This window comes from Platalea leucorodia (assembly GCF_965183815.1).
Source record: "Platalea leucorodia genome assembly, chromosome: 3".
Lineage (NCBI taxonomy): Eukaryota > Metazoa > Chordata > Aves > Pelecaniformes > Threskiornithidae > Platalea > Platalea leucorodia.
In genome coordinates, this window is record NC_138825.1 from 50,885,435 (window position 1) to 51,173,792 (window position 288,358).

The following is a 288,358-nucleotide window of genomic DNA, read 5'->3' on the forward strand; positions in this document are numbered from 1 at the left end:
GACAAGAAGGAAGGTAGAATATTTTTGTACGCCATGTCTGTGGAAAATACTCTGTTCTAGAAGTGGAAGAGTTTTTTTCTGTATTGAAAGTTTTTTGTCATCTAAAGTTTCCCCTTTTTAAAGTGTATTTTGTCTTTCCTCTTTCTTTTGACTGTGTGCTACAACAATCCATTTCATCATGGAGAGAAACTGTCAAGTGAGGAGCGCGGGTCATCTCTTAAATAATGTGGAAATGGCCTACAAAACAGATGTTAAACTTTACACCTCTGGACACTTAAATCATAACAAGCTTTATAAGCCTTCAGAGAAAATAAAACAGGGACAACGGTACTCTGCCAGGAAATGAACTAGTTTCATGACAGAAAGAAATCAATTCCCAGCTGAAAATGAGGGAGCAAGGAAGATGAAAAGATTTTTCAGGTAACTTTTGTTCCAGAATCCCTCTGCTTCCAGCACAGCCTGAATCTTCCTGCCCTAACAACAGACATCCACAGTCACCTGTGACTGCTGTTGGTGCCTCAGCAGATTTTTCTACTCCACTGAAAATGTTAAAGTTGAAAGAGCTTAAAAAGAAAGTAGAGAAGGGAACTGACAGACTTCATATGCGTCTCAAAAGAGATGAGTTAGATGTGTCGGAGACTATGGTGCTGAAAAACAAACCAGTTAAGAACAGCTGACACTGTGTTGTGGAGCTTGCTAAGGAGGAATAACAGTTCATACCTTCATACTTGGCTGGTGTAACTAAAACTGAACAGTTTAACAAGTTCCTACATTTCCAGAAGGAGTTCATAGCAAAGCATGAACTGTTACAGAATGATTTCACAGGGAGCAAAGTATCAGAGCAGCATGAAAAAAAGCTAGCTAAGGTAAGAAAAAGAGTCCCCTAAGTTGATGGAAAGGTAAATTTTGCATTATCTTTCTGGGCGGATTGGTTATGTGTGTTCCAGGAAAATGGAACGGGTTTAGGCAAAATCACCTCTCTCTTCTTGCCAGAGAGATAATCCCATGTGTTTGCTTAGTTGCGCACTTGTAAGTCACATCTACTATGTGCTCCAAAACCCTGAGCCCAAAGCTGTATGCCACTCTTTACCCTTCCTGCCATCGTCATGTGGAAATGTAAAGCAGGATCTTGCAAGCTAGTGATCTGTATGGGAAAAATCGCTGTTGGCCAGCAGCTCTGTAGGAACCATATATTCAGCATCTTGTTCAGCAGCACGCTTGAGATAATCTGTAAAAGAGGCTGCCTTCTCTATGTGTGCTGTGGACTGTCTGTTTACGCGCAGGCAGTTGCAGCACTCTGGTTGGCCTCTCGTGTTGGGTGGGATGGGGAGTGAATTTGATGAGTCAAGCACATACACCTTGCAGAAGTTGCTTGTGTTGCTTAAATTGCTCCCCTGGGGGAAGCATTAACAGTCTCATCAGCACTCACAGCCAAATGCAGGAGTGAGAGTAAGATACTGGATTCATAGAAATTAGGAATGGAACTTAACGAAAGCAGTTGGGGGTAGGTAAACTAACAAATGGCTAGGGTAGTGTGGGCTGGAGAAGAACTGACATTTCATGTAGATATGAGTAATTTTTGAAAGAATTTGGCACCTTGTCCCTCAGTGTGGTACTTATGCCCAGGTTTTGATCCTTTATAAGATGCCAGCTGGTTTAACAAGGGAATTAGAGAATTAAGTGAGGGTATTTGCAGGACCAGGGGAGAAAGGACTGCTGAAAGAGAAAACAGAGGTCAGGCTTGACTGAAACAGCCATCGCAATAGCAGTGCTAAGTATACCAGAAATTTGCAAAGAAATGATCAAGCAAATAAGCAGAGGTCTGTCTTGTATATCCCCCACACACTACCAAAGCTTTTCAATAAAAGTTATGCCAAATGAGGAGAGGCAACAAATTAATCCAATCTACTCGTGAGTATAACTCTTTGAGAAGCAGCATAATCCGTGCTCCAGTGGATTCTAGAAGGTATCATCTGCCATGCGGTTAACCAACTTGCCAAAAAAGTTGGCTACTTCCCACTTTGGTAAATATCCCCAGGCAACCTTTCTCCTATGCCTCTGGGCTGAGAGGCCAGAGTAAAAGGAAGAAGGGGTGGGGGAAAAGAGAAGAGGCAAAGTGCTGTAGTACAGCAGGATAACAGCTTGATCTCGTAATTTTAAAGCAGTTTTTCCCAGAAAACATTTTCCCAAGAAGCAATTTGAATAAGTACAATTTTTGTGAAATAGTGTATCTCTGGTAAAGTTTAGCAGAAAGCTGTACTAACTAGCAGTGATGGCAAGCTTTGCCCTTTGATTAAATGGTCAAAATTTCTATCAGCCTTGGTTTGAAACAAGGATATTCACAAAGTGAAAAACTGCCATAGTCTATTATCTACCTAAAAGGCTTGTTGTGAAGAAGTTAATCTTGGGAACAGAGCACTTTAGAGTGCTGCTGGCCTCACTTCAGGGAAAAACTTCCCATGACAGAGGAAGTAGCACAGGTTGCCTAAGGGACCCTTCCTTTCTCTCTTCCAGGTACTCTGCTCTTTCTACTCAGAGCTGGTATGTATAACCATGAGATTGTAAGTGTAGGATTTTAACTGTTGTATTCCTTAGCTAGGGTTTCTCAGGTTATTATGTCTCTCTGAGCTAACAGTTGGTTTAAGGGATGCAACGTGTTCCAAGGGCTGCTTCTTCCAAACCTGGAGATGATCTGTTGAACTCAGTAGAGCTAGGCAGACTAACTTATACTTACAGAAGAACTGACTGCAAAGAAGTAAGCAAGATATTCAACACTAAGTCGAGGTGTAATGTGGTAATTGTCTTCTGTCACACAAATCTGTGTCGTCTTTGATTTCTACTAGTCTTTTTGATGATTAGTACATCCTGTCTTGTTGAATGTGAGCTTTCTTCTTACTTATGATCAAAATACAGAAGTCATGCTATGACCATGACTTGATACGGATTCTCATGATATTTCTTACTGCATACTGTCAGGAGTAATGACATGAATTTGAACAAAGTAATACATTCTGACAGTAACTATTTTAGAGCACCTCCTGCACACGCGGGTATGTGGTCGTTCATTTTGATGATTGTACAGGAGCGCCAGAAAATCTGTGGCTGTCATCCCCTCCATTTCAAGTGACTACAGGTTGTTGAGGAAGTATTTGAAGATATATGCAACAGTTCTCTGGTATTTGGCGATTTGAAGGAAATTAAGGTAAGAAATATTCCTAAGCTTTAACACAACATAAGCTAAATGTACCTTAACTATTGTTTTAAATGCATTATCTCCCAGTGCCTTTTGCCAATTTTTTTCTCGGTGCACCTGGGACTTTTAACCCTTTTTAGCTGCAGCGAGGAAAGCGATTGTCCCGGGGATTTACATTCTTCAGGAGACTCTTCTCTGCCCCCTTGCCCACATGTTAAAATCAAACATGCCTAACAAACTTCATTGGTTCATAGAATGATTTTTTTTTTTTAATCACTTGTGGTCTCAGAGGGAATGGCTGATTTCTTCCTCATTTTTGCTCCTTCTCCCACTGTACACAGGTAAGCAAACAAGAACAGAGAATAGAAGTGTTAAGAGAGATGCCTCTGTAGAAAGCTGGTTTCCAGCCTGCTCGGTGATTTGAGCTGACACCATTTCCATCTACAAGCATCATCACGTTAATGGAGAAAGGAGAAATCACAAGGAATTGCACATCTCTGCAAATCATCTGCAGATGCAAAGGCCACAAGATTGGAGGAAATAGCACTGGGAAGAAAGGTGAATTGGAAATTTCTCTCATTCAGAGGTTCAGGAGCAGGCTATGTATTCAGTCACAGCTTTCATTCATTCAAATTAGGGCCATGACTGTGTGTGTGCTAAATGTGTCCCTCAATTTGTTTCTTTTTTCTTTTTTTTTTTTTTTTTTTTTTTTTTTTTTTTTATATAGCTGTCCAGCAAACTAAACTGTGTGGCTATAAAAGCTGTGTTCTGCTTTTTGCCCTGCTGGTGAGATGACAAGCCCTTGCATGTGTCCCAGTGTTCCTACTGTGACTTTATGCCTTTTAATTAACCATATAGCAGCAAGCCATGACTCTTTCTTCCTGCAGTGTTCCCCACGTTACAAGACAGCAGCATCACATGCAACACTTGTATTTGCGCTTGCTCAAATGTCTCTGTGTGGTCAGGAGAGAAGGGCAGGCAGCTTTTGGGAAAGACGTATGAGTTTTTTCCCAGGTTTCCCCTAATGTACTATGTGAGTTACACAAATAGACACCAAACATCTGGCTACCACTTAAGCACTTTGATAAAAGCATTACTAAAAAAACCCCACAAACAAAACAAAACCCCCCAAGCCCCCAAACTTCACTAATTTTTTTTCTGAAACTCTAGCCCTAATTCTAAAATTGTTAAAATGTTTGTGAAAAAAATATCAGGCTGTAACCTACTATTTTTCCAACTCTCACTTTGCCAGTTACACGTGAGGAGTGGTAATTCTTATCTGACTTATGAAGAAGTCTCCTATTCTTTTTTTCTTTTTGATTTTTCACTGTGCTGAAGGATAACACTTGAAGTCCTTTATTTGGGGACCAAATCTGTTTGTTTCTCCTCTTGGGCACTCAGGACAGTGATTTGAATGTGGAACACAACTAAAATATTAGAGGTGAAAAACGAAGTTGCACTCTGATTCTGTACACTGTGATGTGATGGTAGTGATGGTAGAAATTCTATATTGACTCTCCCAGTCATATCTGAGAGGGGCAAAAAGTCATTCCTCCATATTTCTTGACAAAATAGTTACCTGGTAAAATCCAGCATTTATACGCAAGAGAAGAGAGGAGGCGGCAGACATTAGAAGCAAGAAATCCTTGAGGAAGAGGAGCTATTTGGGTAAGTGAACTGTGCTGAGAATGACATTGGCATAGTCGCCTCTTGGTTTTGAACAAAGCCATGTGTGGTAGCATAAGTAAACCTTCTGCCACAGCACAAAAGGTATGATTTTCCTGGAGTCAAACTGAAACAAGAATCTGTAATCTCTGGACTGTGTTAAACATTTTTTGATGGTGGTCTTTCCTCTCAATTTATTTAGAGTGAGTACGAGCTGTACATGATGATGCTTCTGGACTCTCTGCCTATAGCACAGTACGAGGTAGTATTTGCTTGTCAATATTAGCTTATTTCCTTGGTGATGCTACAGAGAAATTAAGTATTTGAAGCCAGATATGGGCACTTCCTGAACTTATCTTTGACATAGGAGATCTAGTGCTGACCCCTTGCTTCAGTGCTTACAACAGTTTCTGTAGGAGCAACCCACAGCAGAGAAATCTGAGACACCAACTGCTACAGAATAAGCAGAGGACTGTCAGAATAGCCTGTCCTGGATTTCGGAAATATCAAACCTCTTGTCCTTCAGTGTCCCCTTTGGTAGGGCCACATCAGGTTTTGTGCCAGCTTTACTGCAGAAGTGCTGCTGTACAGAGGGTGACATTGGCCGCAGGCTGCCAGGAGTAGTGCCACACATCCCTTCCCTGGGCCTCTCCCACCAGTGACATCTTACTTCTGGCAAAAGGAAGAGATGCTAGGAAAGATGTGCTCCACTATGGAAGTAGAAGGGGAGCACAGAGGAGATGTCAAGCCCTGAGGGCAGAGTCATCCCTGACTGGCACTGCCCAGCCCCCCTGGAGCCTCTTCCCACCCTGCCCATGGCACAGGACCCCATTTCATCCCAGCCTGGACCTGTCAGTCCCTGCCCCTTTCTCTATTTGACCCTTTTGTATTCTACCTCTTTTTAATTTCCCTGCTCCAAAACTAGCCCTTTCCACTCCTGATGATAGCTTTTTGGGCCGGTGTTCTCCATCAACCCAGAGCCAATCCTTTGGATTTTCTCCAAGGATTTCACCCTAATTACCTGCTCTCTTTGGCATTGGGCCTGGGAGCTCCTATTTGATATTGGCAATATGTTGAAATGAAAATGAAAGGTAATGATGAACATGGCACAGCTGACAGCGTAAGTGCTTTGTCTAGGATGAGTAACACATTGCTCAGTGGCAAAACACCTGAAAGGATTGTCCAAAAGCAAGCGGCTTGCATGAGTCTGTGTCTTGATATTTACTGGCTGTGACACACAGAGCGAACCGTCCGTATTCTTTTTTATCTGTAACAAATCTTAAATCTATTTATAAATGGAAAGGACTTTGAGTGACTCTAAAACCTGACATAGGGGGTTTTTTTTGTCGATGTCTGGCCATATTAGCTCTTAGTCTCACAAGCAGCTCATTCAGACATTTTCATCAGAACTGAATTTTACTCAAAATGTAATTTTAAAAATGGTGCCAGAACCTGTAGCAAAGGAAATAAATATTCTATGACATGACGTCACATTTTACTCTTTTTCATGCGTTCTCATAGGCTCTGAAGGCTCAGGTCAAAGGGATGGAAACAAAGCCTTCAAAGGCCCCAGAAATGCAGGCAGCCAGGAAAGTTGTGCAGGTTCTCATGAAGAAAGCCAGTACTGCTCTGGAAAGAAACAAAGATTAAGTGTTGAAAATGCTGTCAACCCATTTAGCAGCATCTAGATAGATGAGATAAAGCAGTAACAAGTAAATAGAGTTCTTGAAGTTTTTGAAACGTCAGGTCTTGGAGGGAAGGCCAAGGGATTAGACCCTGCGGATGGCCTGTTCTAGACAAAAATCTTTCTTTTAATATATATTTTTGATTCCCCCCCCCCCCCACTGTCTTCTGTACCAATCACACTGGGAGACATGGTTTAGCTCCGAGCAGGACAAAGGCTTTCTTTTGCCATTCCTGACTGAACCTCACCAAAAGCTTAGGTCATCGCAGAGAAGTCTCCTGACCACATAGGCTGCAGCCTGCATTATTAAATTTCAGACTGTGTCACTTTTGCTGGGACGTTGGCTTTGTTCTCTATTGTGGAGGCAACAAAGCCTGTGCTTTCGATTGCCTGTGTCCTGTCCCCTAAGACAGGACTTGGTTTGAATTCCTTATTTTGACTAGCTTATTCTTAGACTTTCTGAAGCTCCCTGTCTTCTTTGGACGGACCCAGTGTTTGCATGCCTCTGTTCTGTGCCTCTGATATTTTATATCACAGCTTCCAAATCTCCTTACTTCTGTTCCAAGCTCTGATCTGACTTGCTACCCTCAATGTTTGACCTTATGGTTGTTTAATTCTAGAACTCTAACCTTGAGGCTTGAAAGCTGTCCTAGCAGGAGATCTTACCTACGAACTTTCCTGTTCTTGTCTCCTCCACTGTCTGAATCTGAAGAATTAAGAAGTCACTCTTTCACTAAGCTGCTGGTTCCCCTTCTTACCCATCCCTTTTTCTTGTAAATGTTATTCTAACTAGACTGGATGACTTAAGAGGTCTTTTATGTCTTTGCCATTGTTGTTTCCAGTGTATATAGTGTGTACATGTTACAATATTTACACTGTGCTTTTGAAACGTAGTTTGGATGATTCTGCAGTTAAGATACTGGAGTGTGAAAGAGACTCATGTTCACTAGTTTCTGCTAGTGTAAAAAGAAAGATAATTAACAGTGGCCCAGTACTCTACACGTCTATACTTGTCTACAGAGAGAGAATTCATGATGTGTTACTGTGGGATAAAGTCAAACCAGCATGAATTTAAGATGGACCAGGGGCATAGTGTGGAATATTTATAGAGCACACATATGCAAATTTTATCTAGGCTACAGAGATTGATTTTTGTGTAAGCTTTTATAAATATTTTAGAGGTAAAGGGGAAAAATATGACATTTTGTCTTCCATCAAAGGGCTGAAAGGGAATAATGATAAACATCCTAGAGTGATCTAAAGGAGTTCTTGAGAGATTTGACAGCTATAGATACAGAAATCCAATACCCTATCAGACTGTTCTGTTCTGGATAGCAATCTGTTTCCAGAGAAGTCTAAGAACTTTCGCTATCCTAATGACAACTTTATAGCTTTGCATGAAAACTAGCAATCAAAATCTGAGTCATTTGCATGCATTAGTTGCTTCTGGGAGCCTAAGACCGAATTTTTCCTCTTGCCACGGACCATGTGTAGGCCTTTCTATGTATAGGGAAACCATCCTTGGAGGGTGGGCAGAAGAAAAGATTTTCATACAAGATGAATGTCTTTTTTAAAATAACATTGGTTAGTAGACATATCTGGTAGGATTTTTGAGATCTGATGAGGAGAGGGGAAGTAAGAATACTGAAGTATATGCACAGAACTAAGCTGCCCACTTATGTTATTGTGATACCTGTGTGTCTCACTATGTGTCTAAGTAGTGTATAATTGCTTCAGTATTCTCATTCAGTGAACAAGAGGTTTCCCCTCTTAGGAGAAGAAGCTGCAGTTTTAATGAAGTAGAGGGTGATTGTTTGAATCCTGTTAGCTCCTTGCAGAGAGTCAATTCTTCTCTCCTTTGCACCACTGAGCATTCAGACCTGGAGTCACTTTGCTGTAATTCAGTGAGCTTGAATTTGCACTATGCCTTGTTAGAGCAACATTTGGCCTCTGGATATGTGTAATAATCTTCATTATATGTAACAACTATTTGCTCACATCTAACTTTGTATATGATCTTGAAAAGATACTTGTGAAACTGTTAATCTTTTATTCTATTCTAGATTGAAGAATGAATTAGAAATGGTGCTACGGATGAGCCAGACTCCAGAAGATAAAACAGGTGAGTGACAGGACAGTTCTGAGTCACACAGAAAAGAAATATGACACAAATTATCATAATAAGGTGTTCTAATGGGTCAGAAGGAAAATCAACCAGAAATTACCTCAGCTGTTGAGATTTTTCCTGTTGGTATGATCAAAATGTGCTGACATCTAATGAAATCGGGCGCATGACATCTTTCTTATACTTCTTTCACTCCTGACCATGTCTGAAACCAGTAGATGTCAGTGGGAGACTTTCTAATGCTGAAGAAACCTAGGGAACCGTCTAATCATCTCTGTGAGTCTGTGACTGATTCTGTCACTGTCAGAGTCACAGCACTCTGGTGTGTTAAAGGTGTCTCAGGGGATGGTACATGAAACCCTTCAGCTGGCAGAAACGTGATAACTGGATTTCATGCTTACCATGCGTAGGTTAAGCCCTGAATCACGTGCCTTCATGTGCCTTTCCTAAGCTTCTTTTTAGCCTTCACTGTATCAGTCCTGGATGCTCTAGTTATTCATGCAATACTTCAGTCCCTCTTGGATGCTTGCTGGGTACTTTGGTTCAGTAACAGCAATGAGGTTTACAGTCTATTTATGTACTGCTCGAGAAAGGAGTGTCTTTTGGTAAGGTTTTCGATCAGTGGAATCTGGATCAGGACCTTTGAGTAAGGTAAAATACATAAATCTGGAAAGTTGTGGAAGAGCAAAAAGAAAAGCTGACTGACGATGAACTGGGAAATCCTGTGAAATGCTATCAGGGTAGAGTATAGTATAACTAGTCTGATTGTAATACACCTGCATTTTATGCCTTTATTGAAAACCAGTACTCAAAGCACAGAGCATGAGAACATACCAGTTAGCAAATTATAATGTGGTAAATAAGGAAATAGCTGTTTAAGTGGTGGTATAAAATGCCTTCTCCATTTCCTCTCTGAGGAAAGAGGAAGATCTAAATCTGCTTTCTGTGCAGTGTCTCAGTGTCCTAGTGTCCTGCTCCAGGCTGTGGGCAGTTGTTAGCTTCACCATGGGCAGCTCCTGTCACTGGCCTCTAACGCACTTTTGCAAACACACCTTCAGTAGGAACAATGCTTGAAAAATCAAACCAGCTTCTGCTTTTTTTTTTTTTTTCCTCTGCAATTAAACTGGCCTAAATTCCCCCCTAATGTTACTGTCTTCCTGTCAATGAACGTATGCCTGAACGCAGCTGCCCTGATTATGTTAGTTTCTACAGCATGGTATAGGTTTTGAATTCCAGAGCTTTGCAGCCAACCACTAAAAAACCCATAAAATCAGTCATTGGCTCTGGGTCTCCCGCAGGACTAATGAATAAAACAATCAGAACTCTTTAGGCCAAGGCATATCTGAGGAATGCTTTTGCATAAAATGAGCTAAAAGACATTTAAACAATGGGTAAAGGTTTCTCCCCTTCTCCTCCCTACCAGGTACTAATTTAAAAAATACTTACTCGGTTAACCTCAAACTTCCCCTCCCTACCTTCCTCAGTTACACATTGAGGAATCAAAACCAGCCAAGTCAGAAAGATGTAAATGTTGCTGTTCTTCTTTTTGTGTTACAGCCATATTTAGAAGCCCAAGCCAAGAAATCTGGGCCAAATGTGCTAACATGTGCTGGCACTATAGGGAATAAGGGTCTGTAAATATTGTTTGATTTTTTTTTTTGGTTTTTGGGTTTTTTTGTGAGGTGGGGTGCTAAGCAATTAAAAATATTCAATCCAAGTAAACTTGAAATGAGAACTTTACAGTTTTCCCAGAGGAAAAAATGGAGATCTGACTATTTTTTAAAATTTAATAAAATGTTTTCTTAATCTATTCTGAAAAAGAAGGCATTATTTCCTTCTTTCCAGGTAGCATTTCTGTAAGGCCCTTCCAGGACCAGCAGCTACGCTGATCTGCAGAGGGTGGATATGCTCTCTGTCATTTTCAGTGGCTCACACGAGAGGACAGGGTTTTTGAGAAGCTAGTGGCCATCAGCCACTGAGACGGGGAGCGGCAGGAAGCAAAGTCAGGCACTTTCCCCACATGAGGCAGTGCATCAGTCAAGTTGGGCTCACCCTGCTCCACTTTCCATAGCTCCCCTTGCAGACAAACCAAGAGATGAACCAAGGTGTGGGAGACAGATAAAACAGCATGAGCTTGAACTGCACTGTCACCAGGGAAGAAGGTAGTTTATTTGTATTAGTCCAGACCCTTGGAGTGAGGGCCACTCCTAGTCTCTGCATGTAGCTCCCCTCATTCCCTAGATGAGGAGCTGGCAGGGCCCCATAATACAGCTCTGGCTGCAGCAGCACAGACACCGACAGGCTGCAGATGAGCTCGCTGACAAGCTGTGAAAAGCTGAAAAGGTCTTTGACTCGAATAAGACCCTGGCTGGGCAGGAGCGTGAGCTGGCCATGTGGGATCTTGTAGGATCACATTATTGACTTGTTTTAGTGAGATGAGTGGGTGAGGTGGCAGTGAAGTTGGCCTGTAAAATTCCGAAGTGCATTTTCTGGACTCTCCTAAGGGAACACAGCATGTTTATTCTGCTCCTTGCGTGCTGTTATCTGTTCTCCGTACTGGGATGCAGTGATTTCCTCCTTGGCTGTGTGCCTGTTGTATCTAGAGCCTGACCGTATTTTTGCATGAAGTGCTAAAGGGCCTTGGTTGGGATGACTGTGAAAGGTGAGTGGCTTAGCTCACGTGCCAGTGTTCAGACTGGTGGAAATGAAGTGTGGGTACAGTGTGTATGCATACCAGCTGGACTGGGGGCAATGTTGTGGGTGCTCCTGGTCTGTACTGCTTGGCTTGATTAACTCAAGCTTGTACTTGGATATGCCTACTGAAAGTGGTATGGACACAGCCTTAGATGCCAATCAGCTTTCCACTGCCAGCTCTGTCCTTTAAATTGTGCATGTATTTTTATACTTCCAGAAACCTGCAGCAGACATGAGACAAGGAGGATAGCACGAAAACTGCTTTCTGTTTCTGAACAGCTTGAATCTATGAGGTATAAAGTTCTTGATAAATGGGAGGAAATTAACATACTAGAGACTGAGAAGAAAGAAACAGTGGTTTATGCTGGGAATGCATGGATATCATGGAAAACACTCTTAAAGAAATAGAGGCAAGAAATCATTAATTCTAAACATATCCTAGCAAGGTTTCTCAAGAAGTGCTGGTGTCCAGGTACTACCACGATGGACCCTTTAGCACTGAGATTGACACTCAGCAGCCTTTTTCTCCTCTGAGAACATAATATATGCCTAGTCCAGGTGCTTCTATGATCAGCACAGTGTCCAGCCTCTGACCCTGCAATAGGAGGCTTGTAGGTTGATCTTCACTGTGTCAAATGATGGTTTACAGACACAGGGATTATTTCTGCATTCATGTCATGAGTTTGTAATCGAATATACATTAAACAACTACAGCATCATTATTTTTAACCTGTTGTATTTCTCAGCCTGGAGAATGGGATGGTTCTGGGTGGGATTTTCAAGTATTCCAAGTTGGCGTCATCTACCCTTGAAATGAATACTGAAATGTCTAGTAACTTCAAAGGGGGAGAGAAAGGACAGTCCTGATTCCTTTTGAAATCCCATTTCTAGATGCTTAAATAACTGACCATTACTGCAGATTATTCACTGGGGTATATAAATGACCATAGCTATGAACATATTTCAGACACAGGAAGGTCAGGTTTAAGTCTAGATTGAAAAAGAGGTCTATGACGGATTGTTGATATCAAGTAATTGATTTTTAATAAAATTACAAATTTTACAGAAAATGGTATTAACTCTTTTTTTTTGTAATTCACTAGGCTCCATCATTATTGGTTGAGCTCTATTGTCATTGGTGTTGCACAAAGCAAACAGTGAGAGACCGGCTTTTATTGAATATTGTGCAATCCAAGGTACGGAACTTGCAGAGATTTGTTTATGTGCTAAAATTTGCATACTGAGAGTGGCCTGTGTGAGGACCACTTAAACTATAAAAGTTAGATGCTTGCAAATTTCTGCAGGATTAGTGCATTCAGCATTTAAAAACAGTATTCCTTTTCTACTTGCAGTTGTGCAGTTAGAAATAGCACATGATCTCAATAAAGGCACTTTTAACCAGTCCTTGTCACTGGTTACGCTGATAAGTGTTCCAGCTGTGTGAAGTGAGGAGGTAATTTCATGCAGCTAAATAGACACTAAAAGTACAGTCAGCGTGAGTAGGGAATAATATGTCACTCTTAATGGTGAGCAAACAGCAGTTGTTTACTTAGAGCTTATGTTTGGCTAAGCATCTAAAAGGTCAAACATTTATCCAAACTTTCTGTCCCCTGAAGCAGAGTTATACCTGTTGACAGGACACCAAATTAATTGTACTGAGAATAAAACAGAGCGGCCATGGGAATGTACTGAGAATAAAACAGAGCGGCCAAAGTCATGGGAAAGCTGAAAAAAAAACTGTGAAAAACACATAACATGAAAATTGCCCAAAGTGTGTATTTCTTTCTTCACCAGTTCAGGTACAGGTACAGCCACTGTGTTCTTGTACTACGCTTGGCTGCCTTTAAATTGAACGATATATTTAAAATCATTGTTTTTCCTGCCAAATTTTTCAACCAACCCTTTGCACTGCTACCTAAGAGTACAAGGCAGAAGTCTGTCACTTGTTGCTAAAGCAGTTAGCAGGCCTCCAACATCAGAGAGCTTTGAGGGAGGAGGTGAGCTCTTGGTTAATTTAGACAAATTTACTTGGTATCAAGATAGTAAAACAATGAATAGCAGCAATTACTTACAACTTCAATTTTTTTTTGCTGGCAAACAGGAGATCTTAGGCTCCATGTGCTTTCTGAAATGTTCCTGTGTACGCTCTGTAAGATATGCTCCCACAGCGTGATAACAAATGAGTATATGAAATCCGGTCCTCTGAAAAAATAACCACTCTGAGAAGTTCCTCTCTTTGCTTTTTTAAAACAAAGATGAATATTCAGAAGGTCTTCAAATATAAATTGCTGTTTTCGGGGGGGTGGGGGGGCGGGGGGGGCTGGGCTTTGCCTGTACTGTAATGAAAAATAACAGTCAGCAGGTGGCAATGTTGTATAGTTGTTCCAGCAGGAGACAGCCACATCAGCAAGGGAGGGAAACCTCTGATGGTAGCCATGAGGGAAAATGGAGTGGGCCCTCCAGGCCATTGGAGAGTTGGCCCTCCAGACATACTTTGTCTGAATGCTTGTGTAGGCTTACTGAGTTTTTATTACTATTTGTAAAAGCAATTCAACATTTATAACCCCTCATTCGAAAGGGCAAGCCCATTATCATTTAAGAGCAATCTAATTAAACTAGTGCATTTCCATATTCTTTTAAAAACATGATTTCATAATGCTACATAAGTACAACATGTTCTTTCCCACACAGATTGCATTTTTAAGAAGATAAGTGGGTCTGATGCATTTGCTTTTGCTGGAATGTTGTGTGACAATTTAACTGATCTGTTACTGCCTTTTCAGGCTGAAACTATGAAAATCAACTCATCAAACACGTTTCTCCATGGCCAAATAAAAGTAAGTTATTTCCTTAGAACCCACGGTGTTTCAGGCATAATGCAAACTAGTTTATACATGAATTACCTTCACTAGGTCTAATCCCAAATCACTGGAAATCTCCTCTTTGGCTTCAGCAAATTCCAGAGAAGGCCTGCTGTGCATTGCCAGCTAGAAAGTCGAAAGGTACCAGATATATTTCCACCTCCTTTTTTTTTTTTTTTTAAACTACTGTGGAGCCCTATTAGGGTACTTTGATCTAAATATGCAAATCAAAGCTGCAAAAGCTTCCTGCTTCCAGCTGTACTGAAAGCACTGTGGTAGATAACTCCAACTTACAAAATCCATTGAATAGCTCAGCAAGAAGAACTTGGAAAGACTTCTGTAAAATACAGGGACTAACAGATGTCTTGAGAGAAGTGAGTAATAGTTTGAATAAAACAATCTTTGGTTCAGATGATACTCTGCTGCACACTCTGAAGACTGAACCTCTTTGTTAGTAGCCAAAAGAGCAGGCATCATTTCAGATGTTAGTGAAATGTTAAGTACAAAGCTCTTTGCATCCAAACACAGTTTTGTCTAACAGCTCAATCTAAAAGCCAGAAATGGACATGTATGCTGAAAGACAAAATCGAGTAATTTGTATCAAAGTAATTGCTTTAGCAAAAGCAATGCTATGAACATGCTGCCTTGTTTACAGGGTAAGACCCAGTTTTACTGTTTGTTGGGTTTCCCTTAGGGTACAAGAACTGGCAAGAAGTGAGGCTCTATGTCAGACTCAAAGACGTGTGTAACTTGAGATGTAGGGCTAAATTAAAACTCCTGTCACACAGGAACTACTTACTGTAATTTATGTCAAGGTTAATGGAGTAAAAAGTATTGGAGTATTTTAAATGCTGATCAGACAAGTATCAGTGCAGATTTTTTCTCATGTACTGAAGGATATTTCAATGTTTCTCAACATTTATGTCTTTTTTACAGGAAGTTGAAGGAAATATCACAGAAATTCTAGATAAACTGAGAATCACTCAGGAAAATCAAAGGTGAGTCTGAAATGTTCAAATATCTATGTCAGTGGAGTTACATAGAAAATGTTAGAGTGATGGAAATGCAGGTCGTAACAACTTGCTAGGCCAAAGTAAGACAGATTAGTTATTAATAGCAGCTGTGTTCAAGAGCTGGTTGTAGAACACACACAGTAGCAGCTGGGAGCCATAATCAGATATTATAGATTTGACTTCAATATGGTCCAGAGTGTTAAATATGAAAAATTAACAATGGGAATTATGCATAGTGTTTGATTCACATCTCTGATTGCTTCAGTTGTTTATTTAGGTTCAGAACAGACACATTATGGTACTTGTTAAAGCCTTTTAAGTTTTCTGGCAGTGTCCTGCTGATGTTTTTTCACACCTGATGTGGAGGAGTTCAATGCCTTGTCTGTTTTGACATTGCTCACTGGTGCCAGTTTTAGTAACTTCATTGTGGGGTGGAATTTTTTTATGTTGGGAATTGGCTTTAGATTCCTAGACTTGTTTCAGATAAACAACTTTTTTTTTCTTTTCTTTTTTTTTTTTTTGAGAAGGGTGGATTATGGGGTCATCTCAAACATTTGAGATAACATGTTTTAAGAAGTTAAAGCATGCAGCTTTTGTTATTGATGCTGCCTGTCAGAAGTAAATACTGAATATATTTGTTGCTGTGGTGCTTTCAGTATTTAGGTTTAGCCCAAGACTGCTTAATCTTGCTGTGTATTTAATGTTCCAAAGCTTTGGATGAGGAGCCATCCAAGCTGAAACAGCACGGAAGAGAGGCTATCTCTACTTATTCATCCACTGTTAATGCCATGAAATGCACATACTTAGGTTTAGGTTTCAACATACGTGGCGTATCTTCAGATTGGTTGCGAGTTTGTAGCGCTGCTCACAGGTTTGCTTTTCATACCTGCAACACAGTTTTACAAAAACTGAGCAAATGTCAGCCATAACTTAAGGCTCCATATGAATTGAAAAAACATATCTGTAAAATAGCTGAAAAGTGTAGTTTATTGTCAGAACAGAAGGTAGCTTTTCACTCATGCACCCTGCTATTGTCCACAGGCATTTTTGCACCTACAATTTGTCGGTATAAGAAATCACTGCATCCAGGCAAATCGGGAAGTGGCAGGCTGCAATCAGTTTAATTCCTTAGTTTGCTGCATGCCTCATTTGTTAGTTTATATCTGCACATGTAATGCAAGTGGTTTAATCTATCAGCTGGAGGTGGACATCACAGGTTAGTAAAAGGCCTGAGCAACACACAGAAAGGCTCACTGACGTTAGTGCATTTTGGGTAAGCCTTTTAGGTTTTCAGACATTAGGCAGACATTATGGAGTTGCCTCCTGTTGTTATAACACAACACTAAGACAACGGTTTCGCAAATTTAGATGGCAGGTGGTGTTTTGTTCCATAGGGCCCAGAACAGTCGCTTCAGGTTTCTGTTGTGTTTGTCTGTGAGCTATACACTTCAGTGCACAGTTATAAGATTGTTGGTAAAAATCCAGAATGATACTTACAGACTCCAAAGAGCAAGGTCCATTCATACAGAAAAGAATGATTCTATTTTCATCTTATTGCCAACATTTGGTGTTAAAGGGGGTGTTTAATTTGCTGACACAGGCAGAAATTTTTACTTTTAAATTGTATTAGGAGAGTAAGAAAAAATCTTTTTTTTTCAAAGAAGACTTGAGTCTTAGCAAAAAAAGAACCCTGAACTCAGTTCTTATGAGATATAAAGATTTTCAATTAACTTTTAGCTTAAAATAGAAAATGATGAATTCTAGGAGTCTATGGAATCTTAAAATTAAGGTTAAGCTTCAGTTAATTTACTGTTTCTGGCTCTGTGATTGAGAATTGCCAACGTCAGATTTCACAAAGTGGTGAGTACAGTTATGTTTGTTAGACTTTTGTTGCTTGAGGGTGGCAGTGCGAACAGCTCTCAATTCAGGAGCTGCTACCTAATGATCTAAGACCACTAATATATGATAATTTCAAGAACATGGAAAGTAACCTGCTTTATAGTACGAAGTTACTGTATATTATGTTGTTAAAATTGCCTGGATGGATGCATTCATTAAGCTCAATGAGAAGGAGGGGAGGAACTGGAAGAGAACAACAGTAAAGCAAAGCATAAATCTAAATAAACAGTCTCCCCACAAACAGCATGGAGAGCACTTACTAGACAATGGCATATATCTGGACTCCTATCTGGCTTAAATTTGCAAGACTGCTTTGCCAGAGCTAAGTGCTAGTAGATCTAGAAACTTATGGGCGATTACGAAATTATGTGCAAGATTACATGAAAGTGTGTTGGTTACCGATAGTTATGTTCCCTTCAGGAACTGAACATAAGTCAGGGTAGCTGAGGTGGTAAGGATTACATAAAGGACCTGTATGAATAGAAGAGTACTTTGATCCTTCCCTTCAAAAAGATATTGATGGGTCATGGTCTAAGAAAACGCACAACAGGAAAGGTGCAAACAGGATGATAAAACATGATCACACTTGCATCTGCTTAGAAATTACAGAGCTGTGCATGAACCTACTTTCTGGTATTTCTTTGATTTTGAAATGAGAGTTACATGACCTGCAGGTCAGGTGTGGAACTTAATAGATAAAAGTCAATGTCATTTGACAGACCAAACTTGGAAGAAAGCAAAGCACAATTCTCTCTGAGAGGATAATAGGATGTATTTTGTGAAAAGTTAAAATTTGGGAACATTATTAACATGGAATAATTGGTCAGCCAAAAGGCTATTAGAAATAAAACATCAAGGTAATTAGTAGCAGATATAGTTGAATACAAGGTTAATTAGTCTCATTTGTATGATGTTAATTATTAAAAGTAATCAGCCCTGGGATAGTTACAGAAATGCTCTCACTAAATGTTTTAAAAAATGTAACAGAAAGACTCTTACATTTTGCTTCCAGCAGAGCTTATGTATAAACCTTTTAAAGATGCACACTGTCTTGGGATATTTGCATAATAAGATGCTTTATAAAATGAATGTCCAAAATTCTGCCCCTCCCCCCCAGTGTTATGAATCACATTTCTAGCGCTGACATTATTCTCTTTCTCCAGGACAGATGAGGGAGACTGAAACATTAACAGTAGCATGAGATTTCTGAATCAAAGCCTATCTTGAGGCATAATTAAAGGAGGGTGTCTAATTATCTGAAGTCAAAACTGTATCATGCTTTGCCCTTAATGCACATAAGATAACTTAGATGACATTTAATTAGAGGCAAAGCATGGATTAATACTTATTTAATATCTACAGTAGAAGCTTCCCTAAGGTGTTAAGAGATTGTCCAGTGAATTGGGGCAAATATTTAGCCTGTGTCTGCAGCTAAATCAGTAATTTGCAACAAACAATTTACTTAGCCAAGTTTCTACTCTCTCTGCAGCAAGAACATGATTTCTTCAGCTTAGCTTAACCTGATGAAAAACTTTATTTTTAATGCTCATTTGAGAAATTAAAACTATTCAAAATACAAAAGTTTGAACACTATTTTTTAGCTGTAAATGGATGGATTAAGTCATATGATTTTATTTGTTTTCCTGGTTAGATGGTTGTATCCCAGCTCTAGTGGAAGTAGTGAAATTTGTTTTGGACTTAGCTTTCCGTTCTCATTTACATTGGTCAACTGTCTCTCTCAAGACTTTGTAGAAGGTGGCTAAAAACCAACAAACTACAAAATGTGATGAAATAATACATTCTTTTTAATGTGAGTAAATATTTGTGAGGAAAAAAAACCCTGTATTTATTGTCAGGTCTTAACAGCTCTATTTGATCCATGCCTAAGTCATTGTAGGAAAGGAAGGAAGGAGGAAAGCAAGCTATGCTGTGGAAACAATGACGTCCACACTCAGCATTACAAAACCTTATGGATCAGTGCCATGGATATAAGCCATCTTTACTTTCAGTGCGTAATACCTAGAAAAGGTCTAGAAAAGAGGCCTAGATCTAGAAAAGGTCTCTCTCTTGGTCTTGGTTCTTTAGAAAGGTGTAGAGGGCAACAGCGTAGCTTTACATTCTAGAGCTGCTACTTCCAGTTGAGAAGAACAGGCAGGTGGATGGTAGCTTTCTGCCTAGACCTGTTCCAACAAATTTCAGTCATCTAGCAAAATGTTAGGGAGAATGAATCATCCTCTGGAGATGAATCTTTCTCTATAAGCAGCCTCAAGTGCCTGAAGTTAGATGAGTTGGTCTTAGTTCCTTTTGTATGGCTCATAAGGGGAAAACTCCCCAGTGCTGATTGTGTTTGCATTGGGGTGTTGGCTGTTACTGACTTAGATCTCAGTTTCTGCTCAGTGATTGTGTTGGTTGTATGCTATACTTTTTTTAGGAAGTTGAGGGAGCTAATAGAGGGAGTCTTGCCACCTGAAAATGAAGAATGAGTTTCTGAGAATCCAGAAGAAAATAAGGGTAATGAAGTAAAGGAAGATAAATACTCACCACTTCAAATGTACTCTTAACATCTTGAAGTTGTGCAAGTGGAATCCAGGCTTGAAAAACTACTGTTGGACCTTATAATCAAATATTATAATGCAGCTTCAAAATCAGAAATGTGATTTCATTTTTACATACATTATTGTGGATAGTTATACTGCCTGCATAAAGCGATATTTTCATATAACGTTTTTAGAAAATGTCTAGTGCTAATAATTGTTATATTAAATAGCTGTGTTCTTCTATACAGTTTTCAGTAGACACTGCCCTTGTTCTGTCATGGCTCCTTCCCTTATGGGAGTACCAGCAGGTATTAATTAAGCTCTCAGGACAGAACTCACAAGTGGAAGTTATTTAAGTAAATCAAAGCTGCATCTTCTAAACAAGATACGTATACTAGTCTTGAATCAGGCCTTGAACTATGGTGGTACGTACTGGCGTATGAACATTGTTTATGGGAGTCTTTTCATGATCCCTGAATTTTGGCTTTCATTTTATGAAATCTGACTATGGCCCCAGAATTTTTTTTGAAAGCATGAGTTGCGTTCAGATCCAATGGAAGCATCTGCCTGATTTTGCAGAAAGCCTGAAAAAACAGGTCAAACAAAAGGACTAGTCCTTTCAACTGGAAGGGATGTTGTTGTGAATACCCATAATTAGACTTTTGCTATGAGGATTGTTTCTGTTTATCTTTATGAAAGGGTGTGAAGAAAACGTAGCAAGGAGGCAGATTATACAACTGCATAGTTGTATCCATGCTAAAGGAACATCTTATTTTGGCCCATGCAGGATCAATCTGGGGACAATGGAATCTTTTTTTTCAACTTAATAAGTAATCAAATAGAAAGGGGATGTGGGAGCATTCACACTTCGTAGCAAGCAAGACAAACCCGGGTATGTCAATGTGTCAAATGGATCTATTTGCATTCATTGGAGGGACACTCAATCTAAGAGACTCATAGACACTACATCCCAGTTTGACCAAGGTACATAGTCTACTGCTGGCATCCTGGGAGATGTCTTTTGTTAAAACAAAACAAAACAAACAAGAAACAACCAAACCTACCATTTCCAGAAAGAAAAAAACCCAACAATCTTGGGATTCCTTGAAGTTGTTTCTTGTTTGGGAAAACTAAAAGGGTATTTCAGTTATTTTTTTCTATTTTTTTCCATAAGACGATTTCATCAAATTTCATGAACAGGTTGTCACTGTAGTAAGAGATATTGCAAGACATGAAGTTGAAGAACTTACTTCATGGAGCTGACTTGTTAGGTTTTTGCCTTGTTTTAGGTGCAGATCTATCAAAACATGTAGCTGCCAGAAGTAAAATGTCCTTAGCCTTCTTCCTCTATCTTTCTTCTGGCTCAAGCTGCTGTCTAAGAGAAGAGACACATAAAGTCCAAATGCTGTAGTAGTGTCTGTGGTCTCACAGTATTTAAGTACCCCACTTGCGTTAGACTCCCATGGGATCCACCAATGAGGCATTACTGTCCCTGTCTTAGACATAGACATCTCAGAACATGATTCCAGCTTGTCCTGAAAGATGTATTTTAAACTATTTTATTTTATTTTATTTTATTTTATTTTATTTTAGACCTGTAGCCCCTTTATTCTGTCTTCTGAGGAAGAGTACAAGAACAGGGATGATTAGAGGAATTAGCAGTGTCTCCCAGCTTCTAGCGAACCACTTTTTGTTTGAATCTACCATCTTCTGCCATCCATGCTACTAGAGAGCAGTTAAACAAGCCATGATGAAAAAGAAAGAGAGAAAGACAGTAGTATTATCACCATAATTTGCTGCCCAAGGCTTCATTTGGCTGTGGAAACCTGCTATAGAATGACATTTTTCACCAAGAAGTGAGAAGGATAGGATTTTCTATGGGTAACAAGAGTAGTCAGAATTCTAACAGTTACAGTTTAAAACAGAAAAAGAGTTGAAAGTAAGCCAGAATCCCTCAATAATATCTAATCTGTGGAGTAGGAAGGGAACGTCATATAGCAACATATGGTGCTGCTCGCTACTGGAGACAGCATTCTGTGGAAAATGCTTTCTGAATTTGGGCCCATGGTGCCAGTTCCCATGTCCTGTTTTAGAGATAGATAGAAAATGGAGAGCTGCTACAATTTGCGATTGCCCAGGAATGTACTCTATGAGGGTAACTTAAAATATCATAACCACAAAGTCCCAAATTCCATATTTAATCTCTCTCTCTTTTTTCTTTTTTTTTTTTTTTATTTTTTTTTTTTTTTTATTTGGAGCCTTTCTGATCGTTTCAGTGAAATCAGGGCAGGAGAAAGTGATTTGAACTTTCTTCCGGGGACAATGTATGCATTCATCTCACAATACAAAACAGCCATTACCCAAGTCTGATACTCATGTACGAGTACTGATTAGTATTCTGTGAACAAGAATGTGCATTTTGAACTCACTAATTATTAGAGCAGATTTTTAATAATTCTCATCTTGTAACCCTCAATTTATCTTTATTGCATTTATGAAATAAATGTAGGAGCTCCCAGAAGGTGAATGTAATATTATTTTTTGCTCACCTCTCATCAGGGACTTTGCCAGAAGTTTACAAACATCAATTAAGTTTCACCATGCTGCCATCTGGGAAATAACTTTTCTTACACCCATGTTACAGATGGGTAAACAAACAGGAGCTAAATAACTTGGCCTGGATCATGTAGCAAATTGGGAATAGAGTTCTCACACTGTCTCCCACTCCCTCACTCGGGTCTAACCAGTAAGCGTGCTGCCACATAGTTTATTTACATTTTGAGACTGTTTTTAATGAACTAAGTTGCCATTTCTTTTTTGTCTGAATCATCCAAAACTTGCCAACATTTTATTTTAATAAAGCTTTCACATACTCAGGCTGGTATTTATGGTTAAAGATAATGTTTATCCTCACCTTTGGTTGCTTCTAACATTTGCGTATGCTGCTAGCACAGGATGATAGCAAGCAAAGCACAAATAATTTTTTGGGATTCCTTTTAAGATGTGTTCCCACTGACAACAGTGGCTTTTGGATCAGTTCCTCATGCTCATATTATAAATTGGTCTCTCCGGTTCCTCAATTAGTTTTATTTTTCCTTGCACAGAATCCTTTCCGTTGTCTAATGTTTTTATGGTGGTTGATAAGTCATGCCCAATAGGATGAGGAGCTGGTTTTTTTCTGTTGTGGATTCTTATACACTTATTCATTCAAGTTGGACTGATTACAACTCCCTTTTTAATTTTTTTTTTCTTTTTCTTTGTAGAGTTTTTCTTCCTGTATTGTTGGTAGCGCCTTTCAACCTAACAGTGATATAGCTAATGGTGGAAATGGAAAGCTTCTAGTTGTTACAATTGCTCTCCTTCCATTTTAGCTCTAGGTAATTAAAATTTTCCATGAGGGTTTTTCAAAGGTCATCTCAGTTCTCCTTTATGTGTGATATTAATTATGAAAGCAGAAGGACCACTACTACAGTAATCACTCTGTGACATTGGAAGATTTACTTCCATGTGAAAAATGGGTCGTTATTGTTACACTATTGGAAGTTCCTGGATTTATTTCTCCTGGAGAGAAGGTGGTGCCAAAGAAAACTTGGTACATTACTGTACTGATAAATTCCGGATTTTAGGGACTTTCTTTCAGGAGAAAGCCATCCTTACTACCCTATGAGATTTAGAAATGCCAACTGGTTCTTTCTGATTTTGGCACTGAGATGGACAATCATTAGAACAGATGGGTAGGTACACTATGATAATTCTCTTTATAATAAGCAGCATTATTATTTAAAAATATGTCAGATGATACCTCAAATATTAGCTTAGGGAGCAGTCAGTGGAGGTCTGTTATTACTGTGAAGTGACTGGTTACTGTTATGTCTGTTCCTAAATGAAATCCGGTCATATGATGCATACATTAATCCCAGCAGGGTGACTGTATAAAGTATGATTAGCAAGGTTACCTGTGTATAAAGGAATATAAGTTAATAGCATGAAGAAGACCCACATAAGGATTTGAAACTGCCCAGACTGGCCTTTTGCTTCACAAGGGGCTAGCAGTCTGTCAAGCACCACGGCATTCACTAGCTGACTGCGTGCCATTTGGGCCAGTAATAATCGCATCTAATCACGCCCAGGGGCCACCAATGTTTCCAAAGCAGATGGGAGCAGCCATGGGGTGGGAGATCAAAGGACATCTTTGAAGGAAGAAGTGACAGGAAAAAGAAGATTTGAAAGAGAAGATCTGAGGGGTTGGGGAGAAGCAGAAAGCAGAGAATCCCAAATCAAATCATCTTCAGTTTAAAATTTTTATTTTCTTTGATTGTGCTAAGCAACTAAATGCTGGGACTTGAGCTCTGAATGTCTAACAGTGGGTTCCATGTGAACTTTTAATCTGAGTGAAGTAGAAAGCTTTCTTTTAATCTTCTATTAAATTTTTCTGTAAATTTTGTAACTCTTATCTCTTTAGCTTCTGTCAATGAATATAGTTTATTTTACATTTACCTTAATTTGGCCTGAGTTCAGGTTGATTTCAGGGTGCTGGCAAATACCAAGATCAATTACTTCTTCTGGGTAGGGAACCTTTAACTTAACTGCAGGATTTTTCTTTTTTTCTTTTTTTTTCTTCAATATCCAGCAAATCTATTGCTGTTGGGTCCCAAAAGGAATCTCAGCACCTGCCCAGCTGCATGGGCCAGTTTGCAAGCTGATGATAGAGATCCATGTGGAAGAAGCCTCTTTTGGCTAACAGCATTAATTAAGCACAGAATAGCCTGACCCTCAAAGAAGTTGGTGGTATCCAACATTTAATTTACAAACAATTTTACAAAATTCAGTAGGTGATACTTACTTCCTTTTATGGAAGAAAAAAAAAAAGCTGTTCTTATCCTTGGAAAGCATAAGAGAAGATTCATGACATCAGCTAGGGAGGATAAGCTGAGGAGGCGATTTTTGATAAAAATAAGAATGGAAGAATAAAAAATCTGAAGTGGAGGATATTAAATGAAATACTAAAGGAGAAAAGACACTGCTCTGATGCATTCTGCAAGAAAGAAATCTGTTCTAGACCTGGAAGCAGTTTAGCAGAAGAGATCCTGAAGCCAAGTGTTAGAGTTTAAGGAACTAAGATGGAAATCCCATCCATGTTCTAAAACATGGATGCAACCACAGTAGATACAGTCCCTGGAAAACTGAGTGTCATTTAGGATATGAACAGTTAGTAAATCCTGTGTATTCTAGACAGTTTTCTTTACCTTAATGGTGAGTCAAGGAACTAACATAAAGCCACCTTGGCCATGGCACTCCTCCCTACTGTGCTTATGATGTTTATAGCAATGTTTGTAATACAGATGCTATTTCTAGGATACCATTCATTGCAAAGTGGAAACTTGAGAATTTTTTTTTTCTTTTGCATATGCTTGTACCTCTTATGAAGTGTCTTTAATTAGGTCCCCTTTTGCCTATATGGTTAATGTTTTCTACTGGTGAACACTCAGGGTCTTGGTAGAAGTTTCCACAGGACCCTTAAAATAGGACACTTCTCTCATTAAGTCCCAGGAGAGCAGACTTCCTAATTGGATTTAAAGAGGTACTGTTGGAACTTTTATTAAACGAATATTTCTCTTTAGTAGCAGAATTGTTATTTTCTTCTCAGATGTATTGTTCTCCTGCACTCTGAAAATCAATTATAAATGCTATGTATATATCATCTTATTCCTGTTCTAGTCACAAAATGAGAAATTATATTGAAAAAAGAATGATCTTTAAAGCCAACATTATTTGCACTGTGATGAAGATGACACAGCCTTAGATGGTTATTTTTTTTCCTTACCCCATTCTATTCTGATACGTCAAGCTGTCCTTATGCAGCAAGCTCAAACTTGCAAAGTTTTTTAATCAAATTAATGAGTTGGGTGCCTGAATCACAGAAATGCAGAGCTGGAAGAGTGCTCATGAAACTTAACTGAGTCCCAAAACCTGTCTGACGTGTTCGTAAAATCTTGAAAATATAGAGGGTGAAGCAGATTCTCATCCTCTATAGCTTGCCTCATCTTGTGTTTCACTTTCCTGACTGTTAAAACAGCTAGAACAGTTTTCTGAAATGCAGCATGAAGTCTTCTTAGGAGTGCATCTGGCTGATTTCTTCTTGCAGTCTTTGAAAGGGGAATTACCTTTTAATGAGGTTTCAGTCATGCGGTTTGATGGAAGGGAGAAGACTGTGTCCTTCACTAAGTGAAACATCATTTAAATCATAAAAAGGACCAAGGCTTCTAAATACTCACGAGAACAGTTTGTCTTAAATAAAAGCAGAACTCTTTCAGTGGCAAAACTCTCACCACCACGCCAGCAGTACCAGGATTTCATTCACAAGTTTAGTATTATGGGCCAAACGATGCAGAGAGAAGACTGTGGTTATTGGTAGATTGTGCATTATAAAAGGTAAACATAGAAAAATGTGAAGAACATCTACTTCCAAAGGGACGAACCCCACAGAGGGAGCTTTGGAGTGAAGAAGACCTTTGTGTACAGGATTCATCAGAAAGTGGAGAAAGTCTCCTTCGATGGCTCATTCTTGTAGGATTATTGACTCATATCCATTTTGTAAACATCCAGTAAGAGTTTTTCTTATCACTTTCATGTTAGATAGTGCTTGCCGTTATACATGACTATACAATGTCACGGGTGGTTTTTCAGTTCTGTAGTTCTCTTGTTTTGCTTGGCTCATTTATCTCAGGAAACCTTTGTTTCGCTCTCATAAGGGAAATAAAAGTAACTTTCTGGATGGCAAATCACCATCAGCAGGCAAAAAAGGCTTACTATTCTCTACTACCTTAAAGCAAATGAGCTCAGCTCGTTAGATCTTTGCAATGTCTATCTGTCCCCTGCTAGGGACCTACTCTATATGGTTGTGACTCCAGCACAATATTGCTTCAAATGAGCAAGTAATTCCCCATTAGTAACAGCCAGGAAAGGGATACTTACCTCAAGTCATTACAAAATCTGGACATGACATACAATCAAAGTGTGGAATGCATTTCTTCTATGTGGTTTTTCTAGTTAATTAAGTCATTATCCAAAGTGATTAAATTATTTAACCTGGAACAGTTGGTGTATTCAATCTCTTTTATTTTTTCCAATAAATGAAATGCAAGAAGTGGGTAGTAGTAGTAAGATACTGTAATTAACATTTAGTTCTGTTAACAAAAAAAAAAGAACCCAAACATATGATGAAATTAGTCAGTTACCTAAGTGAATTTAGGACAGAACATGTAAAGCTGCCTATGTATGTAGTGAAAACCTAGTTATTAAGTTACTACCAGCTGTCTGATGATGTGAACAAAGTGATGCACTTGTTAATGTCTACATTACCTCACTTGTCTAATTAGGAGCAGGTTCAAGTGTCTCAAATCTCTGCCATCCTTATCTCTCTGCTTTTTTTCATAAAGCACAGTATTTTGGGCCAATGTCTTGACTAGGAAATACTAGGCAGGACTAGGAAATACTGCTGTGTGTTCGTCTGGATGCTGTGGAGTAGAGCCAGTTCAAGACACCCTGGCACCAGGATAACAGCTGGGACCAGTCTGGACATTTCCGGACCTATAGGTGGGTATGGAAAGGATTGGTGTAGTGCCAGAGGGCTGGGTGTAGTGCCAGAGGTGGTGGGCTGATATTTTGTGAAAGGTTGAGTATATAAAAGTAGGTAATACAGCTTTTAGGAAGCTGTGGATAGAAATCATATGGTTTAATGGGACCTTTGAGGTCTGTCAGTTAAGTCTCCTCCTCCCTTCTTCTCTTCTCCGAGCTTGTCCTCCCCCTTTTCTCCCCTCCAACTATTTGAGGTTTAAACCTTTGCCCTGCTGCCCCTCCTGATACCTGCAAACCACCCTTTCTCCATGCAGACAATTGCTTCTACCCTCACACACCTTCTGCTTGCTCTGCCCCTCCTCCCTATTTCAGAGGTCACACAGGTAGTCTGTTATCCCGCTTACTTGCTGGGGCTGCCTATGCCTCCAGCTGGCCCCCAGGGTGGGTCTGCTCCAGAAGAGTTTCCTTCAGAGAAGCTGCAGGTGTGTCAGATAAAAGGGCACCAGCACCTGGGGAAGATGGTAACGCAGAGGAAGAGTTGTGTGATTGCTGTTAGTACTTCCTAGTATTAGGCCTGCATAACATATATTGAAGATTATAATAGTTTCCCCTTGAAGTATGTCTGGCAGATGTGATCCTGTTATGAGACAAGACCAAGCTGGAGAACAACTTTGTTCAGGAGGTATGCTAATCCCACAAAAAATATAATAAGGAAAATATGCAGTTGTCAAGAGGAAGATACACTAATGAGAACATCCATAGCTTGCTGAAGCAATATAAATTCAACGTAGAAAGCTGCTTTTTGGAAGAGGTAGGCTTTTATACAGAATAGGTACACTTGTGTGCTCTACTGCTTTAAAAAGAGTATTCATGCATAAGCCTGTCTCTCTTATTTTTCTTAAGTGAAGATAGGAGTGAGGAGACAAATCTAAATAAGGATCAAAAAATGTTCTGAAATCTTTGTGAGCTAGCTATTATTCAGGAGCCAAAGAATTACTGAGATTTTAATTAGAGATGTTATAAAGGTAATGGGGATGGGAAGAAACAAGTTAGAAAAGGAAACCCAATGCAGATAAGGTGTGGTGTGCTTCAGTCTGCATAATGGGAAGAGGGGCAGCAAGTGATGTAAGCAGAACAGTAAATGAGAAGCCTTCACCTTACAGGGATGTCTAAGCTGTTTGCAAAAAGCAGGAAAACCTGTTTTTTCTCTTTGGGATTTATTTTTAAGTACTCAAAGTGCTTTGGTGGTGGGTTCTGTGAATCTTTTCATTGACGATGTAGGGAGGTGGCGCTGCACCATTTTAGTGTTATGTGTGTTGTACCTAGTTTGATATGCAGGGATTCAAACCCACTTGGGCTGAATTGTAGCTCTGTACTGGAGTTCTGCAAGGGTACGGGTTTCAAGAAGAGGTCTTTCTAGTTCTTTCTGGGCAGCCGCATGATGCCCTGTGGGCTGCCAAACAGCCCCAGAGCCTCCTAAAGTAGCCTCCCAGTTCTACTCTTGGTTGTTGGTTACAGCGGAGCAGGTAATACTTTTTTAATGAGTGTTTCAAGGTGAAGTTATGAATAACATTGAGTGGAATTGGATCTTTAGGAAGAATAATCTCTTTTAAAAAGTTATTGTGTGGTCTGGTTAGTTGTCTAGGACCTGTAAATGACTGATTGGAGTCTCCCATCTGCAGAGATGCTCAGGAATCATAGAGTCATAGAATACCAGGTTGGAAGGGACCTCGAGGATCATCTGGTCCAACCTTTCTAGCCCAGGGTCCCTTTCCACGGAGCTGCTCTCTAGCCTGGTGGATCCCAGTCTGAGCTGCACTCCTGGATTATGTTTTCCCAGGTGCAAGACCTTACACTTGTCCTTGTTGAAATTCATAAGGTTCTTGTTGGCCCACTCTTCCAGCCTATCCAGATCTTCCTGCAGGGTGGCTCTCCCTTCCAGAGTGTCTACTTCCCCACTCAGTTTGGTGTCCTCTGCGAACTTCATCAGGCTACATTTGATCCCGTTATCCAGATCACTTGCGAAGATATTGAATAGCGTTGGGCCCAATATCGATCCCTGGGGGACCCCACTTGTGACAGGTTGCCAGTCTGAAAAAGAGCCGTTTACCAGGAGATCTCTTCTGGGAGAAAGGTTGGTGCTGAGGGATTGCTTTCTGCCTGTGTGTGTGAAATTAAGGAATTCCTGGCTGCTTTTATGAAAAGGCAATGGCAATTTTGGTAAACCGCGACTATGCCATTTGTTTACCTAACAATTTGGAATTAAAGCTTAGTTTGTGGTGACAGAGCAATACCTTTCTGTATATACTACTGCTAGCTCTACCACTGGATGGAGAACTGCAGATGTTCTTTTATTCGCTGTTTTTATAAGCTATAAACTAAAATCTGATTTCTGTAGCATGCAAATGTGCACAAGTATAATACTACCATCTGTATCTATACCTACATATTGTCTCAGTGTAAAAACAGAGGTATTTAGTAGACTCCCTTCATCGCTGTCACAAGTTCCCATGTCTTCGCAGTCAGTCTTGCTAAATGTTGCCTTTTGTTATTATTGCTTAGTTGAGGAGAGGAAACACAGGCCTTCTAACCACTAGTATGCTTTATTTTTGAACCCCAGATCCCTGCTCTGAATAAGGTAGTAAAGACACCTGAACTCTTTTTTTTTTTTTCTCCTGCAGGTGAACCCTCTAATGCTCTGGATTATAGGATATTCTGCCTCAATTGCTTTCATAGTTTTTTTTGTCGTTGTGGTTTTTTTGTTGTTGTTGTTGTGATTTTTTTTTTTTTTTCTATTATCTTTTTTGGGACTGTTTGACTTTGGGTATAATACTGAAATATTTTGGGGTGTGAAGACCAGAACGCAAGTGTCCCAATTCCCAGCTGAGCACCCCAGTGATTGGTTATTTACTCTTCTCTCCCACATTGGTGAACATTTCAGTATCTCATCAAAGTGGAGCAGCAAGCACAGGAGAGAGTATTGCCATGGCTAGACCATGCGCCTGTGCCGTGCCTGATGCAGCTGTGTCCGGGCAGAGGAGGGAGCTTACACCTAGCCTCCAACTTCCTCACCTCAGCCTGTAATTGCCAAGATCCTTTTAGCCAAGAGGTGGGTAGTACCCAGTGTGCTTCCCCATGCATCTCTGTGTGTTACGTATGCCTGTTGGGTTGTGTTTCTTGGGTGTATGAACACTTATTTTGTGAATTCCTAATCTAAGCAGTTAGGCATCTGTTTTATGCAAGGTAGTGGTGCCGTCAGATAGCGCAGTTTCAGTTTCTGCGTGAATTTCTAGAAACTTCTGGTGTCCTAAGTACCTAAGTGGAATATTGAGAATTTTTGGTTACTCTTTTCTATGTAGGAACCTACTAGTTTGTCTAAATGGCACCTTTGGTATTCAAGTGTGGATTGGTAATTCCCTGAGGCTGCAGAACAGCTGCAGCGGCAGTGTGCGCTGTCAAGCACTACACTTCAAGGTTTCAGCAAAACAGCTCGGATCCTTAGCTTTGTATTTCTTTACTTATAATCTTGTGGATGGTAAGAAAAGAGGAGGAAAAATAGTAGGGTAGGCATGCCAACATAGAACTGGGATAATAGTAATGTGATGAAACACACTTTAAAACTATTTAGAAAAACGTTAAGTCTTCAGGAACCTCTAGATCATCTTCTTTATTTTGCACATTTCAGGCTATGTAACTAGGTTGATCCTTGAGATCTGAGTTAAGCTAAACTTTTTTCATCAGTCAGAAAACTAAAATACTAGCATGGCTCAGGCCTAGACAGTAGCAATCAAGGTACTTCATGCCCAATATTGCTTTGATATAACGAGGTTGCTTAGTATGATGTGGACACGATTAACTTGGATTATTTCTATCTCTGCAACTGAAGAATGTAGAAACCCACCATATTTCCTTCTGATCTTACCATTTTGGAGGCTTCAGCATTGCTATTTTAAACTCTCTCACTTTGCAAAAAAACAGACTAGGGAACATGTAAGTCATAAGCAGTGGTATTGCTACTATAACTGCTCTAGCTGGGTTAGCAAGGGCATGTAAGAAAGAGGATTTTCTGTAAGAATTACCCTATTGCTTCAATATATTCTTTTACCTATGAAAGCTGTGTACTATGGTGCTATGGATATTTGATATTGTGCATGCAAATTAGATTGATTAGCCCTTCCAGGAGAAAAAAAATATGCAGTGCACAGTTTCTCTGTCTTGGATGGGCACGTTTCTGTATATTTGTCTGAAGTGTGTACGTGCACGGAGGCAAAGGGTTATTAAACAATATACTACTATTGTTAAATATAGCAAATAATTTATTTCTTAGTGTGCTTGTGTTGTGTTTCACCATAATTCTGTGTGAACTTGAAAGATACCTTATACTATTTGAAATACTTCCACACTATTATCCTAACAAATGTTGCTCTTTGCTGAAAAGTCGAAGTATATTTGAATATAAGGGCACTTTCACCATATTTATATCATCTTGAGGCAACCACAGGGAAAGCTTCTAAGGCTGTAAATCCTAAGCAACCAGCCACCACCCATAATTGCGGACTTTTGTTATTAACCCCTGTGACCAGAGTACTGCTGGATGTGGAATGAGACGCATGAAGTATTTATTGAGAAATAATAAAATGCATTCCCCAAACAGAATTTTTACCTGCAGTCTCACAGACTGACTTTGTGAAACAAAGGAATGGAAAGATCGGCCTGCTGGAAACTACTGGCCACAGGGAGGGGGGAAGACAATAAACCTGCAGCGGAAAAGTATTGTCAGAAAAAAGTAATTAGCTTACATCTCACCTACATTTGTATAAGAAAGTTTAAGCATATTAACTGCTCTCTTGACCTTCTAGCTTCCCCCAGAACTGAAGCCTGGAACTAGGATGAAATTATGTTTTGTTACGGTAACATTAATATATTTGTTTCAACTGATTTTCATTTTTGAATTGTATAGATGGTTGAACAAAACCTGCTGTTATGCCTAGAGTCAGATGAAGTATTTGCAGTGGCATATGAAACTAGGCAAAATTCTGTTGCTGACACTTTTGAAAGTAGGCCTCCAATGTAGTGAATTGCAACAAGCATCTTTACCACCTAATACTAAATTATACGATGAGGCCACAGAGCGGTGGGGGAAAGAAAAGTGATAGTGCTGTAACTGTGAGAGATAATAGAGGTGCAGATATTTTGATTGATATTATTATCTCAATTGAGGGTAATCTTCAAGCATCTGAAGAGGACCACTATACACTCAAAACTGATACTGATGTTTAAAGTATGACTTCAGTGGTGTCCAAGTATTATGCTAGCAGTCTGCACTGGGGTAATCTTGTTTGGGTTTTTTTGTTTGCTTTTGTTTTTTTTTCTGAGGCCTGACAGCCAGCTGATTGATTTCCTTACACTTGTCCCCCCAGCCCACCTATGTTGTTACAAAACCCAGGGATGCTCTATAGGAGAGACAAATTTTATTTTGTGTGTGTATTAGACCTCGGTAAATTTTTTTTTTGAAAAATTGTTTTTGTCTCAATTACTTGGTGTGTGAAAAGTGCCTGCCCTCAGGAGAAAACTTCAAACCTTCTCTGGAAAAAAGAAAACACTCCTCAAAGTGCATGTTGTCAGCTAGAATGTTTCCATTTGGCTATCCAGCAACGGCGTGCCAGGAAGTAGTAATTTTGTTTCTCGTTCACTTTTCTCTAGTATGGACATTCCCAACAGGAGTAGGATCCCACATTTCATGAAGGTCACATACTTGTTAAGTGTGGAACTGGCAGGACATGCTGGGAACTAAGGCAGTCTGGCCAAGGAGCACGGTTATCTGCTGAGGATACCCCCTAAAGCACTTAATTAAAACTCCCAGCAGGCAACATCTGCATGAAAACAATTTCATTTTTGGTGCAGACTGGAAATTTCAGCTTTCTGATGGATTTTATTCCCCCCCCTTGGTAAAAGTCTATTCTCTAGTGTATATGTAAACAGACCCCATGGATTCCATTAAAAACTTGCAAATTTCCTTTATAAATAATGTCACTGCGGTGTTCTCACCATGTCTAGCATAAAAAGAAGCGTCAGAACTGTAATGGCGATCACTTCTGTATGCATGCATGCATTAGCAGCTTAAGGGCAAATAGTTTATGCCTTTCTATGTTATTGAACTAAGTAGCATGTAGTAGAATTGGCCTAGCTCCTGAGTGGCAATACTGTGTGATGTTTATTCAGTTGCTAGTTTAAAGGTATTATGGGGGCAAAAAAAAAAAATGAAAAAGAAATGAAGCTCCACAGGCAGAGCAGTTACTAAATAGTATTTGGGCTATTATACTCCAGACTGCTGGTCTAAGGAACCATTCACAAGTCATGGCCTTTTTTTCTGCTCTCTCCTGGTATCCCTGCCTTTAGCAGTCCTTATTACTGACCTGGGAGTGAGCACAATTAAAATCTTTTTTTCAGTTCTTTCCCATACTCATCTTTAAACTTGATGGGGATTTTTGATATTGAAAATGCAAGTCAGAGAAGTTAATGTTGTAAAGCCCGGGGTGGATGATTACATTTGCTGAAAATGAAGCTCAAAATGAAAGGAAAGACTAATTCAAGTAGCACTAACGTTTTCCAAGTGTCTCTATTTCATGTCACAGGTGGCATAGCCTGCCATTAGATGTCCCAAAGCACAGTTTTCATATTGGTTGCAATAAATCACACTCATATAGTGATGAGGGAGAAAGAGAGATAAGTGAGGTCATTTAAGGAGGGGAACACAAAAGTCTCAAAGGGAAAATGCTGTGGTAGGCATTGACCTCCCTTGGGAAGGCTTCTTACTACTGCATGGACATACTTGACCAGAAATGGGTACGGTTGAAAGCATTTTTAATCAGTAAAAACCCAAAACATTAACAAAGGCAGGAGACCTTGACGGAAAGTATGAAAACCACCTACAAATGGTTTTGTAAGGGCCAGAGAAGCTGAATTAAAGGGAAGGCCCATGCTGTTAGACATGTAAAACCTGAGAAAAACCTGAATATTCACTAGGGATCTACATGCCCAGTGCTAGGAATAGTCAGTGTATTTGAAAAATGTGTTAGCTTACACACTTAATTATTTCTTTGGTCTATCCTTTTTGCTGGCAAAAACATGACTCTGCTGAGTTCAATAGGTGACTAGCACCCATACTGCAGATATTTATAAAGTATAATTAAATAAAAGTACAGCACTAAGCAGGGCTGATACTTCACCTCCTTCCTCACACAAATGGTTTTTATAAGAGTTATCCACATGGCTGAGACTTGTGGAGTCAGGCTTTGTATTAGTGAAAAACTGGGGCAGAAAATTGCCCTTCCAACACCTGTGTGTGTGTATCTGGAAAACTAAGTTAAGAACAAGAAGGATATATTTAATTATAATGCATGCTGAAATACCTGTTTCTTTGCCAAGATACTTCATAGCCGTAACCTGCCCCCCCGGTGTAATTTAATTGCATTTTTTGTACAAGTGGATGTTCAAAGCAGTATTGTTTTCCTCTTTGGAAATGATTATATGAATGACTGCATGAATTCAGAAGGACGTTGCTTTAATCACATCTTCAGTATTATTAAACCCTTAAAAATTATATAATGTCAGAAAATAATTTTATCTGTGGGAAAAAGTTTCCCAGGACATCTTACAGCTCCTGCCTCTACTGTACTAGCAGCTGCAGCCAAGATGTTCTCTTTCTCCTTGAATGAGTTGTATGTGGATTTTAGCAAAGAAGACTGGAGCACATCGGAGCCCTTATCTGCTGCAGGGGCTGGATCTGAGTGTGCACCCCGGCCAGCTCCAGGCCTGGAGGTTCCGGACCTTTCATGTTGCGAGGATGTCATGGAAGTGTGGAAAGCTCCAGTCCTGTCAAGATGAAGACAAAGTTTCTTGCAGAATCTGGCCTCAGCATAGCTGCTGAGAAAAAGGGATATTATATAAAAACTGTCAGCTTGGTTTGTTGTGTTATGAGCTACAGACCTTTCTGTCAACCTGTATATTGAGGATTGGAGAGCTCTTGGTGTTTGCTTTTTGCATATTGAACAAAAGATTTTTTTTTTTCAAGTGTTAAACTTGTCCCCACATCAGCCTTTCCATTTTTTTCCTTTTTTTTTTTTTTTTTTAATTTATCTTTTGCTTCTTAGGAAAAAAAAATTAAAAAAAAAGAAATCAAAGCAACACTTTTTATGTAACAGTTTCTTTTATAACTTGAAAATTATTAACTCATATATTTTCATAAGTGCAGAAATGTCTTCACATCCAAAAATGCAGGTACTGGGGTGGGTGGTGTGTGTTAAAAAGAAATATCCGTGTTATGGCTTACCATCTGTTTAATTAAGGAGCTGCCTTTATTCACTTGTATTTTGCAGCAGCCTGTTTATTAACAAGTTATTTAGTTTTAATTGAATGAGTTCCAATTACGAGAAGTAGTAAAGCTGTCCTTTCAATGCAAGGCAAATTAGTAAGAATCTGGGCTGTGGAACTGGTTGTAGCAATGAATCCTTACGAAATAAAAGGGCATGGGTAAGCTAAATGATGGAGTGTCTTGGAGGTCAGGAGAAAGGGCAGTTCTTGGAAGAGAAATCTGTTGAGGGATGTCAGTGACATGGACACCACATGTGGCTGGGAAACTCCCCCACCATGAGCAGTGAGAAGGCACGAGAGATGCTGTGATTCATACGTGCTTCCTCTTTTCTTGTACCACTTCCAAGGCATCTGCTTATGGCCACTGTCAGTGACAACGTACTGGACTAGGTGGACCTCTGATTTAACTGAGAATAACCATTTTGATGCTCTTAGAGGTGCTAAAGCTTAGTTTGGATCTGGACCTTTGGTAGCGGTTTTAAATGACGTTCTGCCTAAGCCAGGTAGCTGTTTTCTTGCAAGTGAAGACAAGCGTAGGCTGAATATCAAGCAAATATAACTGTCCTGCTAGAAGGCTCTGGGCTGGCTTGGGTATCTCTGCACAGAGTGTGTAGGCAAAACCTTGAAGACTTCTGAGGAACGGTGCAAAGAGGACACTGCTCAGACTTTCATATCTAAAGATACTATTTAGTTTTACTCTAGAATCACTTTAATATTCTGTAGAGGCTGGTGCTTGCATAAGCAGAAATCAGGTATGCTGTTGACTCTGTCTTATCAGGGGACTTGCCTCACAGTCACGACTGGAAAGAAAACTCCTGGCCTGGTTTCAAGGGAAGTTTCCCTGCTAAGGTTTGTAGGTCTTTGCCCTTGGACTCAATGTAAAACAATATTGCACCTGTTTGAGGGTCTGGATTAGGTCTGGGCTAGTCTGTGAAGTCCTAGAAATTTCATGTTTCTATCCTTGGAAGTCTGGGTGGTTAGTGATGTTCCAGTAATATTGTATTTGGGTTTTAATTGTATTTTAAGACTTTATTTAAAGCTAAAACTCAGAAAGTGTAATTCAGATGTTAAAATACTAGCTTGAACAATCAAGGAGGTCACTCCATAGGAATAAATGGAATACCATCCTTTTCACGTTTTCTCCTATTTGTAATGAAAAAAATCAAATGCTTTTGTCAAAATATTTCACAAGAATGGAAGCAGGGGATGTTGATCGAGAAGAAGCAGATGTTTCAATCCTTATTAGCTAGCAGGGAAAATATTTTAGCTTTTGTATTAAATCAACCTGAGTCATTGATAGCTGTAGTAAATTCTGTAGTGCATTACTGCTGACTTATCATGAAATGTATAATTTGTTTAGAATGTTTTGCAATATTAAATATTGAAAATTCAAAATGTGTTTTATTGCTGAGAATAGGAAATACTTATTTTGCTTTGAGTTGTGGTGAAAACTACTCTGGAACATCAGCATTTCTCACAAAACAAGAATTCTGAGTTTGTTACGTCTACTACCCACACTGAGAGAGTGGCTGCATACCTTTTTTGCAGTGTTGTAAGCTGACAGGTTATGGAGGCCAGCTTCTCAAAGACAAGGCTCAGGGTGAAAGAATGTATTTAAGGGACTTGTTTTATGGAGTAGCATTTGCAATGAATTGTATCAATGCTCTGAGCGGACTCATATTGATCTGAGGTATGAAACCTCTATTTCACGCTCAACAAGTTCGAAATCTTCCTCTTGCACTGGAAAACTCATTTCTGTGATTTCTCTTGTCATCTCTTTTATATTTCTGACTTGACAGTAGTTAGCTTGTGATACCCAGATGTGATACAAAGCACCTTTCAGAAAGAAAGGAGTACTTCAGCTCCTCAGAACTGAACTCTGCATTTCTAAAGGTAACATTTCAATTTTTAAATGCTGTGTTTGTTCTTTTATAAGGAAAGTCTGAATTATATTCACTGTTGGGTGCTCACGAAGAATAAAGCAAAAAAAAATCCCCTAACCCTGCAGTTTTACTTCAGATTTCTTCTATTTTCTTACTTTGCTGGGCCTAACTGAAGAATTAAAAAAGATCTTTGGTGAATAATCATATTAGATTCTGGCTTTACTGTAGGAAATTCCATTGTAAATCCTTCTGAATCAGTTTTTTTTTCCCCAGGTTAAGATTATTTCTCTCATTTTTTCCTCTTTTGCAATGTAGCAGTGTCCTCCTCTGCTTTCAGATTTTACTTGCTGGCTACTTGCTCCTACATCTGAAGAATATGGGTACTGGGGAGAAACTTAAATACTACTTTTTTTTTTTTTTTTTTTTTTTTTTATGGTGGTGTTTTTGTATTTTCAGTGGTCTTCCTGTGTGTGTAACCTTCTGTGACGGCAGGTGAATTTTGTCCTGGAGTCACACAACCCAATGGGTACTCTCCAAGACTTTCTGGCAGTTCTGTAGAAACTTTGGTGTTTGTTGGGTGGTGGTAGTGGTTGTTTTTTTGTTTGTTTGTTTGTTTTTGTTTGTTTGTTTGTTCCTTCTCATTATTGCTTATGACGAGGAATGCTTTCAGCTTCTTTTAAAAGAGGTCTTTTTGCTGTGTTACACTTTTCAGTTAAGAGGTTGAGGGAGTTGATTTGAAAATGTCTATTATCAGAGATTCATGTGGGTTGTGGTTATGGAAGTGTAAGACATATCATCAGTGGTGAAATGGTATTTATAAACTGTATTTCAGATTAAACTCCTTTTATGTCTATTAGCTTGTATTCGGTAACTAATGCCTTACAGTTCTGTGGATAAAATAGTTTTGCTACTTATACTAAAAGCACGTAGACTTTTTTTTCATGTGTTTACTATCCTAGGCTTTTTCGAAATAGGCTGTACTCATTAGTCCACTAATTGTTATTAGGCAGAAGTAGTCATGGTGTCAGTCAAACAGTGGGTCTGTATATCCGTTGATATCAAATACATTTCATTTTGCTTAGAATTTACTTGGCTTTTTCTCCTCACCACCCTTTTGGGGAAATTTTACTTTTTCCTCCCCCTAATTTCCCTTAGGTGAGCGTGCTGGCGCAGGGAGCTGCGGGACAGGGCAGGCCAGTCCTGGGAAGGTTCTGCCAGTGGGAAAAGTGGGCAGGAGAGCATCAAAGCCACCCTCCGCTAGCACCATACTGCCAGGTAGGGTATAGCAGGGTGGTAAGAAAACAGCTGTGACACTGGGGGGAAAAAAAAAAAGAGAGAGAGAATTCCTGTTATGAGTTGTCATCACTGGTGTTTTTCAGGAGAGCAAAGACAGTGGAATCTTTTACCAGCTTAGAACATATGCTGCTTTCAGTGAAACAAGTGGCTCGTAGTTAACATGGCGCTTAATTGTTTTCTGGATGGGAGTTAAACTTTCCTGGTTAGCAATTTCAGATTTACTCAAAAAAGTTGTTTAACAAAATCCATATGCTTGACCAGAATCCTCATTAATGTTTTTGAACTCCATACCTACCATGATATATCCCCTGAAGTATAGCATTTGAACTGTCTCCATAAAGTACAATGTATGTAAGATTTTCATTAACACAAGAAATTCCAGGCTTCTGTACAATCATTTTTTCTAAAGTACATTACCCCATAGTCCATATTTTCTGCTTATTTACCAAATTTCAAGGCAATGAATTGGTGTTGATTACATTATTCAGCTATCAACTTGTTTTATTCCTTCAGAGGGTGTGGAGGGAAAACTCCAGAAAAGCCTATTGTAAAGCAGCAGTGCTCCTGCTGTATTTATTCAAGCTTGATCTGGTTCTTACTGGACTGCCATGAAATGGTGGTGCTGTGATACTTCGAAGAGCAAGGAAAATGAGGAATCAGCTTTTAGCCTGGGATAAGAAAGTTGTTCTGTTTCTCTTTTTACGTTGAAATCTGCACTCCTGGGTATAGAGTCATTTAACGTGAGTCTTCTTTCCCCAGAAAAAAAAAAACTTCTTTTTTTTCCCCTGAATTGCTCTCCCTTTTCCATTTCAAACTATTTCCAAGAATCCAGGTTTTTTTCCTTTCCATTTAGGATAAAACTACGTACTGCTGCTGCAATCATCATTTGTATTGCACATAATTTTTCACTACTCTGCTCTTACCTCTGCGTCACGTCAAACATAATCCATAGCTTTTCTCTTAAGGCCTAACTATCCTTTGTCCCAGCACTGAGAGCTCCACTCCCACCTCCAGTAGCCATCTGTAACCAGAAGTGCCAGATGCTTTCACCCTAATTTTTTTATGTTCTCGGGCAAGTGCTTTTGTGCTGTCTCCTGCTACTGCAGGTGCTTGTGAGCAATTCCAGTGCTCTCCTCCACTGCTGTGAAGTGACCTCATTGCTCTCTTTCAAATGCTTGCTTGTAATTCTCCTTGAAACTCCCCTAATACTTACCAGAAGCTTGACAAGAGCTGGGCTGCCATGGGTTGGGCTGCCAGCAGGCTGGCATCAGCTCTGCTGCTGAGCACTACTTTCTCTTTGCTTTCAGACCCTTGCCCACATACCCTTCACTTGGGTTCAGACCCTAAAGCTTGGAGGCTGATACTCTGTTTGCTCAGCTGCCCATGCTATGGGCTGTTATGTGCGACCAGCAGGCTGGTGTACAAAGACGAGAAATACGTACCACAGCTATTTGGGAATCCATCCACTGCCTTGTTGTTATGCATCTAGCAATTTCACTTAGCTCAGTGTTTTGAGTATATATTAAGAACCAGAAAAGGCAATGATGCACCAGTGATATTATAAAACTCATTATATGAGTACGTAGTCTCATATAGTCTAGAGAAAAGGAGCCTCAGGGGAGACCTTATCGCTCTCTACAACTACCTGACAGGAGGTTGTAGCGAGGTGGGGGTTGGGCTTTTCTCCCTAGTAACAAGTGATAGGACAAGAGGAAATGGCCTCAAGCTGCACCAGGGGAAGTTTAGGTTGGATATTAGGAAAAATTTCTTCACCAAAAGGGTGGTCAGGCACTGGAACAGGCTGCCCAGGGAAGTGGTTGAGTCCCCATCCCTGGAGGTATTTAAAAGATGGGTAGACGTGGTGCTTAGGGACATGGTTTAGTGGTGGACTTGGCAGTGTTAGGTTAACGGTTGGACTTGATGATCTAAAAGGTCTTTTCCAGCTTAAATGATTCTAAGATTCTGTGATAGGTGTTCAAAACAGATGTGTGCCAAGACACTATAGAGAGGGAAGGCTGCTTTTTTTTTTTTCTGTGTGATGCAAGCAATAGCGTCACTCAGCTGTGTGTTCAGTACTTGCTCTAGAGAGATTGCTTCTGCCCTTGTGTGCTGAGTGTCCAGAATCCTGCCATGCCTCCTTTCAAAACAGGCAGCACTGCTCTGGGTTTCCTTCCCGGCCTTGCAAGTTCATGTGGTCTTTGTCTATTCTCTTAATAAACTTATGTTTGGTTTCTTTTATATGGGATATATTTATAAAATATACAGAATATACATCTATAAACTGAAATCTCTAGTGAAAAATGCTAACTATTATTAAAAGTTGTGATTTTGGCTGATATCAAATACAAAGACAACCTAAACATAAAAATTCCGTCCATTTTGTAAGTTACTTTCTCATATTTATTTAGCTCTTCCTTGCACTAGTTTGTCAGTGCAACAAGAAAATACTTATGTTATATATTCAAGAACTATGGGAGGGGAAAAAAAATAGTCCTCTCCTTACCCCAGATATCAGAAGGGCCTAAAGAGACCGGTATGTGCTATTTTAAAATAAATTATAATAGAAAATCTCTAATAAAAATTACTTATCTCAGTCATGTTCTTGACAAAAATGTTAGGCTTTTTCAAAGGACTTTTATATTTTTGCCATCTAAATGTTAGTCAAATTCTTTAATAATTGAACACTGATGGCTAGAAAAAATACATTAATTATGCATCTCCTGGGCCACAGAAAGAAGCTATTTTATCAGGCTACAAAATGATTTAGTATGCATAAAATTTAACATTTAATAATACCACCAAGAACATTTATTTTAAATGTTTCCATGTTCCACTCCTGTCTAATTAATATTTAAGTGTTAGTGCACTAGTTATGCTCTTATGTTTCTTACTGTGTGCAGCTGAAGCTTTTTGCTTAGCAGACCTTGGTTGAAGCTTCAACAAATCATACAATGGAGTAAACAGGCTGCCTGGTGTAGACTGGAGGATCCTGAAATACCTCAGAAGTAAAGTTCGTGAGGAATGGTCATGAGAAATGTTTTCTGTTACAAACGAACATGAACTATTGTATATCACCAAGAAAATAAACAGAAGAGGGTTTGGAAAGTATTATGTAGGTTAAAGAAGGTTGCATCCCTCAGACTTGAATTGTCATGCATAACTAGAGAAGCAGTGAAGATTTTTTTGGCTTGACTAGCATTTAAAAGTGTGCACTGGAGCAAGTTTTCTAATGCCCTCTTGAATTTTGGTTCCTGAAAGACATGCTGCACTTGGTAGCATATTAAGCTATTCAAGCTGAAGGGGAAGCCTTTAAGCTGAGCAACTGTTATCTGTTAAAGTGCAGAAATATTGGTTCTAAGCTAGGCAATGTATAGAAAAAACATAGGTTGAGCTGGATGACATGTTCTCATAGTCTTGTCTATGACTCTTGTCCTTAGCAAAATAAGACCCGAAGTTGTATCTTTGGGTGAAAAGATACTTCAAGTGCAAAACAAGGACATCTGAATAGAACAGAAGTCCAGGGGATGACTGCTGCTTTATCAGTTAATTTACCCTCCTCCTCCCCCCCATGGCACGCAAGACACTGGGGCATTCTTTCATTGATAGATGCTGATGTCAGATAGTGACACCATCAAGGACCCTAAGTATCCCAAAGCAGTGTTAAGATACTAGAACCCCCTGTTTTATTCCTCTCTGAAACTATTGCACAACCTTTCTCTTCTCTTCTCTGTTTCTTCACTGTTTATCTTTTCCTGCCCTGCAGACACCTTGGAAGGGTGGGAAGAGTCCTAGATGCCTCACCAATTTATTTGTTCCCTGCCTTCAGGTGAAGCCTTTGATTAAATAATCCACACATGCTAGATGGGGTGGATTCTCCTCTGAGGCATTACCTTTATGAAAAGTATTTGTTGGATAGAGGAATATGGATAAAAGCTTCTTCTGTGATAGCTGCAAAATGGCAACGTCACATAACTGAAATTCCAAAGGCAATGCCTGTCAGCATCACAGACAATGACTTGCTAAATTGTCTAATAAATAAGTAAATAGCCTGATTTCATTGCATGGAATTCAAGTGAGAATTGTGTAAAGGGTATGAGGTGTGAGCATCCCTTGTAAGGAGAGCTGAGCTTAATGACGACAGCCACAAGAGTAGGCTTCACTTGTATTAGGCCCATATTGAAGGCTTGTCTGAAAAACAAAAAAGAAAAAACAAAACCGAAAGTATAAGAAGGAAAACTGTCTAATTTGAGAGGTTAGTGCACAAGATGTCTCAAGAAAGGCCATCAATATGAGGCCAGCTCTTCTTTACCATATGGACATTTGGTTGCTCTTGGCAGTATTTTGTGTCAGAACATGGAGGGGATGGAAACTCGCTAGACTCTGAGTAAAGCTTGTATGTGTCATCAGGTGGTGCTTTGAAATGTGAAGCGAGCAGTTCAGTGCCAGCTTTCCCACCTCTTTCAGGTCACAGAACCAGAGGATAGCTGAGGAGGTGACTTGGTTCTTTCTCAGCTTTCTTCCTGGATCCCCAAAGCTCTTATGGTCTGCATGTGGATCTGTAGTACCTTTCATTCTGCTATCTACCTTCACCAGGCCAGCGAGGACTTGCTGAAGACCATGGGCCTGTGCTGGCATGCTGAGCTTCCAAACTGGGGCAGCGGAAGCACTGCTGCATGCCCCGCTCTGCTGCTGTGGAGCCAGTGGTTCAGCAAAGGGGCCATCAGGAAGCTGGGGTAGCCACTGATCCCAGACTCACCAAAGTATTTGTTCCACTTCTCCCTGGTGAAGCCAAGCCACAAGGGGTGAGGCCAAGAGCACGGGCTAAAGGTTTGGGCTATCAGCTTAGATGAGCTGCTGTTACCACGCCTGTTGCTGTGCCATGAAAGTGGAAGGTTGGTCTCTGCTGGAGGGTAGTGTCCTGCACCAGCACGTTATATAGTGTGTAAGTTAGTGAGACCTCTTTGTGTTATGCTGTTCTCAAAACAACTGTCAGATTATTTTGCAAATACCCCCTATTCTGGCATCGCAGGAATTTAGATGCAAGAGTTACAACCTGGCAAGGTATCTTCTTGTAAGTGCAATCTTGGATCTTGGTGTGAGGTACTATGTTTGATTTGTAACCTGTTTTTCAGTCTTGGAGCTAGAAGTTTGATTTTATTTCCTTAATGAAATCCTTGGGAAATAGTGGGCTGGAAAGCATCTTCTGTCAAGCTGCCAGGCCAGTACAGGAACTAACATTGCTGGATTGTGATCCCACTGGCACAGAAAGAGCAGGACCCAGGTATCTACACCTCACCCCCTCGGAAACACCAGGCAGCTTGGGGCAGCTTCCAAAGCACTTCACAAGGTTCCCTTGGCCCCTCGAGCAGCAGTGAGTGTGGTTCCTCATCTTGTGAAACACCAGCAGCATGGCCGAGTCTAGTCTGTGGAAGAGATCATGTATCACTTTTTAATTTTTTTCTAAACATTTATACAAATATGAATATTCTCATGGTCAGAGGAGCAAAACGACTAAAATACTGATTAAGGGGATATATATCGTTCCATCATTTTTTTAAATTTTTTTTTTCTTTTTCTTTGCTAATGAGCTGGTATAGTTACAGAGACAGTCTTTGGCATTACAAAGAGGTGGTGTGGAGTCAGGGCTGAATGGGGCCGAGAGCTGGGAAGAAGCTGAGAGGGGGTCCTTGAGAAAAGATGCAAGTGCTGTTGCTAAGGAGCGGTCTGAACAGGCTGTCTGCTTTGTAGATCCAACTGCAGCTCCGAGTTGCCAGCCTCTGAGTCAGTTTTGGACATGCTTGGGATTAGTGAGTTTGCATTTTGCGTTAGGCACGGCTGTGCCCTTGAGGCAACGGATAGAAATTCTGAGCTTGATTTCGTTTTTTTTCTGCTGGTCTCCGAGACGTCTGTGACAAGAAATGCTGTGCCCCTGTATGCACTGGTGGGGAAAGAAAGAATTATAAGGAAGACAGTTCTGCTTGAAGTCTCTGCTCTTTCAGTTCATTTCTAAATCCGATATTATTCTGATGCTTTTTAGTGCTCTGCAAGAAAAGCAAAGTTGAGCCACTGATAAGGTTTTATCTACACGTAAACGTTTCCTTTCACTGTAAGAAAACTAGACTTTAGGGGCCTGTAAAGAAATTACTTCCTTTTCCTCTCCACAGATTTGATGGGTTTTTAGTAGGAAAGTGGTGGTGATGAGGGAGTTGAGGAAAAGGGAGCAAAGAGACAGCATCTACCTATCTGCAAATACAAAATGCATTTAGATTTAATAAAGGCAGTGAGCAAAGGGATGGGACTTGAGCAAGTGGAAAGCCTTGATGGCTTTGACAAGCCTTTTCTTTATTCTCTTGAGCTAATTGTGTCACTTGACAGGCTGGCATCAGGGTACAGTCAAATTCTGACAGGCTAATTTGAGCTTGTGGTTCCAATGAAACATACATACGGCACTCATTATATTTAGTGACAATCAGTGTCATTTTCTGCTTAAATGCAGACAGCTCAATACATTTATTCAGCTGCCTATCTGTAAATGAAGCAAGCAACCCAATGATGGAGGTGAAGCAAAAGGGTTAGGTCAGGGGGTCTATTTGTACTCTCGATAATGCTTGGGGTCCAGAAAGAGGGTGGGAGCTTGACTATTAAGCTGATCTGAGTGAGACCGGGAGAGGGGGAGACAGGAGGGTAATTGCCATAACCTGCCATTTGTTGTGTGAAGTGAGAGGATTTTTCCTTTCTGCAATAATTGAGCTAGGGATTGAAAGGACTGGTGACAAAACTATCCCTGCTTAGCAGAGGCTACCTCCTGGACACTGAGTAAGCACAAAACCACTCATTATGACATAATCTTAACTACTTGTTGGGCAGGATATTGGGGAAAGCAGCCAGCTGGGGTGTGCACTGTTGGAAGATGGCAGTCTCAGCCATGATCTGCCCTTCAAAACTGAGGAAGTTGGACTGCATGCAGGCTGTCACCCTGGAACAAATAATCATTAGTATCAAAATTCTGCAATTAGAAAGCTAAGTGATAAATAACTTAAAAGAAAAAAAAAAATTTTGTAAATTCTTTTTTTTTTTTTTTTTGGTGCTACTAATTTGCATTTGCTTAATGTCACCTTTGTACACATGCTCCAGCAAATTTGGTTTGGGCCCAAAAATTATCAGATAAATGTCTCATGAGGGCATAGGGAAGAAGGAATATGATTTTTCAGTGTTGGCTCTTGTTGTTTGTTAAATGTGTATAGGTTACTGTAACTCGGGGTTAGGACCTGATCCTCTGTTTTGTTACATCATCTTTGGTTAATGCTATAATCTTAGTGCTGTTGTGCTATAAATCTAGTGAAATGAAGACTCCATGACATTCCTCTCTCTCCTTTCAAACTTTTAAATTCTCTGTCACTAGAAATGGTATTTTTGTCTTGGAGCAGATGCAGCTACTCAGTGTGACTGTAAAATACCTGAAGTATGTACTGTCTAAACCCTTATTGCACCAAAGAAAAAAAGCACGTATGTTTGTAATGCTGTAACATAAGAATTATTTAGTTATTTTTTTGCTGATCATGATTGAGTTCTGTGTGCAAAGCAGAGGCAACTTGTGCACAGATTGTTATCCTTGACCATTGCTAAGTTTGTTACAATTAATACTCTGATACAGTCCTAAAAACAAGAGTTGGAGATGTGTAAGACGTGTTTGTCTCGGGCTCTTATCTGTCCTTCTCTCATGTGGCAACATGGTGTTGTACATTCAGGAGGGCTCTACTTTTTTTCTGATCAGCAGAGGCCCAACATACAGCTAACAAAGATGCAGGAAGTCTTCATTGAGCTATGTTATGGTAAATTCATGTAGCGTGGCAGCCTCTGGCTTTAACTTCCAGTCTAAGCTTAGTCTTGGTTTGACAATTCACAGAGTTCACTTGTCACTTTGCAGGGAGGGGAAGAGAAACTCCCATGGAAAGCTTGCAGCTGGATTTCACTGAAGCTACTTGGATCCAGAGACTGGCTTTGAATTGCTCTTACTACCAATGGAAGAATTTATATTTTAACTTTTTGTTTGTTTGTTTTCCAAAAGCCATTCTCCTTAAGAGTGACCATTTTATAGAAGCTGAGGGAAGTGTAACTGGTATCTTATCTGTGGAATTTGATAATTTTCTGTAGGCTTTATTCAGTTTTAAAGTATTAACATGTTTCCTCAAGATGTATCCCCCTCTTGCATCAACACAATCTTGCATTTCTCTACAAGGTTATGTTGATTATGTGTTAATGTGATGATGCTGTCATTCAAAATGAAGATCAACATTTTAATGCTAATGTGCTGATTTCAACTTTGGAAAGAAACCTGTGCTTAGCTCCATCAAGGCAACTTTGTGTGACATATGTCACGGTTTGGAAATGATCCAACTAGGTGTTATGTTGTAAACACCTTGTTTCCCCTCCAGTGTTCAGAGGCTGAGATGTAATTTATTCCAATCAGGATGTACTTTGACAAGCCAACTGAATGGGATGCAGCTGCTGTTGTTAAATATTTCCATCTCCCTCTGCTTTTCAGGTTTTCCCAGATGTCATCATCTTCAGAGCTCTCCGTGCTAGCGTTGCAGGCAGCTCTGCCAAGGGTTAGGAGGAAGTGGGAGTGGGATGAGATGGAAGAAAAAGTAGCCCATTATGCTCATTATAGAAAGAGATGGACAAAGGGTTTTGATTGGAAAAGCCTTCTCCACTGATGGATAACTAATTCACTCAGATACTAAATCTGACACTTATTGTGCATTTGATGAATGCTTTGAAAATTCTATATGTGGAAAGACATTTCATAATAATGTGACTCAGAAACAGTGAAGCAATAAGCCTTTTAAAGCCAGAGATTCTACCTGAGCTGAAATTATGTTTTATTTTACTTTGGAATACAAAAACTTTGAAAGCCAAAGTATTTCCCTCCACTCCACAGACCCAGCAGGTAGTGAGTATTGCAGTAGACTTCACATATCAATAGAGATGCCTGTCTCCCAAACCAGTCCCCCCAAGCCAGTCAGATTTTTGCTGGATAACTTTTTAGGCAATTTTTTGTACAGTTTGTCATTGTCCTTTGCAGTGGAGCCAGCAGTGGAATTATTCCACGAGGTCTTTTGAAAGTGTATCAGTGTGAAATAGTGTGTGAAGCTGTCTGCATCTCTTGAAACTCAGTCATTGCCTCTCAAAGACTGAAAAAGGAACAGTAAGGCTTATTTGTATTTTGTTCAATCACAAGCATCATGCAAAATTACTACCCCATCCTTAGGCAAACACGTATGTTTAGGGTCTTCTGTGCTATGGATTATCTGACTATTTAGTTGACTTCAGCAGAGCTCTGACTTTTCACTCATTTAAAATGACATCAGAAATAATTTCTCAACCATTTGTTTTCCCTTACAATGGCTATTTTTGTTTATAGTCTCTCTCTAATTTTTTTCTGCAATCAATATTTTTACTTCAACAGTGAAGTAAATTGGGAGAAAGGGAGACAGAATTATAACTTTGTTAAAGCGGAGCAAGTGAAATTAGAGCTGGGTCTTGGGTTTTATTGACTCTTGCAGCCTTTGTTGCTCTGATTGCTAGGGCTAGGAAATAAACTGCAGTCTCTGAACTACACTCCATGTGTCAAACATCTTTACAGTGAGAATAATTCTTTTGCTGTTCTTTCCATGCTCTTTAATTCAAGGGAAAACTAAAGATCACCAACAGGGAAAGAATACTTTTCCTCTTAGAGATCAAGTTGCAAGGAGGAAACACACAGTCTGCAGGGAAAGATGATATTTAGGGGCCTTTTAAGTCATTCCTAGGCTTCCATGATGTCCCCAAGCAGACTTGGGGGTAGATCAGATTAAATTTACAACAGTTTCTCTATGAATGCTCCATCTATACAGGAGGTCTTCCAAACTCCAGCACATACTCTATGCTGCACTGGGGCTTGCTCTAAAAAAAAAATCTTCCATTAATGGCTTTTAGGCATTTATGGTTCCTCCATTATTGGGCAGTAGTAGAGAGAGCAACTTCTGTTTTTGTCTTAATAAAAATATTGGACTTTAAAAGTTTGGCTATGAACTCTCTTAGTAGACATAGCATAATGCACTGCAATGGAAAGTTCTTCAGTCTGCCTTACATATTGTACCCAAAGTGGCCTGCTATTAAAGTTTATAAAAAGTAAGTAACTATGCCCATTTGGGTAAACGCCAACTGGATTGCTAAACGGCCAATTAATGTGGCTTGTAATAGTAGCTTCTGTGATTGATACTCTAGTTTGCTACAGAGCTGATTTGGGCTACCTGTTCATTTCACACAGATGGAAAACAGGTGGAAAATAGTGAATTGACAGTAACTTCCTAGCTTTGCATAGCCTTCAGGCTCTAGTCAGACAAAGCAGAAGACCTGTAATCCACTACCAGTTCCTTGGGCCTTCTATTCCCCTTCTAAAATGTGTCAGCAATATGGCCTGATGGAAACCACATCATCTTTCAAGTCTGCTAGTATTTATTAATTTCTTGAGAAATGGCCTACCTGCTTCTGGTTTGTGTGGTGGGGTTTTTTTGGTTGTGTGTTTCCTTCCCCCCCCCCCCCCCCCCCCCCCCCCTTTGCTCCTTCCTCCTGCCCTTACATTTCCTCTTTATATAAAGAAATCAGGAAATCATGAGAAAATAAGTTCATTCATACTCTTGTCATCGTCCACTGATTCTATTCTCCAAACCTGGATGAATGATGCAAGTGACAAGTTATGGAAGAGTTATAGGTGCAGAAAGCTCTGTCAAAATCTAGCTGTCCAGGTCACAAAGTGAGCTTCTCCTGAATGCTGTCTCCTCCTTACAATTAAAATCCACACTATTGCCTCTACAAATCCAAGGTGTTGATGTTATGAACTTATAAGCAAAACCAGCAGCAGAGCTGTCAATGTTCAGATTCAAGAAGGATCTGTGTATGCCTTTATTTTCTGAATACTGTCTCTACACAGAAAATGTCAAGGGTCACAGTTGCTTACAGCTGTGATTCCCTCAGGTCTTTCATCAGAATAATTAGCTTCTGTTTTATCACAATCTATCTTGATTTCTCCCTTCATAGTGCACCATACTGAAAAATGAAGTGAATACCTGAGTTAAATATGCAGGGTGGTGTAAGCTGAGCTGAAATCTTCATCATATGGTTTATTTCAAGACATCTCTACTTTGAATCTGGGGAGCCCATTGCTCTGCTCAAGCGCACATGGCACGTAGTGACTTTGTTTTAGTACTTTCTGCTGGGTGAATTTGGCCAGTGAGTCTTACTGGGCCTTTCCTGACCCCTCATATAGGGAGGAGGCAAGGTGGAAGTGCTCCTTTGCTGTGCTTTTTCCCTTGCTGTATTAAGTTTCCCCCAGACCTTTTTGGGCATAAAGAGTAGTTTTTACTGACAGTCAACATAGATTTCACTTCTGAGTAAGATGTATAAACATCTGGCACCGTCATTCATGCTCTGAAAGGGTGGAATTGATAGTGGCGAATACTGAATACCTTTCAGTGCAAAAAGTGAATACCCAGAGCAAAAGGCACTTCCGTTTCCTGCATGGCAACTTCGCAGATTGTACAGTTCAAACCATTTAAAAAAAAAAAAAAAAAAAAAAAAAAGTACGGGACAGTGATGATACCTGCTGAAAAGTGGCTGCTTTTAGGTTGCTAAGCAGAAAGAGGTCAGCTTTTCTTTAATAGCTTGGCAATCAGAACCTTGATTTTAAAATATTACCTGAATGACCAGCATTATTTTTCTGTCTCCTCTGTTTGATAATGGCTAAGCTGTTTCACTAGCTTTGTGCTTCATTTTTGCTGCAATATGATAATCAGAAGTTGAGATATAAAGATTTTTTATTTTACATGAAAACTAAATTAATTTTTGATCAGCAGCTAGTGTCTCCCCTTGATATTTAAGAATTTTTAGGTTTCTCTTGAAACTATCTTCATTTTTTTGAAAGTAGTCTGGGTTCAACTTGTGAAACCTGTTCAGCACAATGGGTACAGCTGGCAAATAAACAGCTCCATGCAAACGCATTGATCTGTTCCTTCCACGCTGCCTTCCACACTGCAGTGGCCAGCATGCCATCATTCATCAAAGGAGACTTACGGCAATGACACAATCAGTGTTGAAGTGGGTGGAAACAATAGAGATCTACAGCTGTTTAACAGTTAAGATTAGCTTTTCTTGTTGATATCAGGAATATCATACCCAGGTAGATCAAAAGTTGTGTACTGCTATGTGTGCAGATGTTGCTTTTTTGCCCCGATGCAAGTGCAAGATGAAAAAGTGTTTTCTTCTCTCTTCTAGTCACTCCTGTCTCTGGCATTTATGCCCCGATAAAATAGATATAAACATTGTTTCCAGAGCTAAATGTAGGGGAAAAAGTTGTTATATCTTGGAATATTTCCACTGCCTGACTTGGAATTGCAGTGCTTAAAACTGACTGGTATTTTGTCTGCTTTATTTCTCACACCCACTTCTGTTTCTTGTCTGTTTCTTCTGCTTCTTCTCACCTACAGTCTCATTCTTCAACCCTAAGCAATGCAGTGACTAATTTTTATTATTCTACATGAGAATTATTCTTATCTGTAAGAAGGAGAACTGGGACAGTGGTGTTTTTCATTACTCGTTACTCCTTTCCCATGCTAGCTTGGACCATCAATGCTTTCTCCTTAAGTTTTTTCTTTTTCTCTTTGTGATTCCTCTTGCAGTCTGCCGATAGCTTTTTGTGTGTACTTTTGGTGTCAGGGTTACCACAAGCAGAGCTTCTACTGATGGCTTGCCATAGCAGAGTGGAAAAAGATTTTGGGTCAAAATGTGAACGTGGCAAGTTCCAGCTTGTCCGGACAAATCTAAGCAATAGGACTACAAATGGACTGGCATGCCATGTTGTGGAGCTGTTGTCAGAAAAATTGTGATCCAAGAGTTTACACATGGAGGACTGCAAATGCACCCAGACTTTCCTTCAGAGCACAGTTTGCTGCATGGAAAGGAAGGGAATAGAAATGGGAGTAAATAATCTGTTCTTAGCACATAAAACTTCAGGAGCGAGTAGGGAGGAAGAGTGCTGCTTGGTATTCTGAGGCAAGTGCAAGTATCAGGTATGATATTTATTTACAGATATGCCAGTTTTTATATTGCATTTGCCAGAACTGTTATCTGACATAACGCTCACTTTCAAGCTAGAGTCTGAAAATTATTAAAATTATTAAATTATTAAAACTTCTGCTGATGTTGCTGTGGGGTTGGGATTGTTCAAAGATTATGTATTGACACTTGTGTTTTTATTGCACTACATGTATCTCTAGGAAATTTAGTCTAACAGTGCTGGATAGAGCAGGGCTAGCAAGATGGGCCAATACCTTTGGTATATGACATGTAAACCACCATTTTGCTACTGGTTCGCAGATCTCCATCAATGTGGCTTCCCTCCTCCTGCTTCCATGTTGTTTACTGCTTATTGACACACAGACCCTGAAGAAGCTGCAAAACAAACTACAAAGATTCCTGAGAGCTCATAGTGGGTTTTGTCCCAATACATGATGTCAATCAGTTGTGTGGAGATAGTGCTAAGTGGTTCTAAAAGGCAAAGTATCTTGTTGATCCACGAGTTGCAGATTTGCATGAATAGAGGTTTTAACATGATTGTTAAGAGTGGCTCCACTGAAGCGATTTTACTGCTTTGTGTTAATCTGCCTGGGAGCCATTTATGGTATTAATAATGTTGTAGGTTGGCCCAGCATCATGTTCAGTGTTGCAGTGGGCTTGCATGATAAATGGATGGTTGGGCTCTATGAAAAAGTGTCAGCCCTTCTATTTCCAAAATATACAGTAATGTTCACTGCTTCCTAAGAGTCCATTATGTGCTCTGAGGCAGTTTTTATCAAAGCAGGCATAGTACGGCTTCATGTTATGGATTCTATTTTTGCCCCCTTATTACCTCTTTCTGGTACTTCATAGCTATCAAGCCGCTTGTGATTAACACAATACATCTGTTTGTGCGTGCCTACTGTTAGTCTACATTTTTTGCTATTAGGCTAATCCTCTAGAAAGTGATCTTGTCTTTCATAATTTGTTAGAAGCTGCTCGGGAATTTATACCTTTATGCTGGGAAAGAAGTGCCTGGAACAGAAGTTGGTACAGATGGAGCAAGTCTGACTGGACTCTCTGATCCTATGAAGTGACTCACCTTACATCTGTGGAGGAACTGAGGGATAATTGTGCTTGTTGGTTTGATTTCCTCTGTCACGTTTCTCTGCACATTCTCATTCTGGCCACAACTAGAAGTAGAAATGATGCAATGTGATGAGATAGTGGCTTCAAGAGGCTGGCTAGGCTAAGCTTTGGTTAGCACAGGACATATTCCATAGCAATATAACCAGAGCCATATGAATACCTCCTATATCCAGATTTCTTTCTTTCAGGGAAGAGAGTCTGCTGATACCTTTATGAGTAAAAGCAGACCAGTCCAAGCCTCCCCAGCCCCATTTTCTATTTGCTGGACACTTGTGCCCACCTGGTTATCTCGTGTTTGTGAATTGCTGTAGTCTCAGTGTGGGTCTAGACTTTGCTGCTGACTCTCAGGGGTTTCACAGCCTAGGTCCTGCACGAACTTCTTGTCTGGGTGTTCAAGGGGGCCTCATCTCTGCTTTCATTCTAGCAGCTACAGCTACATGGGGGTCCTGCACTGCTTGGTGTTGTGGTGGGTACTGGGCATTAGCCCTGTCCTCTTGGGTCACCTAATGGGGGCAGAGGGGAAGTTCTGGTTGAGTTGAAGTTGAGGTTGGTGGAAATTGAGGGCCTGGCTCATTTTCATGTGCAGAATAGCTTGGATTCATGGAGGTCACTTGTCCACGTTGTTCTCTGCATTGCTATTCCTCTTCAGGCCCTGTAATCTTGCTTCAGCCAACCAATTCTCACGCCCCCTACAGCTTTCTCTTTTCCCCCAGTAGGCCTCATCTCAGGGAGTTCATGCTGTTTCTGTGCTCAATTTCTGTTTCCTTGCTCCTCCACCAGGCAGAGCTTCAGAGTACAAGCTGTCAGGGCAGGTATTATACTATCCTCATTGGGGTTTCATGCCCTCCCCCCTCCCCCCTCCCCAAACTAACCTTCAGAATAACTTTACTAGTGCGGCTGCATGAGAACCCTTGGTCTCATGGTTAATGTAGAATGAAACATTTGTAAAGAAGGCTTTCATCTACCTCCAAATGTTTTAAGGCTATTTCAAGGGCCATCTGCAGGAGACGTCTGGAAAAGCATCGGCATCTGCTCTATCACGTTCATGCTAAAGCAAAAATAACTGTTGAACTCAGTGTAGTTACTGCATAGTCACAATTTTGTTGATGAAAAGCATTTCTGTTGTTCGCCTTTTTGATGCTTACCTGAGCCTTCTGAGTTTGTCTCCAAAATGGTTGTTTTGGTCTTCATTTTCTAAAAGATGTTTAGGTTTGTAGGTATCCCATGAAATCAGTGCTCTTGAGGCCAAAGGACCTTTGAAAAGACTGGCCTTAACAGGTTAGTCTAATTGCCTTCTCACATTTTTGCTTGCTTTCTGCCTTTTTTCAAAATCAAGTACAACATTTTAAATTGAATTAAGTAGGTAGTTGATTATTCCAATTATTGAATTAGTAGCCATCTCAAAAAACTGTTCACCTCAAGAAAAGAAGACTTTTAAATACAAACATATTTAAAAAAACCCCAAAAAACTCAAACCCCCCAAGACCCCAGAAAGGTGACTAGGTCTATGCAGTATTTTGCCAGTCAAGGTATAGTATTATCCATAATAACATTACTCTTAAAATTTAACTCTGTGCCCTAGCTGTAAAAGCTTGGTAGCAGCTCTCAGGTGAAGAGTTTTCCATTTACTAATCAGCAGCAGACTCATACAATTGTATAATAATCAACATTGTCTTGAACCTTCTTCAAAGGGAGATTGTTTGTAACAAATTCACTTTAGATTCTGCTTTGGGTTTCAGTAGAAATGAATTTAAATGGGTTGTGCTTAAGGGCCATGCTCAGCATTGTATTCAAGAGACATCAAAAGGCTTTATAAAGGAAGAGACAAAAGATTGAGGATTACCTTGTTGACTAGAGGGCTCAGCTACATTGAAACATTAAATTGGCCTCTAACTTGGCCCTTCAGCTGTGTGGCTGTGGGAAGAAAACCACCGTTCCTCCTGCTTAAGCCTTCATGCCTGCCTGGTTCTGACCATTTCACTTCTGTGAATGACCCTGTGGGAGTAGGTGTAGCCTTAGAGGGAAAGCCTGTGGTGGCTGCCGCTGAGGCAGAAAGGGCAGCCCTGTGCTACTCGGTCCCAGCCAGGGTTTGCTCTACCCTCCTGATAGGCTGGGCCAGGCCATACTCTGCATTCATCAGTCTGATGCAGAGATGGCACGCTTGGTGAGATAAGATATGCCCAAGGTTTGGCATCTTGCCTGTTAATTCTGTAGTATGTTTTAAAGCTGATTCTCAACTGATCATCTTTTTAACAACTACTAGGCAATTGCTCACTACTAAGAGATCAGTTCTGCCTCTTCACAGCCCACATTAAAAACACAGCCCTGGAATTCTTGGGGATCTTTCCCTCTCCTGCAAGAAACTGCACCGAATTGCTCAGAAGGAGGGGGCTGTGGAGCCAGGCTGTGGCTCTGTCATCGTGTGTCTGGATATTCACGAGACATGAGAGGTACAAGCTGTGTTCTGTAGAGGGTCTTTTGTGCAGTACTGAAGAAAGAAGAAAATGCTTAAAGTAAGGCTTGTAAACTGGGATTGGGAAGGCCTCATTTCTGGTTTGTAGCTCAGGATTTTTTCTGTAATTTCCATGAAAAAAAATTTGCAGGGTACTGAAGAGAAAGAATCCTTGAAGTGGGAACTAGGTGAGTGTTAACCATGTCTCACTTTACTTATTGGCCAGATAACTTGCCTTTATCTGAGGTAAATTTTGAAGGTTGACTGTGGCCTTTTGATCCAAAACATCTGGGAAAATCTGTTATATGAATGATGGGCAATGGCAGCGTCCTTTCTTTTTCTTCCAGTACCTGTGGTTTAGAAAGTTAGTTCTGTTTTGTTTTGGTTTGTTCTGGAGACTTGTAGGTGCCTGATTGAAGGATTCATCTAGTCCTGACTTCAGTACCTAAACTCTAGAAAGTGATCAAGAGTTCAGACATACCAATTTCCTACTGGTTTGCTACAAAGGGAACAAGCTTATTCGTTCATTTATTTGTCTTGGTCTTCTGAAGTAATATATTAGCATAGACTGGGTGCTGATTGCAACTTCCCGCTTTCGCTCTGGAAACCCAATGTTCTCCCAAAAGCAGGAATTTCGGTACCTTGTTTCTAGGTGCCTACTTCATCTCCTAGTCTCCGGTAATGGTTTCTAGTACTGGGAGAACTGCGTCTATGCATACGCAGAGGTTTGGAAGATGTTCTGCTCTATATTGAGAACCTGTAGTTCCTTGGTATTACTAAGCAAGATTTAGAGGGCTGTTAGCATGGTGTGAGCACAGATGTTGGTTGTAGCTAAATTGGATCCACCTTCACAGAGCAGGTGTGTGCATTACGGAATTGTGAAATCAAAAAAGTAATTAGTGAGCTTTTCAGTAGCATGGTGAGTTCACTCTTGAACCTTGAGTATCTCATCCGTATGCTTTGCTGCTAATGAAATTGAGTTAGTCCTAAGTTCATTTGTAGTTCACCTCTATAGAAAGGGCTTTGCCTCTCATTCATAAGGCTTCTTTGATTGCTCTACAGCTGAGTGAATTCATGTTGATGTTTCATTACTGACTGAATAGCATAAACTGTGTATGTGAGATAGGAACTTTGTTGTTTTAAATTCCATTAAGCTCCCTGGCTTAAAAATACTCGTCCTTAAAATCAGATGTTCTGCTTGGAAATATCCTGTACTACATCTGCTTAAATCTGTGTAGGCAACCACAGAGGTGGCAAGAGGAAAAGATACTGACACAATCATTGAAGTGCGGAGGAAGGAGAGTATTCAGTTGAAATCATGTTTCATTCTTCCAGGTTTGTTACATTAGGACTCGAATGAATAGTGCTGCACAATCAAATGCTTTGCAGACATCATTTGCTCAAAACACCACTTCCCCATTTAATGACTGGTTGTTGAATGCTTTGTATATCTAGAATTTTCTTTTCCCTATTTTGAGAATAGCATTATGGTGTTCAAACTATTTGCTTTTATCAGTGTTATAATATCTTGAGTCCAAACGACTGTAGTTGAAGATTCTTTTCTGATACCACCCAATAACTATAGAAAAAAAACAAAATATTTTGATTGCATGCTTAGACTAAGCAAGTGGAAGAGGTAATGGTCCAATATTAGCCTTTGACGAGACAAGAGACTCCCTTTTTTCTTCTCTTATAAAATGCCACTTTGAGTTGCTTTATGCGATTACCAGTTTGTTTGTTTTCAAAGCTGCTCTTCCAGGTTTGCAGCCTTTTGCCATTTTATAAAAGCTACAGCAAGTCACGCAAGTCTGGGAGGAATAAGTGTAAAGAATAAGTGATATGTTTGTGAAAGAGCTACTTTTTGTAGGTTAGTAAAGGCAGTCAGGATAAGCCTGAGGAGCACAATGAACGTATGAAAGAAAATTGTTTTGATGTCTTCGAGTAGAAAGTTGTTCATCTCAGACTAACTTTAAATGCTGACTTCTGCATGATACTTGTAAAAATATAGCATTGTTTCTATGAGTTTTCAGTGTGAAGCAAAAAGTGTTTCTTCCATCAATAACATTAACCTTGTATCTCTGCATTTTTCTCAATTTCCTTCCATACTGCTGTCTTTATTTATGATATCCCTTATATTCCATACTGCTGTCTTTATTTACGATATCTCTTATATTCAACAGTACTACAGCTAGGGTTTAAATGTGCAGACACCAATAAGGAAAAACATCCTTTAGGTCCACTGATTCTAGTGATTTATGCTTAAAGTTATGCTGAGCTGAATGTTCTTGAGTGAGGTTTCATGTCTGTGAGCTAAAAGCATAACTGTCCAACCCAGGTGGCAGAATTAATCAGAACTACTTAAATAACATATTCTTAGGTATTGCACTCTCATTCTCAAGCACCACTGTGGAATATTTTTTAGGGTCAAGTTATGCTGCAAGCAGAGATGTGTAGGTCTTGAAAGCAATGTATACTGCATTGTGTTATTGAAACAGTGAAGCATGTTAATGTATGTACTTAATTAAAAAAAAAAAAAAAACCACAAGAAAACATACAGATCTAAATTATCTGGAAATTCTCTGGAGCCACAGTTCATACAAAAACTATATTGGTTTAACTGCTAATTATGCAAAGCCAATGTAACCCCAAAAGAATGACCTGCGTCCACACCAACTGTCAAGGTATAAAGACAATCCCCAGAGGAAGCCATGGAGCTGCACAGTGTAGCTGAGGGCTGGGGCAGAGCATCCCATACAGAATGGGTGGGGGTCTGGTAGAGGAGAGCCCGAAGTGCATTTCAGGTCTGACAGAGTAAACAGCTGAGAAAATCTAGTATGCAATAAATAGGGTACATTATACACGGAGCCGCATAATGTTACTTTAAAGTCATTTTTCAGGATACAACTGTATTTAAATTCTGTACAACTTACTGTTTCTTCCTGACAAAATAATTTGTTCCTGAGTCTTGCCTGTATAGAGCAGAACTGCTCTTTCTTGTTAGAAAAGAGAAGGAAAGTGGGAAGTCAAGAATGGGGGAATTGAAATATTTTTGTAAATAAAAATACAAGTGTTATGCAGTCATGCTCTTCTGAATAGTCCATCTACATACGTTTTGTGTGCAGATTGCATGAAACTATGACCTTTTTGTTACATTTGTCTCTTTGGAATTGGGCACCCACATTGGACACCAAAAAGGACTGTTGTGGGTTAACCTTGGCTGGCTGCCAGGTGCCCACTAAGCCACTCGTTCACTCCCCTTCCTCAGCAGGACAGGGAGAGAAAATAAGAAGAAAAAAACTGTGGGTTGAGATAAAGGCAGTTTAATGGGGGGGGGGAAGAAAAAACAAAGGAGATTTATTCTTTACTTCCCATCAGCAGGCGATGTCCATCCACTTTCTGGGAAGCAAGACCTCAGTCTGTGTAGCAGCCGCTTGGGAAGACAAAAGACTTAATAACAAATGCTCCCCCCTGCACTGTTTTCCCCGCCCCCATGACCCCCCTGTTCCCCCCCCCCTTAGCTTTTTTTGCTTAGCATGACATCATATAGTGGTGGAATATCGCTTTGGTCAGTTTTGGTCAGCTGTCCTGGCTGTGTCCTCTCCGAACCTCTTGCCCACCCCCAGCCTACTGGCCTTTGCAGGCATGTGTGGGGTTGGAGAGACAGCCTTGAATGCTGTGTGAGCACTGTGCAGCAGTAGCCAAAGCATTGGTGTGTTATCAACACTGTTCTACCCACAAGCGCAAAGCACATCACTACATGGGCTACTTTGAGGAAAGTTAACTCCATCCTAGCTGGACTGAGTGGAGGAATAAAAAGAGACAACTTTGTGTGGGTGGTTACAGTTTTTTGTTATTAAAACATGCACCTAATGCTCTGGACCTGTGACTTTGCCAAAATGATGCTGCATCTGTGTTTGACTGAATAACCTTGGATTCAGCAAGGGTAGTTGTTGAACTAAAGTTACTAAAATTAGTTAGTTGTTGAACTTGTTACTAAAATTATTGCATGTGACTTTCTAACCAAACTAGACTTCGTATGTGAGATGTTCTAAGTAATCTTCATGGGTTTATAGCTTCATCCTTTTCTGCAGATAAAATGGATTGCTGTGGTGACAGAAGAGTGAAAAAATGAGTAAATCTCATTGCTACTTAGTTCCTGGGTGAGGTCTCTGATTTTGGGCTTACTCTTTGCAGACACTAGCCTGTATGCACTGATAATCGCTGTTGGAAAACAGAAAGCTGTCATTGCTGTGGGACATGCAGGTCTGTCGCCCTGGAACAATAAATCTCTTCTCATACAGCTGCCATAACGAGCAATCTGTTTTTCAGTCAGAGGGTCAGGTGTGGTTGTTGTCTTGTCAGGTGCAGATAAATCATTTAGTGCTATGCTGCTGTAGTATTGGTAATGGGAAGGGAAAGTTCAGGAGATCTTCTGTTGACAGATAAGAACTTTTGTCAGTTTTGCTATTGTTGCACAGCTTTAGGGTGAACGCAGAAGTAAGCAGAGGTTTGCATAACTATTTGAAATGTTCAGGAAGCTCCTAATTCAACATTCAGCAATTGCTCTAGCCATATGCTTGTCAAGACCTCATAGATATGCAGGCAGATCGTTCTGCCTGGTATATAAGACAGAGCTACAGAGTTGTATGGCATTATTACTATAGCAGAATTTCTCAAGGATTTAGCCAAAAGCATGCTTTTGACAAATATAATGCTGAACATTGTCTTTTATATCGCCAGCTGACGGCTTTCAGTTAACGTTGCTGATCAGGGCCTGCAAGTTTGCCAAGTTAGAGAATTTTCATCTTTAAATTCTAGACCGTATCTTCAGCCAAGGTTAGCTGACATCTCCTCCAAGCTGTATGGTACCCTATGAGAAACCTAGCCTTTGATCTGCTCTGTATCTCTACTTATTCGGTGTTGGCATATTTTATGATCCTGCCTTGGAAATGGAAAGCTTGACTGTTTTATTGAACTCTTGGCAACAATTGGCTCTGTATTAAAAATCACCCCTGCCAGGGCTCAGAAATATTTTACTGCTGTAAGAAAGCTTATGAGCATTAAGCTGAATGTGGACATTTTGTCAACAATGCTAGGATGTTTAGGCTTTTTTGTTATACTTTTTTTTGTCTAGGGGATGGTGCTGTCTGTGGCTTTCAAGTGACATATATAACAATAGCCATGCAAGGAAAGGAGCACACTATAAAGATAATTGCATCAGCACAGACATGGAGTAAACCCTGGAGACGAAAGAAGTCTGTGAATTAATTTCACTTGACAATTATAACCATGCACAAAACATACTAGACATGAGGCAATTTAATTATTGAAATTAAATAGTTAACCCACTAATGCAATATGCACCCTTACATTTTATTTCCTTTTCTTTACAGTAATATACACTATTGAAGGCCATAGTGTTAGCTCAGACTCAATGTCAGAATTCTAACTTTCTAAATCACTGTTTTATTCAATTTTTTCCCTTCCCAAAGGATCCCCCAAACCTTTCATCTTGAACAGTAGCTTTTGCTACAGAAAAGTACCTGCAGTCCTCCTTCAGACTGCAACATGGGCAATCTTTGGACTGAGTGGTGGCTGGGGGTCAAAAAGCTGGATGAGGAGGGTTGGACTACAAGGTTAACTGTGTGAGAGCAATTTCTGAACAGAAAGAGCTATTTATTTCTCAGGTACCCATTAAAGAGAAGGGCAGGGAGCTGTAGCTCAGTTTCAGGTATGATTGTTAAAATTAACATCATTTTGTATGTAATGATGACCTTGATCCTTAGTTACTCCTATAAACAACCTCAGAGAAGCCAGAATTGCACCTGCTAAGTTCTTATGGAAATTCACTATTCTGTATTCCAGCTTTTTTTTTTTTTTTAAAGTTTTATCCCTCTTCCTTTTTGCACACTTCTTTTGTCCCTCCCTCAGTCTCCTGCAGATAACTCCCTCCCCAGGTGCTTTCATAGCTGCTTATTGTTTAACCAACCAGACCTCTCCTTATCACTTAGCTATTTGGGCTACCATTCTATTGCATGATTTTCTTTCCTTCTCTCTCTTTTTTTTTCTTTTTTTTCTTTTTTTTTTCTTTTTTTTCTTTTTTTTCTTTTTTTCTTTTTTTTTCCTTTTTTTTTTCTTTTTTTTTTTTTTTTTTTTCTTTGTACCATTAGTAAATTCTTCAGTAAGTCTGGGAAGATGTTTCCCCTTGTTATTGTAAGGGTATCTGGGATTAAGTGTTTATAGCCAATCTGCCACAGCCTGTGAATCCATTAAGACAGTTAGACCTGCGCAAAAGGTCAGGAAAAGTAACCTTTTTCAGCTTTACCACTCCTTAATCTCATTAGATACCTCAAAAAGTTGTACTTTCTCTTCTGGAGGTAAGTTTATTGTAATATCTGTCTATAAATAGGTCTTAAATCAGCTGCAGGTGGATAAAGCATTGTCCCTGAGGACACAAAGGGTTCATGCAATTTCTGGAACATGCATTTTGGCTAGTTTCTCAGAATTGGGAGTAGTGGAGAGAGAGACATTAATGAGGCTCAGCTTACCAGCTGGTGATCCAAATCTCTACTGTCTGACATCTTTGCAAATTAGTCCCTCGGGCACCATCTTTATTGAACAATGAACAGCATTTCACAATATAATGCATATTTCCTGAAAACTGGGAACATTCTCTAAATATAGGGCTACTTGGGTGAAGCTACTTAAGTTAAGGTGTTGTTGTTTACTTGTTCTTAGGCTAGGCTTTCAATCTGCCCTTGGACCATCTAGTTTCTTAACACCTTTCATGTGTACACTTTTGCTTTTTCCTTTCTTGAGTTTAGGGACTTTCTGCAGAATTACAGTCTAATCAAAACAAGAGGATTTAAAGTAGAAGGTGAGCACATTTTAGGTGATAAGATATTAAGTTTACCTTCTGGTGATCAAAATCTGGGGTCAGATTTAAGTTAAAGCTCCATCTACAAAAAGCCTCTTCAGTGACTACACTTTGTTTAACTGTAGCACTGTTCAGGTTTTGGGTTTTTTGGTGCTTGTTGTTGTATGTTTGCTTTTTTTGTTTCTTGTTCTTTTTGTTTTTCCAAATAGCACTTATCATAGTAGCAGAATTTTCAATGTAAGAGACACTGATCTAACAAAAAGTCTTGACTTTTCTCTCAGAGAAAATCAGGATGAAATATTTCATGTTGGGTCTGCCACTCCACTTACGGAATAAAACGTACTCCCTCATGTGTGAGTCCCAAACAATGCTGTAATTAATACAAATGAAAAGCTGGTGTGTCACGCTGGTGGCAAATAGTCACATGCTAGTGGTTCAAAATACAACCTTCTATTTTTTTTGGCTGGATCTTCAGTTAGTGATTTGGCTCTGATTTAGGTAGGGTCTTGGACAACTGTATTATTCCGGATATCTGAGTTCATTAAGCAACATGATTTGTGTCACATGAGTTGCATTTTCTGTTTGCTTTTTTAATCTCATCCTTTCTCCAGGGAGACAATTGTTTGTGGAGAGGATTGACTTTGAAGGTTCTGTTTTGATTATTTTATTTATAGCAGTGCTCTGCATGCTATAGTTGTGTATTCTAGTCTTCCCTATATCTGGACAATCTGCACCCATTTTAATTGCTGAATGTTATTTAGGCCTGAATGTCATCCTCTACTCAAAACCTTATTACCTTGAACCTCCCTTGCAGAGGTATTTCATGAGCATTTTACATTCCTTTTGTGCAACAGTAAATTACTACAACTTTTACATGAGGTGCAATGTAGCGTAAGTGCAGGTTTAGGAGTGTAATCCCATTCAATGTCATATTGGAAGAAATGGTTTAGGAGTTCTGTCTTTGAACTAGTTTACAACTCTACCCTAGTAGTTGGAAGCACTGTTCTCATCTAAAACATCATTTCTACTGAATTCAGTGAATTGGCCTGTACTGCCTATTGACCAGATTCTAGAGAGGATTAATCAGGTTCTGGAGAGGGATCTATTGATATTTAAATTCTGGGGTTTATTTGGAGCGAGGACTGGTCATGTTTCTGTTGGCCCTGAGGTTTCTGATAAGATCACAGACAGAAATAGAAGGAGTGGAAAAAGAAAGATGCTTGTGTGACTACGAGTGAAAATATTCCTCTGAATAAACTTAACACCAGTATTTGTTAAAAGTGTGTTTCTATATCAGTTGAATGAGTAATAAGGTATAATGAGGACCAGGAGTTTCTGTCTTCGTCACTGCAATGCATTTTAAAGTATTTTATAATAAAAGCCCTGCTGTTTGTCTAAGAATAACAACTGTGTTATATAGTGCCACTTGTAGAATTCTTGTACGGAAACTGTCACTCAGCATCCTTCTGCTACTTGAAGTGTAGGGCCATGTATAACAAGATTTTGGATTCGCAGCTTAGTCATGTGAAAGACTTTAAAAATATGGTTTTAATATTGAAAGAATATACTAGTCATGAGTTTCGGATGTGTTTATATCCTTGGCTTCACTGCCTGAAACTTCAATTACTTTTTAAAAAATCAAATATATGGGATATTTTAAGCTCTCAATTTAGATTTCTTAGCGAAAAAAAGCATATCTGTGAAAGAAAGGAGGATAAAGAAAGAAGTATTGGATTGGAAGAAACTGATAGAGGACCATAAGGGATCATTTTGATTTGTTCGGACTTTATGAAATGTAGATTTTACAAATGTGTGGGATTTATTTTGCTTTATTAAAAGAAATAAGAGCCCATCAGTTACAACTGACCTGTATGTTTCAAGCAGTCTGGTACCATTAGCAAAATGCAGAGGATTTTCTCTTGCTATTGATTTTATACAGCTCTCTCATCAAGTGTGCCTATTAAAATCTCTTGAATTAGAGATCCCAAATACTCAAAAAATAATAGCTATTTTATGTCAAGTTCTCAGCTACCCTTCTTCATTATCTTTACCCTTTGTATGCCAGTGATGAAAATGAACAACTTCTATACAATAATGTAAACATTGTTTTCTGCCTGCTCTGTCATACTCTGCCTTGCATATACACATGGCATGATTCTTAGTCAATATTGTGTTTAGTAAAGCCTATGAGAAATTATTTTCCTATTTTCTTTTTTTTTTTTTTTTTAAAAAGAGGCAGAAAACAGTTTTCAAAAATAAACCTATTTTTTCACCTTCTATATTCTTTCATACAAGGCATTAAAGGAGTTCTCGCATATGCCCAAGTCTTCGGATATTAAACATTGTCTGAGCTATGAGAAATGTACCAAGTGGTCTCTGCAAAGAGACAAACGTGTGGCAATATTGTGGAGAGATTGTAACTGCAGCAACAGCAAGCATATGTGATCCTATAGACTTGGTTCTTCATTACTGTATGCTCAGCATACAGTAGATTTGTCCTTTTTACGCCCTCAACCTTGACAATCAACTAAGGATCTGGCCGTTGCATGATGGATTTGTGTAACTTACAGTTTGGATGACAGACGTGTGTCCCCCCGCCCCCAAGTCATCATGTAAAAGGGAAGAATTGCTGGCTGTAAAGTCGCTGCAGCCCTGCTTGTGTGCTGCTCACTCAGCGTTGTAAGATCCTTGTTTAGGTATGGGGACTTTTTTGCACGGGGTGGGAGGGGGTAGAGAGGCCTTCATTTTCTGGCTCCCTAGTTATTTTGCAATGTCAGATCAGTGCAATGAGGAGACAGGGTCCTGGCCCTGGCTGAGGACTGCAGGTCCACAATTGCAGGCTGTTGTTATCAAAGAAGCAGCAGTCTCTCCATGTGGTGTCAGTAAAGCAAAAAGCCTGTTTTGCAGGCCAGCTCAATATGTTTGGCGTAATAAGCACATGATCACAGGTGACATCACATCCATTCAAGGACAGGGATGCACACAGGACCTAGTTATATCCAGTACGTTACAGTACCAATCAGAGCCAGCTCCCGAGGCTGAACCTCCTGGCTTCAGAGCAAGACCGGGGAAGGAGGGGGGAGCTTTGTCTCATTCCACTAAAGCCACCAGATGATGATGAACGGTCTTTGTCCTGCCAGAGAGCAGCACAGGGGGCTGTGTTGCAACGGGCACGCACAGATCACCCACTAAGGTCAGTGATGACAGTGCTTGCCTTCTTAGGGGGTGCATCAGCTTTCACTTGCTCTTTTCATAAACACAGAAGAATCAGCTTAGAGCCTGTCTTTTAATAGCTGAGATTTTTTCCCGTGCCTTTTCCCTCATCTCCCAGTCTACCCCAATGCTGTCACAAGCCTCACTCTGGGGCTGTCTCTTATTAACAGAAATGTTGCTGATCCCAGAGGAGAGATTCAGATCGGCAAAATATCCTATTCCAGGAAAATCATATCTTCAGCTCTGGGTTGTGATGCACAAGTGTCTTTACTGCTTAGCTACAGGAAAAGTAGATTTTGCTGTGACATTTCTATTCTGCATCATGGCCAGCTGGAAAATTTTAGGGATGGTAATAGCAGCCTTTTTTTTTTTTTTTTTTTTTTTTTTTTTTTTCCCTCCATTGGCCTCTCTTGGTCATATGTAAGCTCTTCCATCTTCTTTTTTTGGAAGTTTGAATGTGGTTGTTGTACGGTAAAGGAGAGGCAATGAAAATGCTGGCTTCTCTTCAGAGCAGCCTGCCCCAGTTGTGCTGTCAAAGGGTTATGGGTTGCTGCTTCTAATGCTGTATCCCAGCCTTAGTCTGTATCATGGGCCACAGGCACCTAAAACTCTCCATCTTCCTTGGGAACCACAAAAGTCAAAGAGCATGTGCAATTTGGGGATTATGCATTTATTTTTCCTAAAGCTGTGGAGGATGTCACTGCTGCAGACTCTGGCAGTGACGGTGTAAGTCCAGTAAGAACAGGCTTTTTTTTGTTACACCTCTGAACAGCAAATATCAAATAGACAGAAGAAAATGGGATTCCTGACCTGCTTTTCAAATTTTCAGTCGAGTGAGGAGTAATGAAGGTTTTAAAGATGAGCTTTTATGCTGGGGGTGACTTTCAATTGCATAATCCTGGACAATGTAAACTAACACACTCCTTGTGTTCATGTTGAATTACTATGTTTCTACCAGGCTCTTCGGTAATCTTTGCTCTGATAGGTAGTCAGGGACTTATGTTAGAGTGTTGATCTTTCTTTCAGCCTTTGGCTACTGTGTAAGAGAGATGAGGACCAGAGAAAGCTTTTCCCCTAATTTAGTCTGCTTTCCAAGGATCATCTTGTGTAGGGAGCTAATGCAGGGTGGAGGGCTGGAGAAGGATGGGGGAGTAAGAGATGCGTTGAGGGACAGACCTGAATCACTGAAATCATTCCAGGTAATGTTCAGGCCCATAAGAGGAAGTGGGTCAGGAGGCTGATTTTGTGGAAGGGTTGGTATTCATACAGGAACCTAGGGGTCTCTGAGAAAGCTCGCTATTTTTTGGGAACAGATCAGAACAGCTATTGCACAAAGAGGACAAAAAGCGACCTTAATTTCCTTGCACCTAGGAAGAAGATAGTGAGTGGTGAAAGTCCACATTATGTAGAGTAGAAAATGCAGACCTCTGACTAAATTTATGAAAGAAGACAAGCAGGCATAGTAACCACACAGTTTACATTTGGGTATGCTGCTAGTATGCAAATTGAGAGCTGAAAAAGTTTACTCCACCCCAGAGAGAGTATTCTTTCCTGTTTCCCTCTTTTCTAATTGTTGGGATCTGGGGAGATGCTCTAAGACATCTAGCCATGCTTTCTCTGATTTTATTCTCTTCCCTAGCCATAGTAGAGACAGAACTGTGGACCAGATGGATGCCTAGCCTCAGTTGGTAGGGCCACTTCTGCATTATTGCAATGGAATACAAATACCAGACTTCCACAGTTTGGACCTTTTTCTTCATAAGAACAGACCAACAAAACCAAAAAGTCATGAAAATATGACTGAACTAAATAATGAGCAATCTTAGTGTTATGTAAAACACAACTTTTTGAAACTTTCTGAAAATGCAGGAAAATAAAGTATATCCTGTGTTGTTGGCTTTCCTAGTGTACTTCAGCATGGATGAGCTTAAAATACCTCTTTAAACAAGATAAAGAAGAAACATGTCTGCTGTACATGAGGGAGATAAAAGTCTTTGTCAGAAATGCCTAGTCCTATTCCCATGAGAATGCAGAAATGGGTAAGTGGAACAACAGTTTTCTGAAACAAGATGGTGGATGTTGTCTAGCACATTGATTTAACATGCAGCATAAGTGATGCATGATTTCTATAGCTTGGAAGAATACTTGAGTGTAGTTCTGCCTAAATTCCTCTCCCTGGATTTTGAAACAACAGAGAGAGGGAAGAAATGCCAACAGAACTTGCAGGAAAACACTCTAGTATGTAGTTTCTGGAGCAATTTGAATGAAAGGTGTGGGATTTGTACGTTAGTTCAGAGAGAGGAGCTGCTCTCACAAAGAAAGCAATCTGTGTCTATCACAGAGGATGAACTGTACGGGCTGTCAGCTCCAGAAGCACAGTCAGCTTTGACCAGAATTGCTGTACTGCATCTGACAAGTGGATTTAACAGTTCCTGGGAACACATTTTAGTACTCTAGTTGCAGACCTGACAGACTGCAAGGGAAGAGCCATCACAGCTTCAAGGAAAGAGAACGAACTTTCCAAGGGGCACCATGCATGAAAATATTTATATCATTCCTTAGAAGATACTTGCATGCAATTTGTTGGTGAGTTGGAGTTGAAGCATACGTAGGAAGAAAGCAGGTGCAAAAGAACTGAGCCTAGGTCTTTGTTCAGGATTGTATCGGATTCATTAAGGTGCTCTGTGCTATATCTAAACCAGGAATGGATCAGGAGAGTCTAAATCGGAAGACATGACTGGAAGCTGTGTTTCTCAGCCTTGAACTACTCCATCATTTACTATGACAAGATGATACACGATACCTTCCAGATGGTCTGCTCACTTGCACTGCCTAAATACAGTGTTGAGGCTGTTGTTCCCAGGGCCAAATTTAGGCATGATCATTTGAACTCCTGCTGGGTCGGAGAAACCCATTTCCCTGAGGGCTTCTCTTACTCATCCTTCTGGGGACTGCTACATTGGCTTTGCCAGGCACAGAGAGATCCTGGTGCCTTGGTGTTCTTATGCAGCTGTCTGCAGCCTTTACTTTCTTATCAACAGCCTTCTGCTTAAGCAGCACTCATCTTGTGTCTTGTGCACCAAGGTCCCTTCTACAAGGGCAGGTGGGATTGGCTGCCCTTCAGCAGCGATGGCAGATGAGTTTCTCCTTTGCCTGTTGCTATATGTGGAACTTTGCTGTGTGCAAAGTCCTCGCAGTGTGGCATCTCACAGCAGCTGGGCAGTGCCCCCTGGACAAGGTCCCTGGATCTGCCTCACTGGAGCCCTGCTGTACCCTCAGGGGTGTGGTGACAACCTGCCAGCTGGAAGACCAGGTAGGAATACTAAGCAAATACTGCAAGATCCCACTTGTATTTGAGTAGACATTCTTGTCTCTGCAAGCATGACATACTGCTCTCTCCTTTGCTGGCATCCCTGTGATGCCGAGACTGTAACTGGATCTTCAGACTGTCAGTCACTTATTTGTTTCCCCCTGAACCTGACAGCAGAGATCACACAGGTTGTGCTGGAGAAGACAGCTATATCCACAGGTGTAGGATTTCTGAGCACCTGTATTGTGGCAGCTCTCCTCACCCCCTGTCCCGTTCTGCCTCCCACCTCTGGGAGAGCTGCCAGGTGAAATTCTCACAGCAGAAGGTCCATGTGTATAGCCCTGTTTGGGGGTCAAAGCATGCCCCATCCTTGAAGGGGCGGAGCGGGCAACTGCTTCATGGTGGTGGCACAGAGGCTGCACCACTGCCGCCTTTGAGGTTTTGGCTTGTAGGGCTCTTGGCAACAGGGCTGCCTGCCCCAATGGACTCCCATGGGGAGCCTCAGCCACCAGGGAGTGACCAGTCCCTCTGGCACCGTGACAAAACGTGAGCAGACTTTCGTTTGTGCAATGGGAGATGGAGGGCACTGAAACCACCATGAGTTTGCCGGTGTGGATGGAGTTCAGGTGCCGTGACATGGTTGTAACGCACAAAGTTTAAAAACGCGCCCACTGAGCAGCTATGTGTAAGTCCTCACGTTACGTGCATCCTTGTGGGTGTACGAGGCTTTCTCCTTAATGAGCCTGGCAGGGATTTCTGAGGTGGAGGGAAGAGAGGGGAGGAAGAGTTTGCCCTCCTTTGTACCATGGGACACACTTTCTTCTTAAGGTAATTTGAGAACTTTATCTAGCAAGTTGGTTGTAATCGTGGGGACCTATGACACTTGGCAACAGGAACAGAGTTGTGTCTTCCTGTGGCTCACTGCAGTAGACATTCAAAAGCCACAAAAATGAGCCTTGTATTTGCCAGGAGGTGGTGGGTAGTGCAGCCTGGGCTGTGGTAACTTGTAGGGCAGATGTTTTCATGGCAGCTTTGGGAAAAAACTTTTGTTGTACATTGCTTTCCTTTGTGCGTAACTGGACTTGGTGATTCAGGTGATATTTTCAAGCCACATGTACCCCGTTCTAAGCACTAAACTGCTGTTAGCTGCAGGCTTGTCTGCCTTAATGCTTAAACCAGGGGACTCATAATGCAGTTCCAATAACATGTAGTGGAGTTCCAAAATGAGAAGTTCACAGTATAAGGATAACTACTTTGGTTTAACTGTACTATTTTTCACTGTCTTGTATCTTCTCCTTAGCACACTGCTACATTTCTTTCTCTCTCTCTTTTTTTTTTTTTTTTCTTTAAATCCCCTCCAGTGCCTTTGGCAGAAGAAGATGGTAGATCAGATCCTGCAGACTTCAAAATTCATTTGGTCTCCAAGAACTCTTTCTGACCAGTTTGTAATTTTCACATTGCCCTTAATAACCCTGACAATGTTTTAGGTTAGATAACATGCAGCCAGGGAATTTTGCAGGTTTCTGCTTTGAAATAAATCACCACTAATAAATGAGAGTAGTAGCAATGTACAATGTGGCTTTGCAAAGGTACCTAACAGGTTAGGGAATACACCTGAAGGGAATACAGTGCCATTTTTCTTCCTTTCTGTGAGCTGGAGCCAGTGGCAGGTTCATCAGCTGTTTCATGTGTTTTGATAGAGACAACGTAAACAAGCCTTTCTAAATCTCTGCTCCCAGTAACACTCCTGCTCCTCCTTCACTTGGAAACAATCTTGCTTTACTGCCTGTTGTTTTACTCCATGCTGTTATGCCCTGTTAGTTTCCCTCTTTTTTGTCACCTTATCTGTCCCAGGAAATTGTAGCTTTCTGTTTTATTACATCAAACAAGAATATTTCCAGGATATGTACAGCTATGCTCTTGAACTTGTGACATTTAAAGGGCAATAGAATGCTAATGTGACTAATAAAGCAGAAAAATGCCTTTATATAAGTCAATGTGAAAATGGCTCAACCTATCTTTTAAACGGACTAATTTCAACAACATTCATTGACAGGGGCCTGGAGGGAGACTGCAAAGCTTGGGGGATTGAGGTAGAACTGTAAAAACAAAGAAAGCTCTTGTCATTCTTGTTTGACAACTTTAAAAGAGATCCAGCCAATTCTTCCTATTATGGGGACTCTTTGCCATCTATTTTCTGCAGATGATAATTCACAAGGGTAATTGGCCGTATGTTTTTGTTTTGTTTTCATTCTGCTGTGAAAGATGTTATAATCTAAAAGCAATTTTATTGGATTTCTTTAACATTGATTTTTGGATTTTTGTATGAACACGTACAATAAGAGTTCCACACTTCATAATTCAGTATTTCTAGCTAATGCTATAAGGCCTAGAGCAACTGTGTCTATAGTATTTGCGGGTCATGTCTTTTCTGAGTAGTACTAAGGGTGTACTGATTCTGAGTGTATGCCATGTAGCCACTAAGTCATGAATTGATGTGTATGGATAGACAACAAAGGAAAGCATCCATCAGTTTTACCTTTTTGCCCTTATTCTTACCTCCTTAATCAAGGTTTCTCAGTTAACATGAAAAACACCAGTTTTTCTGCATTATTACAATAGTCAAAAGGCATCAAATAACAAGAACAGTCTGTGATTATAATCCACAATATTTCTGAGGTATGTTGTTATTCTGAATATGATTGGTTTATTTGATTAAGGGTATACTTATAAATTTGAGAGTTGGATGTTTGGAGTGTCCCACCTGTGTTTGCTGAAGTTTGCTACTTGCAGTAAGAGAATTATGGGTATTTTTTCTGTTTCTTTAACAACAACAAAAAAACCAATTACTCGGAGAATATGCAGATACAGATATTATATGTCAGTTGTTTAAAAGTACTTTTGACTAATTATCATTAAAAGCTTGTTAAAATATTGTTTTCTTTAATGCAAGTTATATTCTTTCATCTTTTACAGTAATGCATCATCTATTAAAACGTTTTGATGTGGAAAATTAGTGCTTCAGGTCTGAAGAGAGTGACAAGAATAATGTGGAGTGACAATAATAATATTTCAGTTATAATTTCAGGATTAGTAATGCAAATTCACCCTTCCTAGTGGAACAGAAACGTGGTAACCTAATGAACTCTCCATGGTATAAGTTAAGTTTTTTATTAACTCCAAACAGTCAGGGACATCATTGACTGTTTCTTACACTGTGATTTTGTGATATACAGAAAGCTGTATTCTGGCACCTGTTTGCCCCAGTACCTCAAGCTTCTTCCTCCCCTCCCCTCTGTGTGCCGCATTCCTGTTATTCTATCCTACACGCTTCCTGCAGCTGAGGGAGCTTGTTTTGTCGGTCTCTTCTATTTGCTGTCCTTTGTGATCCCATGAGGTTTGTGAGCGCAGTGCCTTGCTGGCAGGATGAGTTAGCCTGACACGCCTGCACTGGTCATCCTGCATGAGCTAACAGAGATACTGTGGTTCAGTAGCTCAGGATCTTGGAGCCCTGTATGGACCTATTTGAGAAATGTGTGTATATAAATAAATCCATACTATCAGGAGTGGTCTTCTTACTTGAAAGACTAGTATTTCTAAAGCACATTTGATCACATAGGGCACTTTTTCACTGAATTGTCAGGTACAGTGTAGGCATTTCCTTGAAGAACTTCCTTCAAATTGGAAACCAAATCTTTTGATAAAGCTAGTAACAATATTTTTTTTTCACTCCACCTACAGCTGTTTGTCACTTTGCCCAGTATTTGTTACATAGGAATACTTTCTTTTACTGGACAAATACATCTTCTTGATTTCTCCCTTCTTCTTTTGATAGCTACATGCAAATTGTTTCCCCTCCTTACTGCAGTTCTTTTTTCCTATCTCCCCTTTTCTCCAGCCTTTTCTCTGGGAACAGGAAGGACAGGTGAGAATGATTATCTTGCCCTCGCTTTCAAGATTCAGAGCGCTGTAGGAGATTTTACTGCAATCTGCTCTCCAGTTGAAAACAGCTGGCATAAACTCTCTGTAGATGTAGTGGTAATTTCAAGATTGCTCATATTTAGTGTTGAAAATTTGAAAATCCTCCAGACTTTTGCAGGAAACCTTTATTGAACAAAATAAAGCTAACAAAAATGCAACATTGTTCAATAATGTTTATCTAGGAAGACTGAATGTCATTCCCAATATGGGTGCGACTGTAAGACTACAGAAAGGAGGCTTTTTCCCTGTTGCATTATAGAAAGGAAAAATTTATTCTGAATTCATATAGGGCCTTACAACTTAAATCCTACTTTTTTAATGTCAAAACCAGTTATCTTAATCTCCCCTGGCAAATCTTTTCCGTGAAATCTGTTTTCTATCCATATGCTTTCCATCTTAGTATGCCGCACACTTTCTACTTCCCACACCCACAGCTTCATGATGACAGTCCATCATGCTGCAGTCCCTTGAAAGAGTTTTTGATTTGGCTGTAATACCACAACATTTCTGGCCATGTCAGACGCTTGGCTGCAATAAAATCAGGTCTGGACCATCCTTGTGATTTTGCTTTTCTGGAAATTTGCACAAGAACTTATATTCTTCCTTTCCTATGGTAAAAATGACAAATAGCATCTCTTTAAAGGGAATTACAAAGAGTTCTCAACATTAAGAAGTTAGCACGCTGATGTCTACCCACTTTTCATTGGCTATGTGACCATCTTATATGTGGGTGGAAATGTCCACCCTGCTGTACCTGTTGCTCACATATCTGCTGAAAGCAAATTTCCAGCTCTAGAAACGTTGTGGGAAGGAAGATTGGACCTTCTAACCTTTGTTTATGTGGCTGTAGACAAAACAGGCAAAGGGCAAACTCAGCCGTATTGTAACTAACATATAGGACTTGGTGCTTTTGCTGGGTTGATTTTAGCCACCTAATCTTAAATTAATATGGTCTTTCGGTTTTACAATGTAATAAAAAACTACAACTGGTTATTAATTACTCAGTATCCATTTTTTCAGCCTTGTAGCCAATATTAATGGGCTCAAAACTGTAACACGCATGGGCGATTATTCATTGTGGCAACACCTTTGCTTGAAGCGTATTGAATCTTTCCAAAATCCTTCAGAAACATTAGGAACTGCAGATGGTGTTGATCTTCCAAAAGAGTAATCTAGTTTTCTTAAAATCTTGTGTGTCACTAAATCTTTCAAAGGCAGGTAGTTTTAACAGAGGTGTAATAGTGCTACTTTAAAATTTGGGCACTAAAGCCACAGGAGTTATCAACCTGGAGCAAACTAGTGATATATTTAAACCATAATTTTTGTCTGACAGTGGTAAGAATCTGAAAGTCCAAGAAGCCCTATGATGAATGTGTATGCCAACAGGGCAGTGGTTTAAAAAAAAAAAAAAGTTCAGGTTGAGGCTTGGAGTCATAACCATGCTGTACATTTCTTTGCTTCCTTTACTGGTCAATGTACGTACTTTTTTTTTTACTGCAGTCACTTGAGGAGGAAGATAATAAAGTATGAGAGTTTAGGAGGCTTCTCATTTATATCCTGTTTTTTTTAGGAAATCAGATTATGTGATTTGGCTGCTTTTCTGACCTGGCTGCTTTTCTGACCCTAGAAAGAGATGAACCCTTTTAGCCAGTTTTGACAAAGCTTTTTTGAAAGAGGGATGGGAGTCTCTAGCTTCCTACCTACATCGGAAGTTTTGTGGGGAAACTAAGGGTATGGTTTGTTACTGAGGTAGGGAGTGATGGCCTGGGTAGGAAAAATACAATTTGTAGGAAGGCAGACTTCACTAGGTCTACTGTTCGTGAAATAACATACTGGTTACTATCAAATATGATAGTTATGAATTTTCATAGCTGCTTAAATTTCTTCCAAGAAGAAAAATAAAAAATATTTTTAAGGATAGTTGTTATTTTTGTATTTCAATACTGCCTTGTTGAGATCAGTGCTGTTTTTTGCTCAACATTGCCTGTGAATTGTGCTCTAAACTTTAATTAAAAGATAGTTATTCAATTTGGCTCATATTCAGCCATCCTCCAAAGATAACTTATGCTACAGATTATGGTTTTGTTTGGTTTGTTTTTTCCTATTGTTCCACTAGAAAATACACACCTCATAGATACTTAACTTCTTTTTAGCACTGAAGTTCAGGAAAGAGCATCTCTCTTTCCCTGTCTCACTTGTCACTCTATGTTTCTCTCAATCAATGTGCTTGTGTCTCTCTGTCATCTTATAACTGGTGGTAAACCTCTGCAGGGTAAGGGATATGTTTTTGTTACACATCACCTAATATAGTGGGGTTCCAATCAGGGAAGTCTTGCTATTTTGCTAAGTCCTCATGATTGCTCTGAACCATTGAAATGAGTTGTTGTCAGGCTTAAGGGGTGAAAAACCAGTGCTTCTGCCTTTTTGCTTTTTCCTTCCTGGCCATGTGAGCTTCTCAGCTGCACTTTTCTACAATGCAAAAGTGGTTCTTTTTTGTTTTTTTTTTTTTTTTTTTTTTCCAATAGTTCAGTTATTTCAGAAAACTTCTATGTCTTTTTATTTACTTAAGCCAGAAAATACTTATTCTTTTAGTTATGTTTATGGTGCTCCTAAGTAACTTAACAGTACCCACTAGGGAGAGAAAGTTCAGGTTGGACAATCCTAACATCGTTCAGAGGGTCCTGCAGAGATCAGTGTCTCCTGACTATTTCTCCCAGATCAGGTTTCTAGATGCTAACTTCTCCAAATCTAGTGCATCTAACTCTCCTTAAAAATGAAAGGAAGAGACACTTTACATTCCAAATACAGTAACTTCATAAGCACTGTTTTGGTGGGTTTTTGTGTTTGGTTTGGTTTTGTTTTTTTTTTTTTCCAGCTGCCCTTAATGAAGGGGCAGCTGAAGGATGGCTTGTTTTCCAGAATGTGAGGAAGGTCCAAAGTGCATCAGCAGCTGAGTGACAGGAGGTCACCCTCAGCTTTGCACATACCTTCATGGACTCTTCTGGTGGAGAGCTGCACTGGAATTTTTTTCTGTGTTGAAAGCCCTCTTTTTTACCCTTGAATGGCATCTTCTGGCTGAATTACAATGTTGAGGAGTTAGAGCTCAGAAAATTGTGTGGAAAGTAAGGGAATGGATGCGGGGAAGTTATCAGCTGCAGCAACGTGATGTGGACACACTAAGGTCAGGTGAGTTATAATGCCATACTGTCCTGAAGCCATGTCTTCCTATGGTGTTAAGAGAGATGCCAAGAATAGGAAAGACACTGTCCACATAAATCTGGTCTTTAAATAGCTTTGTCTGAGTGCTGTGGAGTTTTTGATGGATACTTTGTTGTGAGGAAGTTGCTGTGTACTGTTATTATGCAAGACTCCCTAAGGGGGTCTGTTAAGCCTGCTTGGTATCAAGGCTGCTAATCAAAATGGGATAGCCTCATCATGATGATAAATGTGGTTACATTACAGGGCCCGTTTCTCCAAGGAAAAGTGGAAGCACAGCACTGTCACTTGAAAGGAGCATGCACGAGGGACAGGACCCTAGAAAAGGCCTCCAAGGACAGTGAAAACTGTTACTGTATAGAGATAATACCTCAGTGTTCAGATAAATCCTTTCAGGAACAGCCTGATGTGAGAGGGAATAGTACACTTAGGACAAGGAATAAAACCCCCAAATGCACAGTTTTTTTTTACTGTATCATTTTATAGTCTAGCATTGAACACTGTTTCCAAAGTGAACTAGCTTTCTGCAGATACAGTTTATCAGAAACTGGGGTTATTACAAAAACAAATAAAATACATGAAGATTACCTTTTTTCTACCATTCCCCAAAATAATATAGCAGATAAATGTGAAAGGATGTTAAGTGTGTAGCAATTGGTCTTTAGCTTACAGTAAGGAAAGAGCTCACTTAACAGGGTTTGATAAAAGCAGTTGCATCTTGCTTTAATGGACGGAGAGGGTTTTATGCTCCTAGAGAACCTTGTTGTGCTGGTAGCAGATGAGGTCTCATGTGGGATCTTAACTGTACTCCAGAACACTTTCTGCTTGCCAGAAGTGCAGTGGAAAAGATATGCAAATGATAAGTTTTCAGATAATGTGACAAAGCATCTAAAATGACATCATTAATGTTATCACATGAAAATCTGTCTATAAAAGCTGAACTTATTTGTGATTGTTAAGAAATAAAGTATAAGAAATTCCCTGCCAGTATCATCCTTTGGAAGTCAAGGTAAGCTGTAGGAAGAGGTTTCCAAGTAGTAAATGTGGCTCTGGTTGGCAGAATGCACTTTAGGCACTGGAGCTTGACTGGCCAACTGTTTGAGTAACTCCAGGTGGACCTGCTGGTGGGGCTGAGGGCGTTCTTGTCCCAAATGTTCCTCCATTCCTTGCTCCTACTTGGCAATTTATTCAGTCCCCAATTTGTCTTCAGTCAGGACCTTTACCATGTGTATGGTGTTTCAGAACTAGAGAATGTCTCAGTGCCCTTTTTACAGAGTTTGGGATCCCAGTCCATAGGGACTGAAGATATGCAATTTAAGTGGAAATGCTTTGAGAATGAGCATCATCTATGCTAACCTGTAGAAGTCTGCAGAGGTATGCATGCAAATTTGTATGTAAAGTCATATGAAGCAACTGTGATAAGAGAAAACATCTACCAAAGCTTGCAGGCTTGGAAAGAAAAGAAAAATTTTCTTACAGAAGAAGCATATGATGCAAAGAATAAGATTTTTTTTTTTTTTAATGAATGTTACATAAATGCACTTAAGAAAAAAAAAAAAAAACAAACACAAACCCAACCCTCTGAACAAGCACGAAAACATAATGCTTTGTAAAGCTTCGAGTAGCACCAGCTGTAAAAAAAATATAATATGGCAATGCTCTACAAAAAAGGACATAAATGATGAATAAACTGTAGAATATCAATGAATAAGCTAGGTTAGACAAGACAAAAAGAAAAATCAAGTAAAGCCAAATTAAAGTTCTGTTAACAAGAAAACAATGCCATTAGGAGTCTGTGAACTACAAGGAAGTTCTAAGGGAAAATATTCATGCTGAAAATTCACATTGTGTAAGCATCATATGAGGTGCTGCTTTCAGCCTGTGTTTCTTTGGCTGCCTTTAATGACACCAGAACGTCACAAATGTTTCATAAAGCAGTCTTCTTGTTTAGATTTTATTTAGAATAGGGGTCTATCTAAAGCATCAATCAAACTTGTTAAGAAATTTTTGGTCTTTGAATGGGAAGGACTGCAAGACGTCATCTGCTGCTCCTTTCTGCCCTAATGCAGGGCTGACAATACCTGACGACCCAACATATTTGTCTACCCTTGGTTGAAAGGCTGCAGTGACGTAGATGCCATGGCCCTGCTTTGCAGCCTGATTTACTGCTTGATTGTTCTTGTAGTTAGAGGTTCTTTCATATTGTCTGATCTAATTTTTTTTGGCTGCGAGCATATTTCTATTTCTCATGATCACAGTGAGCACAGAGGTTTGTTGCTCTTTTTTACTCTCTTCAATACTGGAGGGCATCTACCTACTGAACTACTGGAAACTGTTTGCATGCCCGTTTTCAGTGTTCCCCCTATCCCTCCAATTTCTTTGTCTTTCCTAACAGAGTGTATCTCCAAATTTCTGAATCATGTTATTATCACTATAGCCTCTCTAATCTATCTCCATCTCTCTTAGTATTTGGTTTCCCAGAACTGGGTTCAGGGGTGAGTCCAACCAAAGCTTCACAAGTACCAAGCACAGCAAATTAATGTCTTTCATGTGGCACATGTATTGATATAGTGCAACAGCCTGTCAGTATCTGAAGCACTGCTGCCTCACTAGTTATTTCCCATTCTGTATTTATTCATTTAGCGGCTTCTTCCTGGATCTAAACACGTATCTTTTTACTACATTTTTTTTCTTATTAGGACTGGGCGGAGCAGCAAGAGGAAGGAAAACAGCATTTAAATGGGAGAAGGACTGTGGGGACCTGACAGCACACAACCCCCCCTCCCCCCCAACACCAACGAGGAGATCATCAAGAAGATGAGAGCCACACTCTTCACAGAGGTGGGAGGGTGACAGACAATGGGTATAAGTGGAAATGAGAAAGGTTGAGACTGAATATAAGGGAAAAATTTTTCACAGCAAGGACAGTGCAACAGATTGCCCATGGCAGGTTGTGACTGTAGTTTCTGCTGTCTCCATACTTGGCTTTAGCCAGTCAGGTCTTGAAAAGCTTTCTGAGCTATCTGGTCTGATCCTTTGAGCAGGAAGTTAGACTAAAAGTCTCCTGAGGTGCCTTCCAATCTAAATTTTCCTATCATTGTGTCTCTGATTCTCAAAGTCATTCTGGGTTCTAACTTGCTTTCTGGGGTGCTTACAATCCTTTTCAGCAGCGGACTGCACTAAATACTTTAAATATAGTTTTATTTAAGTTTAAGTCATTATTGAAAATGCTGACTAGCACTGAATTCACTGCAGATCCCTCCAAAGCCCAGCTTGAGACTGAAAATTCCTAGTTAGTATTTGAGTATGTTTTAAAATCAGGTATTCATGCACTGACACTTCCTTTGAATCATATTTTCCTGATGTGAGAATATCATTCATGTGTGTGAAAAAGTTTAAGTAAAGAACATAAATGTCATATCTGTTCCTTTCTCCTTATCATCTAGGCCAATAATCCTAACAAATTTACCAAATTAAGCTGGCATAATATAATTTATCCTTGGTTTATTATTGCTTTTTATTAGCTTATTAGTTTCTCAGTCCCGGTAACCAGTAATTTAAGTATTCCTTAGTGGTATTTTTCTAAGCACTGGAGCTAACTTGAATAATGTATATTGGAATGTTATTTTAGGCAGGTGCTGCTGGTGCCGCTTTGCTTTTCTCTATTTCTCAGAGACACTTTTGTCCTCTGAATTATTAGGGATGGCTTTAGCTGGTTCCTGAAATGGTCTAAGGTGAACTTCATCAGGTCCAGCTGCATTGAAAATATCTATCTTGCCTTTGTACTTTTAAGATGTCCTTTCCTTATACTGGTCCATGCTCCTCTCCCCTTTGATATCAAATGTATCATTCTAAAAAGAGAATGGAAAGGTCGGTATTTCAGTCTTATCTGTGTCGTACATTATTTGTTGTTCTTCCACAGTAAGCCATATACCTAAATTTTTCTGTTCTTTCCCTTATAGTCAATAAAGATGATGATAGAAGTGTTTTTGATGCAATCAGTAAACTTTTTCTTGGAGCCTTTTATGTTCCTTGCTAGTTGTAATGCATTTAGTCTCTTCCTCTTTCTGTTTTTATTCCTATGGGCTGTGTTTCTCCTTCATTCATTCTTAGTCATGTGTCCTTGTTTCCACTTTTTGTGTGGTTCCCCTCTGATTTTCAGGTTATTAAAGAGTTATGTGTGAGTCGCAAGGCAGAGACTGAAAAGAATTGGTGAACAATCTACAAAATAAAGATTTACAAGTATTCATGTGCATCAGTCTCCCTGAATAGTCTGACAGCTAGGATAAATCCCACCAGTCTTTCAAGGTTACTGGAAATATCAAGATGATTTGAGTGTATATGGTGGCATATATAAAGATAGTTGGGTCGTAATGCCTAGATCACTGAGAACTCCTTGGTTTTTTCCCCAAGGATATGTATGACCATTCTGGAATCAAAGCCTGCCTCTGGAAACCCGGAGGGGCCATATACCAGTCAAACTTGACCAAGTCTTTCAGGGATCTTAGAATTAATTGCAATTGCAGTTAAATTAAATTGCAACTAAATTAAATTACAATTGCCATTTGATTTAATTGCAGTTAAATTATATGTAGGCCAAGTAGCAAAAAGAAACAATGAAAATACAAACCATTCCCAACAGACCTTGGAAAAAAGTAGGAGAAATGACCTTTCCACTGCAAATCATACAAACAGCCTCATTATTACAGGCCGCTCTGTAGACTTGTGGGAACTGACTGACTTTTTGGACTTGGAACTGTTGTGGATAAAGAAATAAAATATTTTGGCAGAAATGAAGTATCAAACAGTACAATTTGAGATAATGGACCTCAGTGTATTCACAGCAGGTCTGTACAATTTACCATAAAATAGCAATTAAGCCATATCATACTGCCATACAACAACAGCCACTTGCTGCTGTTAAACTGTGAGTTAAATCTGTTAAGGCTTTATAAAAAGAAAACTGCAAAAAGCAAAGGAAATATATGGCAAACCATTCTGGAAGTGAGAAGAGATGCTACTGAAGACCTGTTGCTTAGCAGAGTGCTGGATACCACGTTTTCCTGGTATTCTAAGGCTGGAAAGAATGGTAGAAAGAGTTACAGCCAAAAAAGTATGAAAGACCAAAGTTTGCTGCAGTTTCTACTAGACTTCCATGAACTATGACTGGTCAGGTTCAAAATGATTCTTGGGGACAAGTCAAGTATCTGTTGGGAAGTGGTATCCATTTAATATATAAGCAGCCATTCATATTACCTTTGCAGTGGGTGAAAATACATGTTACTTAAAGGGCAATTCTATTGGACAATCAGGAATGCAAGGGAGAAATGTAATTTTGAAGACAATGAAATATGCACTTACTGGGACTTAATGAGAAAGAAACAGAAGGAACAGGTCAACAAGTTATCATCAGACATCCATACAGATTTGCAAAATGCCATACAACTAGAATAACACAGGGGGGAAAAAAGGCAGTATCCTTCAATCATATGAAAGCCTGTTAATTGCTCCGACACAAAACCGTTTAAACTATCCGTCAACATGCAAAGCCAGCTGGTTTTATCCTGTGTTTGGTAGACACCTGTGGAGTGATAGGACTGTAGATTGCCAAAGAGGGCAAATTATTACAGTACATTTAATTTTGTTTCTCCAGACTATGTTATGCCATTATGCCATTTTATGGATCTATACATCAAAAAAGGTTTGAAAAGCATCATTTTAAAGACTGTATAATGCTATCTAACATCTAAGGGACCAGTCATTTCGAATTATGGAGAGAAAAAAAGAAAAAAAGCTCTTTCTGTACCCCAGCACCCCGAGACTGTAAAAAGGTTTTTTTTTTCTCTTCATGTGAATGGTATAAAATTTAAAACCATGTAACAGAATGATAAATATGTAAGTAGGCCATGGTATTCCTGTTTAATTATACTGTCTTGAATAAATGTGCCAAAAGTAATGTTCTGGTGAATAGCCCCTCAATAGGGGCATTGTAGTGTGATTACATATTTATATACAAGATGATGTCTAGAAAGTGCTTAATAAGAGGGGACAGTCACTGGAGGAAGGAATAAATCCTGAGTGTTGCAGTGGGTTGCCTGTCACTCTCGTTTATGCTTGAACGCTGAACACTATCTGTGCTCTGCTTTGGATGGCTAGGCTGTTTTGCCAGTTTTGAAACGCGAGCAGCATGTGAAGTGAATCCACATGCAATGGAAGCTTTCCTCCCCATCTCAGGCTTAACATCACTGCTGCCTTATTCCAGCGAGGCTCATGCTTCAGAGCCATGCGCAGGTCTGGTTGCTGTTGCGGTCCCTGAACTCCACCATTGTGAGCGGGTGCTGGTGCATTCAAGCTTAGTTTACAATCCGGCTGTGTGCAGCTGGATTTTGGCATTGTATTTGGCAGCACTGTGTAAACCCCATCCATTTGGTGAAGTCATCTAAAATAATTATACCTTTAAATCTACCGGGCTGTTGCCAAACCACGTAGTCATGAAAGACAGATGCTGTGAATTTTGCATTCAGTTCTGCAGTAAATCCGCCATGCGCAGACGGGGAGCGAGGTGCAATATAAAACTTCCCCCTTGTCTTTTATAATGCAGGAGAGCTTTAATTAGACATAAATGAGTTTGATCAATGAATCATTAACTTCCATTAAACTTTAAGTAGATTGCCTGACCCGGCTACTTCATTCTGAATTTAATCTGGTATACACTTGATAATTAGAGTTAAAGGGACAAGGGCTGGAGGCAATCCTTCTCAATCCTTCACACAAAATGGAGTTGAGTCAGCTAATAAGTTAATTTTATAGTCAGTGTGTAAGGATGGAATCAGCCGTAAAACATAATTTTCCTAGAAAAACGGATCAGGAAGCAGACTGTCACTTTGTTTTGCTTTCAGAATTACCTCAGGAATTACCTGCCCAGGGTCTTCAAAGCCTTCACAGATCCTGTCCTCCTCAGCACAGCAGCTAGAGGATTAGGTTGCATGAATATACAGGCAGAAACCAGGCGGCAGAGCAGGAAATCTTCTCGTGGCTTTGTGAAAACACTGGTGTAGCTCTCCCTGGGGCTGAACAAATTGTTCTGACTTGTCTATGTCCATGGCACTGGAAGGAGTGAAAGGATGCTGCATTCTGACAGCTTCCAAACTTAGGAAAGGTAGAGTCTTTGTTCTGCTGGCTTTACCAGCACCTGCCTCCAGAACAGAAACTGGCATTTCTCACGTGTGTTTGCTGTTCGTTTTACCATTTGGAAATTGCAGGCTTGCTAGCTTGGGTGTCTCTGCATGGCACTGTGCTGTGCAGTAGGGATGTATTCTTTGGGAGGGCTGTATCAAGTTAAGTTTATATGTGAAATGTTTGAATCAATAAAGCTGACTTAAAGGACTAGAATTTCACTACTCTTACGTCCTTCTTATGAGCTATGATCTTCTCCTTCTCTGCTTCCTGGGTTCAGATTCGGTTATATTGAGGGATGCCAGATGATCCAAAAGTGGACTCCCTTTATCTGGTTTAGTATTTGCCTTGTTCCATCTGAAACGTGTGTCTGAAAGTACTTGAGGAAACAACACATCAGTCTGTGTTGAGTTGGATGCTGCGGAAACAAAAAGTAATTGTGCTGACACATGAAGCCCTGTGATATCAAAGTGTCCAGCCATTGTGGTGGGCAGTCCTGTTGTCAGTGTGTGTGGCTGCTCACAAAATGCTGCTTTGATGGAGTGGAAATGTTCCCCAAAGATGTGCAAAAACCCTTTTAGGGAAAGGATACGCTGACATCCAGGGCTCTTCAGCCTCATGTGAATGCTCTGACCAGCGTGCTAAAGAGTGTGATAAAGGAGAGGGCAGGCACACCACCTCTCCCTCTGGCCTCTGTGCTTATTTATGAGTATATTACCACAGCAGACCACAGAGGTCAGAAAAGAGTAAGTATGGGATTTCTTTTGGAGAGTAGTTATGAGATTGCTGCTGAGAAGCGTAGTGTTGCCTGGGCACAAGCTCTTTTGTGTACATCTAGAAGCAGGTGGGTTTTTTATCAGTAAAGGATTGCAGGCACAACAGGTTAAAAGTGATGATGTAGAGGTTCTAGGTTTTGGACTTAGACTCTTAAAATGGCAGTCAGATTTCAAAAGGTCTCTAAATATCTGGCCTGTGTCTTTCCCATTCCTTCAGTCTCAGCCTTAAGATACTGTTTCTGAATCCCCTGTGAATGCTGCAGCCTGGGGCCACCAAGAGCGTGGCTCTGGGCCTGTAATGACCTGTAAAATGACAGGCAGTTCTGGGGCTGGGTTTGTGTGGTATGTGTTAGCTACTGCTCTGAGATACAAGTCAAGCAAGGGCAAAAGCAGAAGCTGATTAGCTACCTATTTAAGGAGCCTTGTCCATTCTCTGCAGTCACATAATGTGACGCAAAGGGAGGCTGAATTAAGGGTTGCTGAATTAAGGTCATGCAGGCAACCTTAATACTGCCATTTTGAGACTTTTGAATGCTGGATTATGTGACCTTAATGGCATTATTTTTAAAGTATTTTATTTGGATGTGATTTTGTATATTTAGGTCAGACAAAATTGCTAGCAATGTTCTCCTCTGGCTCTAAAATCCACAGATCTATTCTTTTTAATAGTGCTGCCAGTATGCAGGGAAGAATTCTGCTAGAGTTGATGAAGATCTCTAAAAAAAAAAAAAAAAGTCCCTTTCCAGTGTTTTAATGGTGCTGTTGTTGATAAATACTTGCTGGTATGCTATTATTTGTCTTTCAAATTCTCTGCTGCCAGGCTCTCATTATAAATTACAATGGCTGCTGGGGTCTGGTGGCAGAAGGCTGGGGGTGCCCTGTTTCCATAATGCCTGGCTTACCTTCAGCCCAAGTCAAGACTGACCAGCACTTCTGGCTGTTGACTTTTATGTTGCCTGTATAGCGTGAGGTGTTTGATTCCAGGTTTCTGTAAAACAAAACTCCCAGTGCAGCCTGGTATTGAAAAAATGCTTTTCCATCAAAACGACACCTAACTTTTGCTCCAGTAAATGGTGGCTTCTGGTGATTTTTTTTTTTTTTTTTTTTCCTGTGAGAGATCCTTCCAGATGGATGTTTGCTGCACATTTTGAAGAATGTCATGGGGAAAACATCTACTGATGATGACCATTTGGTGCCATACTGAGCTAGAAATATGAAGGCTTAATTCCTGTCAGTGAAGAATTGCTCACACCAGTGCTCACAGGGTTATGCATGTGAGTAGCTGTTTGCCATTGGCAGTAAGGGATTTACAATCTGGCTCTCTGGGAATCGAGAAACTTATTCTCTCTAGGGTGTTCCATCCTGAACAATTTTATAAGCATTTAAAAGTCAATTCAAGTGATAAACCCTGTTATTTATTTTGAAGAAAACATGTTTTAAGGCATCAAAACTGCTTCATTATTTGAAAATACATTTAGAATACATACTTGCTTTCCACAGAGCTCAAAAGACAAATTTCAAGTAACAAAAGCCTTCCTAGCAGGTGGTGGATAAACATTTTATGTTTCCAATAGAAGCTGGGCTTGTCTGTTGCTGCTATAAGCAGTCTGAACAGATAGTTGTTTACCAAAAAGATACAGCAGAATTTGCTACCAGCCAAGTCTGACAATCACCTACATCTGTCAGAATGTGACTAAGGAATTTCATTGGTCTGTGTAATAAAAATAAACTTTTCTTAACTATATTTAACTTTCCTTAACTATCTTAACTATCCTATCACCTCTAACTTGCAAACTTTGTCTCATACAACTCCTCTTTTTGAATTCATGGCTTGTTTTTTTTTTTTTTTTTTTTTTGAAAGCCTGCAAAGAGAGGTTTCCACAAGTGATTTGCTCAAAATCCAGGCTCTGCCAGAACAATGCCTCAAACCCACCCTCACCTGAAGCTGCTATTATGTGGATCTCCATAGCAGCTGTATCCAGCTGGTCTGTACTTGTGTGGTCTGGGGAGCGCTAAGATTTGCAAGAAAATGAAGCGTGTCCAGTTCAGACAGAACCCTCAAAGATTTTGCTTGCTGGGTTTTATGTGAGCATATATGAACTGTGACATTTCGAGGGCTTGTAACTCACCCAGACTTTGGCAGTCTTTCACAAGGATAGGAAAAAGTATTTTTTTGACCCAAAGCAGACCCTGTCAAAATTTTTCAGATTGGTTGGAATAATGTATTTCTACTTGTGTGCTCAGAAATGGCTGAATCATTTTGACTGGAAGTTTCAACAAAGGTTCAGCCTGAGATGGATATTGACAGGGGAAGCTAGCCTAAGTGCTGCCAAACAGTAACCAACTGAAAAAAAGAAAAAGAAAAAAAGATATAATGGAAGAAGTAGGAGGCAGCCTTAATAGACGGTACTTACTCCCAGCTACCACTTGTGCAAGATTTGGTGGATACTGATAAGTTTTGAAACATCATTTTAGACTTCTTGTGGGCTGAAAGTAAAGGCAGATAACATCTTTTTAGAGCACAGCCAGCAAGTCAAAGGAAGTGATTATTGTCTGCTATTTAGCGCTTGTTAGACTGCATCTGGAACAGCTTGTCCAGTGCTGGGCACTCTGGTACTTTAACAAATTGGAAGGACTCTGGTAGATGGCCACAAAGATGGTTAGTGGATGCATGATGGCAGGCTGAGGGAGCTAGCTAGGTTTGTTCAGGTTGGGCTGTGCCTGTTGAACAGATCTGTGCCTTGCAGAAACACTGCGCTTTGGCTTGTTGGCAAGTGCATTTTCTTGTTGAAGATGAAACAAGATGGCATTTTGGCTTTGGTACCTTTTTTGTGGTGTTGCCTACATAGTTTTTACTAATAAGTATGACCTGGGGGAAAAATCCCACGTGCTAAAGGCTTCAGAATAAGAAGTCAGCTTTTGAGCTATGTCCACACACCAATTTATTTCTTCGATCAGAAAGCACACATCCTTTGCTGGCCGCTTTGCAGTGCAGCCGTGTATTGCCTTCATTTCTGCCTATCTGTTAGTTGTAAATAACAAACCACTTACATGTGCAGTGACTGCTAGCTGAGAGGCCCTGAAAGATGGTGAAAGGCTGAGGCACATGAAGCTCTTGTGTCTATACTCTGTGTATAGACAGCTTGAACTCAGATTGCAGAAAACAGCGATTGAGGGACAAGGCCTTTCTGGGATCTATCTCATCTTTTAGGTTGTTTTAGCTGCCACACAGTGGATATGAGACCTCAGCCCCAATCCAATGGAATGGCTGGAGGCTGCTAGTTAGACAAAAGAAGTTCAAAGCCCTTCCAAACAGCAAGAAAATGGGCCCTGGAGTTAACCCCAGAGCTTGTGGTAGGCCTGAGGTTTTCCACTTGAGAGCCACAGCTGTGCTATACCACAGCTGGCCTGGAAGACATGCCTGCACGTGAGTGCTGGAGGCAAGTGGTGAGCGTGGCCTGCAGCCTCCTGTTGCTGCTCCTCTCCAGCAGCACTGGCATAGCCACTGCCACTGGGGAGAGTCAGCCCTCACACATCCAGAGGCAGTTCTGCAAAACGGTCTTCATTAGAAGAGCAGTACTGAGGAGTTCTGCAGCTGTGGAACTGTAGGCAGGGAGATAGGCATCTCCAGTCAGATCAGATGGGAAACCTGGCAGAGTTGGAAGCTGAACCCATATATGTTGGTTCTTAGTTCAGTGCCTTAGGTCTCAGAGCATCCTTCCTGATGTGAACATGCTACTGTGTTAGCTAGAGAACAGTTCTTTCAGTGCCTAGCTTCTCTTTCTGCTGTGTTTAGCACCCTGTCTCTCTTTCACTTGATGATTTTGATTAGAACAGTTTGTTCCTTTTTTCCTGCCACTTACTAATGGCATCCTCTTCTGCCTTTTGCTGTATCCGTTCCCCTTACACTAACAGCTCCTCCACTTTCTGGCTCTGTAATACATATCTGCAGCTATGATGCAGCAAGCAAACTGTCATAGTAGACAGTAGCTCTGGCAGAGCCTTCTTGTTTGAAAGCAGTCCAAAGTAGATACAGCTATGGTCACCAGTGGTAAGTAGAAAGCACACAAGACGCCAGAGGTGAGAGATCCCTATTTCCTTTTCCTCCTTCTGTCCGTCTGGCTCTGTCTCGTACCCTTCAGCAGACACCAGCATTGGTAAAATCTCTCCTCAAGTACAGTATGCTCGTGGGGTAATAGACACCTGTTCTGTAGCTACTGGTCTGAACCTGTGCAAGGTACTTGGCTGAGGAGGAGAGCACCACAGAGCACCCACATAGCTTCTGCTCCACAGGTAAAACATCTCCCTTTGACCTCACCTGAACTAATATTAACATGTGGTAATGCAGATTTTTCCTAAAGGAAACTATCGGTCTCCCTTGCCCTTGGCAGAGATTGTCTTTTTGTTGCATGGCAGGATAGTCTACACTATGTCACAGCACAGGATAAGAAAGGTAAGGTAGCTTGTGGGAGTGCGGGTCAGGAGACAAATGGTCATAAGGAAACAAGAGGCACCATGCAGGGAGGAAGACCAGAGCGTGGTCTGACCTGATGCTGGAGGTTAGGACAGCTTTTTTTCCCTTCCTGACTGATCTTAGTGGTGCTGGAGGCAGCAACATAGAGAATTTAAATGTGTGCGCAGTGCTGTCAGATTGTTCTTTTCTCCCCCACCAGACCTCTTCCCATCGCACACCAGCAAGGCATCTGACTAGCCTCTCTCCTCTTCTTCCTTTATGCCTGCAACTTAGGTGGAAATGCTAGAGTAGGTATACCTGGCTATTTGCTTGTCATGAAGGTGTCCCAGGGGATTCACAGGTTTGTTGTGGAAGGGCTTTGCTGTGTAACGGATATCTAGCAAAACATCTGGTCAAAAAGGCCAAGAGACCCTACAGGCTGTGGCCATTTTGTGTGGATTCTGCTCCTTTCCAGTCACTGTGTGTTATAAGGGAGGGATTTGACAACGCAGAAGATGCTGCTGCTGCTCTTAGGGTTCTGCATAGTTTGAAGCCTGTTGGAGGCTTGCCCGATTAGCAGGTTTGATGGCTGCATTGTTCACTGGCACAGGGAAGGCCTGCAGGCCACACTGTTGTTGTGAATTATGTGATGAGCCGATTGTCTGTGTCATGTAAACCAAAGCTCCTATTGAATTCCTTTGGAAGGAGACAAGGCATTCGGCCCGCAGCACTTGAGTGAATAAATGCATGAAGCCATGGGGAGCTCAGAAGCTTTAAGCTGTCTGTTTTAAAAGATATTTTCTTCAGTAAAAATTCTGCCCAGCACAACAATGTGTGGAACAAAAGGCAGTGCTTTGCAATATGGCAAAATAATTTCGGATCCTTAATGCAACAGATTCTAATTTTTATTTCCTCTGTCATCTTAAATGCGACTGACCTCCTGAGTGACTTCTTGAATATAGGTATTCTGCATGTGCATATGTGTCTGCAAATGCAGGCTGAATTCCTTGTGTGTCCTATATTGCTCACTGACAGGCTCACTTACACAGCTCTTGACAAGCACAAGGAAATCTTGCTGAGAGCAGGAGCATGCTGCTGTATTACTCTGCAGAATGTTTCTGTTTGGTGTGAGCTCTACACAATTTAGTAATACTAAATAGTATAAATTACAGAAGGCAGTAGTGTTGAATATATGATACAGTGTGTGTTGCCAGAGAACACTGTAAGGTCAGTAATACAGTGAAAGAGAAACTAAGAAGTAGATGTGGGGGAGAAGAGAGCTTAAAATTTGTAATTTTTTTTTTAAGGGAGTCAGTGACATCTAGAGAAAACTCAAAGCTTGAGATAATGTACCGGTATTGGGAAGCACCATTTTAGATGACCCTGTTACAGGAGTGGAACGTCACCTCTGTAAACAGTTTCAGAGTATTTTCTTCAGTAAACTCAGTTATTGTCTGGCCTCTGTTGTTCATTAGATCTAACAGAAGATGTGGCCTCCTGAAAATCAGGGTGAAATCTTCCAGGTATATGAAAATGCCAAGTGACTTTGATTAGTGGTGACCTTAATGGTCCTCTGCAATGGTTAGAGTTTTGTAGCCTTGAGTGGTGTTGGCAGAACAGTAGAGAAAAAATCGTGGTAACTATTTTAACACAGTTTTGGAGCAAGCAATTTCCACCTTTTATCCACGACAGTAAACGGTATTATCTGGCCTTGGAAAGATATTTTCTGCCTCAGTTTCCCACCCACAAAATGAAAATCATACATAGGGATGTCTGAAAGGGATTTTGTGGAACTCTGTGATCATTAACTAATTTGAAGATGGAAGTGTCTTTAGTCTGCATGGTGAGCTTTTTCCTTTTAATTTGCTGGCACTGGTTTCCTGAGGAAACGGACCTTATGCAGACATATTTTGCTTGTCATACATCTTCCTCTTACTATCTATTGATTCTGTTGTAAAAATTTGAAGCCAGCAGTATTTGTATAGGGTAGAAGTAGAGATGCAATAGATAGGTATTTGGGTAGAGAAGATACTCAATAGAAGAGTGGTCTTGACCCTAATTAAGTATTTGAGGAGCAGAAGCCACATGCAGTCAGCATTTAAAAGTGCTCCAGCCATTGGAGAAAGCATTGACTGAGGCTTTCACTTTTACACATAAGGAAATTCAGGCATGAGGCACACATCCATAAGAAACTTGGCTTTCTTGGTTCTGCTGCTCTCATAACTAGTGCTGCTGCCAAGGGCCTGTCTTAGGAACAGGTGTCTTGATGTCCCTTCTGCTGCGACTTGTGACGGTAGTACCATTGAGCACTTCAGACATGGAACTGGGACCACAATTGTTCCTGGTCTCCTCCTTTCTTCTCTCCCCGCAACGGTTCTCTCTTCACTCTGCAGTTAGTGCTAGTGCTGGTCACCCAAGAGCCACGTTCCCAGCTTCACTCTGACTCCTTTTACCTGCAGGAAATGCCAAGTGCAAGAGAAACTGTTTCCCTTTTCCTAGGACCATAGTGGGTGGATTAAAAGTTATCATTGCACATGAAATATATGGCAAGAGAAAGGGCAACTACGGAGATGAGGTATTGCTAAGCCTAGCAGCTTACCCCAAAATGCAGAGAAATAGTGCAAAAGGCTATAAATCAGCTGTCTAGGGAAAACAAAAGACTTGGCTTTTCCTTTTCCAAATGTTGTCTCAGGGCTGTGGGGAATTTCCATGGCTTCTCCTTCCTTAAAAATGTTACTTTAAAAATCATCATCCAGATTATATGCAGGAAACAGTGACATTGCAGTGTCACACTTCATCTTTGTCACATGGTGCAAAGGGAGAAATGGAACTGAAAAGCAAGATCCCTCTTTCAACCCTCTGTTTCCCGCACCAGTCACAGTAGTGCCATGGCATTGGCGCAGGAGGCCATGACCCAATTGCCCTGCCTGAGGAAAGAGAGAACAACAAATACACCCTGTTGAATAGTTCTGCCTCAGGTGCTAGCACCAGAACTGACAGTGGTGCACCTGCTTCTGCTTCTTGTCTGCTCAGGGGAATAAAATGCACAGAAGGCAAGAGGATGTGAGGAACTAAGGCAGCTGCTGGTGGGCAGTAAGGGTCTAAGTGATGCTTCTGGAAGTGTCTGAGCTCCATGCATAGCAGCAATATGTCTGGACATACTACAGAATTTTCATCTTTTGAATTCGTCACTGCTGCAAAGAGGCAGCTGCACCAATAGCAGTAAGTTGACATCCTCCTTCCAGGTATAGTTTGGCCTCAGTACATGTGATGTTTATTGATATTGCATTGCTTGGCATAAATGTTCCACTCAGGGCTATCTTGTAGCAGCTACAGATACAAATGCCTGTGCACAAGTAGATCAGAAACTGGTTTTATCTTCTCATTCAGACTGCACTTAGGCACAGGTTTCCATCCTTACCCTGTATTGCTGTGGCTCCAGGCTGTTGCCAGTCATTTATGTTCAAGCGCAAGAGATGCTTTGACATGGTGTGGACTGGCAAATGCCTGCAGAATAACTGTTACTGGATTCACCTGATCCTTGCAGATATGTTGTTTTGAGTAAGATTTCCCACACAGAGACTGCAAACCCTGCAGCTTTTCAGAAGAGAAGATAAAGTCAGCCTTAAGATCTTTCTCAGGTTGCTAATGCATCTCTAGAGCATCTAGACTAATAGACCATGAACTGTAGTACTGGATAAGAATCAAGGTGTGAATTTTATTTTATTACCTTGTTACACAAAACCTTTACCAATCCTAATGGCATTTTCTAACCCTTATCCCAGGGTGAAGGGAGGCTGCCAAATTATCCTGTACTGAAAAGCAGAAAAGGTCTTTTCCCATGGCGTGCTGCTACAGCTTTTCTTTCTCATTTCTCCCTATAGGTCTCTCTTAGTCAAAGGACAGTTTTCTCCAACCAGCCTCCTTTGAAACTCTGCTTGGTGAAATTGTGCTGCTTCATTTTGCCCTTGCCTCTACTAGCTGGAGACATGGTTCAGATTTGGGCTGTGGAATGGGTCTTGAAGGAGTGCAGGGGAATGGAGTGGGATATGGGAGACTCCATGTTTGCAAGGAAGAGGTGGAGATCTTCAAATGATTTGTTTGGGGAAAGAGTGGATCAGAAGATAATTAAGCAGGTGGGAAGTTGCTCATTTAGCACCTTGGTGAGATCAGAGGGAAATGTAGGTAAAATAATTCATTAATGCTTAATGAATTAATGAGAACAGATAACTTACTTTCTGTCCATGCTTGGACAGGGGGTTTGCAGGGTTAATTGTGGCTGACTCAGTATGTGGCATTAGCAATAAAACATGAAATAGTGGTTTAAGAAATGTCCCTGAGAAAACGGTTCCATATCTAGACCTTATCCCATGACATATGTTTCTGGCACTGTCACAGGACTTACGGAAAAAAACTACAGTCATGGAAGCAAGCCCAGCTTTAAATGATTAAATTGCATAGTAGAATCTCCTTGATTGCAGTACTTGGTACCCTTGTAATCGGGATGCTAGACAATTTAAAACTGGGCATGGGTCCATGGGTGTGGAGAAATCTCTGTGACAAACGTGCCAATATTCTAGGCCACCATGCACTCATTGCCAATGGTAAGTAATGTAGAATGTCTTTCAAGGTGGATTGATGAAGGGGAAAAAAAGCAGCCATTTTAATGAATATTTCATTTCTCTTGCATGCTGGAAAGGAAAATTTCTGTCATGCTAGTTCTCATTAAACAGAAAAAAGCCAACAAATATCTACACTGAAAATTGTAACCCTGTTTAGGGAGAGCTGCTTTTTTTTTAATAGAAGAGAAGATATTCAAGTTACTGGCAATAGCTTTTAACACCTTATGACATTAGGAGCAGTCTCCTCCTGGAGCTCTGGGCTTGGGGCTTGAGTAAGGAGAGTTAGAATTTTTCACTTCCAAGAGATGTTAGTTGTTGCCCCAGTTTGGACATCCTTGACAAAGCTCTGAAAGACTGAATATGCAAGGAACAGTGAACCATGCCACAGGTAGTTTGTAAAGGCAAAAGGGCTGCCAAGGTAGTCAGGGTGCTGACACATGACATATGAATAAGGCTGAAGGAACTGTAGCCTGGAGAAGACTGAGGGAGATCTTGTTGCTGTCTACAAATGCCTGCTTGCAGGACACTCATAAAATGGGATCAGATTCTTCTTGGAGATACCCGGTGAAAGGGCAAGACAGCGTGCATCAGCTGGAACATGGTAAATTCTGACTGGGTGCTAGGAAAAAATTTCTCATGATGAGGGTGATCAAACACAAGTTGCCAGAAGAGGTGAGGGAATCTCCATCCTTGGAGTTGTTCATGACCCTGGACAAGGCCCTGAGAAATCTGCTCTAATTAGACCTACTTTGAACTGGGGATTGGACTAGGTGGCCGCTGAAGGTTCCTTCCAGCCTGAATTATTCTGTGGTTAGAGCTATTTGGGATTTAGCACAGTATTTGCTTAATGACTTTGCTCTCAGTCATACATGACCTTGAATATGTCTCAATCTAGAATGGGCTTTTCTACCAGTTGTTCCTTTGTGATGAAGACTATTGTATTCACTACTGGCAAGAAATGTCAATGGAGGCAAGGATCTAATACCATTCGGAAAACTGGGACAACTCAGCAGACATCCAGCCCTGCCTGCTGTAGGCTATATGCTATTTGGAGCAAGGTGTGACTCAATGCGATGAATAGGGACCAGGGACAGATGACAGCCTGGGTTGTGTCAAGAGGATTGCTCCACGGTATGTACTTCAGGCTAACTACAATACTGTGTTTACATGGTGGTAAGCCTGGGCTAATATACCTTTTCCTTGAATCAAGGTACTCTTTCTTGGGGTTCCTATTGTACGCATTAAAGTTGCATTGTCTTTGGTTGGTTCAGACTGACATCAGAGCAAGCTTGTGAATATCTTTAGTCACTTTGTGTGGCCATTTTAGATACTGTAGTAAGTAGCATTCCCTAGATTTTGAAAATAGAATATTTTAGACATATTGTTAAGCTACCTGTTGAAGTGATGATCAATCCTTGTGAAACAGGGGTGATCTATAAACAATAAATGGCAAGAGAAAGGAATAATGACTCTCATAGATAAAGAAAGCCTGGAGGAATAAAGCGATCTGCACAATCTCACACAGGAAGTTGATGGAAATGCTGGACCCTGCATCCAGAGTCATGAGTCCATGCTCTGGGCTCTAACTGTTCTCTGGAAGAGAATAAAATCCAAAATTTGGAATTACATTAGCATCACAAATATTGACATTGCAGTTCCCATTAACATAGTAGTGCAGCAAAAGACTGCATAGATCAGTTATATTACTAGATTTTACTGATTATTTCATCAATATTTTAATCTACAGAAAGCAGATGTTGGGTTGTTTAGGTTTTTTTTGCCTATAAGATGCATGAACATAAACACACTTCAAAAACTTCCTAATGCTTTATTTCAGTGTTGCTGTTTTTAAACAATTTCTTTCTTGATTTTGCATCTGGTGGGGTATGTATTCTGATGCACCTGATTTTTGCTAGGAACAACAAAGTGGCCATCCAAAAAGCCAGCAGTTGATCCTCAGATTCTACCTCAGCCTTAGCTCAGATTAGATAAAGCTGGTATAACTTTTGTCAGCTATGTATGGTCTCTAAGGAACCATATGCTGGCTAGGGGTTGCTACATTGCTATGTTATTGAGCCCTTCACACACCTCTCTGGGCTTTTTCTTGACTCTATAGACATCACTCTCCATCAAAATATTATCTGTCTCTCTGTACCAGTCGCTGTAGCATGGAGAGTGTGAAAATAAGCCCTGATGTGTTTATGCCTTTTGTGTCTATTCCTCTGCAATTCCTTGAGGAGCAAAAGATTCTCAGCAGGACAGACTTATTTATGCAGACTCTAAAATGGCATTCAGATAAGAACATGAAACATGATGGTTTCCATCTTGGGAATGAACATTTTTATTCTGTTCATCTTTCTCTTTTCTCTTCCTGTTCTTCCTTCCTAACTGCAAGTTTGGCTAAAGATTGGCCAAGCATACGGAACTGAAATTCCTGCTCTGCAGGTATGGGTTTACTGCAGAAATGTGAATGATGCTAAACTGATCTCTGGTTCTGAAATCCAAAAATAAATATTACACATTTCTTTCCCCCTATTGTCTCATAATTTCAGGGCCTTTCTAATTCATGGAAAAGATCAGGGAAAAAACCCCAAACACAAACAAATAGAGCAACACTGTTCTTTTCCCCACCCCTCTGCTGCTCTTTTAATATGACTTGTTAAAAAGAACATGATTTTCCAGGCATGGAAATGGACACTTTGTTGTCTGCTTATTGCGTGCATGGCTTGGTGATCAGCAAGATCGAGATGACTTCAGATAAGCAAAGAGGGAAGCCACACAAGACATTTAATGGGGGCATCTGCTTCAAACAGGTAAAGGTTTGGGCTGCAAATAGCTGTTTACTTTGTTGCAGTGCACTGTGCTACCCTGCCTGTGACTTACTTCTAGGTCATAGGGCTTCTTTGTGGAAGCTGCTAGAGTATACATTTTATATAGCCTTTGTTATATAGCCTCACCAAAGTTTTTCCCACTCCTGTTCTAACATTGAATGTCTGTCTCCCTTTCTGGTGAAGAGCTGAATGGAAATCAAGCTCTGACTTGTGGCTACAGCCAGGGGTGTCAACTCGTTGGATCTGGCAGCATGATTTTATTCACCATAAAAAGAGAGGAAAAAGGCAATAATCTGTGAAGAATGATTTTAACAGAAGAGCGATTGAGAAGGATTAAATGGTTGTTATCCACAGGAATGTTTGTGAAAGCCAAATGATAAAATTAACTAAGAAATTGTGTGTTTATGTTTTTTATTGTCCTTGGTTTTGTTTGGATGAGGACCAACTATTTCAAGTCTAAGTTTTGGGTCATTCAGAAAGAAAATGATATTTGCAAGAAGATTACTTTAACTTAAAAGAGATTAATTAAAGGTTACTTTGCTGCAGGCCATCAGATAGGCAAATGTCTTGACACTCCTGCTTAGTCACCAACATTTTAACTTTCCATAATTTCTGTGACTATCAAATTTTTTAGATGTTTTCTGTTTAGTATGTTGTTTGCTTGGGTAGAAGGTGGTAATTGGGGATAGATGCTGACTTCTAAGGGCACTGCTGCAATGAAACATGTTAATATTTCACTGCTTCTGCCTCTGTTGAAAAGGGGAAGACGCTTGCCTAATTCTGAATACTTACTGAATTACAAGCCTCTGTATGTGCTACACTGAGCTGAGATGCTGTTTTGTTCTAAAGCAAGGACAGGAACCTGATGTTGTAATATCATCAGTGAGGGGGTCTGTCCTGAAATAACATTGGATTTGAATCTTTTGGTCATGTTATTGCATCATGACACAATTCAGGAGCTGAGGAAGAAAGGACTGAATTCTTGGGAACTATCCAGAAGAAGGAATATTTTTAGTGACTTTCAGGGGCACTAAAAGGAGTTTTCTACAGGGTGCCTTCAAAAGTGTGGTCTACACATATTGGTTGTCCAGAGCATACTCCTTTATGGGCCACCAGTGGAGTATATTAGCACATGACTCCAGTTTTAGCTTTGTTCTTTCAGCAATAGACATGGAAGGGCTAATGCAAATTTTTCACTGGTCCCCAGTACTGTTTCTGATGACCACACAACATCTTTTGCAGCTGCTAAAGCACCCTTAGTACTGACCTGAAGGCAATGCAGCTTTTCTGTGAATAATGACAGTCTCAGATACCCCCTTTACTGATGGGATCATGCAAGTACTGTGGTGCTTGTCCGTCTTCAGGAGAAGTCTTGAGTTTGTCCTCTGACATAAGCGGAGCTGAGCTCTTCTAGGGGACTGTCAGCTGTGCTGCAAACTAATATTCACATGGAGATACTAGGTCTACCTTTGCATTATTTGGTGTGGGTACTGTCAGTGAGGGAGTTTTGGTGACATGAGACAATGGCAGGTTGGCATACGCGTGCCAGGTAATCCAGTGAAGAAAACTGCTTCTGGAGTCTGCACCTCTGTGGCTCCCTGCACCTGAATTAAGTGGATTAAAACTACTGTAGTATAGCTGCACAAGTTGCAAGCTCACCTTTTGATTTTAGTTGTTGGCTTACCTTTTACCTCGATCCAGTACGGCAACTCCATGGTTTCCTAAGAGGAAAAAGTAAGTAGGTGTTAAATCAGGTCAAGACAGGGATTATTAAAAATTAGTATGCTAAATGAATAGGTGCTAAGAAAGATGCTTCAGGTGTAACAGACTATGAACAGACAGATTTTTCAGTTCCTTTTATTTATTTATTTTGCTTTGATCTGCATTCGAAGCAGAAGGTTGTTAACTACTGCAAAGACTGCATCTTTGGGTTTTAAGACAGATATGTGATTGTTGCTTCTGAAAAAAAAAAAAAATACCCAAACAAAAAACCCCCCAAAATACCCAAACCAAACAACCCCGAAACTAACCACCCCAAAAAACAAAAGCCCAGAACAACAAAACCCCCAGATAAAAACAGACAGAAGCGATAAAAACAGACAGAAGCAATAAAAATGAGTTTTGTCTTGGCACCATGTTTTAATCCTGGCATGTAAGGGATTCCTTCTAGGGTAAGAGCAGAGTTCTAGCTTTTGTGTCCATGCAGCCTTTAGTCTGCCGTATACCTGACCAGGGTGGCAGCTACTGCCATCAAGAAATGGGCATTTATGTGTTGCATAGAAGTAAGGAAAAAGATGTTGCTACTGACTGACTTCTCATTTGGTAATTTATTTGAAGATTAAGTTTCACACTTACTTACTCTGACACTTTTTATGTTGTTTGGATCCACTAGTGGTGTAGTCTCTGTATCTTAATTCTGTTTTCATTGTGTTCACAGAAATGTGTTCTATTTTTAATTTCTACTCCCCTGCATCCCATGCTTCTGATCAGAATAAAATCAGTGAATAATGAACAATTAATTTTTCACATATTCTAAATCTAATTTTTAAAGAGACATGGTAGAAAATTCAAACTTTCTGATGTTAAACCCAATAGAATATTTTGATTGTTGCCTATTACATTTTTTTCTTTTTTCATTTCTGGTTGATTTTTGTTCATTTCTTGGATTAAGGCCTAATGTTAATGCTTATCTCCCTGGTCATACCATTAAAGCAGAAAAGTTTATTAATATGAAATACTTTATATTTAACTCTATTTTTGGAAATGTCTTTAATAAGTTTTATAATAAGGAAGATTTGGTAGTTTGGGAGACTCTGGAGTGAAAATATATACTATAAAAATACTCTAAATGTAAGGATTGATATTGGCATAGCATTTCCACCTTTCTAACAGCCTGGTTTTTTTTGATTTTGCTAGACACAGAAGAGCTGCTGTGGCTATTTAACATCTTAATTTGTTCCAGGCTGAAAACTATGACTTCAGATTTCACAGTGAAAGCATAACTCATGAACAACGAATCAATATTTCTATGCTCACAGTTAAGTAAAAATGGGTTTCATATCAGTAAGCAGATCAAATTAATGCTTACATCTGTAGTTTTGTAGCTACCAGCACTGCAATTTTAATTGATGCTGGGATCCACAGTGAATGGCTCTTGGTCTGTCATATAAACTTGCATGCGTGAAGTTAACAGGTGAGTTTCTGTGTTCACAGAAGATAACTAATACAGAAACCTCTCTGTTTTAGAGATAAATTTATTCAAGGATGCATATGCATTGATTTTTTTTTGTTTTTCCTTTCTTTCCCCAAAGCATTGAGTAAAATATGGGAGGATAACAAGTCAGAACCATAGCAGAAAACATCACAAGGACATTGATGGATAATTTCTCACTGTGGAGAACAAACACTTTTGCAGATGTTAGTTCTTGCTTGTAATTTTTTTTTTTTTTTTTTAAACAGTGTTGACAATGAACATGACTAACTCCAGCTTCCATTTTTCTTCAGCAGGATCTGACATAGTGCAGCTGTTATTGTGCATTTTATATCAATTTCTTTTAATTTTTAAAAGACTAATGAAAGTTAAGCTTTCCATTCGCCTCTTTCCTAGCCTTGTTCTTTGAATTTCTTAATTGCTTGATTATATTCTGAAATTAAATGGAAACCCACATGTTCTGTGCTTTTTTGCAGAATGAAACTGTCTAATACAAGGCTATGTTTTCTATTGGTTGAGTAACTTTGCCTATTCATTTAGGCAAAAATGAATAATACAAGAGTAATACAAAGTTGCTAGAAGACAATCCATATATGCTGTATTTGGGCATGCAGTATATTGCTTATACTAAACCATATTAATTTTTTTCATTTTAGTTTGCAGTATTTTTACACTGCAGATGTAGGGAGGGAAAAGCCCACATGTTTCTGCATCTATAGCAAGCATGTCTTAAGAAGTCCAGGTGAAGGCTATGTGTGGGACGGTGAGCTAGGCACTTTGCTCTTCTACTGCTGTATTATGTGGCCTGGTAAAAATAATCCAAGAGAACTGCCAAATCTTGGAAAAGACAGTGCATCAGGTTTACAAAACTGCATGATTATTAAAAAAAAAAAAGTTCAAGTCATCTGAGGAGGATGTGCCCGATGAATGCTTTCAAGGTTTCCTCTGTGACTACAGTGGCAAGGGTCCCTTTATGTTCCTCCAGGACATGAAAACTGAGACTTTTACATAATCTCTTGGTCCCAACAAGTGGTTCCTCAAGAAGAGCATAAAATATCTCAGGAGTAATGGTAAGTGGAAAAGTGCCTGTGATGGCATGACACTTACAAAAAGTAAGTACGTAAATCTAGTTTGAGTGAGCTAAACTACAAATTTGTTTTGCTAAATACTCTTTATTACCTAAATAGACTATCTGAGTACTAGCAACATAGGTACAGTGCTGTTGCAGCAAGTTCTGGTGTTCAATGAAAGGTAAGATTGTGAGCCTTATAGTGGACTCACATGGTGTCTTATCTGAGTTCTCAGCAGCCTTTGAGTGTGAAAATGAATTTAGACAGCTAAATGCCTTTACATGTGTGAGAACTGTTGCCTTTTAGCCTGAGGGAAAATAACACTGCTGACTAAAAGGGTGTTTTGAGTGTATTTGTTGCTTAATGTTGCTACAGGGCTGAACAGGGCTGAACACTGTCAGTCTTTAAACATACTTCTTTTCTGATTTAGTCTCACTTATCTCACTTTCCTCTGACCTAGTTTTCACAACTGCCCTGCCCACATAGAGAATCCTACCTGCTTCAGCACAGTGATGAAAGCCGTGTTAAAGTATGGCTGACGACCGTCCCTAGTGGCTAAGCACCAAACTCGATTGTGCACACACTTAATCTTGTGCAATAAAATGCTATGCCTCTTCTTCAACGCTAGTCTCAGGTTTGATTAAGGTCAAAGTTAAATTTAGCAGAAACTGCAATGAGGGAAATATATTTATAAAGATTCCATTTTGCAGTAAAATGTGTTAAACATGATAAAATATATATGTGGCAAATCTTGGTTGTTTTCCCAGGGAAATATAAAGTAAATTGAACCCCATTACTCTTGAGGCTCTGCGTAAATTCCCTTTGCCAGGTCTTGGCTGCAGGGAGTTCTTCTGGCTTCGTCGTCTCGTATGATATACAGGACAAACTCTGTAGCAGTGATGAAAACATACAATAATATTAGCTGGCAAAAACATTCTTCCTCTCCCTTTCTCAGACTTCTGTTTTTAACCATAACTCCTACCACACAAGTGATATCCTGTGTGCCTGTGTGGATGACAATTTGCACTTGTAGTGTTGCAGTACTTGAATTAAATGTACACAGAAAGAGCAGTCTCAGTACTGAGGATAATTCAGAGAAACAAGCTCAGATGCTTGCTGGTTTCTTTCAAGTTTTGACATCTATGCAATTTCTAGCGAAGAAATCAGTACCGTATTTAGGACTCTGAACATCTTCACAGTTCAAAGGGGTTACTTAAGTTTGCGCTTTACAGTTTCAACTCCATTTCTGCTTTTATTTCAGATGTGTCTCTTTGGTTATACAATCCTTACTGAGTTTGTTTTGAGTCAGTCCTTTTAAAAAAATAAAAACAAATAGAGAGGAAATGTTCTAAGCTCTGAGAGTGAATATGTGCCTTCATGAAATTACAGAGAGACTCAACTTACTTATAAAGTCTTTTATAAGTAAACACTGATGAAGACTACAGGGAAAGATGTATATTCTAGAGTGTCTGAACTGCACATGTTTACCTCGATGAAGGACCGGATATACCTGGAGGGACAGTGAACTATAAATTGAATGTGACCACAAACTATTAAGAAATCTCTATTCAACAAAGAAAATATTTCAGCCATACAGTATAGTAATAGCTTCCATGTCTACTCAACATTTAGGAGAGAAGTTGCTTGACATGTTTAAAAAGGTTTGGCTTTCTCATCTAAATTTTCCATTACGCTAGAGAAAAAGTCAACAGATCAATTTTGTTTATGGAATAAGCTGCACAGAGCTTTATTGAAAATTACTATAAGAAAAATTTTTCTTGGGCAAGAATTCTGGACATTGTGAAAAATTCTGAATGTACCGCACATGGTAAAGAAAAGACTTTGCTTTCTGCCGTTCTGTAGCAATCGCATGAGTGCATTGGGTTATTGCTTGTGAGAAAGACACATTTAAAGGAACAAAATAGCTGGCTGGAACCAATGAGAAAAATCTTAATTTGCGTGTTGGTGGGTTTTCGTTTTTCTAGCTCTTATTAAAGATAAGTTAAGATGAAGTATGTGGGAAGCTGCATGAGAAGCTTTGTTTCTAAAACACATTCATGTACACATTTGTCTTCAGTAACTTAAAATGCTCGGCCCAGCCTTCTGGTGGTTTAATTGCCTCTTGACCTAGTCAGGTCCAGACAGCCGGAATGACACTGAGCTGTTTCTTCCTCCTAGCGATTATGTCAGACTGGTGCAAGTTAAGGATACCGCAATCTCTCCTTTGCAAATTAGTTTGCCAGTTTTGTTGTTACTCATAGATTGTCCGTATCTATCTATGCAAAACAATACCCAGGGATCCTGTCCAGACTCAATGATCCTGTAATTCCGTGCTAAATGTTTGAGGTACATAAGAAATAGGGTAGTGCAAATGCTAAAAGAGATGGAATGTCCTCTAAGTAGTGGAAGAAACCAGAGCAGAAATGCTCTCATTGGACTCTGAAGAAGCAATAGGGAGACATCAGCAATGTGATTACTGAATAAAGGAAAATACACTATGCAATTCAGTTTTGATGCTGGATGAAATCATGTGCCAAAGATTAAATACAAATGAACTGACTAGCATTAGGACCTACAAGAATTCCTGAGCTGTATGGTTTTGTGGTATCTGTAAACAACTGTGAAAAATTCATTTCATGCATATCTACTGTAGCAAAATCACTGATTGAATTGCTACAAAAAGGTAAAAAATGGGTCACAGGAATGCCAAGCAGTGAGTGGTGCAGCTACACAAAGGTTTGTGTATTCTGATATTGTTTTATCTGTGACCTTGTTTTGTGGTGCCTTCCTCATGGGATCAGGAGCTGTGATCACACACTGATTGCCAGATGGCAGCGGGAAGCCCAGAGCACGTGTACTGACAAACGGTGGGGAAAAAACAGCCGCGCAGAGCGACTGCACGCTGCCAGCACAGAGGCAATGACCTAGAGCCTAGAGAGAGCATTAAGATACCTGCCAAGACTGAAAACCCCAGTGTGAGCAAGGGGCTGCAGATCTTTTCCAAATGACGCAAGGAAAAATGGACACGCTTTAAAATATGCACGTAACCAGGACAAGTAGCTATGGACTTGCTGTTTTCCTTATTATTCTGTGTAATAGGAAGCTTCCAAATAGGCTAAATCTGTATGTGGAAATGGTATGATTTTGTGTGTATTTGTGTAGGGCTACATTTTCTAACAGTTAAACTAGTCCCAGAGAGGGGCAGGGTTGGTTTGTGGAGCACTGACTAAAACCCTAACGATCTCCTGTCTGTGAAGTGAAAGACACTTTCTTAAGAGTCTTTTGTCAGGCAGTAACTTTGTCCTGATCAACTGACCCTTCTAACAGGTGACTATTGATTATCAGGGGTTTCTGGAAGATGGCGTTTGTGAAGGTCAAGAAAAGTGTCCTTATTTCTCCTAACAGGGCAGCTCACAGTCATCATTTCATATTGATGTAGCCTTTTGCTTTTTGGAGACCTTTTCTTGCTTCTCCACAAATGTACAGAGTAAAAAAAGAGAGACAGAGAGGTTGAAGGGGAAGCTTATGGCTGTTGTGCACCTTATTCTGTTTTCTCATTTGGTTATCTGCATTTTATTCTGGTATCTTGAATCTTCATTGTAATTGTATGAGTTATTCCCTGTTGCTCCTGCCTCCAGGAGCATCCAGATGATGTGTCTTCGCATGTGCAAGACTACTTCTCTTAGTGCATATTTTGGTACTCTGTTATTTTTTGCAGACAGCAGTTCCCACAGTATCTAATTGGCTTCTACTAACATAAAGGAAACATCTTTCCCTGAGCTGATCAGGTATTTCTTTTTGGTTCTGTAAATGTCACTAGGTTTGATCAAGTAGAAAGAGGCATGTGACACAGGAGTGGTAATGCTGTCGTCTGGAGGGAAGACTTCCTTCCCTGGAAGATGTGGCGCATGAAAATATTACAAGCTCTTCTAAATCTGCCTTTGCTTGGCACCTACAGCCTGCCTGGAAACAAATCTTTAACAGCATTAGAGAAATGAAACTTCTTTTTACTTTGTTACTTTTTTAAATGTGAGTTTTATACTGGTGGAAAAAAGTCAGACTGATCCCCTTGTATCCTCCATGCAACTAGAGAACAAGCCTGGGACAGGGAATAGGAGGGAAAATGCAGCCATCTCAGAGCTACCCGAGAGACTTTTTTAGACATGTTTTGGGGAGATTGGTTCCCTTCTGGAAATATTCTCTAGCTTCTCTCAGCTGCTTTACCTAGTCTATAGTTGGTAGGTTCCCCTTGTCTTTTAGCTCTTATCTTTGGGGTTGACCTATCAATTGCAGAGAATTAACCCCAAAATTTATGTACCTGGATTATATACAAACTCATGCTGCATGTGGTACCGTTAATGTGTATGGTCAGCATTGTACAGCTGGGAGAGCCCAGCTACAGTTGCCCATCTATGGTCAATGAGGCAGCATTCAGAGGAAAAAAAAGTTGACTACCTGAGGCTTTCTCTTTGTCCATGGCTTTGACTTCTCTGATGAGAGGAAAAGCAGAGAAGCAGCTCCCACTCTGCTCTTGAGCCCATCCCACTTGGGCTCAACCTAAAGTTTTATGTTATTTTTAAGTACTGATTCAGGCTGGACTTCAACCCATAGCCTAAAGTAGAGGAGCTTTTCTTTCTAGTACTGATTCTTTGAGCCTTTTCTGTTTCTTCCAACTTAGACAATCACCAGTACAACTTGAGATTGCAAATTAAGAATTGATTTTGCCAAGAATTTATATATTTCTTTAAATCTAAGACTAATCCAACCTAGACTATGTGAGGAGAGCCAGGTTCCCTGATAGTATGTTCTGTCATTAACTGCTCTTATGCTTGTAAAAGTTGTGGGCACAGTCTAAATTGGATAAAAACTAGGAACACTGGAATTTTTTATTCACCAGCAGTCTAAATTCAGTCCTTGCTCTGAATATTGAGCTGGGTTATTTTAATCAAGAGTAATACAATCCTACTCTAACTGTATTTTGCTCTTCATGGAACCTGTGCAACCCCCACAGACTTAGCTGCATTTCTTCAAGTGTAACCAATGGAAATTTGCACAGCAATGCTGTTCCAAAGGACACACTATGCCTAACCTTTCTATTAGCTGATCTGATGCTTCAGGATTAGCAAGAAAGGACTTTGCCCCCATAGCAAGCTGGCGTGACTGGATGTACAGCTGGCAGAGTTTTGACAAGAAAAGCAGTTTTGTCCTGTGCCGATCATTTACCTGCATCCCTAATTTTGGTTTAAATTGTTCAAATTCTCCCAAGTTTGAAGCTCAGGTGTTTAAAAGTTGTTCTTCAGTGCTGAAAACCTTTTCTAATAGAGTAGGATCTTGTCAAAGAAGAGATAACAAACCTCTTTGCTAGCTGATTGAAACATGACAAGTCTGCAGGAGCTGCTTCAAGACTCCTTGCTGTTCTTTTCAGTGTTGCCTTGCCCAGAAGATCAGCAAAAAGTAGTTGTTGTCTAGATGGAATAGTTACAGCTTGCAGACTTCTCATGGCCTTTCCATTGTAAGCTGGAAAGAGGAAACTGCTGATGCTGAGGAAAGGATGGTCAAAGTGGGAGCGGTTGTGACCTGCTATTGCCCATTACCCTGCCAGGATGTTGAAGGAGGAGAGAAGACAGGAGACTTGCTGTTTCAAAAATTAATGTCTAGTGAAACAATCAAGATTCCCTTGGCTCTCAGGAGTGGAAGTCTAGTGTTGGAGTGAGGAGTATCTTTTACAAGGCCTTCAGTACTTGCAAAGTGCCCAATAGTGAGTAATATGAGTGTTGGTTAAAAAAGACTGCTGGTTAAAAATATCTTTTTTATTTTTAAAGAGGTGGAAAAGGTAAAGTAACATACAAAAATGACTCCCTTACAAAACCCACTTCAACTATACTTTAGGCATGATTGCCCATTTGTGAGTAAATTAACATTAAAACTAACGTAACTGAATTCAGTTAAAGAGCCTGGGTTTCTGTCTTGTTTGTTTTTTGTTGTTGTTGTTGTTGTTGTTGTTGTTGTTGTGTGTGTTTGTTTGTTTGTTTAATTATATCCTTTTTTTTGAGGAGGAGAAATTCATTTTTTCAGACTGTATTTTTTTTTCTTTTCATCTCCCTCCAAATCCTCCCCCTTCATTTATAAGTCTCATGCGACAAAGAAGCCGAACAATTTATCTCCAGCTTTCTAATATAGACATTCTCTTTGGCTAAATTAGAGCAAGTGCTTTTACAATCATAAGCAACAAAGTGGGTAGCAAAATGGCCTCTCTGTTATTAAAGTGCATACCCCAAATGGCCAAGGACATCTGGTGCAAGTTAACACCCTGCTTCTAAGGAGAAGAAAGTGCAACTTCTGCTCAGTGCCTCTTCTTTATTGCTCCCAGCTACAAGGACACATAGGGTATGTGACAACTTCTCATATTCCCTCATGAAGATGAGAAGCTTTTTACACAAAAATCACCATAAAACCAACAAACAATACTATGTTATACCCAAGGTTATCCGGGCTGCGTGATCTATTAATCCCAAACGGATCTTTCTTCTTTTTCAGCGCGCTACCAGTGCAAAATGCCTCACTTTTTCTCACCAACTCAAATGTTCTCTTGAGTGTATCAGCTTTCAAAAATGTAATTTTCATATTGAAGGGCGAAATTCAAACACCATTTTTGTCCCAGAGTTACATTTCCTTCTTTAGGGCAGACTCCTGGGACACATATGAGACTTGGTTAGCAACAGCAGTAGGAACGGAGGCTGTTATTACTCATTTGCCAAGATACGCTCCCTCTATTCTTCTCTTCATCCTGGAAGCACTGAATGCAAATTAATTTCTATCAAATTAATTTCTGCTCCCCATTCCAACAGCTTTGTGACATCTTTACCGCAAATGCCTACAGAGAGAGTGTTGCTGGTTTCAGTTGTCCTAACTTTGTAACGTGCCCTGATGAAATATGGTTTTGGCAGGGTAGAAAAGTCGATCATCTCTGCTACAGGAAAAGCGGAGGGGACAAGACTGACTGAATCTCGGAACAACTGCTTTTCCCCGCTCACTGCTGTGTCTAGTCAAGCATCACTGTGGCACAAAGACAAGGATGGCTTTTGCTGATGGCTGACTGGAGAGAGAGGGGTGGCTGGGAAGAGATTTGTTGGCTTTCACTCTGATCTCTGCTACCATCGTCCTTGGCCTGTTGGAGGTGAGTCTCAGGGAGGGAGAAAAGCAACACTTGTTTTGTAGCTATGCATTATTCAGTCGATTTAACTACAGTTGTTTTCCCCGGAGTTGAGAGATATATATAAGAGCTACTTCTGGTAAGTAAAGGTCAGGACCTCCACAATAGAGCAAGGAAGGTATTTTGCTCCAGACCTGTTTTGAGGAGCTAAAGGAAAGGGAGAGCTGTGACTCCTTATGGTATAATACAGCCTAGAAGTTGTGAGAGAACTAACTTTTCCTTGGGCCTTCTGAAACTACTGTGTGTCCCTGCTGAAAAATTAATCAGTAGCTCTGTGTGAGTATAAATGAAACTCTGTTGAAAAATCTTCCCAGATATTTATAGGGTTGATTTTCCATCTTCCTCCCAATTTAAAACAATTAGAGGAATTTAGATCTGTTCAAGGTTAATGAATACTGGAAGCTTGGCTTTTCTCATCATCTTAACAGTATTAATTATTGATTTTAAAAATTCTTATGGGACATAGAAGGTAATGATATTTCATCTGAGAAAAGTTTGGATATTATGACACTGCAGAATGTTTAAGTACATGACCAAGAGTTCAAGCTTAACAGCTTCTAGTAATGTCTGGGAAAATGAAATTGAATGGCAAGTTACCAAGAGAAATCTCTATCTGTAAGTGAAATGCAAAGACTGAATAGAGTTGAAAAGAGTTTGTCATTTTGTGCTAGCTTAATTGTGAATATTCTAAGGTGGAAAAATTATCACTTAATCTTCTGATAAGTGTATTTTGAAAGATATATTTTTTTTAATAAGAAGCCATTATAAATTATAAAAGACTTGAGATAGATAGGGATGGCTAGTTCTCAGTAATCAATGGGCCCAGGTGACCTATGTACACAAGTGATTGTGACCAAGACTTAACTGGGCTTTAAGTTTGGAGGTATAACAGTGTAAGCTGAAAATAATACGTCAGACTTAACATCTTCACAGGCTTTACTTCAAGAGTAAATATAATGCTAAAGAAGTGAACCTCACCGGTATTCTCTTCATTGATGAGAATTCCTTGGGTTGGATTTATGTCTGTTTCATGTGATACCCCAGGTATACAGGTGTCCTGGGGCATGGAGGGGGATGCTTGCTTACCCCCATGGTGGAGCTGGCTGCAGCAGTGATGCTCCTGTGTTTTGTTGTACAGCTGAGTAAATGTGCCATTGCCTCGGTCAGTCTGAGGCTGTATCCCGCCTCCTGCTACATTTCCTCCAGAAATCCAAGATTAATGAAACGTACTGAGAGGAGATAAAATCTGAAATGATAAACAGGAAGATCAGAGGTATTATCACAGAGGCAATGGAAGATTTTATGCCCAGAGGACCGCTCTGATTTTGTCACCAGACTGCGCAGCACAGACGATGTAACTCTCTGAATGGCTGAACTAGGCTTGCTGTGAAGCCTTCAATTTATATACCCATTAGTTATGCTTTCTTCTTCAGATCCAGAACTTTTTTTCTCAGCACCACTTGAGTTTTCTTCCTCTTTAATATTTTTCCCCCATTTGGCTTTGACAGCTTCTGAAAGATAAGGGCCTTAAAATACAATGCTATTGTAAATGTGGTCATCGGCAAATCATATCACAGCCGGGTGGGATTAGGGATGAGATTGATGGTTTGTAAACTCCATGATTGCAAGGTGTGCCTGCAGATGCTAAGAGGGAAGTGAGAAAAGCAAAGAGACAGATGCCAAGGGCTGGAAATGCTGATGCCATTAGGTAAGGGGCAGGAAAAAGTTGTTCCTTCTCTTTTTTTATTCAGCAGAACACTCTTTCTGATGGAGTGTCTTAAGATAAAGTTGTTCATTATTAACAGTGCTCTAACAATTCTCTGAAGAATAAGAACATTCAGATCAGCAGGTCTTTTGCCCCTTTCTTAATCACCTGAGCCTTTGGAAAATTCAGTCAGTTGCCTAGGCCTTTCCAAGGTAAAAAGTCAAGTCTCAGGCATATGGCTAACCTTGTGTCTCACCAGAAGGCTTCTACTCATGTTGAAGGGGAGAGTTGAAACTGATTTCTGCTGAACACTTGTTGCGAAGGCTTGTTTGATCAAAGCGAACTTTTATTTTCATACTTAAATATTACTTCCTGAGCTATTTCTCCTTCAGTGTACCCATTTTTGATGATCAAAGACATATGAAGTCATCACAAGGCCTTTAAGTATTTTTTTTTTTTCCTTATCTCCTACACTGCCTAGACTATGCTAAGGTTGCTCTTTGCTACAAAACTTTGACTGGTTCCCTCCTTGAACGACTGATCTTGAGGGAAGAACTGAGCATCTTTTCCTTTTCTGTTGTTAATGTTCTGTTCTGCACTATACTAACAGCAAATGTTGATTTTTTGTTCAACTTCTTTTTTTTTTTTCACTTACACGTTTTGCTGTGCCTCTTTCCTCAGTCATAGTGGAAAGTTTTAGTTCGCCTTGTTTGTTTGGGCTCATTGTTTCTTTCCTTTTTTTTTTTTTTTTTTTTTTTTTTTCCTTTCTTTTCAAGTGTGTGGCATTTGGGGCATTTCTTTTGAGCTTAATTCTGGTAAAAGCTTGCTGTTGCCAAATCAGGCTAAAATGAAATAGTTGTCCCTTCAGATAAGACAGTTGCTTGTGAAGGTATCATAGGTGAAATTCCTACCGGGTTCTCCAGCTGCTATGAGTGTTGCATTGACACTTTTCTGTAGAAAAATAACTTTCTTACTACTCATTTTTGGGGGGATAGCTGAGGCTAGGGGGGAACATTGTGTAGAAGACAGGTGCAGCCAAGACCTGGGTCAATGAGAAATTAAATTCTCTGTAAGTAGTAGTGCATTAGTGTGTCTGTCTTTCCTTCAAGCTCAGTTTTAACTTTCAATAAAAAGGAGAATTCATTTTTCCCTTCTCCAACCATATCCCCAGAATTCCTGAATGAAAAGTCTCGTTTGCACAGTCTGAACGCAAGTGACTGGTTTTGTAATCAGTTTTCCTACCATGAAAAATGTGTGCCTGGCCCAATCCACTAGCTCTTATTGATACAAATTTTATTGATCTCAGTATGACTATCCACATGGGCCAGGGCTGTAGATCAGAGCCTGAAAATACTGTGTGACAGGTGTATGCAGCCTGTTCAATGGCCTCCTGTTTGTTCCCATATGCTTCTTGGCAGCATATAGGCTTAATTTTTGATCTGGTCACAGATATTAAGTACCTGCAGTTTTGTATTGTGCTAAATATTATGCTTTAAGGTTTGGTGCTAATCAGTATTTAGCAGATTGAAATGCTGTTTAGGAATGGCATTGTATGTACTCCTTCCTCTCCCATCCCTGCGTTTCCACTGCGTGAATGTCTCTTCAGAAGTCTCAGCATACGGTGTACAATTTTAAGCATCTGTAGGAGGCTGATGTTTCGTATGTATTGGAGTTGTGATTTTTCCCTCTGCGAGGTCTCTATACATTCATTATAGCCTGATGTGTGTTTTATTGATGTAAGTGGTAATTTTGTAATGCAGAGGCACAGCGAGATGCAGAGAAAAAGAATTCTGTCCTCTTTATGCCCCTGTGTCTCCCTCATTCATTTCTTATCCTAGGATTTTCATGCAGATTGAGAATAATGATGGCATCTAAGACCCTAACATAAACAAGAGTGCAATAGCGCTTTGTTCCATCTTTGTATTACAAAGAGAGTGTATAATGGCTGAGCTGAAAGTTTCTGAGAAAGGGGGAGAAATGAATTGTTCTTGGCTCCTTGGATTATTTCAGCAGCTGAATTTCTTACGAGTGCAATAAAAACTGTAATTAAACATAAAACGGGGGGAACAATTCAAGCTGCTGCCATCTTGTAAAAAAACACACCCTAATTATCTTACTATTCCTGGCCCCTGTTTGGCTGCAAAACTTTTTTTCCTTTTTTTCTCTTTTCCCACCCTAATTTCTTTCTCTCTTCTTCCCATCGGTGCTCTATATTAGAGTCTAGTATGGCTTCGCAGTTTCTGCAGTGACAGAAGCACACAGAACATCAGAACACAGAGCTGCCTTGGAAGGTTTGATATTAATTGCACAGAACATTGTTACTCAGAGCACAGAGCAGCATGACTGACAAATCTGGCTCAAAAATGATTTGAGCAATTTTCTTGTTGCAGTGGTGATTATGGCATGGAACATTATGTAGCTCATTTAGGAAGCTTATATTTAGGAGACTTCTATTGTTGTTTAGAGCAGTTTTTAAAGTCCTATAGAAGGAAAAAATAGTTCTAATTTTTGGATTTCAATTAGATTAGCAAATGTTAATGGTCTACTTTTCTCCTCTTCCAGCCATCCCCACCTGCCCACTTAAAACTGCGTGCTCCATTTCTCACAGAAGCCCTGGATCGTGTCTTGTCGGCCGCCTTCCTCTTTTTGACATTAGGTGTCAGAATAAGGAGTTTCCTTAATTTAATGACCAGCCTAGGGGTAAATTCTATTACTAAGCCCCATCCAAATAGTGGCTCAGTGCCCAGTTCTTAGTTCTGAATGCTTAAACCTTGCTTTGAATCTTTAGTTCTGTTTTGGCTTGAACTTGGGGAAGAGAAAATTGCAAAAATTAAAATAAATGCCTTTGGGGTACCTTGAGGATGCTAAAGCTTGGCTTGTGGATAAGGAATGAAGCTCTGGAGATCAAAAAGGTCCATTTCCCTCGTTTGCATGAAGTCTGTTATTCACGGCGATGGGAAGCATGCAAATACTACCTTCTGCATGCTTCAAGCCTTGCCACTCTTCCCAAACTCAGTGCAAATTAGCTCAGCCTTTAGGCTGTCCTGACCTAATTGTGTTTTTTCATGGCTCTTAGAGGGCTGGTTTTGTGGCTAGTAAAGCCAACACTTTGGCCACACATTTTTTTTTTCCATTTACAATCCTTAACCTGCTGGCTGCAGCTGATAAACCAGTTCTGGGTCACTGAGAACTATCCTGTACACTGGATATAATGATTTGCTGAAGCATGTGTTAAAAAATACTGAGACTTACACTGTAATAAAAACCTGGATTGCTGGTACAGTGAATTTGCAGACTTTCCAAATATCTACTTCCAGGTAATAGGTTCAGTATTTAGCAGTATTGTCTTTGCAGCTTGGCTGTCTAAGGGGTCATTCAGATGGGGTATGTCTGACAGTGAAGGTATGAATGTTAATACATTTTGAATGGGGTGGATTATTAAAAACAATGAAAATGAAGTCTTGATGGAGACCACAAATAACTAATTTTGTTAAAAGCACTGCAGCCAGAGGGGAAAAAAGATTATGTGACAAGATTCTCTAGAAGAAAAGGCAGAGAATAAGTGAGGTCAATTGAAATTGTAACTAGCAATGTTCATATAGGCCTTGACCTAATGCACAGGTAGACTTTCTAAAAGGACTACAATTAATATTCTAATGTGCTTGTGGGACAGTTCATTGAATTTGCAGTGAATTTTTAATCTGTAAGTTCTCTTCCAGCCTCATGACTAGAGTGATAACACTGCTGCTGCAGTGTGGACAGTCATCTGTTGTGATTATTCCTATCTTATGCTCTTTTGGAGGTAATTTCAGGCATTCATGACTCTCCTTTGGAAATATCTTTAGTCAAAACAATGGACTAATCATTCTTGTTTACAAATGTAACAGTTAATACATGTATCTACTTACTTCATCTCTACAATACAGAATAGGTGCCTACAGCCTAACTTAAAGGGTGTTGGAACATGAAACCAGTGGTAAATACTTTGCTTGGGACCTATGTCAAAGGTTGTGCCTCTTTTGAGAAAGCCCAGACTGACTCATTACGGCTATGTTTTTGTTTTAGTGTTGGATACAGCTCTCTCATGTTCAGCCACAGTAAACAAATCTACAGTAGAATATAAAAGGCTGCCCTACTTGGGAATCATTGATGTGGGTGAAGTTCTTTGCTCCTGTGATCCAAAGGTTTAGTATATTTACATCGTCACTCTGTAGTAGAAGTTTTACAAAGCACTTTTCATTAAAAAGCATTCTTCCTGGCATTTGTTTCTCTGTGAGCATGATACAGCAGTCTATGAGCAAATTAGCCCAATGAACTGCTGGTGGAACACATGCACTCTGTACACTAATGCATTTCGTACAATGAAGCTAATTTACATGTTCCATTTGGTTGCTTTATGTGCCATTCTGCTTCCTTCTTTACCTTTCCTAAATGTTGGAGACATCTGGTATTATGTAGCTCAAATATTGATAATGAATTTTGGGTGCGTATTTAAAACTTTAACATTAAAGTATCGAATTTTCTCTTCAAACCTCTTCAAAGGACTAAAACCAGCCAGACTCTTCATTGGTTTTGGCAATTTTATGCTTCAACTGAGCAAGAGTTTGGCATCTAGGATTGTGGGTTTTGTCTTCTGCTTTTTTTCAATATTTCAGTTAAAAATAAAATAATAATAATGAAAACCCTACCATTAGCTAGTTAACCGTAGGAAGCTAGAGAAAAAGAAATCAACCTCATTAGGAAAATCTAGACAGGCTGCTGCTTCACCTCTCTTTTCAGCTCTTTGTGCTTGGAACACTGCTTTCTTTCCTTCCTTCTTATTGTATTTTATTTCCTCTGGTACTGGATAAAGTCATTGTATTTTCTGTTTTTCTAAAAAGAAATATTCATGTAGTCTGTTAAAGTAACTTATATTTTTTTAACTGAGTTAGAATACTGGGCTGATGAGTAAATTGTGCATATGGAGGGTCCCAATAAGTATGACTCTCTTTGTGGGAATGGCTCTTCTCCCTAGAAAAAAATGTGGTGGGACATTCGGGGGGCGTTTTTACCTTGCCTACTCCCGGATCAGAAGGAGCCACAGAGCAGTGGCAACATCATAATAAGCTGATTTTCTCTGCTTTACAGACTTCTGGAGAACAAGTCTGCTTGTGGTAACTTACTGACAATCTTATCTTCACATTTAAAATTATTATTCCCCTTCGGAATATGATGGAGTGTATCTTTGTCTTCACAGTTTTATTTTTGATTCTCACTGAAAAATTGTCTTCAGATGACAGAAATTCCCCTCCACTTCCCCCCCCCCCCCCCCCCCGAAGTGTTATATTCACGATTTATCCCTTTTCTTTTGCTTCAGAACTAAAACTACCCAAAAGCTCTCAAACTCCTGACAAAAAGGTTGGACTTAGATTTTGGAACAAGGTCTATATGTGAAGGTCTTACTGTGTTGCCGTAAATGCAAGGAAAAGGAAGACAAAATAAGACCCTTATACCAAGCTGGATCTAGGTCAGCTTTAAGGTTTATTTTTGGCCCTCTGAAAGGGATGACAGAAAGCAGCGTTGTCCTAGGAATAGGAAGTCCAGGTAGGGACTGTAGGGACTTGGAGGTAGGGACTTGGAGGGGCTTTTCTCCTCCCCTGTCCTGTAGGAAGAGTGAAGCTCACAATAGGAAAAGTTATTAATCTCTTGTACACTCTCTTACTACTCCATTAGTTTCCCTGTTGTAGAGCATAGTCCTCACTACAGTTACATTCTTGCAACAGTTTCGTCTAAGCTTGAATTTATTTATTTATTTATTTATTTTATTTTTTTACAAGAGGGAGCTCCGTCACCATTGCATTCAGGAAGATGAGTAAAAACATGTGTGAACCAAAACTTGCAGTAAAACTTAAGATGCTCTTCTGTGATGCAGGTATTTGCAGAAGCAAATGACATGAGCACTGTATTTCTGCTTCTGGTTTTGGGTCTGTTTTGTGCTGGTTGCGTCTCATGTCATTTTTCTATCTTGAGATGCTACTTAATACATCTCATTAGAGGTCCCTGTCTTGAGCCTTTCTTTTATTTTTAACCTCCCATTTCAGTTCTTATAAAACTTCATCTCTGTACTACATGAAATAGAACTTCATCTCTGTACTGCACGAAGACCATGACACCTCTCAAAGCATTTTGCTCTTTGTTACCTTCTGTTCTGTACTCTCTCCCCACCCTTGGCTCTGCAGATAATTATGCTAAGGGGTCTGATAATGGTGAGATTACAATTTGAAGGTATCACAGTGATAAAATTGCACTGCTGACAATGTGTGTGTTGTTTCTACCTCCCACTCTTCTTGGGTCTTTAGGGAACCTTAGGAGGCTTTAAATTACTAGGCATGGATAGCAGCACAATTTGGAAGGCAAATGGCTGTCATTTTACTGTGGAATCTGAAAGGCTCATTTGTTGGACTAGCAGTTAAGGGGTAGGGGAGTGCTGTGCACTGGTTACACTCAGGAGCGTGAGAGAGAGGATTACTGGTGAAGCCAGCCTGAAGTGACTTATCTAAATTGTATAATTATTGTTATGTACCTGATTGTAATGAGATTGGTTTAGTTTCATTACTGGATGTATATTATTGCATTCTTGGGGATTTTCAGTGTAACCACATTTTTTCCCCTTGAGATTACCAAAAGCATAGTATGAAGGAAGAATCTTCTAGGGCCCTATAAAAAGAGAGCTGCATCACTGCAGTAAGGAAACATTGTGGAATAGCTCCTTAAATTATAAAGTTTTCTTCACTTATGGGTCTTAGACTTACATTTCTAATTGAGCTTGTTCAGGCTTTGTGCTTGCCTACTTGCCATGGACTATAGCAGTCTGGTGTCCACACCTCTGTTGAAATGAATGACTTTGAAATTGTAGTAATCAATCCTTCAAATGTTTTGATAGATCAATAAAACTACTGTCAGTCTCTAATATGTTCCATAATCAAAATGTCACTTTATTTATTCAAACAGTCAGATGTGATGTGAAATATTAAGTGTGTGAATGCACAAATAGTGCCTGTGGGGACAAATTCAGCTCTTTTTTCAGCTGTGCATCAGTTACTGATGATTTCTGGTTTCCTCTGAGGATTGCTGGTATGTATGTTTTGTAGTCATTTATATAATGAGCCAACTCTATGACCACAGAAGTCACTGTGGTGGGGTAAATAAACCCCATCTAGCACTGGCAAGAAGGGATTGAATTTTCTCCTGTTTGAGTGAATGGATTTGCTGCATAGTAGTGTTGCTTTGCCTTGTGCATTGTGTGATATATATCTCAACACGCACAAGGGTTTAGAGATGACAAGTCAGGTAAAACAAACTGGGAATGAAGAGATGTGAAACTGAGAGTATGTTAGAACCTGGATAAAGAGAATGGATCTAGGTACTGTCATTAGCTTTTTAGCTGTTGTAATTGTGTACATTACACAGAGGTAGCAGGATCTTTTCATATTTACTTAGCCAAGCTGCAAATCTTATACCATAAAAGATGCCAAGGCCATCGTTACTGAGGTATGTATAATCCAGCCAGCTTCTTGCATGTTCTGTCCGCCAGAAACATTCTTTACAATGATTTCCAAGTCATCCACTACTAATTTTCTTGCATCTCTTTCTGAAGTGTCAGGGATAAGTTAAAGGGAGAAGATTATCTCAGCCTACTATCAAGTTTCACTCACCTTTCACTGCAGGAACTCAAACTAACTGTTAGAAACAACAATGTATTGATGAGAAGAGCTACAATTCTGATCTATTGATAGCAGTCAGATTTTGCTGCGGTTGTACTTAAGGGTCCTATCTAAAGCCCACATGTAGCATCAGTTCTTGTTTCCATATGAGATTAATTACTTCATCCACATAGATGTAAGGATTTTTTAAAAAACATGTTTAATTAGTTATATTTATTTATATTCTATAACTTTGATGTTAGCAGTTCAAATAGTACAAATCTTGTAATAGTGCAGGAGTTTCATTAAGCTGTACCTATAAGCTTTTAACTGCAATTCCCATCTCAATTCTGCCAAACTTATACCATTTAAGAGCAAAAATATCTTGGAAATATGGAATTCAATTTTTTTCTTGTATAGCTTGAGAAAAAAATTCAGCAAAAGGTATTAGCTGCCAGTGAGGATCACGTTTGGTTTTTTTGTTTGTTTGTTTGTTTTTTTGCATAATCACCATTTGATGACCACAGGAGTTATATCCAAGGCATGGCTGCATTGTGGAAAAACAATCAAGCGATCATAGCTATATCAGTGCTTTTTTTACCAAACATAAAGACTTTCACTTGCCTCTTTCATTTTTGTGCCCCAGTTCTTCAAAGAGCTTTAAGTAAGTCAAGTCTGATTGACATCTCCTGCTCTACAAACTGCAGAGTATTTTAGCATGCTTCCTTGCTTACAGGTAATATGATTCAAACATGTCTGAAACCACCCTTGGACAATTAAGTAGTGATGGTGTAGATTTCACCCATTAAAGTTGTGTTAATTGCTTAACTGAGGATAATATTTTACAGTTTTAATAGGAAAACTTCATTAATTTACAAATATTTGAAGTTTAAAATGATGTATATTGCAGAACTAGTGTTTTGTTTGTGTTGTGGGTAGTGGGCATGGTTGTTTTTCTTTAAGAGTAAAACCATTCAGTGCATTATTGACCCTATGATTTTGAAGCAGCATAGCTTTGGGTGTCATTTCAAACTGTAGTTGTTTATTTTCTCATTTCTTCATCACTCTGTTGTACTAACTGAATTATCACATTTTTTCTTTTTTTTTTTTTGAGATTTGTTTTTCATTGAATTAGAATAATTGTGCCATTTAGCTCCCTTTTATGAATTAACATCTTGCAAGAAAGACTGACATCTGAGAGGTGGATAGGTGTTTTTCCGCCTCAAGAAGACATTCTTCATAAATATTTAACCAATAAAATTATCAAAGAATAATGTTTTAAGAGCTGTGGCACCACCCAACAGCAGCATATTTTCTTAAGTATACGACTGTGTTGGTGGTTTGTTTCTTTTTTCTTCTCTCCCTTCCTGCAGCGGCCCAGTTCTTGTTTCTGTGTGGATATACAAGAGAATATAGGCAATAATATACGTAATATAGCTATACATAATCAAAACACTGACAACATTATCTTGGATTATTTATTTGAAAACAGTTTTCTCTACTTATTTCTAGTTATTTATCTCCTGTGAATAACCTGGCAGAATAGATTGTAAGCTAATAAATTCTTCAATCACATAGATGTATACCTATATATACATGTATGCATATAACTGTTTTAAGAACTAATTCTAAAGTTTCCCCGAGAAGAGCAGAACTGTCATCTAGTTGTTAGAAGACTATTTCTTGAATCCAAGGTATTTCTTTTAAGGAAAATTAGTGCTCTTATATTTGCTTCTAGGTAATCAGCATTTTAACTTTTTTAGCAATATCAGAAGTTCCTTTACTCATCAAATTTTAGATGAACAGATTTTGAGGTCAGAGAAAAACATGAGGTCATCTGAGTTAGCATCCTCTGTGAGCATTTCACCCTGTGTAATCCTCTACACTGACAAGCGTTACTGGTATTGTGCAAAGTGTTGTGTAGTTCTCTCAAAGATTCAACCACTCCTAGAAGCAAGTTGACCGCATAAGTACACATAAATATTGAAGACAACCATGATATGCAATGTCAGCATCCAGCTGTAACTGCAATTACAAATTTTGGGCAGTAGCCTGGATGTCCTTGCTTATGACATGCTGGAATGTTATAATTATTTTAATCCATATGCTAACTTTAACATGGGATAGGTGTGGGAAGCAACAGATCTCTACTTCCATCCTATGTAGGCTTTCAAAGTAAAGGTTGAGAAGGGCATAGGTGTGGGGTTAGCAGGTCTGCATCAGGACATTGTAGGCCCTGAGGTCCTTAGACTGCTTTCTCAGAAAAGAGGATAACCCTGAGCAGCAGAGGAGTGCTAGGTCCACATTACCAGAAATGTAGGCTTTTCAGTGACTTTCTGGTGAATTCTCTGTTTCTCCCTCAATGTCCACAGAATCTGGCAGCAGAAATTCTTCTCCCATTTAGGATATTGCACGCTGATGGAGCCTACAGGTGACTTGTTCCCTCCCACTTGCATCCCTACTGGTGTGATTCTGGGCTCCCTTCAGAACCAGTGCCAAGAGGTGTCATGACTTTGCCAGTGCAAAGGTACAGGGTACAGCCCACCTTCCTGGGCTCCGCTCCAGCAGCTGGCTTCTACAGAGAGGGGAGAATGATTTCCAGAATCAGTCAGGTTTTATGCTGGTGTTGCCTCATTTAAATTGGGCTAAGCTGGTGTGAACTCTTAGAGGTGACCATAATATAGAGTCCTCTCAAGCTGTCAGTGGCACTTCTGTAGCAGAGCTCCACCTGCATCACTGAAACAGGAGTCTATTTTTATTGTATTGACTACACGGTCCTGTTCTAGATGTTGTGTTATGTCAAAATACTTGCAAAAAACCTCACATAATATGAAGAGCTGAAAGTGGGAAATTTACAGATATTGAGTGTGAATGTCTCCACAAGTATTTAAGGGGGCAAAGCAGGTCACATTCGGATACTTATCTGTAGTTCTTTCAACAAGATGGAAGGGGTGAAAGTTTAAATTAACGGGTTGTAGCAGAAATTTTGTTTTCTTCTTTCAGAAGTCATTATGTGTCATTAAGCTGTTTTTGAGTTTTAAAATCTCCAAGATTTTTGATGAATTGGGTTGTTAAATTGAAAGTTACGGATGCTGCAGGAGTGCTGGTTCTCTGAAGACTTCCCCTTCAAAACACTTCCTCTGCTGGGGCCAAAGGATTCAATATTCACCATCTCCTGATTGTAATCACAGATTGGCATTTGAGGTACTGCAAAATTAACTCTTCTTGTGATGATTCATCTGCTCTGGACAGAATTCATTATTCTGAGTCCATTTCTTTTTTTGTCCGAACTCATGATTATTTTAAAAGTTTTTTCCCCCGCAGATAATAGCAAATTAGCAAATGACTCCCCTGTTAAAGAAGCTCTCAAGGCCCACTATGTGGTTGTCTAGGCACTCCTCTCCTGAGTGGCAGAATCTCCATCTTCCAGCTGTAAACTTAGGCAACAGATTTTCCTCTGCATTCCAAATAAATTTTAGGTTGAAGAGATGTCTGGTGAATCTTTGCTTTTTGAAGTACGGTTTTATTTTATTTATTTTGTTTTTATTTAATCCTATTCTGAGATACGGAAGAGATATTGATCAGAAATTATTCTAGTAAATAGGCATACACGTTGGTTATAACTGTAAAATGAGCGGACTCGGCAACATCTGCTTGAATGTAAATTTTACCCTCGTAAGGAGAACCAGATTCTGTGCCGTTTCCGAACTGAGTCTGAGAGTTTTGGTGGTTTACCGGACTTTTACTGCAGCTCTTCACAAAGGCAAAATTCACTCTAAGCATCATGTTGGCAGTACAGTATACTTTGGTTTGTAAAAATCATTATCTATAGTGATGCTTATCAGCTCTTATCTCCTGTCACAAAGCTAACTTGACCTGGATTTAAAATACTAACAATTCTTTATTTAGTGTTGTGTCTAGTATCCTAGTTAATATTTTATAGCCAATGTGCAGCAGTGATATCTGATGATATTTGCAGAATTTTGTTGGGTCTTTACCAGATGTTAAATTTATGGATGCTATTGAAACTATTGTCCAACTGGTGGCAAGAGCCACTCATTTCAGTATGAAGATTCTGTGATCCAGATCCTCAGTAGGTGTAAATCAGTATAGTTAAAGTCAGTGGAGCTATATTGCTTTACACCAGAAAAAAAAAAAAAAATGGTTCTTGAAGTATGGACTAATATTTTCATTGGTATACTACACGGTGCTGCAAGTATTTTGCTTCTACCAAGGAAGCTACTAATTTTTAATCCCTGTTTTATCTCATCTGGTGTAATATGCTGCTAGAGGCTGGTTTTAGCTGTTACTTACTGATAATGTAATTTTAGAAAAGAATAGCTCAAACTTGTTTGTTGCTAAAAATAAGAGGATTTATGCAGGTTTAACGCTAAAGACTGTAAACATTTTATTCATGGTTCCAAACTCAGGGATCATTGTTTTACTGGTTATTTCTAAATTTGAGTTTCAATTTGATCTTTCTAATTTTCTTTAAATGTTGTGCTGTTAGACAATATTATTGCTAGATAAATAACGGCTTCCCAAATAAAAAGTTTTTATGTTGAAGAATTTAAAAATCAAAAGCATTACTCATTAGTTTGTTCATTTTCATAATTTTTCTTTCCTTGTTTCCTTCCTTGATTCCATAAATTGTTGATTATTAGTTTATGCTGGTAAAAGTAAGAAAACAACCAATAAAAAACCTGAACGAAACAAACATACAAAAAAAACCAAATCCAAAAACCCCAAATGACTTTTGGTAAGTGCTTTTTTTATTTTTTTTTTTTTTCCTTCTGTTTTTTATGAGTTGGTCCCTCTGATTTTCCCTATTTTCTATTATGTGTTAGAATATTTGTTTACTGCTATGTATAGCGTTATGGGGGAAATATCTTAATTTGAAAATGCCAAGCAGTTGAGTGCAATCTTTTCTAGAGTGAGTAAAATGTCTTCAAAATTGTCTAAGCTTGATATTTGAACGAACATTTTTACATACTCCTCAGGACAAGTGATAATTGGAATTTGTTTTATTTTTCTTTTATGGGTGTTCTGGTGGGGGGGGGTGGTTTGGGTTTTTTTTTTTTCTTTTTTGTGTTGTTGCTGTTGTCTAAAAGAACTCTAGTACTAAACTAAAATTCTTTCTCAAATACTCTCTCAAGTGAATATTTTAAGAACTACACATGGAAATCTGGCAGTCTTTCTTGTCCTGTAACCTGAAAAACCTTGATTTTTTTTTTTTTTTTTTGAGGACTTAGCTTTTCAAACAAACATTCTCCAAAATGTTTGTTTCTCAGATGAACCAAAAATCACATATATTGTGTACACGATCGTTATGCACCTAGATCACTAGCAGAGCATGAAGCATTCACTAGAGCGGTACTAGGCTGCTAAGACCTACACAGGCAGCACCCTGGAACTGTTGTAGAAAGAATGTTACAAACATGTCCATTTAAAAAAATTTCAGAGATTCTTGAATCTAAATATTTAGGAATATCGTCTTAGAGAAATCAACAGTAGTAAATGGAAAATTAATTTTGTGAGATTATTAGAATCATAGAATTGTTAAGGTTGGAAAAGACCCTTAAGATCGTTGAGTCCAACCGTTAACCTAGCACTGCCAAGTCCACCACTAAACCATGTGCTCAAGCACCACATCTATACGTCTTTTAAATACCTCCAGGGATGGGGACTCAACCACTTCCCTGGGCAGCCTGTTCCAGTGCCTGACTACCCTTTCGGTGAAGAAATTTTTCCTAATATCCAAACTAAACTTCCCCTGGCGCAGCTTGATGCCATTTCCTCTCATCCTATCCCTTGTTACTTGGGAGAAGAGGCCGACCCCCACCTCGCTACAGCCTCCTTTCAGGTAGTTGTAGAGAGTGATAAGGTCTCCCTCAGCCTCCTTTTTTCCACGCTAAACAACCCCAGCTCCCTCAGCCGCTCCTCACAAGACTTGTGCTCTAGATCCTTCACCAACTTCGTTGCCCTTCTTTGGACACGCTCCAGCACCTCGATGTCCTTCTTGTAGTGAGGGGCCCAAAAGTGAACACAGTACTCGAGGTGCGGCCTCACCAGTGCCGAGTACAGGGGCACTGTCACCTCCCTGGTCCTGCTGGCCACACTATTCCTGATACAAGCCAGGATGCCATTGGTCCTCTTGGCCACCTGAGCACACTGCTGGCTCATATTCAGCCCGCTGTTGACCAGCACCCCCAGGTCCTTTTCTGCCAGGCAGCTCTCCAGCCACTCCTCCCCAAGCCTGTAGCGTTGCATGGGGTTGTTGTGACCCAAGCACAGGCACAACAAGGCACTTAGCCTTGTTGAATCTCATTGGTTTACTGGATTAAGCTTTGCTGTTCTGGGGAGTCTGAACTTTGTTTCCAGTTTACCAGAGGGGAATGTGGCATCCATGGTGTAGAGAAATGAGATAGGAATGATCCTGTGTGCCTCCTGTGTTGGGACAATTAGGGTTTTTTTGGTTTTGCTTTTTCCAACAAGAATTGTGAGTTACACAGTGTACAATCTGCACTAATTGAAAAATTTCAATTGAAAAATTGAAATTTGGTCTCATTCTTATCCATTTATTGTACTTTAACTAAAGGGTATTCTGATCAGAAGGAGCAGCAGCAGTGGAGAGAGAATATTTATTTTCCTTTGGGAAAGAATTACGTGTCCTATCTGTAGCTTTAGCTGTGTATGTAAAGTACATATCAAACAGCAGTCTTGATAGGAAATGCAAATGTGTACAGTGGCCTCAGAATGTATCTCAGCATGCTAATTGGCATGTGAAAATGGCAATTTTGTATAATTTATAGTTTAGCTCAATTTAATATTAGAAGTAGCATTACTGTAGTAATTAGACACAAGCTGTGGACCAAAGTCTCATTGTGCTTAGTGTTCTACAAAAAATTGAGCATAAAAGCATGCTACAAAAAAAGGGTTGCAATATAAGTACAAGAGAAGTGATGAATGCAGAAGGAGAAGGGGCAAAAATAAAGCAGTGAGAAAATATTGGTCAAAATGCTAAGTGGAACTTCTGGTATTTTAACAGCCTAATTATTGTCAAGCATTTAATAGGCTTTGCAGCAGACAGGAATTTTGTGGTGGGGTATGAAGAAAGACAGTGAACGTGACTCATGGATGTTTTATGAAAATCACCTAGTTGATGAAGTGGGAAAAACTGGAAAGAGATGCAAGTGTGGATGAACAGGTCACTCAACCGCTTGGTGTTAATTAGAGATGATAGCTGAGGTGAGTCCTTTGTAGAACTGTGCAATAGAGGTAAATAGTTTTGTCTTTTATCCTACAGAGAAGTCAGACCCCATAACGGGATTAAAAGAGAGTAATGACATGGCTAAAACAATGACTTAGGAAAATTATCATTCTGCACAGAAGTAGGCAGGGCAAGCTTACATTAGCCAAGGCCAGAGACTGGCAGGATGAGTGTATTAACTCTGTGGATGATTAGGAAAGCAATATGCTAGAGGTGACAGCTATTCCCCAGTAGAGAATACTGTAGATGTTTTAATTGCAAAAGAAGGTGAAGTATTAGTTTGGACAGAGAAGGCAGCTGAGAAGGAGTTTTCACCTGTGTAGATTTGCTTGGGATCAGAGAGCACCTTTCTTTGGGCTCCCTTTGCATTTCAGACTTCTGGTCCACATAAAGCTGAATTCGTTGATATGAACAAAAATATGGGTTGTAGTTTTTTGGTTGTGGGTTTTTTTGTTTGTTTGTTTGTTTGTTTGTTTGTTTTTCAAGCAGAGAGTTTTCTCTGGAGTAACTGCTATTTTTGCAGAAGTTTTCCAAGATAGAGCAACCTGGGAAAGGACCAACTAAGGAAACTATTACTGAATTCAGAAGATATTTGAATGGTGCACACTGCTCCTTTTGGGTGTGCAGGGGAGACGAGAGTTTTCCAGCTGTGCAAAGTTTAGCCTTGCTGGATGGAGGGAAGGAAATACCAGAGCTACGTGACAAGGAAATTATGTGGTAGAGCTGGTTTAAGTGCATATAGCATTGAACACCTAATGTAGATCACCATTGTAGATCTTAGACAATTTGACTATGATGAGACCTGTTAGGGGATGCAGGAATGGCTTTTCACTATTCAGGAGACAATGAAATATGATGCAGAAATGTTTTAGTCCACCAAGTAGGAGGTGCAAACAAGGTTCCCCTATTTACTTGTGCTGAGATGGTGTAGTCACATCTGTAGACAAGTGGGAAAGTAGTTGATTGTAGGGCTGTCACACCTTAGTCCAAAATAGCTGCAGAGACAGGATCGTACCTGGAAAACTGTAAGTAGGAGACTGATTTGTGTTTTCTCTTGGATTTCATTGCGCTCCAGAGTGGTATATTTCTGAGGCATAGGTCCTGGAGCTAAGGGTCTTCAGTGGTGTAGTAGCAGTTGAAGTTGGAGTTGGTAAACCCAAAGGGAACATGAAGTGATGCAGTCTGAGGCAGGGTGGGGGCGCAAAGCCAGGGAAACCAAGTCTTCTCTATAGTCCTAGAGGAAAGCACGAAGAAAAATCAAGGTTGAACTTTGATTTATGAAACTAACTAGAGGGCTGTGTAACTACAGCGGTTTCAAAGGTGTGCAACAACATTGTGCATACTGCTCGTGTAATTTGGGATCTGGCAAAAAGGCACTCCTTTCTGCATGTGCACTCCTCCTCTGCCCCATCCCTCTGGCCCTCAGGGGGATATAGACAAACAACTAGTTATTCATGAATAATCAAAGATGAGTGTTTATAGCCTATCAGTAATTTTGCAGGAACTGCTTGCATGCACATGTCTTGCAGTACAAAAGAAAAAACTCACAGTAGTCTTACCATCAGTGGAAGAGGGCTGGCTGAGCTACCTTGTGTACACCAATGGCTGAGCGTTTACTGAATAACCATGGACAGACTGTAAATTCCCATCTTAGCTTACCCCACAGTTATTCTGCCCACACCTTGAGGTGTGTTTTATGTGAGGCTCTCTTCTCATCTTTCCTGCTGTCTGGCTATAATTCTGTTCACTTTTGGCAGACTGTGACACATTAATCTCTGTCCAGCCCTATCCTTTTACAAGGGGAGAAACAGTAAGATCAGGACACTTAAGACTGACTTATAGAAATTATGTCTGTCCTGATCATGACCCAACAATAGATGTTGGATAGTTTAGTTCCTATTTCTGTGCTTAATTGTCCCATACGTACAGTGCAGCTGATGAAGCTTAACTCTTCTATCTGGAATTCTTTGACATCTCAAGATTTAAGAGCAGCAGACAGTTGCATTGTAGTCCTTCATAGATACACCTTACAACAGCACACTTACCATATAACAGTGTGGAATACTTAGTATCTGGGAAGAGGTGTATGTACTCTGTGATTGAATGTAGAAATATGACATTTTTCAGTTTACTCGTGTTTATCCTGTTGGAGGGCATCTGATATTTTTCAAGCCAGAAGAGAAAAGTCATACTTTTAAAACAGGGCATTAAATTAGGACAAAGTGCATCCTGCACTTGGATCACATCATAGCTGAACTCATATAATATAATATAATATAATATAATATAATATAATATAATATAATATAATATAATATAATATAATATAATATAATATAATATAATATAATATAATATAATATAATATAATATAATATAATATTATAATATAATATAATATTTAAAAAATATACAAAATATGCTATGAATTCACTGGAACATATGCTTCTCTAAAAATACTGTATTTGGCATTATGATAATCAACTTATTGTTCAGAGTCCTTGTCAGAATTAAGAAAGGGAAGGAATGAGAACACTGACAGTTACTCAAGTCATGAGAAAAACAGTTAAATGTGTATATTTTATCATAAAGGATCTAGAATTGTAGACAATTTCTAGTGGCGAAAATTTAGTAAATACGGAAGAATAAATAAATAAAATTTCCCCAAGAATTTTAATGTGTATAAAACCCCAAACCTGCAGCACTTAGACATAAATGCTGTCCCGAATAAGTCTTTTTGGATGATAGCTCTGATCTTGTTGGAAGTTGGTGTCAATGTCAGTGACTCTCTTGTTTTCGTTTGGCCTTTTGCATTGGGCAGGTGTTCCATTTACACTTCCAAAAAATTGTAATTTTTAAAGAAAATTCCCTAAAGGTGAATACCTTGTTTTCAATGACGGTTGTGAAGAGAGTTATCTAACCCTGAGTCAAAGGATCAATGTAGTCTAATGCCTTCTTTGGTAAACTGATCCACTGATAAATTAATGTTTCTCTTGTTGTTGTTGCTTTTTTTTTCCTTTTTGGACTTGCTTCTTTTTTTCCTTTGCGTTTCAGTAGCTTATCAGATATGACTATTCAGACTGAATATAACAGATATCATTTTATCATGGGATATTCTTTTTTTTGTTGGGCATGATTCCTATGAAATTTCAGGTTTGAAAAACCAAGTTCAATAATGTTCTAGATGGTGTGGTCACTATAGCTTCTTATTACTGCTTGCTCCTTCGATATTTAATAAAGGGATATTATTTCTTTTCTAATGCAGGCTTGTTACTTCAAATGTTTGCTATGGGGACTTTTTTTTTTTTTTGCTTGAGATCATTTTTTCCAAAATTATTTTTATTCTTTAATCATTTTATCCTCAAAGGAAGAAATGTGCCTCTCCTCTTCCTTTAGTCTTTCTGTAACATTTTAGCTCCATGTTCAGGATATTTATTTGACCTTTTGTATCTCCTACATCTAATGACATTTGTTTCGTTAGCTTTTGTAAAGATGAATGACCTTTTAACTCTTAAAAAAAAAAAATCCATTTTCCTCTTTCTTTGGTCTCTTTTCTTGCTATAGAGGTAAGCTTTGCTCTTTCCTTTTTCTTTCTTTAAAGTCTTAGGGTGAAATCCTAGCCCTCGTTAAGTCAGGGGAAAGATTTCTGCTGACTTAGTTGGGTCCAGATTTGACTACTGGTTTTACTGGGAAGACAAAGCTGTTGCCCATATTTGCAACTAAAGAGTTAATCTTTTTAGCCTTCTTTCCTCAAAACAGCAAACATGGAGTTTATAGTATTTACTCTTGGTAAATGGTGGTTCTATGCCTAGAAGGGCTTCGAAAGAAGGTACTAATTGAGATTATCATCAGAGTTGGGAAAAAAAAAAATCTGTTTCCCCATTTAAAAAAAAAAAAAGTTAAATGTCAAAATGTAGCTCTTTATTCAGAATTGGGAAGCACTGTAATTCTTTATGAAATGAAATATGAGTAACTCAGTTAAAGGGAAATATGTCTGGGATGTATCAGATTTATGTACAAAATCATCATCAGCCTCGTGCAGAGAACAGGCAGAGCCTCTGTTTCTGGAAAGCAGCTTAACCAAGTGGCTATTTTGGTAGGTGCAATGCCACTCAGAGCACTCCTACTGAGGAAAAAGATCAGCTTTGAAGACAAAACCTCGTTCTGCTAACAGATATTCAGAGATTTATGGCAAATGATAATTGTCTCATGGTAATTTCATGGAACCATTTTTGTTGATTCTTGGATTTCTCAGGTGATTTGAGGAACATTTGGTTAATTTACAGCAGGAACAAAATGAGAGAGAGAATGAGAAAGTGAGAGTGCACTAGTATTACCTTTTCATGTTAAATTTCATTCTTATACACACTCCAAGTGTGTCATCCTGTTTTCCTGTGAAAAATAGTAATTACATCACAATAACCCATCACAATAACCCACGACAACCCATGTAGGCCAGTGAAATTTTAAGGGGCACAAAATGACATTTCTTTTTTCTTTGACATTCCTATCTAATTATTTGTTATAGGAGTGCTATGTGCATCTGTGTATTCCTGTGATGAAGTTATGATTTATTTTAGTTGATTCCTTTGGGAAAGATGGGTACTTGAAGAATTAAACTATATATAAACTGTGATTCAGAACTCTCATTTCTACTGTGGTGGTTTGCCTAAGTAAAATGGCAGACTGGCTAAATAACAGATTAGTGAAAAAATTAAATGTTTTCTGTGCTCTAACTCTATATTTTTTAATCACAGAATTTCAGTGGGCAAAAGCTGAATGCTCTGGCTCCTAAATTTTCTTTAGTTTGAAAATAAAGGAAATTTATTGCTATTCTTGCTATAAATTTGTATAAGTTTTAGCTCATTTTAATGGTTCTCTGATGAAATGCATAGTTATCTTGCAGGGACTCTGACATCAACAAGTGGGAGAATTAATCTCTGTATAACACTTCGCTGTGTGTGAATCATGAAGCAATATTTTTATTCTGATCTCGCTGGTAAAACATCTTAGGAGCTAGATTTTATTTCCCTCTGCTGTCTTATTGCCAAATGAGATTGATCAATGCTAAAAAAAATCTCTCCGTTATAGGGAGTGTTTTAGGAGTTGTTAATGTAAACAAACTATTAAGAGTAAGGCAAGTAAGTGCAGCATATCCTGTTACGTGTTATATACCTCTACAAACCCATATTGTAGGTAGCAGCTCCCCAATACTTGCATGAAGCCTTCTGCTCTTCAAATGTAGTGTTGTAAATAGATGCAAGTCCTCTAGACCTAGAGGACATACAAGTCAGACCCCCCTGAGCAATGCTGGTTCAATAGAAAGGAGGTTGAGCTTGGAGCTGGGACCTGCAAGGAGCAGAGACATCATTGTACCCCTTGGGCTGTGAGGCTGTGTGCAGAAGTCCTACTATGTCTGTCCGAAGCCTATGTTAATGGTTACATTTGTGGCTGTTTCTTATCCTCCCTTGCAGCAGTTTGTAGTTCTCTGAAACTGAAAAAAATGCTCTTTTCCAGTGTTGCAGATTTCTGGGGTCTCAAAAATAAGAGCCAAATTCTCTTCTCAGCTATATAGTAAAAAAGGGAACCGTCGTTGCAAAGCTTCTTTGTGCTTTTGCTGCTTTCTAGTAAATGTAACCAAACATACAGTAAATATTTTTTTTTCCAATTTCTTTGATATAAATAGCAAATCCTGTAGATGACTCAATTAATCTAATAGAGATGGGTAACCATATGACTGAAGCCTGATTCTTTTATTTGTCCCTTGGCTTCTTGAGTGTATGAAGCAGCTCAGCATGTTTATTGTATCAATAATTCATTCTATGATGCTGTGTTTGGTGATTTTTTTTTTTTTTTTTTTTTTTGGTCAAATCAGATCCTTTCCCATATTCTTCCACGCCTGTTAATGACAAGCAGTGTATGGTCTATAATTCATGTTGGCTTATCCTCATGGGATACTTGCTCTCTTTCCCTCCCAAAAAGCAAGTATTAGGATGATGTGTTATTAAGGAGTGTTAAAGATTTAAATTTATTAGCAGGTGTGGTTTTAAATATTTCATATTTTTTGAGCTCATCACAGAGTTGTTTATAGAAGTACAGAGTTATTAAAAAATGCTGTAGTAGTAGAAAAGGAATGCTGTAGTAATAGAAAAGGTCTGGCTGAAATATACCAAGAAAAGTCCATCTCCAGACAGACTGCTCCAAGTCCCTTGGGGCTACACCAGGGCTTTACAGTGATTCATCTGTGAGGTATCTGTTGAATCATCTCACCTCTGAACCAAGCAGCATATGTCAGCCACCTTAATGCTGTTTCTCCAGAGACTATGTACTACTGGAGTTGTGTCCAGTTTTATTTTAAAAGGAGTTCTGGTGTAACCTGTGTTAAAAGATACAGCCAATGTTTTCTCATTGACTCCAGTAACCTCAGTTTCCTTTTTGCTAGATGACAAGTAGTGAACATAGGCTGCCTGTGAAGTTTACCCTTGCAAAACCAGCATGTGCACATCCCTTTTCCTTGTTCATATTCGTATGGAGGTCCTAAAGGAAGCTGCTTGCTGTTACTTTATGGTGCTGGTGGTGAGTCCCATTTTGTGAGGGAAAATGCAGAAGGCTTGCTACAGGCCATTAATCATGGGCTTTTCTCAAAACTGCTTCCAAGAGCTCCTTGCTCCAATGCCTCCAAATCTAGGGATCCCCAGTCTTTAGACACTGGCACGAAATGGGGATGGCCATTGACATTAGTGAGGCACAGCGTCCTCCAGCTGAGCTAGGGGAATCTTGGCTACTCTCAAGAGGGGAAACTGTGCTATTCAAAGGGCTAAGATAGATAGCACAGACTTTTTTGTGAAGCCAGGTAGCTGTCGGAGGGCTTTGGCCTCTTTGGCTTGCCGCTGCTCCTTGAGTTTCCCATGAAGTGCTACAACTTTATTCCAGTACCAAGACAGACCTTACTGTGCACCAGAAATAAGGCTGAGTGAGCATAAATGACCTGAGCATGTAGTTAATCTTCTTAATTGAGGAACATATATGTGCTTTTCTCCACTCTGAAACCAGCTAGAAGTGATGGCTTGAAAGTGGAGTCACTAGGTGAAAGTCTGTGGACTGTGGTAAGCATGGAAGCGGTCACCATGATCTCTTTTGGCCTTAAACTCTACAGAATTAGGTTGATTGTGTGCATCCCATTTATAAGGCCACTCTTCTGTAAAAGCTGCCACCACTGCCAACCCTTTCCTGATAGTCCTGACAGGTTAAATGGATGAAGAAGAGGTGGTGATTTTAAAACCAGTTTATTTTGTGAGTTGTATAAGTGTCTATGTATTATTACATGCGTCTAAGGGAAATACGTTCTTCTTTTCTCTCTTCCTCTGTTTAATGTAACTTGGCCATAACTTTGCATTAAGTTACATTTAGGTCTGGCATGTATCCTCCTTGGATCACATTCTCAAAAGATAGCAGTCTGCATTGCTCCATTGATTTCAGTGGAGTACGACAATTTATATATCAGTTGTATGGGGAAGCATAATGAAAGGTATGTTCATTCAAAACCAGAATTGAATACCTTTCAATCTGTCCTCACCCTCTGCCCTCTAGAATAAACTGAAACTAATTGCATTGATTCATTTTTTTTCTTTTTTGCAAAATACTGAAAGTGTGCCTTACTCTGGAATATATTACTTGAGTTTGGTATACATTTTGCACTATCTGTTTGCCATTCTTCCTCACGCCCGCTGTCGGAAATGCATCAGGAAACAAAAGTGAGCCTAATTGACAGCTCTGTGGAGGCTGAAGGTAAGCTGTGACCTGAAATGAGGACTGTTCTCATAATGAGAGACAGCTGAAAGATTATATATATAGAGCCACTAAAATAGATTCCCTGGCTCTTTTTCATAAACCAGCAGATGGTAGCAGAGTCTACAGATCTCAGAGAAGGCAAATGTACATTAAATACTGTAACTGCCCTCATTCATTTGCCATTCGTCTTTACTTGTCAGCCTCTTCGCAAGTGCCTTCTGTAGTGCTGACCCTGAAATTGCATCATTTAATCTGCAATCATATATTGCCAACATTTCCCCTTTCTATCGCGTATCGACTGCATTAATTCTGCTGTGCTGTGGACCACTGATAGCTGTAGGCAAGCCTCTGTAGAAGAGAGTTATACATAAAATGGAACAGAGGCAAGAGGAAAGGCTGACTTGCTGGATAGAAAGGGATGGGGAGAAGGGGAAGTGAGAGGAAAGAGATGTGTGGGCATGGATTTTTCTGTCTGTCCACTTCTCTTTCATGTGTCCCTGGAAGTCTAAGTGGCCTGCTACTATTACCAATATTTAAGAGTTGCCAGAGTGCTCAATCCCTGGCATAAGAAAGCACAGAGAAAACACAGGTCCTGCTTATGGAGTCTTATATTTGAACAGAGGTGCTGCGTATAGAAATGAGCCAGAAGAATATGCTTTCTGAGTCAAAACCAGCTGGTATAATGAATGTGTGAGAGCATTTCTAATTAAATGGGATTCATGGTGTGTTTTTGAGAGGGGATTTGAAAGGGGAGACTGAAAGCTTTAGTTCGTGAAGAGGGGGAGGGACATAGTGTCCTTGAAGACTGACGTATTTTTGCTTGCTGCTCTTGTGACTGTGCCCAAGGATGGCAGGGCTCAAAAGTTCAAATATTGTCAACACTTAGTCATGTTGAAAGTGCGGTTGAGATGTGAGCTACATGCTGTGAGCCTGTCTGCAGTCACTGGTGAAAATTATGCTTTCAGGAGACACTGACAGACCAAAGGACACAACATGCCAAAATGATTAAGTCAAATATACCATTTTATCCCTTGATCCATTTTTCCTCTGAAGGATCAGCTGTAGGATAATAAAGCATCCTGAAAATGGCATCTATGAAAACAGAGTATTAAAACCAGCATGTTGCATAAAGGATGCAAAGTGCTCAGTTCTGGGTCGGTTTCCATCATACTGGAATATCCCCTCTGTGGCCCTGGAAAAAATACAGGATTTCTTTTTACCTCTTGCACACAGACCCTATCAAGAGTCCAGAAAAGGCTTTCTTTTCAGAGGTGTTATAACAGTCGCAGGCTCTAGATGGTGCTATGTAATCACTCTATTGTGTCCTGCCTTTTGTAATGGTTTCTTACTTTTTTTGGCTTCTACAAAATGTAGGGAAAGCAGAGCAGCAAAATGAAGTCAGCAAGAAACCTACCAAATAAAAAATAAAAAGGTCATAGATTTTTTGTTTCAGACTCCATATTTAGATTAGCTTTCATGGGCTAGATGTTCTAACAGCGCTTAACATATTAGGTTCTAGTATTAATGAGTTATGCTGTACTGAGCCAGTGTTTTCATTACATTTACTGACAAGACAAGAAAAGAGAAAAGATTAATGCAGGATTCCCAAAGAGAAAAGCAGTTTCTTTCTTGTGGTTCTGAGTTTTTTGCTCATTGCAGTGTGTGTGCACAGTGTGTGTGAACATCTCTGCACACACGTGCAACTTCAGTGGGGGCATTCTGCATACTGAAGATAACAGTTCTCTGTCAAAGTCAGGCGATAGGGTCCTATGTGCAGACGTGGGAATATAAATTATTAAAAATAAAAAAAGAAAAAAAAGAAAAAAGAAAAAAAAAAAAAGACTATTTCTAACAGCAGAAACTTATCTGTACACAATTTCTTGTGACCTTTTGCTCCAGAAGGTAGTAGTAAACAGGAGCCCTTCACCACTCCTGATGCCATGAGGGACGTACACTTTCTGCAAGAGAGGAGTGGGAGTCCCTAGCCTGTTGTGTATTCCATTTTTAAAGGACTGCCTTACTGAGTTCAGAGACACAGTAGGATAAACAGCTATTTTCTACAGAGCTGCAATAAAATATCTCTGAGTACATAATAAATGCTATAATATGGATTTTTCAGACTGTGAAAGAAAAATAAAATACAAGTCCTAATGCATTTTCTTCCCCAGACATTTTAATTCAAAATTAAGGTTTTCTGTGAAACTCTTCTCAACATAATTGCGCTAGAACTCCATAAAACTCCAGTTGAGACAATAAGTGAATCACAATTGATACCTTTTTTTTTTTTTCCGAATGCTATCTTACTGAATTTCTGGCACTTACTACTCTTAGACAAGCTCCTTTTTATTCTTAATCTACAGTTATTAATGTACCTGCAATTCCTGACAATCAGCCAAAGGTACAAACTCTACTCTGACCCCAGCAAAATGAAGATACTTGAACCAAAGAAGAAAAGTCAAGGAGTAGTTAAAGTTTTGTCCATAGAAATTCCTACCAGGAACTAGGTGTGTATGTTACAAAGTGAGTCCATGAATAATCAGGAAAGCGGAATGTTTATTTGAGATGAGGAAGAGTCTGTGATGATGTAGATATTAACGTTGTTTCTAGTTGTGGCTGCCTCAATTGTTTTTTCTATTGCATGGATGGGCAGGAGGCAGTTTGCTCTTTGTCAATGTTTTCTGGAAGTGTGGGACATATGTTTCCAGCAACGGGAAAAAAGTTTGTATATAACTAAAATCAAGCCTCTTCTACCTTCATCACATGAGCTTCAACTGCATACCTGCATGTGCTGTTGCTGTTCTATATTGATTTTTATACTTATCAGTCTCATCGGTGTAATATTTGGGAGCCTTCCAGTAGCCTTTTAGTCAATGTAACTAACAGCTGCCGTTGTTTCTTCAGGGAATAGATCTGTGTTCAGTGTAGTGCTTGGGTTTCTGATGTATACAGAGCTGTATTTGTAGCAGGCAAGCCTGAAGAAGATCTCTTCTTTATCCCTTCTATTCTGCCTTGCCTCCCTCCACTTCTTCTGCTGAAGCAGTGGAGAAAAATATATCCCTGTGTCTTAGAGCAGGTAGAGGTTTTTGGTTTGTTTGGGTTGTTGTTGTTGTTTTTTTTTTTTACTCAAGCAGTCCCAAGGCAACTTCTGATAATTTTGCTTGGTTTTAATCTGTGTCATTCTGAAAAACCTATGTGTAGAAGCTATATATAACATATTTTCTGGTTTTGTTTGTTTGTTTGTTTTTGGTTTTGTTTTTTTTTTTTTCATTTATTAAAAAATATGGCTTGAATTTTATTCTGGAATTAAAAACTTACTGGAATTAAAAAAATACTAGTTTCTCAGGAGAGAACATACAAAACAGGGAACATGCAAAAGCTACCCAGAAACAGAGGAAAATGAAAATGTGGTGGCTTCCTAGGTAAATTGGCGGGCACCACCTCAACGGTTGTTCAGTGTTGAAGAATGAAGTGGCTAAAGGTGCCAGCTTTGTCGTGTACTGGGGTGTGTTTGAGCTGTCCTAAATTCTCTCTTGTTTTCTCTGCATCTATAACTGATAGAAACCAGTAAAAAACCTGACTAGCTCTTTCCTCTTCCAGCTTTCGATATGGACTTCACTAGGTGTCTGTTTCTTGTTCTAACTGCAGCAAATGCGAAAGCCGTTGATCAGAACTGCAAATGATGATCAATGTTTGGTGGTTGCCAAGCATCAGTATATGAATTTATTTGATTCCAGATGCCTAACTTTGAAGGGAGTGGTAAAGAAACAAGGGATTAAGTGGACTGAAAGAATTAAAAATAACAATTATTCCAGCGTAAAGTGTAAACTTTTGCAAGAGCTGTTAAAAGCAAGAGAAAAAAAAAGATTCCTGGTCATCTTAAAGTGCAGAATATCAGTTTCTTCACATTCTTTGAGATCGAAAATGTCATTGAATGAAACTTTGCCTACTGAAGCAGAAGAACAGAGTATTGTTTGATCTTTCAAGGGAGATACGTTTGATGTTGTTGTCATCAAACCCCAACTATAATGATTAAATTTGTGTTCAAGGCCTTTGAAGTTCAATTCAGTTAATTCAGAAACAATGTTAGTTTGTATTTGACAACAAAATAGTCATGCTTTTGTGCCATGCACACAGATTTTATCTGTAAGTATACGTATAGTTATAGGTGTGTGCATGTGTATTATATGTTTATATGTGCATGTATGTATGCATGTTGGGAAAGACTAATTTTATTGCTATTCCGTATATGCAAAATGTAACTAACTCAAGATAGTGAAACCTTTCAAAACGGGAGAAATGTTAAGTGCTCTTCTGTGTGTGAGCAGGTATTCAATGCCCACGCTTTTCTGTACAGATATGCAACACTGGAATTGTCATACTGCATCAGCAGTGCAGTCTGCCTGATCCTCCTTCCCAGGCCTGGCCAATATGGGATGCTTCAGAGAGAGCTGGATGAAACTCTATCCACACCATTTTGAAAAAATACACATCCTTAATATTAATGTAAACCCTGAAGCACAGTCTTATGTCTTATTCAAAACTCTGTTTAAGAATTAACTCTTAGAAGCGGGAATAGTCTTATTTGCCATACAAATGTATCATTTCCACAGGATCACAGAAAATAAGGCTTTGGGAGTTGAGAGGTGCTACAAGTCATTCTTTCCATCCCCCAGGTGGATCAGCGAAGTCCTGTGCCATTCTTCACAAATGTCCGGAGGTTCCTGGAAACAAAGTAAGCAAAGGTGTACACTCTACATCCTCTAAGGTCAAACTTTATTTTGGTCCTTTAGTAGCTCAACAATCCCTAGGTGATGATGATATAATAATAAAATGGGAATATTTGACACTTGGAGCCAGACATGAAATAAGCAGCAGGGCTGGTGGCATGATGTTGTGGGTATGATTTTGTTTATTCGTTTATTTTCCACACACACATCAAAATGCTTCTCCTTTCACCAGCAGTCTTGTGTCCTCCAGCGTGGCACAGAGGAGCAGTAGAGCAAATTGGGGAGCAAAGCTGTTAATGATTGCTCTTTAGTAAAAGTGACTGGAGCCATTGAAGATGGTGGTGTTGAGGTGTTGTATCCTGCCCCTTTCTTGAGTTCCTGCGCTAGTACAGGGATGGTGGAAGGGAATGTGAGTTGCACCTTGGAGGTATGTTGCAGCCTGGAGTATTGTCTTCAGTGGCTAATAAGGTACATGTGTTTGGGCTATGATAGTCTCCAAGTTCATCCTTCCTCATGTATTGACACATTTTTCATGGAGATTCCTGAGTTTGAATGGGTTGGCAGAAGTTGCGCAGGTTGCCCGTGCCAGATGAGGGGAGAGGTGCTAATGAAAGTTGCAGCCTGGAGGGAGCCAGGGGAAAAAGGAGAGGGCCCAGTAGTGGGGAGAGAAGCACTGGGCAGGGCCTGGACGCACAAGAAGCCATAGGCTAGATGTAACCTGTTACTGGGGTATTTGAAATAAAATGCTCAAAAGCTCACAGGCAAAACACCTGTTTGTCACTTCATATACTTTGCCTAGCTAAACCAGTCCCTGAAGTTCTCTAACGAGTCCCTAACTATCTTTTCTTAATAACCTTCTCCCTTTTTATTATTATCTTTGAAGAAAGGTTCTGCATAGACCTTGATTGCCAAACTCATTATTACAAGTTATCAGTTTCCGTCTGTATTTATGTGGAACTGTGCAAGTGTATTTGATGGGATTTTGCAGCCTCACGGGTTACTTTAGGAGTCTTGCCCCAGCCAAGTGAGGCATATGCTTGCCTTGCTTCCTTCCTACAGCAGCAGCTGGAGTTTGCTTCCATGGAGCTTGGGTGAACTTTGGCTTGGGATAAGTAAATAATGCTATCGCTGTTGCAGTTTGCAAATGTCCAAATAAATTGTACATTTCTCTGATACCATATGTTTAACTGCAAAGGTAGTAGATATTTCCATGTAGTTTTATCTTGCCATGATATTTCCTTCTAAGTGGCAGAAGAATTAAAAATGATGAGCTGAGAGTATCTTGCTGGCTTTTGTCTTGTGTGCTTTATAGTTCTCCCTAAAGCATTACAAACTTCTCTGGCTATTTAGAAGATGATGTGCTTGGTGTAACAACACAGAATTAAGCTTCAGAAAAACACATGACAGCTATTGTGAAATTGTGAGGCTGTACAAATGCAGCTAGGCAGCTCCATTTATATTACTTATATGGCTTAAGATTAAAATTTCATATAGTTAATTAGGAAATTTAAATAAAATGGATGGTTTATTAAAGTGCTGAACATGGGGCACTATTAGAAATTGAGGAATCCTAAGTTCAAATTGTTTTCATTCAGACATCTACATTTCGATATGATTCCTTAAAATGAGGTGCTCAATGCTTTAAAAATGTTTGTGCTTTGAAAACATTGTTAGCTGGCTTGATAGATGAGTAAGGAGGTTATTATTTCTATCATGTCCTCTGAGCAAAACCACCCCACTCTCTATTGACATCCTAGGGATAGAAGCACAGGCAGCTCATAAAGATATAACTGTTTGTATAATGCTTACCTGGAAAATAGAGACTATTCATTTTGGGTGCTACTATGGTAAATTAAATTCTTTTCCTCAACAAAGAAAAGAAAGTGAAATCACCTTGTTCCTATAATAATGGGAAAGAAGATTCAAACCTGGTGACTGGTTTTGCAGGTCTGGGGGAAAAAAATCTCAGCAGCCCAATAAATTGTATGTTTTATTATTTGGTATTCCTCACATAAAAAGAACACAAACGAAAAGGCCTGACCTTTTCACGGGCAGCAGCAGAGCTCTGACAATAGTCAATACTTAGAGCTAATAGTTGTGCAATTTAAGATCTGCTGTATAATGATACATTTGTAAACAATTTTTTTTTTGTCTTTTCCTAGAGCAACGTGAGTAGCAAACTACAGCCAGTAGGTATAAAAATAAAATATTGCTTTCCTGATGGTTGTTATGCTCAGTCTCATAATTAGAGTTGTGCAGAACTATCCAGGGAAGATGCTGATAAGGGAGCCAAGAAAATAACAGGCAGAAGAGGGGAGCAGACAGTCATTGCCTTCTTGGTGGCCTGAGCACTGCACTAAGCAACTCATGTGCCGCTCTTCATTGATGCTCTTCTGACACAAAACATAATACGGAATTTTCGGAAAATGTGGTGGTGGTGGGAGACTATAGGAGACACTTTAAAAGCAAAAAAATATGGGAACTGAAATGAAACATGATGTGTTGATGTAACTAGGCATCTAGCAATGTCCAGATGGACTGTCAAGCCTGGAGAAATTCAAAACTGCATTTCAAAATAGAAATCTCCCCCTTCCTCCTGGTTAACCCACTTTTCAATGTTTCTTTTTTTTTTTTTTTGAATGATCACAACACAATCAAGTTTTTATTTTATTTTATTTTATTTTAGTTTTTAATTACGTGCCTTCCAGTTTCCCTATAGGTAGAAGTTGGCAGCAGCTATTTCAGTACCTGCACATCTGGTGTCTCATAAAGGGATGTGCCAGAACCATCAGAAATGTTTAAAACAGTGCTTAGACCAAACACCCGCTATCAATTCAGGTGTAGAGAGAGAAAGAACCCAATTAGAAATAACTATGGGACCAAAATCTAGCAGATGTTCAATTACCCTTGCTACCTACCTTGCAACAGACTGAAGGTGCAGTTGGTGTTGTATACATGCATCGTTTCAGGACTGGTTTTGAATTTCCATGTGTAGTGCCATCTGCGCTAACACTCAGTGGTCCTGCCACTCCCCTACAGCTATCCTGTTTGGGATGCCTTGTTGCATGGGGCATATTTCTGTGCAGTTTGCATATGCCTCCAGCAACATGCTTCACAAATAAAATGTGGATTATGTTGGTAGGGCTGGGTGAAAGGTACTGTGCTCCTACCAGCATTTGTCAGCTGAGCAGAAATCTTTTTTTTCTCCTGTCCTCAGAAAGGCTTACATGTTACCAGTTTAAGTTATCCTTAAACAGCATGGAAACATGGCTTTGGCTGCTGACACCTGCAAAGTGCCGTGCTAGGTAAGGCTGTCTCCGGAATACCTGAAAGGTATGAGTGTCGCTCTACTAAAAATGAGGAGAGGAGCTCCAGCACAAGGCATCCATGCACCTCCCGCCTTCAGCTGGACTCTAGGTCATTCCAAGGAATGATTTCAGTACTTGGTCATTAACTTAATCTAGTGACAAATTAAAAAGCATGTTCTATCCTGCTAGGATAAAAAAATGACTTTTTTATCCCTGCATAGCTGCAACTGAGAGAAACAGAAGTTAATATTGCTCCTAAATGTGGATCTAGGCTGGAGAGATGCCATACTCACAGGGTAAGGGTAAAAATTTGTTTGCTTTTGACAGGAGATAGGCTTTAAATTTACTTCCTAAGCTGATGGGTTATGAAATGCAGTTCTGCAAAGCTAGCAGACAGGAATTAGTTTTTATTGCTAAAATTGTGTGCGTGATGTTGGAAAAACAACCAGTTTACAAGAGTGCCCTGTCAGCGGAGTGGAACATTTGGCAATGAATTAGTTACAGCTTTTTCCTCCTCAAAAGGCTAAAGAAAAGATGACTCCTGCCTCCTGGAGAAAAGTTGTAGAATGATGAATAAGTGAAACAAATGAGGGTCCACAGCCTCTCTTTTAGGAGATGTAATATTTTTAAGTAATTTTGAAAGAAAATGCTTCATTTTTGTCATATTTTAATATTCCTGAGCCCAGGGTGATAAGACACATCAATCTCAGCTCTAACTATCATAACCTTGGAAAAGTTTCCTTTTAGTTTGGGAGAGTTGAGGAAAATTGTAAAAGCACCTTGAGGGAGTGCAAAAGTCTCTTAGAAGCTGGGAAGGATGGCAGGTTTCTCCTATTCATGAAAGGGTCAATGTTCACTGATGATGGCTGTCGGTAAGATTTTATTCCTCTGGGCTGCCCTTTTCATTGCCCACCATCATCTGAGTCCCTAGGAGAACTGGTGTGTGAAAAGAAGTGATTCAACTTCACAAAAGGATGAGGAAACTCGTTCAGTTTTAATACAAACAGTACCAAATCTTCCCTTGACCTTGGCGTTGTCCTAGCTATGTGGCTTGTCACAAATTCAGTTGTATATCAATGCATCTGTTTCTCTGCTCTGTATGTTTAGATCCCCCAGAATTCATGTGTGGGTTCAGAGAGGCAACCCCATGTGGCACAGCTTCTAAGGTATGGCCATCATTTGACCTTACATCTCATTGATTTTTGCTGTGTTCAGTTTTGCTCAGAATAGGGTGGTGTGTTGTGCGCTCTCACATCAGCTTTTGCATTCTTCCTTGCTTTACCATGACTTTATATGGGTAGCAACTAGTAAAACATATTAATATGAGAAAAACCACAGCTCTTCAAAAGGAAAAGTTTCTTCACATGCAGAAACAAACATCAGTGAAAAGAGTTGCGAACCTGTTGTTTCCAGCTTAGTTAGTGGCAAAGATGCCCTGAGAAGGGACGAGTGGGAAGGTAAGGGGTTGCTAGTGAAACTTTTGATACAATTTTGCTACCGTTCATCTGTGCTTTCTTTAATTTGATGAGCTTTTCCAAGAAAAAATACCAAAATTTAGCACTTTGCATATGGTGTTTTGCAGATGAACTTGAAATGTGCCGAGTAACCACAGCTGAAGGTGGTGGGAGTTGTACAAGCTCAGCATCTTTTGGGATCTGGCTCTGTGTACACATTCACTGTGCAAACAGCTAATCAAGTTTCAAGAGTGATAGAAAGAAAAGTTTATTCTCCTTCTTCCAAAAGCAGTTAATTTCCTAGGATCTATTGAGTCAAATGCTGTATTTATGATGTTCAGTTCCTCACTTAATCAAAACTAAACACTTAATTTTACACTTCATACCTCCAAAAAGGAGGGTGAATAATTTATAATGAATAATTTTATGAATTTGGCCTTTTTCTGTTCATGAATTATCCACAAGAGATCATGACTTCTCAGAGGTACCTCCACTCAGAATGATTCACTGAATGATTCTTGGTCTGCAGCAGTTTGTTGTGAGGTTTGATATTTAACGTTCCAGCTGTTCTGATTGGACTCATTGACACATAATTGCCAACTCAATGTGTAGATGTCCTAAAAGGATGCTTCCAGGCTGACTCATTGCAAACTACTTCAGCACTTTTTATAACTTGATTTTTTTTTGTTTGCTGTTTTTCAGAAAACTACTGTCAGCAAGCTTATTTTTGGAGTCATTGAATGCAAAAGAACCATAACTTAGATGAAATCATCTGTTAGTGATCTTGATGGCAGGCATAATAAGGCTGGAAAATAGCTAATGCTTTAAAAGCTTGCGTGCCTCTCAGTAGGACAGTGCATCGTAGCAAAGTCCTTTGGCAACGTTTGAAGCCGAGGCAGAGCAGACCTTTCAGCATCTTTAATACAGGACTTGTGACCAGCTAGGTCAATATCTAGAAGGTCAATGAGCGTTCTCATCAAAGCTGTTCTTTAAATGAGTTTGCGGCATGATGGGTAGTGGTTACCATAGAAGTCTAGCTAGTGGACGCTCTTCTTCCTATAGACGTCTGCATACCTATGATTGCCTGTGTTTGCTATGTTAGCTCCTTTTAGCTACTAGTTATGACATCCTAATCCAAACACCAATATATAGTGTTTGGCCGTCTTTGAGGGACTAATAAGGGCTTTGGCAGATGTCAAACTTTCAAGATAAATGGATAGCTGTTAATCCACGTATTTTGGCTTTTTATAATAAGAAGAACAGTATAGACAGTATATTCAGGAGCATGTCAACGTGTTTGTATTTCTACTGGCATTCTTTAAGTCTTATCCTGTAACAAACCGTCGATATAAACCAGGTTGCTCAGTTATATAGATAGATTTCTTCTTTGCTCCTCAATCCTGTTTGTGATATGAGAATATTTCTTAACAAGACTGCCAGAGCAGCGCAGTTGGTGATATAGAGAGTAGTTAATATAAGAGTCTTAATTTGTTGATAAGCTCCGGAGAAACAGATAATCACCCATGTAGTTGTTGAAGATGTAATTACATATAATTTATATCCCTTATGGAAACGGGAAGGTTTGCTTCCCTTTACATAAACAGAGTTTATGTCAGACATTTTCTTTTTAGAGTCTCAGCGTGTACCTGGACTATGTGTATGTAAGCAAGTAGCATGAAAACTAGAAAATTATGCAGATATCTCAGTGTCTCAGGACTTGAGGCCAAAGATTTTGACAGATCCTATAGGACCTATTTGGATTTAGATATATTGTGTACATGCCTTCATTTATTCGTTAGTCTTTTGATAGGCTATATGTTTGAGCACTATACAAAAATTCTGTTATGTACTCCATATTAATCCTAAACTGTATTCCAGATCATGATGTTGGCAGGCTTTCTGTCCTCTCTTTTTATACATATGTAAAGTACTATCAGGAAAACCTGTGGATATAGATTTATGCAAAACAGCTGAGCAGGGTAGGGGATGTTGGGGGAGGTGTGGACCAGACAACCTCCTGCAGCCCATTACTTTATGATTCAGTGAAATTAATCCAATTTAAGTAGAAAGTTGAAAACAAGGAATCAGATCTTCCATTGGTACAAGGCATCATGGTTCCCAATTCCTCTCCATTCTGGAAAAGCAGGAAAGGTTTTTTGCTCATATGCAAGAGAAAATGTCACAGCTCTGATGATAGTTTTGTCATTGCAGATATCAACTGTTGGACCAAAAGCCTCCTCCTAAACTCTAAATGTACTGTGACTGTTTTAATGTGATTGTCCATGTTTAGAGCACAGGATTTCCTGGGATGGGAAGTATTTGAAAGCACTGAGGTGTGTGCATGTTTGTGCGTATGACTGCATGCATGTAAATGAGGAGGTCAGGGAGAATGAATTATTTGTGTCCACAGGGCAAAACAGACACCTTTGAAATTGAAGACCAAGGAGCTTTTAACCGATATTAGAGAACAACTGATGTGTGACAAAGTTAATATCTCTTATTTAAGATGGGAAGATATATTATTATTAAAACATTATCTTCAATAGACAGCTAATGGAAAGTAACATGTACAGATTTTCAATCAACTCCCTGTCACTCCCAATACATGCACTCATATGCATAGATGTGTGCACACACATCAAAGGAAAGCCTGAAGACTAAGACCGTGACTGTAACTAGTGGGCTTTGGGTTGCATACAGGGAAATAATGAAACTTGGCTATTTTATTTAAAAAAATCAAAGTTTTTCCAAAGCATATGAATGGAATAGACCAGTCTGCCAAAACATCTAAGAGAACCATCTCTACAGAGCTATTATTTCTCCTTTTTATTATCTGCAGACAATTTCCACTGTGCATAAAATAGCCTGACTCAGGAGCATCAGATCAGAGATCACCTTTTTTGCACCCAGCTGCTGAAGCTGTTGTAGTACTCTGGAGGCATACATTTAACCAAAGTAACAGGGCAGTGATCACTGCAGAGATCTGGGACTTCCTTCTTTCTTCATTCAAAGAACTAAAGTTGCTATTGTTATAGTGACATTGAACTAATTCTTTGCTACAGAAAGAACACTAAGTAAGATAAAAAAGTCATTTCTCCTTTTACGGAAGGGTCTGATCCAAAGCAGTTCAGTAAATTTTTTAAGTGGCTATGACTTCAACAAACTTGAAGGGTCTGAGAGTGCCTGAGTCATCTCATGGAAGTGTATAGTAGGGCCTGGCAGCAGTAGTTTTTTATTGTTTATAAGCTCTAATAAAATCTGGAAAGCAAATGTCAGAAGCATAAATAAAATCATATGCAAATGTACTGGTGATAATATTAGGACTTTAAGAATAACACTTTAAATATTCAAGTAGTTAGATACTAACTTATCCTCATAACACATCTGTGCATTGGGTGGGAAACATTTGTTGCAGTTTAACCCCAGCCAGCAACGAAGCACCACACAGCCGTTCATTCAGTTCGCCCCACACTCCACGGTGGGATGGGAGAGAGAATGGGAAGGGTAAAAGTGAGAAAACTTGTGGGTTGAGATAAAGACAGTTTAATAGGCAAAGCAAAAGCTGTGCATGCAAGCAAAGCAAAACAAGGAATTCATTCCCTACTTCCCATCGACAGGCAGGTGTTCAGCCATCTTCAGGAAAGCAGGGCTCCATCATGCGTTAACAGTTACTTAGGAAGACAAATGCCATCACTCCAAATGTCCTCCCCTTCCTTCTTCTTCCTCCAGCTTTATACGCTGAGCATGACATCCTATGGTATGGAATATCCCTTTGGTCAGTTGGGGTCAGCTGTCCCAGCTATGTCCCCCCTCCCAACTTCTTGTGCACCCCCAGCCTACTCGCTGGTGGGGTGGTGTGAGAGGCAGAAAAGGCCTTGACTCTGTGTAAGCCCTGCTCAGCAGTAATGAAAACACCCTTGTGTTATCAACACTGTTTTCAGCACAAATCCCAAACATAGCCCCACACAAGTTACTATGGAAAAAATTAACTCTATCCCAGCCAAAATGAGCACAACATTACATCTGTTAGGGATGGGGACACTGGAGGAGAAACCAGAGGTGATTGGCGCAGAGGGTGTGTTGTGAAGTTTTTCTGTTACTAACCCTTCGTTAGTTCTGGATCACTTTGCCTAGAGCTGTGAAGTGTGTATGTTCACTATGTTCTGGCATTCAGACTTTATGTAGGAAAGTTACCTTGACAAAGGCAGGTTTTTCAAGCTGCTATAAAAGCCCAGGTTCTGGTGGGTGAGTTGTATGGTGATATTCCAGGATGTAATTGCTCAAATTGTGTTTTCATTGGTCTCACAAGTAACCACAAGCTGTTCTAGTATGGGCTTCTGGCTGTCGCTACTACTTTTAGTATCCTGCCATGTATGGAAACGATTATGAAGTAGAAGTACTTACTAAATATTTTCTGCCCTTCTTACTTAACAAAGTTACTTTGGTTTAAATTGATTGATGCAATTAAATTGTACTTTGGGCCTATACTGGATTAGAAATCAAGAAAATTGGTTGAAAAAACAGAGTGAGGAGGGAGAACCCAATTAAAAATCAGCCTCTTGCATTTCCCCCAGCAGGGCCAGCAGCTGTCAGAGGCTGCAGGATCTGCATGGAGTGGACGTGCTCTGTGTACAGAAGTGACCACCATGTCGGAGGGGGACCTGAAACCCTCTGGCTACCGTTTGGCCCCACTCTCTTGCTGAATGTGACCATATTCTTTGCTTAGGTATAGTTTGGGTCAACTTCTGTGAAAGGTCAAGCATGAGAGGCTTTTGGTCTGTGTTTGAAGCTTAGGCAATTCCATAAAAATGAAGAAGGAAACTAGGGTTACTTTCCATCCTTAAAGTCTTGCTGCAGAATTGGAAATGAAATGATGTGCTGAGGCATTCCTAGCTGCAAATATTTGAAAGACCTTTGGAGGAAGATAGGTATTCAGTTAGCTTGGGCAAGAATCACAGAGGCTCATGGACTTGAAGGTTCATACATATTTTCTGACTGAATGCTGGCACTTAGCAAGCATGGACCATTCTCGTATAATAGCTGCCATTTTTGAATTCTCAGTGAAAAACCTGTTATTACCACTTTTGTCCACGGAATACCTTGGAAGAGCAGTGAAAGACTTGTATTGTAGACAGAAGGTATGTATTTCTAAGCCTTTCAAGTTGGGAAGCCTGTGGTTGGAGCGTTGTGTCTCAAGAGCCAAGGCCAAGAGCCTGAAAACCTTGTCCAGGGAGAAATCTTTAGATTTGTTAAAGAACTGGAAGAGAAACAGTGCTTATTTATGCATTCTTATTGTTTTTGACATTGTTAGGAGAAAACAAACTGCTGAGCAGCAATTTAGAGATGTAAAGGACATTTAGTATTTATAACATACACATGAAGTCCTGAGTTGGAGGAGCTTTGAAATACATTTTAATGTGTGGGTTTTTTAAAAAATACTATAGTGATTTCTGGTAAACTTCTCACAGACAAGTCCGTTAAAGAAGGATTTAGATGAAGACACTGTGGGTTTTGATCTGCACAGGTAATGATTAGGGAATGGCCTATCCACGAAACAACATGAGTATGTGGCAGAAGACATAAGAGGAAGGCTGAAGCAGTAGGAAGTGGTGTGTGGTGCCTCCAGAGTTGAGACAAGGCTTCTGGACTCTGTGTAAAGTGGAACTTAACCAGTGCAGGTTGAAGTGGTAGCAGTTTCCAGGAAGAGAAAAAATGCAGTGGGGCCTGCAAGAGGGAAACTGTAATGATCAAGATGAGAGAATTACAAATGAACAAATATTCCAGTGGAAAGAAGAGAACAGAAAAAAATATTTTCAGGGTTGCAAGGAAGAACAACATCATTTGACTGAGTAAACCTTTTCTGAACAATGATGTGCCCTGAGATTGCAGGTTTATTTTGCATGGAGTCCATGCTCAAGAGAGCCCAGCCGCATTTCTGCCTCTTCAGTATCTACCATAAATGCCTACTCAAATCATCTCCCAGAATGTTCCAGCAAAACTTTTTTTTATTCCCTGTTTTTCCTATATTTCTTCCCCCAAACTCTTGTTGTCCAATTTATACTAGTAGATAAGAAGTGTTTCCCTGTCTCTTCAGGTATCTCTGCCTCCTAGTTACTGGGTTTTAAAATATATCACAAAACAGTTTGTGAGAAGTAGGGGTAGATGTGGCATGGGACTAACTAATATGTTTTTTCTAGTTGAATGATTCTGGAGCTTGCATCTAGAGTACAGGCAGAAATAATAATTTGATGAACTCTACTCTTCTTGTCAGCGGACACTGACTTTTTTTTTTTCCTTCATCTGTTGTAATGTTTCATCAAAATGGCAGTTGGCAAAATCTGCTGCACTATTTGCAAGAAATAAAAAAAGATGTCACAGCTTGTTAAGGTCATTGAGCAAAACTGTGTAGATTTTAGGATTATATAGCTCTAAGTATTATGGAATTATTAATTTAAAAATCTATATATGAATAAAGCATCTGGTGAATGAATAAGAGTAATTTCTCTCACATGGATAATTTAAATACCAGCTGTCTCCATCCTAAACCATATTTTCTCATAAAAGCTTTTAGAGAGTCTGTCTGATGGTTGTGAAATTCCAGGATTTATGGACAGTGTAGGGTCTGTCTGTACAAGGATCTGAATCTTGGCTCATAATTGAAAGCCACCTCCAATGAATGGTTCAAAACAAGCGCAAAAGACCCCCAGGAGAAAACAAACAATTAACTTTACAGACTGACTTCTCTTAAATGTCTTGTCAAAACTGCAAAAGCTGCATTTTAATGTGGGGGATAAGCTTGAAAGGGATAAAACAAAATGTGAAAATATTCCTTTAATTATCTGCTGGGCAGGTGGAAGAATCTGCCAGTCTCTGAGATCATATCCTTAAAATAAATCAATATACTTGATAAATTGCTGTGTTCTTTTATGATCGCTTTACCTGTACTCTTCATCCTTACAGATTTTCTTTCTGATATTATTGACAGTCTAAACAACTGACCACGAGCTACTTTTGAATAGTACTCCAACCTTCCTTAGCTACTTTTTAACACACTTCAGTGGTGCTTTCTTCTTTATTCTAACACACAAAGTTTCACTTTCCTTATTGGCTGTTTTTCGCAATTTGGCTGTTTTCAGAAAATGTACTTAAAAGAGAAGGAAAATCTTCAGCTAAAACCAGGGCTCTTTGTGGATGTGGCCTTTCTGAGATCCTTGTTGGATGATGTAAGCTGGCAGTCTCTGAGAGCTTCTTCATTCAGCTCCTGAGGCATGACTTTCTTGCAGTGCTTTCTGAATGCAAGAAAATACAGCTGGTCAGAAAACAGAATTCTCTTTGTCTGGGAAGTCCCATCAACATTTAGAAAATTTGTTTGGAAATATGGTGGAATTTGAGTTCTACAAAACTGCCTCTTGTATTTTTTTTAAGGTGAGTATACTTCTGATGCAATATAAAAATGAACTGTGTTATTCAGTATTTACCATAGCAGTAACAGTGACTATGACTGTGATATGACTATGTTGCATCAGTAAAAGCCACTGTATCAATTTATATCTATTGTCATCACCAGTTAGGTTCCAGCCTCTTCTCTTTCTGTTTCCTCAACTGCTTGATCTTTTCAGCTGAGAAGATCTCATGGCTGAGTTCATCATGCTTTGAAAAATGTCAAGTTCACTGTTGCCATTTGAACCTAGGATCATTAGGTCCATGCATGCAGTTTATCAAAATTGACACACTGCAAAATCAGGTGTGTTTCTAGTAAACTGAAAAAAAAATCTTACAGATTTCCTGCTGAAATACCCTGTTTCAGGATTAACATTTTTTTCACTTTATCCCGCATATTTTTGTTTTATATTTTATAGAAATAGCTAATACTAAAATTTTCAATGAAATGACTAATTGATGCATGTTTTTTCCAGATTTTTTCTTTGCAGTACATGTAGAAATTTTCCATTCTCATTCAGAACAAAGCCAAATATTGCAATCACAAGAATCTACTTTCAAATTATAACTATTACATAACATTAGAAAAATGTAGTGAAATGTGATCAGAGACACAACCCATGTATTTTGGGATTTTCTGTCATGACTTGAAGATAATAGGCATCAGAGGTAGAGCCTCTCACAAAATCTGTGGTTTCAATTCAGCCTGCTTCCAGCTACATGCAAATTTATGCTTTATTTCTCTTATTTCTCTTCTAATTCTGAATGGGGAACAGGAAAAAAATAATCCCAGAGGGGCTTCAAAAAGATTCTTAAGATTTTAGGAAAAGTAAAGTCCTGATTGATTCTCTTAACCACATTGAACACAGAACTTCCAACATATGCCTTTGTATTTGCAGATTGTGTGTGTTACAGCAGCATTGAATTTCTGCCCTAAGATACTGATTTGATATTTTAGCATGTAGCTCAGCAGTACTTGTTACTCCAAGTGTGAGTATTCAACGTTAGGAAAGAAAATAAACTAATTTTCTTAAAATGTAGTGTTTTAATTGAATGCACCAAAATATTATGAACCGTAATTCCACTGAATTTTTCTAAGTGCTTTCTGCAAAATGGTATAACGACATTTGCATTTTACAAGGAAAGTGCATTAGCTACTTTTATATGGGAAAGAGAGGTTAATTCAATTCCGGACTGTAATGGAGGTTAAATGTAAAGCTTTAATGTTCTGGAGTTCATCCCACAATAATAATTCTGCTAATGAAATAACTCATTTGTAATTCAACCAGACAAAATGGAAGCATTTTTGAAGCTGTGTCTACAAGAATTGATTGTTTAACACTTATGAGCCAGCTTAAATCTCAGCACTCTTTGGACAATGAAGCATATTTTAGAATTGTGAGGGTGTTTAGATATCCTCCTAAACACCATATATTTAAAAGCATGTCCTCAAATTACTTTATAGTGCTGAATTATCATTTTTTGATGGACCACTTACAGATCTAATATATTCCCTAAAAGTACATGGTATGATGACTAGCTAATGTTGAACAATCTTTCCTGAAGTAATTCTGATTGAATGGGTTATTACAAAAAATATGCATTGCAGATTTAGCTCTTTTTTCTGTTCACAAATCATTTGTGAACAATTTCTGAGCACAGAAGCATGTACATTATTCATAAATTCTTATTGGATAGTTTGGATTGAAAAATAGTCAGACTATAGCTTGTGATCCTTTGAGGTATTCAATAGCTAGATTGTTTTGTGTCACGTGGTTTTTGATAGCATATCTAAATTGTGGAAGGCAACTAGTAGGTAGCAAATCCTGTCGTTCATGTATGCAAGCCCTGGCTTTCATGATGTTATGGGTATTTGGTTAAAAAGCTCTTCTTCCTCAAAAATGTGAAAAAAATGTTGTCCACAAAGTTGCAAACAACTGCTGGTTTATGGCGGAAGTATAAACATACCGGAATTTGACAGTTTTTTAATATAAAAAAGAATAATTAAAAAAATATGTATCTGCAATGTCTGTCCTCAAGGCAAACCCCAAATCCCCAAATTTGGCATAATAAGTCTTTTTCTTCCTCCCTCTACTCATCTCCACATGTCAAAAACTCCTCAAACCAAGACCAATGAAACAAAACCAAAACAAACAGAGGCCAATGCAGGTTATAAGTCGAAGGTCTAGACTGATGTCTCTAGAAAAAAAAAAAAATACTTTTGGACAAATCTCAAGACAATGGTGGTTTCATCAATGAAAAATGCTCAACATCTTAATAAATGTCAGGTGCACCTCAAGGGAAACAATTTATTGCATAGGTAAATCTGGGGTTGCAATATACACACCACCCAGGCCACAGCACTCCTTGCCCACGTTGCTGGTGGTGTTCCAGGGAAGCAGGAGTCAAGCTGGGATTTTGGAAGGGAACATATGTCCATGCCCTGCTCTAATGGCTGCAGCTTATCCTGGGTGAGTAACTGGGGGTCAGACACTGGTAGCTGACTTCCCAATTTCTGTTCTCTGATTTGTGAAAGATTAGAGAAATATGGGGATTTAAACCAAATTGCCTGAAAATGTTCAGCTGCTCTTCTAAATTTTCTGAAGTCTGGGTTTTTTTTTCCTTCCTGTAACCTGTCAGATATTTCTTTGACCAAACACTATTTCTTTGCTTCCCAGTCCCAGCTCTCCCTCTGTTCTTAGTCCTTTCAATAGTAGTATTAGTGGTGATATATAGCTGCGATACATCACTTGGTCTAGTAAAACACAATACTTCTCCCTATAAGCCTTGCCTCACTTGAATGATATTCAGAGTCAGGTTTTAAAGGCAGAAGTACTCCTTAGATGACTCAGCCTCCAAAGGAGATTTCATGTACCTGAACTGGATCTAACTTGTGCCTACACATTTTAGAGTGCCTGATTAATCACCTTTCCAATGTTTAAGTCTAAACACTCTGCCTAGTCAACAGAGAGCAATGGAGGCTTCTTTCCAGAGGTGGGTCCCCTCTGCCTAGCTGTAGGCATCTGAGTTAGGTGGACAACCTCTTTCCAAGAGCTTTTCAAAGATGATTAGATTTTTTTTTTCTTTGATAAAGGATGTGTCCACCTTTCCTATATTAGGAAGACTGATTTATCAGGCTTGATTTTATACATAAATTTAGGTGTGAACTAAAATACTTATGCTAGATGAACCACTTTGTACCTTGATGAAATGAGCAGCTTTCTGTACTTCTCATCATTCAAAGTTCAATAACCTACTAGAGCTAAAGCAAGGAGGTCTGATCTTAGTAGCTGTGGGGCTAGAGCAGGTTTCAAGACTACTCTTCTTCCTGACAGCAGCACAGGATCTCTGTTCCCCCCAAACAGTGGCTGATCAACTGGCACCCTCCACGGGCAGCAGCAGATGTCAGAAATCTCCCTCCTGCAGAAATAAAGCAGAGCTGGGCATCTGCCACTGGAGAAGCAGGGGAATAAGAGCAAGGATGGGAAGGCTGCTGCCCAAGCCAGAGAGGCGGCCTTTTTTAAGAAAAGAGGTGCCGACCAGATAGAAATTTCCTATGGATCTAATTCCCAGGTTGGCTATTAGCTGAACACATTGATTTAAAAAATAACTTCTCTGTCAGAGCAATGTGTTCCACAAAGGCATCTACTCATGATCTGACGACATCAAAAGATGAAGATGGACTTTCTTTTATATATTTCCCAGTGTCTAATTGCTCTTGCAATTACTAATTGGTGCATGATTTCATATTTGGCTTAATTTCTAACTTTGGTTCTTGTTATATCTTTGTTAGATTAAAGAACCCTTTAGCACTTCCTATTTTCTCCCTTTGAAAGTATTTAGACACTGCAATCAAGTATCTCTCAGCCTGCCCTCTCAAAAGCTAAACAGCTTGGGCTGTTAAAGTTTTTCACTTTAACACATTTTCTTCAGCTCTCAAAGTCAATTTTTTTATGACCTTTTTCTTCACCTTCTTCTGTTTTTTAATGTCCTTCTCAAAATTTGGCCACTAAAGCTGTTGGCAGCATGCCAATACCAGTCCTACTTCTGCTGCTAACATGTCCAGAGATTATAATAGCCCATTTTCCTACAACATTGCCCAAGGCACATGTATTGAATTGCTTATCAGCTATCCCTGCAAAAGCCATTTTGGAGTGACATCTTTTCCTGATGCTGATCCCCACTACTCTAGGGTGGCACATGCAGTATTCCTTTTAGCCATATTATTTTGTGCTTAATATTTAAGCACATTTTGTTTGAGTAATTACAGGTCCTCTTGTGATTGCTGTTAATGATTCCACCAATCTTTGTCTTAGATAAAGACTTAATCGAGTGTCACTGATTTTATTTTTATTCCAGTTCATTAATGAAAATGTGGAATAGGATCAGACCTAATTCTAGTCATAGCAAGACTCCTTTGAAAAAACTCCCATCAGCAAATATCCACCATCTGACAAGTACTTCTTAGCCCAACCTAGCACTTACTTCATCTAATGCGTGCCATATTCTATAGTGTCAATTTTAATCTGAATGTTCTATAGTGCTACAACAAATGCTACAAAAAAAATGCAAGAATCTTGGTCTCTGAACCTATCTTTATTGATCAAACAAACTCCCCTCAAAGGAGGAAATCAGGTTTCTTTGGTGTGATTTTCTATAAAGTGATTTTTATTGTCATTAATTCTTTATTTCTCTATGCTAATTCTGTATCAGTTGAATTGAATTTCATTTTTTCTGTAATTTTACTTGGGGTTGATGTCTGGCTAGTCAGTCTACCCAGCTCACCACTGCTGAATGGTTTTCTTTTTGAATATTGATAAACAACGTACTTCCAGCTTCATGGTGTTGGAAGCATTCAGAAATCGTATTGTTTTAGCAAAGAAAAAAGCTGCTACAATCCCATCCACAAACAAAAAAACCCCAAACACAGCATAGATGGCTCTTTTGATGAGTCTTGTACAGATTTCATCAAGCTGAAAATAATACCAAGAAAATTTAGGGGATTTTTTCTTTTTGATTTAATTTTTTTAGTATGTACTCTTTAACACTCCTCTTGGTGACCAGTATCTTGCAGAGTACTGCTTCAATCCCCTTCTTTCCAAATACAGAACAGGAATATTTTGAACACTCCGAATTTCTAATGGTCGATGCTACCATTTTCACCTAGGAAATCCTACCACCTATTTGTGGTGCTTCTCTTTGTTTTCAACAAGCACAGACTGTGGGGAGCTGCCAGATCCATTTGCTTGACAGAGGCGATGCTGCCGCAGACCCAGGTCCCCAGGGCCAGCTGGGGTATGCTGAGCACATACTCCTGACGGGCACATGCACAGGTCCTGTTCCCTCTGGCTGATTGGGATGAAAGCCCCTTACCGCAAAAAAACCCTATGCGTGTGCAAGCATGAGTACAAGGTGGATCCCTTCAGCAGCCAGTATCAGACACTCAGCCTGTCCGCTAGCTGTTCACACCATCCCCCGCTTTTCCCTTGCCACACACACACACATGCACAGAGGGGTCTCTCCAGCAGCTGGCTTGGACGTCCTGGCTCATCCAGTAGCCGATGTGCAGACTCAGTGGTCTCTCCCATGTCCAGCCCAGGCTCACGGCCACCTCCCATCCTGCTGACTGGCTGGCCCAGCTGGAGGTGGGCAGCACTGGCACAGGCACAGCACATAGGCCCTTTGGTCTTTCCAGCTGCTAGCCCTAGGCATGCGGGCCCCTCTGGCCTCTGGTCCCACTCCAGTTGCTGCACCCAGACTCCATCCACATGCACAGAAAAGCTCCCTCTCCCAGGAGAAAAGCTGGAAACAGTGTTCAGGGAGGAGATGGAACAGACGGCTCAGAGGCAGGCACGGCTGGACAAGCTGCTGACCAGCAGCCTATTTGCACGCAACCAGCCCCTTTTGTCCCCTTTTCCCTCTGTTTGCCCGCACTTGTTCCCCCAAACCACAGTGATCCTTCCCTCTTTCTCTTTTAGGTCCTTGCCCTAAACACCCCAAAACAGGACTTATGCACTCCCCAAATGGTCCTCCCCAGCATCCTACCATGAGTCCGTGCATCTGTAGGTCCCTCAGCCAATGAGGTGACCCGGGGACAGCCTCACCTGATGGTTCATCAGGGTGATCATGGGCTGGTGCCTCTCCCAGGACAGCCTCAGGAGGAGACAGGGCAGGAGGCTCTGGTTTGGTATAGGGGCCCCCAAGCCATTGCTCCTCTGTGCTTTTGGAGCTGAGCCTTAATCCCATAACCTAGCACAAAATACTTCTGATTGATTGCATTAGTGTTGATAGATATGGTTTCAGTACTGTCTCTTTATTCTTCTTTATCTACTTTCTGGAGTTGCTAGCTTGATTTATACCAACTGGTATTTATTTACATATGTGTTGTCATTTGCTATCTATTTGCTAGGTATCTTTTCATACATGTAGTGTCCCAAGTTTTTCGTCAAGTTTTCTTTATTGTGGAAGTGAAGTTTTTGACTAATTATTTGTCAGGAGCTTAGATTTTCACTTGAGTTTTTGGAAGGCCCTTTTAGTTGTGTTTGTACTTTTCCTCAGCTTTTGGAAATTAATGCTTTGCAAGTACTGCCTGTCTATCCGTCTGCCTATCTACAAAGCCCTTTGAGACTGTCCTCTCATTGCCCATGTTGAATGTAATTGGATTGCTACCATTGATCTTTAGATAACTGCCAACTTCCAGTCTAATGATTCAGTCATCTGCTTTGTTATAAAATAGTTGCCTCATGTTGGGCAGAGCATGCTTTGGTTTTAGAATAGAGATAAGCGTTATATCAGAAGCTCTAATGATGATTTACTATTAGCTGATTGAAACCTACAGCATGCATCAGCCAAGCTGAAGCCTCCAAAAAGATATCAGTTTCCCTACATTACTGACAAGTATTTAAGGATTAGTTCATCCTGTTCTGTGGTTTGATTTGGTGGTCTGCAACAACCTCTCATCAGAATCCCCTCTTGGGTTTTGTTAGTGAACTCATTGATCCATGTATGTTCAAGGTCCTGCTGTTCTGAGTTATCAATAACTCTAAAGCAAGTAATTGCCTGCTAAAATGAGCACCCTTCCAACCTGTTTTTCTTACATAGCCTTTCCCAAACAGGTTATAGGTTGTGATTTTAGCATTCTAGACATGAAAATAGTCCCCCCAGGTTTCAATAATGTCAATTATATTGAATTTCTTCTCATCAACAACAATTTTCAATTATTTTTCTTGCTATCTGGATTTCTAGTGATGGTATAAAAGTAAAAGAAATTTTTATTTATTTTCATTTTCTTTGCCACATTACTTCAAAATGTTTGGAATATACTGGATTTAGATTGTATGAATAATTTTCTGAACATCTTTCCTTGCTGTCTAGTCTTCAGACCTTTTTGAATCTTCCAGATAGTATCTAACAAGCAAATTATTTACCTTACCTATGTGAAACAGGCCATTTCCTTAATATGGCTTTTTCTTCAAGGGGAATGCATCCTGCTACTCCACGAAATCCAGATTGTCTGCTTCATACTTCCTGTGCACCTAACAATCTTCTCAAGCATTTTCTACCTTTTTTCACTCCTATGATTAAAAATATCTCAGAAAAGATCACTTGAGCCTATCTCTTTATCACCTTTTTTTCTAAGACATGGACAACTTTACTAATAATATGTGTAATTGAACTGATGCCAACAAATTTCCTCCTTCTAGTCCTCCTTACCTTTGAATCAACATGTCACTTTTCTCAATATGATGATGCTGATGAGATCTGTTTTCATTTCAGAGTTGATAGTGCAATACAAGTACAGTCAAGTACAAACGTCGTCATGTTCTGTCTCTTCATCAAGATGCCTAGATAGTTTGATTCAGAGCATTTGATAATCTTACAATATCTATGAATTAGGTTGAGTGATTCCAGGGGATCTTTCTTTTTCTTGATAAAAGAACTAATAGATGTGCTCTTGCTTTCTATAGTTTGCCCTAAAAATATTAAATGTCTTTTATGAGATAATAGCTGATTTGAAAAGAAGACATGTGCAGTTAAGAGGACCACAAGAAATTTCACAACACAGAAGATAAAAGAAGGCAGAGGAACTAAATGGGAGAGGGAGCGTGGTTTCTCATGTGAAACTGGGAAAAAAAAAACCCAAGCAAAAGTCTGAGATAGTTATTTATCTACAATTATATTAATTAATCAGCGGAGATATGATTAATATGACCCCATGCAGATTTCTATATTGGAGATATTGGCATCCAGATCAGACATCCTAGGCTCCCTCTATGATCAGTGGAGATAAATAGGTACTTCTAGTACTTGATTCGTGTTGTCTTAAAGCAAAAGTCTATATTTCATGAGGTGAGCTAAGCCTTAAAAACGCCCATTTCTCTTCACGACTACCTTAGTTGTGAACACAGGGGTTCTAAAAGTAGATGAGATTAATCCTACCCTAGCTGATTAATGTCAAAACACTCAATTTTGGGAAACAGTGGTGCTAGCTAAACACCTCTTCCTTAAACATTTAAGTTCCCTGGGACTTTCCCCAACAGCCTCACAAAAGTACAGGTTGCTCAGCTGCTGAGAATAAGATTTATTAATGCTATAGTATATCTTTGCCTGTTTTCCAAATGATCATAAAGTTACTGATTTAAAATAATGAATTGCATGGTTATCTCATGCATAACTTATATTTTATTGATTTGCCATAATGCAAATTGCACATTTAGATTATTAACAAATTTCTGATTTGTATTGACTACATTTATTTTTCTAAGCAAACAAAAATGTCCATAGGAAAGCCTTCAGACTTAAATTCTTCTAAAGAATTTATAGTTCCTAATTTTACTGTAATTTAAATTTCAGTTTCTGGATTTTGCCTGTTTCTAGCCCATAAGTGAACCGTGTTCTGTGCCAGCTTACTTATTAATTTATAAACATGAAGCAGGCAATGTAGCAGAGACAAAGAATGCACATTAAAGTAATATCTCACAGCAGTATCACTTCTAGCTGGGGAATTCAGTGTTCGAGTTGTTACAACTTCTTTCTGCAAAACCCTCAGAGCTCTTTCTCTTCAAGCAGCTTTTTCCACCTGGTACTGCATGAAGTGTTGCCTCTGTTTTGAGTCAATAAGTTCCTCTTCTTTTCTGAGAGTTAAAAAAGAACCCTTAGCCTGGGTTAGGCAACTCAGTTTAAATACAGGACAAATTAGATTGCCTGTGGAGACTGGTCACTCAGTTTTCTAAAGCATCTCATGGGGAAGAGGACGCAGCATCTGTCAGCAGCCTGAAATGCCGCAAGCATGGATTGAGAAAAGGCTCTTGGAAAGACTGTGAGAATGAAAAGAACATTATAACATGCCAGCAAAGCTGGCTCATTCTATTAGGCTTGCCTCAAGCTAACCATGCTCTGTTGACTTTCAACGTGTTTATATTACTCTGTTGGATCACCCCTGGGGGCTACCGTGGTGACAATGCTTCAAGCATCTGCTTCAGGGAAACCTTTTAGGTACTTCCTGAACACCTGAGCTAAGGCCATCCTAGTCATTACAGGGGACACTTGTGCTTATAACTGTAGGCTCACCAACTCTTGTTCATCTCCCAGATTCACCTGTACCTGCCAGCCCACACAGGGCTGGGAAGCTCATATGCACAGCTTTAGCCTCCTGAATGACTTTATGGGGTACAGTGTGCCTCCTTTTGTCCTTCTTCTGGTTTTCTGGATCCAAGCCCACCAGCAGGGCCCAAAGATGGCTTGGTTTACTCTTGAAAAAAGCAAGACAAAGGAAAGGAATAAGAGAGTAAGTGTTGGGACAAACAAAGGTGGAGGGAGAGAGGGGTCTTGGAACAGGTACTAGCCACACTAATAATGCTCTCTTCTTTTCCTTTTCAGCTCTTCTCCTCCTCCATCCTTAAGAATTAATCCTCATCCAGAAATTATTGAAGCACTGAAGAGGAACCAGTGTCTGGGATCCAATACAAGGGATGAAGAGAACATCAAGTTTATTGCGAACTTTCTATATGAAGAGTATCCTGCTCCAGTACTGGCTCAAATGGGGCTCTGTATGTCTCTAACATTTTGCCCCACTGCATGATACTGTGATTAAACAGAAGAGGTCATGAAGGGCCTGTTTTGCAGATAACCCTGCACGGAAGTGGCAGGTTCATCCCACCATCTTAAGAGCAGCATGATGCCAGAGAGCCCTGAGTTAGGGACCTGCTGGACTTTAGTCTGACCCTAGCCTGTGATGATGGTGGAGTGGGCAGACAGACGTTCTCATCATTCATTTGCCCGGTATTGAGACTCCTCTTCCTTGCTTGGCTAACATTTTCCTGCATGACACTATAAAGACACAGCAGGTGTCAATCAGAAACTCCCTCTATGGCCAGACAGTGTCACCTTACCTGCCCTGTCCTCCCTGGAAGGAATTCCTAGTAGGAATTACTCAGTTAGATACTTCTCTGCTTGATTGTGGGAAATGTTTTAGGATAAAGAAACTTGGTTACAGCATGCAGACTGCTAGGATAGGTGCTGATTGACTGGGTTACACATATTTGCAGTGTGTGTCATCTTGACTAACTAAACAGTTGAGTCAGGTCTGAGGACATGCATCCAGTCTATCAGATGGAGCATCTGCCGAGCATCCTGTGACTGCTCCTGAGCCAGCAGGCCTGGGAGGTGCTTTCTGACAGGACAAGGTAAATGCTATTACAGTAGATTGAGAAAGACTGTGCATATATAAATATAGACTTTATAGATTGGGGGGCGGGGGGCGGTGTGTGTGTGTACGTACCCACTAGTGTCTGCAGTCTGCGCATGATTTTTTCAGGTTTTTTAGCTGTGTGGCTCTCCTCCTGGCTGGCAGAGAACCTTTGGACAGTGAATATTCTTTCATGGGTTTTAGCAGGGAACCTTAACTGCTAGTTCTGATAAGAGCAGGAGGAGAAACACTCTCCCTGAGAGAGGTGAAATATGAATTAGGTATCCATCAGACGAGTTCAAGGTGAGCTGAGCACGTGCAGATTGTAGTACTGAGGACTGGAAGGGACTCATTGATTGCAGTCCACTGTAATCATGTAACAGCTCTGAAATGGTCATTCTGCCTTATACCAGAGACCACAGTTTTCTCTAACACACTTGAAAACTTCAGAAGACCACTAACTGCTGCAGGATCCATATTCCTCACACAACATGTGAAAGAAAAACACTCATTTCCTCTGTCCTTGGCCCTTCCAGTAGTGGGAAACTTGTTTTCTTTGAATTTTCCTCTTCATCCTTGCCTTCACCTTCCTGCCTCCCTCTCTCTGCCCCACAAACAACAGTGTTTCCTCATTGTGCTTCCTCGGCTGTTATCTTTATGAAGTATGTAAAGAGAAGTGCTGCCAGTACAGTGAAATGGAAGCTGCACCTTGCCATAGAAGGGACATGTTTGGGTCAGTTTTGAACAGGAAAAATGCAGATTCAGTTGCTTGTGGAGAGCAGTGTTAAGATTCTTACCTCCAAACATGACTTCCTCTGCTCTGCACTGTGTTGAAGTGTTTGGGAAGAAGATGAGGCTCCATTACTTTTTTCTTCTCCGTCTGTAAGCCTATCAGCTCTGCAACAAGGTAGAAAGGAAAGAGATGGACAACATGGTGATTTGGGAATGTGGTTACAGGCAATTAGATATCACTGTGGATGCACTAATTGTGGATTGGCGCACAAGGATCTGCACAGTTAAGAACCTTCCAACTCCGTTTCCTCAGATGTCTGAGATTCAAGCTTTAGGTGTGTTAGGTTAACCTAACACAAAATGCGTCAAGTTGATGTACAGGAATGAACATAAATAACTCCACTTTTTAGAGAACTGCCACTCCAGTGAGAGATGCCTGTTTGTGTGCACTTAAGTGCAATGGATTTTCAGCCCTGCTCCATTTGTTCCTTGTCATCCCATTGTGCAGACTGCAGCCAACAAGCTGACTTTGGGATGGGAAAGCAAATCCTACCCATTTTTCAGCTTGCTCCCATCTGCTTCCTCAATGTATACTATATGTGCAGAAGAGTGAAGCTTTTATGTGATTGGCCAAATTCTGCTATAGACGGCCACAGAAGTCACTGGAGGCTTACTTATCTCTGCGTAGCTGAGATTAGAATTTGAGCTATTGGATATGTTTTTTACTAGGACCAATTAACTAAGTTGAACCTTTCTGAAGTAGAGTAATTTTACAATACAGGGTTTACCTATTAGTGAAGAGCTGTTCTTTTGTTAAGAGGTTCTGTTCATATTGAATTTTTGAGTTATATGTCTCACAAGATTAGTAACACAAGAACGACACCTTTGGCGTTCACACATAACTAGCTCGAATCTAGTTCTTGTTAACTACCAGGTGTTTTACTGTAGGTTGTTACTAGATAAAAACTGTTCAGAGGGCAATGTGGGAAAAAAAAAATAATAAAAAGGTGGATCTCTATTTGTCTCATTCCTTCAAGGACAGATGCCTGTGTTGTATGACCCAGCATTACAAGTGCATTCATTAGAAGACAAAGCCAGATTTAATAAGCATAGAAACTCCTGTGGCTGGAGATAACTTCCTAGATCAGGACTTAGGAGCATATGAAAATCAATGAAAGGGACAGTGTTTTTTATTGTTAGAAAAAAGGTAAAACACCAACAGCGCTCTGAATTCTGCTGTTGTGTGATTTTGCTGCTGCTGAGGAGTGGAACAGAAGCAATATCCCACTTCTGGAACAGCCTGTACAAGAACTCTCCAGCCCCACCAACTAGAAGGTCAAACACTAATGTTCCCTGGCTGACGGACGCGGAATTACTCCACAGAAAGGAATTGGTGCTGTCACTACCTGTGTTTTCCTGCTTGGTCGGTAATCTGACTCTCACAAATGCTACATTCATTTAAGTGAGACTGTGCAGGAAGGTGTCTTTCCCTTTGGGTGAGCTGTTCTTGCACTTAACAGATGAGGCTTGTCTGGGGTGAGTTTCACTGAGAATGGAATATCCCTGGCTTCTCCCAGGCAAGAGGCCAGGACTCAGGATAAGATAGGTGTGAAGCTCAGGGGAGCATCCTCTGGAGTAGTGTGCAAGGCATGGGGAAGAGCTCATATTGCAGGGATGGTGTTTAGCTGAGCTTTTCTTAGGTGTTGGGTGAGGTCTGGGAAAGGGTTTGTGTCTGCCTGCACACTCTGAAGCAGTGTGTGGGCAGGAGTTTGAAAGAAGCCCAAAACGGCTCTTAGAAGGATCAGTGTTACCTGCGTGTCTGAGGGCACTGATGTCTTTGCTGAAAAGAATTAACATGAGGTGTTACCTGAAAAGGTGCTAACTGCAGGTCTTGGAGCTTAGCACAAAATGTGCTGGCTACCCGTGTATAGCTTTTCTGTGCTGTACATAAATACTTTGCTAAGGAAGTTTTAGTTTCTGACTGATATTCCCCTTTGATCTCTGACTAATATTCTGCATACAGATCTATTCTTTCTTGATCAAATTTTATCATTACCAGAGGCAGGTACTGATTATGCTGTGTCTGTTTTTATCTCCACACTTAATTCATCATATACTGTATTAGTTTCTTATATTTGCCATTTATATTCCATTGTGTGTGGTAATTCAGGCTTTCTTTTATATAACATGAATAGCTGTGAATGTAGGCTCTATGGACTTTTGCAGTGCAAGAGTAAAACCTAATTTCTTTTCTATATAGCATGCCCTTTCTGAATTTCACATGAGAAATACTTGCTCCTGAGCTATCCAAATGAGAATACTTTGGCTTGGGCCGCGGTGGCAGGTCACTTACTCATGCTACTTGTCAGCAACACATTGATGCAAGCCGAAATGCATTGCCTTCTCATTTGTTTTTAACCTTAATGAAAACTTGTGTAGAAAAGGTATGCTGGCATAGCAATGAGGAATGAGTCACTACCATCCTCTGCTATCCAGAAACGAAATGTCAGTGCAGCTGCTCAATCTTCATTTCTTTACATAACCAAAGGCCAGTCAGGTCTTAAAATTTTCTTTTCTATAGAACCTCTACCTCTCCAGAGCCTCCTTTTTATATGCATGGGTGTGTTGGGATTATGTGGCTTGAATTTCAGCAGAACTGCACGAAACTTTAATTCTTGCTCCCCTTTCCCCCCCTTACTTCCTCTCTGAGTCACACAGGCTAATTTATTATTGTGAAAGTAAGTGGGTTGTTTTCACCTGACTATTCATAAGAGCATATTATGCCAAAAGGAGCAAAGTCAGTCACATAAGAAATAACCAGCTTTTCCATTTCTGCATAAATACAGGTATTCATGTTGAAGCAAAGAGGGCATAAGTCATTCTGGCAGCTGAGACATGCAATATACTGTGTGTGCTTATTGACAAAAGTATTTTTTTAAAAAAATAAAACTAGTTTCCATAGCAACTGCCACACTACATAATTCTAAAGCTAAAGGAACCTGGATTTACCAAGACAGGACAGCTGAGGTACCTCGGGTACTTTTAGTGAAAGTGGTGTGGATACACAGCTTCCCTTTCCAACTGTGGATCTTAAAGTACTGCACAAACCTGGTGTGAAACTTGAGTTGTGGTTGTCACACTGGCAACCTCGGCTTCCTCTGCCCAGGTCTGTGGAGTGGGTATGACAGCATCCCCGTAAGCATTTTCTTACTTAGATTAACCTTCCTGATCTTCAGAGCACCACAATGAGGATCTCTGGCTTCTTTATGTCTTTCTTAAATGTCTTGAAGTCTAAGTGTGATGGTTTTTGCAGGGCTGGTGACACTTTTTAATTTTTTTTATTCTAGTTATACATTAATTTGTGGGAGGAGGAAAAAGGTCTGTGTGTTTAGAGACTGTGTATTTTTATAAATTGTAAAAACAATTAAGCTGCAGCTCCCACCTTCTCAGATTCCCAGCACAGGTAACATATTAGTTTGTTTTACCAATGAAGTAGGCTGCAGCAGAGATGTTAATTGCTCCCTGTCATACAGTGAATCACCAATGGCAATAAAGTCTTCTTGACTGCTGAAGCAAAGTTGTCTGCTCTAACTTTTGAATACCTCATGCTTATTATAAATTTTCCAACTTTTTCCTTCAATATCTTGGACCTCCAGACATCAGGGCTTTGCAACGGCATTAGTCATGGTAAGCATAAGTCAACCAACCTGGGTTTTATAATTCAAAAATCTTCAGCAGTTTCTTTTCATTTCTATTTCATCTTTGGTATTTCATGCAAAATATAAATATCTTATACAATAGGGGAAAAGAAAGTAGATTTTGATAACAAAAAGATGTTTCTTACCTGTTCAGAATAATTCCAGTATTGTGAACTGGCATTAAAGAAGTTTATTTAAAAAAAAAAAAAAAAAAAAAAAAAAAGAGGAGAAAAGTACTCTAAACAAACAAAAACCTGATTTAAGGTCTGTTACAACTCAAAAAAAATTACTTCAAAGGGTTTGGATTAGGCCCATGCAATTCTTTTTTTCCTCAAAAGTTGCATGTGAAATGTCTAACTGAAGATGTGACCCAGGGCTTTGAGTAGCTTTTATTTTATTCTTAAGCAAAAGAGGCTGTAGGTATTGCAAGTCAGATGCTGTACACCTCTTGAAGATTGTGCTACTTTTCTGCATATAGGAAAAAATATGCATATATCTGTGCAGAAGTGTTTTTCATATTAAAACAGATCCAGCAGGCCAAATCTTTTCAAGCTTTTTGGAATAAATCTTTAAATATTTCTTCTCTCTGCCTTAATATTGTAGGATTCATTTATTTATTTATTTTCTAGTGTTAGCATTGCTTGTGAGAAATAAACCTGCATACAGTATCCTTAATTTAGAAAATATTTAAATGCTAGCAATCACCGCTTATGCGATAAGGTTAAATAATGAAATGCAACTCATAAATATAATGATGTACTTAGGTTTTCGAATGTTTTCAAATAAAGTTATCTAGTGGGTGTCAGAGCAAGTGGACCAGCAAATGACCACTGCCAGCAATGGAATGAGGTTAATAACAGAAATGGGTGGGGAAACTTTTTGGAAAAATCCCTCTAGTCAGAAAATAAGGATGTATTGAAACTGAATTTATTTTCAGGAAGTTACTAGTTTTGGTGGAAACTGTGCTGAGAAAGAATTAACCCTGGGTTTACTAAACTTTCTGCTTGGAGAGAATCAATCAGTTGGCCCTCAAATGGGACGGGGGAAACCCAGGTTTCAAGGCCTTTCATGTCAGTAAGACATTTTGGATGGTTTCTTTCCAGTTCTTCACAGAAGAAACCCACCTCCTTAAAATCGTTTCAGAGGCTTCAGTGTTTTGCCAACATTACAATGAAAATTCTTGTCACCCTAACATTTTTTTTTTTCAGGATGTCAAACTCTTTCCCTGTAGGTACTAGGATAACACATCCTTCGGCTGGGGCTGCACGGCTAGAAGGCGCGTCCCCTGGGTGGTGGATAGGGGATCCCTCTCTGGAGGGTGCACCAGATAAAATTGAAGAAGATGCCGCGAACCAACGCAGCCTAAGGGAAGGCCACCCTGACAGAAAAACCACTGGCCCTCCAAGTCATGGGGGTTGGGCAGGAGGCCAACTACCTCCTCCTGGAAAAAAAAAAAAAAAGTTGCAGAAACAACGAGCATCAACTCGGAGATGGAGAAAATCAGTAATGAAGTGAGGAGGAGGAGATGGAACTGGATCGGTCATGTCTTGAGGAAAAAAACAACAGAAGACTGCGCTGTGGCCCTTGGACTCCAGAGCACGCAGCCGCAGACCGATCGAAGCGGAAGAACGATGTTCGCGCGTTGTGTGCCTCCTGGCACTGAGACAATTCAGATCAGAGACTAGGATAACACTGGGGGTGTTCCTGAGGTCAATGGCAGTACTGGTTGGGTTAAGTACCCAGAGGATGGGGGTTACTACTGACAGACCAGCGCATCATCACTAGGAATTTCAGTACCCAGAGGAAATATACCCCACGCCTCTGTATAAATACCTTCATTCTAAATACCTGATAACTTACATTCATCTTGATGAGACAATGACATTTGGAGAGCAGCTTCCGTCTTGGTATTTCAAACAGGGGCCAAATATTCCCCACTGTCACCAGAGAGATGAGGGAATTACTCCTGCCTTCCCTTTTATCTAGAACAATATAGGGGACTGATGATGTCTGAAATATAACATTGACCTATGGCCTCATGCTTACTAGAAACAAGGTTTTGAAATGTCTGACTTGAGTTTTGCTGGGAAAAAATACAACTATGTAGCAGTCTATAACCATAAACCAACTTCGATATGATATTGCAGCGACAGTGTACTCCGAAGTGAGGGCTGGCTGGAAGGGGAAATTAAATTGCACATGAATGTACAAATTTGCATCTGGATAGATAGAAGCTGGGAGAATTGTGATGGGTGGTAGTTATGGGAAGATTGTTCAAGCGGGTGTGTGGCTGTGGTGGGACAGGAAGGAGGAAATGAAGACCAGTTGAATGAGGTAATCACATGAAGCAGAATTGGTGGAAACTCAGCTGGTAAATATTCTGGGGCTGCATTACACTGCTCCAGAGGGGCCAAAAAGAGTCAAAAGATTTTTTTCTGATTTTTCTAGAAAAATTGCATTTAAATGAAAAATGGCTTATTCCTGCTACTTTGATAAGAAAATAGTAGAAATAGTAGGTTGTGGTGTTGTCTATCTTACTGCAGGAAATATGTAGTCTTACAAGCATGCATGTTGTTAGACAAAAGTTATGTTAAAATAGTGTTTAAGGAGAATGTATGAATTATTTCAAATAAACATATATTACAGATACACTCTAATTATTCTCAAATCAAGTATTCAAAATTCAAGACATTTTTAAGAATGAGACTAACTTTAAAAAGAAATCCAAATGTGTGAAGGTGAAGTACACAAATAGCTTTAATGATGCTACAAAGGAAGATTGTGTTCATGTTGGCAAGGGAAAGAAAAGGATCATAAATTGAGCTGGAGAAAAAGTGAAATAATGTCTTTAAAACATCATTTTTCTCTTATCTGGGTCTTAAGCACTTAACTGTCACAATTATATTCATGCTTGTTTCATGATGTCACAACCTTGCCATATGCACATATTCGCACGTCTGAAGAATATGGAATAGCAAATAAACACCAATTAACAAGTGAGTTAATTAGTAGTGAATATGTAATTGTCCAATTTAACTCCTGCTGCTTATAAATCATCAGAATGTATTTTGAACACAATTTTTACTTGGAAGTGCTTGGAAACTTAATAAAGCACATTTCAGCCTACGGGGTGTTTCTGGGCTATTTCTGTGGACTGTCATCAACCTATTGCTCATGAGTAATTGACCTTTTAAAATTGTATCCTATTCTTTTTCCTTCATGATTACATGACAAGAGAGCTCAAAAAGGGAAGGCATATAAGATTTCACTGTGACCCTTCCTTGGGTTTGGCATATACCTTTTTGTAAGCAAATATTTATTGCAAGCGTGTGAGACCTGTTCCTGTGAATGCATCAGTTGTGCAAGGTATTTGTTAAAGTCAGTGAATATCTAGTTTTTATTTTAAGGACAATTAGGAGAAATCTCTCAAAACTTCTTTACACAAAGAAAGTTTTGATATGTTACTTTCAAGCTCTCCAAGAAAATAGTATGTAATTTAGAGAATTTATTTTAGTGGGAGGGGGCACGTATCTATATTTTTAAGGCAGTAATGTTCACTGTTGGACATAAAATGTGAGTTAACATCTTGGGACTTGCAGTGGTTCCATTTATCAGAGAAACTGTCCTCAAATATTTAAGCATGTGCCTCTGCTTGAGGAGGGACTGGAGGGAAAAACAGAAAATTGCCAATTAGAGATTATTTTGGGGGAAGTGAAAGACTCATGAGGTTACAGAAAGCCTGATGGAGAGCTGGAGTCTGGGAAAACAAGACTGACTTAGGAGAAAAGTCTGAACACTGATTAGGAAGGAATCTGCAGAGGAAAAAGATTTCCTTCACCTGACGATGTGAAAAGGACACTTTTAGGTGAAAAAAAATTGGGCTTTTAATTCCAGTAATAAACTAAGAAGTCATTAACCAAGCATGCATGGGAACTGGTTTATACAGAAGCCTTGCAAATGCATCCATCATAATTACCCATGGGGTTACTGGGAGAAAGAGTAAGGGACCAGAGGAAGGGGAGGCCTGATATGTGTGTTGCCAATGGGCTCAAGAAGAGCAATAGAGAGACCTGAGAGAGTAACACTCCTGTAGATGTTGATAGGAACCAGTGCTGAGATAAGGTAAGCTTTCACGGATTGTACTTAAACTGGGCTATCGGCAACATTTTACATGGCATGAAGGATCTGTCTGTGTGCCTGATATGACAAGACAAAAGGGCAGCAGGCTGATTTAATTTCTCTGTTTTTATTTGGCAAAATAGCCCAAGAGATGCCTTATCTTCTTCAAATAAGGAGTGCAGTTAAGTTTATATGTGAGTATGCGGGTGCATTTAAGGTATTGTTTTTAAACGAGCACTGTCCTCACTGCAGGCTTGCAATTCTGAGCAGGCCAAAACTTCCACATGGGATGCCCATGCACAGACCACACAGTTTAGTCTCACCAGTCTTTGTCTCATCATTTTGTGTCTGAAAGGATACGGATACTGCACAGACACCCATGTTTTCTGTCAGAATCGGACCCACTGTCATCTACTGCATTTTAACCTCCCTATCACAATTGTTGGCATGGAGGAGGCTTTCATCTTTATAAAGCAGGCATGTGTTGGAAGTAGGAGAACAATTCTTTGGCAAAATTGAAAGCAGGAGACTGAATACTCTGGCTGATGTGAGTGTACACAGGTATAATGGCTAATCTAAAAGCAGTGTTAAGCCTATGAAGTGGTGAAGCCAGCAGTGCCAGTATGAAATTGCACAGCACAATTCTCAATATTGGAATTGATCTTTAATGTAATTAAAGCTGCTGTTATAGGAACTCAGTGAATAAGCTGGGTTTCTGTTATTTCTTTGGTAACACCTCACATATTATTTAATTGTCAGGTATGACTGACAACAAGGAGGATAAATGTTAAATTTTTTATAACTATCTATTTGTATTGTATTGAGGAAACAAAGATATGACCTTTTTAACTGATCTAAGTGAAACCCAGCTCATCATTCTTCTGGACAGAGGGGAATGAAATATCATCCTTATTCAATTTCATAAAAGGTACAGACTATCACCAACATTCCCATATTGAAATATGACATTTGTTTGGAAGTAATGAGGATTGGGTCACATTTTTCCATAGCAAAATCAAGGAATTTTAATGTGACCCTTTAGAGATCACTTTTCCTCTAGAAAAATCACAGCTGCTGTGGAGTTATGAGGTTGCAATGTGACATGGTACATAGGCAGCACAGCTATATCTCAGTAGTACAACTGTGCATAAACAAATGGTTTACAATAAGCAGACACTAATGGATGCCGGTTTTAAATACTACTGAAATTCCTATGGAAAGGTTCATTATGTCTATGTGAATGGCAAAAGAATTCCTAGTGATGGATGGCAGAACTATGAATGTTAAGGAAACAATAGTGTTTTGCTCCTATTTTGTAAAGTACTGGGCAACAGTCACAAGTGTTCACTGTGTCAGCTTTTTCTAGATACCTGTTCCTGAAAAGCAGCAATTTGTTATGACAGCCTTTGCTATTCAGTGGGACTACAAAGAATCAGTCATTTGTCAATATGCATTCATACAATTACATACTGATGCATTCACTTAAAGTAAATTGTGTGGTGCAGCTGACAATTAATCTGCTATTTGATACACTAAGTACTCCACACAACCTATTGCTGCAGCTCCCTGAATGTTAAAAGAAACGTTATCTTTTGGACTAATACACATACACTTTGCTTCCCACCGTGGCATGTATTTCAGAAAATGGTATTGAAAATAATTGGTGTTCCCATACAGATGCATGTTACTCTGTCACAAAGCTGCTCCTTTGGTAAGACTGTTTGTAAGAAGATGGCCAGTCTGGGAAAGAAGATACAGAAACAGTCTCTACTCTTTACTGTTACTCATTGAGATAACTTGACCTCAGGGCTGACAAGAGTTTGTTCTATTTGGTGTGTTTCCTCCTCAAAAAAAGCTGCTTTTTTTCAGGGAACAAAAGGTTTGTGCACAGTGTTCTTGCTTCAACAAGTTCAGGACAGGGCTTACAAATGAACAGCTTGACACAACACATATGTGCCTGGTTAGATGTAAATACAAAATTCTGAGACTAGCAGAGCCTACAAGCAAGGTGTAAAAAGCTATTTGCTGACCTGTGAGTTTCTCAGTCCATTTGGATCCTTTTCTGCCTTCTTGGCATAAGGACACAGCTTTAGAGACGTGTAATCTCTGCTAATTTAGACATCTTTTAGAAAAAGACCAGATCTGAGATATATGTTTGCATTGTGGAGGCTTGAATGTTTTGTACAATCCTAACACAAGTACAGTGACCAGGAAAGGTACAGTGGAGCATCAGGTAAACCTTTCATTTTTTCATTCATTACTGTAATATAGTTTTAATGGAAAAACTTCACCTTTAACTTACTGATGCCTTTACAGTTGACTTTAATGGTGCCACTGGAATGTCATTTCTGTGTTGTGTCATTAATACTGCAGGTTAAATAGAGTGGGCCTTCCACAGCTGGCTTTGCAGTTGCATTTAAAATAAAAACACATTATATATGTAATTACAAATGCTCATCATTATTACAGGTTACTAGAAGCATGCATCTGTGGAATGCAGAGGGACAGCTTTATATAGGAAGGATTACAGGTAGAGTTGCAGCATATGTACAGTATTAATAAAAATTCTTCAAAGGCAGAGGCTCCGCAAAGGTTATATGAAAGTTATCACACTATCTTTAATAGCACTTTTGTGGTAAAGCTTCTGTACAATCAAAGGGATAGCTATAGCAAAACTGTAGCACTATATAATAATGAAAAGCATATAATAGGAGCAAGGAAGAACTGTGTGCCACAGCCAGTGCCATAAATCCCTTTTTGATAGGGTTCTTAAGGTAGGCGAGAGCAGAGATGTTCATTCAGAAAATGCATGTCATGAAGTTCTTGTGGCTTCATCCATCCACAAGGTCTTAGAAGCAAGTTTAAGTTTTCTATGGGGTAAAAAAGGTACACAAAAAAGGGGAGATGATGCCAAATTTGGGAAGCACAGAGGTAATGCCAGAAGTACACAAATACACCATGCTGCCAACTGTTCACTAAAGCTGAACTTAAAGAAATACAGCATGGTGTATTGTGGCCTACTAACCTCTAGCTGATATCCAAGAGCTCATCAAGTTTACAGTTGGACTCGATATCTTAAAGGTCTTTTCCAACCTAAATGATTCTATGATTCTATGATTCTAAGTTGTAGTGGTGATTATATCAAATGACAGCCTATAGTGAAATGACCCATTTTTTTTAAATATATCTATGGTTGGGCTTTGCTCTTGATGCTTTCTCTGTGGACCTAGATCGAGGCAGAAGTTTGTTTTTTTCATTGTGCACTGGTTCATAGTCTCATTCCCTATTTAGTTAGATGAGGAGTTGTCATTTATAATATTCCTAGAAACTGAGTTAAGAGGAAAACAGCTAATAATAGCTAGGAAGAGAAGACTGGCAGGGCCACATCAGGGAGATACTGTGTCTCCGTAGTGTCTTGTTTTAAGCAGACTGCAAGCATATGTGAATTCTGAGGGTTTAATGCTCTGCTCTCCTGTGGAATTGGGGAAATGGAAATGTGAAGAGTGTATATGTACTCTTATAAGGGTTTTAAACCTTAATCTCCAGTCAAATAATAAGGAACAATGTGATTCTGGAGATTCCTGATTTGTGTGAGGCTTCCCATGTGTAAGAGGAAGAAACTATTACAGAAGAGGGGAGAAAACAGCTGAAGGGGTAAAAAGGACATCGCTCCCCTGATCCTCTGAGAATTCAGTTTGCAGATTTGAATCTATTAGAAATATTAAAAATAGGTATGCTGTACAATCTGTTAAGAAAGATAACATTAGAGCACTTTAACTGCAGCAAGTATACAGGTCACACATCGATGTGCTTTCTTGTTTCTTTATTTTTACAGAATCACTGGTTCATCACTGAGGGGAATTAATGCTAAACTAGGCCCTATTGCAAGGTTTCCTATAATAGGTGGGCATTTTGCAGATTCAGTAAGACCTCGTATGTGTCCTGGTACACCTGCAGGTATTTATAATGTGTTTTTCAGGCTCTATTGTTTGTTTCCAGGTTATATTCAGTAATAAGCACTGACTGAGTGTCTTTTTCAAAAGAAATAGGCTCCTATGTAAAGGAAGGAGGATTTATTTCAGATGCCAGGTAATAACATTATTCCAGAAGAAAATCTTTTTTTTTTTTGCAAGGTTTCCTCATGAATGAAAACAGTGAAATAGTAAACATTGAAGCACTCTGACATTTTAACTGTCTGAATTATACTGATATCAGCAACAGTCTACTTTAGTTAAGATCACAAAACAGTTTCCTTTCTAAGCCTTTGTGATTCAGTGGGTTTCTTTCACCCTATTGTAGCTTATCAGAAAGTTGCTTCTTTTTGTGTAACTTTGTTCATGTGTTGCAAGAGCTTCCGATGAGTCTCTCAGCACAAGCCATGCTGAATGCTGAATTATTCACTTCACTCCTCAGAACCCTGAGCACCTCCAGCTCGGTCAGGATATCTGTCAAAATGTTACAGGGAAACCTGCGAGCTGGGAAGAGGGACATTCTTTCTTTATTCTTCCAGCAAAATATTCTGTTAAAGTGTGTGTAGAAGGGGTAAAAAGCACACTGTTATCTTCTGAATTTTGTTCGTTGCTCTCTACTGAATGGCTGTGAAGACATCTACTGACCTCGGAATGCTTTGTGAAGCTAAGGTACACTGCCTTCAGAAGAAAAAGCAAGAGCCAAACTGAAGAGACCATCTGCCTTCAAATTAAAGTTAGCAAATGTTTTTTTGTTAAGCAAACAAAAGGCCTCCCCAAGCAAAGAAAAAAGAAAAAAAATAACACAACCCCAACAAAAACCAAACAATCAAGCAATCAAAAATATAAATGGAAAATATCCTCAAAATGTTTAGTTTATTTAAGGATTTCAAATAAATAAATAACTTTTTTTTTGAGTAAATTTCAAAACAATGTTAAGAATACCATGGGGATAAGGGAAATCTGTTTTCTGCTATTTTCCTTTGAAACATTTTCTAATATGAACTGAAAAAGAGTTTAATTTCTGATGTGTCACTTGCTATTTTAGGTTTCTAAACTTTTAGATGTCAGAGACGTACCATGTCATGGATTCTGTGTCAAATTCCTATTTGGACTCTTAGAATTGAAATTTTATTTCCCTAAAACTTCTGCAAACGTTTGATTTCTTTTATCAAACAAAATTTAGCTTCCTTTGTACAGTAGCATAACAGGTTGAGGGATATAATGCAATAATGGTATTATTTCTTTTTTATTATTCTTTCTTATGGAGGAAACTCCAGCACCAGTTACTTGAGCCATATATCAACTTTGGAATGATGGCAGGGTGAGCTGCATTTATGCTGGTTTTAGTTGCAGATGTAGATAATGATTATGGGCCACATTTCTCTTTGATTTAATTCCCCCCAGTTCAATGGCTTTATGTCAGGTGTTCATGGATTTACTGTCAGACTCTGCATATTTATGTGACTCATATTAGAAGGGTCCATTGTGCCAGAAAGTAGTGATTTTGCCAAATCTTAGAAAAATATGACATAATTTTTCTTATGATTATATAACATTATATGAAGGGCTGCGGGGTTTATATGTGCAAGTATATACCAAAACATTTCCCTGTTGAAGACAAAAATTTTTAGAAGTCAGTGGAAGATCATGTAAGATTGTTATCAGAACAACTTTACCAAAGGAGAAAAGATACGTTATTGAATAATAAGATTCTGCCAAATATGATAGAAACAGAATAGGAAAAATGTTATCCCCCTTGCAATGCAAGTAGGAAATGTTTTTCTTATTCAATGACTTTCTGATCATCTATATGAATAGCAAAACTATGGCAGTAAGTGATGATTCTTGAACTTCTGGCATTATTTATGGTTTGGCTGGGGTCTTGAAATGCCATGTGATAATCTAAAAGCTGGTGAAAAAAAAAAACTTTGATGTTTTGTGAGTAGATGTTAATTGTGGGCACAAATCTGAGTGCTTCTTTTTGATATAATAGTAGCTATGAGCCGATAAACTAAGAAAAGGGTAAGCTCCCCCGTATTACCAATTGCTGATTATGATTCCATAATTTATGGTGCTGAATCATTTCTGTAGCATAGTGAATAGAAAGCACAACCACCTGCAATAGATTATGTTGATTCGTTTTGCTGGCAGATGTGAGAGAGCATCATTGCTCATTAGATGGTAAGCTTAATTGGTTTTCTCCAGAATTACATAGACAATATTCTCTTAATCTGTTCACACACAGGGTACTTAATTTCAAAATTCCTGAATTATTGTTTAATTGTTAACATTTTTTTCAGATAGTGGTTATTCTCTGGGGTTGATTTATAATAAAAATGTGGCTTTGTCCTTTATGTGTGAGGGAATTATGGATAAAAAGGTCGTATGGGAAATACCCACCGTGACCTTCCTTCTCCACTTGGAGTCAGTACACTTTTTGCCTGAGAACTGAAATTTTGAAGACAAACAGTTGATGAGAAAACTCCAGGCAGGAGGAGGGAGATGGAGAGAAGGATCAAACCTGGGTCCAGGGCATTCAATGACAGGCAACTAGAATCAGTGATCTGAGATTTCCCATCTCAATTGCACAGGTTTCTGAAGTGTTAAACCCCATGTTTTCCCCCCTGTTGGTGTTAGGTTCCTAGGTCTTCTAGGCTCCAGGATGAGCAGAGACTGTTTTAATGCTCAGGTCCTTCTCTTCCCCTCTGAAATGCTGGCCCATGGTGAATGGGCTCCACTTGCTGCTGACTGGAGGCAGGAAGGCAAACCCCTACCAATGCGCTGTAGAAGATGCCAGATGGCCAAGGTCACAGCTGTAGGGCTCACAATTGCAATCATCCAGGGCTGCCTGTGAGCCTCTGGCCCTCCCCACCTCTCTGCTTGGCTGATGTAGCAGCACATCACCTACATGCTTCACATCCCACTCCATGGAGCAGCTCAGAAGTGGCAGTGCTCAGGGCTGTGCTGGGATGATGTCCCTCAAGGTCAGTGTGAGGGAAGGGACTTACAGGTAGGATATGCCTTCCTGTCTTGGCCCTGTGGTAACAATAAGAACATGGAACTCAAAGGGACATCCTGAACCATCAAAGCTGTTCTCCTGACACCAAAAGCACTGTATTAGATCGGCTATAACAAATGGATTGAGCTACTTCTTAAAACCAATGATGCAAGTTGCTCTTGCTCTGCTTAATGGGAAGCTTTTGCAGAACCTCACAGCCTAAGCCAAATAGTCCCTGAAATGCCAGTTAAAGTGTATTCTATGCTATTGGGAAATTGCGTAGTCTGTGTCTCTGCTCTTAGTGATGACTGATCTTACTGCTGGCTCTTTCTTTTTCAAAGGACCCTGGGATCCTTTTAGAAGACCATTTTCTCAAGAAACACATCCTGTGCCGTGTTTCTCAGGGAGACATGTCCACCCCATGAGCCTGTTTCTTACTTTTGCAAGTGGGGTGTTACAACAGTATCATTTGCACCTGGTGGTATTTTATTCCTACTTTATAGAGGTCCCAGTGAAGATCCATTGTAGTAGGAGTCAGTTTCTTCTGCAGTATTTTCTGGAGCAAGAGGTATAGTGTATGTAAAATGACATGAATTTCCTGATGACTCTTTTAACAGTTTGAATTAATTACATATCACTATGGAAGCTTCTATAAAAGATGATTTTCTGAAAAGAATTCCTTGGCTGTGCTTCCAAAGCAAGTCCTGAGAAATTTCAGCTCTCTTGTGTGCTGGTCACTAGTTAACTTCAATGCAAGATCTGCTTTTAAATCCTCAAGGCTGCTTTGAACATGCCCCTTCTACCTCCCCTGTCTTCTCCTCTCCACATCCAACCCATGTTTCTCTGTCAAGAAAAAAAGTAGCTCCAATTTAGACAATAAGTCTGTACTTGTCATGGAATTAGTTCCTTGAGTTCTTTGACACCAAGTTGGGAAAAATCCTTCCAAGCTGTAGAAAGATATGAAAAAAAATTGTTAGAGAGAGAGTGTTTCCAAATAGAAATGGGTAATTGCTGCAATGCAAATGAACTGACACTGTAGTTAGCTTTTTGAAGCAGGGAATGGTTTAGTCTCTTCCAGGCTTCTCTCTGGAGGTTGAATTTGGCAATGGCCGAAATGCAGGAAGAGGAAACAGGAAAAGGAGGAACATTTATGCTTTCTTAAAAAATCAGGATCAGAGATTTGGATCATATATAAAAACACTTATCAGTGCTTTTCCCCAGTTTATTATTGCATGATCTGACTAGATCAGAGACTATTTTGGTGGGCAGATTAGGAAATACATAGATAGTGTTATCAGGAATAAAGGAAACAAATAATTTAAAATATCACAATCCTCAGGAGAAGTAATCATGGAAAAAGCACAGTTGGTGTGCACTGGAGAGAGAGAGGTGTCTTGGGCTTTTTTCAAAGCTTCATACTTGGGCCCACCCTGATTGAGCTCCAGCAAAATGCCAGGAGTTTGCCGTAACAGAGTCCAAGGTTGCCTTTGAAAAAGGAAAATGAAACAGAATAGCCAAATGAGAAATGTGCCGTTACTATAAAAGGATATTGGCTATAAATACAGTTCAAGCTGATCCTGCAAATACTGATGGATAAATCTCAGAACAGGGGAGGCCTCACATTTTAGGTGAGCAAAACCAAGCCCTTCAGCTTATCAGGATCTTATAAGTCACGACTGTCTCAAAAAGAAAGGGCAGTCCAAAGAGCTCCAGAAAGCCTTGTTAATTTTTTTTATGTTACAAGCCTGCAAATAAGGATTGGTACTAGAAAATGCCTGAGTAATTTAATTGGTTAGACTAGTGCCTTTCCGCCAGCTGGCCTGGCAGGATACAGAATTTTGCCTAACAGCTTGCCGTGCCATTTGCAGGCCTGCTCTCTACAGCCGTCAACACCTTAGGTGAAATCAATGTATCAGCTTAGAAACTGTGTAACATGTATTCATAGTGTCTGGCCATAAAGGTATCTGAAGGAAATCTAAAACTTTTCAAAATGACCATACTTCCCAAATGAAGGACTGTCCAGGGGACAAGACTAAGGTTAGTATGAGATAAAATCCCCAAACTGTTTTTAATGAGGGGCCTTAGCACCAATTGCTTTGATTTATGGATCAATCCTATTATACCAAGTTATTTGATAATGTATGTAGACATAGCCAGAGCTGATAGGTGCAGTTCATACGGAACATCAATATTAGGTTCCGCTAATCACCCATTGCCAGGAAAACAGATTTCTGAGGTCACATGCTCCTTTCCCTTGTTCTAAGAGACTACACTGTCTTGATGTTATTAATGGTTGAATTTGAGGACAAGTGTTAATTATTTGGATAAAATCCATGCCTGTATAACTGAAACTGACTTCTGAGTGTTGGTGTGTAAACCTTGCAAAAGGACTGACAACACCTTTTTTGTGAACAAACATCTGAACAGAGTACTGTAGCTCACTACGATGAATCTTGTTAATTAGTACCAGAAAAAAAAAATCACAGCCCTATAATGGACATAACACTGCCAGCCTGAAATACGAGGTTTTTTGGGTACATTAAAATATAAGATTAATTGAAAACAGTAAAACATCTTGGGATCTTGATATTTGCTTTCCTGCTTCCAAGTCATTAGGGTCTATTTACTTCACAGTTACTATCTTTTCTCTACAGTTATGGGGCTTAAAATTATTGCTTGCTTTTTTTTAAAAAAAAAAAAAAAAAAAAAAAAAGGTGATGTTCTATCATTTGTGTTTTCAAAAGAAATGCTGAGGAAAAGGCCAAAATCCTGACAACAATGGAGCCAACTCAGCAGCATCATATGATCTCCCAGTGACTCAGACTGGACTAGCACCCTGACCTCATATCCCAGCTACAGCAAGTTATGGTAAGCAAAAACCCCTCTCCAGTGCAAGTAAGTTTGTTCAAGCCAGTGACTCCCACTGGTTACTTGTGAAGGAAAAGGGGCAGAATGTGTAAATAGCTCCCTTGAGGTAAAGACTGGAAAACTTCTCTGTGTGGGAGCAGTCTGCACAGACTGAAGTCAAGAGCAGCACTTGCAGTAGGCATGAGGAAGAACACCTATTGGAAAGGCAGGCTGCAGTCACAAAGCTAGAATGTGAAGATTTCTCAGGATGAAAGATTAGTTTTAATGTAGAATAATTTCTATTACCACTCAGCTGCTGAACATGAAACCTCCTGCTGTGTCTTTCCTACACAAAGGTTCAGGCAGAATTATCCTAGCCATTTTCAAACCCCCAGAGGTGCCTGCAGGTCTTTGGTGAAGATGCTGGTGCTATTTGTGTCAGCACAGGAGAGGCAAAGGCTGCCCCACTACCCCAGAAGGCTCTATTAAGCCCATTTACTTGCCAGGATACTTGCATTAAGTATAAGTGCTGGATGACTTGTCGGTGAGCAGACCCAGGGTCCCCAATCATTCTCCCTGATAGGGAAATGGGGGACAGTTGACATCTCATCAGTCAGCTCTCAAAGCTGGGATTTGGAGAAGCAGGTCACTGGCCCACTATATCCCACTTCTGCAGCTTCACCAGGAGCTTGGTGGCCAGGAGAAGTGGTCTGCACAGCTGAGGGTAGTTAGAGGATTTACACCCTGGAGGACACACCTTTGTTTTTCTGTAGAAATACGTGTGGGAAAAGGCTACTGTTCTTTTGGGAGAAGAGAGTCAGCTAGGGACTGACTTGTGTAGTAAGTAATTCATGTTGACTTGTCTCCATACATGTGTGTACTATGTGTTGTATTTATTTTAACTGGTAGAGTTGTGTTCCCCCTAAAGTTGAGCTGTGATTTTGCTTAACAGCAAAATAGGAGGAAAAAGTATCACTTCAGATTTAAGGGTATTAAAACCCTGGAATTACCTGAAATAACCATGGTAACAAGCTCTGAAGTAATGGCAGTTGCTCTTATTACCATAGAAACAGGACTTAAAAAGTGGAAATTACCTATAATTTATCTCTGTTGCTTACAGTGACAATAATATAACATGTATTTTGTGAAAAATACACATGTGTTTTGCCTATAGTAACTGTCAAGAAGTTATTCAAAAATTATTTAAAGATATTCAAAAGGTACCATTTATTACTTTGTTGCCATGGTTATTTCTTGTTATTAGTCCCCACAAGAGTGAGATACCAAAAAAATGGACAATTTGAATAAAATGTAAAATTTTGTAGGTATTAATATAACATAAACAAAAGATAAAGTCAGGTTGTGTTAGTCTTAAATAGGCCAAAAATGTCTGTTGTAGTTCTTGATAAATAATTTTATATCTGAGCAGCTGCATATTTGTACTGTGCATCTGCTGAAATGGCAGTAGGTGTAGCAGACCACAAATTGCTGGTACAAGCCCCAGACAGGTACAGGCCCTTTCCTTGGCCCTTGGACACTTGTAGGTAGAGATGGAAAGAGAGTGGAGTATGTGGTAAAGTGGAGAAGTGAAAATGAAGTACAAAGCCAGGGTAAGATGTGGCATCTCCTTGTTCCTATGCTTTTTGGAGTAGTTGGTGAAAGCTGAAAAGGAAGATGTTGCGGTGATTCATCTGGCAGCTTGAAGTCATGCTTCATACCTCTCTCTTCTGCTTCTGATGGCAGAAGAAGCTAGGACCCCAACAGCCACAGTTATTCAGACATTAGGCTGATTTAGAAAAGTGAAAGAATAATTTTAACCTATTATTCTGTTCCCTTTGTCTGTCTTACCTGCTTCAGAATGCAGACTCTTGCTTCTTGGTAGTCTGAGATGCTAGAGCCAAGTTCTCAGAGCTGTTTGACTTGGGTTAGGTGCTCTGCTTGTGTTGTGGTTTAACCCCAGCCAGCAGCAAAGCACTACACAGCCACTCTCTCACTCCCCCCTTCCTCCCCCACCCCCCCCCACCCCCCCACCCCGCCCCGGTGGGATGGGGGAGAGAATCAGAAGGGTAAAAGTGAGAAAACTCATGGGTTGAGATAAAGACAGTTTAATAGGTAAAGCAAAACCCACATACACAAGGAAAGCAAAACAAGGAATTCATTCCTTACTTCCCATCAGCAGGCAGGTGTTCAGCCATGCTGGCTCCATCATGCATAACAGTTACTTGGGAAGACAGAATGCCATCGCTCCAAATGCCCCACCCCTTTCCTTCTTCTTCCTCCAGCTTTATATGCTGAGCATGACATCCTATGGTATGGAATATCTCTTTGGTCAGCTGTCCTGGCTGTGTCCCCTCCCAACTTCTTGTGCACCCCCAGCCTACTCGCTCGTGGGGTGGTGTGAGAGGCAGAAAAGGCCTTGACTCTGTGTAAGCACTGCTCAGTAATAACGAAAACACCCTTGTGTTACCAACACTGTTTTCAGTACAAATCCAAAACATAGCCCCATACTAGCTACTATGAAGAAAATTAACTCTACCCCAGCCAAAACCAGCACAGCATGGCTGGGAAGGTTTAAATCAGAAATACATTTTCTTCCTAAGCTTTCATGCATGTGGATTAGCAATTTCAGTAATGTGTATTTAGTTTCATTTACAGTAGGGATGGTGAGATCCGCTATTTATATCAGCAGAAGGTAAATTTGGCACTCTCCTTGCCTTTGTTGGCTGAAGTAAGAGTAAGGTGAGTGTGCGCAAATCTGGCAAGGCTGCATGGCAATAGAGCAGGTGGGCAGAGATTGGTGCGGACAGTGAGGAGGGAGGACCACTGTGTGTGCACATCCTTGTAAGATGGGGAAGTTTCAGCTCGAGAAATTGATTTGTTTCTCTATCAGCAGAGCCCTGTTCTACAGGGGAACTCTTAACTGAAAAAGCTGAACATAGCCAATGCCTCTGGACTGCTGTAACAGCAGGGATTGAGGTGGAGTAGTGAATGAAGAAAGCCTATTCTTGTTGTGCAGTCTTGGGCATAAGGAATCAGACTTGATAGAGGTCATGTTGTACACAAGGTCTCTATGGTATGGATAGCTCTTCTTTAAAAGAAAAAAACCCAAACCACAACCCCCCTGCCCCAACCAAAACAAAGCCACCAACCAAACAACACCCCCTGCCCCAACCATTTAATGTCATTGGGTATTAAGCAGGAATTTATGGTCATGAAATACAAGGTGCTTGTTAGCTATGCTAGTGCTGAGCTTACATTACTGAATAATAAGGGACTACTTATAATTAACACTATATAAATCTTAATAACAATAGATAGTTAGAACAGCAAGATTTCACTCTCTCTATTAATGTCTACAGATCTGGGGCTAGATTTAATTGAACTGCTAAGGGAAGGAGCATTGGCAATTATTAAAATTATTTAAACACAATTAAACAATGTCATTAAATAACTATACAGCAGCAAACAGTAGGAAAAAATAGTGACCAAAACACATTTTCATGTTAGAATGAAAGATTCAGCTTTGATAATTCCTCTAGCATTTTATAAACTGCTGGTATTTATGTAGTAATGAAAAAATATAAACCTGCACATATTTCATTGCAGAGGAAATAAATGAAGCCACGTCTGAGGAGGCTTGTGTTTAATCATGAAATGTGTAACATTTGGCTGTAGTGAATTAGCCATTTGTCTTACTAATGCAAAGCCTCAAGAGAGCTAGAGACACAGTGGACAAATTCAGTGCCTTTGCGTGTATGACCTCTAGGGACCTTAGTAAAAATTCCGTGTGGATACAAAGAGATCTGGTTTCAGTTAGTGTGATCCTGAGGTTGCAACCACACCTCCCTTAACCCTCTGTATCATTAGCATGTCAGTCAAAGAGCAATGTATGATTTGGGTTGGAAGAAAATGAATAAAGCACAATGAGGTTTTGTTGTAGGGTGATTTGTCATATGGCTTCTGCAGATAAGAAATCCACGTTAGCACTTATCAGAGTTGCAGCATATCTCATAATCCCTAGTCTCTCCTCTGCGTGTTTAGCAGGGCTTGCTTTGCTGTAGGGCTTGTCTTTGTGTAAAAAGGTTGGGTAAGGGAGGGAATATTTGCTGGGATTCAGTATCTGTACACTCAGAAAACTTTTTTTTCTTCCAAAAGTGAATATTTTGATTAACTCATTTCTTCTTTTATTAACACAAATTGTATTGATCAAATCACTTTTGAAAAGGGCATTAATATTTGAAGCCTTCTTAGATAGGAAGGCTGCAGTGATATTAATCTTTTCATTTATATAACGCCAGTTAAATTATCAGTATTCCACTCCATCAAGCTTTCCAGAAATCCATGTGTGCTGTTCATGTGTTCTGGCAGTATCAGTTCTTTTTTGACTGAATTAAGAGCCTGTGAATTCAGTCTTGTGAATTCTGCCTACCTGATTTTGGTAGGAAGGGCATTTCTACCCAGATGTGTATCCTTGTCTTTCTCTGCTGCTGCAGCTGGGCCAGCTCTGGTCAGAGGTTGCCTTTTGATTTAAATTAACAAGTTACTTTAGCAACTGTATATCTTTAGGATGGAAATGAAGCTATTACTGTGCCTTCACTGCAGCCAGTGAGAATAAAGAGATCTGGAGTCCAGGCAAAATTTGGATGATGGAATTGTTAATGTTTCAAGTGTACGAGCTGCGAAATGCTCAAGTTTTTGTCTATGAAGCTGCTTCTGGCTGTGTGTAGAGTTGAATTACTGAAGAGTTGTGAGTTTTGAGGACTGTGGGAAGGTGTTGGATATAGGAGTCTCCTATTTGTGAGGTTGCTGGCATTGTGGGGAATAATTACAGGACCATGGATACAAGATACACTTTTGCCTTCCTTGAATGGTGCATTCTGTAGCATGGCTGCAGAATTGCTAGATGCTTCAGGTCCTGGAATAACCTATAAGATTCATTGCCTCTTCATGTTTGTATTAAAGAGGCTACCTGCTAAATTCATAAAAGGTCTAGTGGCCCATTGGGAAGCACTTCTAAATCGTGTGTGTTGTAGCCGTGTGGTGCTGGAATACAGCATTGCCATTGATAGTAGCAAGACATAAGCTCTGTACTGAATTTGCATGGCCACAGGACTGACCTTTGGCAGACTTGCTTGACTTTCTTGACTTGCCTGCAGCTTTGTTGTACTTGGTTTAGCTGTGGCAGTGGTTTCTTTAACTGACCAGGTGTCTGGATAATTTTTTTTTTAACTTTTGTTATCTTTCTATGGTACAAGCTTTTATATAAATAGCATTAACAAGCAGTTATTCTGAGTAGAATCAGAAATTTATGACTCTAATGTAATGATGTAGTGTAAAGAAGAGGCCTTGACAATTGGAGATGCAGGATGTGGTGTAAAGGAGTACCGCCATGGAATAATAAGAGATGTACCTTGACTAGGGAGACCCAACAGATATTAACAACTTGCCAATCATTGGTTAAAAAATGCAGTCCTGGAGCTGGACAAAACTGACTTTAAGGGTTACAAAGAGAACAAAGTAATAATATCTAACATATGTAAAAGGTACCATATATAGTAAACTTAGAGGTGATATGGAGCTGCAGACTGATGAAGAAGGAGTAAAGGCATAAAACTGTGTTGCCAGGCATATAAAAAGGACCCCAAGTGAATCCTAGAGTGATGAAGAAAAAAAACCACCAACATAAACATTATATTCCTCCTGGTGAAAGACTCCAGATACTCATAGGTCCCTGTAACCCCTTTTTCCCCACTTCTGTCAACCCCAGGGTGAAAACACCAACTTTAAGACTCAGAGAAGCAGTGGAGGGTTAGCATAACACTAGGAAATGGGGTACAGACTAAGAACTTTGTGTAAAACAGTGTTAAGAGTGTTACAACTATTATTGAGGCTTTTTCTGTGTGATAATGGTATCCTTTCCTTTTTTGTAGCAACCAGTTCTGGACTGACAGTGTTCAGACTTAAAATTTCAATTACATTAACAATGAATTCTTGGCTTTAAACATAGGATGTGTTTCCTCATTATCCAAAAACATGAATTTGAGTATGACAGTATGTCCTTCCTGCTCTCAGAAGTATGGACAAAAAGCTTAGTTTTAAACCTGTGGACAGATTTTTCAAATACCTGGGGGTGCTCCTTTCTAACTGTGGCTATCCAGAACCTCAGTTCCCCATTTAGCCTGCAGAAGGTGACTTTAATTACTTCTGTTCAAACCCTGCTGCCATCAAACTAGTTTCCTTACTTAGGTGCCTTAACTTAAATAATGTGAATATGCCCTTTAGGAGGCACAAAGCTGCACAATGGAAGCCTGCATGAATCTCTGTGTGGAAAATTAAGTCTTTAATCTGTGAGTATATTTTTTGTGTTATCTGCTTAAAATGTATTTCCTTGGGGCAAAGACTTAGAGTACTGGTTTGCATTATTTCTAGTACTGCTGACTGATAGGAGTCTTAAGCACGATCACCATGCAAATATGTTAATCTGAATGGAGGTGAATTTTGTTTGTTGGAAGGAAAAGACACAGTGGCTACAACTTGTTAGTACTGTCTCAGAGCTAATGATACTGATCTTTGTTACAAAATAATCTCTTAAAAAGTACTGTAATTAAAACTGAGTGGGTATTTGAAATAATCTACTCTAAGTAGAGTTCTATTAAAATACCAGTGATTACAAAGATAATTAATTAAAAAAAAAAAGGGGGATTTTCTATTGGCACCTTTGAGAAGCTGCAGTAATCTATGTTGTACAAATCTTGTTCTCATGGGAGGTCAGGAAACGAAGAAAACAAGTTCTTTACAGATGGAGGAAATAACAGGCTGGCTAACCTCATTCAGATGCTGTGACCTGACTGGTACCCACAGTGATGTCCCAAACAGTATCCCAGTGTTCAACATAGGTTTCTAAACCTTTTGACCATTTGGCGACTCCCATCTTCTGAGTAACCTCCAGAAGACCATGGTCTGTCAAAACTCTTGGACTGATATTTGGGTTGCTAAGAACAAGCTTTAGAAAAACCTGAATGAAGCCTGGAGGTTTGTGGCTCCTTAGCTGACCGGGGCCAAGACTCGGGTCTGAGTGAGCCTTCAGCATCAATGCCCTGGGGGGGGTTGTGTCAGTGCCAGAACATTTTATGCGGATAGAGAGACCAGTGCAGAGCTTTTAATCCTGTGCCACCAGAAACTGAGGACCTGCACACCACAAAAAAAGTGAAACTGAAACACAGCAATTGAAAGGAGGTTCCCAGAAAGCTCATGATAAAAGGAAAGGGGCAAAGAAAATCAAAGAGTATGAGAACTGAAAGCAAAACAAGAACTTAAAATGTGAAGAGCTGGGCCCATTCTTATATACAGTGATAAAGCAGCAGCACAGCTGTTCTGGTAATGAACCTAATTCAAATTCAAAATTTGGATCATCCTAAAATGATGTGTCTCAGATGGACATATCTTCCTTGCCTCAGTTTGATCTTCTCATTTAACTCCTATTGCCTTGCATAAAGGAAAGAAAACATCTGGAGGAGAGTTAAAATCGCAGGAGGAAGGAGAAGAGGAAACACACTTTACTGTGAACAAATCCTTACTTCTGTAATAAAGCCTCTTTTCAGGCAAGCAGCAAATGTGGTACAGATGGATACACAGCAGTATAGTGGAGGTCTGTGGCCCTGGTGAAAGGCAAGATAGGTGTTTGAGTTATATACTTGCTTGCTATAACCATTTTCACTCCTATTCTGTAAAGAAGTATTGAGAAGAGGAAAGTTCCTCTTGGACAAAATAAACATTGCCTGCAAGTGATGCTTTTACTTGTACTTACATATGTCTGGCCCCCACAGGCTGCGTGGTGAGAACTGGAATGGCATAATGTAGAATAACCTCAAATGTTTTCTATATTCTGTGTTTTTCTGGCTCTACCAGAATCTTGCTAAAAACAAGTGTCTCACTATTTGGTATTCCCAGGAACTGGAGATGCTTCTATCTAACAGGTTTGGGAATCCCCAGGTGTCTTCAGTTCTGTCCTCAAGTTTAGGTCAATCCACAAAGTACAAAAGCACATACTGAACCTTAATATGGAGATAAGCAACTACCTCACACTGAAGTCATTGAGATTACTTTTGCAGCTAATGTGAAGCATGGGCATTGGCTTTTTTGACCACACCCTCTGTCTCTGTCTTTGCATGTAGTTCTGGATAAACCAAAGTCCTTGCAAGTTACCCAAAATAAAATTGTGTCAAAATATTGAGTGTCACGTTGTAACGTTGTTAAAACTTGTTAGCAACCTTAAAACAACACAAAACAACCCGCTGTCTTAAAAATGTAGTGTACTGGCCCTTCATGTGGCTAAAAATAAGCATTTTGAAAGAGATTATTCCATAGGACAAATAGTCATTACATATGATTTAATTATCCTTTTTTTTCCTAACTTCAAACATGGAAAAGAACAAAAAATGTTTATTGCATAATGTAGGGCCATGAAGATGAAGTGACTGGAGCATCTCTCCTATGAGGAAAGTCTGAGAGAGCTGGGAATGTTTAGCATGGAGAAGAGAAGGCTCAGCAGGATCTGATCAAAGTATATAAATACCTGAAGGGAGGGTACAAAGAAGATGGAGCCAGGCTCTTTTCAGTGATGCCTAGTGACAGGGCAAGAGGCAATGGGCACAAACTGAAACACAGGAGGCTGGCTCTGAACATCAGGAAACACTTTTTTTACTGTGAGGGTGACTGAGCACAGAACAGGTTGCCTGAAGAGGTTGTGGAGTCTCCACCCTTGGAGATATTAAAAAAGCTGTCTAGACATAGTCCTTGGCAACTGGCTCTAGGTGGCCCTGCTTGAGCAGGGGGGTTGGACCAGATGACCTCCAGAGGTCCCTTCCAACCTCAATCATCCTGTGATTCTGTGGTTCTCCTGTATTTACAATATTTTAGATGTGTTTGGAGAGCAAAGACAGGACATTCAGGTAGAAAAAACATATTTTCTTCCAGTCGCTACTACTCAGGATTGTTCTGATTGAGTGCAAAAGCACTGCTTTGCCAGGAAGCGGCAGACTCTCACCAAGCATCTCTTCATATCACAGGTTAGGAGTGAAGGGTCTGAACTCTGAAGTTCCTCCTGCCTTGTTTGCATCTGGTTCCTTATCAACATAAAATTTTCCTCTAATGGGGCTTTCCTCTAGCAAGGAAAAAAGGGGAAGCGAAGATATGAAAGAGGCAAATCAGAAATAGTGGGGGTGGCATTTATGTTTTCTGCAAAGAGTATTTGCTTTTTCCAGTAACAAAGAATGAGGACTCTTGATGAAAAATGGTTGAAAGGAGATAGCTTCCTCTGCAAATGTCAAGTGAACATATTTCTGTGGGATTCTTTGGAGATGGAAGTTCTGCAGATTACTTTAATTTTAAGATTGTGACATTTGGGAGTGGGGAGGGTGAGGGTTTTTGATGGTTTGTTTTGGGTTTTTATTGGTATGTGTGGTTGTGTTAGGGCAAGATGTTTTCCTACTAGATTGGGGCTAGGCAAAATACCTGTAAAAAAATAAGATATCAGAAATTCCTGTCCCCTGTGAGTAAAAAAAGGAAAACAATGGAGAAAAAAAACCAACCAAACAAACAAAAACCTGTTTCTAGATGTAAGCTCAATCAAATGGTCTCAGGCCAATATCTTGTTCGACATTTGTTTCCATTTGCACAGATGAAAATTGGGTTAGTCTGTAGGAATCACTCATTGGGTCCCACTTTGGGGCAACCTGTTCTGTGTGTCTTCTCTTTTGTTACTGAACCTGAACAGCAACTCCTCTCCAGCCGCAGATCCTATAATCATTGTGTGGTGGTTGTGTCAACCTACAAGTTTACAATCTGGTTGCTAAATAAGTGCAGCAAAAAATACTTTCTGCCTCCATATGGAAAGGCATGCAATGTCATACACTTCTCTGAGAACTACCTTTGCCACCTGGACACAAAATATCAGCCTAAGTGGCTTGTTTGGTTGACTCCATTCCAGTGTTTTCTGTAAGAACAGAGAAAGAAGTGGAAGTTCTGCTGCGCATTGTTAGATAAAGCTAAAAGGGCAAATTTAAGTTAAAGGAGTTGATCCAGCTCTCTGTTCACTTTGGAAACAGAATCTGAACTTTAAAAATCTGAATAAAAATCCCTCTTTGATTCTGCTTTTGGGGCATTTAAATAATTTCACTCTTCCCATTGCATCTCTGAGCTCAAGTGCCTTCTCAGGTGTCCCTGGTGCCTGCATTTTCCCCTCTGATCCTCCATTGATGGACAGCATTTAGGTTATGCTGAACTAGAGCAAGTGATGTCCCGGGTGACAGGCTGACCCTAGAGGTGGTGGCAGCTCTGGGCTGAGCCCCAAGGACACTGCAATCCAGCAGCAGTTGTCGCCTTATGGCCCCTTCCTCATCCTTGCTTTGTTTTCAGAGCTTGATTTGACCAGAGCTTGCCTTACCCTTAACGGGGTGACTCACTGCTGGTATCCCCATATGTCCATAGTCATTCTCTCAGCTGACTTTTTAAGCAGCAGATGGTTTACATAGTTGCTGCATCCGTATACCAGTTTTTTTACTACCTTAATGTTGCACATTATCTGTGGAAATCTGGTAAGTGAGGATGATGATCTCTAGTGATAATTGAAATTGAACTTCTGTGACTCTTGCTGCAACTGTGGTATGTATCTAACTTCCAGATTATTTTTGCTTTATGTTGTTTTCTGTCCCTGTTCTATTTCACCAGAAGCACAGGGCTTTAAAACCAGATTTTTCTCACTACTATTTTCTGTGACTCCAGCAGGAGCAAGATCAAAATAAACAAGAACAGAATTATTTTGTTTGCAAAAACAAAAGAAAGTCCTTTATAGAATTCAAGTAAATAAGCGTCATAGTGCTGAAAACTTTGACATCTTATTGATCACTCAATTTCCCATACTTTAGCTGTGGGTGAATTGTGCCTCAGGTTCTCTCTTTTCGGTTTATTACATGGCAGGGAACATCACCTAGATCTCATGTCCCCTTTCTGATTAAATATCATGAAGAATGGCCCATGCTTGTATTTAACTGTACTACAAGTCTGTTGCAATGAGTACAAGATGGACATGGACTTGTCTTGAAATCTTGAAACTTGAGGGTGTGCTATATCAGAATGTGAACACTATAATTTACTGTTTGTACGATACACTGTGAAACTCATCCAAAACACTGACGGTCTTTTCAAAGAGCTCAGATCGGATTGTCCTTCTTGCCCTTACCATTCCAAATACCTCTGTTTAGAAAATCATTGTTTTCTTACATGAGATTATCTTTTGGCTATGTAGGCTACTAGACAGATATGAATTCAAAATATGACTTCCGTCTCCTGGGGCATTTTGAAGTAGTGTCCCCAGCTGGGTACTGGGAATAAATATAGAAATAAGATTATCTTTCACAACACGTAGTTTTGGTCTTATGGAATTAGTCCGTTTAGAAGTCAGTGTGACTGATTCCAAAATTATTTAAAATATTTTTGTATTTTAAAAGAAAATGTTTTGATAGGTTTCATTAGAAAAGTTCTGAGACTGGATATGTTTCTTAAACTTTTTAAATTCTGTGAATAAATATTTTCTGAAGTTCCCTTGGAAAAAGCTGCTTGGCTGGCATAGTTTTTTTTTCTTTAACTCAAGTTTGGCTAATAGAGCTGTATGTGGCTTGCCAGTGTGTCAGATTCATGTCTGTGCTTGTTTACAAATTTATTAGATGCTGTAGTTATGTGTCGTTCTACTCATTGTTATAAGGTAACCTGTTTAAACAGCCACCTATTAAATCTTTTAATGTAAAAGCAAATTTGTTATAAAAGAGACACATTAACTATAGAGCTTTAGTTTCCTTTCAAATTGCAATATTTTAAGTGACTTTCTGTTTAGTATGTCTCTTCGGTACTGCTTTTAAAAAAACCCTGTATTTTAAAACACAATAAAATACTATTAAGTATTCTGAGCAACAGAATTACAGCAGAGCTTGTGCCATTTTTAGTGAGGTTGAATTTGGCTTTACAACAATAAGATTGAAGCCATCTGAAATTCAAACCAGGTTAAGTAGATAAGTGGGAGTCAATGTGACAATAGGCTGGAGCTGGTTGGGATCAAGTAGATGACTGAGACCCTTCTATCTCTGAGTTTCAACAAGTCGATGAATTTCTATAAGAGTGCTTTGAGGGGTGAGGAGAGGATGGAAGCTGGCAGAGATGAATCTATGAATACTATTTCTAGAATTTTTCTTGTCCCTGTGCATTGTCTCTGAAATGGAGATCGGCATCCTCCAGTTTTCTCCCGCTCCCTCAGGTAAACACAAAAACCTGCTATCCAGTATGGGCTTCTGTCCATTTTTTGCAAAGTTTGAGCCAGTAAGAAGGCATGTGCTAGCAGGCATTAAGGACATTGTCCTACAAATACAGGATAACTGTGTTTTAACCTCTATATTACACAAAGGAGTTTTTACATCAGTGAAAAACAAACAAACAAACAAACCAACCACCAAACCAAAAAAACAACAACAACAACAAAAAAAAACACCAAACAAAAAAAATCCCACAACTGTTGATTGCACTGATTATGGAATAGTCTGTAACAAAGGGTTGGATTTTTGGATCAAAAGGAGTCATGTAAAGAGACAGAGTTTACTTGTTTGTTTTTACTCTGGACCTCTGGGGAGAGGGTGTTGACCAATAATTGAGAGCATTTGATCAGTGAAATACATCTGAGAACAGGTTCATCTTGGACTCTGATCTGGTTGTTACAGTTTTATTTGGCATTTTCCCACCTGGCATCTAGATTCTAGAGGACCAAAATTGGGGCCTTTGTTCCACATCAACTAGAGAGATGTTACTGATGACTTTTTAATACTTTTTGAAGATAAAACAGCAAGCCACAGACCAAAAATATTTCAGCTGTAGAAGTATATATCTGAAGGAGATAAAATTTCCTTGTGAGTTGATTTTTAGCTTTGACTAATACTATTTGTACACTTTCGTAAAAATGGCTACATTTTCCAAAAAATAAACAGTATTTTATCTTGACAATTACTCTTATGCTTTCAATGCAAACTCACAAGAAACAACGTAATATTATGCACCATTCTTTCACTTAGCATATTTATGCATTCCTTAAATGCCCATGAAAAAGTCTACTTGAAAAAGTAAAGTTTTGAAGCTCTAGCCAGGTATAAACTGTGGCCAAAACAGGTTCTTAGATCTTTGAACTAAATAGCCATTATTTATCATAACTCAGCCGAAGTAGTTCTTGATTATTTTCTGGGATCTATCGTAGTTCTAATTTTTTTCTGTTTTTTTATGTCTACAGACTACCATGGCTGCTAAGACCCGTTAACTGTCTTGATTTTCTGCTCCTGGCATAGAAGTTGTCTGCTGTGCTGTTCAGATCAAGGAGTTACTGGAATCTCATTTTATGTAGTAAGTAGTCCATTTCATTTCCACTGGTGAAACTGAAATCTTGTTTATAAACTAATGTCATTCCATGAGTTTTTTAAATTCATTTTGAAAAACTGACTTAAACAGGAGGAATTTTAGTATGGTTTGTAGGAAATTTAAACAAACTGGATATGTAATATCAATTAAAATATTCAACATAATTCTGGTTTCAATAGTTTACAGAGGTCTGGATTTTTTTAACTCCTAATTAATCAAGAAAAATATTATTTATTTTATTTTTTTTAAATAAAGAAAATCTTTAAAATGTGGGGTCTTTGAATCTAACAGATGTGGACAACTCTTGGCCTGTGTTAGCAGTATGACTGAGCTTTTGAAACTGCAAGTTCTATGCTTATAACTTTTCAGAGTTGTTTTGTTACATTTGGGGAAACTTATAGTGCATAAAAAAGAAAATTTTTCTCCTTAGATGAAACTGGCTGTAGCTCTGTTTTCCAGGCGTGGCTTTGTGGAAGCATTACCATGCAATATATCATAGCCTTCTTTCCATCCATCTTAATGGTCTCTTATAGTTGTTTATCAAGGTGGAAATTCTTTGAAGCAGCACTACCTTAATGAAAAGAAATTTTAATATATAGGGAACTTATTTTTAAAGTATTCCTAGCCCAAACCTTGAATTTTTACTGTGGTTGCTTCAAAATGTTTAAAGGTCTGTCTCCTATTTCCATGCTTACTGCTTGAAAGGGTTCTAAATTCCCGATACTTTCAGGTCATCAGTCCTTACTTCCAGAAAGTGGCATAACAGGCCATAAGCAAGCATAACAGGCAGAAGCTATGCCCCTTCCCTGTGTTATTTTGAATTTGATATGTTTTCAATAAAATGTGTTAAGTTTTTGTCCAGGCATACATTGCTGTATGTGTATAGAAGTAGATGTTGCTTTAATGTAAATCTTGTTGCTTAATTCTTTAGGCAATTTTTTACCTCCTTCCTTGTGTCTCAGCCTCAGTTTTGGCAAGCAAAACCCAGTCTAAGGCAAGAGTGCTTAGTAGCAGCGTGTTCTACCTTTGGCCACCTGCCTTGCACCTCTGAATTGCAGGAAGGGAAGAACTCAAGTGCCTTCTATAGAAAGCTGCTAGAGCTAAAGCCATGGTAAATTGAGGTGCAAAGTGAACTGTGTATTGAAAGTTTATTCATCGCTGCCTCTCTAATGAGTGTTATGTTTTGGAAGTCTATAGAAATAAGAACTTTAGTCTGCTGCCATTGGCCTAATTAATCATAGAAGACTGCTAACAATGATGCAAAGGGTCATTGCTGGCAGGAAAAGCAGTCTGCACCAATTAGGAATTTGCCTAATTGAATTCTCGTAGTTGTAGAGAGAGTCTGAGTGGATGGAGAAGGTTGTGTGTTTGGCTTGTCAAGTCACTAACTTGTGCTGAAATGTACCAACAGATCTTGCTTGTGGTGGGCGCTGTTGAAGTATTTAATTTAAAGTGGAAAAGAAACACAAAACCAGAGTAAATGTTTTTAATAGACTGAAATGATAGCATTGTATTAGCTTCCTATGATGACAGAGTAAAATGAAATCAGTGATTAACATGTGTGGATGGAATTCTTTATATAGGAAAAAAAAAAAAAATCTCTCCCCACACCTGTTTCCTCCTTGCACCTTTCCCTAAAGAACAGGTCACTTTTTCCTAAGGATGATGAATACATTTTGAAAAATGACAACTGAATTGGTGTATAGTAATCCAGGATATTACTTCTTCTTTTTGTGTTTTTGTAATCTTCTATCTAGAGAGATGTCTCTGTGTGGGGTACCTACAGTAAGTTATAGAGAGTGACTGAAAATAAAGTGGAACATCATTTAGATAACCAGGCATGAAATATCAGTACTTCTAGCATCTCCAAAACTCCAAGCATACTGTAGTCCATTTCTCGAAGCAGAAAACCTTTACACCTCCCCACACAAATTCCTTTCTGTCTCTTTTGTTGATATGTATCTGTGTCTCTCCAAAGACCTTTCCCAGTCCGAAAATTAATCTATGGGACAGCCTAGGATTTCCTCAGGGGATGCTGCTGCAGCCAGTCACCCTCCATTTGCAAGAGAAGGTGGCTGAGCTTCCTCTTGTGGGGAGGAAGAGAAGGCCTAGGGATGTATTCCTAGGTAAAAATTTATGAGGAAAGAGTTTGTTGATGCTTGAACTAAAATTTCCTATTAAAAATATGTGAGCTGACAAAAGTGGCAGAAGAAAGTTTAAAGCAGGAAAGGCATCTGTATTTTGTTCAGCAACTGAGAAACAGCTTGTCCTAATCAGAGAAGGAAATTTTGTAACCTGTCCTTTGGACCTCATTAGGAAACTAATTTTTGGGAGCTTTCTGAAGGGAATTTGTTGCAGATTTTGAGTGTTCAAACAAGTTCACTACCACAGTAGGGATGAGGCTGCTTTACTTGTCCAATAAGGGAATGGAGTATTAATTTCTCATGTGCATGAAATCCTCCCACTGTATATCTGGGGCACAGGACACGGTCTTGCCAAACTAGACTGTTCCCTCAGCAGAGAATAAGGCACCGGGAAGATGAGTCTTTCATATGCAAAAAGATGTGATGTTCTCTTTAGGCTAGCTAACACAATTTTATTTGCGAAATTGTCACGCTTTGTCTGAAGGAAGACATAGCCCTGAGATAGAATGACTAGAGACTTTGTATAGGTTTAATTAGCCCTCTAAGCATAAAAAATGTTAAGCACACCTGAATCCTGATAACTGCAAATAAATAATTTGATCAATGAAAATGTTTAAAGGAGACTTGTTTCCTGCAGGATAAACAGCTTCACCAGGGATCTCATTTATTTATACTGCCCACTAGGAGATACAGGCACTCTAATGTACCTTTTTGGGTGGTGTGTTTTTTGTGGGTTTTTTGTTTTGTTTTGTTTTGGGTGTTTTTTTGTTGTTGTTTTTTTTTTTTTTTTTTTTTGTAGCAAATTTCTTTCTGTTTGGGTGGGGCTTTGTCTCTACTTTTGTGCCCTAAAACAGCTGGGGGACAAAACCTGCCCCTGTAGTTTAAGATCGGGATCAGTGGGTACCCTTAAGTCTTCTGAGATGTGTACTGCAGGACCGATACTGTCTTTCTGACAGTGTCGTCTGGTACAAATCCTTGGAAGTGAAGTGCATGGCAGTAAATGGTTCAAAGGCAATAAAAGGCATATCCCATACTTGAGTAGGAAGGATAATTACAGCCATTTTAAGAACTGCCTGAACGTTTCAGAGTGGTGACTCATCCCTAGGTTCTCCTGCACAGCCAGTATATTTTTCTATCACAGCTATCTTGCAACCAGGACATTATAATTCTGTTTATATTTGTGTATGTCTATCCCCTGTATGGCTTATCTTGCCTTAACTGTGTGTAAATACTGCTGAGTAAATAACAAATGAAAGGTGAGCCTGAAAAGACACTGTTCAATTAGTCATTAAAAAGCTCAGACATCTGGGGTAGAATTTTCATGAATCTCTTTTCCAAGAGACTTTCAGTGAAGGGTGAATGTCAGTCACCTAGCATGCTGATTTGATAATAGTTTGGATGCATTTCAGATACTTGTCTGTAAATTAGACTGGAAATGTTGAATTTGGAAGGAAGGGGAAATGGATTATTTCAGGATGTTTATGAGTACCTCTAGTTATATTCTGGTTTAATGATAATGTAAATCAGTCTTTTCTTGTGACAATATGGTGACTCCTCTCCCCCCTGCCCCCCAAATATACTGGAGGTAACAAGAAAAGGGAATCCACTGAATATTTTGATGTTTCTGAAATGGATTTTGTTGCTTTTTGAAAAAAGATTTTATTGTAGAGAGAGGTGCAAGCATGTATAAGTGTCTATTTCCCTCCACCCTTCTCTTTTCAAACAGTCCCAATGGCTTTCAACATACAGCACTAGACTTATGCAGATATAATTCCTCTGACTCCCCAGTAACGTTCCTCCCAATATCTTCTGGGATGTCTGAGAAGAGGATTGAATGTTAGTACTGCTGATTTAAAGTAATTGCTTTGTTACTGGTTCTCACTCAACATGAACTGGCTTTGCAGTCATGTGCGTCTAATGCTAGTAACACCTTCCCAACATCTCCTTAAACTGCTTGTCTGATGCTTCTCCAGCAATGCTTTGCTATGCAGCGTTTTCTGAGCAAGACACTTCTGTTACTCCATTTTTACAGCCCCTGTACAGCAAACCCTGGGTATTATTGACTTTTAGTCACTACAAATGCTCCAGAATAATCACAAAGATGGATTGGACCCTTCATTTGCCTGAACAAAACTGTAGCTACAGATGTTCCTAGATTTTGTCAGTGTTGAAACATAGGTTTGATTTTTTTTTTTTAATGTAAACATTGCAGCTTTGTTTAGTATCCAGTTACAAACTCAGGAGCTAATTAATGGTAGTAGAAGTCCTTTGGCATAGCAGTAGTGTTATCTGAGATTTGTTGGATCTGTTTATGATTTCTTATTGTGGATTTTTCTTCTCCCTGTTTTTGGAGTAAAACTGAAGCTCCATAGCAAAGTGGTCTGGGAGGAATGGCTTGCTGCTCCCACTGAAATCACTTGATAAATAGAGCGATAGAGGGCTTCAGGGGAGTACTCTGTCACTTTCAAGAGGAATAAAGTGTGTTTAATTAAAGTAATCTCTGTTTAGATTAAAATAAATCATTTTAATGCCAAAGGTGGGTTTTTTAATGACTATGGGATGCCATTCAAAGGAGAGGCAGGAAGCTGTTATAGTACTTAGAACTCTATTTCCTAGACTCTTATGATCGATCACTTAGAAGATGTGCTCTGCCAAGAAAATGATGTTTATTAAACAGTATTCCACAGCATACCAGTAATTAATAGGAGATGTGGCACTGGGGAAAGAGCAACAATTCTAGACCAAAGAAGTTCAAAACGACAGAAACTTTCCAATGCATCAGAGGATTGACTTTTTTAAAGTGACTACCCATGGACTGTAGGTTGCCAAGTCCAGTCAGCACTGTAATAGTTGCCAAGAAAATTGTCCTGCAGTTAGACAGCCTCAAAATATTAGGTCTACAGATAACATTTAGGAGTATCACTGCTCTTAATGAGCTTGGAAAAGATTAATGATTCTGCCTCCAGTTGTGAGGGCAGTTTTACTGGTGCTTCAGTCTCTCACTTTTAATTTCCTTTCTTCTCTGCAATTTTTTTTTTTTTTTTGAGACAGTAGCTTGTGTCTAACACATTCTGATATCCCCACTTATTTCTATGCCTTATCTTGCACAGGAGAACCTAAAACTATCTGAGCCCTGCAGTGGTGGGAGCACCTATTGTCTCAGAGCCTCCTCCCACGTACAGATGAACATTTCCTGCACTGAAATGCAGTGGGGAAAACAACTGAAGAGCTCCGCAGAGCTGATGAGGTGATACGTGCTGCTGGGGATGGGAGAGATGTAGCACAATTTATAGCAGAAACAAGCTCTGAAGAACTGGTTTCTCCTGGAAAGGGTGTTGGTGCATGCTGTCATGCCATGTAATGAGGAGCTGAAACTTAAATTTCTGCAGGGATACACAACTTGGAGTTAAGTGTCTTGGCTTCCCATGTTCAAGGAATGTAGGCAACAAAAGAAAAGAAGACTGGCATCTGATGATAATACTTATTAGGACTTGCCAGGAAGGTATGACTCCTGGTTTTGTGACTGGAGGCCTTTTGTTTGGTTGGTTTTTCTTCCCCCTCTGCTCCAGGCAGGACTTAATCTGTTAACTTTTGTAGAATGTATATGCCCTAAAATGTTGCATCTAGCTGGTGAACTAAAAGGGTTTTTCACGCAGGTAATGTCCCTGATGAGGCTGGGTCCTGCACAGTTCTGCACTGTTATTGTGAAATAAACACAGAGCTGCTGCTTCTTGTGCTCTATGAAGAGCTTTTAGGACAGGTACTGTTTTGTAAAGCTTTGGCAACTCTCCTTGGCTTCATTTGGCACTGAAGAGGATATTTTCCTCTTGGCATGCAGCATCCCCTGGCAAAATGTTACAGTGAACAAAGCTGAACCACTGAGACAAATGTCTTCTACTCTGAGGTGTGCATTCTGCTAATTTTCAATCCCTGATTTGGAGACACAACACCAAGCTGAGTTTGGCTGGGCTCCTAATGTACTCAATATCTCCGAGAATTAGGTTATTACATGTCAAATAGCTGCGCATGATTTGTCTCAAGTGCTCTGTGTCCAGGTGTGGGTTAGTTTTTGGTGGTAGTTGTAGCAAAAGTGAGTGTTTTTGTTTGGTGGTGTTTTTTTTTTTTTTTATATATATATATATATATATATATATATATAAAGAGGATAGGGCAGTGGGGCTGGGGTGTGGATTATTTTTCATATGGAGACTTCCTTGGTTGTGCTCTTCCCTTTCCCCTGAGCATCCCAAGCTGCACAAGGGGTAAGATGGCAGAAACACAGAAGTACCTGAAAGAGTAATCAGTTACACTAATACCTGTGACTAGGTCTCCTTCATGAAGGAGTTGCCTAACACACGTAATCTGAGGAACCACTGTAGTGCAGAGTCAGCTGGTATCCCCTTGAATTGTGGGTGAGAAGACTTAATGGTTAGAAGCCTCCAAGGAGATATGTATTGATATTTGGCAGGTTCTGCAGAACCACAAATTAAGAGTAGAGAAATCTGCTTATTGTCTCTTGCATAAGAATAATATGTGGATGGATCCTTCCTCTTCTAGTGAAGAGCTGTGAAGTCTAGTGATCTCCCCACTAATTCTGATTATATTAATCAGCTGCATATTTTATCACTCTTCCTCAGGCAGGAATAGATCTCTTATACATTTACAGTAAAATCATTCTTCATAGAGATATTGTAGGAAGAGCTTGCATCCTGAAGGATAAGTTAAGAGTGAATTTTTTAAACTCTATTTAGTGGAAAACATTTGCAATTCTGACATTCCAGTGTTAAAGCCAAAATGGCAGATGTGGTGGTTGACTGCTTTCATCTGAAGCTCTCTCTGTTTTTGCCTTTACAGTCAAGCCCTCCAAGATGATCAATTCACAGTAATTTGTTTTCTACAGATTGGTCCTCTCTTTTCCAAAGCTTAAGCCAGTTTCATAGTTTTGGGCTTAAAAAGAATGTGTGCTGGACTTCTCTATATTAGTTCCCTCAGGGGGTTCCTTGGTAGCAGGAAACAAGTGTCATGGCAACTGAAGGGAAAGCCTCTCTTAAAGCTGCCAGCCCAGCATGCTTCTCCATGCATGGCTCTTGCCATTCTGAACTGCCATTAAGAAAAGTGCTCCTTGGGTTTTTGTTTGTTTGTTTTCTCCCCTGCAGCAGTCTTCAGAAGCTTTCTTCAATCACTGCTACTTGCTCACTCAAATTGTAAAAATCTTAAAGTTAAAAAATGGAGGCGAAATGAGAGATGTATGCAAATCTTAAAAGTTATGGTCCTGGCCTGGTAGAAAAAAAAAAGAAACCAGGATTTTCTGGAAATCAGTAGGAAATATTGTTTTACTTCTCAATTCAACAAAAATATTAGGAACTTATTCAGTCTAAAAACCTTTTATTTGCTAATGAACTTTCCCCATTTTGCTCAGGCAGAAGTTGAACCAGTATGAATTCTTTCAATTTCTTAAATATTTTCTTTAATGTGAGTCCTTGTTTGAGTGCCAATCCATTCATCTTTGTTTCTTTAACTATTTTGCAAGAAAATGTTCAAACACTAGAGTTGAAAGCAAGACTGTAGAGCAAGTCAACACAGACAATCTTAACTAGGGCTTGCAACAGTACAGAAATAATGGAATAATACCAAATTAACGTGCTGGCAACCATTTCTGTAGCTCTTTGGGTCAGTCTGCATCGTGATGTTTGAGTTGCCTGTTAAACAACTGAGGTCCAGAGCAGAAGTGAGTTTGTGTGGGCTGTTTGCATCTGTTAGATTATAGCTTGAAAAAACATCACCTTCAAAGCAACCTTGCTAATGTGCTGATGGTTCATAGAGCTAAGAGGAAAGCGTAGCTGAAAAACTGATGTTAACCTAAGTGCAATGAATTCTGAGTCAAATGAATAAACAATCAAGCAGGCTAGAAGCACAATGAAAAGTTGTTGCTTGATCATGCAGTTCTGCTGACTTTAAAGCCATGTTAGAGTGCTGTTTACAGTCACAGGAGACTGACAGAAAATTTGTTTTGTTCAGCATGGTTGGAAGCAGCTGTGAACACTTCACAGAATTGACTGCTGAGTTGGAGGGCCTTCGTCTTGTCAGAAAAATATTTGGATGCTTCTACAACTTCAAGATCTGCCTGCTGCAAGAAGCTGCAAATCTGCTCACTTTTGGTCAAATGCTTTTGTAATGGTGAGCAAGATTAGGATGAACTGAGCTTCTGTTTTGATATTCAGCAACTGGATGCCTGCAGACTATCCCCTATCTGCCCATCTTGTGGCTCTTCCCAGGGTGAACTACAGAATCACTGAGGTGGGAAGACATTTCTGGAAATCATGTGGTCCACTCCCCCCACCCCACTGGCTCAGAGCGGGGTTAACTACAGGTGGTTCCTCAGGGCTATGTCCAGTCTGGTTTTGAATATCTCCAAGGATGGACATCCCACAACCTCTTTCCACAACTTGTTCTGGTGTTTGATCACTCTCAGAGTAAAAAAGAGTTTTCTTAGGTTTAAACAGGATTTCCTGTATTTCAGTTTGTGCCCATTGCCTCTTCTCCTGTCACTGAGAACTACTGAGAAGAGTCTGGCTCTGTCTTCTTACTCCCACATCAGGTATTTATTATACATTGATCCCCCTGAGCCTTCTCTTCTCCAGGCTGAACAGTCCTAGCTCTCTCAGGCTCTACTCGTGTATCAGATGCTCCAAGCCTTTAACCATCTTCATGGTCATTCACTGGACTTCTTGCAGTATGTTCAGGTATCTCTTGCACTAGGGAGCCCAGAATCAGACCCAGTACTCCAAACATGTCTCACCCATGCCAAGAGGAAGGATCACCTCCCTCAGCCTGCTGGTAATGTTTCCCTAATTCAGCTCAGGGTATTGTTGGCCTTCTTTACTGCAAGGGCACATTGCTGGTTCATGTCCAACTTGTCCTTCATTACACCTAGACCCTACCTGCAAAGCTGCTTTTCAGCTGTGCCATGTGCTGGTGCATGGGGTTGTTCTTCCCTAGGTGCAGGACTTCACTTTTTCATTTGTTGAACTGCATGAGGTTTCTGCTTCCTTCTCCAGTCTGTTGACACCTTTCTGCATGGCAGCACAACAGCCCGATGTATCAACCACTCCTCCTAGTTTTGTATCATCTGAAAATTTGCTGAAGTAGCACTCTTTCCAGTCATTAATGGGACATTTCATGAAGATGTTAATTGTAACTCCCTTCTTGTCCATAGGAGTGACACTTGCTTTCCTCCAGTCCTCCGGAACATTCCCCCTTTCCCATGACCTTTCAAAGATATTTGGGGGTAGCCTCACAATGATGTTGGCCAGCTCCCTCAACACTCATGGGTACATCCCATCAAGTCCCTTGGACTTGTGCACATCCAGCTTATTTAAGTATTCACAAACCTAATCCTTATCTACCAAGGATAACTCTTCTGTGTCCTCATAAATTTGTTGGTAAGACTGGCATTTCAGAGAAATTGATATCCTTTACCTTTTTACTGATATCCAGTATCCAGGTTTGATGTCCATTAAGCTGATGAGACTTTCCATTTGGATCAAGCAGCGTTCAGCTGGATGCTCTGAGATTTCAGAAACGCGTTTCGATGAGAGAAGTAATGAATACATTCACACTTCTACCTTACACCACTCCCCGGAGCAATGATTTTTAGGTCCCCTCCATTCAGTTTAGTTTTTTTGGGCAGGTGTAGTGGTTGTGGAGCATTGATGGTTGAGTTTGAAGGCTGAAGGATTCTAAATAAAGTTTAACTAAGGCAGTAGAAGAATGGAAATTGGAGGAGAAAAATAAATGAAATAAGGGGGGGGATATGTGAAATCTAAGTATTGCCAGTTATAAAAAGGAGGACAGAGTACTCTGACACAAAGAATCTGTAGAAAAAGAAATGAAAATTCACTGAACAGGAAGGTCATCTACTTTTTAATTTTTTTTTTTTTTTTTTCCATTACTGCTCAGTTGGTGAGCAAGAAGTTAACTTAAATGTGTGAGCTGGAAAGTCCTATTAAAGCTCTGTCTGCAGAATTAACAAAGTGTAATACTGTTAAATCTGTAGTTTACTGTGAAAAGTGGCACTTCTACATGTTAAACTCTAAATCCAGATTAGAAGCTGCTTATGAATAGTGAACAAATCCTTCTAAAAGCATCCTACCCTGTTTTACTTGTCTGGAATTAAGTGGGTAAATTAATCTTAAAATTTTACATAATTTCGGCTTCTGTGACTAGAGGGCAGATTGTATGATGGTAAACCATTGCAATTTCATTTTTGCATTTTTTTTTTCTAATGTGTTATTTTGGTAGTGATTGTATACCTCTGTTCGTCTATTGAATTTGTTGCTGTCTGTGTTTATTTTTGGTTCTGTGTGTAGCAGTAGATCTCTACCAGTTTTATGAGTGGTTTTGTGTGAATCAAGGCTTATCAAAACTGCATCAGGACTTTGGTTTAGGCTTTGGTTTATAGTAGTAATAATAATAATATATTTCCTACTACTGATGCTATTAGTAAATCGTATCTACCAGATGGTCTATCTGACTATACTTGCCTCCTATTTACTTGTTCAATTTGCCATGTTTTGTCTGGAGCTGGCAATCCTCTTTGAGCTGCTGTTAAATTATTGAAAAAACTGAACATAATGCAGCAGCAATAACAAGCTCAATGGTAATTCAGCAAGTGACAGGCTCTCTGTCCACATCTCCTGTGTTTAGTTAGTTTTTTCCCTCCTTTTTATTTTATTCTTTGGTCCAGCTGTCCATGTGAGAAATAGTTTAGACTGGTGGTTGGAGCATGGACATGGAGTAACTGGATACAGGCTCCTGACACTGCTGAAATCTTCTTGGTATGGCCTTGAGTCTACCATTTGACTCTGATTTTTCCACTTGGAAAAAAAAAAAAATTTAAAAAGTAGTATAGGTGTTTGCTTAGCATATAATAACTAGTGTATCTCATGTTCAGCTTGTACTACAGTAATGTAATTCTTTAAAAACCTACACTAAAATTTTTTGGGGCAAAATTAATTTAGGATGAAAGGAGGTTAGTAGTCTATTCTTTAGGTAGACTTATGCAGAGATATGCTTCCCTTCCTTTCCTTCAGGAGGCCAGTGAGGCTGCTGTGCTGTAATGTCAGTCAAGGAGCAGCACTTGGACCCCCAGACAAAGATGAGCATTTTCTTCTGTTTCTCTAGTATGCTGCTAAACTAATCTTCATCTCTCACCTGACTTTTCCTTCTCCCCTGCTGCTTCCCAAAGTCCTTCCCAGTCTCTGTTTAACAGTGTACTTTTAACCAGTTCAAGGGTGTTGCTCATGGTCTGACATAGCTTTCTATCTAAAATGATCTTCTTTGAAACAACCAAGGGTAAGAGCACTTTGATTTATTATTTACAGGAGTGTGTATTTGTAGGTGTGCTGATAAAAAGCCCTTTTGAGATGACAGAAAAATGTTAACTTCCAAACTGAGTGTTGCCTTTGCTAATATAAGTACAAACACACACACAGCTTCAGAAAGTATACTTTTGTATTGTTTCATTAATTAACTGTGCAAAAAAAAATTTTTTTTAAATTCTTTTGGGGAAAAGAGATGTGGGTAGAGCCAGATAGGAGAGCTGCTTCACTTAGTGCACATCTAAATTATTCTTAGGTACCAAGGTGATGCCTGAATTTTGCTTCATTTCTTATAACATATACGGCTTTATAATAATTACAGTAGCTGAGAGTATGGCAAATGCTGCATGTATTGTAAAGCGCAGAATACAAAAATAATAACAAAATCTCCTCAAAATTAAAATATCCCCTTCTCATGAGCCATGTGAAATACTGTATTCCGCTGTGGTATTCCTCCATCTCAAAGTCTGTGTGGGGAAACAGACACATAATAATTATTCAAAAATACTTAATGCTTACGTTGAGACAAATTGAATGTAGGCATATGGTGATGGGCCAAGGCATGCAGCCATCACGGGGGAGGGACAAAATCTGTTCCTCCATCATTTGACTCAAGTGAGGGCTACTTCTGCTGGTGTCAGTCTTGGGTGCTGCCACCCTCTTAGTTCTGTCTGCTCCACCTCTTTTCTTCTAATAATCTGCAATGATGCAGCCTGCTGGGCTGGGGCAAAAGGGCAGTCTCAAATTTCTATCCCTCTGTTTTGTGCCTTAATGAGACAATCCTCTTCCCATAGTTGACAATGGAAATATGCAGTGGTTTAAGTGTGCGGCTTTGCTTTGTGGCTGTCTTTCTTTCCCTGTCAAGTATTTGTTATTTGTAGCAGAGTTGCAGTCAACATAAAGCGTTCTGCATCATGAACAATTAAAACCATGTTATATTTGAACCACAAATCCTGACTGTGAAATTGTCCATGACAGGCTGCAATGGGCATACCTCTTATGCAGTAGTAACTAATTAGGTCTACTTTCTTTCTTTTTTTTTTTTTTTTTTAAACAGTGACTGGAATGGCATTCTCTGAAAGTCAGAGATGCTGCTGTGAAGTGCTTCACTTTACTCTCGTAATCCACATCATCCTTTAATAAGATGACTTCACATCTAATGAGAACTCTTAACTACAAGTCTCATTAACCCCCTCTCTACCTCAGGTGCTTATTAGCATTCTCCTCCTGTATGTTTGCTTATTGAAATACAGAAGTGATGGAAGACATTGCAAGGGAGTGGAAGATAGTATAGAAATGCTGTAGTGAGCTTTTTTGGAAAGATCCTGACTGAGGGAAAAAAAAAAAATAACAGATGTCATATCCCACTGTATCTTTCAAAACAGAGGAGTTGTCAGTGCCCTGATTTATTTTAAAAGGCAGAAAATTACCTGAGCTACAGAAATGTGCTGCCAACACAAGCTACCCTCAGAATAGACTATCATGGGATGGATTAATGAAAAAAATGTTATCGGACAACTTACAGTACAGCCACCAACCTGAAAAATAAAATTAGGCAAGTAAGAACATGTGCAGGATTGAAGGGGAATATAAGTGACTTTATGTGGCTGGAGAAAAGAACAACCTCAAACATAATGTCCTGTGGTGGGGGAACAGGGGAGAACCAAAAGCTCTTGATCCCTGGGAAGACTGGATATCCATATACCCCATGCTTGTATTCTTACTTATGGCATCTTTAACAAGATATTATGCAATGATGATGGACCATTCAGGGCCTCATACATTATGTATCTGGCTCTAGTAAATGGTGAGTTGGGATGCTACGTGATACTACAAATGTTTGAGCCCTGGAATTTGATATGCTACAGTGTGTTTCATCTGTTTTCTTTGGCTACCAAGGGCATTATCCGTTGTCCGCTATATAAGTCTCTTTGGTGGTCTACCAAGGGCTCTCTGCATTAGCCAAATCAATTTTCCATATTGTTTGGCAGAAAATCAAGGTGGAACTCTACCAGATCTATGTGGGACAAATATATGAACTCTGAGGATGAAAAGAAAAATCCTTGTAGGAACAGAGTTGAAAGGTAAAGATGAAGTGCTCCCTCCATTGGATTGTATAATGTCAGCGTTCCTGTTTAATAATTAATAATTAATAATTTTTTTCCCCTTCTTATTGAAATCTGTGGTTTATTGTATTATTGATATGGCTGATGGGGTCTATGCAGTAGCTTGTATGGCCTGTGGGGAGACAGACTGGTCCTGTGCCAAGTCTCCTGAACAGAGACTCTCAAGGAAGTGGTTCTACTCCCAGATGTGGTGCAGATGTATAGCACATGTAATCATGTACAACATCTTAATAGGTCTGTGTTTGCCCACCTGTGAAATGGGCAGAATATTCCTTAACAAGAGCTCTTTTGAAGTAAATGTAAAAAACCTTGCAGTATACTAGTAAGAGGAGAGAAATGATGAGCCCTGAGTGCTATTATGGCAGTACTTATAAAAATATTTTCTTAGCTTTGTAGCTATCCTTAACTGTTGCACAAGTTGTCCTCGATCAGCCTCTATTTTTTTATTATGTCCTTCTTTATTTATAAGCATTTCTTTATGCTCATCACCATTAATTGAATAGCAACTATCTGTTGCCAAGAATCAATTTATCCAGCAGCAATTTATCCTGACTAAAGCAGAAAAAAAAATTAGGAGTGGAAGCTGTATTTTTAAGCACCAGATAATTTAGTTTCAGAGGTCTTGATCAAATTAAATGGAGGATCAAATTAAGTGCCAACTGGTGACTAAATTATACTGAAGACACTACTTGCAACAACTAGTTTTCCCCATGCAAATGCTTATGAAGTGAAAATGGGTAGTTATTCACAGCTGTAGCAGCTGTGTCCCATATTTTTGACTCTCTTTCGTCTGACTCTCAGTCACTTCAGAGGAAATATTGCTTCTCCAGGAGACATATTCAAACTGCATGTTCCCCTAGTGCAGCAGTTCGGTCTCCTTCCAAGAAACGCCATACAAGTAATGCAGTCACCCTGATTCCTAACCATGAGGCAGTAACTTAAAGATAACAAGCACAGCAGAAGTGCCTGTGAATGGGGACACAAGCTATACAACTGTCAGGACACAAAACACAAACAGCTCAGCAGAAGCATCGTATAGTTCTTCCTATGAAATACTGCAAGAACCTCTTGTTTACATTCTTAATATACATGATTTTAAAGCAATGTAATTTTTTTTGTCAAATAGCTCAACATTCTTCATTCAAAAATGTAACTGATTTAAGTATTGTATGGAGTTCTGTACCTTTGCTAAGAGAGGGAATAAGCAGGAGATAATGAAGTGTGGTCTCATAATGTGAGATCTTAAAACCAAAGCTACAAATGGAGAGTAAAACATTTTATTGAGAAGTACATTAATGTTGACACTGTTGCTTTTCTGCTCTAGTTGCCCATGAGGCACCTCAGGCTAAATGCCATCCTTGGTGCACCTCCATTTCCTTTATGCAGTTATATAGGGTCAGGCATAGCTAGTAATTAGCAGTTGCTGGGATGAAGTCTAATCAATAAGTCCTGACAGCCATTTTGCACCAATCACTTTAGACAACTCTAGTTTATGTTCTATAAACCCTTACTGAAGAAAACTGCCACAGCCTACTTTAAATCCTCTCCTTTTGGGGGGCTGCAAGCAGCACTTCTCTGTGAGTCTAGTGGCAGATTTGTATCTTCAAAGACGTGAGGAGTGTGAAAGCTCCCTTCTAGTCTCCCATGCCTTCTCATCTGTCTGTGCAAGCAGCAAGTCTTTCTATTAATCCTGTGAATCAGCTGGGTCAGTGTTTTCAGTCTCCAAAGGTATCTTTTGTGCTTTGATCTGCTGATTACTCAGGGAAGAGTATCTTGCTTGTAAAATGGCTGGGATGGAAATTCTTTTGCAGTGTTGGTGTGCCCCTTGTTTTTAACTGTCTCTTAGAAAGTCAAAGATAACACATTGATCAGGAGAGAGCATGCCATTTCTACAAAGAAACTTTGAGTAACTCAGCCTTGGTTTGAGGGCTTAAGCATGAGACATGCTAGAGCGAGATTGACCCAGAAGTTTGCCTACCAGATGAGAGTCCAATGCCCAGTGGACTGTCTCTGGTAATCCTGTGGGATCGGAGATTTGGGTCTAACATGATTAGAGTCCACACAGGGAGTTCATCCAGTGATCACAAAGTTTTCTTCCTCTTCACCCGCTCTTGGCTGTCCTGGCGTGCATACAGTGCTATTAGAACAAGCAGCCAGCACATATAAGGTTGGTTGTGTTTGATCGAGGAGGTTTCAGATAGGAGCCACTGTTTCCTTCTGACATAATGTGCGTGCTGTTTGGACTCTACATGTGGTGTTTAACAAGAGCTCTGGTGAGAATGGCTATTAGGGTAAATAGAGAGTAAGGCTGAATCACTGCTTATTTGCAGTTGATGGTGTATTGATTTAAGGAAAAGAATGTTGAATTTATTGTACGAGATGGCAGCATAAAAGCAGGATGGAAGATGAATGTTAGCAGAACTAATGGGATGTGTAATGGCTTAGGAAAGAAAACAGTGAGAAGAGGGAGGTGATAATCTTTCAGGTACAGGGTAACTTGGTTATGTTCTCCCTTGGTTTACTGTGATAGTTAATCATAGTTTGGGATGTTCTTGGGCTATTTGTGATGGATCTTATAGTAATTGGTCATGAAAATTATAAAATATAAAAAGGGTAACATTAAAAAAAAATGATGGCAAGTCTGCTATTGTTACATCCTTCTGGATTTTGGATTCTAGTCTTTGTCCCAGGTTTTAGAAGAATATGTACTGTAGAATGTAGACTTATTCAATGGAAAAGTCTGTCTTTACTAAGCTGTTCTTATGCATTGCTTAGCTCTATAATGCAAGTTAGAACATGTAGTATTGATAACTACCACAGTGTGTTGCAGAGTTTTACTTTCTCAAGAGACAGCAGCAAGGGGATAACGCCTTTCACCTGTGGACAGCTGCTGTTTTATAGTAGCTTTCAGTGGCCTGCGTAGTACAGCTATGAAAAGGTTTCAGTCCTTTTCCTAGGAAGAGAGATCAAATGTTTAGGGGTTTTCATCTCCCTCACCAAAATTGTCTGACTGCAGCCATGAAAGGACAGTCAAATTTCACTCTTGTGCTGTGTCATACCCTTGCTGACTAAATGAATGTGATCACTCTCTCCAGGCACCTGGGATAGCCAGAGGGTTAAATCCTAGCAAAGGCATTTTTTTTCCCCCTAATTTCTTAGATTTTTGGCCTTGCTTCTGAAATGTTGGCAATTGATAGCCTATGATTTTTCAAATTGCCCACTCTCAGCAGACATCCTGATTTAAGATGGCCAGCTGTTCATCATTACTCAGGGCACTCATTAAAGACCAAATCTGCTGGACTCATCATTACACTCGAGTTATGGAGTGCAATGTAAATCAGAGTTAAAGCAAATGCTTAAACTTTTGTTAAAGGTCTTAGATTTTAATATTTTTTTTTTTTTTGGCTTAAATAATAAATTTTATAATGTGTTAAGATTTATACAAAGTAAGCAATGATTTATTATGATTTTACTGAAGATTAGCATCAAATTAACTCTTAGTTTACAGTCATAGTAATTTTAACAGTTATTCAATTATAGTGACTTGAGGGATACTAGCAAAATGACTGTGTATTTTGCTGCTAATATTATTATTGATTATAGATTTTTATAGTAAGAAATAAGCAAAATCTTACCATAAGGAATAATACCACTATATGAGTATATACATTACGGAAGTGCTATTATGTCTGTAATGTTAGTGGTAAAGCTAAAGGTTGTGATTATTTGTCATGCAGTTGTGTGGTGGGTTGACCCTGGCTGGATGCCAGCGGCCCACCAAAGCCACTATATCACTCCCCTCCTCAGCTGGACAGGGGAGAGAAAAATATAACTAAAGGCTTGTGGGTCAAGATAAGGACAGGGAGAGATCACTCCCCAGTTAACATCATGGGCAAAACAGACCTGACTTGGGGAAATTAGTTTAATTTATTACTGACGCAATCAGAGTAAGGTAATGAGAAAATAAAAACTAAATCTTAAAACTCCTTCCCCCTACCCCTCCCTTCTTCTCGGACTTAACTTTACTCCCGATTTTTCTACCTCCTCCCCTCTGGCGGCACAAGGGGACAAGGAATGGGGGTTGTGGTCAGTTCATCACATGTTGTTTCTGCCGCTCCTTTCTCCTCAGGGGAAGGACTCCTCACACTCTTCCCCTGCTCCAGCATGGGAGACAGTCCTCCACAAAATTCTCAAACATGGGTCCTTCCCACAAGCTGCAGTTCTTCACAAACTGCCCAAGGTGGGCCCCTTCTACGGGTCCACAGGTCCTGCCAGGAGCCTGCTCCAGTGCAGGCTTCCCACAGGGTCACAGCCTAGCATTGGCTCAGCAGGGGAAGCTTCTAGCAGCTTCTCACAGAAGCCACCCCTATAGCCCCTCTGCTACCGAAACCTTGCCACGCAAACCCTATACAAGTTGCCATCTTGTTAAGTTTGCAGTGGTGGAACAAGGCAGTAGGCAACATCTTCGTGCTCCAGAGAGATCAGAGTATTTTTGTTAATGCTGGACTGCACAGAGAACAGTGGGCATGAAATGGTTTATCACTTCACACTGTTTTATGGCAGTGATACCAGGATGGTACAAATGTAAAAGGATGCTGTTAGATGAAATTTGGCCTGAATTTGCTACTTGGATTTTGTGAAGTGTTAGAAAAACTTGTATTAGAAAACTGTATTTGACTGACATTTTGCATTAAAACAAAAAATCAGTAAGCTTTATTTTATGTGTTCCCAGCCCAAGCACTACAAGTATAACACTCGTGCTGATGTGCCGGAATGGCATATTGTCAAAGATGCAGTTTGACTCTCTCTTTTTTTTCTTTTTTTTTTTTTTTTTTTTTCCCACACTGCATAAACTGTCAATGGGAAAAGGAATAGCAATAGGAGCAGTTTAATATTCTGGTTTTTTTTTTGTTTCTGTGCTAATTAAACTAACTGCTCAGTTATCTTCATTGTTTCCTGAATATATCCCTAATTCTAGTCTGAACATAGCCAGACAAAGCTTCAAGATTCTGTGGATCTCATAATTTCTTTGCTAAATTAAAATGCCTTCTATCAAATTTCTATTCTGTGTATATGTTGGTGTACAGTGAAACAAAGTTTAATATTCTCTCTGATGGTTAAATAGCCTGAGCTCCTTTGATTGTTCATTATAAAGCAAGTTTTCCAGGCCTTTAGTCATTCTTTAAGACATTTTTAAAACACTCTTATTTTGCCATTTTTCTTTTTGCCAGATCTGAACTCTTCTATAGCGCTTATCACAATGGCACATAGGACGTGGCTCTTTCCTCTGTATTTCAGAGCAGATTAGCTAAAGTGGCTTCTTTCACAGCAAGTTTCATGGTAACGTTTCCTGGGATACCTCAGTCTCCTGAACTGCAGCAAAGGACTCTGGATGACTAACCCAGGAATAGAGGCTGCGTGTGGCTATACCCATTACCTGGCCCAGAAGTCTGTATTCTTAGAAATAATCCAATGATTGGGGCATGTGGGAGGGGAACTGCCTGGGATGATCCAAATGGCTTGGGGTTGCTGTCTCGTCTCCTTTTTTGGGGGTGCATAAGCTGTAAATTTATTGCCTGTAATCCTGGATGTTTCTCTCCTCCTCTGAGCTGTTGATTTACTATTTAGAAAAGAGCTTATGTCTCAGAACACATCTCCAGAAATGCTGCTGTTCAATGGTGGCTCCACAAAAAAAAAAAAAAAAAAAAAAAACAAAACAAAAAAAAAAAAAAACAACCACACAACATTTTAAGGTCTGTTACTTTGGGAGGCTTGAATTTGTGTAATGCATGCCATGCTGATCTTGCATAATTATAATTCATTAATTAAGGTCAAATCTAATACTTTACAGAAATCTATTACATTAACAAGTTTACCCTCCTATCAGCAAAAGCTTGTTTGAAAGCAAGATTTAGTTTTCATAAGCCCACGTTCATTGTCTTTGATTACATTGCATTCCTTTTAATGCCTAACTGTGCCATAAATTAGTCATTTCATTATTTTGTTGGGATTGGTGCCAGGTCTACTGATTGGTGATGTTAAACCAGTCAGCCCATTTGCCTTTGTGTAAAGTATTGTTCCATCACTACTTTATTTTCTTGTACTGCTGATCTTTTTTAGGGCTCCAGAAGCTGTTGAAAATCTACTTTAGTGGTTCAGGTTGCTTCTCAGCCAGCTCTTTTTATATGATAGCAGGTGGTTTTTGAATTTTTTTGTTTTGTTTTCCTGAGGACTTTATTTTGGAAATGTTAAACTGGTATTTACGTTCCAACAGTAACTGAAGATGATGCAGAAGTACTTTGTTATCTTTAGAGGATGCAAACACTTTCCCTTCACAAAATTCAGGAGAATGATGTTTAATACGTCTGCCCCTTTCTTATATTATCATACATAACTTGCTAGTAATCCATATGTACTATTACTGAGATCCGTTTGTGTTCATGCTGTGCTTAAAAACCTTTGAGTGCTAGTCGGAGAGTTACCTTTAAGTCTATTGTTTCCTGTATAAAATTTCTAGTCTTTCTAGCTTCTAATTCACATTCACTGTTATAATGCTGTCATCTTCTCTGTGTGAGTGCATGTATTTATTGTCAGATTTTTCCTGTCTCTCTAAAAGAGACTCAGTACATACGACTTTCATTCATAACAGATGGATTGTGACTTTCAGGGACATCTCCTAGTTGTTTTAAATGGTTCTTAACTATTTTAACTTAACTATAATTTGCATTTTTTTCCTTCTGTAAGATGAATAGACTCTGGATGTTTTTCGGCTTGGCAAGTAGATATGTTTACAGCCATTATGCTTAGATTAGTAGTTTCACTTTTACGCCTGTATACAACAGGATAGTGCCATCTGACTGTATATAAGCAATGGTTCATTCACTTGTTTTGGGAATGCTTCCTCTGTTCAGGTGACGGCTGATGTAGAATGACCATGTGTTGGATGTGGAATATTTGTGAGTCAAAATTTTTAATGTAAAACAAGTATAAACTGCAGAATATATTAGTACTGATATTCCGAGACCTCTGGCATTTGAGGCTAATGGTTCAACTAGTTTTTCTCTTTGCAACAGATAATTATCCCACAGGCGAAGGTTGTGCTACACTCCAGTGTGCAATGATGGTCTGTAGCAGATCCCACCTAGTATCTTAGATGGTGATCATTAATCTGTAAAAGTTTGGGAGCTCTTGCTTCAGAGGTGCGATGGACTTGGAGAAAAGGAGTGCTCCCCATTTTTCTTTACCCAGCTGATTCCTACTGATTACCTTTAAATAATGAATTTTTTAGAACATTCCAGTTTTAATTCACTGATTTTTAATGCTAACTAGTCTGGGTCTATGTACATGAGGAACTCTCATTTCTGTAAATGGGTCCTTCACTGGTAGTGTAGTCATAATTTCCTCATTTTCAGGCCATACCATGAGTGCAGTGTCCCACTGTGGGCAATTTCCAAAACATCTTGTGGCACTTGCTTTTCTTCCAAGAAGTTCCCTGACGTCTGTATCTGTATTTCTTGAGTAATACATAGTAACATAGGCTCAGAGAGGAAACAATGTTAATCCCAAAAGCAAAAGCCCCACTGATACAGTGGGAAGGGTGGATTTATCGTCTCTCAATGTGCTCTTAGTGTTTGTCCTTGCAGGTTTTCTGTGTGCAAACAATAAGAGGAAATCCAGGAGATTATATTTGTTCAAGTAGATGCTGATTCAGACAAGGACTTAAGCATGTGCCTCATGCTCAGGATGCAAGAAGGCTCATCTCTATTCAAAAAAGCTTTTATGTCACCACTTAAAGATAGGCATGTGCTCAAGTGCTTCACTGAAATAGAAATGTAATTATTTTCTGTGCATTGACTTAAACACTTTGCTTAGACTGGCACTTTTCATGTCTTCAGTAATCTGTTCCCGATTCCTAAATAAACCCCTCTGTCCTTTTCAATAAAGGGCTTAATACTGAGTTTTACAATACACATACCTGTGTTTCTGTGTTTGCAACAATGAACTTCAATGACAGGTGGAGAGCCAGGGTGGGGGAATTGGTTAAAAACACCCTTGCTTGCCTTCCTTCTACCTGCTTAATCAAGTATAATATTAGACTTGATGGATTTTCTATATCAATGCTAGAAAATACCTTTCTTAGCATATTAAAAATGCTGCCTTTGGAAAATATTGTTTGTCTGGTTTGTTTGGTTGGGGGTTTTGTTTGTTTGGTTTTGTTTGTTTTGTTTTTATGGTTTGGGTTTTTTTACTTTTTTTTTTTCCTTTTGCTAGTAGGGTTTGATACCATGTTTGTGTGGCTGTCCTCAGTTGGATTATTTTGGGAGAAAAGAACTGTACTAACACAGTAGGGAGCCTTTGCTTAATTGCTGAGGCTTGTATGCAACAGGGCAGCACTTCTGTTCATTCGCATGGCAGACAAAAAAATGAAAAGTGGTATTTTTCAAAGCCACCTAAGGTGATGTGCGTGTGAAAATCCCATTAATATCTTTTTAGATGGATTTCAGAAATGCTAGGTGCTTTGGGGAAATAATTTGTGGGAAGTAATGGAAATGGAGTTTTGCAGTGAAGAAAATAGAAATATTTGGGGCTTTTTCTGATTTGCTATTATGTGAAGGGCAGTGTAATTGAAAAGAAAATATGTGGGAGTATCACTTGGACAGTTGCAGTGGAGGGCGTGGAAAAAATTTATCTTTTCTTTTTTTTTTTTTTTATCGATAGATACATCAGAAGTTCAAATCTTCCAGAGACCAGTAGAAATAAACAGAAGTAAATCCATCACTTATTGTGGGGTGTCTACCCAGTACCTCAGGATGCTATTACTGGGCTCTCCATTAATTGCTAATCTCTAATGCTCACTTCAATATAACACTTTTAAAATGTCCTATGCAGTGTGACATGAATCAAGTTAATCAAGAAAATGGCATTGCACAGTGAAAATATGTTTGCTTGGCAAGCAGGCATTTCACCAGGCTTGACGAACAAAGTGGTAAGTCTGTGACTACTGGCCAAGTGCTTCTGCTTTATGAGCTCCCTTCTGAGAGGCTTTCCCCCTGAAAGGTCCAGATTCATTGGATTCTAGAAACAGTCCTTCTTGAATTTTTGAGGTATTGTTCTGCCAAAAGTCACACCATCATCCAAAACTTTCTGGGCTATGTTAACGGTATTGGCTCCTTGGACAAGGTTCTGCTGTTGAAAAATGATACGTGAGCTACAACCTCTTCTTTTAGTATAGAAATAGAGAGACAGTGTGGAAGACAGCTTTGTTCCTACAAGAGTCTTAAAAGAAAAATGTCGACTTCTTATGAAACATTTTCCCCGAGGACAATTTCAATGCTGAAGTTCATATGACATCTTAGAGAGTTAATGTGTTCTCTTTTTTTCTCCCCTCCTGCCCTCCCCATCCCCCGGAGATTTTATGTGGGCAGATATAATATAGACACTTTTTATAGTTTAAGACTTCACAGAAGTGAAATGTTGTCTGGACACTTAGGGATTTGTTTTGTTTTGTTGTTTTTTAGCATGTAATCCATACTAGGTGCATAACTCCCATTGTTGTTAGGAAGGGCTTATGGGCCTAATTCCTTGTGCTCTGCATGTGCTTCTGCTCCTTCACGTTTTAAAACAGATAGGTTGACTCATTCTTTACCCACACATTCTGGTCTCAGCCCGTTTGATCCCTGTGTGTATCTGTGGTTCCTCATAGCCAAAAATACTACTAGCGCCCTCATGATTGAGTGGTAGCACACTCATAACCTTTGCTTGTGTCTAGGTACAGGCTCATCTAAAGGCAAGTTATTGTCTTTTCTCTCAACTGCTATTTGTTATGAGCCTATACCCTGAACTAAAGCGTATGCCTGTATCATCTCAAGTTGCTTTGCAAAGACATTCATATCTCGTTGACTTTCTACTAATTTCTGCATCTGCCCCTATAATATGTGGGCTTGCCTGTACTAACACCACCACCATGAGCAAGCAGCAGAAGCATCTAAATTTGAGGAACTTAGAGCCATGGGACTGGCCAGGGGAAGGGAGAGGACAACAGTAAATCCATTAAATACTATCAGGGATCTGGGATGGATTGTATCTTGCCTTTGCCTTCCCCTGTGTTGATCTTCATTTAAATCTAGCAAGGAAAGATAGGCAGAGCTGTGACGCTGTTAGAGATGGCAGTGCTCAAGATGGAGGGCTCAAAATATAACTAGAAAAATCAGACACAGACCACAAAATATAATTTTGATTAGCAGTAGCATTAAAATTATACTCCTTCTGAGGTATTAAGCCTATACATTTGGTTTCTGCTTCAAGGTGCTCCCTCATCTCCCTGAAAAAATCTTGTGCTTGTTTGTTTTCAATGACTTGTATTTTTTTGGTGTGTGCAAGGGACCACCCAGGAATATTCTGTTCTTTTGGGACAGGAAACCCTTCCAGCTCTGAGGAGAGATGATGAAGTCAGCTCTGATGCCACATTGGCTGCCCTTTACCAATAAGAGGAAAAGAGGAGAAATAGCTAGAAATAGGTTTTCTTTCCCAAACCTCCCTCCACCCCCCAACCTGCCGGAAATCTGAAGGTATTTACTCATCAAATGACCTTGGATTGACTCAATTTCCACCATAGGGGAATGGAGGTCTTAAGGTACTGTGAGGTGGAGGTCAGACTCAGCCACCTGACTGCAAACACCTCAGTTCTCCTCACCTTGTTATTCTTGGTCTGTATAATTGCCAGCCTGCTTGTCAATACGTGGTAATGCTTTATAAGGTGTTTTGGGTGTGTAAGAGGAGGTGAAAGAGACAGAAGGCAAATGACACCTCCAATTCTTTCACTGGGAAGGAGCTGGGTTGCTGAGAAGACTATTTCTTCTGATCCTGGTTACTGTCCTGCTTAGAGGCTGCATGTGTGCCTTAGCCTTTATGCTCACATCTCAGTATCCCACTAACTGTGCAGAACCACAATGAAGAAAAATCCCCTCCTTTCTCCAGGACACATTTCTTCTGAAAGGACATGAGTAGTGGTTTTTGGTTTTGGTGTTATGTTGTTGCTTGGGGTTGTTTCTTTTTTTTTTGGTTTTTGGTTGGTTTTTTTGTTTGTTTGGTTTTTTTGTTTGTTTGTTTATTTTTGGTGGTTTGGGTTTTTTTGGTTTTTGGTTGGTTTTCTCTTTTTTGTTTTTTGTTGGTTTTGTTTTGGTTTGTTGTTTTTGGTTTTTTTGTTTTGGTTTGGTTTGGTTTGGTTTTTCTTGTTTGGGTTTTTTTTTTAGTTTGGGGCTGTGGGTTTTGTGACACTAAGGAAAGCTAAGAAAACCCAGCTTGAATTTGGGTTTCTCTGCCTAGGGCCCAAAACCTGTTCTCATTTATACCAGCAGAAGAGCACACACAAGTTTTGGAGTGCTTAGCCTATTAGTCAGGTGTTCTGCTCCATACCACAGCAGGTAAGGCTTGGTCCCACATTTTTGTTTTTGTTTGATGCATTATTTTTGCTAGCCAAGCTCTCCCTCTGCATCAGTCAGTGAGAAAAAGAGGAGCTTGAATTTGTTGGGGGGGGGGGGGGGGGGGAAATAATCTTTAGTATATCTTCTAATCAGGTAATGAGAAACCCATCAATTTTCACTAAATTCAGTTATATTCAGTTATATTTAATTATAAATATTGTTATATTTAATAATAAATATTGTTATATTTATTCAGTTATATTTGCAGCACACTGCAAAATTGTAATTTGGCCATGGACATTAAAAATTATTCCTCAATCATAAAAGACTAGAAAATAGCATGTGTTACATAGTACCTTCCCTTTAACTCCATATAATAAGATTGTAGCTCTTTCTCACTGTGCAGGGCTTCTCTCTTGAGATCTCTGATTGAAGAGAAGGCATTCGACCATTTCCTTGTGAAATGTCGTCATTGCAACAGGTTCCAACTCAAGTCAGATTATTAGACTGGAGAGATAATCAGTATGTGCATTGTTATTTCACAGTCATCTGTCTGAGACTTAAAATACTGTGTAGATTATAAATTAGTTGGGAGGGTGGGGGGAGTGTCTACCCATGCCAAAGCTAAGCTTATGTGGTTCTGCTAACACAACACTTCACAAATTACACAGTGCAGGACACAAGGCTGGATGGACCATAAACTTTAAAGGCCCTCAATGGGATATGTTTGTTTTAGACTCTTAATTATGGCAAATTTTTTCCTGACGATACAATGAGTTTAGAAATACAGATAGTTATGTGTGCTTGGTGTTCTGGATGGGAGCACACTGTGTTGCTATCTAAAATGAGAGCTAGTTGGATGTTGGAATTGGAAAATAACAGATATTGTAGGCATTAGAGATGATCCAAATGAGAACTGATGTTTCGCAACTAAGCATGGACTAACAGGCAGGGTTAGGGCAATAAACATCTACAGATATCTGGAGGGTGTCCACACTAAGCAGAAAGAGAAGTGTTGTTTGGGGTGGTCCAAGAAATATAATGAATTGAAATTTGGCAAAGGAAAAGGCAAGCTGAATATTGCAGAGGATAAGGGGACAAAAATCCCTGAAACAACAAAATTCTCTTGAAACTGGCATCAGTTTTCACTTTATTTTGAGGTATCTGGCTGCTGGGCTATCTAGTTCATCAGAAAGAGTCTTTGTTTGGGTTCTGGCTTCTTCATTTAAGTCTAGTTATTCTAACTGTAGAGTAATGTTTAGAGTAACTAATGCCATTGAATGTTTCCAAACAGTTATATTTTTAGCATACTCTGTTCCCTCCTTTCAGATGCAACCCTTGGAACTGGGGAATATATTCTTTCCTTCAATACAAGACAGCTTGGGTGGATGGGGGAACCTCTTGTTTGTGGAGGTTTTTAAACGTGGTTTCTGAAAGCTTTCACTGTACCTATTTCTGGCGGGCCTGTAGTTAGCAGATAGGTGTCTAGTCACAGAAAAGATACCTGCTGAGGAGTGAATGGGAGGATGTTGCCAGTCCTTTACTGTTCCTTAAGCACTCTACAGAGTCCAATGTGGCTTGAAGAGTTTTTCTTTATAATGTCAAGCCCACCCCTGCTCCCCTTCTCTCTGGTTCTCAGCCTCTTGCCCAGGTAGTCTGCAGTGGATCTGAAGGCTGAGAACAGGTGCTGTGCTCAGAGAAAATGCTGCTGCCCACTCCCTCCCTCTTGATAAATGCCCTCTCCTAAAGGGTATCTGCATGTAAGTGATGCATAAATAAAATTGTTGAAGTTTGGGCTGCAGGTTACCTGCTTGTTTTCATGTTCTGCTGAAATCCTGTGGCTTCTCCTTGTTGTCTTTGCTCTCTCAGGATGGGAAAATCAAAGCTTGAAGAGGTGAGGCTGCTGCTGCAGCTAGTTGTTGCTGTGCAAGTGAGGAAATTGTTTCTGCCTTCTGTAGTTACTGCCCCACAGATATTTTACTATTTCTGCTGCTGGAACAGATGCTGGGTACTCCACTGCCTGAGAAGGTGTATGCTGTTCTGTACTGCTTGTTTGAGGGCTCTCCTCAGGCACCAGATCCTGAATGAGACAAAGAGCCAAGCACATGTATCTTGGCAGCTTGAGGTCAAGGGTTCCTCTGTGGAAAAAAAGTTGCAACAGATCGTGGGTGGGGTTTTTTTGGTTGTTTTTTTTTGTTTGTTTGTTTTTTCTGTGCATGGAGCAAAACTGAGGTGTATGCAATAAGCTCTGTTCGTTTGGAAAAAGTAAGGTCATTCTGTCTGTTCTTAAAGGTCGAGAAAGATAGCACGGATAAGTATAAAGTGTTTAGCCTGACTTCAGTCTGGGACAAACCAATGAAACTATTGAAATGGACTCCCTTTAATGAAGAATTAAATGTTGGAATATATGTTCTGTAAGCTGACATACTGAGCTGGGAGTGCACGTAGAGGGAATTTCTTCTATTCTGGAAGTAGGAGACACAAAGAGGATGCTGGAGAGCTGGTCTTGTCAGGCAACAACAGACTTATCAAAATGAATTTATGAAATTTGACTGCTATTGCTAAGAGTAGGGAATAGTGGGAGATAAGCTTATTGAGTTGGTACCACATGGCAAATTATATAGGACCATAGAAGTGCAGCTGTAAGTGACTTGTGAACTGATAAACTGACAGATATCAAAATCCCCAACAAGGAGGACCATCACTGAGTAGAGGCTTTTCAAATGAGGCTGTACTCAGTCCAGACCTGCCTGTTCAGCACTTTCATTGGCGGTCTTAGAAAGTAAACAAGAAACTGCTGCTGAACTGGGGAGCCATCAGAAATGCACACTGGGAGAGAGCGATGAAAGACTTTGGTTTATCAGAAAATTGTCTTGGGAACACTTGCAGTGTAGTACATAAAAACAGAGGGGGAAAAAATGGGTTCTGAAATATATTTAACCTAGTGAGGGAAAAGGCAAAGACAGAACTAGTGGCTGAAAGTTTAAGGCCAGCAAATTTAAAATGGAAAATCAGTGTGTGCACAAAAAATGCTAGTGAGAGAGACTGACCACTGGAACAAATTACCGTGAGTGAAAAAGGACTTTCTGGCTCTGTCTTCACATCAAAACTGTCTGGAAGATATATTTTTAACCAAAGAGAGTTTACTGGTCTTAGGGGTATGTGGGCAGACTGTATTGGTTTTAGATATGAAGGTGGCCAGAGTACATAATTTTAACAGTTTTCTTCTGGTTTTAACATCTTTGAAACTATAAACCTGAAACTATAAACCACTGCCTGCAGTTGTTTAAATTCAGTACAAACCTCTGCTACCTGCTTTTTGCCTCTCCAAAGTGAGGGGGAAGTGGCTATGCTTTGTGGTGAAATCCCAGCAATTCGAATAGCACAATAGTGTTGTGCAACAAGCAGAAGTAACACATAATATGGAGCTTTCTTACCAGTACTCTGGTGTCTGCATTGATACATGCAGCTACAAGGTTTGGTTTCATGTTAACAGTTCCCAGTTTCTGGGGTCAGAGTTTCTAACTCTGAGGATTCTGCTGCGTCTTTGGGGGGTCTGAAGAAGGTTTTTGCAGAATGTTCTCAGCTTTCCACAGGAAGAAGTGGAACAATAATGATGCAGTATTAATATGAGAAACTCTCTTTCTATTCTTTCCCCCGCCTGTTATTGTTACAGACAAACCAAGTCTACTATAAGGCAATGTAGTTTTAATCACTCTGCTTATAATGATGCACCAGAAACTTGTTGAGTAGGTCACAGAATGCTTCCTTAGAATGAGGATTAACTGTTCTTCTAATAGTAAGGAGCTACAATGTCCTTTTCTACAGAAACCTTTGTCTTTTGGAGAGACAGTGTAATTGGTAGGACATAGTTGGTATGAAATAATATATCCCCAATAAAAACAAATGCTTCTCGTCCTCCATCCATTTTTAGAGCATATTTAAAAAATAATTCAGCTTACAGCATGGTGTTGCTTGTAAATTGCAATAGTTTGTTTCTGAATATCTGCAAGGGAAGACAAACCTGTACAGCCTCTGTTTAGAAAACTGTCTTGACTCTCGTATACTAGAGAGTTTATTTGGTGTGCTCAAAATACCTTGCAAAAATGGTCTGCCTTCTGAGATTCAGAAAACACAAAATTCCAGGGCTGACTACAGATTTCTGGATTTTCCAATTAAAGTGTTCTCACAGCCTTGGGAAGGAAAAGAAAAAGTACATGGGAACATATGCATTCACATGTCTCTCTTCCTGCCATCATAAAGGCTTTGACAGAATTAAGTGAACCATAGTGAAAGTATACCATGGAAGCATCTGGTCTGTGGTTTCAGCTGAATGCCCTTCATTTCATTGTCTGTTTGCTTGTGTGTGATGAATTTCATGGACTGGCTCAGGTTGTTCGCACTGCCTTGCAGGCAAAGGATGTTACCCTCAGCACAGCGCTCAGTGTCCTTCACAACAGATTGACTTCCCTGGAGAAACACAAGTGTCATTCAAGCAGAGATGATACAATGAAAAGCACATTCTCATGGTTCTGTGAATTGAAAGAAATTGCCCCATTTCTAGTACAAATGAACATTTTGAATAAAAATATGGCATTGAGACACCCAGCCAAGAATAGATTATGGATTCTTGAGTTATACGCAACTTTTAGGCAAATTAAAGTAAGCTGGCTGGAAATCTTTGTATAATCCTTGCAAGAGTGAAAGTGAAACTAAATATCTGTTCTCTCTCTAATTAGCACATTATCTTTTGTATTTGAATGTCAAGAGAACAAAAAAATGCAGAACTTAATGGAAAGGAGGAATGAAAAAAACTAGAAAAAACTTAAGATAAAATCTGGGACTTCTCCAAAATCTCAGATGTGTATAACACTGAACTTTCAACATTTATCTGTGTGTGGTCAGTTCTCCAGTTATATTGAATGAAAACGCTGTGAAACTCTTGTTACTCTAAACATGTTTGCGTTTGGGTCTTCTGTGAAGATGAGGATCACGAGCAGAACAAACATGAAACTAAAGGAAATAGAAATACCATTATGGCTCTATAAGAAATTGATCTGATGGCAGCTCTCCCTCTGAGGTTCTGTCTGGTCTTCCCTCTCTCTTCCTATCACTTAATAAGAGAAAATGCATATGTCCTGACAAATGAAATACTCTGCTCCTTCTATTTTGTGAAAGTAACAACAGGGATAATAAAAAATTCTGAGGGCAGTGGAAAAGCAGTTGGAAAGCTGTCATTAACCCCTGGCAAAGGTATTTGTACCCTGGTGGGCCACTTCTTAAGGTACCACAATCTGTTGTAGAAGAGAAATCCAATGTGGAATATGGGAGCTGCAAATAAAGGAAGGTGAGTTTGTGTATGCAAGTGGGTTCAGCCAAAGCAATTAGACAGAAGACATCTGTGATTGTGACAGGGAAGTATAAACATTTAAACAATTAAAGATAAAGAAGCTATGAGCTTTTGTTGTTTTGTGTAACTAAGCAAGAATGCCTTACCTATTAAGTCCACGTGTGTAAAACTTAAATTCAAGGAAGGGTTTTTATTCTTTACGTTCTACTGTCCTTCATAAGACAAAACAATTTCCCCCCTCAAAATAAATAATTCTTTGTTAGAAAGCTCTGTTGCATGTGTGTTCATTAAAAGAATACAAGTCTTCTTAATCTCTGAAAAGAAATACTGATGTTAATGTTTGTACGTTGTGGTCCATTTTAACTCAGAATTAGACTTGAGAGACAGTCCTTTCCAAAGTAGTTGAGGGACCATCAAGATAGCTAGCCAGAAGGCTTGGTATAGAGGACCTGAAACATCAGAGAGAAGATGGCAACTAAAGGGAGCTGATGATCCAAAAAAAAGGCCAAAGAAACACGATTTGCGCTTCTGTTTAGGAAATTCCAGATTCACTTTTTTTCCTGATGCAGACCAAGGCCAAAAAAAAAAAAAAAACAAAAAAAAAAAACAAACAACCAAACCAAAAAAACACACACACACCCCCCCCTAAACAAACAACAAAAGAAAACCCAAACAATCCATTGTACTCGGTTGCCAGCTTGACAGCTAGAGAACTTGTAGGCTGAAGAACATGGCCATTGAGCAACCCATGTTATTGGGACGCTCTAGAAGCAGGATGTTCAGGCTGGTGTTTATTGCATCAGCACTTTTAACAGTTGTGGTACCCAGGAAAGCTTAGACTTCACTGAATCAACACCTTCAAGTAGAAACTTGGCATTAGAGAATCTGAACCAGGGGTGACTGTTCCCATGAGCCAGGTAGATCCGATATGGGATGCAAGTAAGTATCCATCCATATTTGAATACACTGCAGATACTACTGCAAAGTAATTCTCCTAGTGGCTTCTTGTACACATCAAATATGAAAGATAATGGAGCATAATACAAATGATTAAATGAGCTATTCTATTTCTGTTATGTGGTTTCTTTCCTGCCAGATAGTGGAAGCAAAAGGAAAAGTAGTCTTTGTTGAATCCAGGAAAGAAGGTAAGACCAGTTGATTGGGTGCTTGATGCTTGAGGTGTTTGGAATGTGATGATTTACAGTGAAGTCTATAACAAGTGAAGTCTGTCTTTGACCACACATGCTATGCATGCAGGGGCATGTATGTTCGTGAACAAGGCTATGAAAACGTATCTACTTTTAATGCTTAGTTCAGATTAGATCTCCCTGCAAGGAAGGATGGCTTTCAGGTATCCATCCAGATCCTTCCTTCACCTTTACAAGAGCAATTTCCTTTTCATGGTGTCAGCAAGATACATCTTCCTCATCCATGTGGATTCTCCCTTTTGCAATCTGGGATGTGTGTCCTTTTCTTGATATGTGAAATCTTACTCTAAGTTTTGGACTAAATCCTTCTTGAAAGATTCTTGAGGCTCAAGTGGTCAGTTATCTTCCTCCTCCTCTGCACAGATACTTTTTTTTTTTTTTTTTTTTTTTTTATTTCCAGGTAGGAGAGAGACAAAATGCTAAGTTTCCAAACCATATTTTCTTTAGCTGGAAATATGGGGGACTCTGCAAAAAAAGGTGTTCATTTAAGAGAATTGCCCAAGTCTGCAGCCTCAAAGACTTGAATAAGCTTTCAAAATAAGTTTACATATACCAAGAAGTATTCATGAATTTCCTCTTCCTGGAGTCTTACATTAAAAGAAGTGCATACAAAAAATGCAAAATGTGTTTGATTCTGTTGAATAAGCATATGCATTAGGAGATAGGTTTTTTTGTAGTCTGCTAAATGTGGGTAGCAGCAGTAGTGAATGATAGATGAAATATCTACCCTTGGTGTACTTTAAAACTACAGAAAAACAGTGCTATATAAACTTTAGTTTGCTGTACTCCTAAAAGCTCATTAACAATAAAGACATCGTTAAGTGCAGCTTACTTTTAGTGGAATGAAATGCCCATTTTCATAGATTTCATTACTGGGACTTCAAATAAGGAAAATAAAGTAAACTTCATTGTGAAAGTTCTTTCTGAAGTCATAATTCTGCAAGGAAGAGAGAAACAAGAGTACAAATATTCAGATCGGATTTCTGTGATATAAAAGCTTATACTGTTTGGGGTTTTTTTACAGTTTGGAATGAAAGCTATTTTTATCTACAATAAGAAGAATGTCAGAAACAAGCTCCAAAAATGGAGACAGGTCAATATTTTAGTTCCATCTGTAAAAAAAAGTTTAGAAAGAAATTGTTCACAGTTAAGTCTGTGTGCTGAAAGCATAGATTTTTTTTTTTTTTTTTTCTTTGTTATGAATGGAAAGATGCCTTCAGGGTAAGGTTTAGAATGGGACCTGTACTGCAGTCTTTATAATGGAATTGTTATCAAGCACCTCTATTATAAAGCTGGAAATATATTTTCATAGTTAAAATGTCTGTTTTCATTATTCTCTTTCAGGCATTAATATGAGATACTTAACTATATCTTCAGTACATAAGTATTTGAATACAAGGAGACCTTTGTCTTAAGCTTTGATTTCAATGCTTACAAACTGTTAGGCTATCTTTTTTTTCTTGAGCCCTTGTGGCAGATTAAGACTTTACCCTAAATAGAGGAGGGGCAGATTAGACAGATGTTCTGTGGTTGAGGTTTTAGGGCTTTTATTGCTTTTCTCCTTTCTGTATCCCCCCAACCCTGCAATCCTCAGGAGACTCCAATGATGTCTTTCCTTAGGGCTGTCTGAGTGTCAGCCAAGGCATACAGTGTGCCCTGGTAGGTAAATGCTCTGTGCTGGACTCCTAAGGCTTGAATATCTTGTGAGAAGAAATTGTGAGCGGCAAGTAGATTTCACCATCATAGTCACTAATCTTTATGCACTTAAGCAATTATCACTCCTTATAAGTGAGGCTTTAAGAAAGAAAGTCTTTAAGACAGAAATTGAATGCTCAGTTCAGAATGTGTGCTCTTCTGAACAGTTCACATCACAGATTGGGTTACTTGGTTAAAAATGCTCAGGAGCACTGCATATCCAACCTATGGCAATAAAATTTGCTGCTGCTTAATAGGCACAATGGATTTCCTAAAAACTAATTTAAAATATGTGTATAAATGCAAGTCCTGTTGTTTATCTTTTAAAATGTTTTTATTGCAAATGACTATTATCTTTCATAATTTTATATTTTGTGTACAAATGTTTCTATTTAAGACTTAAAGAAATATAAAACCTGTAATGTTGCTAACACGTTAAAACTATGAGTAGCCTCAGAAGTAAATATCACAGAATCATAGAAAGGTTTGGGTTGAAGAGACCTTAAAAGATCTGGTCCAAGTCCTGGTCCTGTCATGACCAGGGCCGTCTTTCACTAGATTAGGTTGCTCAAAGCCCCAAGGCTTCCAGTGACAGGGCATACGCAATTTCTCTGGGCAACCCATTCCACTGTCTCACCACCCTCATAGTAAAAAAAAAAAAAATAAATCTTTCTTATGTCCAATATAAATCTACCCTATTTTAGTTTAAAACCATTGCCCCTTGTCCTGTCACTACAGGCTTTGGTAGAAAATCTCTGTCTCTCTTATAAACCCCCTTTATATAGGGGGCAAGGTAGAACAATTAATTAGAGGGTGAAACAATTGTTCTAAACTTAGGAGAAAAGAAAAAGTAGCAAACTCAAGCTGCTAGCTTTCCAGAAGAGAGGAAATGTTTAGCAGATCTGATTCCTGAAAAATACGGCCTGTCTACACTAATGGGATATTCCTGCCACTGTTTCCCAGAAAGGTGTTAGTGGAATTTTTTGACTGCAGAAGACGGTATGCCGAAAGATTTTTATTATCAACAAATGTCTTTAGTTTTTGGTCAGGGGTTAGAGTAGTCCATAAATTCATCTGTTTAATTATATATAATGTTCATAATTGTCTTTATGCATATCTGAATGTAGAGGGGAAAAATATCAAGAAAACTGATTAAAAGAATACTGCTTCTAGCAAAGTCACCCAGAAGCTCTTTTGACTTAATCTTATTCTGTTTCTGTCTAGTAATGTTGCCAGGGTACTGAACAAATGTCATACCATGGCATTACTAGTGGTTTTGTATTTCTAGCAGTGTTCATATTTTCATCATTCCTTCATCTTCATCTTTCTGAGGACTTCAAGAAATAAAAGAAAATCTGTAATTGGTGCTGTGTCCATTAGCACATTTACAGAGCAGATTGGGGAGTAGTCATCTTAATATGCGGCCCATACTGTGTTCTGTACATCAGTGCCTCAACTTTAAAATGACTGCTCTGGTCTTTTAAACCTTTGATAAGAGGGAGTATAATTACTGAAGAATGCCTCTGTGATCTTTTCCCTTAGCTGTCTCTGTTCTTCAGGAGACAAGCTTAAACTTCTTATATTGGAAGATGACCATATTTCTGTTATAATAGTCCCTCAAATGAAGACTTTGCTGTTTCTAGCATTTGTTTCAGATTATTTTTCCCCAAATATTTTACTTTTTAAAAAAGTTTTTTCTATCCAGCATTTGTGTCTTCAAGTATTAGTCCAAACTCTTTACTGCCTTTTGTACTGAGAATAGTCTAACAGTCTCATTTGCTTCTTATTGCACTGAGAGAGACAAGATTATAGATTTTGAAGTAAAAGGAGAAACTAAGGTGTTGTGACAACCAGCTGATGTGTCCTTGGGCATGGGTATGGCAGCTAGTGTCCTGCATACTGGATAAGTAGGACCCAGACCAGGCAGTAAGGAAACGAGCTGTGCTCAGGGGGGATTCAGCCCCTCAACTGGGCTGCAGTTTGGTGGGATACAATTTGTTTCCCTCAGAAAAATTTGCCTAGACATATTGTTGTTGTGTTGGTTTCTTGTTTGTTGGGTTTTGTTGTTGTTGCAGTAAAAGATGTCTTTAATGTGACAGAGAAGCAGTGAGGGTTTTGGCTGCTATAGTCTGGTTTGTATTTTTATGTAAGTGTACATCACCATCCTTTTTTTTTTTTTTTTTTTTTTTTTTTTTCATAAAACAAAAGGTACCATAAGAATCACGGGGGGATGGTATTATTTATTTAGGAGTGCAGTAAAGGACACCACCAAATAGATTACTATAACCTCACAGCTCTTGCAAAATTTAGCTGTGGAATACCTCTGGCATATTGCCAGAACTCTCTGAGAAGTTGGCCCAACAGTGTTTTTGTCATATTTCCTGTACACTCCATATCTACTGCATTTCACAAGTTCCTAAAATGAACATAAGAGAATAGTACTTGCTGCAGCTAAATGAATGTTTTCCTCCATTAGTGTGTAAAGTTTGTAGGTTGCCGTATCTGAATACAGATGGAGACAAATATGATAAAGCATCACTTCAGAACTGGGTTGTTTGGAAAACAAACCAGAGGAAATAAACTGCTAATTTGAGAAGACGTTGGCTGGTCGAAAGTGCTTTTAGCTGCTGAAATTGTCTCAACTCTTATCTTAGGTGGGGAGACACTCAACTGCACTCTAATACCAGCTATAATGAATGGCTTCATCCTAGCACCAGTCATCTGTGGTACTTTGGTGATAACAGCAGTGTCTGTGTGATATACGATCTTTATCAGCTCTGTGCCTTTTCTAACATTAAGCTGTGTTCTCAAAAGTCATTTTGTGCTGTAATGTCATCACTATCACCAGCAGATCTTTATTTGTGAATGGACTGAAATTGGAGCAAACCTTATTTTTAGAATTCCATATTTTTTCTACTTGCAGCTCACCTAGGTTTTTTTTTATTCAGTAAATATTATGCCTTGTTTGGGTCAAATTTCATATCCCAAGTCTCTTGCTGACTGTGTTCCCCTTCAGGCAGCAGAATCTCATTCTGCAGTGGTGGGATCTGGTCTTGTATGAAGTTATCTGAGCTTTGCAGGTTGCAGTAGTCCCTACGTAAAGCCAAAAATGTGTGCCTTTCCTACCTAGGCTTTCAGGATTCTGGTAGACTGTAGCTCAAGGACTGATTCCCTACAAAGAATCATAGAATCGTTAAGGTTGGAACAAACCCTTAAGATCATCAAGTCCAACTGTTAACCTATCATTGCCAAGTCCACCACTAAACCATGTCCTCAAGCACCACTTCTACCCGTCTTTTAATTACCTCCAGGGATCGGGACTCAACCACTTCGCTGGGCAGCCTGTTCCAATGCCTGACTACCCTTTCGGTGAAGAAGTTTTTCCTAATATCCAACCTAGACCTCTGTCTTGTAAGGAACTCTTTCTCTTGCTTGTTTCTTTGTATTCTGCATAGGCTTGATGCATTCCCATACTTGTTAACTCTTGTTTCAGTAATTATGACACTAAATTAACGTGGTGTATTGCTGTTAATTCCAAAAATGTGTCATTAGTGACTGAGAAAAGACATATTTTAATGCAGACACAGTACAACTGAAACACAAATGAGAAAGATATACAGCACTTGGCCAACCCTGTAACACCATTAGATCAATCGTTCTGTGTTTCCTCCTAAATCTATTATTCTTCACCAACAACATTCTGAGAGAATCAGAGAATTTTGGCATAAATAATGCACCCTCAGTGACTATTCCTTTATTTATAAATTTAATAAATGATATTTTAAAAATCCTATGTTTATGCATTAAAAATTATATTTTCATTACTGTATTGAGGAGATAAAATTACATTTTCATAACAGAATAAAACAAAGACATATAAAATTAAGATCATCTGGAACTACAGTGGGTGATGAAGTATTATTTAACATTGGGGGATCAGAATAGTTTTCATAACAAGCTCATTTGCTGACCTTTTTTTGTAGAAGAGTTGTTTTGAAAAGTAGCTCTCTGCAGGAAAAAGAGTGATTTCTTCTTAAAGAAACTGATACTTGGAAAAAATGGGTAATTTACTTGACTGTCCCTTTATTGGATGACTTGTTATATACTGGCTAGAAACTGTAAACTGTACATCCAACTTCAATTCTTCCTCTATAAGTGGTTGTTTTTTATTATCTGGGAATAGGCAGTAGTTGTAATAACATTTTCATCGGACATTTGTCTGGACTACAAGATGACTTTTCCAACTTGTTTCATGAAGCTCCTTATTTTTTTGTGTGTTATTGATGCATTTTGTTAGATTTGCTTGGTTATTTTCCATATTGCACACAGAAAAGGAACTTTTTAGTTCCATGATGTTGTTCCCAGCTAAAGCCTGAAAACTCCTAACATGTTACCGTTTATCACATCACTTAGTGTCACTTCCAATGTAACAGAAGAGTACGGTCCCTGAAGGACCTTCCCACACTTCATTAATACCCACTAAAAACCATCAAAAATATTAAGGGGAATTGATTTCTTCAATAAAAAGAATTATAAAGATTAAATGTGGATCATCAGATAAATGCCATAAACAACCAGCAGTATCAAGGATGAATCTGTGCAAAGTATCACCTTTGTGTCAGGTAGGAAGGCTTTGAGCTAGCCATGAATTTCAACCCAGATGAAAGCCAACACTTACAATCCAACTCAAGCAAAAGGGTAGGTTAACAGAGAGCAGGGGTAGCACTTACATTTCCAGCCTCAAAATTCCTGGCTTTAAGTTCTCTCTGCCTTTTTCTAGATTTATTGTTTGGGGTTTTTTTCTAAAGTATTAGCATTTTACAGCTTTTCGTATTAAAAATCCAGAGTTTTCTACAGTGAAAGGTGAGGTCTTCCACCTTGTTCTTGTGGAGCCCCCCTCCTGACCTATCATTTTCTCTTCTCCATTGTCTATAAGAGAAGAGATGGTTGTAACATGAGCTTGTTGCTCCTGATTGAAAACGGAGATTGGATAGCACTAGATGAACTTAAGATGGCTGTTTTATTTCCTTGTTTTGGCTGTTGCTGTCCTTTAACCATTTGACTTGACACATTGCTCTATCAGTGATATTGAATCCCAATCCTTAAAAATCTTCAACAGAGATATCCTGTAAATCGTTATAAGTCTTGTTCATGTGCTAAATTAATATCTTCACTTTTACCTCCTATGTGGAGTATCTGGAAAATCCTATTCTCTCTCCTGTCATCATGGTGTTACTTTCTCAGGCAAGAGAAATGGAGGGAGAAAGACCTAGGGGGATTGGCTGTACTGTTCTTGGTGAAGCCATTCACCTTTCAATTTGATCACCATCTGCTGAACACTGTGGCTATTAACCACTGATCCTAATGTCTGCACTTTGTGTTTGATAACTTGGACAGAGTCAACCTCTTCTTTTTCAAAGAGTACTGCAGACCCACATGAAACAGAAAACCATACTGACCTGGGAGGGGGAGATCCCAAGATTCAGAAAGTGTGCCAACCCCTGCATTTTCCCCAAAAGTAGGAAATTCAGTAGTGTATGTGCTCTCTCCTGAAACAAAACAAAACAGCCCAGATCAGCTTTCACTGATGAGACTGTGAGCCTTGTTTCTGAGACACTCCTTTCCTCCTCTGTCCTGAGTAGCTCCTTGCTTCAGCATTGCTTCCAAATCTGTGGATGCTGATAACTGAAAAACAAGAAACCACCTAGTAAAGTGTCAGCAATCCATGATCAATTAATAATCGTTACTTATTCTTTTCAAAGTGGCAGCAGACTGTCCACCAGGGATCTGAATCAATGGCAAAGAAATCCTTCAATGCTACTTACAGTTTGAAAGCTTGATCCTGTTCATTTGTTAAACTCCCGTCCAGGGTGCTTGTTCCTTTGCATTCCTCAAGTTTATAAGATTGCTTTAGTAAAACAGAAGAGCCTAGCTGCATTCCTGCATGGTGCTTATAATGGTATGTGTCCTATGCCTGATTCATACATGTGGAGTGCCTAGAGGGGTATGAATAATTATTATCTTACGTACAGGCCTCTCCAAGATTAGAAAATGCAGTCCTGTGTGATCCCAGTGCAAATCACTTCTAACATCTGTCTGCCCTGAACCTTCAACGGCCATGGCACAGGCAGCACATGGGCTAGCCCAAGGAAACTAGGGCCAGTGGCAGGAACTTTAACAATGTACAGTTATGCCTGGGCTTTGAACAGCTTGCTGCAAACTACAGATGATTTTGATCTGGTACCAGCCTTAGCAAATTAATTGCTGCATTGCAGCTGTTTCTACTCATTATGTGTCCATGTGTTTTGTATTTAGAAGGTGACAACCTTAAAAAGACCTTGAAAAATTTCCTAGTTCATACTTCTGCCCCTGAAGCAGATCAGCTATGCCTGAATCTTCTTTAATGATGTTTGTTTGTCAGGCCTGTTGTCAAAAACCTCTCCAGTGGTGGTTCTGTCAATGTCCCCAGGCATCCTCTTCAATGTTTTCCTCTCCCTACTGCTGGTAAGATTGTCTTGAATTTGACAGCAGGAGAGATTCAGGTTGATCAAAACTATTACTGTTCATTGACAATAGAAATTGGAAAATCATTTATTTTCTTCTTTGCAGCAATCTGTAATCTACTTGCAGCTATTACCTTTCAGCCGTCTATTTGTTACACTGGACAGCCGCAGCTCTTGTGAACTTTCCTTAGAAGGCAGGCTTTGCAGCTTACTGATCCTTTTTTGCTTCTCACGTGAACAGTCTTCACCTTCTTGAAATATGATACCCAAACACAGAAGAAGCCTTTTTAGCACTGAGCAAAAGGATGGTTTTCTGTTTTTCAGACTGTATTTCTGTTTGCAAGTCCAGCTGAATGCATTCTTTTTTCAGGAACAGAATGAGTGCTGTCCAGTTCAGCTTGTGGCTTGCTGTAATCCTCAGATCCCATGCTAGAGATCTGATGCATGGAGACAGTCGTTCTCCATCCCGTATACTCCTTTGCGTAATACTTGTTTCAGCTGAATGACATTCTCTGGTTCCACTTTACTTTATCCACATTGGCCAGATTACCTTGAGCTCTAATGCTGGCTTTTGCAGCTTCTCCATCCTTGATGCCACTTGCTAAACTAAGTTCTGGAAGAGATTTAAAGAAGATAATGTGATTCAAAGCATGTGTCACAAAGAATCAAGGTGCTCTCATTGCAAATGACTTCAAATATTTGCAGTAGAGCCTGTTACTGATCTAGAAGCCCAAACACAGCAATCCAAAAACTGAAGTTAATGTATTTTAGTGCCATGCTGAAACAGGACCTGAGAGAGCTCATTTCAACACTTTCCTGAAGCTCTTGATGGTAAATTGTGGGAAGCAATGATGTTCCTATTCCAGCATGAGAATTCCCCCATGTACCCTCTGTGACAGTAATGGGCTCCCCATGTGTGATGTATAAACTTGCATCTTCTGCGAGGACAGTTTTATAAACGTATTGAAACCATAGTCATCCAGAGGCTGATTTCTCTAGTTTCTTGGTTAAACTCCTTCCTATGCTCAGCTGTGCTTCTCACTCCCACTTCCATGAGGATAAGCTGTAAATGGAGGACTTACTTGAGAAAGGAAGGATGCAAAAGGAAAAAAATCTTAGGTCTGCTTTGATACTTGGAGGAAGATATGTTTTTCTTTGAAATGAAGAATGAAAGGCACACATATAGCAGAATACCAGAAGTGCAAGGACTACTAGCTTTTTGTTTTTAACTGAATTATATGTTTTTAGTCATCAGAGGAAGAACTTTCATACTGATCTTGATTTTCTAAACCACAACTCTCACTGCAGTAAAATAATCCTGGCTTTGTAATCCAGGTGTGAGGCCCAGAGCTGAGCTGTAGGCATTTACTGTTGGCTTGCTTAAGAAGGCCTATAAAATATGGCAGGCAATTGCTGTACTAAAGCGTTTATTAAGTTTGTAATGCAATATCATTCTTTAGTTAAATAATGTTGTATATCTCAGATGGGTTATTTAAACTACTAGAGAGTAGATAGCTTCCATGAGTCCCATGCCCAGTCATGGCCTTTTAGATGACCAAAGAATGACATCTTGGCTGGAAGGTGTCTACTGTAAACAAAGAGAAAGGAATGTTTCCAGAGAGTAATTCACGTGACCATCTTGGTTGCTTCTACTGGGGGTAAATGTCTCGATATCTGAAGGTACCTGGGTTTTCCCTTTAGCTGTAAGTGGTTCTGTGTAACTCACACAGGCGCAAGATCCTAATGTTTTAGTGGCTGAAGTCGTCCTCAAAAATCCTCAGAAGAATGAAAGACTACCTCTACAAAATACAGTGAGTTGGAAATTATTTTTTTAAAACTCTCCAAGATTTAACTCTCTCTTAGTGTAGTTTATACAGCTCCTCAAGTATTTAAGGCTGGAACCTGACAGGTAAGTACAGTCATTTGTTTAGTTCTTGGAGATTTAGGATGGGAAGGGAATGGCTAGTTGAAAGAATATAGTAGCAGGGTTCTGTGCTATGTCTAAGCATTTTCATTTCTTCTGCTCAATATTAAAATTATTACTTATTGTAACTAGCTTCTGCTTCTTTACGTGGGCAGCAGGTAGGCCAAGGTAGCATTGAATAAACCTCTGAAAATGGTGGTAGGCAAGAGACAAAAGTGCTGGCTTGGAGTAGGCATGTACTATGACTCACTGTAACTGTCACTGGTGGGAAGAAAAATAAAAGGGTGTTCCCTCTGCAGAGTTAACTAAGTTGAAGAAATACATAGGAGTCTAGAAAGAAAGTTTTCAAGCTTCTTCCCTTCTCCCTCTTTCCTTGCTTCACTGAAGCAGTCTGATACAAGTGTCTTCTGTTTCTTGGTATTTGAGTTCACCTTAGAAAACTAAAGGAAACAAGGCAAACCTTGGTTTTAATAGACCTCTCCTTAATTCTACCTCATCATGTAGACTAATAGTACTTTAAAATAGTCACTTGGAATGTTAATGAGCTTAATAACCCATTAAAGAAAAAAGAAAGTGCCGAACTGCCTCCTGAGAAAGCTGAATTCTACTATAGGCATAAAAAAATATTCATCTTCTGAAGAATTTTATTTCAAAAATTAAGGTCTTGGCTGGGCGGGTGCAAATTTTAGATACAGATATCTAGCTACGCTGATTAAAAAACCAACCAACCAAAACCTTTATTTTAAACAGCGTAGTCATATCTTAGGAATGGAAACCCACTGGTCTTGAGAATTTAAAAATGGACAAGGTCTTCCTTTAAACTATATTCTTCCTTTCAGTGCAGATGTTGTGAAGTCACTCATTGCTGCTAGAAACTAACTGTGCAGAGGCTCTGCCTGTGATTAGCCCAAGATTAGTAGGGTCTGACTTAACAGATGAGATTAATGTCCAATATCCTCCCTCTGGTAGCAGCTACTCTTCCTCTCTTCATGCCCATAAGAACTGGGGGTCCCTATCTGTTCTTCAATTTTGCCTCTGAGTCTTGAGAGCTCAGGTTTCTGTTTTGGATCCTTAAGGAGGTCACCGGGAGCTTTGCCACTGACTTAGCAAGACTTGTCTCTTACCTTGACAGTTCTGTGTTGCACATGGAAGCAGTGGCTTGCGTCTGCAGCATTCAATGGGCTGATAACTCACTGAGGCTCTTCCTGGCTTAGGAGTTTAATAGCTGCTGCAGATCAATTGCTGGACTATTTGTTTTAGTAAATTGCCCTTCTGTCTTTCTTGTCATCCAATATCACAGAGAAACGCCACTTTATTATAAACTGACAGAAGACTGTGAAGCCAAGCATGGAAATGTGTGTGTATGTGGTTTCTTTGGTTTTCCACAATAATTTTAAACAAGTGTGGAGAGAGCACAAAGAGGTTGCAGGCGGAAAGTCTGTAGTGGAAAAATGGACAGGATGTGCTCAGGACTCTGGAGGCAGCTTCATTCTACTGGCTCAGTGCTTAGAGAAAACAACTCTTTATTGCTGTATTAACAGCATTAGCCATTAACCAGAGCAAATTTTTATTCCTGACACACCTGGCCAATGGCCTAAGCAATTTTTTTATACTTAATCACAAAGAATGATGTGTTTACCCCAAAAAATCCTTTCTGTGTTTTGTTTTGGTTTTTTTTGTTTTTTTTTTTTGTTTTTTTGTTTTTTTTTTTGTCTTATACTCTTCCTTGGGTAAATAGTACATTTCTAAAAACAACGACAATAAAAAAAAAATCTGTTTTCCTTTAGTCAGAGAAAATGTTAGATTGTAGATTCTTAGATTTCTGACCCTTCAGTTCTGACCCTTTTTTAGATGTAAAATACAGAGGAGTGAAGTGAAAAAAAGCTCAAAACCTCAAACCCATGAATGTATTTTGCAAAATTAAACACAAAATACTGTGAAATCTATGATCCTTTTATAAAAACCACATTATTTTATCTAAAACTTATCTCAGACAACAGAGATGTTTCACCCAGCTATGCTAGCAGACAGAACAAAGACGAACTTACTGCATCTGGCTACAATACTAGCTAAAGGTGTTCCCATTGCCGTGGCCTATTTCTGCCTCTGTGTCATGCCATGCTGATCCACTGGTTGTGCCATCAGCACTGTTTTGTGGCTTTGTGGTGGAGAAAAAAGTGTGAAGTTGTCACTGCCTCTGCTGCTGTGTTGGCTGATGAGATTTCTGGCCACGGTATTAACTGGCCCAAAGTATTCCAAAATGAGGAAGCAATGGCCAGAAAAAACTGCCTCCCTGTCTGTCTTTAACTCTGCTCTTCACTGGTGTTGTTATAGAAACTCCTTTGACCTACTATGATATTTTATTATAGAATCATAAATGGTCTTTTAATATTCTTTGTGGTTTCTTTGCTTTTGACTTTGTGAGCACTTGTTTTCATACAGAGTGACAGAAGTGCTTTCTGGTAAGACAGGGACTTCTTCCCATCCAAACCAGTGTTATTGTCAAAGATGGAGGAATGCAACCACACAAGGATTGTGAAGGTGCTAGAAAGAAGAAAGGGGTGTGAATTCTGATTTGATAAATGCTTAGGACTGATGATACCATCTGATTAGGGACTCCCTCCTGAATCTGTGTATAAAAAGTGGTGAGCCCAAGAGTCCATTTGAAAACTGGATCTTGGCTCTGTTACCTGTGTCAGGCTGGACTCTTGCTTCAGAATAAAAAAATTCTGGACTAGGGTTGATGGGGGAGGAGAAGGACAGGCAAAACTGTCACTGGAGATGCGGGTTGTTTTTTTTTACTTTTTCTATGTGAGAAGGTAAAGATAGTGGATATCATACTATAATTTTACCTGGCAATCAAGGAAAAACAAAACAAACCCCCATATCCCTCAGTTTCGTTTTCAAAGGGACCTATTTCAACTTGGATTGTCTTTGAGTTATACAATGCAAAGAGGTTGCACTGGGGACGTGCATGAAAGGAAGAATCGGCTGCTATATGATACAGTTGGCTGTTTCCTAATGTTTCTTAATGAACAAGAGAATGAGACTGGGCCTTAAAATAGAATTTGGGGGAGGGAGAAGAGAATAAAGTTCCCTAAAGCATAATTAACTAGAGAGACACTTTTCTATACTCATTTATATTAATCTTCAAAAGTGAGAATAAAAGTAGGAGAAAAAAATATAAAGGAACCACGGTGAAGTAATTTTCCTTAGTTTCTTAACACTTACAGATTAAGTCTTGCTTAAAAAATAGGAAAAGAAAATAAAAGGTTGACTTCAAGTAAGGGCCTTCAGGGCAACAATATAAAATTATATGGATATTTAACTGCTCTGTATCATGGTGTTATAATTAAGACAAAGTACCTTACATTTATTCCACCAACTAGGTTAATACATACAGTGACTGTGAATTCCAAATTAATATATATTAATTTTAAAGAAGATTTAAAAAAAAAAAAGACACAAAAACCCTGAAATGGTATATATCATAAGTAGATTAGCAATATAAGTTTAAAGATGAAGACTCTGCTGAACACTGCCTCATGCTATAAACAGTGTGACAATATGTTTGCATATCTACTTCTGTGAAGGCAGTTAGCAATACCATATTTCATTTTTTTTTTTGCTAGTATCAAATATTTGCTTGTATCAGAAATAGTGTGGCCAGCAGGACTAAGGAAGTGATTGTCCCCTTGTCTTGGCACTGGTGAGGCCGTGCCTCGAATACTGCGTTCAGTTTTGGGTCCCTCACTACAAGAAGGACACTGAGATGCTGGGGCATGTCCAAAGAAGGGTAGCGAAGCTGGTGAAGGATCTAGAGCACAAGTCTTGTGAGGAGCAGCTGAGGGAACTGGGGTTGTTTAGTTTGGAGAAAAGGAGGCTGAGGGGAGACCTTATTGCTCTCTACAACTACCTGAAAGGAGGTTGTAGAGAGGTGGGGGTCGGGCTCTTCTCCCAAATAACAAGCGATAGGACAAGAGGAAATGGCCTCAAGTTGTGCCAGGGGAGGTTTAGACTGGATATTAGGAAAAACTTCTTCACCGAAAGGGTAGTCAGGTACTGGTACAGGCTGCCCAGGGAGGTGGTTGAGTCACCATCCCTGGAGGTATTTAAAAGATGTGTAGATGTGGTGCTTAGGGACATGGTTTAGTGGTGGACTTGGAAGTGCTAAGTTAACAGTTGGACTTGATGATCTTAAAGGTCTTTTCCAACCTAGATGATACTATGATTCTATATTTGTTGTCAAAGGGCTTTTACCAAAGCATTAAAATGCTTGCAAAACCATGAGCTGTCTTTATGTTTTTGTACAAATTTCTGAAATGAGGACACTGAGTGAGGTAAGGTAGAGCTTGCCATGGAATGATAGTTTTCTTATAACTATCTATCTAACTCTTTCTATGTATATATATGTAAAGAAATAAGAATCTGAAGGCTCAGCATTAAGTTTCATCGTGAACCATGCACCTCTGAGCATGTGTCCTCGTAGTGTGATCCTGAGTTTCAGAGGGGTTACACCACTGGGTATGACCACACCATTTAGCCAGGTGTCTGTCCCCTGGGATGTATCTGAATTTTTGGGTGATCCTGGAGCTCTTGTGCAGGTGGGCTCCCCTCCCCAGTCTGTTAGTCCTTCTTGAGGAACTTTGGGGTTAAAACTTCAGCCAGCCTGTCACTGTGCATGTCTACAGCTAGCAAGGTGCAACAGCAGTCAAACCAGTTCTGACAAAGCTGACTGGGGCCATTTAGGGTGTTACCCTCCCATCAGTTCATCTGTCCCTTTTTGGACACCCTACAGCAGAGTCAATAGGAGGAATGTGTGTGCCTGTTTTGAAAGATTTAGTGCTAAGTATCTTCACTTAAATCCTCCTCTACTGGCAATAACCTCCTGCACTTGGGAGTTGGCTGGCATCATTCCCTCACTTCTTTGTCATTTTTTTCACTAACTCATGCCTATGAACTTGGGGGCTGCTGGAACCAGACAACCTGTGGTGTTACCTGGTAAATGATGACTTCTGAGGATGTCAGAAGAACCTGAATTGTGGAATTATACCTTTAAAGAAGTAGAGAAATGTGAAATATTTTGAGAATTTGGGCCAAGTGCTCTGCTAAATCAAAGCTCTGGCATGAATTTCATTTTAAACTTGTGCCTCCTAAGTTGTAAGTAAAGGATTGTGCCCTCCTGCCCCCAGCTTGACATTATCTTAAACTTGCAAACTGTGTCTAATGATCTAATGTATGCCTAAATGGACAAAATTAAAGTTCAGGGTGCAACTGGAGTATCTGCGCTCCTATACCTCAGTCCAGCCTGTCACACTGCCAGTTAAAAACATCTAAAATAAAATTCCTGAAAGTATTTCTGTGCTGGAAGTTTGCTACTTCTGGAGACTCTGGTAATGCTGCCGTATATTGAAAATGACCCTGATGATATTCCAATGATAGATGGAAGGTAGAAGGGAAGAGAAGCGTTCTTCCTCTTGTTGTGCCAGAAAGGTAAGCACTTGTTTTGGTGTGGATGAGCAGAGAACTTCAGGAAAGTTTATGTCACCGCTATGCTCAGCAATGAATGACAGTCACTAAAAGTGTACACTCTGAACAAAGTGAAGGGAATCAGCCCTACCATGACAAGACTCTGTTATAAGAATGACAGCTAAAATTATGGTGAATATGTGCTAACTTTTTACTTTGAGGTAGCTAGTTGAGGTCAGTGCTCTCACCTTCATCTGTGAGGGATTTGATGCAGCTGGGCAAGTTAAACTCTGAGGTGAGAGAGATACGGGTACAATATTTTGCTCTAGTTAGTGACACAAAAATGGGAAACTGAGGTATTCCTTTAATGAATCTTGATTTAGGGACCCTGGCTTAAAGAAAGAAAATGCTTGCAAAAGTGTGACTCTGGATGTGGTCCATACCTCCATTCCTTTGAAATACTGGTTGTCTCAGCTGGTGGGGAAGAAGAGCTGCTGCTTCTCTCCCTGTTCGCTAGGTCTCTCTCACAGCTGTGAAACTGTTAAACACTGCCCCAGGGGGAGTGCTATCTTGCTATGGAAATGATTTCAGAAATGTGACATTTTGCTGGCAGGGACAGGTGGTGCCTTTGAGATCCTGACTGCCATCGGTTTGGCTGATGGATTGATTCCCATCACTGATGAGCCAAAATTCATTGATTTTTCTCTTTCTCCTCCTCAGGATGACCTTCTCAAGAGGGAGACTGCCGATTCTTTACTTTTTTTTCCCCTACCCCTCAACTCATCCCTGATCCCTTTTGTTTATTTCCTTTTCTAAAAAATAAGCTCCCTTAATCTTTGCTAATTATAGATTGAAGATAAGGGAGGTAAGTCAATGGGCTGAACAGAAGAGCAAATTGTACAAACAGATCTTTGAGTGAAGAGTCAGAGGTCGTTGCAGCTTCCCATGGCTGGGAACCGATGTATTGTCAGGACAATTGTGCCGTTGTCCCCCTAAAAAACCTTTTCATGAAGAGGAGACAAGCAAGGGGGGACTGACAGGGTAGAGGTAAAAACCTTTAGAGTGAATTCAAGATCAGGTCACCTCAAAGGTTGGTGTGTGGTTCTAGGTGGCTGTTACTTCCACCAAAACGAGAAGTAAAACCAAAGGCTGCTCAGTGTAGAAAAAGGGTAGTGCCAAAAACATAGCTTGGAGTCTTTGACCACAGAAAGCTTTTGTCTTCTAGGATCACCTAGTGGGGATGGTGCAAAGAGGGTTTTACTACCAGCTACGGCAGGGCAGTTTGAGTTGAAGGGCAGTTTCAAGTAAAACAATCGGTTAACTTGAACAGTTTTAGACTGGGGAGTTGAGATAACCTGACTTTTACTTAAAGCAAAGTAAGGAGTGCATCTGAAGGTAGGGAACATCTGGTCTCCACATGTTGATGGGGCAGGAGCAGACACAGTGGGAACTGCAGCTCTTTCTCAGATTTTTCTGATAGTAGTACATTCACTTCTATGACAGAGTTCACATCTTATCTTAGGCACAAACTGGTGCTTATAAGACGAGAAGGTAAAAAACATAAACTGTGGAATAAAAAAGAAATCTAGTTTGTCTTTTTTTCTGTCTCTTTAAAAACCACTCAAATTCAGGCAAGTTGTAGCTTAAATTTTGCCATCTGTTAAATGAAAGTAGTGATACTTGCCAAATCAGGGCTTTAGGTCCTGCCTCTGATGGGGATCTAAGAGCTGACAATGTGCAACTATTATAGCTGTTATAGCTGCTCTACAAATAATTCTTAATGTAATTTTAAGCACTGCATAAAATGTGTTGAGTGTAAGCCCCCCCAGCCCCAGCTATTTTGTCACGTCAGAATTTTTTGAGCAACTTCTCCCCAGAGCAAGAGGGGTAAGGGGGAAAGCCTGGTGTGGAGGCTGTGAGTGGGGAGAACCTGCTACATGGACAGGCTTGGCAGGGTGGCAGGGGAAGGGACAGTATGAGGAGGAAGGAAATGGGAGATGTAAAGTAGAGAGAAGGGGAATTTTGCCCCAAATGGTGGGTTCCAAGTCCTTGACTTTGGTTAAAAAGGGTTTGTGGATCCCCTGTCATGGTGCATAGGGAAATATTCACAAGTCTGAGTGTGAAGAGCGCTGAAGGAGGGTGTGTGGGCAGGGAACTTAGGGGTGCTGGTACGAGGGAGGAGAGAGCAAACCCACCTGTTACCATCGAGGGGTAATGGAGGATATGGGGGAAGGTAAATGTCTCAGATGTGAGCCCAGAGGAGACAGGCAGGGCAGTATGGAGCATCCCTTCAGCGCAGTGTCAGGGAAAAGGCTTGGAAGTGGGCTGTGGGGGCATGGATAGAAGTGAGGAATCCTGAGGAGGCTGAAACACTGGAGGGGATGTGACCTGCAAGGGCCCTCTGCCTGTGCTGCTTGTTATTCTGATCACTGCCAGATGCAGAGGTGCTGAAATCCCCTGAGCTAGATTGTTCTCATGGGACTGCCAGTTCGGTGTTGCACAGTGAGGAGGTGTAAGATGAGCCATCTGCAGTTATGAGTGCTTTTCCTCGCTGAACACCCACTGACTGGTCATTTCTGTCAATACATATTTACATCCAATCACTGCTTCTCAGTTTGAGTCCAGAGTTAAAAGCTGTAGCTCATTTACCTAACCCTACCAACTTGCTCTGATACAGGGATGGTGTAGGGCCAGGAGACAGCCTGCTGTAAACGACAACCTCATTCCAGCATGGGCTGGTAAGATTTCTCATGGCGGCAACAGTAGTTTCACAATCCAAACCCTGATGACGATGTACTTTTTTTCTTCTTTTTCTTTTGTCTCTCGCGTCTCTCTCTCCTTTCCTTTTCCTCCTCCCCTCCCTCTCCCCTTCTTCTCTCTTCTCTTCTTTTCTTTTTTTTCCCTTTTCTTCTTAAAGTAAGGGGTTGAGCTCTTTAGTTACACACCCTGGTGACAGGATGCTTAGTACAATACAGAAACAGATTCTTAGTGACCAGAGTGTAGTTGGCCACCTCTTTCATATTCATAGCATCGTTCAAGAGGAGTCTAATGTACTACTCAGTAAAATACATTGGCCACCTCAGTTTTACCTTCACTGGAAAACTGTAAACACCATATTGAAAATGTTACATTCAGTTCAACAGAGTCTGAAATAATTGACAGTATCTGCTTCAGAGAGGCCCAGGACTAAGCTAGCATGAACACTACACTACCTTGTGCTCAATGAAACTGCACCATATCATGGGGAAAGTAATTTGAAGGAGCCCATACTGTGTAGTGACTTTGATTGCATTGTAGCTGCCTTCATAATGTACTTCCTGTAGGTAAGGGACACAATATTTTCAGTCTTGAGGTTTCATCAGATTTCTTGAGCAGCCTGTCTCCTCCCAACCCAAATATAAAAAGTCCCTCTGACAGCAAAGTTGGAAAAACTGGAGAAAGTACATTAAGTTTCGTGCATTGGAGATGGTGAAAGACTAGTCAGTAATTTATAATTTATGGTACTTTCGAAAGAGAAGGAGAGAGAAACCTAACTTTTAATTAGAAACTTTCCAAGGAGAGAAATAGTTGTCTGTTTGCTGAAAGGAAAAAAAAAAAAAATCTAACATTTTAACATGGACAATTGCTAGCAAACTTTTTTCTGTTCTACGAGAAAAAGCAAAATAAAATCCCAACTAACAAGCTGATACGGCATTTCAGTATAATGAAATCTAATGGTTGATGTGCTTGGGTCATCTGTAACTGATACTGTTTTCTCCACTCCATACAAAAACATGGTTAACAAGTAATTTTTTTTGTTTGCATGTGCAGTGGTGGGAAAGTTGAAAGGAGGTTGCCTACTTGGCACCTTGCTTCTGACGGGGAGGGAAAGGGAGACTGAATGCCCTAACTCGAGATAGCAGGGAGAGACATGGGAGCTGCTAGCACCCTCCTCGTGGGAGAGGAGAGAAGCCTGGCTGCCCTGCACCTCATCAACTGGGAAAGTGGGGATGGGGGAGTAGATAGGTGAGGGGCTAGCTATTTATTTGGCAACTGGAGGAGATATTTCAAATAAAGTGTTATCATATAGATGAGGTTGTTTTGTCTTAACAACAACAAAAAAATCCTGGACCAAGAGGGTTGTCTGCCTCCCTGGAAGTGAGAGTAGAGGAGGATGGAGTGCTGCTGCTGGAGCCCTGCTGCAGAGTACTTGATTTGAAAGGACAGTCTAGCAGGTCCAGTGGATTTTTGTGAGTGATTCTGGGCTTTAAAGCAGAGCACCTACCTTGTGTTTATCTTGAATGCACAGTTCAGCTGAGAATGAATAGCCACAGCAAGCTATAAAGCAGCATGAGCAAGCTGGCTGAGCAGTATTTGCTGAATTTCCTAAGCAAGTGGAGTAGAAAGTGTTAGAGCTATATGAGAACTGACCTGGAAATACATTAAATCTAGTAGGTGGAGATGAGTGGGGAAATGAGAAAGAAATTTAATACTTCACTGGGGAAAAAAAGCACTCTAATTACCCAAGCTGTTTAGGTAGAAAACATATTCCTAGAGGAAACAAAAGATTTAAGTCTCTAAAACTTCATAGCTGACACTGCTGTAAAAAAAACGTACAGCTGCAAGCTAAGGGGTTGAAGGACCCTAAGGTCAGGTCCTTGGGATGCTCTGGGTGAAAGGGAGGGAGAAAATGCTCCAGGTCTGATCAGGTGCCTGCTGAAAGTTTTGGTGCTGACAGTCATGTGCTTTGATCCAGTTTTGAAGCCCAGCTCTGCTGCCGTAGGACTTCTGCAGTTCACATGTGCTTCTGAACACAATTTGGCCCTGCTGCCTGGGGTGCCGAGGGCTGATTCAGAGAGCTACCAACTGACCCTCTCACCTGGGCTACTGTGGGAGGGCAGCTAAAATGTGTCTGTTAGGACACAGAGGGAAAGGAGACCCATTAACAATACCAGCAGTGCTCCTCATGGGCATGCCTGTACAAGGAAAGTACATGGTTATGCACATGCAGAGTTTCCTTGCGGTAGAGAAAAATTCTGTGGAAGCTTCTGTATGGTTGCTGAAAGCAACGCTTTTCAGCATCCTGTGAAGATATATCTTCTCTGGGTCTCTGCTAGAAAAATGTCTCCAGCCATCACTACTTGGGTGATGCATCTCCTCCTCCTCTCTCTCCATCAAAGAGCATTTTGGCTTTTTAGAGCAGAGATTGCACTTCATGTCAGTTTGATGGAAAGCTGAGCTGTTTATCAGAGGAACTAATTCTCAAAATTTCATTCTGCCCTGTGTGAGTCAGTAAACTTGAGAGTGTAGAAATCAGCTAGGCTTTTGCTAAAGAAAGAATCCATAGCCTTAGCTATGTATGTTGGGGGTTGTTTTTTTGTTTCCCCAGTGATATTTACCGTGTTTAATGCATTGCCTTTATGAAATGCATGTATGGTCTCTGAGTGTGCAGGAGTGTCTGTGTGCACTTGGTGCAAGATTCAAGGTAGTCTTTTTAGTCCTTTTAGGGTGCTCTTGTCATTAAGATCCATCTGAGGTGGTCAGGAATACGTTATTTGTCATTTGGACAAATTGTCCTCTGTGAAAAGTCACCTTGGTAGCTGGTAAGGTCACTGGAATCAATATATATCCCAGATTTCTTGCCTTTTCCCCCCCTGGAAAATAAACACTCTCTGAGTGACAGATAAATGAGTTTTGCAACTTCAAAGACCTCATCTGGATAGTTAAACTCACTTTGGTTTTACTTCATGGTGCTAAAGTAGGGAAGGCAGAAGAGTTTTATGTTGAGAATCTGTCCTGCAAAGTTTAAAATGAGTCTGAACTGCTCACAGTTAGGGTTAAATGTGCATGGACATCTATGCTTTTGCATACATAGACATGTTCAATAGGACTTAATGATAGTGTTTTGAGGGAAAAAAATCTTTAAAAATATAGAAGTGGCCTATGATATTGGGTTGATCATTGGAAGCTTGTGTAATACTCTATGTTTTTTGCTTTGTTTTTCGAACAGCAGCTTTCTGATTAAAAAAAGGACAAAACTAACCATGAAGATAACTTCAACTCTCAATTTGCACATGTAAATTTAGGCTTTCCCCACCCACCTCTTCAGTTCCCCTAATATGCATACAAGCACTTTCTCCTTGCCCCCAGCTGTGTTTGTCTGGAGGTACCAGTTGTGAACAAGCTATGGGAATCCATTACTAATTCTTCCAGGCAGCAGGTGGAGAATTAGCATAGTGACTTTCATTACAGGAAGTAGGAGGCACCAAGGATCTGCATCCAGAATCAGACATTTCAGTCAACCTGTATCCCAAATGGAAGGATCCTGAGATTTATTACTATTTAGTGACAGATTGCTCTCCCAGTTTTTCTCTCAGTAGTTTTGGACTGTAATTCCATCTAACACAACAAAATAAGAAAGCTGGAGTCAGGCAGATGCTTTTAAGTCAGGCACTCAGAGATGTGGGAAGGGCTGCAGGAGTTGATAGTTGGGCAGCATGTTCCCTGGACTGGCTGCAGCCACGGGTGCCTGCCCTGGGTGAGTGCTGAACACAGGCAGCCATGACTGAGATAAGTAGAGCCTGTGAGTCCTCGACAGCTCCGCCACCAAGATGAGGTAGTCTGGTAGAGTGAGGGCTGGCTTGGGGAGTCTGGGGACCTGCAGCTCTAAACTTGTCTCTATTCCTGACTTCGCTCTGCGGTTGCAGGCAATTCCTGTGGTCTTTGTTCCCCTTTCTCCAACTGCAAAGCAAAGAAAGTATTATTAGCTTTTCTCACAGGGTTAGAACATAAATTCATTAATATTTGTGAAACATCAGATACCGTAGTGATGAGTGCCACAGAAAAGCCCATGAGGAAATTAATAATTAGGTATTCAGAGCAGGGTATGGATGTTAGGCAGTAAATAAGGTGAGACTACAGGTTGACTGATGAAGATAAAAAGAAATATTGAATAGCTAATTCAGTCCCAGAGCATCATCCAGCTTGTGCACCAATTGAAGGAAGGGTCACGTGGAAATTTCCTATGCAATTGCATTATTAAAGATTGTATTGTAACATATGTACACCAGGGGTCTAAATTAAGGTCACCTGCACAGCATTAAATGTGATGTTTTCCTAACATTTGATAGTTTACTTTGTATCTAAACTTCATTTTAATGTATCTTTAAAGTTTCTAAAATAGTACTCCATTCGTAATATTTTTTGGGATGAAAAACATGGTATGAGGGAGAAAAGATGTTGCTTTTTAACAGTACTGAAAATTGATTTGAGTACATACTGAGGTGAAAATTACCTCATCACATGCCCTTCCAATAACAGGGACGAGGCTGATCTGACAAAGCACTGATGTATTTAAACAGATGAGAGGTAAATTACCTGCTGGTAACTGCAACTGTGAATTTAACACTAAAGGAGTTTGACTATGGTAATCTGGGTGTCAAAAGTTGACATTTAATAGGCAAAGGACTAGTCCTACTACACTAGAGGAAAATTACCTATGCTTGCATAACATAAAGAAAAAAAAGGTTATATACTGTTTGCTCGGTATGGTAATCTATTGTAGTGCTGCCAGCCTCCTGTTCTTTTTCCTATAGATAGGACCCATATGTACATCAGCTGTGAAGGGATAAACTCTCCTTGCCACAAATAACACTCGTTCCAGTTAACAAATTTAACAACAGTGCAGCTTACTTTTGGAATGGGTGATATAACTAGAAAAATAGTAGCTGGATAGATTATTGAATTAATTTCCTTGATATTTGTTGAACAACATGTTTGCTGGAGAGTACTTGGCCAGCTATGGCAGCAAATAGTATTTGTTGAAGAAATTTGACAAATACTAGTGGAATGTGTCTAATATTTGATGAATGTAGCTTGGCAGGCCCCTCATTCTCAGTTGCTTTTTAAAGCCTTTTAATTTTCTTGGCATGACTCCATTTTCTCTATTCTTTTCCGGTAAGTACATGTATGGGTTTCCTGATCCTAATATTGCTCCTTTATCTTTACAGTAATTATCTTCAGGACCTGTTTCCTCTTCCCCACCCATACTTGACCCTCTGTACCCTTTTCTCTCTCCCCCTCATGTCGTGTTTGCTCTCCCCTCTTGTGCATCTCATATTCTTCCTTTCTGCACTTTTCTCAAATTCTCCTTTTCTCTGTAAAACCAGTGACTCTTGACTTTCACGTCCATGTCTTGGAAACATGCCACATATTTCATAGTTGTGAACCATTAGGAAATAATGATGTTGGCACTGCTCAAAAGCTGTGTTTAGATGAGAAATCACTTCTTTTACTAGAGGCTTCTGGGAAAGAAGGGCACTGAGGTCTTTATGATGGTGATGAGCTTCTTGGTGCTACACATCGCGCTCCTGCCTTGACTGGGTGAAATCATCCCCAAATTCCCTATATTGATTTATACATGCAGGATATTTTCCTTTTTCTGCACCCATCTGCTTCAAAGCCATCTGCTGCTGAGAAGGTAGCTGCAAGTAGTTGTCAGCTCATGCTCTAATGTGATGGCGCCAGCTGCAGTTTTACCTCCTCCCTATTTTTACGTGTGTGTCTCTGTTCCCCCATGTGCTCGGTGCTCCTTGCTCCTGCTCAGCAGGGAGCTTTCTCAAGCCACAGTGTCAGCCTTGTTTTGAACCCCATCGGCTTCCTTGCTGTTTGGTGTTCTGGAAAACACTGGTAGTGTGTAAAACTATGGTAAAACAGTGGTAAAACCTCAACAAGTAGTAAAACCTTGAGCGTGGTCTGCTTGGTGGCTTGAGAAACCTCTGAAGAGCAGCAGAAGTCATGGATCTTCCCTGCCAGAAATGCTGGAAAACAGGAACGCTTTGTTTTCATGCCAGGATGGTTTTCTTGCCAATGATGAAGGCAGAAAGTTGGGGGTTATTTTGTTGGTTTGTTTTTAATTGGCAAACTTAAACTCTGCAGAAATCAGGCGCAATTGTCCAGGAAAGATGTGTAATTGTCTAATTTGCTACATGGGTCTTCAAGCTGTGTTGCTAATAGCTTGCCCTTTCCTTTAAGTCTGTTTTTAAAAGGTAGTTTTCAACTCTTGTGTCTCACTCTATCTTTTGCAGGTAATTAGTGATTGCTTTTATTTTCCGTGGAGGTGAGGAAAGAGGGCAAAGCCGGGGCCATTGAGCTGAGAAAATTCTCTCCCTGAGCCCAGGGCAGAGATGAGGCCAGGCTGCTGTAACAACCTCTGCCGCGGGGTCAGCGTTTCACTCAAGGCTTTGTTTTTCCCAGGGATGAGGCACTTCCATGAGTCAGGTGCATCTCTAAGATTTATTCTTAATGGTGGCAGCTCTTCAACCCCTTAAGCTGCTGCCAGTGTTGGGTGGGTATAAGAGAGTGCTTCACTGCTGTCTTCTTCCTGGAAAACAGCAGCTGTAGAGATTTGGGAGACTCCAAAACCTCTCAGTGCCTCACCTTAAAAGCTTTGTGAGAGAACAAGTATGGTTTTTTTGTGAATTGACAAAAGTTTATGGATGGGGAAGTTGAATTCATTTTTTACTTCCTTAGCTGAGCTCGAGCCCAGCGTGGTGCCCAGCACAGGGCAGATGACAGACACCCAACTGGTCATATTAATGATTTCCCTTTGCAGTGGGCAGGGATTTTTTTCAGTTGATTTTCTTTCATCGCTTAGTTGCTGTAGTGATTCTCCCAAGCTGGTGCATCGCTGTAACTTAAGAAAAAGCGAATAAGAAGGAAGGAGATGATTTCTGTTATCTCAAGACACATTGATCAGCTTGCTACTCACTGACTGACAGTAGATCCCCCCACACACACAGAGGCTGAAATGAATGTGGGGTCCTTTGCTTTGTATTTGAAGACAAGATCACTCATCAGTATGGGTGGGGAAGGGGCAAGTTCAGAGTCGTGCTGTGCCTTGGGGTCTTGAACTCATGACCTGCTCTCTTAAGAAAGTCTTAATCCCTAGACTGTAAATTATTCTGGGTCATTGTAATTTGCTGACAATATCTTCAGATTCTGTGGTCCAGAGAAGAGCTCTTCTCTCTCAAAGTGCTCTTTCTTTCATAGAGTCACCACCCTGTTCCATGGACATTGTTGCAGGTCACAAAGGTGAGATGCTTCCCAAGACCAGGGGTCCCAAGGGCAGTTTCTTGGTCCCTTGTGACTCACAAAGCCTCAATAATGGTCCCTCAAAAGGGCTTTTTATCAGTGATTCTAAAATTAGCTGCAGGTACTGGGTTTTAGGTAACTGATTATACTCATTGTCCAGTCTGTTAAGTGGAAGAAGACAAAGAAGCATTGGGATTCACTAGCTTAGTGGGTGAGTGCTCTTTTAATCAGAAGAAGGAAACGGCAGATGCATCTCCAAAACCCTGATTTGAAGTGCTTCAGCTATTGATTGAAGTAGAAAGAAAGGAAGTGCCTGAGTGCCATGCCTCTTCATCTTCCTTCCTCTTCTATCTTTTTCATTTTTAAGGAAGGTGGCAGCTGGCACTGTAAGTTTGCAAAGATCCATATGATGATGTTACCAAGACCATGTGTTCTCGACTGAGTCCCTCCATCCTCCATCTGCCTTCCCTGTTGATTGACTCCAGCATGGTGCAAGCACGAAGCAGATGCTGAGTCACTCAGCCTTGTTAACAGAGGAATCCTCCTCTATATGAAGAAATGCAAGTCTTAGGTGTCCAGGGAACTTTGATGTGGAAAAGGGATGTACCTCTAAAGTTGATGACAGCTAGGCAGGTGGTCTGAGAGTCTCAGTTCTGGGCTTGTAAATCCCACTTTAGTCCAACTTCTAAATATAGAATCCTTTTATGGATTTGGGCTTAAGTGATTGCTAGCAGGAAGGACAGTTAAAACACCGAAATGGATTTTATATAATAAGGTTGTATAATTTCAATTATCAGATGTTTCTTAGCTTGTGTTAGACATCTGTCAGGACTGATTTATATACAGTAGACTCTGTCTTGGAGCAGGAGGTGGACTGGATGGTATCTTGAGGTCCCTTCCAGCCCTGCTTTCTGTGATCTACACTTAGAATAAAGCATTAGCTGTTCGTCTGGTCTGGTCTGCAAGGTGATGGTGGTCATTTTATTTGTGTGGGTTTTAATACAAAAAGTAGGTTGAAAATCAAGAAAATGTGCTGAGCATTGTTGTTCTCAGTCTCTCAAATTTTGGAGTCAGAAAGTAAACCTGCAGAAGTGTCATAAAATTGATCTGAAGTGTCTGTTTCACTGTTTACTACAGGAGAAAAGTCCCTTCCTGATTTGTATGCTATGAAGTTATGTTAAGACATATACCATGCTCTGGAGCAAAGCCACAGAGACCAATTAAGTCCTCTGGATTAATGCTGGTACAACTGAGAGTGGAATTTGGCTCATTGACTTCTCTGGGACTGCATAAATATGAATTGGGACAAGATTTGTTTGTACAAGTGTAGTTGATTCCAATATTTAAATGCACATGTAACTGATTACAAAAATACTGTGTCAGAGCACTAGATAGAAGTTATTTCTGTAGAATGAACAAAAACTACCCTAAGTGAACCCATTACAAGGAGACAGCTCTTAGCAGATATTTTTGCTCTTCTTCCTGCAATGTAGTCTTAACTAAATGTTACTGAGTTAATTTCTGTTGTGTCTTACTCATCCTGCTTATCTACAATTCTATGAAAGAAAACCCTGTATTTAAAAAAGAGCTTGGGTCCACACGCTCCTTAGAGTAAGAGTGAAAGTGCAAAAAATTTGGCTACCTGAACTAAGGGTACAAGTGAAAGGCAAACTGCTGCTAGTGGTCCAGTTAGGATTAATTAGGTTGGAGCGCTGGGTATTGTCCTTAAATGGTAACACTGCTGTTTTGTGTTCGTCATATATAATAAAATGGAAAGTATTTAGCCAGGTCAACACTTGGTTTGATAGAGAAAGGCACATTTGTGACTTAGCAGGTGACACTGAGTTAGCAATATTCCAGCATGGGGTTTGGGTCATTTGAGGTCTGCTGCTGGTCTCTAATATGGGAAAAGTTGTCTGTGACCATTTTAGTTGCTAGAAATTCATGGCAGTCTTGCCATGACTTGCCAAGACTTGTCAAAAAGTCTTTGAAGTTTCTTTGTTGTCTTGAAAATCTTGCATTTAGAGAAGCAATTAAAAATGAGTTCACACACACAAATACACAGATGTAAAAATGGGAGTTAGATGTCACTTTTTGTATGGCAGAGAGCTAGCCTAAGTGTTTGTGTCGATGGGAGATATGCTTCTGCTTCCTTCCCTATCTTGTGTAGTGCAAGATCAAGCCTATGAAAAACACTCTAAAATCTTCAGGATCCATTTCTTAGAGATGAATTCTTGAGATATGCTGAATATTACTGCCTTCCATCTTAATTGACTATAAAAAGTAATGAAATTATTTAAAAGTGGAACCATTTTTCTCCTACTGTGCAATTCAAATAGCTAAATATTCTTCCCATCCCACTCCACCCCGAATCACCTTATATTTTTTCCCCCCATGTGTTGCTGAGATATTCAGCCTTCTTGTATTGTTGCTTTTTTTAAACAGCCCAATATTAAATTCCTTTCTGCCTGAGAGCCTATTTGCTGAATTCCTTCCAAAGTTTGATTTAACAAAGAGTCATGCCATGAGGGCAAATCCATCCATGGAGAGAGTGGAAATGGGAACTTTGCAAGCTGCCGTATTAGCTGAACACTGCTGGCAGAGATGAAAGAAAGCTGTATTTAGATTTTGAAGCTGTTTTTCTGCAGTTGCAATGAAATTCCTTGGAGTAGTGCACTCCCTCTTTTCCACAGCACTGCATTATTTTGTGAATGGACAAGGTCATGCTTTAACTAGATGGGTTTCACTTACAGCATGTCATGCTTGAACAGACAAAAGCCAACTAATGAAATAGCAAAATTTGGCATGCCAACTTTAGAGGCATGAGATTGCCTCCTAAATGGTATTTCTGTGATGCACAAGTTAATCTTCTAGTAAGTCCTGCTCTCCCACCCCCCACTACTGTCTTAGTTGTTAATCTGTCCTAATGCTGATTGCAAATGCTGGTGTGCTCCTCTCAGGACCCTTACTGTCCTGCCTTGTACTTGCTGGATAACAGTTGTAATTAAAGGTGAGTACGATACCTTCCTTCTCAAGCAAATTGTATCCACTTCCCAAGATTGGTATCTCTCTTACCTGGTTACAAAGAAATGCTGCAGTATTCTTGGATAGAAAGCTAACAGGAGTCTCAGAAGTTGGAGGAGGGGAATAGATTTATTAGTTAGGTCATCCAGAGAGTCTCCCAGCCAATGTAAGATAGTTCTCTATTCGTTTTCTCATGCTTTGTTTCATCTAATTTTAGCAGCCCCCCAAAGATGGGACTTCTGCCATACTGTTGGGAGACTGTAACAGGTTAATACATCTCACATTGAAGAAGTTTTTCATGATGTTCAGTGTAAATTATTTCACAGATGAAATATACCTTGCTGTCAGGGAGCAGCCTAAATTTTCACTTTCTTAATTTCATCCCATTACTCCTCGTTATATCCCTTGTACCAATCTAAATAATTCATCACCCTTCTTGATGTTTATACCCTTCAAATATTTATAGGGAGTTATCACATCTCCCTTTAGTCAGAGCTTAGCTAAGCTGTTCATATTTAGACCTTTTAATCTTTCTTCATAAGCAAATCCTTCTACATAAGATTGAGGGCCTGATCCTCAAAGGTATGTAGGTGCCTGTCATTGAGTTCAGTGGAATTGTGGCCTAGATATTACTACCATTAGGAAGCAGGGTTTTTTCTCCTCTCTGAATTACTACTAATTTGTCAGTGTTAGATACTGAGAAGCACAGAACTGAATGCAATATTCCAGGAGCATCTTGGCCAGTCTTCTCTGCTGTATTGTATATCACCTCAGTATGTGCACCCCCCAGATTGGGTTGCGCTTCTTCCTAGCATACAGCATTGAAAATTTGTTTCTAAGGTAGTGTTCACTGTTACCCTTACAGAGGTCCAGAAGACAAAGTATTCTAGATTTCTTAGTAGTGAATATTTGACATTAGCTTCTCGTTTCCTAAGATGTACCATCTGTTTTCAGACTTTGGATCCCCTTATAGCATTGCGCTCTCTTCACTAGAAATTACAAGATCTCCCAGTTCATTATTCTGTGCACGTGTGTGTGTGAGTACATGTATTTCTTATATATATGCATATTAAAAAAAGATACCTACTGCCCATCACCTGAACATAGATGAAAATTAAGAGAGTCTACTGAACGTTAATCTCTATATCACTACACTATATGGTTTTCCAGCTTCATATGGTAACATTTATCACTACTCTTTCTTTACAGATTTTTTCAATCAATTTATTGTCCATGTAACTCTGCTCATATGCAAGCCAATCTGAATTAAGTTTGTAAGGAAAAATCCCTATATCAAATGCTATACTAAAATCCAGCTATAGTAAATCTAGTGCAGTACACATTTCATTGTTCTTGGTGGCCTCCTAGGTCCTTCAGGTATGAGTTTTTCTTTGAATCTTCCATTTTTAGCTTGTGCAGTATCAATTATGACTGGTGCTTATGATATCTGGACTACTACCACTGGAAAAAGTCTCTTGTTCCAGTCAGAAAGGGAAATAGTCATCTCATGTTTGGATTCAGGCTAGACTGAAATTTTGTGAAATAAAGCGTGAATTTCTACCATCTCAAAAAGTTTGGACACACAGGCCCAGGTCTGGAACCAGGGCTGGACAGATCAGCGTACCAGTGGTAATGGCTATGTTTTTGTGGACTTGTTAAGAAAGATTTTTCTATTTTCTTAAAGAAACAGGACAATATGTTTTGTAACTGTCAAAAAAAAAAAGAGAGAAACAATTTTTTAATGGTTGGACTCGATGATCTTAAGGGTCTTTTCCAACCTTAATGATTCTATGATTCTATAATTTTCCTTATATAAAATTACTTTTAGATGTTATTCTTTTAGTCCTTTTTATTTAAATTAAGGAAAGAGTTAAAACAAATATTTTGAAATTAAAATCAAGTACTATGTAAATTTGTAAAAGAAACTCTTTTTTTGAATGGATAACTAAAATTAATAACTAGAGCTGAATGAACTATCTGATGGCTACATGAGAGCTTTTTCTGAGTAAATAGCTTTTGCACAGCTTTACTTCTATTTCACATCTGGCAAACATGAAATTGAATCCTGGCACTTGATACTGCTAGTTCAGATGCCACACTCCTGATGAAGAGTGATGCTACGTCACAGTCCGTATATCACCCACAAGCCTGCCAAACCAAACTGTCTCTCCTTTGCTTGTTTTTCTTTCTGTGTTTGGGTGGTGGATTGGGATTTTTGCCTGAAAGAGCTTGATGCTTGTCAGGTTTGTAAGATAACAATCTGAATCTGAATCTGAATTCTCTCAGTGCCAGGAGGCACACAAGGCACAAACATCGTTCTTCCACTTCGATCGGTCTGCAGCTGCGTGCTCTGGAGTCCCAAGGGCCACAGCGCAGTCTTCTGTTGTTTTTTTCCTCAAGACATGACCGATCCAGTTCCATCTCCTCCTCCTCACTTCATTACTGATTTTCTCCATCTCCGAGTTGATGCTCGTCGTTTCTGCAACTTTTTATTTTTTTTCCGGGAGGAGGTAGTTGGCCTCCTGCCCAACCCCCATGGCTTGGAGGGCCAGTGGTTTTTCTGTCAGGGTGGCCTTCCCTTAGGCTGCGTTGGTTCGCGGCACCTTCTTCAATTTTATCCGGTGCACCCTCCAGAGAGGGATCCCCCATCCACCACCCAGGGGACGCGCCTTCTAGCCGTGCAGCCCCAGCCGAAGGGTAAGATAACAATACAGACTTAAAAATATTACATGGTAGTAGCACCAAATTTGAATCACTTTCCTAAGGCTGACTTAGCTCATCTGTGCTATTTTGCTGTATGACCTTGTTTTATTACAGGGAGTGTATTTCTCTTACATTTTAGTATTCACTACAATGCATTTACCGTCTTTCATATCTCACTATTTCACATTTGCTTATTCAAAATCTCATGATACAGATTGTCATCTACAGCAAAAGTATTTTACTGAAGACCCATTTAGATCTTCTACAGAGCTGCTGTGGGCTATTTTGGATCTTTTATGCCATTGCCTTCCAGAGGCATACAATTTCAGCTTCAGCCTTGTAAAACTGGCTTGTTTTTTGTTTTTTAATTTTCTGGCATCACATGAATTCATCCTTTTTCCCTTGTTTTATCTACTCCTCAAAGAGCTGTATGCCTAAGTGATACAACTATGCATATATATGTCCTACTAAAGACACCCATACTCTGCCTTTTTGTTTGTGACCAGTGCCATGAGAGGGACTCTTTTAAGTTACAGTATCAAAAGAAAGCTTTTGACAGTATAAAACCCAGTCTTCCTTGGCACTCTTGGCCCATATAGCTCTCCTGGGAAATCCTTTTAAGTGTAGGCAAGCCAAGTCTGTGTGACCTTTAGCTGAAGCAAAGTGAACAATACAGAAAGCAAAACTCAGACGCTTCTATGAGAGAGCGAGCACTTAGCTGGGCTGCATGCTGGTTTGAACCAAGCAGGATCATTCATACTTGGGGAATGAGGAATTTTTTTAAAAAACAGTAAGCAAAATGAACAGTAAAAAAACAGCGCCTCCTAAAAATGGTGTACTACTACTTAACATACACTTTTTTTCTATTGTAATTTTACATCTCTGCAAATGTGCAATGCTGGAGAATCAGGCCCATAGTGTTACTCTGACAGTCTAATGAGTTAAAAAAATATCAACTGAGAGAAAGTGCTCAGGAGCTAAAGGAAAGAGAAAGGTATCACACTCTTATAACTTCAAAGATCACTAAGATAAATTTATTGCAAAACCCAGTTTATTTCAATGTTGTATTTTAAACTCTGCAAAAGTACTGTAGCTTTCCAATGTGTCATTAATCAAATGGTCATTTCTTTTCTATGTAGGAACAGAATGTTTGGGGTTTGATTTCATTGGGTTATTTTCTTTTACTGATTTCAGTTCAAAACTTCCAAATTTAATAAAATAGGAATGGCAGGACATTGATATACTTTCTTTCTCTCTTATTACAATAATAGTGTTAGTGTCTTTACTTCTAGAAAATGAATGATGACACCAATTATTGATCTTGTGACATGTTAAGAAGAATATTATAATAATTCATACTAGTCAGCTTAACCTTTTATTGACTTGACTTTTAGTTTCTCTGAGAAAGAAAATTAAGATGCCTACATAACTTTGTGTTATGATGTTGAAACTCTGACATGGTTTGGATTACAGTTTGGATATTATTAAAATACAGTAATCTGTCAAATCATTAATCTGTATCAGTAACGCAGGCAGATTGACACAGTTGAGACAGACTTTGTTCAATAACTGATGAGAACATTGCTGTTGGGGGAGGGGAGTTATCGTTTTGTGGGTTTTATATTATTTTTGTTTGGGTTTGTGTTTTGTTTTGCTTTTTTAAGAAAAAGGTTCTCCAGAAGAGAGGACCTGAACACAGGAATGAACAAGCATTCCAGTCCAACAAACAATGTAGACTGGTTAATATTGGCTGAATTTCAGTCCCCTCTCCCACTATGCCCAAACATACTTTTTCTTGTTCTCCTGTGGGAAAGCTAGTCTTGTTTGGGTTTTGTTGCAGCAAATCCTACTAAAAAGCCAATTTAATAAAAATATGTTCTATATAAAGACAATCAAACTCTGCAAATGGCAGTGGATTAACTAGTGTAATGTGGAATGTTTTCTCACAAAAAGATACCTTGGTCCCTCTTATTCAACAGCACCTCACCTCTCTGTGGGTCTTGTGAGAACACCAAAGTGTCTCTTCTATCTATCTCCATCTTTCTGCTATGAGAGGAAGAGTTAGACAAGAAAAGGAGGAAAAGTGGGGCAAGTAATGCATTACAATATTCAGAGCAGTCAGAAAAACAGTGCTAATCTTGTTGATCTCTAAACCTGATCTGTGTTAACAATGATAGGCTATTTCTACTCTCAGCCTTTCATCTGAAACATCAGAGGTTTGTGTGGCTGATGTGAAGGTTACAATCCTACTGATGACCAGTCTGATGCCTTGGGATAAATTCTCTTTCTTAGTTTGCCCTCTTAATGGCAACCATACACACACCCCACCAAGCAAATAAACAAATATACCCATGTGAAAAGATAGTGAAGTTGCAAAAAAACCTCCAAATGTGCAAAAGCTAGGAAATGTCAGAATTAATGTGTTGTACAAGTTTGGTGTGCTTCACTGCACACATGCTTAATACTATAGACTACTTATGTGATCAGGTACTACCCTTTTCTCAGGATTTTTGACTTGTGTGCAGGATGGGCCTATCTAAAAGAGACGTGAGGAAAGTGTAACAAAGGAGATTATTCCCCATAAGTGCCTTGCCTTAATGTCTGCATTCTTCTAAATGTGCATAGTGAATCAGATAGGCAGCTGCAAGGAAAGAAATTGTAGTTTCTTGGGTCGTATCCTTCATATCAGCCTATAGAGGTGGATTTTCTTCCTCTTCTTACCTTATGTGATGTTAGGCGAGGGATTTCAAATCATTCTTGTCACAGCTGGCAAGGAATTTCCTGCCATTGTTTCCTGCATGCTGTTTACAGTGTCTAAGATGGGAGCTCTTTCAGCTGTAACTGAATTTCTTGGAGCTGTGCTATGAACGTAAGTGATGGTGTGCAGGGCACACCAGGAAAAAAAGCCAGTGCCCAATTGTGAAGTCTAAAGTCAGAGAACTTTTGATCTTAATAAATTTGTGCCCCCATTGCCCATCTGCAGAATGGAGGCAATGCTTCTGCCTCACTTGCAGGTTGTGAGTGTTAACTCCTGTTCAGGCACTGTCATGGGGAGTGCCATAGAAAAGCCAAGGAAAAATTAATCATTCTGTTTCAGGAACAGAGTTTGTGTCATAAGTCACAGACCACATACTGTGAGGATACACCACAGTGATGAACAACTGCTCAGCCAGTCCCCACGTTGACCAAAATGTGGATCCTGCAGAAATATTAAAGGCCACTGTCATCGAGAACCGTAGCAGAAAAGTTAAGCAACAGGAAGCTGAATGAAGTTACATATAACCATATTTTTGCCACATAACTATATTTCATAACATGTTGGTGGGTTTCCTTGCAACCCTCGTCCTTATAATTTTTTACAGATGATAGAGGAAGCCATGCTGCATTGGCTAAAGACCTGACTTCCCCAGGGCTTATTGTAAACTGTAACTGAGACCAGAATATCTTGAAGTTTTCTGCTTCTAGACATACAAATCGGATGCAGTGACAGAGTTAGAAAAATGAAACATTATGAATTAGCAGAGCCTAGTCCTCAGTACTCCAGAGGAATCATTGAAGGCATGCTGCTGCGCTATTTCAGCTAACACTAGAAAACCTTTTCATGGAAAAGTTCATTTTGGTATTCAGAGATGTTTTGCAGGCTTATTGTGAATAATGGATGGAAACCTAAGATTATTTTTTTACTTTTTTTTTTTCCCCTCACCTGCATAACCACAAATCCACCACTAAAATTATGTGATGAGCAAAAATAACTTTTGGAACTGCATGTGTAGCAGGGTTTAAGACCTCGTACGACCTGCTCACATAAGTGCTTTTCTGCATGGCTTTGTGTATCTCTGAGCACCCTACAATTTGTCTGAGAGAAAAATTAACATCATCCACCACAGTCAGGAGTGCTTCAGGACTTAATTAGTTCTCTTCCATGGTGAGAAATTTCAAACAGGCAAATTTCAGCCAGAGACAATTGGAATTCATTTCCTATGCAATGCAGTTGCTCCCATACTTGTTCGCTCTGCTCTAGGATCTTCCAACTGTGACAGCTTATCAGCAGGAGTATCCACCAACCCAGGCTAATTAAACACTGTATGGAATATTTCAGCTATACTCAGCCTGTAGCATCCTTACTCTTACAGAGCAACCTTTTACTCTGCGAGTGATGTTACTGAGTTTGGACAGCATCCACAGACTCTGTAGGGTATTTCTGCTTTAGGTCAACAGAGGTACTATAGGATGGCTCTATCCTGATAAAGGCCAGAATGCTCACTATTTCCTCCCATTATTTATACCTCATGCTTTGTTAAGCTGGGTAATTATTTAAACAGCAATAAAAAAAAAAAAAAAAATGGAGTAGTGCATCTTTGCAGCAAATCATGCTTTTTAACTGTTCTAAGCTTTGCAGATGTGTTTTATTCATGGCATATTGCCAGAGGAAGTGAGAAAGTGCCAGAGGTACAACAACAAACTTAATGTAGTAGTGTCTTTTGACATGGGTTTATATTCACTGGAGATTCAGTGCCTTGGAAAAGTGGGCTTTTGGGAGGTCAGTAATTAGACAAAACAAATTGATTTAGAATTGTGTTTCTCAAATGGCTTGAATTTCTATTAACTGGCATAGGAAGAAGGGAAGTGCTAACAAGCGAGAGTTTGTCCTGATCAGTGTAGGGCCTGCCTATAACAAGGGTCTCTGATTCTACTCTTACCAGTAGGACAGGCAGGAGCAGGAGCAATAAGATCTTTGGTATCCTGAACAGATACTGCTGTACCAAGGGAGTTATGACAGAGAATTATCCTGAGCTGTTCTTGGCTTTTGGTGTCAGGAGCAAAGCAATATAAAAAGGATGGCTGTCAAGTAATATCAAATAAAGTCTCCTGTGGAAATATATACAAAACCTTTCATGTGGGGAACAGGCAGTGCGTATGTGCATGGTGGGAATGATGGAAGATAGATCTAATGGTGACAGTTTTGTCAAGGCAGCTCATTTTTAACAGAGTTTGTGCAAAGATCTTCATCAGTATAGATCTGCAGACTGGTATAATCTTGGTCTTGGCTCTTCAGTGGGATGCTGAAGAGGGTGAAAGTGCCAAGTGATGAATGGGGAAAGAATGTCAGTGTTTAGGAATATCCCAACTTTTGGAACCTTTTGTATGGGAATTAGGTACCAAAAAAAAGGGTTTGGTATCTACTCTCTTGCTTAGTGGTTTATCTTCTGAAGTAATGAAACTCACAGCTAACCCTTTTGAGCACTCCTGTCTCATGACACATGCTCAGTGCTGCTCCTTTGATCCATGCCATTTTGGGTTTTGATCTCTTCTTCTTCCTCTCCTTTCCCCTCTGCCCATCAGCAGCAAAGAGCTGCTTTGCTGAACTTAGAGGCACACTGAACTTTTGAGCTGCTATCTATTGTTGGTTATCTGATTTCCTAGGAGAGGAATTCCTATTTAAAAACATTCCTTTTGTTCCTTTTGGTGCCTTAGCCTAGACAAAGCAATCATTTAGTGGTGTGAATCTCTTTGGAACATTCCTGTGAATGTATTGGGAAATACATATTAAATACATTACATCCACATGCGTAATATAAATTTAATCTCCAAGACACTAACTCCCAGGTCTACCTCCTGCATCCCTTAGGGTGGGAAGCCTTGTAAGCTAATTAGTGATAGCACATAAGCCTCAGCCCTGAAGGACATTGTTCATTTTATTACTTGTGCTATGCTGGATAAGGGAGGATGCTGCTGGATGATAAAATGCCTGGAAGAAGAAGAAACACTTGGCCACATCCTGCAGTCACATGTTACGTGCCTCTGGCCAACCTATAGCTGAATGGATTTGAGAAACAACTACAAGACAAACTTTAATATCTAGACAGGTAGATAGATATGTAAGAACTCTAACTGCCTCCAAGGGGCTCAGTGGAGTTCTCAAGGGCTCATGCTATGGCTGGCCCTGAGCCTAAGTGCTACGGTACATCAAAAAATGATATATATGCTATATATGTCTCAGTAATCTAGGTAATAAAATATCAGTTGAACCTTTTCCTGAAAATGCATTCTTGAAAACACTTGGTGTAGTTATACAGATACTCATCATTTGTGTTGCTTTCTCAACGCATATAAGCAAGGATTAAAAAAAGAGTAACTTTTGTTCTCTCATGTGTGTTGGCCTTTCAAACCTATCATGCTTATTTTTCCACTGGAATGCCATTTTGACTTTTTCTTTCCTTGTATCTTCCTGGTATGGTTTCTTTCCTTTCATTTTGTAAGGTTTGTTTTCCCAGATGCTCTCTGGGCAGTAAGATCTTGGAGAATAACCATTGTTTCAGATGTGAGTGCAAGAGACAAAGACAAGGGCACTTATTACTGAGTTTCTTCTCTGTACCACCACAGAATTCTTTGGTGTGATTTCTCCACTGTCTTTAGAAAGATTATTCACAATGTGTGCCTGCTTTTGCAAACTGAGACATAAGAATGACTACTGCACTTTAACACTAGTTTTTGGCTACAATTGCATTTTTTCTTATACCCACTAAATTTTTTGGGATCCAAAATCACTTTGGAAAAGGTGACAGAGCAGGCATTTCATACCTAAACACGGTAAGAATTTCCTTGTGTAGGTATGAAATATAAGTAGTGCAGGAAAAATCATAACTGGTCACCACCTGTGTAACCTCACATTTTATTTGAAAGAGCAACTCTAACAGTGGAGAGGGAAGCTCAGTTCTCCATCACTCCTGGGCAAAGAGGCTCCAAAGTAATGATGTCCAGTACAAGGAATTGCCTGAAATCATCTCCTTGTTTGATCATCAACATGTTAATGGTAACACTTTTAAGCTATGAGCACCGGAGGCTAGAAATGAACAAGTGACTCAAATAGAATAAAGATTTGATTGCATTGCCAGCTTCCTCAGATATTTGGCTTTTATTCTGTATATCTTTTCATTTGGTTAATCTCTGTATCTAGTGGTATTCTTCCTTTCCCAATCCTACCCAAGATCCACATGGTTGCCCTGTTGTATACCTTTGCATTCTGCTGGGGCTTTAGCATTGTTGGAAGCTGGCTGCTGAAAGATTTTTCTTAGAATACAGTGGAGTAATAAAATATCATTTGTGAATGGCGAAGGGGGAAGTGGGATCCACAGCACAGAGAGATGTTCTAAAATGCAGAAATTAGAAATAAATTATTCAAAAGCAGTAATACTTTTATGGCACTGTGACCTCTTCTCCTGCTGGGACTTCTTAGAGAAGCCTAGAAATAACAAAAGATGTGGGATACAAAATAACAAAGGCCAGATGAAATGTTCACTAGTGACATGAAAAACTAGGCTTGGAGATTAACTTGCTCTTTGAAACCTCTTTCTTCTTACAGAAATAACCAACAGCACAGGCTCAGTGGCCCTTACCCTTACTGAAACTGAGTGAGTTAGAGCACATCAGGGAACCATAGTAAGTTTCCAAGCGCACCTGTGTCAATACAAATTAGCCACTAATTAGTACAAAACACTGACTTTCTATATCAAAAGGTGTGTGGGAGTTCAGTTTACTCATGCCCCTTGAGTATGTAGTAATGATGGCTCACTTATATGTGTATGTGTGTTTGAGATGCATGGACACCCATTAATATGCCTGTGCACTTTACTTGTGTTTATATACAAACAGCATATGTTTATTCCAGTATTTGTCAGTGATTCATTTCTTAGCTGGCCATTATACCTGCTCCTGTGTCAGTATTCAACTAGTATTCCAGCAGGGGCCTACGGGGTGTTGTTCTGTCTCGATTATGAATGTAAAGCCAAGAGCTTGGATATGTGAAATGCAGTGGGATTCTTCTGGTGCTACAAGAAATGCTGCTCTTGATATTTTACATTATTTACAGTAGGAAGGCTTCAAAGTCCAGTGTTGTGGGATGATTTCGCTCTCTCTCAGGGCAGGATCTTTCGGTTGCCCTTGAATGAGTCAGTACAGTCACAGAATACATCCTCATTCTATCCACTCAGTGTAACAGCTAGTTACAAGTAGAAAGGTGGGTGTGTGTTTGATGGGAAAAAGAAGTGATGATGGGAGTGCTCTGGTTCACTTTCCCAGACTTCCAACCCTACTTGCAGCACAAGCCTGTGATTAAGCACAGCCACATTTGTCCAGTCCCCAATCCCCTGAAGCTGATCTACACGTACTGGGGTTTGCAGTGTTTTCCCGGGCCCTGTATTACACCACGTTGCTGCATGTAGTTGAACACCCTCATGTTTAAAGGCTCCAGATGAAGAGCTTTTGAAAGAGGATTTCATAATGCAAAGTTGTATAAGAAGCTGAGCAGCCCAGATGAAGATGGTGAAACTGCAGATGTTGGGTATGACACGGTATGCTGTCCTGAGTCAGGAGCTAAGGAAGCTGGCTTGACTTTGACTTGAGAGATCACTGCAGGGACATTTTCAGTACTATGGGGCACTGCTTACATTTTCCCCTGAGAACTAAAGACATATTTTGACTCTCTTATTGCATACTGGAAAAGAAAATGCTGGTATTGTTACTGAGAAACATATATAATAATTTAATCTTTTTCATCAATAGAAGTAATAGGTTTGGTAGGATGTGGAAGAAGGTTGATGTCTGTGCTGTGCATAAGACAAACCTCTACTAAAATTAGTGGGTTTCTATGGGTCTAAAGTTTGCTTGGGCTTGGTTGCAAAATCTGACGCAAAGTCTGGATTGCTGAACAGCAACCACTTTGGAAATGAAAATACAAACTTATTAAATAGAAAATAATGTGCACATGTACAGATGTTTTCATTTTCCTTAACTGCCATAGGACCTATGAAACTCTCTTAGTCCCATTTTGTAGTACATATGGGAGTAAAATAATTCTATATACAAAATACCAACTGTAACATGTTCCTCAAGTACAGTGATTATGTGAAAGAAATTAGTTTTTAATAGTTTTTAATAGTTTTTAATTAAAAATATATTTAAATTATTAATTTCAGATGAATGATTGTACAGTGACAGACAGCTGGGGGGGTTCTGCACTTGGCTGTACTCCACTAAGATTGTATGATTTGTAATTAGAAATGAGCTAATGCCAAAGGTGATCTTTTCCAAAGTCTGAGTATGTTCAGAGAGGAAGACTGTATTTTAATTAAGAATAGACTGGCCAGTAGCAAAGTTCAGGTCTTCTACAAAGTGTAGCAACAGACAACTCAGCAAAACACGTAAAATAGACTTAAGTTCCCCCAGCCTGACTACAGCAATTTATGTGACCTTAAGTAGGTTTTGAAATTAGTGGGTCCTAAAGATATACTTAGAGTTTAAAAATTTAAAGATTTTTGCTGACTTTTGACATTAGATTTACAACTTTGGTTGTACTCATTTGTATTTAGCATAATTATAAATGAGGTGATGTCGAAACTTTTTTCCTAGGAATTAATAATGTTGCACGTTTTCACTAGGATTTAATAAAGTATCTGGAATTCCTCGTCCTCCCTTTTAAAATGTGAATCACTTGATATTTTTCCAGCAATGAATTTCATGGAGCAGTAAATAAGGCATGAGTTGTCTATTGTAAGACCGTGAATTAGAACTTTTGTGATTTTTGAGTGCCTATGTGTAGTGGAACTGGAAGACACCAAATCATTCTTATATCAAGGATTACAATGAGAGTAGAAGCTGGTAATGCTGATGAACTTCTTAAGGTCTCCTGAGTACATACTTATTCCTGTTTCTCTTCAGATGAATGTCATTATAATAAACCCTTTTGTTTACAACCTCTCTTCTAATCCAGGAAGTATTTGAATGTATTCAGCATACAGTAGAGGGGGACATGTTCATCTGACTGAAGTGCAGTCACCTCTGAGGTGAAACTTGGCAGCAGTTCTTACATTAAATTACTGTTGATAGTCCGATCGCCTTTTTTTTTTTTTTTTTTTTTTTTAAAGAAGATGAAACCTCACCATAAATCAAAAACTACCTTTTCCCTTTCTTTCTCTTCCTATGACTTCTTACACTGGAACCAAAGTAGTTCTCTCTCCTTTGTCAGTGCTTATTTTTGAATGGAGACTTTGAGTTAATGGTGAACATGTTGTTCTGAACTTCAGCAAAGGATCTCATTCTGCCATTAAATTTGTGCTACCAGGAGACAGAAAAGGGGAGCAAAGATGCCAGACAGTCCCAAGATTAATATGTTCCTCACAGCTGGTGGTGACATGACAGTCCTCTTGTCGTTTGACAATGAATTTAAAAATATTTGTCTGGAGCCAAAAGCCACCGCCATACCGATTTCTCACTATGCTGCGAGATTTAGGCCACTGAGGCTATTATTTTATTAAGGTGTCTTAGAGAGAAACACTCCTTTGTAAACAGCCCTTGTCTTTGGAAAAGACCTTTCTCTACTCCTGTATTTTTTTTTTTTTGTGCATCGATGACAGAGCAGGCATTAAATCTGGACAGAGATAATGCCAGGTGATAAATTCTTTTACTCCTGACCTCATAAATCAATTGGCAGAACTGTACACTGCTTGGTGTAACAGTGTGCCATTTTTAATTTGTTACTACTGCAGTGCAAACTAATTTTAGCACCTTAATGCTTGCTCTGTGCTGCAGTTTGCAAAGCAACTCCAGATTAAAAGCAATACAATCAGTGGCTATATTTATTGGCCTTATACCAACAACTGACAACAAGAAAATCACAACTGATGCCGGTATTAGTGTTGCTATATCTAGGTACTAGTGAAAAACCCAGTTGCATTTTTAGTATGATTTGTATCAATTCATAGAATGCTATTAATATCTAGTTTGATTGTCAAAAGGCCCTAGCTGATATTTAGGGAAGGGAGACAGAGAAATCTTATGTTTTAGTAGACTCCAGTTTGCCCAGGGCAAGCAAATCTGATTTTCAACTGGCATAGTCATAGATCAGGTTTCCAGAGGTCTATATGATCCCATTCTGTTGAGGAGTTTGAGGAATAAATCCTCAGTGATCTGTTTGCAGAATTCTTCCCTCATTTTTCCATTAGTATTTGGAAGGGACCAATGACAGTGTCCAAAAGAGAGGAATGTTTTTTTCCTGTATTTAAGGAGCTCAAAAGATGCTGCTTTGTTGAGTCTGCCACCTTACCTCTGCCTCCTGAAAACATGTTATAATGCCTTTGCATCTTCACGGTAACTCTATTCTCCCAAGTCCCGGACCTGTTGTGCTGGTGGTTGCATGGCCAGTAGTGTTAGATGTAAAAACGGATCAGGGGGATATCCTGAAGTTCAGTGTGGGAGGACAGCCAAAGAAGTAGAGATTAACAGGGGAGCCAGGCATCTATTGCAAGAAGGACTAGACATTTAATAAGATGAAAAGCCAAAAGCACAGAAAACCAGAAAGAACGGACATTAATGTTTCACCCCTGCCATATTTATTCCTTCTGTTCTTAAGAAAAGACCTGCTGTAATTTTTGTTCTTCATATCAACTGCTTGTAAAAACGCAATGGGAAACTGCATCTTACTGCAAGAAAAACAGAGCAGGAGGGAGGGAGAAATGAAGATGTCTGGGCAACAGTCTTATGACAACGAAGAGTCAACAATATGGAACTACGGAAGAGTGCAGTTCAGCAGTATGAAGGTCCTTAAGAAGGGAATGTTCTTGTGGAGAAGCTGGCAAGATTATATGAATAAATAGATAAGTAATTCCCTTCAGATGAGCATGCGGAGAGTGATGGCCAAGAGAGTCAATTTTTAGGAGGGCAAATTGAGGCAAATCCCCAAATAACCCATCACTGTGAGACAAGAATATTCAATAAGCCCCCTGTGTCAAAACAAAAAAATTACTACATGCGCAAACTTGTGTAAGCAGTTATATAGGTATTGTCATATCTGAAACTGATATTAGCTCTCATATACTTACAGGTTGTGAATATCTTCCTATGGATTAATACTAAAGTGAATTAGCCGTAAAACACACCTGTTATGTTAACAAAAAGCTGAGTGATGTCCCACTTCTGGCTTTGGGGATATCTTTGTGTTTACAAAAAGATCAGGGTTGTGATATCACCTGTGAGTGCACAGATAATTGTGACTTGGTTGTACAAGACCGAAAAAGTAGTGCCTTCATTAAGGTTTTGAGTGTTTAGCATTTGTAGGTGCTATATGATGAGCTCTAGATGTAAAGTGGTTGGGTTAACCAGAGCCTGTGGCTCCCTGCTGGGGCTGCAGGTGCAACTCAAGGGCTTTCAGTAAAGAGGCCAGAGCCCACCCTTTAGTGACTACAAGGTGAGTCCACATAGCACTCTAGGATTCTTGAGTCCTGCTATTGTCTGCACTTTATTGTATATCTCTATATGTAATATCTCTATGTATTTATACATAATAATCTTATTATATACTTATGTCTATATTGTGTATAGGTATTTTAATATATAACTGGTATCTATATATATAATCTCTATGTAGATTATCTATATATGGATTACATGTAAACTACCTTATCCCTTTTGTAAACTACCTATCTTTTTCTATATATCATATGTGTATGTATAGATACGTGCATATATAGTATCTGGATATGGTGCTGGGCAACCTGCTTTAGGGTACCCTGCCTCAGCAGGAAGGTTGGACCAGATGATCTCCAGAGGTCTCTTCTGACTTCAGCCTGTGATTCTGTGACTAAGGGAAACCTTTGTTTTTTCACTCAGTAGTAGAGTAATGCCCTAAAGGAAGGAGCTGAATGTCAACTAAAATGAAAAATCATGGTATTTTTGCATGTGCTTTTTAGAAAGAGGTAATTGTCTTATTGCTTTGCCCCATCTTACTATTCATTTTTCCAGTTGTGGACATGCCATTTCCTTTTGCTATCTGGCATATCTTTTCACATCAGCAATCCTCTTCTATTCTAACTTCTTAGATATGGGCTGAAGAAGAGAAGCAGAAAACTGAACAGTTTGCTGTAGCATCACAGTCAGTGGATCTCTTTCCACACCCCATTTTGTAGGCTTTGCAAGAAGTGTTTTGCTGTGTTGTGGCTTGCTTATGAGAACAGACAAACTGCAGCTAAAACATTGGTCAGCAGCAATTCAGGGAAAGTAGAATTGAGACAAGGTCATTTCTGGGCCAGTGATGTAATTGCTCCATCATCTTCTTTCCCCGTTTATCCTTGTTCCCCAGGAACAATGAAGAACGGACATCCAACAATTTGTGTATTCTTTTGCAGACTTGGCAAAAACTGTTCCTCTGTACTCTCACTGCTTTAATACAAAAGGAAATATCTGTATTTTGCTACATTTCCTTCCTTTTAGAGTAGGCTAAACTTTTGTTGCTGACTTAAACGCAAACAACGTCTGGCTTTTAGAATAGAGGTTTGAGTTTGAAAAGCCATGGTCTGGCTTCACTGAGTGAGATCATAAGGCTCTTGAGTTACAGATTTTAATGGAAATGGCTCTCTAGGAAAGAAATAATAAACAAATGGAGAGGGAGTGTAACTGTACTGTTGTTAGGTTAAGTATATGATTGGGTTTTTTTTAAAGTATTTCATAGGGGAAATATCGGGATGGTGAGCTGAGCTAGTGGGTGGGTTGATGGCCATGAAGCCATTATAAACTCTGAAACTAGTAGTGTGGCTTAGGTACATTTACTGCAGGGTGGTACAGGTGAAGTCAAAGAGGCATTTCTGTAATTATGGCCCAAATTAGAGGTGTGTCCCATAAACCTCCTTGTTCTTTACCCCAATGGGTGTCTAATCGGTCATATTGGTGAAAGAAACGATCTGTCCTTAGCCTCTCTGGCAAGAGAGACAGGAGCTCCTTGTGGTGCAATTGCTAATATTTTATTCCAGTATAAACTTGTTTTCATAAGAAATAGATAGGGCCCACTGGGATGTTTTAGAGTATCAACATGTGTCCTGTTTTGTCAATTTAATTGTGCTTTCTCTGTTATTTTTAGTCTTCAACTTGAAATGAAATTCTAAAAGGTGTTGACACAGGGGAGCAAACAATGCTGAGCAATTAAGGGTCATTAACATAGAGTGACTTTGTCTTTGTGATACCAGTTGTATCCTTACAGTTGTTGCTAAAGTTCCGGAAACACTTTTGTTTTCCACCTTGGATTTCAGACAGGTGGCAAACTGATTGGTTTCCTTGCAAATTTTGCTCTTAGCGACATTTTCCATATGACAAAGAGAGTTGTATGGGACAGAGGAGAGGAAATTTGGGAAGGACAAGATCTGTTCCAGATCACTTGCTCCGCAGCTGGAACAAAAAAGCAGGACTGAGGAAAACAATGAATGTGCTGAAGGAAACAATGGGGAAGTGGGAGCCCTGAGAGCACCAACATGCCCCATGCAGAAGGGAGGAAACTGCTCACCCGCTGCATTTTGTGCTTTGCCTTACAAGTGCTTTAACTCTGGAACAAATTTTGGGGATGCTTCCTAGAAATTATATCAATAGTAGTGTTTGTGTCCTGAGACAACGGATAAGAGTATATTTTACACCAAAGATTCTAAAAGCATATGGATCTGCTGTATTAGTCCCAACACAGTAGTCTGTACAGTTCCCAAATGAGAGATCACAGCCTATACCAGGACAAAATCAGTCTGATTTTTATGTAGGAATCTCTTTAATGGCAGCAATTTACCATCAGCAACAAGTAGGAACAAATTTGCAGATAATCTCCTGAAATAGGCTCTTGCAGATGACACAGCTTCATATACAAAAGCTATTGCAATTTGTAAGAACATCCTCAAAATGTTCTGTAAAGTACCTTAGAATATCAGCATACATTGTAAGGTCTATTGCACATTTTCACAATGCTCTTATAAAAGCATTTATCTAATCTTCTTACTCCCTTACACAAACGATTTTAACTGTTACCAGATGAGTACCCAGCGTTTTATCTCGTTATCTGTTATAGCTGGCTTAAAAATACCCAAACAACAAAAAACCCTACCTTTGTTGTTGAGTAACCATACCTATGTACAACATCCTTGTGTTGCAGCAACATTGCTAATTATCAGCCTGTGTTTTCCACAGATAAGTCCCTAAAAGAGGTCAGTGTGGGCTCTGATTCCTCTGCTCCTGTTACAATAATAAAATCTGGATTCAGTTTTTGGTCAAATAACATGAGTGTGGAGTTATGTGAGAAAAACTTTCTCTTTTTCCTCTCAGATATCCCACTGGGTAGATAACCATTTTCTAAAATGGAGTCAATTGTTTACATTACTGTGTATCTTGTTAATAAGTAGTCCACATCAGCTTGAACAACAGTTTTTGTTGAAGGATATTGACTCATTGAAGCAAAAACTTTGGAGGAAAATTTTTAAAAGAACAACAAAACCCTCCAACTTAGAAAGCCTTCTCTGGGCCTGAAAATCCTTTCAGTACTTTGGTTTTATTTTAATGTAGTTTAAGTCAATATCCAGAGCTTTTCTGCTTTGTGGGGAAAAAAAAAAAAAAAAAAACAAAAAAACAAACAACCAAAGCAACAAAGTTTGTTTTCCAGCTAAAGCTACTATCACGTTTATGGAGGGAGAAGTAGAGTTCATCCTTATGTTATAGAACAATAACTGGGAATCCATTCTATTTCTGGTTTACTGTAAACTCCTTGATGAGAAGAGGAAGCATAGTCCCTTGGGCCAAGTTGCGTTACTGTTGATTTTTTAACACTGGAGCAACTGCATATGATTTACAGTGAAGTTGCAAGGTAGGCACTGCAAATCTTTGCAGGTCAGATGGTGGTTTGTAACTTCACTGTCATTACAGGAAAACTGGACTGGACCCTTGTGTTGGTTTGGGTTCTGAAGCTGTAAAGTCTAGCTAACACACACCCTTGCAATAAGCCAGTATGCTAAGCATATTGGGGATGGTACAGTTTGGATTGAGGTGGTACAGTTATCAAGGGAATAAAGAACACCTGCATCAGTTAAGAACGAAATCCTATGAAAACACCTTGTTTTCACAACTAGGGAACTGATAAATGGCTACAGATACAGTGAAAGAGAGGCGGCAAATGTAATATGAAAGAGACCAACACTGTATTTGGTATTTTCATCTAGGATAACACTAGAAACAATATGGCCAGTCAATGCAAGCTTGAAATCAAAGGGCAATAAATAAATAGACACTGATTGGGCTGACAGTGAGTTCATTTTAAAATACAAAAGGGGAATTTTAAATTAGTTAGAAGAGGGCTCAAAATAGCAAGTAGGATAAAATGGTTGTGTTTCATTTGAGGTCCCAGATCCTGCCAAATCACAGAAAGAATGAACCAGGAAGGAAGTTTAGGGCATGTTCCTTTAAAGCAAGAGTAGAAAAGTTTACTAATGGCAGAAATAGAAGCTGCAGCTGTGAACATGTTCTAAGGAGTGTTAGATAAGCACTTGAGGGGAAAAACACTACAGGGTACAAATGCTAGACTTAATTGGCTACATGTCTTCGCGTCTTCCTTCCATCCTGAAATGTCACTATGCAACCAATGTCAGCTTCTCCACTCATCTTCTCTCCAGGGGATAATAAACCCAACTTTTGTACATGTCAAAATTTTGTTCCTTACCATTACTGTTCAGAGTAAATCTTCACATGCCATTTTGTTTTTCTTTCCCTTTTGTTTTTGTTTGAAAGGCTGAAGTTATCCCAAGCCCCTGTCCAACCCTTCTGTTCCTTCATGCTAATGTTGCTCTGCTGTGATTTTTTTAGACAGATCATATGTAAAATAAGGACATTTTCAGGTAACATGAACATGCCTCCTGAACTCTGTCACCTGTCTCCTCCTTCTCAAAAGAACAAGGCCAAGGGCATGCAGTTATTTCAGATCCACAGCACACACTTTATTTGCAGCATATGAGTACCATAATGACTATCATTGAGGTATCATAAGAGAAAAAAAACAAAAATGGGTGTAGCAAGACTCCTCAGCTCTGTGAGATGAAGCTACCAACCTACACGTAATCAATATTTTTATTTTAAAAACATTATTGGTAACCATAAAGGATAACAATGTAACATGGGCAAGGTTCATTTTAAAAGAATAAATCTTTTCAGTATTACTGCTTCCTTCCTTCTGTCATAATCGTGCTGGCACTTTGACCTCCTGCAAGGAGGAAAAAATGTAGGGGTTGAGGGGTAGGGACAGAAGATGGAAAGAGGAAGAACAGATCACAGTGTAACTTCCTAGTGATCAGAGAGGGGTGGGGGTAGAGAAAGTGATTATTTTAAGACAGACATTGAGGTCCAAGTTTTCTGATGGCATATATGGCTGAACGTGAATGCAGTCAGTCATGCCCAGATAGCTACACACAGCAGGTTGTCCTTAAATCTGGTCTGGAGCAGTGTTGCAGTCCTGACCAGTGGATCTTTTGCAGGGTTCATCATGTTGACTTAATATTTTTCTCATATGAATACTTAAAATATTTATATTATTAGCTTATGGAGCATCAAACTCTCATTGCCATAAAAATGTTGCCAGCAACACTTCTTAAGTATTTTAGCAGGTGGACTTCAGACCTCATCTTTAATCTGCGATTGCTGTGGTGGCAACTCTAGACAGACTCTCTATTCTCCTTGACCAAGCCCCAGAGTATTTGTGAAGGATCCTCTGTACCTGGGCTTTCTCAGATCCAGTTGTCAGACTGGGGATGTTGTATCAGAGGTAACAATATCTTTACAAGGTCTTGTTTGCCTCATATCCCAAATACTAATAACGTACATTTGAAAAGCCCTCATGTGCCATCTATTATTATGCAACCTATACATTGAATTCCATTTTAAGGATCAGATGCTGCTTTTCATCTTCAAAGAGCTGGGTAAATACTGAGCTTTTTAAATATTGGTTGTGGTTGGGCCATAGCAGACATTACTAGGTTGGCAGTGTGCCGGGCATGTGGTGGTGAGGCTTCTGGGAGCGGAGTGATGCCCTGTGGGGGTTCCCACACCCACCTAACGCCAGGACTGCAGAGGGGAGAGTGGCCATAGTGGTTAAAGTCTCTTCTCCGAATCAGCATGGAGGATTTGGGAGTGCAGAGCTTCCTTTGCTCTAATCATCAGACCTTCTTCCTGGAGAGCCAAGCTACCCCTTCCCATCTCAGATGCAACAGCACAGCCTTTGCAGTAGCCAAGCTCAGGTCGGCAACGGCACCCTTTGAGCACTGGCACTGCCCCTTCGGAGCCCCCCCAGATCTGCCTCTCCCACTGCCTTACTGAAGCTTGCTCTGATGAACCTCATCATGGGATTTGGGAGGGTACCTGAGCATCCCAGATGGAATGGAGGAGGGAGATACATGAGATACAGCCATTCACTGCCCCTCTCTCAGGCCTATGCTTGTGACTTGCCAATAGCCTTTGGAGACTAATGTATAACCAAAGAATTTTCTAAATCTAAGGATGATTATTGCCCTTACTCTTCTAGAATAAAAGTTCCCTTTAAGGGTGTCAGAAATACTGGGTAATTCAAGTCAAACTGAATACTTACCATACCATAATAATTCAGAGCTAGGCTAAGGATGCATGGCTGTGATAGTCATAGCAGTATAACTCTGCAGTGATTGCTATGGCGATGACAAAATGAGAATCTGGCTTCAATCTTGTGTTTTTAATCCTCCTGGACCCTTGTCTACACAGCAGTTATTTAAGCATAATTCTCATTACTTATTTGTGTCCTTAATCTATTATTACATTAATTATACAATTTTTATGGTATATTAAAAAAAATGTTCTCAGTTAGGACATCTGAGTACCTGCTATTTCATTTACATGCATAGTTTTGTATTCACAGCCTTCTGTGGCTCTAACTGATCAAAAACAATAAAAAATTTATAAACTAAAAATACTCCCTTGGCCTTAATGTACACTACTTTTAATTCAATTTTAATTATTAATGTTATAGTTGCTCTTTTCGTTTTTGCATTTTAGAGTGTGTAGAGGCCAGGTTCTTGGCCTTGGTTTTCTGTCTTGGATCTAAATGTTTAGCATTTTCAGCCACTCCTTTACCCTTATTTCACCATTTTTCCTTGTACTTGACTAGGAAATATCTTGCTGGCATTTCTTACAGATGTTGCTGTGTTGTTACCGTCTGTGATTAAGACATGGTGTCAAGAGCTTGAAAAATAGAATTCAGGAATAAGCCAGACAAAATCACGATGCCTGAGGGAGGTATTTTCTGTTATAAATTATCAAGGTGCTCTCTTTAGTTTTGAACTGCAATTTTACAGGGTGCACAGGACAGAGATGAGCCAAAGTTTTGTGTGTGGGGTTTTGTTTTGGTTTGGTTTTGTTTGGGTTTTTTTGGATCAGTCAGTTGTTGCCTTACCTATCGTAAGCCTTACCTTGGCTTATGAGCAGGACATGCTTTTTGGGATGTGGTCATCATCTGTTGCACCTTACTGCTGAGTGGTCAAGGATCACATGCTAGTAATGCTTCTTAAGGCAAATGCCACACAGTGAGTACTCAGTTTTTTTCAGTGGCTTAGAAGTCTTTCTTTCAATTTTTATTTGACTCCCTGACATTTTCAAATGAGCAGCCTTGCATATGGAAGGAGGGGAAAAAAATATGAGACAGAACAACAGATAACCATGAAAGATACAATACATGGATTTGCATTTTCTGTAGTAGTAGAGGTTTTATTTTTAACTGTACCATCCCTGTATTCATTGTGTATCCAAAATATAGAGTTTCATCCAATGCTTGTCTTTGTCAGGACGCTTAATGTATGCCCTTAACACACCCCTTTTTCTGGCCCTGGTTGGGGGAGAGGTATAGGTACACACACATGTATACACACTGTGCACTTGCAGAGCTTCTGGTTATTCCTTTTGTCAAATTATGGACAGATGCAGCAAGTTGCCTGAGGGAGAGAAACAGAATGAAAAGGAAGGAACACAGAAACGTACAAAAAATAATATATAGAGGCTTTTTTTTTTTTTTTTAAGGCTTAAAGTTGTCACTAGATCATGTAGTTTAAGCTCTGAAGTGCAGGCCAAAGAATTGCATTCAGTTTCTTTTGTATTGAGGCCAACAGCTCATGCTTGAGTGAGGTGGGTATGGACCAGAAAGGCTGGCCCTCATGCATCTTACAGATTTTTCTGTCTCTTTCCTGAGGGAAATGGGGTGAGGACAGTTCCTGAAGGTCTTTCCCTGGAGTACTAAGTGCTCTCCAGAAAGCTTGGATCTGCATAAGTGGATTCTGTTAAATTTAATGGGGTCTTCTGCTTTTCTGTCTTTCTTGCTAGTAATGTTTTGGTGTGGAAAATGTCTTCCTTCTTTGATTAGAAGCTGGTTATTGCAAAAAGAACTATAAAAATGGAGATTTTACTAAAAACATTGGGGGAAAAAAATCTGATTAGTCTAACTCCCCTTCTTGGTCACTGTTTGTAGTGGTACTTTTCATGAAAAACAGTATCCTGCAGCAAGTATTCTGACAGCAGCTGAGTTTTACTGTGCCCCTTTGGCAAGACAAGGGAATTATACCTTGATGTCCCTCTTTTGTAGTATGGAATAAGCTCACACGCACATAAATACAGAGAAGAAAGACTGCAGTAAAAAGTACTAATGTACCACGAATGAGGAAAAATAATAAGTATTAGACATTGTGTGTGTGTTTTCTACAGTACATTCTTGCTGAAATTTCTGGCATCAAGGGTTTTTTCCTTAGGAGCTCAGTAGCCTGGGCAATATCTAGCCTTTGAAATTTTTCACTGCCTGTGTATTATAACCCATCTTTTTCCCTTGGGAAAGGAAGAGGATAGTGCAATGAAACTCATCTTCTAGATAATTTTAAATCTATGTTAGTTTTAAGAACTGCAAGTAAATAGCAGTAAGTAATAAACACAATAAAAATAAGCAACGATGGCTTTTGGTCTTCTAATCTCTCCTTGTTTACTGATGGGCACCATGGTGAGTCCAGAGAAGGATGGGATATAAAATAGTCAAATATTATTTCTTCTTTTTTGTGCTATATTCTATTCATATTAATAGTCTATTCCTATTTGGGTTACTGTTTAACTAGGGAAAGTAGAGGAAACAGAAGAATCACTCTCCATCTACTATACATGAAATTTCTCTGTTGCCATGTCCTACAGAAAGCTGAAATGTCACTAGTACTCTAGAAAGTTCACTTGCTTTTTGCCATTAGTAATCATGATCGTATATATTTGCTATAAAGAAGCTGTATTTTGCAATTTTACTGCTTTCTTCTGCTGTGTCATTTCTACACCAGCCTCTGTCTGTTCTCTATGTAGAGCAAAAAATCGTATCTATTTGATGCCCATCACCTTCCCTTTAGAGGCATTAGGATACTGAGCTAAGCCCTCTTGGGGTTTTGTACTTCTCTGAGGACACTGATTACATGAAATAGCAATTTTTCTAAGGCGAGAGTGATAAGAAAAGATCTGATTTTTTTTTTTCCCCAAAAAAAATGTTTGATGAATGAGCTAATGAAAGCAAATACAACCTCTTAGTTCTTACACCACTTACTACTTTCTCCCTGGTCTGGAAGGGAGCCTTTCTGTTGATTTCAGGTGGTTTCGGTGTAAGATGATGGTTCCGGGCCCTTGAGGATTCACTGGAACCAGTCCCTGACATCAGCACTACTAATGACAGTGTCACAAATGTCCTTATTTGTGCTTAAATTTTCAGCTCCTTTTATTAACGGTGTGACAAATGTTGGTTGTCTATGTGCAGTAAATGATGTCATATGCAATTACTAGCTCAACCAACTGATTGTTATGAAGTTCTTAAGAAGGCTTAAGATGGAAACATAGATGCAGTTAAAAAAAAAAAAAAAAAAAAAGGAGAGAGAGAAATAAAAGCTTTCTGCAATGTCAACAGCCACTAAAAGTATCTTATGTATCACAGCCATCTTGCCCAAGGTAGAGCAGGAGGCATTGACCCATTACCAATGAGATCATGTGTACAGCATTCAAGCATTCATGATGTGAAATGTCTTTGCTTCCCTCATCCTGCTTTATTTCCTATTTTCTCCTTAAAAATGACACAAAACTAAAAAAGAAAACCCTCATGATTTTATAGCTTTTCTTTTTATTTTCATTTTTCTTTGTGACTTAGTCCTCTGTGGGCAGAAACTCATTTTATTTACTTTATTACCAGCCCTTTATGTTAATCTGGGGCTCAGCGGTGCAAATATCCCAAAGGGTGAGTGAGTTGGAAATGCTCTTCTGAGGGCAGATCAGGAGAGGTTTCTTGCAGGAGGCAGAGCATCACCTGGAGGTTGCAGGCATAGTTTGTTTCCCTCCCGCAAGCCAGGCTGCGCTGATGGCTGCTACTCAGTGATAAGCCCAACTCCTCCCAGCCTTGTTCGGCATTATGTGTACTGCCAGGGCAATTAGCATTTAACTAATGAAAGTATTCTTAATTCTCCACTCTGTGGCTCAATCCTGCTGCCATTAAAATGTTTGCTGGGGACAGGACTGGATCCCAGCGCTTGATTCTGCAAAGTGTTGAGCATCCTCATTTGCTTCGTTGTAACTCAGGTCCCCTCAGGGCAGACCCCCAGAAGAGAAGTCCACTGGAGAGCATTCACAGCTTTGAAAGAGTTATTTGATGTTTGTTTTTACTAGGCCACAAACCTTAAAATTATGTAGCCTCTGCACATTTATGCAGATAATGAAATTAGGCAGTGGGAGTCCAAGGTAGGAATGGCTCACATTGAATCTTCTACAACAATTTGAACTCCAAATTCTTTTAACAATTGCATGTTCTCCTTGTCCTTTCTTTCTATCAGCTTAAGACTTTCAAACGCTGTGAATCCACATGGAAAAATGGAAAAAAAAAAAAAAAAGAAAAAAGAAAAAAACAAAACCACCTTGCTTTTCTGTAATATATTTGAAATGATAGTTCAATGTATATCCAATTGTTGCATATGAGCCTTGAAGAAAATGTAACAATTAAGAATCAGTTTTGCTGTGTGCTCCCAAACACTGCACTATTTAACCTTTCATTTAGGCAACGAGGAGTTCAAAATAACTTATACTGTTTATAGTGGTTAATTTCTTTCTAAATTCTTCCATCCTTTTTTATACTGTGCATAAAGTCTTGCTCCTTAACCAACAGCCCTACTTCATTTGAACAGGTCAGTTCATCAAATAAAGTGCAAGGTGTTGAGCAAAGGTCATCAGAAACTGGCCATGTGGGTAATGGCTATCAGTATCTGGTCCTGATTTTCTATCAGCCAAATCATTAAATAGGTAAAATGTTTACCTTGAAAAAAGTATATGTATATATGTAGAGTATAATCATATTATCCAAGTTGTTTAAAATATAGCTCTCATACGTCCTGGCCTTTTAGGATTTCAGCTTCAGCCCAGCCTCCAGAGAGGTGGCTGTCAGTACCTGTGTAGCCCATCCACTGGGACTGCCCAGGCAGCTGTGTGCAGAACCGGGGCTGCTGCGTCCTTCATGGTGTTTTACCTGGGGGACTGATCACCGGGAGGCAACATGCACAGAAAGGCTGGTGGATGCCCCTGCTCTCCCTTGCCAGCTGTCCACCACCCTTTGTTTCTCCCCCTACTCAGACCCCAGCGGTCTGTCCCTGCCCAGACATCCCTGCAGTTCACAGCACAAGAGCACAGGCTGCCACTGATTTCGGTTTCTGTTGAAAGGGCTGGGCTCTAACCCCCGGCTGCTGCTTGGGAGTGGAGATAGACCCTTCCCACCATTCTACTTATTCGCCTTCTGCAGGAGCCTCCACACCACTGGATTTGAGATTTGATTTCAGGCCCATTCAATAAAACAATGATTTTCCTTGAGAAGGATACATCTGCTAATAACTTGAAAAATCCAATCAAAATCAGAAGTGGTCTGCAAAGGGATATAAGTAAATCCCCCAGACACCACAAATTGGCCAACCTTTACTGTAGCTATTTCTTGTTGGTTTTATAAGAACCTCTTGAAAATTCACTCATCCATTTTTTTGTTATATGAGTACTTTTTGTATATAAAATTGGGTGTCTCTTTGGAATTCTGGGGTATACATTTTTAATTTTCCAATTGATTTGGACTACGATTTGTCTAAAATAAAATTCTTGCCATTAGTATTTTGTGTGATCACATTAGTGATGCTGGCTGCCTCCACTGGCAGTTTTACAAAATGCTCACCACTTGTGCAGTTAAAATATTTTCCTGTAGAAACCAGCTTGTGTGTTTTTGGAGCATGGGAGCATTTTCAGTGGCACTTGTATAGCAGGTTGTATTCCTGATTAACCTGTGAAACACCGAAGGTGATGCTTCATCAGTGCTGAGTCAGGGACACTTGGGCAATGACATGTCCACCACCCTCTGACCACTGACAGCCAATGAAGGTAGCAGTGCTGCTCCATCCTTCCCCATGCAGCAGATTTCACTCACTGTCTCTTGAGCTAGTTGCTTTGCTGGCACTGTGCACAGGTTTTGACTGTGATAGAGTTAATTTTCTTCATAGTAGCTAGTACGGGGCTATGTTTGGGATTTGTGCTGAAAACAGTGTGATAATACTGCAGTGTTTTCGTTATGGCTGAGCAGTGCTTACACAGAGTCAAGGCCTTTTCTGCCTCTCACCCCACCCCACCAGCGAGGAGGCTGGGGGTGCACAAGAAGTTGGGAGGGGACACAGCCGGGACAGCTGACCCCAAATGACCAAAGGGATATTACGCACCATATGACATCATGCTCAGCATGTCAAGCTAGAGGAAGAAGAAGGAATGGGAGATGTTCGGAGTGATGGCATTCTGTCTTCCCAAGTAACTGTTATGCATGATAGAGTCCGGCTTTCCTGGAGATGGCTGAACACCTGCCTGCCGATGGGAAGTAGTGAAGGAATTCTTTGTTTTGTTTTGTTTTGCTTTGCCTGCGTGCGTGGCTTTTGCTTTGCCTATTAAACTGTCTTTATCTCAACCCACGAGTTTTCCTCACTTTTACCCTTCTGATTCTCTCCTCCATCCCATTGGGGTGGAGTGAGTGAGTGGCTGTGTGGTGCTGAGTTGCTGGCTGGGGTTAAACCATGACACACTGACAGAGCAGCGCTCCCGAACTGCTGTCTAACTGCAAGGACCTGACAGGTCTGAATCATTGCGTGAGAATACAGAATGTTTCTGGTGCCTGGATCTGAGCAGTGGGATGTTTCATATGTTCATTGAGCTGCCTGACAGTGTCAGCAGCGTGACTCCTCCTCCTCGTACCTGCATCCCATTGCATGGGTGGGAGGTGGGACTGCCAGGGTTTGCCCTGTGGTGCTGACTGAGCCATAAAACAGATTGTGCTGTAAGAAAATAAGAAATAGGCCTAATGAAATGAATTGAAGTTTCATCATAGCACTCATTAAGTGGGTCATGAATCAAACACAACAGGAGCTACTGGCCATCCTTTTGCTGTGATTAAAGGCTGCCTTTTAATTCCTCAGGTAAGCTCATATCAGAGGCTGGACAGGTGGGGAGGGTGAGGGGACAGAAATGACCTTATCTGAATTCTTTGTTTGACACCTGAAGCTTGAAATCTCACTTGTCAAAGAGAGATGACTGTGGCAAGATCTTTATTTAGGGTCTGTAATCACAGCAAACAAGTGCTCAAAGCCATGCACACTGAGAAAATCTTCATTTCGGAATAGACTAGACTGAAAATAAAGCAGTCAAGCAGAGCTTTGGAACTACTTGCTGTTGCAGGAATAAAAATGGTCACTGGCAATGTAATGTTGTAGCCCCATGAGAACAGACCCAGCATCCTCTCATTGCCAGTCTGTTACCCATTTGGTTAACACTTTCATTACAGGTCTAACTTTGTCTTTAACAAACAAGCCAAACCATTTAGTAACTTGAGACCAGAATGGAGACCTGTAATGAGTTTAAATATATGATCAAAAATGTAGAGAATTGATGTGATGTGATTTTTTTTTTTTTAATGACTAAAGTGTTTTTAGTTTTTAGTCTGTAGTAAAGTGTTGTAAAGTGTTTCTACTCTGTTTTTCTATAATCTCCTGTTTTACACTCAGAAAAGAGTCATAGGTTGTTGGAGGGGTACATAAAAACAGTGACAAATTATAGCGAGATATGATAAATGCATAAACAGCTTGTGGCAATATAAACCCCATTCTTTTGATTTTGCTCCAAAAGTTTTGGTCTGCATAAATAAATTCCAAAGGGAAGCTACAAATTCTCACAAGACAGGGATAATCAACCCTGCAATCATCTGATCCCTAGTTAAGCATGTTACCCATCAGACTATTGACTTCCTGTGGAGTCACAGAAGACCACCATAATTTAAGGCTGAAAGATAAAATTGAGCTTTATTTCCAGCTTGCTTTCCACTTTCTCAGGAAACATTCTTTTAAGCATGAAGTTTCTCAGTCTCTCTGCTTAAACCCACAAAAGTCTCTTAAGTTTTAAAAATGTATGTGCTTGACCAAAGAAAAGTGTTCAGAATTATATATTGTTTGGGGGAGGAAGTATTAAGTTCTTAATTTTATAATCTAAAAGTGAGCTCAGCCTTTCTTACAGAAAGCTGTGTTTGAAGTAGGTGTAGATTTAAAGCAAAAGAAAAGTTCATTCTTCTATTTTTCTCTTTCCTTGAAGTTGAGGGGAAAAGCAACTTCTTGAAATTTGGTCACGCAGTATCAACTAGCAAAGAGTATTTCCTGGATGAAACTAAATGTATAAAGCAAGCTTGTGTCTCTGTATTATCTGATACCAAAAACCTTTTTCTCTGAATCAGTTTAGAAAGGGGTTCTGAATTGTTGAGTTTATCTATCTTACTTGTCTTCTTTTGTTCTACATGAAGAAAAGAGTTTAATAAAAATCCCGGCCAAATAGCAAAGTTAATACTTTCAAAGTTCTCTCACAAGTTTGACAAATGTAATAACTGCTCTGCTATAGAATAGAGTGGATGCAAGACATTTCAGAAGCCAGCGCTTAATGAGGTAACCAGCGGGAAATGAGAGATAAAAACCAGTGTCACTGAATGGAGATTATGCATTTCTGTGGCTAGGGAAAAAGTCTATGGGCTGGCTATTTAAAATTAATTCTTCACTGTTACTTGCAGATGAAGCAAACGTGGCAATGTTTCTACCTTATTTTAAACCTAGGACTCTGTGTTTTATGGGTTAAACACTGTACCAGAGCCATGTATTTGACCATTACTGAGCTGCCATATGTGATTTCTTTCTTGGTTAGATTTGATCTTGCTGGCCTGTCCTTTCTTTCATGTCTGTAAGAAACTATTGATATCTTTCTTCTCAATCCCTGCTTCACTAAATCTTTGGGTTTTCTTTTATGTTCCTACAGTTACAGATATTAAGTGAGAAATAATGAGAAGAAAACAGCTGTAGAAATGTGTCTGAAGTACCTTTTTCCAATGCAGTGTAGGTATCTGATGTGAGTGGCCTTCCTCTCTTCCTAGCCCAGGCAGTGCTGTGGTAGGACTTATTCTTTATCTTCATGTACTGTTATTGCTGCCATTTTTCTTTTAACTTACTTTTTCCTACCTAAACAGCAAGTGGCTGTAGTTCATTGCATGCAGTTTCGAGAGTTTGGAAGCAGAGCTGTTTTCTAGAAGCAAGGTCACCTGTTGATCTTTGCATTGATCTCTTTATTATCCTTTGTTTTTCTCATTTGCAAGTTGTTGTTTCCATGACGTGACTTCGTGTTTACCTGAATATGGCTGGGGCTGGGGGACAAAGAAAGAAAATACTTTTCTGACTCACCTGAGTAATTTCTGACTTCTGTTTTTAACAACTTCCTGGAGCTGATTTTCAGGGGCAGTTGACATTACTGCTTTGACGTGTACTGATCAGATTTTTTTTTTGTCCATGAGAAACAGTTGTATTTTCTTGAATTTCTTTTCAATTATTTACTATGCCTCTCCCTTACAGTCAACTATATATCATATCACTTAAAAGACAAACAAACAAACATAAAAAAAGTCAGTGATGCTGCAAGCATTGGAATTGTTGCTATATAACAGTAACTCACTGGAATGAAGAACAAGATCTGGCAGATCCTTTTCTGTCCTACTGTTGCTAAATCCATGAAGATTTGAAGACACTAGTGGTAAAGACACTATAGTTTTTAGATTTGAGAGCTGGAGCAAAGACCTCCTCTCCATTCCTTAAAGAGTAATCCAATTACAGAAAATAGGACAATGAATAAAAGCAGTGGGAGAAGGATTTGGCCTGCTATAAAGCATTGAGGCAGATTGTCCAGTGATCTGTGCAGTGTTCCTTGGAGAGCATTTAACACATACTTTAATCTTGTTATAGGATAGTTTACATGCATCTGTATGTGCAAAAATTGAAACAAAAAAAAAAAAGGGTTAGTAGATCTTCACAAAACAGGGGGAGCTTTGACTGCAATAACAAAAATACTAGAATAACATGTTTTCTGATTTTGTTGTGTAATTTGGTGTATTACAGCTACAGTTAACTTAAATCAGTGTAACTCACCAAAGTCATTAGGTCTATACTGATTTGCTTGGTGTGATTCACTGCCAACTGCCTGCCACACATCATCTCCAGTACTATTATTCAAGCACAGACAGTTGTCTGTGCAACCAGAGGAGAAATTGCTTACCTTTTTCTAATCCCTGTATCAATTCACACATTTATCTGAGAGGAAGGAGAGGGAAGAGCCATCTTAAAGTCTTGTTCTAGGGAAGACACTTGCAGTTCTAAGGCCTCTGCAGTCCAGCAGTGATCATACGATTCCCATCAGATGCTGCAAGGTCAATGACCTTGCCAATTTGGCATGGCTGTCCTCATCTGTGAATGTGGTGGGCTGGCTGCTCATTGCATCCAGCTTTCAGAAAGGAAACAGAGCTTGAAACTGCTGGCTTGTGATGAATCAGCATGGACTGATGTTGCACTCTGTTGGGAGTCACTGTTGGGAGTTAGAATTTCCCAGGACAATGACAGCTAGATGTCGATGCTTTCTCTCCTCCTGCTAGTATAAATAGTACAATGGCAAAAAAAAAGCATTGGCCCCTCCCACACCTATGCTCCCTGTAGCATCACAGGGCAGACAAAGGATGCCCCAGGCAGTTCCAGTGCAGCATAAGCGAGCTCCTCACAGAAATGTTTTTAAGTTGTTATGAGAACCTGTTCTGTCCTTTAAGAAGCACTATAAATATTTTATAAAGTATAGCATAGCAGTTGTTTTGGCAGACAGCTGGGTGGGTTGGAAGATGCTTGCTAGTATTTGCTGAAATGGCAGCTAGGAAAAGAGACTTTGTTCAGAGGTTTCAGAGTTGGAGCATCCTCTGACTCTGCCTTGGAATGTGTCCAGCCCAAGATTCGGTGACTAAGATAGAAAAGAGTATTAAAATAAACAGGAAGCACCTCTGAGCTATTGCTATAAATTCATAAATCAGTAAACAGGCTGAGTTTTCAGTCTTAGCATCTGTTTCATTATGTGGCTATTGCTGCATACACAGGAAGAATTCACATACTTCCTCAAGGTACTAATTGTCCTGTATTGGAAGGCCAACCCAAAAATTAATCTGTATATGGTCCTAGCAGCTGAAAGGTACATTTTTATGCTGGAAAACCAGAATTCCAGTGTGCAAGATGAAGGAGAACTGGATAGTGACAAGTGGATATATTCTATGGCTGCATGAAGGTGTAAGGTAGGGAAGCGAACCTGAAATTACCTTGCTGTTCCATGAAAAGATGCAGTTTTCATTAGATATCCTCTTAGAGACACGAACTTATGCCTGTCTATTTTTTCCTTAACATGCATCTCCTCTAAAATAGAACTTCTTTATGCTCTGTTGTCATTAACTTGTGAACAGTATAATTATGCAGTTATGTACATTCAAGCCTGTAGCTTCATTAGAATAATACCTTGTTTTAAAAGTATGAAGAAATCCTCACTGTACAGTTACCAATGGAAAGCCAAAATGATGATAAGCCTGCTGAAGAAGTGTACTCAAGCTTATGGAACAAAAATGATGTGCCAGTTAAAAATGGGTATTTTTCTCCTAAAGTTCTGATCTTCTAGCTGAATTCAAAGTATCGATCTAATCTGGAGAGATATATCATATTATTTATATCCTTTTGATAAACCACCAAAATCATCTTTGAAAATCAGATGGCTTGTGCCTTTAACAGCCTTCTGAGATTTTCCCTAAAAATAGTTTACAAAGCAACAGAGTCAAATTGTTGGGGAATTGCACTCAAATGCATTAGAGAGTCTATTCCTGTGGCACTTAAGCCAGCCAAAGTAATAAATATAAAATGGTAATTTTCCTCCATGAGCTGTGCTTGCTGTTCCCACATGATTTCATTCCCACCCCGGAGTAATATAACACTGCCTGCTCAAACAGTCTCCTGGATTCATGGAATAAGGCAGCATGTGGTTGCTACTTTAAGTGTGCCAGAAAAGTCGACAATTACAATTAATCCCCTTTTGCCTGAGAGCATCCCATCATGATTTCCATACCACAAGTGTCACTGGATTTTTTTTAAATTGTAAGGCATTTTAGACCAAGCAGTGGATTAGAAGAATATATTGGTGTATTAAACAAGAAGTGAAAACATTGGCAAAATAGGATGTAGCTGCATTTTGGTCCTTAGCTATATACTTTTGGACCAGTTTCTAAACAAATGGGAGTAGTAAGCAGAGTAAATATTGTAGGTAAACATTCAGCAATGTGTTTTAGTTCATTTAACTTCTTTTTTTGTCTGATTAATTAATCAACCACTTCTTCCCAATAACTGTCAACCATGGGAATTTCTGTTAATTTGGGGATCTGCTCTGTACTATCCAAATTCTGTGGGCTTCACTCTACTTGCAGGAGGTTAGTCTGCCCCACTCAGGTTTTCCTTGCTGAAGGAGATTTTGGCTTTGACCTGAAGGTGGCCGGAGGCACACCAAAGCCATAGTCCTCCTGTGTTGACTGAATCATCTATGAGGGCAGCTGGTACATTGTTAGAGCTGGTATTTTGGTTTGAGAGCCAGCTTTTATGTTAAAACATAATTCCCAAACTCTTGATAAGTGCTTGCAGCAGTCATTTCACTGGTTAATTATCAGCCTGTTTCAGGGTATTTGGTGATATTTGCCAGTATATGTAAAGTGCCTATGTTAGCAGGTTACTTTTTCTTCCAGGGGTAATCATCATCCAATTCTTTGAAGTCAGAGATGACTGCAAGTGATTAGCATTAACGTGCTTAACAGAGATCTTGGCAGCTCAGCCGTCATGACATACTCTTTTCTGTCCTTTTTTCCTCATTCAGTCAGACTGCATCTTTTCTGAAGCTCCTTCTGCTGAAATATATCATAGGAGCCCCATAGCCAGCACCTGATGGGAAATGCAATCCAGTTGGGAAGACAGTATAAGCATAGGAAGTAGAGTACATATATTATGCCACAGGGTTAGTTTAAGCATACATAGCACAGGGTTGAAAACGAAACATTGTGACCCTAGATGAAAACAAAGGCAAAATACAGGAAAGTGCTTGGGGACAGTAACTCTGGGTTTTGATCACCTGTAATATTGAATCGAACATCTTAGCCTGGTGTCTTTTCAATAAGTGGATTTTGTTTGTTTGTTTGCATGTTCTATGTATGCTTTTTCTGAAAATTTACTTTGCAGGGGTTCTGGCTTTTTCTGTTTCTCAAATCTAGTAAAAAATCCAAAACACTGTGAGGCTGTCAAATGTAACCAGGTATTCTTCCTTGCTTATTGTCTCTATTGTGATTAAGGGCATGTCTGTCTTGCACAGTGGAACATCCTCCAAAAACCTGTCAATCAGCTAGCTGAACTCATGAAGCAGTATACCATTTTTGGATTGCACTGTGGAAAAATGAATTGAATAGCTGAAGAATAAGATACCTGATCTACCCCATCTCTTCAAGGATATCTATTCCCTGTCTCCCTGCTTGGATCTGAGCACAATTTCAAGATTCACACAACTGTGCTTAATTTGATCATCCAAATTAGAGTCCTGGTTCATACTTGGCGGTAGATTTAGCCAGATGTGGTGCTTAGTGACGTGGTTTAGTGGTGGACTTGGCAGTGCGAGGTTAACGGTTGGACTTGATGATCATAAAGGTCTTTTCCAACCTAAATGATTCTATGATTCTATAACTCACAGTGTGATTACTGTCATCAGCTGCCTACACCATGCCTTCAAGAAGCTACCAGGAGCAGGAAAGGCTAAACAGTGGGCATGTTAGCTCATGTGCCACTCCATTTCTTAGCTCAGCACATTAGCACAGGTTGTGATTGGTGATGGTTCATATTAATTCAACAAGCTGAAAATTTCAGCAGGTCATGAGTTGGAGATGTGTCCTATTTGTCCATCTCTGTTCAAGAGTGTTAACCTAGGATTATGGTAGGCAAAGACTTGCAGAATATAAGCAGTTTATCCAACCCATCTATTGAATATTAGTCATCACCCTTTCTTTTGCTGCCTGGGCGAAAGACATGTCACCTCCTTCCAAAAACAGCTGAGATGGTTAGATAAATTTAAACGATAGGTAGTATAGTGGGTTTTTTTTTGTCTGACTGTTTGTTCAGCTACTTTGATTCTATCGCAGATTATAAGAACTGAATCTTGTTGACCTCATTACATCATTAGGTGCATCAGCAGGTTAAGTTAGCATGCTGCTGAGGGTAAACCACTTCTGTTCCTAAGCTAGTACATTTAACAGTGGCTCAGGTATCTCTGCATTCTGCAATGTACTTCTGTCTTCAGTCCATACGCAGTGCCTGTGTTATTCCAGCTAGAGTAGCTGGGAGAGGTGAGTTTAAAAAGTAACCCATTTCATCGTGATTCTTCATGGAATATGTCATAACTGAACCACTTGTTACTGTCTGTGCTGCTTTCTGGAAAAAAGGGTTTCCAAAGTGCTTGTGAAGGAAGCCCACTGCTGCTTAGAAGAGTAGCAAATTGACACTTTGTCACTGGGGACTTGGCATCCCTTGGGGAGTTCCTGTCAAGTCCTCAGGCATCACCTCTGTTGCTAAAATATATTTGCTTTTTCAGTCTGCAGAAAACTTTCTCTCAGCCTGCCCAGAGCAAGGGCTGCACAAAACAGCTGCAGTGTTATTTTCATATTTTCACAAAGGTGTCCTCTCAAAGGGTCTCTGCATCACCTGTGGGGAACACCTTGAGCCACCTGGCTTACAGGGTCCTTGTTAAAGACCTCATCTTCTTCCTCAGGATGGTGCTCCAGATTGTTTTCTGTTTCTGTCACATCTTATTTTCCTGCCCTAATCAGTATAGTCAAAGTGCCTGCAGATTTTATATGCCACAACTTATATTTTTTTTTTTCCCAAAAAAATTTTTTTGCCCTGGGCATCAAGAGCTGTTTTTTCCCTTTTGCCTATCAAATATGTGTTCCTGAGGGTTGCTGAGGTGATAACAGGCCATTCTGAGGAGCTCTGCAAGTTTTTCACCTGCCTTGTCACTTGGAAGTGCTTTTTTTTCTGTGCTAGCTGGGCAAATAGGGAATAGCCTAAAAAACCTCTCCTCAGATTCTTTAGGTTGTGATTTTCCATGGTGTTCTGAACTACTGTGTGCTGGTTTTGGCTGGGATAGAGTTAATTTTCTTCATAGTAGCTAGTACGGGGCTATGTTTGGGATTTGTGCTGAAAACAGTGTGATAATACTGCAGTGTTTTCATTATTGCTGAGCAGTGCTTACACAGAGTCAAGGCCTTTTCTGCCTCTCACCCCACCCCACGAGCGAGTAGGCTGGGGGTGCACAAGAAGTTGGGAGGGGACACAGCCAGGACAGCTGACCAAAGAGATATTCCATACCATAGGATGTCATGCTCAGCATATAAAGCTGGAGGAAGAAGAAGGAAAGGGGTGGGGCATTTGGAGCGATGGCATTCTGTCTTCCCAAGTAACTGTTATGCATGATAGAGTCCGGCTTTCCTGGAGATGGCTGAACACCTGCCTGCCGATGGGAAGTAGTGAAGGAATTCTTTGTTTTGTTTTGTTTTGCTTTGCCTGCGTGCGTGGCTTTTGCTTTGCCTATTAAACTGTCTTTATCTCAACCCACGAGTTTTCCTCACTTTTACCCTTCTGATTCTCTCCTCCATCCCATTGGGGTGGAGTGAGTGAGTGGCTGTGTGGT

General features: G+C 39.6%; 1 protein-coding gene across 1 annotated transcript; it reads left to right on the forward strand.

The window, feature by feature from the left end:
* Window positions 1-232: 232 nt before the first annotated feature.
* LOC309587346 (uncharacterized protein C6orf118) lies at window positions 233-160,591 on the forward strand (the record flags this gene model as incomplete). Its single annotated transcript, XM_082305464.1, is given in 13 exon segments — window positions 233-343; window positions 347-418; window positions 420-674; window positions 678-707; window positions 711-866; window positions 3,083-3,124; window positions 3,128-3,202; window positions 5,061-5,113; window positions 8,606-8,664; window positions 14,053-14,198; window positions 15,159-15,220; window positions 158,703-158,872; window positions 160,398-160,591. Coding segments are annotated over 13 exon segments (1,425 nt in total).
* Window positions 160,592-288,358: the final 127,767 nt, after the last annotated feature.